Source organism: Monodelphis domestica, chromosome 4 (assembly GCF_027887165.1).
Source record: "Monodelphis domestica isolate mMonDom1 chromosome 4, mMonDom1.pri, whole genome shotgun sequence".
NCBI classification, from domain to species: Eukaryota; Metazoa; Chordata; class Mammalia; order Didelphimorphia; family Didelphidae; genus Monodelphis; species Monodelphis domestica.
Genome location: NC_077230.1, coordinates 14675003 through 14963360, shown reverse-complemented (window position 1 = coordinate 14963360; position 288358 = coordinate 14675003). Strand labels below are relative to the sequence as shown.

The 288358-nt window shown below is 37.7% G+C and overlaps 4 protein-coding genes, 2 long non-coding RNA genes and 1 pseudogene across 8 annotated transcripts; 3 read left to right on the top strand and 4 right to left on the bottom strand.

The window, feature by feature from the left end:
* Positions 1-19263: 19263 nt before the first annotated feature.
* On the bottom strand, positions 19264-60499 carry LOC100027246 (radial spoke head 1 homolog). Its single transcript, XM_007493293.3, has 9 exons — positions 60315-60499; positions 59084-59197; positions 58902-59007; positions 54248-54338; positions 43669-43804; positions 39034-39105; positions 27322-27484; positions 26887-27009; positions 19264-19436 (listed from the first exon to the last, which is right to left on the bottom strand). Exons 1-9 carry the CDS (start codon positions 60366-60368, stop codon positions 19399-19401), a joined length of 897 nt encoding a protein of 298 aa, XP_007493355.1. The 5' UTR covers positions 60369-60499; the 3' UTR covers positions 19264-19398.
* Positions 35327-42004, top strand: LOC103099079 (mitochondrial fission factor-like; annotated as a pseudogene).
* Positions 60500-87265: 26766 nt separating the features above from the next.
* LOC130458855 (uncharacterized) lies at positions 87266-89176 on the bottom strand. Its single transcript, XR_008918236.1, has 2 exons — positions 88806-89176; positions 87266-87632 (listed from the first exon to the last, which is right to left on the bottom strand). It is a non-coding gene; the product is annotated as an uncharacterized LOC130458855 (long non-coding RNA).
* Positions 89177-113459: 24283 nt separating this feature from the next.
* On the bottom strand, positions 113460-126960 carry MIS18A (MIS18 kinetochore protein A). Its single transcript, XM_003341167.4, has 5 exons — positions 126381-126960; positions 123704-123770; positions 119890-120012; positions 116309-116405; positions 113460-114916 (listed from the first exon to the last, which is right to left on the bottom strand). The coding sequence occupies exons 1-5, from the start codon at positions 126958-126960 to the stop codon at positions 114836-114838; spliced, it is 948 nt and encodes a 315-aa protein (XP_003341215.3). The 3' UTR covers positions 113460-114835.
* Positions 126961-131358: 4398 nt separating this feature from the next.
* Positions 131359-139583, top strand: LOC130458945 (uncharacterized). Its single transcript, XR_008918293.1, has 3 exons — positions 131359-131901; positions 135937-135979; positions 136903-139583. It is a non-coding gene; the product is annotated as an uncharacterized LOC130458945 (long non-coding RNA).
* A 7133-nt stretch (positions 139584-146716) lies between these two features.
* Positions 146717-163410, top strand: MRAP (melanocortin 2 receptor accessory protein). The gene is made up of 3 exons (XM_001377537.4): positions 146717-146877; positions 161405-161504; positions 162504-163410. Exons 1-3 carry the CDS (start codon positions 146772-146774, stop codon positions 162799-162801), a joined length of 504 nt encoding a protein of 167 aa, XP_001377574.2. The 5' UTR covers positions 146717-146771; the 3' UTR covers positions 162802-163410.
* Positions 163411-163530: 120 nt separating this feature from the next.
* Positions 163531-275617, bottom strand: URB1 (URB1 ribosome biogenesis homolog). 3 transcript variants are annotated; one of them, XM_056826077.1, is made up of 39 exons: positions 275498-275617; positions 260119-260258; positions 257819-257970; positions 256916-257048; positions 251578-251674; positions 250457-250542; positions 249716-249841; positions 247805-247926; positions 243573-243768; positions 242864-243001; positions 240838-241011; positions 238805-238943; positions 237003-237119; positions 235200-235312; positions 233122-233229; positions 231027-231143; positions 230301-230439; positions 226379-226549; positions 225277-225470; positions 223517-223738; positions 221903-222082; positions 217892-218744; positions 216615-216810; positions 212364-212547; positions 208457-208515; positions 206981-207171; positions 205403-205513; positions 205223-205286; positions 201090-201261; positions 198739-198838; positions 189259-189419; positions 188445-188556; positions 185397-185503; positions 184406-184549; positions 181866-181975; positions 177648-177845; positions 176246-176487; positions 168773-169381; positions 163531-163783 (listed from the first exon to the last, which is right to left on the bottom strand). In XM_056826077.1, exons 1-39 carry the CDS (start codon positions 275571-275573, stop codon positions 163593-163595), a joined length of 6744 nt encoding a protein of 2247 aa, XP_056682055.1. In that variant the 5' UTR covers positions 275574-275617; the 3' UTR covers positions 163531-163592. The 3 variants fall into 3 exon arrangements, with proteins under 3 accessions (XP_056682055.1, XP_007493354.2, XP_056682056.1); XM_007493292.3 differs by lacking the exon at positions 275498-275617 and adding an exon at positions 265050-265378; XM_056826078.1 differs by lacking the exons at positions 163531-163783; positions 168773-169381; positions 275498-275617 and adding exons at positions 171678-174513; positions 265050-265361.
* Positions 275618-288358: the final 12741 nt, after the last annotated feature.

Here is a 288358-nt window from a genome sequence, read left to right as displayed (position 1 = left end):
TATTGGCTCATCCTATCCATAAGCAGTTAATGTTTTTCCAATTGTTCAAGTCTAGTTTTAGTTGTGCGGAGAGCGTTTTGTAGTTGTGTTCATATAGTTCCTGTGTTTGTCTTGGAGGTAGATTCCTAGGTATTTTATTTTGTCTAAGGTAATTTTGAATGGGATTTCTCTGTCTAATTCTTGCTGCTGAGATGTGTTGGAGATATATAGAAATGCTGATGACTTATGTGGGTTTATTTTGTATCCTGCAACTTTGCTAAAGTTGTTGATTATTTCCACTAGCTTTTTAGTTGATTCTCTAGGATTCTTTAAGTAGACCATCATGTCATCTGCAAAGAGTGATAACTTGGTCTCCTCCTTGCCTATTTTAATACCTTCAATTTCTTTTTCTTCTCTAATTGCTACTGCTAGTGTTTCTAGTACAATGTTAAATAATAGAGGTGATAGTGGGCATCCTTATTTCACTCCTGATCTTATTGGGAATGCATCTAGTTTATCCCCATTGCAGATGATATTAGCTGATGGTTTTAGATATATACTGTTTATTATTTTTAGGAACGACCCTTCTATTCCTATGTTTTCTAGTGTTTTTAATAGGAATCGGTGTTGTATTTTATCAAAGGCTTTTTCTGCATCTATTGAGATAATCATGTGATTTTTGTCTGTTTGTTTGTTGATATGGTCAATTATGTGGATGCTTTTCCTAATATTGAACCAGCCCTGCATTCCTGGTATAAATCCTACTTAATCATAGTGAATGACCCTCCTGATCACTTGCTGGAGTCTTTTTGCTAGTATCCTATTTAAGATTTTTGCATCTATATTCATTAGGGAGATTGGTCTATAATTTTCTTTCTCTGTTTTTGACCTGCCTGGCTTTGGAATCAGTACCATATTTGTGTTATAAAAGGAATTTATTTGGTAGAACTTCTTCTTTGCTTATTTTGTCAAATAGTTTGCATAGTATTGGGATTAGCTATTCTTTGAATGTTTGATAGAATTCACTGGTGAATCCCTCAGGCCCTGGAGATTTTTTCTTAGGGAGTTCTTTGATGGCCTGTTGGATTTCATTTTCTGATATGGGATTATTTAAGAATTCGATTTCTTCTTCTGTTAGGCTAGGCAATCTATAGTTTTGTAAATATTCATCCATATCACCTAGATTGGTATATTTATTGCCATATAGTAATCAAAGAGGAAGAGGCTAGTCAAACAGGTGACTTGGAAATGAATGTGGTCTAACAAGGTGTGAGTGAGGACTCTCTGGCAAATAATGCCCTGCTCAGGAATTCTTCTGTCCCTCAGACTGAAGATTTAGAAATGCAATAATCAATAAGTAACATTGTAGCAGTTAAAATTACTTTCTCTGCTAAAGGTATTATATTTTTGGAGGTTTATTAAAGATTAAGAAAATACAAAATAAGAAAGCACGTGTCTAGACCCAGAGAGCCCATTCATAATCACTCACTCTACATCTGGTCTGCCTGGTAGAGAGAGCCACCTGTCCCTAGAAGTGGAAGCCTAGAGAGAGAGAAATAGAGAGAGAGAGAGAGAGAGAGAGAGTGTAGAAGGCGGAGTCAGTTAATAATAACCCTCTCTGCTCATGGCCCAGGTGAGGAGTTAGCCTGGGACTATGGGGAACTCTGGGAGCTACCAAGGACTCCTGGGAATTTAAGTCCGGGGTTCTCCATTTTTATATTTCACCATTTTATCCTATTAGAAAAAAAAATTTTCCCCAAAAGGATCATGAAAACATAATCAACTTAAAGATTTCAATAATTTGAGGATAAGAGGGGGGAAAAACAATAATTGCTGGACACATTGACAAAAAACCATTAGGGGCAGTCCCCTTTGCCATGAAAGTATAGACATAAATAAATGTTCAATCAACCACACCCAAAGTTCATTCTTGATCTTCTTGTGCAGCTTGTGGTCTGGAGGCTTCTTCATGGTGTCTTCTCCAACAGTTCAGTTTCTGGGTTCAGGGAAGTAGCATCTTTCTTAACCTAAAATTCTTCTTAAAAGGAATTTACACTTTGCAATTTAAAATAATAATATTTTTTATATTTCCCCGTGAAGAGGGTGATTAAAAAACACAGGATCACTTAGGGATGCATGGCTGAGTTATGAGGTATATAAATCAATTGGGAAGAAAAATTAAAAAGATATCAGAAAAATCTAAATAAAAAAGAAAATTTCTGGATGAAAATATAGACTAACAAATTCTTATGTGTAAAAATTTCAAGTAAAGGAAAAGTAAATCTATAACAGGTCCTTGAATCAGGACCCAATTAAAATGATCTAAGCAATGATGCATTTACCCAGTCAGTAGCCAGGACTACAGAAAGTTTGCCACACTATGAAAGACAGAAAAGGAACCAGATTATAAGAGCCAAGTAGGAGCCAAGGATTGGGGATACTCGTCTGTAAGTATTTTCAGAGTGAGTGAGTGTGTATACAAGGAAGGCCTACAACTTAACATATGTCAAACATCACAACCTTGAGTCCACCTTAATATATCCTGTGTGCTCTTTCGTGTGGCACTAATCAGGTTTAGCTTTGGTCTTCATTGCTCTTTTGTGTATATCTTGTCCTGGGATCAGACAGAATCATTAAGCAAAGTCCCATAATTCTTTAAAACAATTAGTGGCATCATTTTTATAATCTCAAGCTTTGGGGGCATGCATTAGCAAATGTATTTTAAACTTATATTGCTGCAATCAAAAAGTTAAAGAAAATCTTAATGCTGGTGACATGTGCTTCAAATATAAAAAAGGAGAGAAAAAATTAAAAACTGAAATAGTATATTGCATATGCAAGAAAAATATAATAAAAGAGTTTTTTTAAAAATTCAAAAATATAGCTTATAATCATTGACACACTATGTCAGCTAAGAAAATATAGAATACAAGGTTTCTCACCAAAAATGAGATCAATTTCTTCTTCATATCTGGCCATGATCCACCGTGAATTTCATAAGCTAACAGTTTTTTTTATAAAGAACAGTAGTATAAATATGTAGATATCAGTATCCCCAAAATTCTAAATAGCCCAATTAAGCATAATAGAAAACAAACACACTATCATATTTTACATGAGTTGCTGTATGGAATTTTTTAAAAGCCTATGAACTGGGGGATATTTTTCACAATTTTTACAAAAGTAATAAATCTTTCAACTTTGGTAAACAAATTTTAAAATAAAGTAAAACTTATTTTGGCTTTTGAACATCAAGAATTCTAGATATCATTCTGGTGGAAGTAAAGTGAGCTGAAGAGTTTAAAATAAGAGATGCTCCCTTTTTTGTTGTTTGGGAGGCTTTTTAGGGGTACAATATGCCCTGGGATTAACTGCCCAGCTTCCATTCACATTTTTATAAATGCAGGAGGTTGGGGGTTATAATTATATTTCACTTCAGCTACTAGAATGGGCCTTACCTCGTGGTAAGGGCAGGCAAAATGACCAGAGATTGTTAAGAAAAATTCTAAAAACCGTGTCTAAAGAACCCTTAAAATCGATTTGAGATATTTAGCTCATTAAATTTTCCAAAGGTAGTTATAGCAATTTTCTGATGGAGTTCATCTATCCTCTATGTGACAATTTACAAAGTCAAAAATAGAAAAGCTGTTTTTTATATGGGCCTACTCAATAATGTTTGTTCTGTGTGGTTATTGGGGAAAAGCAACAGAATTTAACAGTAGTTAAAACTCAGTACATTAAAATGATTCAGGATAACAGAATAGTATTGAATGCAGTAATATATGAACTTAAAATCACAAAGTTGTACCTTAAACGAAACAATCAGTAAAATGCAATAGAATACAGAGATTTTTATAAAACACGGTGTCTGAAATGCCTTAAAAATATAACTTCCAGTCTCTTCAAAGTTTCTTGGGTTTTTTTAATCCATTTAGATGCCTATTGACAGAAGGAAGAAGATTGGTAATGGTTAGGCAATAGGGGTTAAATGACCTGTCCAGGGCCACACCACCAGGAAGTGTCTGAGGTCAGATTTTTACCAAAGACCTCCCATCTCTAGGTCTGGCTCTCAATTCACTGAGCCACTGAGCCACTGAGCCGCTTCCCCATAGTGAGGAATCTCAAATTTGGCTGAAGAGTTGCAGGGAGCTGAATTTTTCCCCTGGCACGCAGGTGAAATAAATGAAAGAATCAATACAGTCAAAAGATATCCTCTTAAATACCCCATGCTTATAAGTTCCTGTTTGGAAAAGCCTCTTCCTTCTTTTCTTTGTTACTCCCTCTCTGTGATCCCCTGCCCCCAGTCCATGTGGAGGCTAATTGTAGTCTAAGGGAAAATTACCCCCTTTTTTTACCAGCTGGTTTTTGATCCTGAAGAAATTGGGTCTGCTGCCAGAAGCCTGGGTCCTGGATCTGGGCCTGGGGTGATGAGCCTTCTGGGTCAGAGGCCAGAGGTGTGGGAGTCAGCTGGGTCAGGTGAGTGAGAGAAAGACCAGGAGCAAGAGCCGCTGGGGTTGGGTTGCAGAAACAGCAGGCAGCAGCCAGGAGGGTGGGTGGCAATAGCCAAGAGCAAGAGCCAGAGCCAAAGCCAGAGCCAGAGCCAGGGAGGGCAGGGCCAAGATGAGTCAAGAGGCTTGCTAAAAAGCCTAGGAGAAATGCAGCTTTAAAAAAAATCTAGTAGCTTTAAAAGCTGAACTTAGTAACAGTAGAGAAAAGAATCAGAAGATTGAAGGTATTTCATCACAACCGATGTGGCTCACCAAAACTGTAGAAGTTAAAATTAGTTTCTCTGCTAAAGATATTATATTTTTAGAGGTTTATTAAAGATTAAGAAAATACAAAATAAGAAAGCATGTGTCTAGACCCAGAGAGCCCATTCATAATCATTCACTCTACATCTTGCCTGCCTGGTAGAGAGCCTCTTGTCCCTAGAAGCAGAAGCTGAGAGAGAGAGAGAGAGTAGAAGGTGGAGTCAGTTTAAATAACCCTCTCTGCTCCTGGCCCAGGTAAGGACCTCACCTGGGATTATGGGGAACTATGGGAGCTAACAAGGACCCCTGGGAATTGAAGTCCGGGGTTCAAATCTCCATTTTTACAACATGACCATGAGTCTGGCATATGAATACATAAGATACAATATTAATACATCAATCATACTTCCAAGATGCTAATATACCTGGTATGCTACATATATAATCCTCCGTTTCCTAGTGTATATAAGAGTGAAGTTCATGAGATGTTCTTCAGTTTTTTAGAAAAATTTCTCCCCCTTCTTGTTTATCTCATCCTTGGTGTATATCTTTTCCTCTGCCTTTTTCTCCCCTCTCTTTCAACCAACAGTATGCAAACAAACCACCCCTAGACCCTGTCTCTCTCTCTCTCTCTCTCTCTCTCTCCCTTCCTTACTTCCTTCTTTCCTTCCTTCCTTCCTTTCTGTCTTTTTTCCCTTAAGTTGGACTTTATTTCTTTTATTTTTTCTTTTTTTACAAATTTTCTTTTCTGTTATTTCAAATGTTTATAAAGCCAAATAATGTGAGCGTTTCCTATCTTTCTTTCTTTACTCCCTCTGTGACCCTAGAAACCAGTAAGATCCCAAAGGGCATTTTCTTCTTCCCCTATTAGGAAGCTAGCAATTTATATCATTTAACCCTTCCCATTGTTCAAATATTCTATTTTTATTTTTCTATGTTTCTCTTTTCTTCTCTGTTTGCAAAGAATCTACCTAGCTCTTAGCCTTCCATCAGTAATATTTGAAAATTTCCTGTTCTATTAAAGATCTAATTTTTTTTACCCTAAGAAATTATATTCAGCTTTTCATAATAACAAATAATAGGTCATAAGCCTTTGTACTTACCTTTTAGAATATAACTAAGATTTTCTCTTCTTTTTAACATTATCTTGACTGAAATTTGTTAGTACTTGCACTTTCTCACTTTGTTCTCATAGTCTTTTGACTTCATTCTACTTCTTGTTGATTCATAAGCTCTGAGTGTTCCACTCTATTTGTTATGCTGTTACTTTGTAAGGTTTTCCACCTTTCTTTTCTTTGTTATTTGTTCTAATTTTAAAAATAGAATTTTTAATAACTTTTTCAAAGTTTTTCTTCTACATATTTTTGACCTTATGATTTTCATCTAGGCAGCTTCTTGAACTTGTATGAGTGGTTCTCTTCTGGGTACGTATCTTGGACTTCTTTCAACCCATAGTAGTGTGTGTGTGTGTGTGTGTGTGTGTGTGTGTGTGTGTGTGTGTGTGTTTGATGCTTTGTTTTTCTCATTACTCATATCTCCAGGCTTAGTTTCCAGACTGAGATTTTGTGCCTTTGCTCTCTCTTGCTGTCTTAGATTGGACAGTAAGTCCTGCTTGGCCCCACCCCAATGATAGATGCTATTGCCTCTGACATTATATAGAGAGTATCTATGACTCATATAACCTACACTCTATGGAAATCTCTAATTTCTATCTCAGTCTCCTGAAGCTCAATACAGAATTTAGGCTCAACCTCTTGTCTATTTCTTGGAATTGGATCTACTGTTTCCATTCCTTGCTATGACTCCGACAAGCTCCAGCTAGATGTATCCAATGATATAGGTACCTCAGATGCTCTGCTGACCTTGTCTCCCACTATGCTCCTGTTTCTGTGCCCTGCTATGGCTCCACTGCTACGTGGGCTGTCTGAGAGACAAAAGGACTCTTTCTCCCACTGTGACTCCATCATCGACTGTCCGAGTGCTACACATCCTATCTTTGAGATCAGCATGTTGTGTTTGTATGGAGAGCCTGCTTCCTTTTCATGTTATTGCTTTTTTTGCTTCTCTTCTTACAAATTGCCATTCCTTTCCATTAATTTGCATTCCCAATCAGTTATCCTCTCTTTTATTTCTTTGGAGAGATTTACTACTAAAGATTCATGGTTCGCTATTCTGCTATTTATTTTTCCTGTGCAGGCCATGAATTTCTTTCTCATAATTCTGATTTCTCTTTTAAACCATTTGGGAACATTGTGCAGTGGTTCTATGTCCTCTTCGAAATCCACAAGATCCTCCACCTCTTAAAGTGTTTTTGAATGATTTTCCTTCATGATTCAGTATTTATCTAATGAAGCCTGAATTCTTTTACTAGATTTGGAGGCCATATTTCTTTCTGCTGCTAATGTCCTTTCTATTGGTGTATTGGCTCATGCTCAAGGTTTTTGAGTTTTCTTCTTCTTCTTCGTATCTCTGGTAATTTCAGGCTTTTTCCCCCAGTTGCTCATTTTCTAATTCTTTCTCCTTTGATGGAGGTTTGCTTGGAGGTTGGATCTCTAAAGTGCCTCCATTCTCTTCTACACTGGACAATTCACAAGTCATCAGCCTCTATCCTTGCCCAAGTGACTATGGCCAGGAGAGGGACAGAACTGTCCCCAGCCAATGGAGTGGGGAACTCACACAGCTCACACAGGTCCCCCCCTTCTTCCCTCTGTTCCTCATTTTTCTGGCCCAGCTGAACAGTGTTATCATACCACCATCACAACATAAATTCCTATCACTTGGAGTGGATCTCTGTGGCCCTGGGAGGAAGCAGAGGGTGTCAGAATGTGGGGTTGAGCCAGCCGTAAGTACTTCCCTGTTCTTCTACTCAGGTAGAACTCTATGACAGCACAGAATGCTGTTACACAAGTGTCACCGCTAGAACAAATTTCTGCCTCTCAGAGTTTGGATATCCTTGGGGAAAGAGGCAGAGGCAGAGGCATGGAGTTGAGTTTTATTGTAATTCTGCAGGTAGGCTTGTACAGCTTTGCTGCTGGGAGCATGATGGGTACTCGGGGAGAGTGTGATGGGAAAGCATTCATTCGGGTTAGGGAATATTGACTTTTTCTATTTTAAATAGAAACAGCAGCTAGGTGGCTCAGTGAATAAAGCTGTGGGTCTCAAATCAGGGAGATTTGAGTTCAAATCCAGCCTTAGACACTAACTCTAACTCTGCAACCCTGGACATATCGCTTACCCCTATTTGCCTCAGTTTCCTCATCTGTAAAATGAGCTAAAGAAGGAAATGGCAAACCACTCTAGTATTTTGCCAAGATAACCCCCTAAAGGATCACAGTCAGACATAACTGAGCAACAAAAAACTTGTTTTCCTTTGAATTCCCTCAATACCTCTGCATATCTGTTACCACCACACACATCAGTCCTGAACATCATTATACATACCTGACTTATTAAAACACTTTCAACAAATTTCACTGAAACTTACATTTTGTAACAAAGTCTCACATATTCATAGGTGTCTGTAAAAATAGTAAAAGTTCTATAGGGTCACAGAAGAAAAAAGGATGACATCTAAATGGAAGGAGACAGGAAAGACTACGGTAGCATCTTAATTATGATGAAAAGTGTCTAGAATTTTATTAGATAATGATTAAATTTTTGTTTTGTTTTAAATTCTGGAACCTGTGGCTTCTAAAGCCACCTTCAGAAAGTGGGAAACCATGGGGAAATGAACAGTAAAGTAGGACAGTTTCACACCCAGTCTTAAGAAAAGTGGATAAAGCTGGTGGGTCAGGAAAAAGAGTCCAATGTTTTTTCATCTCAAAGTGTGTTTGTTACAGTCAATCCTCAACATTCCCTTTAACTTCCACACTTTTCAGGCATTCCTGTGATTTTATTTGTAACCTCATTTTCACTTTTGGGTTGGCATTCATGGCTATGCAAAGTTAAAAAAAAGAGAGGCTCCAATTTGTGGGGTGGCTAGTATTCTACTGGGTGTTTCATTGAGTCTCATTTATCCTGTCATTGGAAAGAGCTCCCCTTATAGGCATTTTATATTTTCATTGTTTGCTCTTAAATCTTTACTTTTATGTTTCAATTTCAGCCCTCGAGTTTTATGCAAGTCCTTTAGGCTCTAAGTCCTAGCACACAAAGTCTAAGATGTGGCTTACTGAGCAAATAAAGGTGTTAGATCAACTTCATGCCAGAATGTCTCTAGCCACTATCAGCAATGATTTTGGCGTAAACAAATTTTGTTCTATCTGCAAAAAAAGAGGAAAGTATTCACAAAAATGTTTGCAAATCTGCTCCAGAAAATGCTAAAGTAATCTCTCAAATGTGAGATGAAGAAATGGAAAAGATGGAAAAATAGCTAAGTTAGAGGGTAAATGTGATGGTGGTCACCCCAGACCTCTTGAAGGGACACTTCTTCCATGCCCTAGTCGCCTGGCTTCGGCTCATTGCTGAGTGACACAGCTACTCGATCCACTGAGCCTCAGCTGGCCTAAGGTTCAGCTTTTCATACCAGACCAGTATAACTGCTGAGCAGAATGGGAGATTAGAGATGGCTAATGACCCTTTCCCCTTTTTTATCAGATTCTTCTGACATTGCAGATTTTGCCCTTCCGCATCCTGTACTCTACTTTGCATTTTATGAGTTATTACATGCTTTGGAAAAGTGCAATAATAAATGCTTTGTTATAAAGAATTGTATGCAGACAAATCTATTTTCAGCAATCTCTAGCAAAAAAAAAAAAGTAGCTTTTGGTGGTCATGGGAACCTAACCCATTCACCATTGATCCAATTTGGAGTTTTACTTTCATGGAATGCCCTCTCTACAAAAGTTGAAGACTGACTAATTTCCAATTGATCAATGAGCTGAGCGGCAAGCAAATCCTAGAACCAGAAATAATGTTTCAGACTCTGGCATTCGTATCTGAAGAAGAAGCCCCATGTGTAAGGTTATACAGTTTAGCAAAAAATCTATGACTTTTTACAATTTAGAACTGGAAAGGATTTTAGAGGTCCAGTCCACAACTCTTTTTTTTTTTAAAGATGAGAAAGCAAAATCTCAGAGAAGTTTAGTTACTTTCCCAGAGTCACACAGCTAGCAAGTATCTAGGATAAAATCAGAACCTGAGTTCAAGTCTGGTCTTTTATCCAAATACAAAGTAATTAAACAATACAATCTGAGAGATTGTGATTGGCAGCACATGCCACCATACCCTATTGTAATTTGCTGTATATAGTCATAGATTTTCCCCCTCTCTACAATGACTTCCCCCCCCCCCCCCCCCCCGTCTAATTGGAGGTCTTTTTTTTTTTTAATTTGGTCAATTTCAAACATTATTCCTTGGTTACAAAAATCATACTCCATTCCTCCCTCGCCTTCCCCCACCCCTCCCATAGCCAATGCGCAATTTCATTGGGTATCACATGTGTCCTTGACCAGAACCTATTTCCATGTTATTGGTGTTTGCATTAGGATGATCATTTAGAGTCTCCATCCCCAATCATATCCCCTCGACCCATGTAATCAAGCAGTTGTTTTTCTTCTTCGGTGTTTTTCTTCTGTGTTTCTACTCCCACAGTTCTTCCTCTGAATGTGGATAGTGTTCTTTCTCATAGATCCCTTCAAGTTGTTCGCATCACTGCATTGGAGAAGTCCATTACATTTGATTGTACCACAGTGTGTCAGTCTCTAATTTTAAGGTGCTCCTTCCCTTTGCACAGATGCCAGCAGACCACTCTGGGTCCCCATTTCACACCTTAGAAATCAGTGTCATTTTTAACTCATTTTATTTGCTTTAGGGAGAAAGATGATCATAATTGACTTGTACTACCTGGCCCCATTACCATTAAGATTCTAATGTCTTTCCCAGCTTCTAGGGAGCCACAAAAGGACTAAATACTCACACCATAGACGAGTACATTTACTAAATGGAATTAAAATGAAAAGACAGCAAAAGGTCCTAAAATTATCTCACTTCCCAGCAGCTATGACTAGGAATGAAGACCTGAATCATTTGCACCTTTACTTTCCCCAAGGGAACAGATTCATCCAGAGCCTTTCTTGCCAAGGAGGACTAATAAGCATTCCCTCAGGATAAAAGTCACAAAAGGGGGAAAAGGAATCATTATTTCCAAATGGTAACTCCATCCTAATTGTAGCTGTTAACATCACTTTCTTCTTGGTCAATCACCAGGTGAAACCAGGAGTCTGAAGATGCCTGTGATGTCTCTGTAAACGGTTCTGATAAATGATCCTGGGTTGGTTCTCAGGCAGGTTTTCTGCACATTATTCCAGCTGAAGACTCAAAATTCTTTCAAGTTTAAACTTCTATATCATTTGAGACAAAGAGCCAAAATCATACCAAGGAGACCCTCTCCCATTAGGTATAGTTCCAGTAAAGTGCTGATATTTTTTAAAATTAAAATTTACTAATTTATTAAAAAACTTAAATTTTAACAATATGGTACTGGCTAAGAGACAGAAAGGAGGATCAGTGGAATAGACTTGGGCTAAGTGGCCTTAGCAAGAAGGTCTATGATAAGCCCAAAGATCCCAGCTTTTGGGACCAAAATCCACTATTTGACAAAAACCGCTGGGAAAATTGTAAGACAGTATGGTAGAGATTGGGCTTGGATCAACATCTCACACCCTACACCAAGAAAAACTCAGAATGGGTGAATGACTTGAATATAAAGAAGGAAACTATAAGCAAATTAGGTGAACACAGAATAATGTACATGTCAGATCGTTGGGAAAGGAAAGATTTTAAAACCAAGCAAGAGTTAGGAAAAATTACAAAATTTAAAATAAATTATTTTGATTACATTAAATTAAAAAGGTTTTATACAAACAAATCCAATGCAATAAAAATTAGAAGGGAAGCAACAAATTGGGGAATGGCTGAATAAATTGTGGTAGCTGTTGGTGATGGAATACTATTGTGCTCAAAGGAATAATGAACTGGAGGAATTCCACATGAACTGAAATGACCTCCAGGAATTGATCCAGAGTGAGAGGAGCAAAACCAGGAAAACAGTATACACAGAGACTGATACATTGTGGTACAATCGAATGTAATGAACTTCTCTATGAGTAGCATTGCAATGCTCCAGGACAGTTCTGAGGGATTTATGAGAAAGAAGCTATCCACATTCAGAGGAAGAATTATGGGAGCAGAAACACAGAAGAAAAACAACTGCTTGATCACGTGGGTCAATGGGGATATGATTGGGGATGTAGACTCTAAACAATCACCCTAGTGCAAATATCAATAATGTGGAAATAGGTCTTGATCAATGACACAAGTAAAACCCAGTGGAATTGCGCATTGGCTACAGGAAGGAGGGGAAGGAAAGAACATGAATCATGTAACAATGGAAAAATTTTCTTAAATTTTTTTTAAACTTAAAATTTTTTTAAATTTAAATTCTCTAGTAATGGGTTGGGAATTTGGGACTGAGAAATGGGAATCAGGAGCAGAGAAGAAGGATGGTGATTAAAGTTTTTAACCCTAATGATAGCATTCTAGCAAGAAGCTTAAGGGGGTATAAGAATGAGAAGGGTGTCAGCCATACCAGTCAAACAGGTTTTCACTGGCTCAAACCCAAGAAATTTCCTAAGATTTCAGGCGGCAGAACTGGCATCAGTCTACATGGATGGAGTTACCCATACCAAATTAAATCAAAAGTCCAATTTCCCAACTGAACAGACATACACACACCAAAAGGGGGGTGGGGTGGGGAGGGGAAGATCCCATAAGTTTTTGTCTATTATTTCATCTTGCTGACATTGTGGTCTTAGACACTCTACTAAAATATTTAAACAGAATGTAGCCCTAGTACATGCTAGAGTGCTGTATTTATGCCAGGAGACAGAAACAACTGACTTAAAAAGAAGCCTCAGATGCTTTGTGACCTTGAGAGGGTCACTCAATCTTGGCCTGTTTGTTTCACCATCAATAAAATGGGAATATTATCAACTACCTTACAGGGTTATTTTAAGGATCAAATGAGATAATACATGTAAAGTACTTTGCAAATCTTAAAGTGCTATATTCTAGATTATTATTATCATCAAAAATCTTTTTCTGTGTTAAATTTGGTCTAACTCATCATTTCACATTATAAGGAAACAGAGGTCCAAAGAAGTAAGGCTGTTAACCCAAGATCATATACCTCATTAAGTGGCAGGATCTGTATTTTTAGGTCTTGGGTGTTTTCTTGTTGAATAATGTTCTTTCTGCATTTCACCGTACATCTAACAAATAATACTACCTTCAAGTTGCCTTCAAATAAAAGTTAGCTGATCATTTGTTAGAAAAAAAATTATACTAAATGATCCCTGATTATTAATTACATCTAAAATCTGACTATTTCATTCTTCATCACTTGGACACTAAGTTTCAGCCTCATAGATGTAGCTCCTGTCCCAAAACCAATTGGTATGGGATTCTCAACTGATTGATGGAGATGAAAGCCTGACCTCACAAGAGGCAGAATGGAATTGATGAGGGATGTTGGGGTTCAAGCTTTCACCAGTCCCCTTTTAGTCCCTTTTGGGGATTTACCAACCTTTGAGGCTTCTTCACGATGAGTCACTCTAGGTTCTCCTGGTTCCAGTGTCAAGAGAAAAGATGGAGAAAGCCAATTTGACTTCAGATTGATGGGAAGGCATGGGAGGAGCAGGCAGTCTCCATCATGTCCCTTCAGGGAATTTCCTCTTAAGTGAGATCTAGGACCCTCTCTTGGTGGAGCCAAGTCATCTTGACCTCAATGAGAGAATTCCTTTACTCCATATTGTCCAATCTATATTCTTCTATGTGTATCTTCTCTGTTTTGTTATTATGATTTGGATAATTGGGTTTCTTTGCTATTCTATGTGTGTTCATTGTAGAACTGGTACTATATTCAATAAGGGGTCAATCCTTGGATAAAGAGCTTGTTGTCCTCCTCTACACAACATAGTAAAACAAAGAAAAGTTAGTTTGAACCTAATAATAATCCCTAGATATAACTCTAACCTGGTACACCTCTCTTTGTGGAGAACAAAATGGCCTCTGGCCCCAAATTCCTGCTTCCCTTCCTGGCAGAAATAAAAGTCAACCTTGGAGAAGGATGGGGGAGAAGAAGCTAGAGATACTTATTTAGGCTTCCTTCAAGCCACACAAGTCATAGATGGGCCCCTCTAGATGTGGGGCTCACTCTCTCCTTATATGGGCATTACGCTCAAGAACCAATTCATTAATTTATAGTTGACATTTGTAAATTCAATAAGCATTTTACCATACCAATACAAGACCAACACCTAGTGGTAGAAAGTCAAGTTGTCCAGTAACTACATGTAGACAAATCCTCTCCTTCCACTGATCACCTTCACCAATGGGGTTAACTACTGTCCCCCACCCTTCATGTTACCCTTTTATAACTTTTTCCCATTTGAGGATGTACATTTGATATGTTCTTTAGTCTGATTTCACTTGTTTCAAAATGCTGGAAGCAGGGAAGTATGGTGTGATTTTCTCTGGCTTCTTCTGCACCCCTCCAAGAACAGTTTCAGAAGGGATCCCTCAATCAGTAATCCTCTAACCTCTCTCCTGTAGAAAATACTTTATTATATATGGTTCAGAAAACTTATTAAACTGTTTAAATCTAATTGGAGATTGTTTGAACCCAGAATATCATCCTGACCTCAGTAACTCTCCAGGAATGCTGGTGAAGGCTACAAGGAATTCTGGGTTCTCCCAAGTCCTGGGACATTCTTGTTTTGGTGTCTACACCCAGGTCTTGTTTTGGTTCCACCTAAGCTCATGTTTGGGGTTCTCCTTGTTTTCAGCTTTGCTCACATTTTTTAAACCTTTACCTTATTCAGTACTGAATATTGATTCCAAGGCAGAAAATGGGGGGATAAAAAACCTTCCCAGGGTCACACAGCTAGTAAATGTATAAAGTCAAATTTGAACCCAGGACCTTATACCTCCAGGTCTAACTATCCACCGAGAAACCTAGCTGCTCCAATTTTATCCCCATTTTATTGAAAGTTTATATTTATTCATATTCTTCTCAATCTACCATGCCATCACATGCCCAAAGCAGTTTTGTTTTTTAAATCCTTACTTTCCATTTATTATTGGTTTCCAGGCAGAAGAGCAGTAAAAGATAGGCAATGGGAGTTAAGTTAAACCCAGGGTCACATAACTAGGAAGTGTATGTAAGGTAAAAGGTCAGATTTAAACCCAAATTCTCCTGTCTCTAGGCTTGGGTCTCAATCCACTTAGCCACCTAGTTGCCCATCGCCCCAAACTAGTTTCTGATGCCTAATATGACATTTCCATTTGTCTTCACTTGATGGTGGTGGTGGTATGTTTCCTAGTTCTGAAAAAAAAAATTTTTTTAAGTGGGGAAAAGGAGTTATTAGACCTGTGGTATAGGCAACTCCCAGTATGGAAAATCTTTCTACCAATGCAGCTCTATCACCTCATTCCCTCTCTCCACCTATCCAATCATCAGTCCAATCTTACCATTTCTATCTTCACAGCATCTGATTCCTTCTTTCGATTCAAAGAGCTATCCCCTAAGTTCAGGTCTTCAGTACCTCTTATCTAGATTATGACAACACCCTTGATTTTTATAGGTACTCGTCTGAAAGTCTTCTCCAAAGTTACCGACGATGTGGAAAGTGGTGCTAAGGAAGGTGGGTGGAAAATGGGACAGGGGTTGTAGCTAAATTGCCCCTCCCTTAAAATATTAATGTGTAGATGCAGTTTGTGTCAACTAACTACAAATTTAGTTTGAATTTAAAGCATTTGGAGGAACAATATGTCTTGATAGTTTTTTAATGTATTTACAAAAGTAGAGTTGGCAAAAATGGGACACAGGGGCGCCCTTAACTGTAATGAAATTGGGATAACCTAAGTATTTGTTTAATGTGGTTCTTTATCCACTCTTGAAAGAAGCAACTAAAGATTACCTCTTGGTTTCTAAGTAAACTTTTTTAGCTTAGATACATGGCAAAATCATAGAATCACAGAGCTAGATCTGGAAAGTACCATACAACATCTAGTACAACCCCCTATGAAGATTAAAATTAACTTTCCCCAATGGTGAAGATTAAAATTGTAGCCCCTGCCTATTTTTAGATTTTAATCACCAAAAGTGTAAACATCCCACTTAATCATGAAGTGGGAGGTCTGTGACCCACATGTGAGATAGTGGGTAACAAATTAGAATTGACTAACTGCCTTCTGGGCAGTCCTAGAGCAGAGCATCAGCTGTGATTGGTAGACATAAAATTAGGGTAAGACACAGGAAGTGACGCAAGAGAAAATGTCTTTAAAAGGAAGTAACAACTTCCTGAAGGAGTTCAATTCTTCATGCTTTCGAATGGAGGCTGGTTAAGAGAGGCAGAAGGATCTGCTGACTGGACCTGAAACCCTGTTCCTTTAGACCGACACATGGCAAGTGAAAAGCTGACTCTTAACTGCTGGATATTCAGAAGAGACTAACCTCAGGAGAGACCTATCCTTTTGGGAGAGATTCCCTGTATCCCTAGGGCCAAGGCCCCTCTGGTTAAGAACTAACTCTCCCTGCCCAGGGGCCAGGAGTAAATTACTTCGTATTTAGGCTAGATATCTTGCCTTATTCTCTCTCTGATTTCTTACTTCACTCTTTCTACATTTTGTAGATAAATTGAAAATAAAATCTCTTTGGAATTGATTAAATTCCTGGTGACCAAACTCTTAAATAATCAAGTGCAATCCTTTTAAAATTAACCCCATTTCCCCCTTACACCCATCATTTGGTAAATGAGGAAAGTGAGGCTCAGAGGTTAATAATTTCCCTACACAGGTAATAAGTAGTGGAGGCAGGTTCAAGTTTAGTTCTGTGCTTTGTTTAAAATAAGTGTATATTGAAATGATTATTTTAATTAGAAAATCTTATACTGTTTTGAATCTGCCATTTTGGACAAAAACACATAAATACATAGAAATTGAATGAATTTCTATTTAAATTAGGACTGCAACCAAAGATTTCTAGTGAGATAGTGTATATTTTTAATACCTATCATAATGTCAACTTCAAAGTTTTGCTTTTTATTTTTTTAAAGTTCTATTGTGGCTGATGAAAAAAATATGAGTTCAGCTTAACTTTTGTAGATAAGTCTCTAATGTTCAAATAAAAGATTGAGATGGGGTCAAATAAAATATTTTTCCTATTCGAATTTTAAAAGAATCTTACTTCTTCATTAGATGCCTCAGAAGATGCCAAAATATGTAGTGCAAGTAATATAAATGCTTTCTCCCCTCCTTTGTGATTTCCTCTGAATGTTTGTGTTTGGTGTTTGCCACACTTTAAAAAATATCTACATTTCCTTGCTTTTTCCCTCCTAAATTAGTTCTCTCATCTTGGACTTAACAATCCCCAGCATCTCTTAGATAGTTTGTCCTTTTGAATTTTCCTTCAAAACATCTCATGAACAACCCTTCCACATTCATGCTGCCATAGCCTTAGACAGGATGATAATCGCATAAGGCGTATATTCAATTCAATAAAATATTAAGTACTTTTTAATATATGGGACACTGTGCTACTTACTGAGAGATATAAAAATATAAGAGGAAGGATGTTGCCTTTGTGCCTGATGTTTAAAATCTAGAATGAGTAAACAACATATTTTTAAACTATCATTTTAAATGACATGAGAGATATAATTTGTACTAAACAAAATTAATGCAGCAGCTTTATAGTCATCCTCTCCATGATTGCATATTCTTTCCGATGTCTATTTTTGGGGTTGCTTTTGAAATTTTTGAATTTTAGATATCTAGGAACGTTTTGCATTTAGAATTTGATATGCAAATATAATTTTTCCCCGTGGTAAAGGTTTGTGGGGACAGCGTTATTATGCAGGAGAGAGAGGAAGGGACTATTAGAAGCAGATGATGAAAGAAATCAGCAGATCATTTTGCTTTGACTCAAAAATTACCTTGTTATAGCTAAGGGGAAACTGTCAACTACCACAAAAAGTAAGTAAACAAGTATATTAGGCATTATTTAGAAAAGATAGTTTAAGGCATCCATCTTTCTGATCACTAGTGGTGGTCATATAAGTGTTTAGCAATGCCAGGCATGAAAGCAAAATCTCATTATCTCTCCCTGGTACGCAGATAATGACTGAGGCCAAAAGTGTTATGATAATATCTGACTTTTATTGCTAATAACTAAGAAAGAATTCTCTGTTAAAAAAATAATAACTAAGCCAGAGACATAATCAGTTGAGTATAAAATACGATTCATTTATACACAGTTGCTGTCTATATATAATTTCAGCCAGTAAGTCATGAAGTTCTTTCTCTCACTTCCTTGAAGTCCCTGCTAGGAATTTCTGTCTTTTACAGATCCAGTTTTACTTTTTGCTTTAAAAGTCTAAAACATACACGATTTCCGTGATCTGAGTCCTGTCTTCACTGCCTGGTGCAGATTGCTTTCTCTGTCTTAAGATGAGCATCCTGCATTGCTATGGCCAAATTAAGTTCTTTGGTGGCCAACTGATTGGTGAGCACCCTTTCCCAACAGAGCTGGGAATCTCTCCCCTAGCTCACGTGTTTAAAGTAGAGACAACCATAACTTGTGTGCCATCGCCCTCCTGAACCAAGGGGCCCCTTGGGACCACAGTGAAGCATGTGGGTTACAGAACTTAAGTGCAGACTTTCCAAAAGCATCAGAGAAAATAAGAAAAAAGCCACGGTCATAAGCATAATGGGCAGAGTGTACAATATAGATACAAACAGGAAATGGCAAACCACTCTAGTATCATTGCCAGGAAAACCCCACAGACAGTACTGTCATGCAGCGGTCCACGGGGAATTGGCCACAATTGAAGGACAACAATGGTCACACTAAGAAAATTCACAATCCCTGGGGGTAGGGGTGAGGAGAGGAGAGGAGAGAGGAGAGGAGAGGAGAGGAGAGGAGAGGAGAGGAGAGGAGAGGAGAGGAGAGGAGAGGAGAGGAGAGGAGGAGAGATCTATCTGTAGGTCTCTGCAAAGAAACAGGGAATTCTATCAAGGCACCAATCCTTGGAGCCCATTAAAGACTCCATGAAGGGAGAAAAGAACTTGCAGTTAACAAGATCTACTTTACCTCTTTCCAGGGCTATGCTGTGAGCATTCACTACTGGCTCATGAAACCTGATTGTTAGATTTTCAGTTTGAGCATCATACCTTGGAAACTGGCAAACTCTCAGCCTACAAATCAGAGCTTGGTATTGATTGGAAGACAGAAGGTAAGGGTTTAAAAAGAAAAAAAAACCGAAACTCTAGGCTATTCCTGGAAAAGGTAAAAGTCAGTAAAGGAGTATAAATGAGATGTCTTGAGGACAAACCTGAGACTGCAAATGAAAGTGTGGCAGGGGCAGGATTTGAACTCATGTCTTCTGATTATGTTTGCTACTATACATCCACCATACCAGGCTGCCTGACTAAGACAATCAAGAACCTTTCAGCTTGAAGAATATGCAAAAAAAGATTTCATAAACATGTTAAAGAATTTATTAGCACATTTAAATAAACTTTTAAATAATAAGATACGGTTACTATAATATATATACCCAACAGATGCTCTCTTTCTGTAGATCTGCTCATTTTTATGTGATGATGCTGATCATTTTGTTCCTTCCTCCTCCTCCTCCTCATTTAAACCTGGGAAACAAATGTGAAACATATTTTAATTTGAAACAATTTAAATTCTTAAATTCCTTAGCAAGTCTCAAGTGATGATAAGCATGAAGTGGTATGTACAGTATATTTTAAAAGACAGAAAAGGAATATATGTTAGTTATGTTCCTCAGTACCACCTTCTAAGGACAGCTTAAATTTTAATTCATTTCAAGACATATGGCATTCCCAAATATTAGGTGCTGATGACATAAAAACCAAAACAAAGAGCCCCTACTCATTAAGTTAAAGAACTTAAATTTTCCAAAAGAAAGAGTTCAAGGTAGAAAAATACACAAGAATTATCCATTTTTCTAAATACACATCTTTGTGGTAATAGTAGTATTTGCAAGGGTCCCTACCATGGTGAGACAAGGCTAATTTTCCCCCTAAGTGGCAAGGATATTGTCCTTGAGAATTCCTCATTGGTCTAAGAGCCTAGGCTACAAGCCATGGACCATGCTTTCAAATTATTTAAGAGTATATAAAAAGGTCTAGAGTGATGATGGCGAACCTTTTAGAGACAGAGTGCTGGCCCCTCCCACCCTGACTGAGGTGCCATGCCCTTCCCCACAATGTGCTGAGTATTACCCACCCCCCCCTTACCCCACATTGGGGAGGAAGCTCTTCCCTTGGGCTGCTGGGCAGAGGGGTGGGGGATGTGAAAAAATGTCATCAGGCATGGTGGAGAGGGAGAGGGGAACAGGTCCACCTAAGTCCCTCTGCCTTTCTAGTAAAGAACTGGGGAGCAGGGATGGGGAGGGCAGCATATGCTCAGCATCCCATCTTTGGCATCTATGCCATAGGTTTGCCATCACTGGTCTAGAGGTTGGAGGGCACTAGTCATTGATATGGCCCTCCAATTACCTAAAGTATGGTAGAATCAAGATGGCAGAAGGAGAGGTAACTTCCTCAGATCACACCACTCTGGAAGCACCAAAAACTTACAGACTTATAAAATCCATGGCACCTGTACAGAAATACACTCAACCCTGTTCTATATCCAAAATTGTGCCCCCTATCTTTTTCTCTTACATACTTGATTTCTCCAGTTCTGTTGAGGGCACCATTATCTTCCCAGTTACCTAAGTCTATGTAACCTTAGGGCAGCCTCAAATATTTGCTCTCCCTCATCATCTATATTCAAGTGGTTGCCAAGTTTTGTCAATTTGACCTTAAAACATTTTTCAAATCTTTATCCTTCACTCCACTCTCACTGGTTTAGCACTAGATCAAACTTTCATCATTTTGAGGATAAATTGGAAGTAATCTCAGAGGGAAGGCACTAGTATGGGGAGAAACCAGGACAGGGTTTGGTTTGAGGGGAGTTTTTTGGTTTGGTTTGGTTTTTTGGTAGAAGCTGGTATTTTAGCAAAGACTCAAAGGAATCCTGGGCAGCCAGGAAGTGGAGGAAGGGACCACATGCATCCTCAGCACGAGAGGCAAGTATATGGTCTTGTCTTTAAGATGTTCTCCTCTCTAGTTCATCTTTCCTAGAACACATATCTGGCCCAGTCACTCCCTTGTCCAGAAACTTCTGATAGCTTAACTCTACCTCTATGGACAGTGGGGTGGGAACTGAACAGAAGCACAGCCCAGTTCTGACAGCTCCACCATCCATTATCATACACTGAGTCCCATCCTTTCCCATCCCACTGAAGTCCTTGTCTCAGGCTCTCTCCCCAGAGTCACTTGTAAGTCACATGTCCTCCTGTCCCCTTGTTTATCAAGTATTCAGATCCCTTGTAAAACCAATAAAAATTCCACTTTTTGTCACTTTAGGGAGGAAGACTCCCACTGGGGAGCTGCCTCCTAGCCATCAATCTCCCTAGTAAAGCTTTATTAATTAAACCATTATTAATTAATTTTTAAAGGCCATTGTTCCATGGCAGATAGGATCAGCTGCAGTCAGTTCCTTAGCCTAGCATTTAAGACATTCCATAATGTAGTTCCATCCTACATTGCCAGCTTTATTTCATGTCACTTTCCTTCAAACATGCTCTGTTCTCACAAAACTACACTGTGACTAGCTATAACTCAGTCTTGTCCCATCATCTGTCCACATGCCACATGTGCAGGCACTTTTCCTGATATGCTTCGTCTGGGAGCCTAATGGTATTTGCTACTTTTAACTCCCTGAAGGGAGCAGTTTTCTCTGCTTTAGCTCTCTGGGGGAATTAGGGACAATGAGCTTCTCTGAAGGTGTAATCTCCTCTGAGGGACCAGGCTGTTTTCTGGCTGCAGCTAGCATCCAATCTGAGGCAGATGTGTCCCTGAAGGACACAAGGGAAAGGAAGATGGCCAAGTGGGTTGTAAGGATAAGTTTAGGGTTGTGAACTAATCTAAATTAATTTGGTCGCCAGAGAAAATCCCAAATAAAATACCCAAGTCAGTTGGAAATTTATGGTGATTTTAATTAACATGGAGGGAAAGAATTAAGGAGAAGAGAGAGAAAGAGGGTATAGGATTTCTCCCACCTGGCCTGTGCCAGAGGGAGTTCAAAGACCTCCTCCATGAAGTCTTTGAAGAAGATTAGAGGCTTTTCTAAGAGGATAGTGTTTGGAAGGTAAAGGAGAAAAGAATCAGCCTAAACTCCAAAAGAACTCAGTGAAGATGCCTCAACTGAACTAGGCTACTAAGCTTCTCCCAGTATAGTATCAAGGAAAACTCACTGCCAACCCTGGACAATAGCTGCCACCATGCCAAGATGACAAAATGCTCAGCAAGCTGCCACCAGGGCCACCTCTCTGTGGAAAGAGACCGGAGCAAGGAAGTGATGTGAAATATATAGATGGTTTTTACATCACTTTCCTGCATCTCACATGTAGCAATGGTAGCTTAAGCTTGACTTAGGACAGCCCAGAGGGTGTGCCAGTTGTTTCTGATTTGTCATTTGCTAGCTCATGTCTGTCATAGGCCATCCTCCTAAATACTTAATCCTTAAGTAGGGGTGTAGACATTCCTGTTTTTGTTAGACTAGGTAGGGTGAAGTAATCTAAAGTTCACAGGGTGGAGTGAAAGGGACAACTATATGGCAAGAAGAATGAGGCAACTCTTTTATCCAGCCATATCACTGCTGGGTTTATACCCCAAAGCGATCATAGGCAAAAAGACTTGTACAAAAATATTTGTAGCCACACTCTTCATGGTGGCAAAACATTGGAAAATGAGGGAAAAACCTTCAGTTGGGGAATGGCTGAACAAATTGTGGTATCTGATGGTGATGGGATACTATTGTGCTCAAAAGAATAATGAACTGAAGGAATTCCATGTGAACTTGAACAACCTCCAGGAATTGATGCCGAGTGAAAGGAGCAGAGCCAGGAGAACATTGTACACAGAGACTGATACACTGTGGTATAATCGAATGTAATGGACTTCTCTATTAGTAGCAATGCAATGATCCAGGACAATTCTGAGGGATTTATGAGAAAGAACACTATCTACATTCAGAGAAAGAACTGTGGGAGTAGAAACACAGAGGAAAAATTACTTGATCACATGGGTCTGGGAAAGTAGACTCTAAATGATCACCCCAGTGCAAATATCAATAATGTGGAAATAGGTCTTGATCAATGACACAAGTAAAACCCAGTGGAATTGTGGTCAGTTATGGGAGTGGGGGGGAGGAGGTGAGGGAAAGAACATGATTCTTGCAACAATGGAAAAATATTCTAAATTAATTAAAAATTTTCAATTAAACAAAGGAATAAGGCAACTGATTAGTGAATACTATCCCTTGACTTGATTCCTGTTATAATTAGAATTCTCTGGACACTGTACTAAATTTTATAATTATTATTTATCATATAGTCAAAAGTGGGCCAGAGAGAGAGAAGCATTAGCCATGTATCTGACCAGTTCCTTCAGTTATGCTCAGCCAGCAGGTTGAGCCAACCCAGAGCCAGACTGCAACTTCTTGAGTTTCTGGTTCCAGGGGGAAAGCCCCTATATTTCCTGTCCCCTCCATCAATTTATGTTCTTTGTGCTCTCCTTTTCCTGAATCTGATTAGAAGACTAAGACCTCAATCAGAGCAAGAAGTGAGTCTTCTGAAAGCCAAGAGCAACATGTGGCAATTGTGAATTTTAGATTTACTCCACCCTGCTTAGTCTTTAGAATTCTAGCAACCAGGAATGTCTACACCCCCACTTAAGGATTAAGTATTTAGGAGGATGGCCTATGACTGACATGTGCTAGCAAGTGACAAATCAGATACAACTGGCAGATCCCCAGGGCTATCCTAAGCCAAGCTTAAGCGACCATTGGTACATGTGAGACACAGGAAGTGATGTAAAGAACTGCCTATATATTTCATGTCACTTCCTATCTTGGGTCTCTCTGGACGGCTTTGGGAGTTTGGGCGGACATGGCCCTGGAACTCGAGCCTGGAGGAGCTCCTCAGACTGCTTCCTTTTAGATGGTCATGTGGTGAGTGATAAGACTGACTCCCCTTTCCCTTGGCTTTCTGGAGAGGCCCCTTGGTCAAGGCCTCTGAACTCTTGCTTGGCTCAGACTGGGCCAGAGCAGTCCAATTCCCTTCTCCTGTCTCTCTTCTTCTTAATTTATTCTTTCTATTTTAATTAAACCACCATCAGATCCTGGGTTCAAATTTGTCTCAGATATTTCCTAGCTGTGTGACCCTGAGTAAACAATTTCTTTTCTTAAGGGTCAATTGTGATCTGCAAAAAAAATGCAGCGAAACATTTTTCAAAAATAATTTTGATACCCATACTTGATTTAGTCAGTGTTTATTCATTTCATGGTGATTTAATAAGTACTGGTGATTATATTAGTGAGTTAAGCAAAAGAGGATTAAGTTGGAGCTAGTTATGTTACTTAATACTATAGGAATAAAAGTTATATGGGTTAGAATTAACTAACTCATCAGGTATTGGTGACATTTTTCATGTATAAATGATTATGTTAATTGTATTCAATCTACTAGATTCATACTATATTAGACTTATATAAGGATTTATATCTAAGATTGTGCTTCCTAAGGTTAAAATGCCTGAAATAAGGTTGATATGCTTTAGCAATACCTCTCATGCCTATGGATCACAACCACCACTCCTAAGTGACCTTTCTTTAAAAAGAAAACTTCCCAAGAACACCCCCATCACAATACTCTTGAACCCTGGGATATTGCTGACAAAATCCCTGCTGATATGGCCAGATGGCTTGCAAAAGGATCTCATGACCCACCCATGGAAAGTCTTATGCTAGGTTATTAGTAATTGATGATCAGTGAAAAGGCCTGCTGAGAAAATAGTCGTGGTTGATGGACATTGCCTTAGCCAATCATAGAGTTCCCCTGCTCCTGAAGATGACCAATCATGAACCTTCCAAATGCTATAACCACCTCCACCCCAGAACCCTAACTAGGGGAAAAGGATTCCTTGACCATGAGGAAGGTCTTCTATCTTAATTGATTTGAGGGAGAGGAGCCAAGATGGCGGCTTAGGAGCACCTAAGGCCCAAACCTCTCCAACAATCCTTCCAAAGCATTATTTATATCAAGCTTCAAAGAAAAAGGAAATCCAAATCCAACAAGAAGTCACAAGACTTTCCTACTAAAAACAACTTGAAAGGTAGGTATAGTGTATCTATTTTCATGGGAAAAGGGAGAGACAGGATGGTTGAGCACCCTCCCCCATCCAGCACCAGGCTGATTGTATGAGACCCAGGCAGAGATTACAGCTGCAAGAGTTCACCTCTGATCCACTACACATGGTCCAGGGCTCTGACAAAGATTAACAGGGAGGAACTGAGGGGAGCCACCTAGATAGACACTCTTGGCTCACTGGCTACAGTGAAAAATTTACCTCAGGGCAGGCCAGCTCAGCAGGTTAGCTCAACTGACTGAATCCAGTATACCAAGCAAAGGATTGAGAAAAGAGAAAATTTGACCTCAGGGCATAATAGTTCAACTACTCTGGTTCAATAAATAAACAGAAGGGCAAGTTAATATAGCTCAAAGGGCAGGGAGAAAAAAAGTAAATAAAATGAGTAAACAAGAGGAAGAAAAGCTACAATTGAAAGCTTCTATGAGAGTAAGGACCAAAGAACAGAACCAATAGACAAAGACAAAATCCAGGAAAAAAACAAGCAAAACCTCAAAAGAACCCAGGGAATTGAATGCAATTTATGGGGGGAGGGGGGATCTCAAAAAGGAATTTAAAAATCAAATAAGACAGGTTGAAGAAAAATAGCAAAAGGAAAATAGTAGCCTGAAAAGCAAAATAGTTCATCTGGAAATAGAGGCACAGGCATGGAAAGCCAGAATTGACCTGCTGGAAAATGATACAAAAAAAAATGGAACAAGAGAAGAATGATTTGAAAGGAAGAATGGGCCAAAAGGAAAAGGAGAATCGAAAGGTTGTGGAAGAAATTCTGGAAGGTTGTGAAAGAAGAACTGGGCAATTAGAAGCTGATGACTTTATGAGACAAAATCAAAAGAATGAAAAAATTGAAGATAATATGAGACACCTTATTGGAGGAAACCACTGACCTGGAAAATAGATCCAGGAGAGACAATTTAAGAATTATTGAATTACCCAAAAATCATGACAAAAAAAAAAAAGTCCAGACATCATACTATAAAGAACTGCCTTGAAATTCTTGAACATGAGGATAAAATAGAGATTAAAAGAATTCACGGATCATCTCTGGCATTAAATCACCAATTAGCAACTCCCAGGAATCTTATTAGCCAAGCTCAAGAACTTCCAGGCCAAAAAGATACTGCAAGCTTCCAGAAAGAAACAATTCAGATATCATGGAGCCCCAATTAGGATTACACAAGGTCTGGCAGCATCTAAACTAAAGGACTGGAAGGCATGGAATATGATTCCAAAGGCAAGGGAACTGGGTCTACAACCAAGAATCAAAGACCCAGAAAAACTAACTATATTCTTTCAATGGAAAGTATGATTCTTTAATAAAACAAAAGATTTCCAAGCATTCCTAAAGAAAAAAAAAAGACCAGTCCTAAACAGAAAATGTGATGCCCAAATACAGAATTCAAGAGAAATATAAAAAGGTAAATAAGAGAAAAAATTTAAGGGCTTCAATAAGGTCAAATGGTATATATTTCTATATGGAAAGTAGCTAGAATAAGTAGACATAGAGGGCACAGTGGTAAGCTATTTAGGATGATATGTCAAAAAATATATCTTAATTAATTTGAGACCACTAAACTCCTTAATACATTTATCATGCCTCAGTTCATTTGCCTTTTGTTGCAGATTGAATTTTTTTGCTCTGTCAGTATTGTATGCTTAAAAAATTTTTTCATTTTAACATCATAATATTAAGCTCTCTGTAGTGGTAATAGCTCGCATTTATAACTAGTGATAACTGCTAGCTAAATGCTGGCGATAGGAATTACCTCCTCACCTTGATCCATATTATAATTTTTTAATTCAACTCTACCTTCTTCTCTGCTTTCATCCCTTACTTCTTCAGAATCTTCTCCCTGCTTAATTAGTGTTTCAAGTTCATCTACTTCTGAATAATCAGTAAGAGGCTGAGCATCCTCAGTTGTTTCCCCACCACCTGAAATAGAATGACAGAAATTAAAATAGTTAGAAAATCAGATCATGTAATTGAGAGCCAGGCCTGTATTCAAATCTGGCCTCAGATACTTCCTACCTGTGTGACCCTGGGCAAGTCACTTAACCCCCATTGTTTAGCACTTACCACTCTTCTTCCTTACACAGTATTCTAAGATAGAAGGTAGGGACTTAAAAGTTTTTTTTCTAATCAGAATATGGCATACTTTATATAGCAGGTTATAGGATTTTCATGGATTTCTGAGAAGTTTGAAAACTGTTTCCCTATCTTTAATAATCTAAGCGCATGAAATACCTTCTGAATAAGCATGTGGTTCTTCTGATGGTTGTAAGACTTCGTGCTCTGGTGCTTCTTCAACAGGAGTTGGTTTCCAGAGTTCTAATGCAGTAATCTTTTGAGCCCTCCATTTTGGAATTAGGTTTGTAGTTTCCTCTTCCTCTTCCTCTTCTGATCTTTCCTATTTAAAATTCATACACACATATATGTGAATATGTAATTTTATCTACAAAACCACAAAGTTTAGGTAAAGATAGCTCTTTCTTCTCCCCACCCCCTCAACAAAGTAATGGCAGCAAGTCCTTATTCAGAAGTCTTTTGACAATTATCAAGTCTTAGGGGGGAAAAAACCCTCTTAGGTGGTTTCCTTTCATAGGATTGTATAACATTGCTGAGGCCACAGAGTTTACATAATTCTAAGGAAAAAGGAGAGGGAAAGAGGATTATTAGAGAAACTTAAAAAAATTTGCTTATTATAAATGCTTATAATTTTAATTCTAGAAAATTATACTTAACCCTGGCACAAAAGTTTTTATTCGATGAAAGTAAAGCTGTATATGCCACAGTAAAAGATCATTATTTTTCATCTCTTTGCTTTAATATTAAGGTTTTACCTCACACTCATCAGAGAGGCAAAGACTAAAAAGGAAAATAGAAATTGTTGGAGGGGATGTACCGTTGATGGAGTTGTGAAATAATATAATCCATTCATCCTGAAAATAATTTGGAACAATATTCAAAAAATCAGAGGGCAGCTGGGTAGCTCAGTGGATAGAGGGCCAGATCTAGAGATGGGAGATCCCAGGTTCAAATCTGGCCTCAGACACTTCCTAGCTGTGTGACCCTGGGCAAGTCACTTGATTCCCATTGTCTAGCTCTTACCACTCTTCTGCCTTGAAGCCAATACACAGTATTGACTCCAAGAGGGAAGGTCGGGGGTTATTAAAAAAAATCATAAAGTGTGTTACTCTTTGACTTAGCTATCAGTGCCAGGTTTATATCCACCAAAAGATCCAAGATAGAGAAAAGGACTCAAATTCATAAACATAATATCACTTTTTTTTAATTAAAAAGGAGCTAAGAGGGTAGAGTACATCACCTCAAAACAAAGTAACACTCGAGGAATATGACAGAGTAGCCCAGGAAGCACAGCATTGGTGAAGACCAGCAGAGGCTGGAGCAGCCCAACACAACCAGACTCTACCAGAAGCAATAAGACTGCAGACTAGAGAGGAGTCCAGTCCAAGCCACCCTACCTGGGCACGGAAGGAAGGAAGGAAGCAGGAAACCTGCATTCCCATGTGGAAGCGGAGCCCTGAGGCTATAAGGAGCAGAGAGGGCCACCAGCTTAACTGGAGAAAGCATCATACTCCAACATGGCAGCCGAGCCCAGAGCAGGGGACCTGCCCAGGCCAAGCCACTTAGCAGAAGCAGAAAAGCAACAGATCAGAGACAAGCACAGCCCACCAAACAACAGGGGATGCTGAACCTAGCTGGACAAAAAAGCCGAGAACCTTCCCAGAATGAGCCAGCAGGGCCACCTCCTTGACAGACACCCCATGAAAGGCAGCCAGACCTACCCTTCGACCAAAGAAGCCTCTGGAGCTTGAGGCTGTGCACCCTCTACCCCAGAGAGAAGTGCCTCTATGGGTAGTTATGGTAACAGGAGAAAAAAGCAACTAGAAAAATGAGCCAAAGATGAAAAACAAAACAACCCTGACCTTAGAAAATTATTTAGTGACAAGAAAAACCAAGTAAGAGCTCAGAAAAGGACAACAATGCTAAAAAAGAAAACAAATGAAGCCTCAGAGGAAAGGGGGAAAGGATGTCAGGCTCTAAAAGAACCCCCTGACTAACATCAAAAGTAATAATAATAATAATAATAATAGAATTGACAGAAAAACTCAGCAGCGGGGAAAACATTTCACTGAAAAAATCAGCTCCCTAAAATAAAAAGCTTGGATTAATTGGGGGAAACTTAAATTATGGTAGATTTAGAGAAACATAACAATAAGAAATGTCAAAAAGAATGGAATTGGAGGAAACAGAGAAAGAGTTGAATGAACCAATGTTGAGTGAAATGAGTAGAACTAGGAGAGCATAACTACAATGGTATAAAGAGCACTACGATCAATACAACGACTACCTATAACTCCTAAGAACAAAACTTGTTAGTTACTTTCTAACAAAAAGCATGATGGGAATGAAGTGTAAGATGGCAGATGCCATTTTGGGATATGGCTAATGAAAGGATTTGTTTTGCTTCAAGGCGGTTATTTGACAAAAGAGAAGGTTGGTCTTGCCTATTCTTTGCCCATTTTTAACTTCTAGGATAATAATAGCTAATTTTTTATAGTGCTTTAAAGTTTGCAAAGCACTTTTGAAATATGAATTTTTTCCTCATAAAAATCCTAGAAATTAGACATTATTATTTGCATTTTACAGTTAAGGAAACTGGCAGACACTGATGGTCACTTGCCCAAGGTCACAAAGCTCTACATGCCTAACTTGGGTCTTCCTGATTCCAAAATGGATCTTCTTATAAATTTGAATGAATTCAGTTTATGTTTCTTGAAAATTAGACTTTTATCAAAGAAACTTGCTGCAAAGATTGTTTCCTAGTTAACAGTTTCCTTTTTAATTTTTTTTGTTTTATCTGGGAGAAATTGGTTAATTTTATGAAATCAATATTATATATTTTCTCTCGTGTGGTTTTTCTCTATGCCTTTTTGGGTCATGAAATCTTCCAGTCATAGAGCAGAAATGTAATTTTTTCACCATTTGTTTTGGGGGTAATGTCTAGATCAGGTATGGACTTGTAGTTTGACTAGGTATACAGAAGTAGCTGTTGGTCTAGACTTAATTTCTGGAAGACTTCTTTCTGGTTTTCCAGTTGTTTTTGTCAAGTAAGTGTTGTTGTTCCATCATTTCAGTTGTGTCTGACTCTTCATGACCCCATTTGGGATTTTCTTGGCCACCCAGCTGCTGTTTTCTCTTCCCCTGTGTTTGGCCCTTCAATTTCTCATCTCTTTTTGAGATAACCAATATTTCTAGCTATGTATTATCAAACAATAGTGGGGTGATAGCACTAATCTACCAGCATTTCCCCACAATAGAAAATAAGCCTAGACTCCTCCTTTTCTCGTGTTTTAATAGGAATTTACTTATATTTTACTTTTACTCTATAATAGTCCCAGCTTTGCCCCAGGGTAATGGCTGCTTTCCAGATTAAGCTTTCTAATAATTTATAAAGGCATAAAAAGACTAGCTGAGGGTCTGAGGGTCTCTACTCCCTGACTCAATGACCTGCTGACCAGACACATATCTATAAGGTGGCAAAAGAGGTCAAGTTCGTCAAAGAACTCCTACATTTTTGTTGCCACAGCAGCAGAGTAAATCTCCTTTTCAATTACTATTCAGTGTCATTCAGGTGGGGCAGCTAGATGGCACAGTGAAGAGAGTGCTGGACCTGATATCAAAAAGACTCATCTTCCAGAGTTCTTATCTGGTCTCAGATACTTACTAGCTGTGTGACCCTGGGCAAGTCACTTAATCCCATTTGTCTCAGTTTCCTCATCTGTAAAATGAGCTAGAGAAGGAAATAGCAAAGCACTCCAGTATCTTTGCCAGGAAAACCTCAAAGGAGGTCATGATAGACCCATCTGAAAATGAATGAACAATGATAACGACTTACAAGTGCCTTATATTGTTTTTTTAAAAAATCTAACCAGAACTATGCAAAATTACTGTTAGGTTTGCCTCTAAAAATGTGTCAATAGGTGACTCCTTTGATTTATTCCTCATCTTATTGGAAAGATTTCTGGTTTATCCCACTGACACGAAATAATATTAGTTCTTGCTCTTGGATAGATGTTACTTATATTTTTTAAATGTCCTCTTATTCCTGTTTTCTAGGCATTTTATTTTTATAAAAAGATTTTTCTATATTTATAAAGTATATGCTTTTTGTTGCTTTTGTTATTAAAATGATCTATTAATTATAGCTTTCCTAATATCATAATAATCCTGTATTACTGATATAAATCCAATCGGTCATACTGTATGATGTTTTTGTTAAGTTGCTGCAACCTCTAAGATTTGGTATAAAATTTTTACACAAACGTTCATTAAGGATATTAGTCTTCATAGTTTTCTTTCTCTACTTTTTCTCTTTCTTGTTTAGGGTAAGCTCATATTTGTATCATAGAAGGGATTAATTTTTCTTTTGAATGTTTGATAGATTTTACTTATTAATCCATCTGGCCCCAGATTTTTTTCCTTCTTTTGGAACTCAATTTCTTTTTCTGAGAAAAGGCTAATTCTATCAACCCAGACATTTTATATCTTTTTAAAAAGTATTCATCCATTTTATTTGTTATTAGTTCTGGTATGAGTTGAACAAAATAATATCCAATAATTTTTTTATTCCTTATTTGCTGTGAATTTTTCCTTGTCATTTATGATGTGGGAAATTTAGATTTCCTCTCTTTTTAAAAATTAAAATTAGCTAATTGTCTAACAATTTCATTTTTTATTTAAAAACTAGTTTTGTTTATTAAATGAATTTTTACTTTCAATTTTATTAATTTTTCATTTTCAGAATTTCCATTTTAGGGTTTTTACTTTTAAAAATGTTTTCTAGGGCTTTATTTTTACAAGTTGTGTATCTAACTTATTGATCTATTCTTTCTTTTGCTGATGAGTATTTAAAGAGATAAAATTTCTCTCCAAAATTGCTTTGGCTTTATCCCTAAAATTTTGGAATGTTTTCCCACCATTATATGTTTTGAGCACACCTTTAGCGCTATCACCCTTTTAGTTCAGGTTTGATGTTGGAATGAAATGAGACATTAGCAAGTTACTGAATGAAACAGTGGCCCTTAGCTTTTCTGGATGAAGAAGACCTGATGAAGACCCTCTAGTTTCCATCTAGAAACCTGTCTAGTTAGTTAGTCAAATAGGTAGGTACAGAGATAGGGAGATAAAGGTAGAGCTATATCAGGGTATGATGACTTACAGTCTCAAGCACCCCCCAAATTGGAGAAGCCTCTACCATAAGTGACTGACTTTTTATGCCCTTATACAAGAAAACTACATTAGGGAAACTGGGACCAATCAGGATGCATGGGAAGAAAGAAGCTGTATCAGGGTCAAAAAAACACAGGAAAATACTATTGCTATCATAATTTTTAATGAAATTATGTCTTCTTTCTATGATTTATTTGCTGACCCACCAATTCTTTAGAACTAAATTAGTTTTGATTAATTATAATACTTTCTTCAACAGATGTTTAAATATATTTTTCATTGTAATTGTGGTCAGTTAAGAGATGTTTGATTTTTATTTTTCTACCTTTGGAAATTTTTTTGCTTTGTATATTTTACATTTTTGTAAAGCTATCATGCACAACTGAGAAATGATATATTCCTTGGTTTTTCCATTCAATGACCATCCAACATCTGTCATGTCTAACTTTATTAAAATTTTCTTCAGTCACTAATATTCTTGCTTGTTTATTTTTTCATTAGAATTATCCAGATCTAAAATGGATACATTGAAGTCCCCCTCTATTATAGTTTTACTGTCAATTTTCCCTAACAAGGGTAGTGAAGAGGACTTTTCTCAGCACCAGTGCTCTATGTTGCAATCAATCTCCACTTTCCTGCCCCTCTTCTATGAGGGGATGAGGGGAAGCCTCATCTGGACCCTCATCACAGGTTCTTTTCCATTATTTCTTTCCTTTTAAGCCTTTCCTAATGATCTTTCTTCCAAAGTTAGGTTGTTATACTTATGACTAGTCTTTCCCTAAATATACCCTCCTTTTTATTACTCCCTATTTCTTGTTTCCCCTCTGACTGGTACTCTCCTTTGCTAGGTCATTCTGAAAGTCACACTCACCATATATCAATGTCCTTCAAAGCTCTGTTCTGGGTTCACCTCTCCTCTGCTCTCTCTTCTCCCTATGTACTATTTCAGTTGGTAATATCACCTTCCCATGGATTTGATTATCTATGCAGCTGATTCTTAGATTCTTTATCCAGTCATAATCTTACTCCTTACATCCAGTCTTAACTCTGGAATTTTTTATTTGGATAAATATCACCAACTGTCTGTTGGACTTTCCAAAATGGATTTCCCATTAGAAAACTCAACTAGTTAAAAAATTTCCTTCCCACCCACCCCCAATCTCTTATCTCTTTTTCCCATTACTATTGGTACTACCAGTCTACCACAGGAGAACTTGGCTATCATCTTCAAATTCTCATTCACATTTGTGCTTCATATCCAACAGTTGTTAACGACTCATCTATCCTAACTGCACATCTCTCATGTATGTCCCCTTCTTTCCACTCATAGAACTACAGCCCAAGTTTATGTCCTCTTCACCTCTTAACAGGGATTATTGCAATACTCCATTTGTTGGTCTTCCTGCTTTATTTCTCTCCACTCCTATCCATTTAGATGCAAAAGTGATTTCCTAAAATGCAAGTCTAACCTTGTTACTCCCTATTCAATAAATTCTAGGAACTCCCTTATACCTCCTTTTAAAATCAAATATAAAATCCTCTAATTTTTTTTAACTAATAGAATTTATTTCCAAATTTTTCAAACCCTCCCTGCTCTTCCCACACCAAAGAAGGTATCACTCAGCAAACCAATATGTATAAATATATATAAATATATATATGATAATGGGTTTTGTGTTTCCATTTTACAGTACATTCTCTGAAGGGGAACACTCAAATTATTCCTCAGCTATTAAATCTGTAGCTGTGTATAATGTTCTCTTGGTTCTACTCATTTCATTTATGGAGTTCTTTCCAAGTTTAAAAAAAACAACTCATTTTTACAGCCCACAGTAATATTCCATCACAATCATATACCACAATTTGTTTAGCCTTTCCCCAATTGATGAACATTCCCTCCATTTCCCAGTCCTTTGGCACCATAAAAGAGAGTCTAATTGTCTTTTTAAAGCCTTTACAAGGGGCAGCTGGGTGGCTCAGTGGATAGAGTCAGGCCTAGAGATAAGAGGTCCTTGGTTCAAATCTGATCTCAGACATTTCCTAGCTAGGTGACCCTGAGGAAGTCACTTAACTCCCATTGCCTAGTCCTTATCACTCTTCTACCTTGGAACCAATAGGTAGTATTGATTCTAAAACAGAAGGTAGAGATTTTTTTTTTCAAAAAAGGAGTTACTAACCCTAAATAAAATAATTTTCGGAAAGGACTTTGAATTTATTCCTAGATGCCAGCAGTCAAAAGAAGAGATAATCTTAGTCTCCGGCTCTTCTGGCTAGTTGCAGAGAGCTGCACTTAAACTAGATTAGGTGAAGATGGTACAGAAAACCTAGCAGATAGTCCTGAGAAGCCAAAGCCTAAATGTCAGTGGTATCCTCTATGGGGCCAGCAGGAGCAGTTCTCTCCCTCTTTTCGGAGCCGCTGCCTGTCCCGCCCGGCCAATGGCCTCTGAGAGAGTACTCAGCCGGAGCCGACAGGCCCTCACCGGTGACTCCACCAACGGGGCTCTAGGGGGAAAGAAGGCATAAGTACAGCACATCCCATTTGAAACAAGTTCAAGAATTTGATAGGAAGCACTGAAGCAGACAATGGACAGCAAGCCATAGCTGGAATACTTTGCTGGGAAAGCAGTGTCCGTGCTCTTCTTTACAGCTCAAAAAACAAACAAACAAAACCCGCCCAGATCGGCAGGAGAATTGTGTAAAGTCAACTGAGTTGAGCTACACGGTAGCCGTGTTTGAATAGTCCTAGCAAAGTTGCCCATACAATTGCCAAAAAGAATCAAAGAACAAGCAGTGAGTCCCCTCTAGGAAGGATGAGTGGGGCAGCATTTCTTCCTCCCGCAGCTGACCGGCAGAAATAAATCGCATTCAGTAGGAGATGGAATATACTGAAAGTATCGGCCAGCGGAGGAGGGTTCCGGAAAAATTAGAAGTTGCTCCACCACCTTCCAAGTTGGAGCCATTGTTCCAAGAAGGAGTCCCGGCTGCTAGTGTCACGATGCAGGTTCCAGGGAGAATTGTCATAGCTGGTAATAATGAAGACATTCCATTTTCGAGACCAGCAGACTTTGACCTTATCCAGTCGACACCCTTCAAACCCTTGGCATTAAAAACACCTCCTTGGGTTCTGAGTTCACTAAGTGAGAGACCTCTTGATTTTCTGGACTTAGAAAGACCTTTTCCCTCCAATCCCTCAAAATGAAGAACAAGCATGTTTAGCTGGACAACTGAGAAGGGAGAGGTCCAAGAGTGAAAATGCGGCACAAAAGAATGGACAGTTGGTCAGAAAACAGTTCCATATATGGCCTTTCGGCTTTGGACATGACAAATGAAGGATCACCAGATGATGTGACTGGCGTAGATGCTGCTTCTCTTAGACGGCAGATAATCAAACTCAATCGACGCCTCCAGCTTTTGGAAGAAGAAAACTTAGAACGTGCAAAAAGAGAAATGGTCATGTATTCGATTACCGTAGCTTGCTGGCTGCTTAATAGCTGGCTTTGGTTTCGCCACTAGAGGTAACGTTGGCTTTCTAGCATACTTGTCAAAACAACAGGAAATATAAAGAATTTGCCCCCCCCCCCAAAAAAAAAATCAGTGGTAAAGAAGAAATCTTCATTGGAGAAGACACATCTAGCAGAAATGGCACCATAGTCAGACAGCAGAGATACTCCAGGTATTAGAGAGCAACATTATAACATCAGCTTAAGTCATCAGGAACCCAACAATATTAAAAGTAGGTGCTTCCTTCACCACATCTCCCCTTCCCACAGGCCATCTATTTGTTCCTTCCATTTGTTCTCTTGGCACCTAAATCTTCGTGCATATTCCTTAGCTACACAAATTCCTTCTACACCTCTTCTCTCTAATCACGCAGCCAACCTCCATTAGTTCCAACATAATTGTGTTAGAACTTCTAAAGAAAAGGTATTAATGCATTTTCATCAAGAACCCATTACAAATAACAACAGATTGATAGAACAAGACATGCAAAAGCTGAATGTTAAAGCAATTCAGTCAGCATTTGAAGATCTAACTCAGTGGACAAGTTCTTAGTCACAAAGGAAAGTGAATCAAAATCTCCAAAAGAAAATAGATGTTAACAAATTCTGCAAGACAATAACAATGAAGCTATTTGAGGAATCTATAGAATGGATCAAAAGAGTAGATTTAAAAAAAGAAGATAAAGAAACAAGGACATAAATTAGAGCACTGAAGGAATGATAGCAAGTAAAGCCAGAAAAAAAAAAGACGAAATCTTATTAGTCAATTCTGTAAAATGAAAAAAAAAATTAAAATAGAATTGAAAGTCAAAAATTCAGAAATATAAGAAAAATTATGGAATGAAATCAAGAAAAATAAGATGAGAAGAATAATTCTAAGCCTATGGCACAAAAATACTAAATTTGAAGATAAGATGCAGAGATCACCTAAAAATCATGATTAAGTCTCAAACATAAATAGCAGGAAAAGAAAATCTGAATATACTATTTCATGATATCACTCTCCAAATTACTCAGAAATATCAGAAGTAGGTAGCAAAGTTCAGGTTGAAATTCCACAGAGCCTCAACAAAAAGAAATCCCAAGTTTAACTGACCAAGGAACAATACAGTCAAATTTTATACCTGCATCAAGGAAAATAAGCCTTCAAATTCTAAGACAAAACAGAATAGTAAAGTACAACTCTGTAGTTTCAAGGAATCTAAGTAGAAATTGGAATATATTATTCCAAAGAGGAATAGGCTAGTATCTCCAAAATTAAATAACTTAAAAAGTGGAGCCTCCATTTTAAAAACAAATAACAAAATCCTTCAAATATTTCATAAAAAGGAAGAATTTGAATCATCTCTTCAAAAAAACTCTAAGGAAAGCATATAATAAAAAGTTAAACAGTTTAAGATAATAATGAAAGATGAAGAAAATAAATGTTTATTTTTATGTGGCTGGGGCTAAAAAGGACATGAATCTATGTGTGTCAAGGAAGAATATTTCTGGTATTTTTTATCTGACATGGAGAAGGCAAAATGATCATTAATGATGATTTAAGGAATAAAACATTTTAATGAGAAAAATTTGAAGGAGAATAGGTAAGGAAATACATTAATATCTCAAAGGGAAAATTCCTTCATAAATCAATGTTATATAGACAGCCCGTAATACAGAAGAGAACATCTCTAGGACAATGAGGGAAGGTGAAACAGAGGGATGAGGTAATGATTCATCAGTATGTGAAAGGAGGAATCAATAAGGGGCTTTGGGGGTTTTTTCATGCTTTTGGGGTGGCAGGAGAGTAAGGCTAGAACACTGAGTGGATAGAATTCAGAAGGAAGATGATAGTTAAGCCTAATGAGCTGAGGAGGAAAATCAGGTGGCAATAGAATATGTTTCTTCGAGGCAGGGACTAGTTCATTTTTGTGTTTTGTCTTTGTAAAGTGAGCACATTACAAAGTGTTCCCTGACTACCCAGCACCTCATGGTATATTCTGCATGGTCTCCCTGAAAATTTTACTGATAAATTATTTTACTGATAATTTAACTCCTGATATTCTATGCCTCTCCAGTGATTATAGGTCAAAACTTGGCTATAATTTATTTTCTTAGACAAGACAGTCTTAGCCTGAGATCTGCAAACTTAGTCTTGTTTTAATATTTTGCTCATTTTTCAATGTACTTTATTTCCTCTTCAACTTTTTTATATTCGACACTCGAAAACATTTTTTTCTGAGAAGAGATCCATAAGCCTCACCAGACAGCCATGGGCAGTTACGATACCAAAAAAATGGAGGAAACCCTCTCATAGAGAGTAATGAGAAGTTCAATGACTTGTCTACAGTCACACAGGAAGAAGCAGACACAGGACTGGGACCCAGGACTTCTCCATGCAAAGACTGAATATCTTCACTGTACGTACCACTCTCCCTTGCTGTATTATATAAGAAGTTATTTAGTAGATGTTTGTGATGGAATAACTAAATTGAATGGTTATCAATAAAATGAGAAAATCAAAAGACTTTAAACATCAATATCAATCCCAAGTTATTAATTTCCCGATCACTGATAGAATTTGTTAGATATGAAATATGACATGACAGCAGGCAAATTTAATTATGAAAAATGAAATATTAGCTCAATAATTTTAAATATTGACCACATCAGTCTTCTACTGTTACAAAAAACAAAAAAATTTTTGATATGCCATCATCCAAACCCTTGAAATGATTAATAGCAATTTACGGAATAATTATGCTATAACAAATAACATTGCAAATTTCATTTGAATCCTCAGAGACAAAACACTCAAACTATATGTTAACTTTTTAATTTTTTCATACAAGACAAATTGAGCTTTAACAATAAGGCATGACACAATCTACTTTAACATTATCCATATTTTAATTTTCTATTTCTGAAAACAAAAAAAGATGTAGGCTATTATTTCCCCAAAGCTGTCCAAGTTTTTTTCTTTTCTTTCTTTTTTTTTTCAGCCTCAGTGGTTTGCCATTTCCTTCTTCGGCATATTTTACAGATGAGAGACTGAGGCAGATAGGGTTAAGTGACTTGTCCAGGATCACACAGCTATTAAGTATATGAGGCCAGATTAAATTTTATAATCATACCACTTCTGACTATAGCAATAATATAACTAAACATACCACATTACCTACAAATGTACTAATTAATTCCAACGCCCTACACAACTTACCACATCTGCAAGTTTATATTCACCATGCTGTTCACATCCAATGTCAAAAATATACTTTCCGGGGCCCATAGGCTAAGCATAAAAGAAATAAGTGTTACTTCCAATTCTGATAGTCCAATTTATAATACAAATGGAGTATGCTTTAAAAACAATTTTTAAAAATTTTACCCAGACCTATGATTTCACCAGTATAGAAAATCTCTCCGCTATTTTGTCTGTAAGTTTCAGTCTCTGAGAGTTTCCTGGGGCACCAAGAAATTCAGTGATTTACTCATGTTTTCTTTATAAGGCAGAACTTGTGCCCTGGACGTCCGGATTCCAAAGCTGACCCTCCATCACACTGCCTCTCCCACGACTTCAACAACATGCACTATTTAGGGGAGGGGCAGCCTTCCCTATTGGCTACTTTTATGAATTAAATTCCATTCCATTACAGAACAGAGCTCCTTAAGTGAATAGATAAGCCTAATTTACAATCATTTTAAGAGAATTTCAGAACATGGCTTTATCAAAGGAGTTTTTTCCTAAGTCATCTTGACACCATTCATTTTCTCTGCAAATTCTTTCTGTACGCAAATTGAATGCAAAGTTCAGTTTTATTCCCAGATCAAACTGCCATGATCTCCAGACTAGGAGGTTCTGAATTAATACAGTTTTCTGCATATTATGTTAAAGTTCAAATGATATCTAAGGAAAAAGGAAAAAATCTTATAAAATGCCAGATGTGTATTTTAAGACACGTGAAGAACAACAGATAAAATAGAAGTACCCTTTGTTAAACCCTATGCAGATAGTCTGTCTCCCAAGGTCTTTGTGAGAATATAATGAAATATTTGTTGAGTACTTTGTGAACCTTTATTCATTCTATAAAGCTGGTTATCCTCCTCATTATATTATAACCACTCAAAAGACTTAATTTTTCTATGCTTATTTTGTAAGTCAGGGAAAGAATTTGACACAAATTATCCGATTATTTTAAATTAAATATTATCTGAATTTTCATGAGATCCAAATTGGCCAAATCACTCCAAGAACATTTAAAAATGAAACTAGGCGGAGGAAAACGGACAATAAGGTATAAAAGATTTGTCAATATGGGAAACATTTTCTATCCATAAGGATGGAAATACAACTTTTAAACTCTACCATCATATCTCAAAATAAACAAATGAAAAATATGTAAAGCACTTTGAACATCTTAAAGGATCCTACGTAGCTATTATTAATAATATTATACGAACTAGTATCAATGACACTTCAAGGAAACAAAGATGGTAGCTGGACCAGACCAAGTTTACAGGAGAGGTCTGTGCTTAATTTGAAGGAAATTGAGAAGTCAAAGAAAACAGCACACAAGTGGGGAGGAAAATCTCAAGAGATTTTGCAATATATAAAAATGCAATTGAAATGAAATCAATGATTAAATCATACTTGCTTTCTCACCTTTAAAAAATCTTGGTGCGAGTGAGCGATCTACACTTACAGATGTATAGATGTATATATGCATTTGTATATATTTGCACACAGACGCGTACATACATATATAACATGATAGATAATACAAAAAGAAAACAGGCTTTCACAATATAGCTGATTACCTGTTTAGAGTGACACAAATCACTGAAAGTTACACAGAATACAAGATCAAGTTGTATGGATTCCCTTGTTGACTATGAAGTGTTGGATCCATTGTTTAGTGATTGAAAGTCTCACGACAGTGTTTCTTAGTCTTAAACTAATTTATTAATCACAGTTTAAGGCAATCCAAAATGGTCAGTTGATTCTCTCTACAATTCAAACAGGTGCCAAAGACAGCAAATGGGGCAAAAGAGTGGGGGCCAAAAGAGAGACCAAATCCCTCTCCCACAGACCTCATCACCAAGACATGTCTGATGGTAAGTAGCCCCTGAGGAGGTGGACTTAGAGATACCAGCACATCTCTTCTTCTTCACTGTGTCAACATGGAATCTAGAAACCCCAAACTTGTAGCCTAATAAGATCTGATGAACCTCACGTTTTAGGATTAGCTTGTAGGTTGGAGACCCAAAGTTTGCACTTGTTCCCTGTTCCTGTGAGAACCCACCCTGACGGGAATCTCAGGCTAGCAGTTTCAGACTGAAGAATGGACCCTAAGCCAAAGCCAAGTGACTCTTCTTGTCTCCAGAAGCTTCTCCCAGGATATCACACCCTCCTTCCAAGGACTGAACTAGGGATCTTCAGTTACGAGACTAACCAGCTGCCTATTGCACTAAAGAGTCACTGGGCTTGGATTTAACCCCCACCTGAAGTGGATTGTCTTTCACCTTAGGGTCCATTGTTCAGTTTGAAACTGCTGACCTGAGATTCCCTTCAGGGTGGATTCTCACAGGAACAGAGAACAAGTACAAACTTTGGGTCTCCAATTTATGAGCTAGTCCTAAAACTTGGGGTCCATCAGATGTTACTAGGCTACAAGTTTGGGGTTTCTAGATTCCATATTGCCAACCATACCATTAGGCCAGTTCAATATGGATGCAGAGCACACTCTGATTCCGGATGCACCCTGGCTCCCTATCCTACCCTTAATCCTGTAATCCTTTTAAAATCTAAGCAAAATAGGGAGGACTCAACCCAGTTTCATAGCCTGGGGAGAAACTGTTTCAGCCTGACCTTAGAATCTGGCTGTTGGGGTGTGGGGGGGCACTTATTATCTAGTTTTGTCTCTTCTCCAACCCTAGATGACTTCTTTCGCCATCTCAAAGCTAAGCAAGTTCACTGTATTCCCATTAAGGGATGGGCATCAGATGATGAGGCTAGGTTACCACCGAGAGAGGACAAGATTGAAGACATCCTCAACCAAACTTAAAAGGAAAAGTCATTTACACTGGGTGTAATAAGGGGGAATGAGATCACTGAGTCCTCTGTTGCTATTTCAGAAGTCTTTGTATGGAAATCCTTCCTATAACATGTTTCTTTTTCTTGTGATTGATAATTCTATTCTATTTGATGTATTTCTTATTGTTCTGAAGTGGAAGCGTGTGAGCTTCAGCCTATCACACAATTGGGAATAATCCCTGAGAGATGCTGACTTTAAAAAAAAATGTAAGGGAGATCAAAAAGTGCATTTATATACTTCAATGAGATATGTATAAGCATCTTTTTTGAAGAATATTCTGTTGACTAGGAAAAAACACAGAACTATTAAAGAGTCAAAATCACTCTTTAATCAAGGCAAAAAGGGTTCAGCGCTAGAAGGCCTCTACACAGAGCTGTGCACCACACACGACTGCACAGAGTCCAAGAGGATTGAACTCTGGCCACTCAGGTCACTGACACCTGGGAGTGCCACCAAGCTAGATGACGACTCAAAGGAACAAAAGAATTTGGGGGGTCCAGGGGCAGGGAAAGATGATTGACATCACTATAGCTACAAGGAAAATGGGAGTGCTCAGACTACATTGAGGGGATACAATCAAGCTTGGGCAAGGAAGCATAGGTAGAGGCTGGGGTGTAAGAGAAGGGGCTACTAGCAATGGATACGAAAGGATGGTTCCTGCCCAGGTTTGGATCTTCTTGGGAAAGGGTCTGATACACTAGGGGAGACCACAGAAAACAAAGAGGGTCCTTAGCATATGCTTATCTCACCCAGCTAGGATTGTCATTCCCCTGAGGGTCTCCCACTTAGTCTGAAACTGCTAGCCTGGGATTCCCTTCAGGGTAGATTCTCATGGGAATAGGGAACAAGGACAAGCTTTGGGGTCTCCAACCTATAAGCTAGTCCTAAAATTTGGGGTTCATCAGATCCCACTAGGCCACAAGTTTGGGATTCCATGTTGACAATTCAAATTCCCAATTTTTGAGAAGAAAATATTTATAAAAAGGGAACTAAAAAACTCAACAAATATTTTTGGAGAGGTGCAATGAAGTAGTAAAAAAAGGGATGTGAGAAAAAAAAAGTTATTGAGATACTCATAAAGTCTCCATCCACACCTTGTCCTTCTGTTGATAATGAAGGACCATCCCTGGAATGTAATTTTTCCCTGACCCCCTTGCCCCTAGAGCCCCTGCAGTCAAGTTAATAAAGAACCAGTGACCATACCCTGGAATGTACTAGGGACTGATAAGGACTCAACCCCCAGGACCTAACCCCACCTAGGGCCTCCCAACTTTTCTGAGGAGATAAACAGAGCTAGGCACCATGAGCCCACACTTGACGGCAAGGACCTAACCCTACCCAACTGTTCTGAGAAGATGTCCTCTTCTGCAACTCAACCCTTCCCTATATAATCCTTCTCTCCCCTTCATTCAGGGCCCCATCTGCCTTGGAGGTGATGGGACCCAAGCTCGAGGTTGTAATAAAGCAGTACCTCTTGCTTTTACATTATCCTATGTGCCTCCTAATTTGGGAAACCAGAACCGGGTCTAACAATAATAAAATTAGAAGTGGTAAGATAATGATTCACAAAGTGAGGCAGAGAATTCGAATGTTCTCATACATCACACTAAACTGGCATTTCACAGAGTGCTACCATGGTTTTTAACATATTTTCAGGTTCAGCATTTGTACTTTATAATTTTTATACCTTGAGGATATTTGTACATCATGAGTATATTTTAATGCATTTATTAGAAAATTGCATTGCTAAAATTACTTACATTTTTATTTGCGAACTTGCCCTGGTATCTGTGGTTGAGGTGAATGAATTCTCCTGATCCCTCCTGTTGTCCATTGAACCACATACCAACATACTTAGAGCCAGTCTCAGCATAGATATATGTGCCTTGTCCTTGCCTGTTTAAGCATGAAAAAGTTTTAATTTTTTAGAGATTAAAATTAAAAGGATTTTTTAACTACTTAGGAAATAAAGTTTTACAAGTTAAAAATAAGAAAACCATCCTCTTCATTTTGTATTTGAGATATATATCAGCAATAGCCAAGAGCTTCAATTTCATAACTGACAAAGTGAGTGGGTTGGACTCGATCAGAGGTGTCAAACTCTGGTCATAGATGACCAGAAAAAAAAGTATAATGTGGGATGGGAATCAGATTAAATTGTAATTAGGAAATGTTTAACAGAAGATAAATAAAAATAAAATACAACTTAGATAATGTTCATTGGTGGTTTTTAAGTCAATATGGGGCTTGTAGGGAGCCTTTTTTATTTGAGTTCAATACCACAGAACCAAGCAAAGTCTTTTCTAATTTTAAATAAAATAAATTAAATATTTATTTAAATAAAATAAATGAAATGAAATGAAAACTATGAAGTAGTTGATAGACTTCCCTCTTGATGGAGGCTTAGAAATGTTCTTGAATCTCAAGAGTTAGAAAGAATTCCAAGATGCCACTAAGGGATGTTAATGTTGAATTACATTATTCATTAGCAATATTTCTATATGAAACCATTCCTTTTCCTCAGCCCCAACCTCTGAAGATAACTCAGTCCATTTTTCAAGTTGTACTTTACTCCCAAACCACAAGACACCTACCTGGGCTGAGACCTTTTTATCTTTAGTTAAAGGCTTTTGATAAAGGACAAAGGTCCTTCATTATCTATAAATAAGAATACCCTCCCCTAAGACATTTGAAAACAGTGTCAGCCACCTTTCCAAGAGCTTATTGACGCTAGAGAGTTCCATCAATCCAAATAGTAACTGTACTCCACATTCCCTCCATGAACTAATAGGGATGAAGTTGAGATCTTTAAGTCTACTTCTTTTAAAATATCCACCAATGGGGGCAGCTGGGTAGCTCAGTGGATTGAGAGCCAGCCCTAGACACGGGAGGTCCTAGGTTCAAATCTGGCCTCAGACACTTCCCAGCTGTGTGACCCTGGGAAAGTCACTTGACCCCCATTGCCTAGCCCTTACCACTCTTCTGCCTTGGAGCCAATACACAGTATTGACTCCAAGACGGAAGGTAAGGGTTTAAAAAAAAAATATCCACCAATTAATCCACCAATCCACCAATTTAAAATATCCACCAAATTATTGTCTGGCCAATCAGAAGGCAGATACAACTCTTCTCTACAACTTGTTCCTAGTCTTTCTGCACAAAAGCCACATTGTATTGACCAATCTTCTATTTTTTTTTAATTCGTATCTTCTGACTTGGATTGATACTAAGTATTTTTCCCAAGGCAGAAAAGCATTAAAGGCCAGGCAATCGGGGTTAAGTGACTTACAGCTAAGAAGTGTCTGAGGTCACATTTGAACCCAAGACCTCCTGTTTGCAGGTCTGGCTCTCTATCCCCTGAGCCGTCTGGTTGCCTTGACCCATCTTTTATTAATAGATCACATGCTTCTATTGATATGGGGGTACAGGGTTCCCCTAGACACCCGAAAACCCCAGATGGTGTGCCAAGTCAGAGAATACATAAAAGATTCATTTCTCCTTGCATTCCTGCAGTGCTAGGGAAGGTGACTGAGTTAAGAAGATCCTCTCTGGCCTCTCCCCTCATTCTTGAAGAACACAGATAGGCACCTCTCACCTGGCTCCCGATAAGCATCTACTTTATATCCCAAATATCTGCTTATCCTCTAAACTGGACAGTTCACCCCCTATTGACTTTGAGACACATGACCCATCTCGGGTTCCAGAAACCCAGAAACATGCCATCATCATCCTTCTCCAGTCACACAGACCCTGTTGTTGAAAGGGTATATAAAGCCCAGAACACACCTCCTCTAGGAGGCAGCATTCCATCCACTCTGCCTCCCTCAGCCATCCAATTTGATTTAACCATTTGACTTATATTCAAATGAATAAATCTCTTTTCTTTTTAAGCTAGCTGTTGGAGTCTCATTCTTGACAAGGGCGACCTGTCCAGATTCAGGGTTTTACCTTAAAGCATTCCACACACACAATTATTAAATAATGTTATACTCAGAAAATGGCCTCAAATCTACCTATTGGTTAAAATTCTGAATGCTTCAAGAACAACCAAGAACTGAGTAAGAGTACCTTCTACAAAATACCTACTACACCCCAAAGTGATCTCATTCACTTTAGGCAGCCCTGATCATTAGGAAGCCTTTTCTTGTAGTAAGACTTGGATCTTTAATATAAGAAAGACTATCAATATAACTGATCATATTAATAACTTAAAAGTAATAAAAATGTAATTATATTAATGGATTACAGAAAAAGCCTTTGATAAAATTCCTTTTAAAAACATTGGAAAATATAGGTATACATGGAGTTTTTTCTTAAAATGATATGAGGTATCTACCTAAAACCATCAGCAAGTATTATTTGGAATGAGAATAAGCTAGAAACCTTCCCAGTAAAATAAGGAGCAAAACAATGATGCCCATTATCACCAATATTATTTAACAGAATTAGAAATTCTAGTTATAGCAATAAGAGAAGAAAAAGAAATTGAAGAAATAAAACTATCTCTGTTTGCAAATGACATGAGAGTATATGTGAAAAATCCTAGTTTCAATTAAAACGTTAGTTGAAACTATCAATAATTTTAGTCACGTAGTAGGATATAAAACAACCCACATAAATCATCAGTATTTTTATATAACTAACAAAGCCTTGTGAAAAGAGATAGAAAGAGATATTCTATTTAAAATAACCACAGATCGAATAAAATACCTGAGAATATACTTGCCAAAACAAACCCAGGAATAACATGAACACATAATTATAAAATACTTCTTACACAAATGAAGTCAGATCTAAGTAACTGGAAAAATATTAATTGTTCATGGATGGACAAAGCTAATATAATTAAAATGACAATCCTACCTAAATTCATCTACTTATTCAAATTGCCAAAAAATATCTTATTGAGCTAGAAAAATAACAAAATTCATTTAAAAGAAAAAATGTCAATAGCAAAAGAATTAATGAAAATAAAAATGTAAATCAGTGGAACAGAAAAGACATATCACAAACAGTAGTAAAATAGTATAGTAACCTTGTATTTCACAAAAATAAATGTCCAGGCTTTGGGGATAAGAACTCAGTATTCAGTAAAAATTGCTGAGAAAACTTGAAAACACTTTGGCAGAAACTAAGTATGCTGTAGGCCAAAATCTCACACCATTCAATAAGATAAGATCAAAATGGATATATGATCTAGACATAATAGGAGATATAAGCGAATTGGAAAAATAAGGAAGATATTACCTTGTTGATATCAAGGAGGGAAAATTATGAGTCAACAAGAAATAGAGAGCATTGTGAGATGTAAAATGGATAATTCTGAGTACATTAAATTGAATAGTTTTTCTACAAATAAAACAAATATTGCTAAGATTAGGAAAAATCAAAAAATTATGGTAAATTTTTTCATAGACAGTCTCTCAGATAGAGGTCTCATATCTAAAATATATGGAAACATTTGTCAAATTTATGGTGATAAGAGCTATCTCCCAATTGATAAATGGGCAAAATATATGAACACAGTTTTTAGATGAAGAAATCAAAGCCAAATATAAGTACATGAAAAAATGCTCTAAATCACTACTGATTAGGGGAAGGCAAACCAAAACAATTCTGAGGTATCATCCCACATCCATCGTATTGGCTAGAATAACCAAAGGATGAAATTAAAAATGTTGGAGGAGATCTTTATAAGTGGGGACACTAATACACTGTAGGTGGAACTAACCAGCCATTTGGGAGAGCAGTTTGGAATTACACCCAGAGAGCCCCAAGGTAATATCAGGGAAAAGGGAAAATAACCTATATGTCCCAGAATACTTAAGACAGCTCTCTTTGTGGTGGCAAAGAACTGGAAATTGGGGGGATGCCCATCAATTGGAGAAAGACAAAACAAATTATGGTATAAGGTTGTGATAGGATAATACTGTGCCATAAGAAATGAAGAGCAGATCATTTTTTAAAAAACACTTGGAAAGGGCTACATGGTATAAATGTGAAATGACTAGAACCAAGGGAACATTATATGTAGCTACAGATTTAATATTTGAAGAATAACTTGTGAATGTTCACTTCCAGAAAATGAAGTGAGAATTGGAAGCATCAAGGACATAAGCTATATGTTTTGGGTGGCTAAATAAAACTTTTTTTTTTAAAGACTTGGATCTGCTTTTGAAACATCAGCTTACTATTCTGAATTGTACCTTCCAGGACCAAGAAGACAAATCTAATCTCTCTTGCACATGACAACATTACAAACACTTGAAGACAATTGCTATCGGTTCAGTCTTGTGCTCTGCAGAATAAATATCCTTCATTCCTTTCAATGATTCAAATAGAGCATGATCTCAAGATACTCCATCATTCTGGCCACACTGCTTTGGCCATCATTCCAGCTTATTAAAATACTGGAATATTATCATTCAAATGTGGTCTGACCAGGGAAGAATACAAAAGGACTATTATTTCCCTACTGGACACCATGCCTCTCTTAAAGGAGACCAATACTAAATTAGCTTGTTTGGCCATTATACTCAATGCTATCTAATATCCATTCTAGCTTTAAATCCAAATAAAACTATACTTAATGGCCTTTTCCTTTGAGGGTTCTAAGGGTCAAAATAAATGTTATAATATATAGCTTTTATTCAATTTGTTGTCTAAAACTGTCAGATATCTTTCGGATGATCATTATCTAGTTATGTTTTCATCATCATATACTTGTGAAATCAATCACTTGAAACTAATGGTAAGATATTAAATTGTAAAGTTTGATCTTATGAGAAATAGCATTTATGGCATCCAAGACCTTATGTCTGGAAGACAAGGGTTCAAAACCTGACACATTTACTAAATGGATGAAAATACAAAAATCTCAATGTCTCAGCCCCCCAAATTAAAACCAAGCAGTTATTGATTAATCTGTATCAGTAGAGAAAATTCTACACTAAAGAAATTATAGGTCCTTAAAAAGTTGTTTGTTTGTTTTTTTTAATTTGGCCCAACATTCTAGTTTTTCTGTCAATCATTGGTTAACTCTTTCTCCTAGATGTGTTACCTGAAAATTAGCAATGATACTACCTATTCCACTATTTAAGTCATTGATAAAATGGTCAACAAATTCTGCCCCTTGACTTCTTTCAAGTCTTATCTTCATAGGAAGTCTTCATAGCAGGGAATGTCTTTTGCTTTTCTGCATATCCCTAGGATTTAGCACAGTACTTAGCACAAAGTGATTGCTTAGTAAATAATGGCAGGGGCAGATCCCTAGAACACTGTAATACAGACTTTCATTCAATTTGTCATCAACTTTTTATTGTTTCTTGAGTTCTCGGAGTCATTAGCTTCTCCTTGACCAATTGTATTTTTAAGATTAATTTCTTCAGTAAGATTAAATACCTCTTTTACCCAGCTGTTAATTCTTTCTCTTTTTTTCCTTCTTTTTCTAAACCCTTGCCTTCTGTCTTAGAATTGATACCAAGTATTGATTCTAAGGCAGAAGAGCAGTAAAGGCTAGGCAGTTGGGGTTAAAGGACTGCCTAGGGTCACACAGCTAGGAGGTATCTGATGCAGATTTGAACCTAGATCTTCCTGAATCCAGACCTGGCACACTACCACTATGCTACTTAGTCATCCCAGGAAGTCCAACATGCATCTCATGAATATCAGCCACCATACTTGTAATGGATGTGAGAATGTAACTCAGATCTAAAACCTTTGTGTGTTGTCTCCTCTGAGACTGCTTGTTTTTATATCTGTATCCCCAATGGCTAACACAGTGCTTTGCGTGTAACAAGTGCTTAATGAATGTTTCATTCATTTATTCAGTGATCTGTATTGGCAAACAGGTAATCTCAATGAAGTATTCTGACATGAAAAGGAAAACACACTGTTCAATAACAGTCTAAACGAAAGAGAAAAAATGTAATTTTTGTCTAATGGATCTATAAAAATACGGTGACCAAATAGAAGAGCTACAGATAGAAAATTTCCCATGAGCCCTGCAAATGTGAAGGGTGAAGGATGCCTAAATATACTCTAGATGAAACCTACAGTAAAACACTCCCTCTAGGACTCTCCCAACTTGACCATGTATGGTGTGGGTCCAGAGATAGATGGTTGCTACTTTGGATTCCAGGACTAAACTTGTGGATAGCTAGTCCTACTATGATAGCTTTTGAGCCCCAACCAGTGGTCTTCCCATTAGTAATCAGAAAATAGATAAATTAGTTTTTTGCCAAAGCCATTTAGTAAGGTTGTATATTAAAAGGACTTGGTACAAAATATTCCATAAATATGGAGTATACTCTCTGACATGGGAAGAGTGGGTTCACAGTTAATGTAAAATGATAGTCAGGTACACATATAATACATGTATGGCAAAGAGTGATTCTAGCTCTTATTTCATGACCTGGAAATCCTTGATTTCTAGAGTCTTCCTGTAACTAAACTTTAATGTAGTGTTTCTATTGGGTTGGGTCACTCCATTGCTTATTGTGCACAGGGCAGGATGTCCGTGCTGGATATACACAATATGAATAACATGTTTGTGCTCTGGGATCCACTTAGTAATTTTCTTGCTTCTACTTCAGTCTCTGTTAGCAAACCTCCTTGTTCCTGCCCATCCTTCCACCCTTTGCGCAAGAGGTGGAAATACATAAAAATATTTTTTTCTGCCTGGGACAACATAATTATTTAGCTAGAGAACTAAGGAACAGAAGAAACTGGGACAGAGTATCAGTTTGAATTGGGGAGTGGGACAACCAGGCCTAAAGATAAAGAGAATGCTATTTGGATAAAACCATTTCTATAAGAAGTTCTTGCTCCCAAGAAAAATGTATTGTTTAAGCATCATAGGTTATCAAGAAATACACAAATCAAAAGAAATCTGAATACCATAATGAAAGAAATTAAAGAAAAATTACTGGAACTTATAAACATGGAGTACCAATTGAAAGAATCCCCCAGATCATCTTAAAATAAAATAAAATAAAAACCACCTCACTGTACTGCAAAACCCAAGATATTGGTTAAATTTAACAATTCCTGTGACAAATAATGAGTGCTACAATAGAACCTGAGAAAGACCTTAAAACATAAAGGAAAATAAATTTGAATAACATAAGACTATTCCTACCCACCAGAAACCGCAGAAGAGAATGGTATAAAGTGTTGTAAAAAAAATAGAACTCAAAATGCAGCCCAAGAATACCTTGAAAACCTGAGCCTATTAGTGAAAAAAAGATGGATATTGAGGAGCAGCTAGGTGGCTCAGTGGATCATAGCAAGGTCAAGAGAAGGGAGGTCCTGGGATCAAATTTTGACTCAAGCTTTGTGACCCTAGGCAAGTCACTTAATCTCTCTTACTTAGCCCTTACTGGCCTTCTGCCTTGCATCAATATTCAGTATTGATTGTATGGCAGAAAGAAGGGTTTTACAAAAAAGTTAATTTACAGTTTGAGTGCTAGGCCAATTAAACAATCCAAGGAATATTTTGTAGAACTTGATAATTCATAACAAAATTCATGTAGAGAAACAAAAGATCTACAATACCAAGGGAAATAATGAAAAAATAGGGATGAAGAGAAAAATAGCCATTTCAGACCTCAAATTAGATTTTTTAAATGGCAGTTATCAAAAACATTTGTTTTTTATTAAAAAGTGGATCAATGAAGGAGACAAGAAGAATAAAAAACAAAGAAATCCATTGGAAAAAGTATAACTGCTCTCTATAGCAGGGACTCATTGGAGAAATTCTTGCCTTGCCATCATTTCAGAACAGCATATGATTTTGCAAGGATCTACTGGAGAAAATTATGAAATGCTTATGAGATAAAGAGGTCCATGAGACGAATTTTTACTGAGGATAGTTTGATTCTCATTTGAGGACAAGAGGCAACCTTCAGTTGGTTCTTGGTCCCTGATTCCTGTTGGAAAAACTTACGTGTTTGGGGAGCTTATTTGGGAGTAGATGTTCCCTCTGAGAGGGCAATCATTTTTCCTTTTCCATTCTCTTTTGTTTTTCTAATTTGGGGGGGGGGGATAAAGCCTATTTCCTGGAGTTTAGCATTGCCTAACCAAGAGTACAGACGATGATCGACTCTGGAGCCAAGTTATGAGATTCAGTTCTTTCTAGAAGTCTATAGCAGGACCCTAGTACCAAAGCAAGAGGAACAATCAGTAAAGCAGCACCCATCATATCAGAAACTGACTGCATCCATTAGAGAAGAGTCTGGTGGCGTCTCATGCAACATCTGGCAACAAACACCTGTGCAGCATCTTGTGGCACCTAGAAAACTAAGGTCAAAAGAGCCATCAAAGGCATGAGCCACCCTCAGGCTTCTCCCATGCTCTACACGGGGACCTCTCTACTTTTGACTTCTATCTGAATTCCACTCTTCCAATTGGTGATTTGCACACTTATGGGATAGTAGAACCCAAGTTTATGAAGAAGGTGCTTCATGACTATGTTACTCTAGGAAATGCCTTTGTTTTCAGTCAATTCTATCCTCTGGCTAACTGTTAAAGACAAACTCATTGGGGAGGATTCCTAAGTTATGGTTTTAAGACTATTGGAACCACAGAGTATTTTGAAACTGGGGTGGTTGTTCTTCAGGAAACTCAATTTATCAGAGAGCTGAGTAGGTGCACCAGATGGTGACCTACATATATAAAACAAGAAACATATTGTCCAAATTTACCACATACAGAAGGCGGCTAGATGGTTTGGTGAAGAAAATGCTAAACCTGGCATCAAGAAAAACTAAATTTAAATTAGGTCTTTGAGTCTTACTAGCTGTGTGACCTTGGACAAGTCACTTAACCTCTGTTTGCCTTAATCCACTACAGATGATATTAAACGGCAAACCTACTCCAGTATCTTTGCCAAGAAACAAGTGGATCAGTGGTCCATGGGGTCATGAGGAATGGGACATAACTGAATGACTGAACAACAAAAATCTTGTACACTGGTCAAAAGAGAAAAACTTTGGGTCTATGCTTAAAGAAAGGAGACAATCAGGGAATCCCACCTGGCTGTGATTGATGATTGGTAATAGTCATTTTGCATACCACTCTAAAAGGTACACAAAGAAGTTGCATATTTCTTGGAGTATAGGACTATAATTCTTTTCTGGAGCTTCTACAAAACCTCTTCCATGGTATATATAGCATGTTAAGGATTACAAAGTTATTTATATACTTTATTTAAGGCTCAAAACAACACTGTGAAAAAGTTGTTACAGATATCGTGATGCCCCTATTACAGCTGAAGAAAGTGAGATTTAAAAAGGTTAATGGATAGAACACCAGGCCTGGAGATGGAAGGATATGGGTTCAAATATGGCCTCAGGCATTTCCTATATGTGTGACATTGGGCAAATTACTGGACCCCAATTGTCTAGCCCTTCCCGCTTTTCTGCTCTGGAACGGATTGATATTGATTCTAAGACAGAAGGTAAGGGTATTTTTTTTCTAAATTAAAAAATAAATAGGTCAAATGATATTCTAGTCACAAAGATTTAAGTATTGAAGGAAAAAGGAGAGCTTGGGCTTTCTCAAAGATATAATTTTTGTCCTCAGGGCAAGTTTTACAAAATTTTACAAAAATTACAGTAACGATGGCCACTCCATCCTTTGTGGGGCTGGAAGTGAAATTCATATTCTACCCATTAGATTCCTAGTTTACCTCATTGTTTTTGTTAAGCATGTTCTTTCTAAAAGCTTAGTTTTTCCTATATTGTTGAAGATATCTAACTGCACATGCATTGATCATCCCAATTGATGTCCATTTAATCCAAGCCCAGCATTCTATCCTCATGCCATGTTGCAGCTACCTTTTTCTTTCCTTAGATATCACCTCATTTCCCACCCAGCTTCTCCTTGAAATTGAAGGATTTTGCTTAAATCATTTTGAATTTCTCTTACTTCACCTTGCCCCCCCCCAAGAATTTCCATTTTTATCTCCTCTTTGCTCTATAAGGGTGGGGATTATCTTTTTCATCTTTGAGTCCCCAACACTTAGTACAATGATTAATAAATGTTTATTGACTAACTTCTCCAGTTGTGTAATGAAAATTTCTTTCACATAAAACTGTGGATGGATGCCTTAATAAGTTTTTGTAAATCTGGTTTTCTGACATGAATGTTACAGATTCTTATTAAATAGAATATTTTCCACAATTCTTTCTATATAAATCAAGTAGAGTTTGAAATGAGTTTTCTGGATTGTATTATTATAAATTGTCCTTCTTAATAAGAGTAATCAATCTGAAGATGAATCAAGGTCTTTTGCTTACTGAAATAAAAATATGACTGAAGAAATATTAAAAAACAAACCTTTGGTGAGCAAACCATTCTCCAGTATATGTATCATTATTTGCATAGAAATAAATTCCATGACCATGCCTTTGGTCATCTGCCCAGTCTCCTAAAATAGACAATTCAAAAAATATGCCAGCATAAGCAATCCAATTTAGACTGTCTTTGAATGTTTATAATTTTCCATAGTATACATACACAGAGACATTTTCCCAGCCCAGAGCAGCTCAGGGAGACTGACAGAGTGGTCTGTGGACATAGGGGACAGGGTCCAGCCAAGGAGCATGGCAGGGAGCATTCCAACACTCTTAGGGACTATAAGAAGAGAAATGAAATTGGTCACCAAGGCAGAAAGTATAGGAACAGAAAGAGATTCTGGGTAATTGCTGAACACATTCTGGGTGCAACAATGACTACCATATGGCAGCTCTATCCCCATTACTCAGATCCAGGACAGAGAGAAGAGAACACTGGTATGGGCCCAAGTTGTATAATGAACAAGGAATAAGTTCTAGAAGTAATAGCTAAATGATTGATCCCAATAACAGAACAGTGACTCAGTTAGCTTTTACCTCAGCATGCAAGCCTGAAGTGGAATACCCAGGACCAAGAGTCCTTTTCCAAAGGAGAGTCAGTTGATAGGTCATTCTCAAAAAGAAGAGCTTCCCAGTGAGCTAACAATGGCTGGATTTAGCACCCATCTACTGAATCTCCCAAATAATCCCAAATCTGGGTGAGAAATTTGCAGAACTCAGTCCAGGAGGGCAGTGAACTGATCTTACCATGGATTACCCCAACCTTGGGAGCACTGAAAGCTTGCAAACCCCCAGCATGAGCTGTGAAAGCAATGGGAGACAACAGGGCAAATACTTAGGCCAGGTATCTTCCCCCCAGGATTATACAGAAAGATAAATTTAAGATGAATACTTGATCTGGAAATAAAGGGCAACATCATAAACAAATTAGTGGAAGACAGAAAAGTTTACCTGTCAGGTTAAGGGAAGAATTTATGACCAAACAAGACATAGAGAATATTATGAAAAATGAATGGACAATTATGACACTCATGATAAAAAATGCTATCCGCAGCCAAAGAAGGAACTGTTAGTCTGCATATCTGAATATGCCATCTTTCACTTTATTTCCTTCATTAGTTTTTTTTATTTTATGTATTATATATCTGTCTTCAGTCACAGCATAAGCAATATGGAAATACGTATTACATGAAAGCCTGGTATAGCCTATATCAGAATCTGAATCATAAATGTCAGAAAATAATTTCTGTATGTAATTTTAAAAAGTAAAAAAAGAAGTACATAGAGCCCAGCACTATCATAAAGTCCAAAGTCAAAAAATGGGCTAGAAGAATAAGGAAAAAAAATACTCCAACAAAAAGAGTTACTACACATTCCCCAATCGACAAATGGTCAAGGGACGAATAGGTAGTTTTCACAGGATGAAATCAAAACTATCAATAAGCACATGAAAAAGTATTCTAAATCCCTCCTGATTAGAGAAATGCAAATTAAAACAACTCAAAAAACTCTCAGGTACCGCCTTACACCTAGCAGATTGGCCAGTATAACAGTAAGGATAATAATAAATATTGGAGGGGGTATGGCAAAATTGGGACACTGCTGATAAGAGTTGTGAATTGGTCCAACCATTCTGGAGGGCAATTTGGAACTATGCATAAAGGGCTTTAAAAAAAAATTCCTACCCTTTGATCCAGCCATATCACTGCTGGGTTTGTACCCCAAAGAGATAATAAGGAAAAATACTTGTACAAAAATATTTATAGTCACACTCTGTGGTGGCAAAAAATTGGAAAATGAGGGGGTGTCCATCAATTGGGGAATGGCTGAACAAATTGTGGCATCTGATGGTGGATCATCAAAGGAATAATGACCTGGAGGAATTCCATGTGAACTGGAAGGACCTCCAGGAACTGATGCAGAGTGAAAGGAGCAGAACCAGGAGAACATTGTACACAGAGACTGATATACTGTGGTACAATCAAACATAATGGACTTCTCTATGAGAAACAATGCAATGATCCAGGACAATTCTAAAGAACTTATGAGAAAGAACACTATCCACATCCAGAGAAAGAACTGTGGGAACAGAAATGCAGAAGAAATATGATCGATTGCAAAGTTCAATAGGGATATGATTATGGTTTTGATATTAAAAGATCACTCTACTGCAAATATAAATAGCATGGAAGTATGTTTTGAACACCTGTTTAGTCTCCCTCTCCCAACTTGGGAAGTGCCCAATCTTTTATTCAATTAGAAATCAGATTACGTAATGTTGCATTATTTCCTTTTAGTTAACTAGCTTTATTTGATGAATTATTTTTAAAGTATAAAAATCTGTCTCCCTGTGATTCCCTCCTCCTTCTAGCCCCAATATGAGGAAGGGGCTTGGTCCCAATTTGTCTGGCAGTTGGCATGTTTGCTTAATAAATCAATATGTTCAGAAGAGTAAACTTCTGTTTCCTCAGTCATTTCATCTTTTCATCGTGACATATATTTGAATAATCTCAAGAGAAGAATGGAAATGATGGAGAAGAGTAATACACTAGGAAAAGAGACATTAATGAAAAAAAGGAAAGAATCTAAATATTTATGAGATACATAAAGTACAAAACTATTTATAGTAGCCAAAAATTGGAAATAAAAGGAATGTCCATCAATTAGGAAATAGCTGAGCAAATTATGGTCTATGAATGCAATGAAATCCTATTATGCTATAAGAAGTGATTAAAAAAAAAGATTGGTTTAGAGAAATCTGAGACTTGTATGAACTGATGCAGAGTGAAGTGAGCAGAACTAAATTTATACAATAACAGCATCATTGTAAAGAGACTTAGAAACTGTAAATTTCAGAGGACTGATAAAGAAATATGCCTCTCATCTCCAGACAGGTGTGACAGACTCAGAATGTAGAATAATAAATATATTTTTGGACATGGCCAATGTGATGATTTGTTTTGCTCGACTGATGCAGAATGAAGTGAATAGAACTATTAGAATAATTGATGGGATTACATTACAGAGGGGGAAAAAACTAAGATTTTAGGACTCTGATCAAAAGAATGATAAATCAAGAGTCCAAAAGAATGAAGATGAAACATGACTCACTCCTGATAGAGTGTAAAAAGAGACAAATTTTCAAGTATAGCTCATTTGGGAATTTGTTTCATGGGTTATTCAGCCAAAAATTGGGAAATTAAATGGAGGGTGAGGTTGATTTTTTTAAACTTGCTCATTGGGTAATAGGGTTAGAGGTAGTAGGATGAACAAAAGAGTCATAGGAGGCTAGATGGAACAGTCTGTATAAGAAATAGCTGAAAGATGACTTTGGCTGGAACACAGCTCATGAAAGGGAATGATGTGGGCCAAGGCAGACTGGATCTAGCTTGTGAACAACTTTAAATATGAAATATAGGAACCTGCATTAGATCCCAGAAGCAATAGAAAACTTGCAGCTTCTTGAGCAAGGGAGAGACATGGTCAGACCTATGCTTTGGAATCGTTGCCTTGGAGAACTGTTTCATTGAGATGGATGCACTGGAAAGTAGGGAGACTTGAAGTAATGAGACCAATCAGGAGGCTACTGTAATAGTAGATAATAGTAATTTAGGAAATAGTAAATTTTTTTACTATAAAAATAGTAAATAGTCATTTAGACAAGTGAAAAAAGGTGGGGACGGTGGTGAAATGGAGGAGCTGGCCCTACAAGACACAGAGGGGAGGGAAAATTTGAGATATTAAGAATTACACCATTGCTGCAAAAGAGTAATAATACCTCAATAAAACAGGAAAATTAGAAAGAGGGGTAGAATCAGAAGTAAAGATAATGAGTTATTATTCAGACATGTTGAATTAAAAAATAACAGAATTATTTTCTTTCTTGAATGGTTCTTTATTTCCATCTTCCCCAACTAGTTCTTCTTTGCTGATCAAAATTAGATTTAGAATGTAATTTCCATGACAGTTCCTCTACCTTCTACAATAAAGATGGCATCAATAAGACAAATAAAGAATTGACCAAATGCTTTTCTTATAGGAGAGAGCATCCAGCATAACTAGCTTATAGCAATCTTATAAAAACTGTTTTCAGAACTATATCCTGCCTCAGTAGCATATGTTAGAAACTCATCATTCACTTCAATTGGCCCAGAATCATCCTAAAACCTAGATGATGTCAATCACTTGCTCAGAATCCTTCAATTGTTCCTCACTACCTCCTACATGAAGTTCCAAACTCCTAGCTTGGTATTCAAGGGTCCTATCTAGACTCAGCCTAACTGTCTGATAACTGTCTCTGATAACCATTTCCCACATGAACTTGGGTCATTCTCTTCTTTACTTCTCTGAACACAATGACCCCAAGTGAATTTTAAAGCAATGATTATTCCTGGCATTCATTAAACATTACTTTAAATTACAAGCCATCTTTTTTTTATATTTAAGTGTCCTGACTCACTGGAGAGATTGCAAAAGCCTTGGCACTCAATAGATACCTTCTGAAAGACTAAACCAAAGGACTTGGAGCTTCCCTTGTACTTCAGAATTCAGAGAAAAAAGCTCAGACACCAGGGAGGAAAAAAGAACTGATAGTCTTATGTTTAAATAGTATTGGGTACCTATTAATCCAACATTACCTTCATATTTTGATCCATCTGGATAGATAAACATTCCTTGACCATGTTTTTTATTTTGTTGGTATTCTCCAATGTATCTAGCACCATTCTTAAATCTGTAGGTTCCCTGAAACACATTGTTCTCATCACTTCTAATTCAAAATACACCTCCCCCAATAATTAGATCACACATTGCTTCTTACTTGGCCATGCCTTTTACCAAATTCATAGAGTCCATCATATATATCTCCATTGGGCAATAATGCTCTCCCTTTTCCATGTCGTTCACCTGCCTCATTGCGTTCTCCTTCATATTCCTGAAGAAATGAGATAAGTTTGCATTGATAGGATGCAATCATAGGTCCAGCCCTGTCCCTATGTATGAATAGGTATGATTGCCGGGCTTAAAATCATAGAAGCATAGATCTTTGCAAAAAATGCAAAGGGACTTCAAAGTTCATTTAATGCAGCTCCTTCATTTTATAGTGAAGAAACTAGTGACTAAAGGTGGCTTCCAAAAGGTGATCTTATGCACTCTCAAAAAAAGAAGTTCTAATTGAACAGAGAGGTGAAGCATGAAAAACTCAATTTATATGTATATATATTTAAGATATGATAATATCTTCTTTGGTGTAGAGAGGGCCTAAGGATACTTGTGGATGGGATTTATTATGTATATATGAAGAAAAGTTAGCTAAACATGTGAAATTTGTGACTTCGAGTATGTACTATCTTCTTTTCTTTGTATATGGAAATGCTTGTTTTGTTTTGTAAAATTTGGAATAAAAAATTTTTTTAAAGAAAAAAAACTAAAAAAAAAAAAGAAGAAGTTCTAGGACAAGCCCAAGAGAATCTCTCAAGGAGCTGATAAACCTTCAGGCTCCAGGGTAGGTAGGTGGCACTGGATAGAACACCTGGTCTGGAGTCCTGGACGACCTGGCTTCAAATCTGACCTCAGTGACTTCCTAACGAGGTGACCCTAGGCAAGTCACTTAACCCTGTTTGCCTAGCCTTTCTTTGCCCTTCTGTCTGAGAGTTGATTCTAAGACGGAGAGCAAGACTTAAAAAAAAAAAATAGAATCAAAAACAACCAAACATTCAGGGCCCCAAACTCCAGGCTTAAGGAGAAAGTTCAGCATTATTGCCTTCCACATCAAAAATTGAATGCACTGGAATTGATGAGGTCATTGAAGGAGGGAAGACAGATGGACGCCAAAGGAGATCCTTTGGGCACACTCACACAAGGGCTGCGGGGAAAGGAGCGGAGTAGGACAGTCAGGAGGTAAAGCCCAGCAGAATATTTAAGCATTGTTAACCCTATTTATAAGCCCCGGGAGCATCCCAAAAGAATGGCGATATCATCCAAAGCTGAACTTCCTTCCCCGCCCCAGCCTCTTCCCGGTGTCACCCTAAAAGCCGCATCCTAATCCTCACCCCGAGATAATTCTCTCTCTCCTCCTCTATCTCCTCCGAGCCTAGATCCGACATGATTCCACCACCACCACCACAACCACACCGACAATCCGCCCTCCAGCCTGTTTAGTCCCTGCGGACTGACGCTTTTCTGTTAACAGTCACGTCACCCGGAGGAGGAAGCTCGCGCCTTCATCCTAGTTCTATTCACCCCACCCCACCCCCCCGCCCCAATATCTGGATGCCTTTTCCTGGAGGAGGAGGATGTGGTATTTGCCCCCGGGTGAGATGAGGCGTGGCCCACACCAAGAGTCTGGAAGAGAACAATGAATCCAAAAGGGAGGGGGAAAGGTGGGAGAAAAGGGGACTGGTCAGGTGAAAGAGAGAGGTAGTGAAGAAAAAAAAAAATACAGGGGTTGCTATAGCAACGGAGACCAGGTCTTGAACGCGCGCGCGCGCGCGCACACACACACACACACACAAACGCACACCCTCCGGAACCTACATAGACTAACTAACAAATAGACACCTATCACTGCATCAGCTCCACATTCCAGCTGCAGCTCTAATTGTTAGGAAGATGTTATTACACGGATCCCATTTCTGCCTCTGTGACTTACATCGACAGTTCCTGGTTCTGCCCTTCAGAGCTCCCCAAAACAAATGAATCCTTTTTCCATATAAAATGGCCCTTCAGAATATTTGAAGACAGGTATCATAGCACCCCTAAATCTTTTGTTTTCCAGGCTAAATATCCCCGTCCCTTCCTTTGTACACTCTCATTTGTCAACATCCATCTTTATACTTGCTAACTAGAATAACGGTTTTCTTTTTCGCGTTGAACTCGACTGGTTTGCAATTTCCTTCTCCAGGTAACTTTGAATATGAGAAAATTGAGGTAAATAAGGGTTAGGGGACCTGCCCAGGGCCACATGACTAGTATGTGCCTGACTCCGGATTTGAAGTCAAATCTGTCTAACTCCAGGACCAGTGCTCGACTAAGCTGCCTAAAAAGGAAAAAAATGACAATTATTATATGATCTGATTTGTGCAGAATAGAAAAGACCTTTTACTTTCCCGTTCTGGGCATTATTTTTATCTTTTCATTGTGGATCTCCAGATTAGCTTCCTAAATTGAAAATCCTCTGGGTCCAGAGCCATTAAAAACACTAGCTTACAAGACACCACTAATTATTTACTTTTTTCCTCACCTAGAAAACACAATTATTTTGGAGCAAAAAATGTTGAATCAGTTTGCCTAGAAAGAAGATTTGCAAGAGAGCATTCCCCTCCTAAACGTAGGGCCCCCATCCATGGGGAAACTGAGCCTGCATTCAGGCTACACCTGAGGCTCCTATGCAGAGGGCAACTCAGACCTCCGGCACTGTAGGATCCTGATGTTTTCCAGGGGTGTCATCACTGCTGTCACTAGGTCTACCCCTAGACTAGGCATGCCAGCTCTACTGGGCTCTCTGGAGCTGCTCCTAATTGGAAAAGCATCTCTTCTCTGATGGCTTCTGTTGATGTCACAACATAGTCTCTAGCTCACTGCCTGGCGCCTCTGCTGATCTCAGGGCTTCAATGATAGGGGTTGCTCCCGGCTTTCCTCTAGAGTGGACTCATCTACTCAGGGTTAGCCTAGCCATCTCAGGGGCGATTTCTAGAATGTCTCCTAAGAAGAGCTGACAGCTCTTAGCAGACTAACACTAAATCTTTCCATTGCATTGCACTGCGTTGCAAGCCCTTTATCTAGGGAGGAATTACAAATAACAATCGAATTTGACCTGCTGACAATTTTACACATTCACCAGATCTTCTCAGGTTTTATGGCCAAGAAATTTGTCAGAACAAAAAGCAGACTGACTGCAGAGATCCACTTAGTCCAAATTCCTGCACATTTGTCAGCAGTGCTTTGAAGCTCCTACTTATATTGATATGTTAGCTTTTGTTGGTTGCTATAACAAATCATATTGGAATTGCAGGCTAAGAAAAGCCCTAGATCTTTTCCCTCAAGAATTATTCTCCAGCCACAATTAATTTATCTTGTACCAGTATACTATTGCTCTTGGGATTATTGAGCTTTTGTTCTTCTGCATGAATATTGTTTATCATTCTTTCCTGGCTCTATAAAGTAACTACTTTTAGAAGTTTGTTTTGTGGCCTGAAAAAGAAAATTACTTTACATTACTTTACCTTGTCACATTTTACTATATGTACATGGAGCAATAATGAATGACTAATAACTATCTAATGGTTTCTATTTACAGTTATATTCCTCAGAATTCCCAAGTGTTATAGTCAATTTTGAATGGAATTTCTTTCTTTAAATTTTTCTGGCTATAATGAAAACAACTTTGCTAACATAGCATAAGTAACCCCGTGTTTTTAGGCTTCCATTATATGTGCGGTTTTTCATTTCTAAAATAAGCACTTTTGTGATATAACTTGACAAATTGCATGGAACTGTGATTTCATCAAAATATGGAAGTCCCAGGTAAAGAAACTACCTCTACCAATGGAGGTTGGCACCTTCTTTATAATTTACAGTCTTAGAAAGTATCCTCAGCTTGGCCTCCTCACTGTAAGGTTCTCCACAGTAGGTTGTGTCCCTATGATTCAGAGACCTTTGTCTAGCTCATGCATTGCAATCAATTTTAAAATGGCCCACTGTGGGGTTTTTGTTTTGTTTTGCTTTGGTTTTGAGGGGAAGAGGATTTTGTGATCAGGTCTCAGTGTGATACATTGAAGCGGTCTTTTGGGAGTAGTTGTGACTGTATTTTAGGGGAGGGAAGAAGCTGAACTGTATGGCTCCCTCTTACTCCACCATCTTGGCTGAGAATGTAAACTTCTTGAGGATGAGCCATTTATACCTCTAGTACCTAGCACAATGCAGTGGATATAGTAGATTTTTAAATAAATGCTTCTTAATTTGAATGTAATGAATTCTTTACCAGGTTTTACAAATAAATTTCTATTCTAAACTGATGTTTCCTTTGGCATCTATATTTCTCCACTTGGCAAAGAGATCATGTGTTGGCCATTCAAGGAATTGAACTTCCATAGTAAGAATCAATGACAATCTAGGATGTGTAGAACCTACAGCCACTCCCATTTTTCATGATGAAACTCTTATTCACAAAGGGCAGGTTGGAACTACTCATTTCATGACCATTTTTTTCTTATTTGAATTTCCTATGGATTTTTATCTTTGCTATGATCAGATTATATACAGACAACTAATTTAGAAATGACTCCCAATAGTCATTATAATATAATATAATTATACATTTTGAGTATAATTATAACTATATAATACATATATTAATATAAACTTTAAAAAAAGAAATGACTACCAGGTTATTTATATATAGCCAATTGTGTGTGTGTGTGTGTGTGAGAGAGAGAGAGAGAGAGAGAGAGAGAGAGAGAGGGAGAGAGGGAGAGAGGGAGATGGAGAGAGTTTCTATTTGATTTCTATTTGCTTAGGGCTCATGTCTAGGACTTTTCCACTTTCTTCTTGAAAATAGTATTTGCGATTCATAAATGTGATGTTTTCCTTCTTGTCTTTGGCTCCTTTCATTTTAAATTTCTGAACCATATTTTTCACAGTTCTCTTCTCTGTCCACCTTTGTGTCAAAGTATTAGCTAATTTAACTGGGGAGATCTTACTGAATTCTTCAGAGAATTTCTCTGCCTTCTCATCTCAAGCAATAGATGTTGGTATATAAAGTATAATTATTTTCAGGGTAGTCTTTTTATAAATGCTTATCATGAGTACACCATCATAAGGTGACTAAATATCCAATTAAGTGGAGTCTCGGTATCGTAGAAAGATGACTTGCTTCTACAAGAAGGACATTGAGTCATCTTTCCATTCAGTTGCAACTTTTTTCTTCTAGATTCATTTGTAGCAAAGATGTAAATAATTATAGATCTCAGTTCTTCTAGAGGTATTCTCTGTCCCCCCTCCCTCCACTCTACCACCATTATTGCAGAAACCAAAAGGAATTGCACAGGACTGTGAGCCACTTTGAATTTTTCTTTGTATTGTATGTTACAAGGATCCAAGAATTCAACAGTCTACTGGTGATTAAAGTAAATGTCTTTGAATAGAAGCTTCAATTTACATTATGGTATGGACTCCAGGCAAACATTTTTTTTTAATATATTTTATTTGATCATTTCCAAGCATTATTCGTTAAAGACATAGATCATTTTCTTTTCCTCCCCCCCACCCCCCCATAGCCGACGCGTAAATCCACTGGGCATTACACGTTTTCTTGATTTGAACCCATTGCTTTGTTGATAATATTTGCATTAGAGTGTTCATTTAGAGTCTCTCCTCTGTCATGTCCCCTCAACCGCTGTATTCTGGCAGTTGCTTTTCCTTGGTGTTTCCACTCCCATAGTTTATCCTTTGCTTATGAATAGTGTTTTTTTCTCCTGGATCCCTGCAAATTGTTCAGGGACATTACACCGCCATTAATGGAGACGTCCATTATGTTCGATTATACCACAGTGTATTAGTCTCTGTGTACAATGTTCTCCTGGTTCTGCTCCTCTCGCTCTGCATCACTTCCTGGAGGTTGTTCCAGTCTCCATGGAACTTCTCCACTTTATTATTCCTTTGAGCACAATAGTATTCCATCACCAACATATACCACAATTTGCTCAGCCATTCCCCAATTGATGGGCATCCCCTCGTTTTCCAGTTTTTGGCCACCACAAAGAGCACAGCTATGAATATTTTTGTACAAGTCTTTTTGTCCATTATCTCTTTGGGGTACAGACCCAGCAGTGCTACAGCTGGAACAAAGGGTAGATATTCTTTTGTCGCCCTTTGGGCATAGTTCCAAATTGCCCTCCAGAATGGTTGGATCAGTTCACAACTCCACCAGCAATGAATTAATGTCCCTACTTTGCCACATCCCCTCCAGCATTCATTACTTTCCTTTGCTGTTATGTTAGCCAATCTGCTAGGTGTGAGGTGATACCTCAGAGTTGTTTTAATTTCCAGGCAAACATTTTAACCAGTATTCTCTTCTTTAGCTAACTGTACAGTAAATATATCTCCAACAGACAGTGACTTTATGCCCCAAGAGCCCTACATTGCTGCAAATGCTTAAGTCTTCTATGCATTTATATGTTTTATGAAATAGAATACATAATTTCAAATGAAAAATAAATTTTAAAAATTATTTGGAAACAAATGCCCCATTTTGCAGAAATAATGCATATATTTGCATTGTATACAGTTTTGATTTTTAGTAGCAAAGGTGTAACCATTTTGCTTTTTTGTTGTGTTTTTTTTATTCTCTTTATTGCTTACTTTAGAACATACACAAAAACAAAGATCTTTGTACCATCTTTTCTTCACACTATCACTGTGTTCAGTTGTTCAGATGTAGAGATTATAGACAAACCAACCTATGTGTGCATAAGCCCCAATTCTAGTATCTACACTTCTTTTCTTCTAGTAAAGTCCTTAGGTACTTCATTACAGCCTCAAATGGGCTTTGTGAAAGATCCTCTAAAGCCAAAGTAAAGCTTACTTTCTGTACAATATTACAATATCTTACTATCTCTTCTCTAACATTTGAATAAGAATATTTGTGCAGTAATGGACAGAAAAAGGCACTCCTTTCACTTACCCCTTTGCCAAGAGATCTCCTATAGCATTTCCAAAAAACCTCCTAAAGAAAAAAAATGGTTCCCAGTCCCTGTCCTAAAAGAAATAGAAAACAACTGAAAGAGATTTTATGGAGGATCTGTATTTACAATGGAAACTGGTTATGAACTATATCGATACAATTGTTGCTAGCGTCCAAATAAATGCCACAAGATCTCTTTTGGGAGGGAAAAAAAAATACAAGTTTTATTGTCACCCAAAAAAAAGTTATACAAACTTATTATATGGTAAACATGTTTATGTGCATATTAATGCACTAGGAAAGCTTTTCTTTAGTATTTCTATCAGTTTAAATAGAGATACCATTCATGTATAAACATTTTTCTGTGTCTGTGTCTGTGTCTGTGTATATCTCATAAGCAACAGGTATACTTTGGCTCACTCTCCCAAAGTCAGGCTATACTACTTCTGTCCTTCAGATTTCTAGCAGAATACCCTGAAAGTTGAAATATCTTTTTTCTACTGCCATCACTTCAAGTTTCTCATGGGTAGTGTTAACCCATTGTTAAGGTCTAGTGACTACTAGATCCCCAGTTCTATTTATCCACTTAACATTTTTTTACTTTTAAATTACAGTAACAAAAAAAGTATAAACAGTCCCCCAAAACATGCCGAGGCATACTCTACTCTATACTACATCATGCTCTGAGGAAATACATTCACAATGTAGCCCAGTTTCTACATAGCACTCTTCCCACTAAGTTTTTGTCCAAAGGTAGCTTCTCATGATGTTTTAGATCATTTGCTTTTCAAATGAATTTGGTTATTATGCTATCAAATTCTAAAATGTATATTTTTGGTAATATGATTGGTATAGCATTAAAAGTATGAATTAACTTTTATTTGGTAGTATTGTTTTTATTCTATAGGCCCAACCCAGCCATGAGCAGTAAATATTCCTCCAGCTATTTAAGTTGTTCTTTTGTTTCTTGAAGGATTGCATTGGTTTTGAATCTTTTTTGGGTTGGGTAAATTGATTTCCAAATACTTCACACATTTTATAGTTATTTGGAATGTCATTCTTTGGAATTTCCCTTTCTGTTGTTGCCTCTTAGGTTTTGTTATTATTAAAATATAGAAATGCAGTTGATTTTTGATGCTGTTTTTAGCCTGCAAATTTTCTGAAGCTACTAAATGGCCGTCATTTGTCTTTGCTGAATCTCTAGAATTTTCCAAGTATAGTATCATATCAGCAAATAAGATTTTACTTCATTACCCATCTTTATGCATTTAATTTCTTTCTCTTGTCTTATTGCTATTACTTAGAATTTGCAGAACTAGATAAAACAATAATGGGAGAATAAGTCTCCTTACTTCATTCCTGTCCTTATTAGAATAGATTCTAATTGCACAAGATTCTTGTTGTTGGTTTTAGATATTTTTGTGATACTAAAAAAGATCCCTCCATGCCTATACTTTGTAGGGTCTGAAACGTTAAAAATATTGTACTTTGTCAGGGGATTTTTTTGACTTGTATTGAAGTAATCGTGTGGTTTTGGACATTGTCTTTTTAAAATATGACTTATTTTGTTGGTTGTCTTCATAATACTAAACTATCCTTACATCCCTGATAGAACTTTAACTTAATCATAATGAAGATTTCTTATTTATGTTGGTAGAGTCTGTTTGAGAGGACTTTAAAAATTTTAAATTAATACTCATTGATATTGGCCTGTGGTTCTATATTTTATCCTTCTCTGGTATTAGATATTAGGACTAATATATACCTCTTAAAAGGATTCTGGTAGGCTATTTTCTTTCTCAATTTTTGAGAAGAATTTGTATACTATAGGTACTAATGGTTCTTTAAATATTTTATAAAATCTCTTATGAATCCATGTGGAACAGGTAATTTTTCTTTGGTATTTCCTTTAGAGTTAGCTCTGTTATTTTTCTGAGAATTGATTATTTAATATTTCTACTTGGTCTTCTATCAGTATGGGTACTTTTTAAAGGTTTTCCTCTATTTCTTTTATGTTCTGTTTTGTTTTCATATAACAGTGTATAATATATTCTGATTATTCTAATGTTCTGGATTTATGATTTCACATTTCCTCATTTGCCATGATTTGATTTCCTTTTTTTCTTTAATTTGATTGGCGAAAAGCTTATGAATTTTATTAGTCTTTCAAAAAACAGGTTTTTATATAATATCCATAGAAAACAAAAGTTTCTGGTTTATTTCTTCTCTAATTTTTAATATCTCTTTTGTGCTTATTTTGGTTTTGTTCATAGACATTCCAATTTTAAAAATTTATATCTATGTTATGAGTCCTCTCTTTTTGTTAATATACAAATATAAGGCTATGATTTTCCTCTGAGTATTGTTGTAGCTGCATCCCAGAAATATGTGTAGATTGTTTTATCATTGTCACATTATGTCATGTAATTATTGTTTCTATGATTTGTTCTTTGTCCTATTCACTATTTTAGATTTTGTTGTTGTTTCCACTTGGGTTTCTTTGTTTTGATTGTGTTCCTTGAACTAATTATTATTTTATTGTCACATGTTAGGGATGTGTTTATTATTTTTGTCTTTTTATATTTGTTTGTAATTTCTCTATGCCTTAATACAATAGAAGCTTTAAAAGTTCCATGTGGCTTGATGCATAATAAAATTTTCTCTAGCTCCTACTTTCAATTATGTATATTTCTTGTTTTTATTCAATTATATTTTAGTTTCAATTCCAAATTTATTTCTTTCATTTTTTTATTCCAAATTCTCTCCTTCCCTTTTACTGTACCCATTGAGAATGAAAGAAAAATAAGATCTATTACAAATATGTATAGTCTTGCAAAACAAATCAAATCTCATTAGCCAAATTCCAGGAAAACAAAAAACCAATAAATAGAAGAAAATACACTTGAATCTGATCTCTGAGTCCATCAGTAGAATGGTTGGCCATGAAACTATGGCTGGTTGTTGTTTTGACCAAAGATACTAAGTTTTTCAGAGTTGATTATATTTACAATATTGTTGTTACTGGGGGCAGCTGGGTGGCTCAGTGGATTGAGAGCCAGGCCTAGAGATGGGAGGTCCTAGGTTCAAATCTGGCCTCAGACTTTTCCTAGCTGTGTGACCCTGGGCAAGTCACTTGACCCCCATTGTCTAGCCCTTACCACTCTTCTTCCTTGGAGCCAATACACAGTATTGACTCTAAGACTGAAGGTAAGGGTTTAAAAAAAAACAAACAATATTGTTGTTACTGCATATGGGCACACCTTGGAGATAATTTAGGTTCAGTTCCAGACAACCGTAACAAGTCAGAAATTGAAAATAAATTGAATCATATTAACTTTGTTGTTTTCCAGTGCATATAAGTTATGTTTACACTCTATCGTACTATATTCAGTGTACAATAGTATAATGTCTTTTTTAAATGTACATACCTCGATTTAGAAATATTGTATTGCTTAAAAAAAAAAAGCTAAGCAATCATTATCTGAGCCTTTAGAGAAAAAAGAGCAAAGAACAGAACCAAAAGGAGACGATGAGATAGAAGTAACAACATGCGAAACTACCAAAAAAAAAACCAAAAACCTGGAAATTGTTCACAAGCTCTGGAAGAATTTAAAAAGTAACTTGAAAATCAAATAAGACAGGCTGAAGAAAAATGAGCTCCCCCCCCCCAAATCACATTCACTGTGGCTTTCCTTTGTTTTCAGTCACTTTGTCTTCTATTTTTGTGTGTTTGGAGGGCTTAAGCACCCCGAATGTCCATCTTAACTCCCATCATATATCTCTCTCCATTATGTTTTACTAAAAACCATCCCCTTCTTCATTTCTTATAGCACTGTAGTATTCTATCACATTAATATACCATAAATTATTAACCATTCTCCAATTTATAGGCATCCCCTCGGTTTTCAACCTTTGCTAACATAAAAACAGGCAGTATAAACATTTGGACACATGGGTGTTTTCCTTCTTTCTTTGATGTCTTAAGGTTTTGTAATGTAAGGAATGAGAGGACTCCCCCCCAAAAAAAAATAGAACCCTGCTATTTACTGAACAGCTAGCCAGTGGGGGCAGCTGGATGAGGAACAGTGGAAAATGAACAAGGGGACCTGGGAAAAGGAACTGAAAGCTGAGAGAATTCTGGGCAACTGACTTCACTTCCAGCCTTGTAAGAAAACTGACAGGAGCAGTTCCTGAGGGTCAAAGGATATCTGAAACAACAGGAGGGGAAAGAATTTGATTTCCTTCTTGTTGTGTACCTATCTCCAGCTAGAAATCCTCCACAACTCCACTTTACTTGTCTCTGGCTACTCAAGACTGACAAAGAGTCAGTTGGACTCTGGACTCTCCTTTTGGGTCTTCCCCCCTTTTGTTTTTCCTTGGATAGATTCATAGAAATATTTATAAGTTAGTGTAGTATAAGAATATGAGAAACAGGGTGTTGGGAAAAGGCTTGAGGCACAAAACCTCTGACCAAGGACCTATGAATACCAACTACCATAAGACATAATTATTAGGATATCCTTATCCCTCCATCCTATTGGCTTATCCTTCCAACCCTTTTATTTCCCACCTCTTCAAATAAATTTTAGTTTATGTCAGTTGGAGTTTGGTTGGAGTTTTCATGAGAAGATAGAAGTCAAGTGAATAGCGACCAAGACCAAAGTCTTGTTTCATATGTGACAAGCAAAGATCCAGCTTGTCACTGAGTTTATAGGGAAGGGTTCAACAACAAAAACCCTTGCCCTTGAAAGGACTGTCTGGGATGCAACATCCTTCCCAACGGTTGAGCCCACATTCAAGACTCAAGGATAAAGTTTGTAGTGTAACCTTAGGAAGAGACGTAGACATATTCCTCCGGTCTCTCTCTCTCTGAGTAATCCAAAGCTCTAAAGGTCAGCCATCCTTGAGGAAGGAGAGACATAGCCATCTTTCCTCAGAGCTTTCAGCTTTCCTTCACATCCCCCTTTCAACCTCTCACTGGAGAAACACATCCAACCAGTGGGTTAAAACCTGTTCACCCCTCTCCTGTAGTAAGAGAGGAGAGTCTCTCTCCATCCCTCCTCTTTTATAGTATAGACTTAGCAGCAGGATCACTAGCTCAAAGGATACATACAGTTTAATAGCTTTTTGGTTATATTTTCACATTTTTTTAGAATGGCTTAACTAGTTCACAGGTCCACAAATGGTAATAATAATAATAATAATAATAATAATAATAATAAATAATAATAATAAAATAGGTAAACCTATTTTCTCACATTCTCTCTAGCACTTGACATCTTCCTTTCTTGTCATCTTAACCAATCTGATGGATGTGAGGTGGCAACTCAATTTTTTATGTTTATTTCTCTAATAATAATTTTAAGCCTTTTTATATGCTATTGATGGCTTTGATTTCTTCCTGAAAACTACTAATTCTTATCTTTTAACCATTTATCAATCATGAATGCCTATATAATTTGGAAATGAGATCTTTATTAGAGATGTTTGCTATATAGCTTTTTCTTCTATTTCTTACTTTTCTTTTTACCTGACCCATTGTACAAAAAGATTTATTTTACGTAAGCAAATTATCCATTTTACCTCCTGTGAACCTATCTTTTTTTTGGTCATGAATTCTTCCCCTATCCAAAGATATGACAGATGATTTGTTCCATGTTCCCTTAATTTAATATTAATATCAACCTTAATATCTAAATCATGTACTCATTTTGAATTTTTTTGGTATACCATAGGAAATATTGGTCTATGACTAGTTTCTGCCATACCAAACTGCTTCCCAGTTTTCCCAACAACTTTTGTCATATAGTGAGATAGTACCCCTAGAATTTCAATCTTTGAAACAGTGCTCATTTGTTTAGGTATATTGTGTACAAGGGGTGTATGGGGTGCTCAGAGAGGGGTGTATCTTTGGTATGGAGGGCTTGTTGTGCCCTCCTAGGGCAGCTCTCCAGCCTCTGACCCCCACCTGACACCCAGCTCTCACTTGTGGCTCCTAGTAGCTGCTAGCATGCAGCAGCGGCCATACCCCAGGCAACGGCTTCAACAGGCCGGCTAAACCTTGTGAGGGTAGCCATCGGGTCGACGTTGACCCCTGGTGAACCAGGGCTTTGCTCACCCAGCATGTGAAGACTGCTTCGGCGGAACAGGCGGAAGAAACCAATAAGAAGGTTCAACGGCTAAGATGGCAACGCAGCAAAGCACTGTGGAGTGCTTAGGGCATGTTGGAGCACAAAGGACAACACGGCCATCCAATGCAACTGAGGAAGTCTCCAGGTGTAATGATTTTTGGTGCCAATGGACCCAGGCTTCCAACGCCGAGGGAGTGGGACTGTCTCTGTGCATCGACTTTTCCACTTAAATCTCCTTCACGCACAAGTGTCTTTGTGCACACTCATCTATACACCATAGATGAAAATGCACAAAGACAATCATCATCCTTGGTTACAGAGAGACTACAACTACTATTGTGTACATAATCTGTATCACTGATCATCCTCTCTTTTTTTCTAATGCAGTACTAAGTTGGTTTGATAATTATAGATTCGTATGAACTAATGCAATGAAATAAGTAGAATCAAAGAAGCAATATTACTGTTGACTATATGTAATGATGAATATGAAGATAACACTAATATATAGCAAAAATCTGAATAATGTGGAAGAGAGAAATTATAAGGCATGCAAAAGAAGGCTGGAGGTTGATCAGCTGTCAATCAAAGGAAGATTCCATTTGGAATGTTATCGGGAAACAGTTGAAGACAAGAGCCAACTGCTGACTGATTTTTTGGGCTTCTTGGCTGATGATGGTGACTTTGAAGGAAGAAGCTAGGTTTATCTCTGGGACTTGGGATAATCAAGTTGGAGATGGCCTGGCTGATTTGAAGGCAGAAGGACAAGAGTCCATGTATCTCTCTCTGATTGGCTCTGTTTCATGGTAGTGACTGAATTGCCATTTCTCTCAATATCCTCCAACCTAAGGCTCACTGTAGATAATAGGGAAAACCCAACCCTCTTACCTCCATCCTCCATCTTTTCCTGTTTTCCCCAATAAACCTCTACTTGAGATAAAGAAGAGAAAAGAGTATTTCCTCTGAAACATCACAGCTCACCCTGAGTGACTTAGAAGGAGAATGAAGAAGAAAGGGGGAGGGGAAGAAGAAAGATGCTGAAGAAGAGGCTGGAAGAGGGAGAAAGGGAGATGTAAAGGGAGGAGGGTAGGCAAAAGAAGATAACTACCTGATCCATTAGTTATCACTTATCCGTCACATATACCCCCTCCAATATTATCTATTGCAGTAATCATCATGACCAGTTTTAATTAAGGGGGGCAAGTGGTAAAATATGCCTCCCTCCTCTTGGAAAGGCACATATGGGTACAGAATATCAGAGACCATCAGAAATGACCACTGGGTCAGCTGGTTTTATTTAACCATTTGTTATTGATATTGTTGTTATCCTAAGGTGATTGTAATGTGGGGAGGGGGGGAGAGAAGGAGAAATTATTAGTGTAATATTAGTAATGCTAGCAATTATAGTTAGCAAGAAGTTGAAGAATGCCTCTCAATTTAGAACACTGTTTCACAGATTGCTCAATGAAAATTAGCCAGGGAAAGGAGAATTATTAGTTTGGCAATATAGAGTAGTTTGGGTTCCATGCCCAGATCTATTACTAAAAAGGAACTGCATTAGAATGCATGTAAGGTGGCTCCGTGTTCTAATTTTTTATGATTTTGTACCTTGAGTTTTCCAAAAATGGAATATACCCATTGAGTATGAAGATTGACTCCACCATTAAAATCATGCTAGCCTCTCTAAGCCTTTATTTTCATTGAACCTTAAGTTTCTCATCTATAAAATAAGAACAGCTTCATGACACAGTGGAAAGAAAGGAGTAGACTAGAAGTCAAAAGATCCGGGTTTAAATCCTACCATTACCACTTACTCAGTTACATGATCTCATTTAATCTCTATAAGCTTTAGTTTCCTCATCATTTACAACAGCGGTTCTCAACCTGTGGGTCTCGACCCCAGTGGGGGTCCAACGACCAAAACACAGGGGTCACCTAAAGCCATCAGAAAATACATATTTCCGATGGCTTTAGCCACTGAGAAATCGCGCTACTTTACAGCAAGATCTCGGAAAGAACAGGGACCCTGCTGCCAGCACATTGTACTGATATTAGTTACCTATCAGCAGCCCTCCCCCTATGAGGGGCGATGGATTTACCCTGTTGCCTGGAGACGGGACTCAAACAGAGACCCAGAGAGAGCATGCAGGCGCTGGCTCCAGAGGGGTTAAGAATGAGTCCTGGAGCGGATAACTCCTGGAGTGGATAAGGGAGCCGCGTAACCCCAGCAAAGTGAAGCCTCAGCTCGAGCTGGAGGGAGACGACAGGAAGAAGAAGGCAGCATCTGCGGACCCCCTCCCCAGGCAGGACTTACCTCCTGCCCCAGCGCTCAGGGTGCCTCCTGCTGGATTAATATTTCTCAACATATAATTAAATATTGTTTTTTGTGATTAAGCACTATGTTTAAATTGTTTGATTTGTAGCAATGAGAATATATAATGCATATCAGGTATTTACATTCCGAATCATAACTGTAGCAAAATTACAGTTTTGAAGTAGCCACCAAAATAAGTTTTTGGTTTGGGGTCACCGCAACATGAGGAACTGTAGTGCGGGGTCACGGCATTAGAAAGGTTGAGAACCACTGATTTACAAAATGAAAAAGTTAGACTGCATGACCTACAAAGTCTTTTCTAGATCTAAATCTATGATCCAAATATTGAAACCACCTGCCTCATAGGGGTGCTGTCAGGAAAATGCTAGTGTAGTTTTTAAGGTATTAAATAAGCTTAAATCTGTTATTTAAGCTATTCAAGCTTTAAAGTGCACTAAGACTTTTAAAACATTGTATAAATACGAGTTATTAGTCCCAATAGGACTAATAAGAACTTCACAGATGAACAAGATCAGGTTAAAGGAAACTATGTCTTTGCAGAATGCAAAAGAATAATATGATTCCCCAGCTGTGAGGGTGGTTTTTAAAGTGTGTCTTCACTGCATTGGAGCAAAGTCCTTCTTGCTCCCTTCAGTGATTTGGAATTTAAAACTTGGGTTGTACCATATTTTTTCAGATTATAAAAATGAGGGGGGGAAAGCATCTGGAACTCATTACTATTCCTCATTTCCATTTTATGACTTTAAGAAGGCAAGATCTATTTTCTTATGCTGTTCAGAAAAAGAGAGGAAGCCATGACACTTACTTAGACTGGGGTCTCCTACCCTGAATCTTAACCCTACTTGACATAGTAGAAACACATGGAAGAAGGGTTTTATGACAGAAATGTTGAAAGAACTTCCAGAGGAGAGGAAGGGTACAAACTCCAATTAGACTTTCTGTTACTATCAGGTGCGCATACTGAGTGCTTTATTGTCTAGCCATTTTGAGGATGTGGCATGACCCCCGAATACAAGAAAATCAAACACCCAAGGTCAGATCTCCCCTTAAAAACATGTTTAAACGTCATTGATCTCACTTCCTAAACTTAAGGAATTTCAAAAGCTGAAGTCATGGAGAGACCCACTTTGAAATACAAGAGCTAATAGAAGGAGAAATAATGCCTGGAACAGAATAACCTCTTGGGCTCTGGATTGTGGACTAAATTTGAGGCTTTGAGGTGAATTGCTCACTAAGCAAATACAAATAAATCGTTCAATGGAAAATCTCCCAGGATAGTCAAGACATTTGCTTTATTGGGGTTTATAGTAGAATACCATGCTAAACCTATCATTCAAACTTGTAGCCATTGGAAGGGAGCATCAGATACTCTGGATAATTCAACTCAAAAAACTGATGAAGGGGGCAGCTGGGTGGCTCATTGGATTGATAGTATTGACTCCAAGATGGAAGGGAAGAAAGAAAGAAAGAAAGAAAGAAAGAAAGAAAGAAAGAAAGAAAGAAAGAAAGAAAGAAAGAAAGAAAGAAAGAAAGAAAGAAAGAAAGAAAGAAAGAAAGAAAGAAAGAAAGAAAGAAAGAAAGAAAGAAAGAAAGAAAGAAAGAAAGAAAGAAAGGAAGGAAGAAAGGAAGAAAGGAAGGAAGGAAGGAAGGAAGGAAGGAAGGAAGGAAGGAAGGAAGGAAGGAAGGAAGGAAGGAAGGAAGGAAGGAAGGAAGGAAGGAAGGAAGGAAGGAAGGAAGGAAGGAAGGAAGGAAGGAAGGAAGGAAGGAAGGAAGGAAGGAAGGAAATAAAATTCCAAATGAAGTCATGAAGAGTCAGATATGAATGAAATGTCTGAAGAACGATATTTCGCAGAGGTAAAATATCTTCCTAGATCTCAAGGGGGCATATGGTACAGTATAAGGATTAGACACATTCCCTACAATATGCATTCTTACGTAAATACACTAAAGAACTGGAAAACATGGTGTAATACTCCACTAGAGCATTTAGAGGCTGGACAGGAAGGAAATCTTAAATATGTCTCTTTGTAATCGCTAACTAGAGATACAGTAGGTGGTAAAAAGGTCAAGAGTCAAAAAAGATTTATTAAGTGATGACTATGTGCAGGCATTGTCAACTCCCCAATAAAGAGGACTCCCAAAGTGTGCCTTCTCGTTCACTCCACACCTCCTGCATTTTTTTAAAGAGAGCAACTGTGCTTTTTTCATTGCCTTTTTGTTTTGATTGCCTCAAGTTAGGTAGAGAATATGGGGCTCAGAGAAGGTTCGACGAAGGGGAGATGAGAAGATCAAAGTGGGCTGAAGGGATTCCTTAGAGTTACTGCAGATGCTACCAGAAATGTATTAGCATTCTCAGTATTTAATGGGAAAAGAATTTTGATACCCCTACTTAATTAATTCTTAATAATACTTAATTCCTAAAACAATAATAATGAATTCACTCTGTTTTTATATTTAAAAAGTCAAGATTATAAATAATAGATTATTGTCACAAAACATTGCAGAATTGAAAAGGCAAACAATTTGACTGTTCAGGAATAAAATTCTTGTCATTTTACCCCATTATCAAAGGCCTTGTACCTGAACTTACCCCTCTCCTAAGGCACACTTGTGGAAGGCTTAAAAACTAAAGGTTGGACCAAATATAGAAAATGTGCTCCCCAGAAATGATTACTCAAGTCAGAATGACTTTATAGCAATTTATTTATAAACTAGAAGGAAAGAGGGAAAGGAAGGAAATCAGTAGATAATGACTCTGGCCCTGTCCCCACTAGGCGAGGTTTCAGAGGCCCCAGCAAAGGGGCCCAGAGGACCTCCAGAAAAGCCAGGAAAAGGAGCCACTCACCCCCGTGGTAGTTCTAAGGGAAAGTCCAAGAACAAACTGAGGTCCCAAGCCAGAGCTCCTTCAACGTCAAGTTCCTAGGCAAAAAACTTAGAGTTGGAAAGCATTTGTTAGAAAGAAAAAAGAAAAGAAAACAAAGAAAAGCATTTGTTAGAAAAAAAGGAAAAAAAGAAAAGCATTTATTAGAAAAAAAGGAAAAAAGAAAAGCATTTGTTAGAAAAAAAGGGGGGGAAAGCATTTGTTAGAAAAAAAGAAAAGCATTTGTTAGGAAAAAAGGGAAAAAAAGAAAAGCATTTGTTAGAAAAAAAAGAAAAGCATTTGTTAGGAAAAAAGGAAAAAAAGAAAAGCATTTGTTAGAAAAAAAAGAAAAGCATTTGTTAGAAAAAAGGGGGGGAAAGCATTTGTTAGAAAAAAAGAAAAGCATTTGTTAGGAAAAAAGGGAAAAAAAGAAAAGCATTTGTTAGAAAAAAAAGAAAAGCATTTGTTAGGAAAAAAGAAAAGCATTTGTTAGGAAAAAAGGGAAAAAAAGAAAAGCATTTGTTAGTAAAGAGAGGAATTCATAGAAGTAGAGAGAGAAAGGACTCAGCCTTTCTAGATGGGATACTTCATTTAGCTGGCTCAGGCTGGGAAGAGGCTTGCAGGAGATCCCCTGGTAAGATAAGGAGCTACTCAGAGACCTAACTGGTTATATATATTTAATTTGTTAACCCTTAACTTCCATATTAGAATCAATACTAAGTATAGGTATGCATGCAGAAGAGCAGGAAGGGGAAGGCAGTTGGGGTTAAATGACTTTCCCAAGGACACACAGCTTAGAAGTGTCTGAGGCCAGATGCAAACCCAAGACCTCCTCTCTCTAGGTGTGGCTCTCTATCCACTGATGTCCCAATATTATATACATATATACACATATATATCTATTTTAATTTCCCTCTGCTTTGGGAGTTGGAATACAGTTTTAGTTATTTTTTTAATATTGTTTAATTTTTTTCTGAACTTGACAAATACCAGCCACTATGACCATTCCTCCGCACACACATACAAGATGGGAAAGAAGATTGTCTATGAAATTGCAAATCTCCAACAGAGAGTTGGTGTTTTTAATCCATAATACAATCAGAAAATGAGTTCCCACGCTGTAACATTGGTTTATTTCCTTCTGAACCTTCCTCCATTCTATTCTGGATATTTTTCATGCTTTCTCTTCAACTTCAGTTTTCTGTCTTCTTACTACAAAAAGAAAAGCACAGCTCCCCACTGCAACCAATAAACCGAATCAAGCCAAATAAACCTGCACATACGCCATATTTGAAAATACAGTTCTTCTACTTCATTATTCTCATTACCCATGAAGAAAAATGCCCACCATAGCCAAAGAAGGAACTGTTGAAATCTGACTGGAGATAAAAGCATGCCATCTTCCTCCTTATTTCCTTTCTTGAGTTTTTTATTGTGTGTGTGATATGTGTCTTCTGTCAGGACATGAGCAATATGGAAATATGTATTACATGAAAGCACTAACATAACCTGTATCAGACTATTTGCCATCTTGGAGAAGGGTGGAAAGGAAGGAGGGAGAAAATCTGAACCTTACAATGCCAGAACAGTTGTTAAAAACTGTTTCTGCATATAACTAAAAATAAATAAGAAAGAAAAAAGATCTGGAAAAGGAACTAATAAACAACTCCAGTCTCTTTGCCAAGAAAACCCCAAATAGAGTCATGAAGAATTAGATATGAAAGGGTAACTGGGTGGCTCAGTGGATTGAGAGAGTCAGACCTAGAGACGGGAGGTTCTGGGTTCAAATATGACCTCAGACACTTCCCAGCTATGTGACCCTGGGCAAGTCACTGGACTCCCATTGCCTAGCCCTTACCACTCTTCTGCCTTGGAACCAATACACAATATTGTAAGGGTTTTAAAAAGGTACAGGTTTAAAAAAAAAAATTAGACATGACTGAAACAATTGAACAATAATACAGACAGTATATTTTAGAAGTAGAACTTGAACTCCCATCTTCCTGGCTCCAAAGCAAGTTCTCTATGCACTTCACCTTTATTTCCTTTCTTCAGAGATGAAGGAAATTTAAAAATAAAAGAGATCACAATTTGCAGGGATCCAGGAGAAAAAAAACACTATTCATAAGCAAAGGATAAACTATGGGAGTGGAAACACCGAGGAAAAGCAACTGCCTGACTACAGAGGTTGAGGGGACATGACAGAGGAGAGACTCTAAACGAACACTCTAATGCAAATATTATCAACATAGCAATGGGTTCAAATCAAGAAAACATCTAATGCCCAGTGGACTTACGCGTCGGCTATGGGGGGTGGGGGGGGGGAGGAAAAGAAAATGATCTATGTCTTTAATGAATAATGCTTGGAAATGATCAAATAAAATATAATTTAAAAAAATAAGTGAAGAAAAAAAATAAAAAATAAGAGATCAGAAAAAAATTTTTTGAGAATCATGAAAAAGTGTATCATCCCCCACCAAAGCTTATCCAGGAAAATAAAAAAACATTCAATCTTCTCTGCATCTAAATTTAATTCAGCATTTAAGTACAAAGCTCTGCTGGGATAGATATAAAATGTAGTTGAGATAGAGATCTTGCCCTAAAAGATTTTGTAGTCTAGTAGGGAACCACAACACATACCCCAATAACAAGAACACAGACCATAGGCAATCACAATAAATGCATCAGAGTGGTGCATAGAAGGTGTTACATAAGGTTATTGGAGGAAGAGGAAAAAGGAGTTCATCTGTTTCCTTCCAAGACACATATATAATGTAATCCTCCACTCCAGGGGCTTTTGGTTGATTTTAAAAGATATTGGGAGTATAACAAAGATGCGTAAGCAATAAATTTGTAAATTAGATTGTGGACTGCCTGCCTCGCTTTATAATATAAGGGAAGTGTGTAAGAGAATCACAGAACAGTCAAATCTAATCAAAAGAAAAAAAATATCAAAAAGAAGATGGCGACTGGCTCAGTTCCCTGACTTCTATCAAGATAAGATTGTTATTCAGATTATTCCAGGAGGTTTGAGAAGTGTCACATGTCATCTAGTACTTTGAAGATTAGAATTTAATGTGCCCTGAAAAAGGAGTCATGCTCTAACTGCTCTGCTTGTCCATGTGGGCAAGAATGAGCAGCCCCATTCATTTTGGTTGGGTTGGCCCAGAGAGAAATCAAAGCTGACAGTTGGCCTGTCTCTGTCTCATCTAGTTTCCTATACTTCATCTGCCCCAGCCATGGAGCTAGTCTCTTCAACTAACATGAGAACTGGGTTCTACCAGTCAACTGATCCCCCAATTTGGATTGGCAGCTAAAAAAAAAAAATATATATATATATATGTATGTATGTATGTATGTATGTATGTATATGTATGTATGTAGAGGGGGAAAAAAGAAATGAGTTAGACACAAAAGCCTGAAACTGGATATTTATTGTGATCAGTTTACTGGGCCAAATAACTCAAGTTACACCAACAAAATTTGTTGGTCCAGTTCAGAAAAAAATGAAGCCTTGGCTCCTTTTCCTTACTTCATTCCAATCTGGATGGATGGATGGAGTAGATAATCAAACTCCTAGTTCAAGGTAGATTTGGATGCCTCTATCACTGGATGGGATGCAGGTCCACTTCTAGGTCTAGTGTGATCTTCAGCCCTACCTGATACCCATACTAGACACCAGAACCTGATACCCATTTTATATATATATAGTGTGTATATATATCTATATCTATATCTATATATACATATATATATATATATATATATATATAGAGAGAGAGAGAGAGAGAGAGAGAGAGGGAGAGGGAGAGGGAGAGGGAGAGGGAGAGGGAGAGGGAGAGGGAGAGGGAGAGGGAGAGGGAGAGGGAGAGGGAGAGGGAGAGAGAGAACCTATTAGCACTATTTTAGGTAAACTTTATAAATGTATTCCAAGTTTCTTTAGAGATGAACTTGGATGTGCTTCAAGATAGTAGCAGAGCCAGAGCTAGAAACCACTCCGATACATCCCAGCCCAATTAAAAGGAAAAAGGAATGCACAAGAACCCCAACAAGCAAGAAGTCAAGATCTGTAACAGGCAAGGGTGTGAGTTTGGAGCCCTCTTTAGGAGAGAGCAACCTGGACTCTGGACCACAAGTGCTGGGAGAAATTGTGGTTGATGTAAGTGGCTTAAATGATGAATTCAAGAAATTACCTTAACCCTAAGGGGCCTTGTTAACTTGTTTTTCACAAGCAGAAGATCGGAATTAGAATTGTCCTTTTTGTCCAAGAAGTTTACAAGCCCTTCTGAATAATGATATCCCAGGAATAATAGTCAGATAAGGTGCAGCTCATCAATGTGCCAAAATGGCATCGGAAACAAACACGATATTGTCCTGAGGTTGAGTTGGGGGTTTTTTGGACAGTTTTTGAATAATGGGGTCGTTGGTGACATGACTGTATAGACAATGGACTTGATGCTCTGTAGGAATTTTTCATTTCTTTAGGTATTCTAGGGCTCCACATAGTATCCAAGAATGGCAAAGGAAAGAGATGTTCCCCAGTTCAAATCCATTTGTAGAAGTGAAATGAACTTACATATTATAATTAAGTGAAGAAGCTGGAAATGACATCAACTTCTTTATCTGATAGTTAAGGTGATAACAATGGCCAATGGAAATTTGTCCTTTATTAGCATCAAAACTCTAAATGAGTGGAATTTGAGGCGCTGGAATGGAGTAAATTGACACCATAATCTGGCCAATCAAGAGGAGATGATCATTGCCAACAAACCAAAGAACAGCCATTATAGGCTGGTTCATTGCTGGCTGGTTCAAAGTATCCCAAACTTGGGAATGTGTTCTACCACCACAGCTATGATTCTGTTCATCATGTCATCTAGACCATGCAGCAATTCAGTGAGACAGCCAGATCAACTAAAGAATGGAAAATGCGTAGGGGAGGAAGTTGGAAAAGGAATGCACAAGGACCCCAACAAGCAAGAAGTCAAGATATCTAACTTGTCAGATGGCATCTTCATCTCTGATAAGGATGAGTAAGAATGATGAAAAAAGGGAAGGGGAGGAAGGAGGAAGGAGAAGAAGAAGAAAAGGAAGAGTAAAAAGAAAGTATAGAAGAAAAAATAAAAACCCAAATTAAGCTGTGCTACAAGTCCTGACTTGCCAGGAAAGGACCTGAAGATTCAATATATATATACATATATAAAAACTAAGATTTAATATGCAAAATGAAAGATAAATCTATTTAATCAGTTAAAAAATAAAACCAACCATCAAATTATGCCAGCCTTAGAAGGTAGACACCAGCAAATTGTAGAGTTACCACATAATAATCTCTACCAAAAAACCTCACCTGGACCAAAGGAACATGCCTGTTTTGAGTTTTGCTTCCTATTAAATCCTTAGTAACTGGAGTAGCATGTTCTCAGACTGAGTTCTAGTTTTTACTGTGTGAAACATTCAGATCCAAATCAGTTTTAAGAATTTTACAGGAGTTTCATCTGTTCAGACTGGATTTTCTCTCTGACACTTCCCACTACATAGAGCTTTTCCTAAAAGCATCCAAAACAGGAAATTCAATCTACCCCAGCATCTCATAACCTTTACTGTCTGTCAGGGAATTCTTCCAATGGTCCACCTAACTTTTTCATGCTGCTATTAATAGTTACTTCCTCTAGTCCTAGAAGTAAACAGCCATTCCCACAATTGCCCTTCAGAATTCTGAAAAACTGAAGAGGCTTCAGGGAATACTCTGCTCCGTTCTCCAGGCTTTTGTCGTCTTGGGTAAATGCCAGAAGCCTTCTTTTAAAATCAGTACTGGGCATCGAGACATTAAATTCTCGAGTACTTCGGGTTATTTGAGCCCAAAGACTGACTAGCTGGTGGGTTGTTGTCCTACATACTCAAAGAGGACTGAAATGACATTGCTGTGTTGGGCCATGTATATGGTGTCCAACTGAAGCTAATCACGTCAATATGATCTTAGAAGGCTACCATGGCAAGATCAAGGACAAGTAGCCCATATAAACATTCGGGGTGGAAATGTCTCTAAATCTGCCCAGCTCCTGTTTCTTTTGAGTTAATGCAATTCTGTTTTGCCCATAGATGGGCACCTGACTTTAGCATGGCCCAATAGAAAGAATTCTTGACTTGGGAACTGGACCCCAGGACTCAAATGCCTGCGATTTACTAGAAGACTGACATTTGACAAATTAGTTTTTTCTAACCCTAAGATATCTGTAAAATGAATATAAGAAAATCATATTTCAGTTAGAAGGGCCCTCAGAGGCTAAATAGCACAATCTTTATTCAAAAAGAATTCATACTGTAAGTTTTTTCAGAAATCAAGCTTAAATTGACTTCTTTGTAACTTCCATACTTTCTCCTGGTTCTGCCCTCTGGGGACAAACAAAATGGATTGAAGCCTCCTCCATAGGACAACTCTTAAAGTATTTTAAGACAGCTATCAAACTCTGCTTTAAATTTTCTCTTTTTTAGACTAAACATTCCCAGTTCCTTCAAACAATCCTCATGTGACGTGGACTTGAGGCCCTTTACCATCTTATTTGCCCTCCTCTATACACTCTCTAGCTTATCAACATCCTTTCTATAATATAATTCCCAGAACTGAATAATGCTCAAGATGAGGGTTGAGAAGGACAGAGTACAATGGAACCATCACATCCTTAATCCTGGAAGCTCTGTCCCTCTTAAGGATGACAAGGTTTACATGAGCTTTTTTGGCTGTTGAATCACATTGAACATTTATTTAAACTCTTACCTTCTGTCTTAGAATTGATTCCAAGATAAAAAAAAAAGGCAGTAAGGGCTAGGTACTTGGTATTAAATGACTTGCCCAGGGTCACCTAGCAAAGAAGTATCTGAGGTAAGATTTGAACCCAGGACTTCCCATCTCTAAGCTTGGTTCATCTACTATGTCAAGCCATTTTCTCTGTGTGAAGCTTATATTTTGTACCCAAGTACAAACCTTTGAATTGATACACATTGCATTTATCTTGTTAAATTCATTCCAATCGTTGTCATCCAGTGTGTTCACTATGACTCCAAGTAGGCATCATCTGCATATTTGATAAGTATGCCATCTATGCCTTTATCCAATACTTTAATTAAAATGTTAACCATCAGAGTCAAGAACAAATCCCTGGGGTACTCCATGAAAGACCTTGTACCATATTAATCATTAACAACTACTCTTTCAGTCTAGCCATCCAGCTGGTTCTGAATCCATTTATTGAATTATGACCTAGCCCATATCACTCCCTCTTCTCCAAGACAATAGTATGAGATACCTTATGAAAAGTTTTGTTAAAGTAAACTGTATCTTCAATATTCCTCTCATCTACTAGCTCAATAATACCATCAAAAAGAAAATGAGGTTAGTGTGGCATGGTACGATGATGGAATTATGCTGGCTTGTTGTCGTGATATTCAACAATGATTTCCTTAATAATCCACTCTAGAATTTCCCCATAAATAAAAGCCAAGCTCACTTGTCTATAGTTTGAAGACTCTGTTCTCCCCTTTCTTGGAAAACTGAAACATTTACTCCCTTCCAAATTTGTGATATCTCTTTTGTGATATCTTTCCACGAGATTTCATAAATCACTGCCAGTCACTCAGCATTCACACCCCAAACTGAGGATATAGTTCATCTGGGTCAGATGACAGGAATTCATCAAGGGCATTATTGTTCTGTCATTTCCAATATAAATATAGTGCTCTTTTGCAGAGAAAACAAATGATATAAGACTTGAGCATCTCTGACTTCTCTCTCTTGTCACTTATCAACTTATCCACCCCAAGCAAAGATACCATCACTTCTTTGAGTCCATTTTTCTCCCAGTGAAAATTCACTCTTTTGTTGAGGTTAGTTTCCTTCAATAGCCTCAGTTCATGCTTACTTTTAGCATTCCTGAAACTATTTTTACATAACCATGTCACACTTCCACATTCATTTTTAATGGTGTGGTTTTGTTCCCACTTTCTGCACATTTCTTTTAAAAATTTTAAACAGATGAAGTCCTTGGGCATCCACATCCATCTTTTCAGATGAAGAATGACATTTTTTTCCTCCTTGTTAGAATTGTTTCTCTTCATGTCTCCAGAATTTTATTTATATCTCCTCTCTCTTCTCCGCTAAATTGTCCTAAAGTATTTTACTCTATAAGATCCTACCTATCTTTTCTTTGAACCTTTTGAAATCTGCTTTCCCAAAATTTAGATGGCAAATCAGATTATGCCTAGATGAACTCTTCTTCTCTATCACAAAATCTAGAATGGAATAGTTGCTTCCCCCAGAGTTCCCATCAGTTCCCCTCCAGTCACCAGTTCCTCCTTAATCATATCATTAAAACAGATAAAGAATTTACTAAGTGCTTTACTTTTGGCAGAGAGAAAGAGAGTTCCAGCAGATAAATGGAAGGAAGGATAAGTGAAAAATCAATCAGCCACTGTGTTAAAAACTGTGATTATAAGTAGGAAAGCCTAGATTGCCTCTGCCCTCAAGGAACTCATATTCTAATAAGGGAAACAAGACACAAAGAACAATAATTGTTATGGAGGGGCACTTTGGTCCAGAAAGTTACAGGGATGGTATATGGAGCAACAGAGAAAAAGACTGACGTGCCTCATCCAGAAACAGTAGAAGAGTGTTTTGATTATGATTCATGGTACCAGAACTGGATGGGGGGGGAGGGGGGAAGATAAAAAAGGGAAACAGAAAATGGAGAGTGGGGGAAGAAAACCTCCAAGTGGCAGCAAGGTATTTGTTGAGGGGGAATTAACTAAAGCATAGAAAGTCAAGTGAAATACAATAGTTGGGTTTTTTTCTGAAATAGTGGTCTTGGAGAGGCAGTCATGAATCAGGACACCTGGGTCCAAAGGTCCTCCAGAGCAGTAAGATAGTAAGAGATAGTCAACAGCTATACCACATTTCTGTGCTAGGTTTGTGATCTCTTTCCCAGACTCTTCTATTCCTTCCTTCTGCCAAATGGTCTATACTTTACTCCAGTGACATCTCTTCTATTTCTCCCTCCTTTGACTTTCACTCAAACCCTCTCTATCAAGTCCCCCACGGTCTGGTTCCTTGACTTCCTTATATGAATATTCCTTTATAATATACAATGCTATGCAACTCCCTCTACCTATTCTGTTTCTTTGAATAAGGAATTTCACTCCAGAACTGTGGTCCAGGCATGAGTTTTGCACAGCCAAGTCTCAGTGTTCGGACCTCTACTTCCTTTTGTTTATGGTCTAAATTTTGGGCATTTGTGTATAGGCACATGAGGCCACTGGTTTTACTACTCTATCACTTGGGGTGGGGATTTTGTCTCCTGTGAATTTCTGAATGTCTCAGTTGCTATTTTCTTTGCAGCTACTCTTTATAACTTTTATAACTTAAGGAGCCTTCCCCCTCTTCAATTCTTTTTTCAATTTAAAGCCCTTCTGATTGGATTTGCAATGCATGACAAATGCATTCTTATCAACATTTGATAACTGTACTCCATCTTTGGCCTCCTTGTGTTATGAGCCATGGTGCAGACATCCAAATCTCACTGTCAAATACCATTTTCTTATCCAAGTGTTCACTTTCCAAATTAATTTTTTTCTTCTACATCCTCTTCTTTCAATGACCAATGGTAACAACCTATACCCCTAAGGCCTTCAGTTTATTGACTAAGACCAATTTAAAATTGTTGGGAATACTATTTAGGTTCCTTCCAAAAGAACCATTTCTGAGGCACCAAAATGGAGTAATTGTCATCCATTGTGAAAAGTTGGAGGAGGGTTCTTTGTTATTTTTTGGATATATACCCCAAGAAAACAATGGAATTCCCTATTGTTGTTATGAGAGAGAGAGAGAGAGAGAGAGAGAGAGAGAGAGAGAGAGAGAGAGAGAGAGAGGGAGGGAGGGAGGGAGGGAGGGAGGGAGAGATCCTTCAGGGCTTTTGACAAGAACTCACCAATCACTACTACTCTTCTCTTCTTTCTCTGACCTTTATTGGACTATCTTTCATCTGATAGCATTTGTTCCTTGGAGGATAAGCAGCTCCATTTTCCTCAGAATATCTAGCTCTTTTCTTTTCAATTAGAGTCTAAAATCTGTCTTTAACCTCTAATTGTACCACTGTCCTCTCCTCCCCCCACCCCTGTCTTCTTCTCTCGTTATCTATCATTCTGACTATGGTCAAGTTTTCTCTCTTTCACCTCAGATTTCTTTTTTTTTTCTGCTATTGATGTCTCTTTTCTGTTTCCTTTAAGAAACATTCTCTCTTACAACTGCAGTGTGGGAAGGCATCCTTCAAGTCCTTTCACTTTCTTCTCCAGGAAGAAGATCAGCCTACACTTAGAGAACAGATGACAGTTACTTGGCTATGACAGAAATACAAATATCACACACTTGATGCAAGTCATTGAACAATTTCCCCTATCCTCCAAAATGGTTGAGATTTTCAGCCTGATTTTGGTGAACTAGTTGTAGGTGCTTAATCTTCAACCTTAAGAATCCAGTTTAAAATGTTAGAGCCAATTACAGCTTTTAATAACTCAGTTGTCTGATGTGAATTCCTTTCTTCTCAACTCAATAGCTGCAGCCATACTCAGAAATCCCTTTAACTTTATACCACTGTTCTTCCTCTTTCAACAATTCGTTAATAGTGGTTAAGGATACTGAGAGAGGGGGACACAGGAAGCAGTTGAGGTAAAGGACTGAATTCAAGGTCACAACTTCCTTCTTGTTTCTCTCTGCTGGATAGCCCTAATGGAGTCTGATTTAACAGATGGTGAGTCACCCCTCCCCAAACCTTCTCCTTTGAATATTTTAAATTCTCCCTCCTACTACAAAGTTTGAAGACAGTTTCTTCTAGTTGAAGGTCTAATTTATTATCTTTTGGGAGAAAGGGGATAAGGAAATAAAAGGAGAGAGGGAGAGGAATTTCCCTAGCTATACCCCCTATCTCTGGTTGAAGAATTGTGAATTTTAAAACTATTCCACCCTAATCAGACCATTCTTTAGAAGATCTGATTTAGCTATTTCCCGATCAATAACAAAGGAGATACTTGGAATAACAGAATCAGGTCTTGGAAACCCACATTCTCCACCCTACTCAGCTTAACAAGATTTTGAATGGTATGCATCAAACTCAAGATTTAATTATCTGAGGAGATGGCCTTCAACAGCCGTGCAAAAAAAAAGGACAGACCTCTGGGCTGTCCTAAGTCAAGCTAAGTCCTCATTGGTACAGATGAAAACGGCCATATAAGGCACATCTCAAGTTGCCTCTTTCTCTTTCCCTGGAGAGACAACTCTGGCTGGCAGCATGCTAAGCATTCTGACATCTTGGAGCGTTGGGTGGTGAGTTTTGCCCTGGAGCTGATTTCAGATTCCAGCATCTTAGCTGAGCCCCTTTGGAGGTCAAGCTGATCCCTTCCTCCTTCATACTCCAAACCCTTACTCCCTTATCTCCTGATCTCCCTGCCCATACTAATCAATGGGGGGGGGGGGGAGAAAATACATACTTCTTCCTTCTTAATCTTCTCCTTAATCCTTCATCTTCTCTCTTAATATTTAATATCAATTAAAATCACCATAAAAATTGGCAGCTGACTTGGGTATTGTATTATTTGGGATTTCCCTTGGCGACCACTTAAATTTAGATTTTATTAGTCTCAACCATAATTTCACCCTTCACAGGCTTCAATTCAAAGTCTCTTCAAAGAAATATAAGGTTGACTTTTCCTGAGGGAAACCCAGTTGTATATCAGCTGATTGGGCAAGACTCTTTTCAATTCAGCCAGGTAAAGGAGTCTCAAAGTCAAGCAATTCTTCAGCCTTCTTCCTTCAGAGGGGTTGCCCAGAAAGAAACTCAAGTGGTGATGTGACCAGACTAACTGCTCCTCCTCTTGAACCTTTTGGAATTCTCCCCTCCCCCACTGGGTCTGGAAAGTTCCATCATATTCCTCTTGAGCTCATTTTCTTTGCATCTCATTTTCTTCAGTCTTTGCCCATTTCTCCTGATCACACTCCAGCATCCATTTATCAATTTGCCAACTCTCCTGTATGTTTGACCATTCTCTCTCAGTCTCCCTTACTGGAAGTATCAGCACTCCTGCTGATAACTTTGAGCAGCCCATGGCTCTATCCTGAGCCCTCTTCTCCTCTCTTTCTATATTATTCCACTTTTTTAGCATATCATCCACTATGAATTCAAAGATCATCTCTATGCTGATGATTTTTAAATCTATTTATCCAGTCCTAACCCCATTCCTTAACTCTACTCTTGCATCTCCAACTGTTTACTGGGCCTCTCAAACTAGATATCCTTATATATCTTACATCCAATATCCAAACCTGAATTTTATTCCCTCTGTAGGATTTAAACTAATATCCAATACTTCAAGTGTTCTTTTTATAAAGTTTATTATCTGACAAAATAGAAGCATGTGACTAAGTTTTTTTTTTTTCCCACCTGCTCAAAAAGTCCCTCTCCACCAAAGCTGCCACAGGAAGGAAAAAGGCCGAGAGATGGAATTCCACTGAATTTATCTCCTGTCTGTCAGCACATAATGACGGGAAGAGAGTAGAGTGCTGGGAATGGTAGTTTTGCTGGCGATAGTAGTTTTTAGGGTAACAGATTCAAATTAAACACCTCCAAACTCTCCCCTCTTCCCAAACATTATATTACTGTCAAGGACATTGCTTTTCTTCCAGGCACTGAGGCTTGCAACCTAGATGTTACCTGGATTCCTCACTCTCTCTCACCCTCCATATCCAATCTGCTGTCAAGTCCTGTTGAGTATATACTATTTCTGTAATATATCTTTTATGCACTCCTTCACTCTTCTGACATTGCCATCATTACCTTACACCTGGACTATTACAAGAGCCTTCTTGTTGGTTTTCTTGCCTCCATTTCCCTTCAATGAACAACAGCATAGAAATAAGCTTGGCACAGAAAGGGACCCTTTGGAATGTTGCAAGCAAGTTTGAAGGATCGGAGTGTGACAGTTGGAAGGAAAAAGAGGCTTGTGGGAAATAGAACAAAGGAGGGGGGTCTTTGCTCTCTGCACTCTGAGGGAGATGGGAGACTGATACTTGAACTCAGGACCCAACACTGGGATACCTGAGGATTTCCTGATCTCTTCCCTTGTACCAGAGGATCAGAAAGAATTCCTGAATTCACCTGAACATCTCTCAAAGGAGCAGAGTGACCATCATCTGCTGGGGGGGAGGGTAACAGTAAACGAAAAACAACCTATGCCACTATAATCCTCAGTTTATTGCGGAAGATGTTATAATTATTGATAATACTTTTTAGGTTCCTTCAAAAAGTATCATTTGTGAAGCACAAAAATTGAGTAATTATCATCTCTTTTGCTAAATTGTCCCTTCTCCATTCAGTTGTCGAGATGACCTACCTAAAGCTCAGGTCACATACACCCCAACTTCCCCTCTTTCAATAAACTGCAATGGCTCCCTAGGAAGTGCCCGGTTAGTTGATCCCAAGGATGAAACAGTGACCAACAATGTAACACACAGGAGGGAGTTTATTACACAAGCTGCAGTTTGGGCTCAGCACTCTAAAAATGGCTGGCCCTGAGTCTGGGGCTTGAAGGTCCTTTTATACACTGGAGTGAACAGGAACTTGACAGGAACTCCTGGGGCGGGGGTGTTATCACTTCCTGGTATATGTCAAGAGGGGGAGTGACAGGTCTATGGGTGAGGGGACAGGGAGGGAAGAAAGTAGTTTGGGGAGCTGGTTCTTTGCCTATTCCTTCCAGGATCCAATGTGCACTCCTAGATTTGGATTTTAAAGCCCTTCAGAACTTTGCACTTTCTTATATTTCCAGTCTACTTACGCCTTGCCAACCTTCATCTACTCTTTAAAACAGTGACATTGGCCACCTCACTATTTATCAGACAAGACACACTCGAGCTCCTGACTATACCCCATGCCTAGAATGTCCTCTTTCCTCATCTCTGCTTCCTGGCTTCTCTGCCTTCCTTCAAGTCTCTGTCACAATCCCACCTTCTCCAAGAAGGCTGTCCTAATCCTTTGATTCTCATGTTTTCCTCTTGGACGATCTCTAGTTTATCCTGTTTGCTTGTAGCTTTTTGCATGTTGCATCCCCCGTTATACTATGAGCTCCTTAAGCTAAGAGAGCATGTTTGCCTTTCTTTATATCTCCAGGACTTTGGTACATCCATAGCAGTTGCTTAATATTGGCTTAACTTGATTTAACCTTGTTAGTTGAGACCCTTCAAGTCATCTGCTCAATTTTCTTCTTACTTGGCTCAAGGCCTCTCTTCTCCCATTCTTTCTCCCATGGGCTTCTTGCGCAGAATCCAAAAGCAGTACTATTTCTTAAAAGGGGGGTTCTTGGTGCCAGAAAGGCCCAGTTCCAAGCCTGATCTCTGACAGACAAGCCAACATGCCTTTTTAGTGCCCCATCTGAGATGACTAGAAGTTGCCCAGTAGTTGGGGATCTGCATTGGTGAAAAGGAATATTCTCAACTCCCCAGAATTCCTCCTGCTGACAAAATCACAGATTCATAGAAAAACAACAACAAAACTAAGCCTCAGTGTTGTTGGGTGTAAATATTTTTTAACCCTTTCTTTATGTCTTAGAACCATTTTTTTTAACTCTTCCCTCAGGCAGAAGAGCCATGAAGGCTAGGCACTTGGGGTCAAAGCCAACTTGTCCAGGTCCACCCAGCTAGGAAGCGCCTGGCGTGGAAAGAATCTGGGAAATCTTCACAACATTACAAAGAGATCTTATAAAGGGACTGATCATCTTTTCTTGCCCTAGACCACTGAGTTGTTTGCCACACCTTCTCCAGCCTCTGCCACCACCCAAGCAAGTGTCTGTCAGCTCAGACAGAGATGGGAGGTCCCAGATTCAAATTTGACTCCAGACACTTCCTCACTGGCTGAGAGACAGAAAGGAGGATCAGTGGAATAGACTTGGGGTGAGTGATCTCAGCAAGACAGTCTATGCCAAGCCCAAAGATCCCAGCTTTGGGGACAAAAATCCACTATTTGATTAAAAACTGCTGGGAAAATTGGAAGGCATTATGGGAGAGAATTGGGGAGACTAAATGGATGGTGGCTGACAGTAGGCAGCAGTATTCTGGGGGTGCAACTTAATGGGGGAGTAAAGGGGATTGGGGGGAAAGTGGCACAAACAGTGCCTTGTCACAAGTTGTTGTCTAAACAGAAATAGCAGCTATTACACAGCTAATCAAATCAGTCATATAATTTGAAGTCCTCAGAGTCCCTGATTTCAAATTAGGGGGACAGAAAGGTCCCCGCCATGCTCTGCTGATGCAGACATCCTCTGCTGACATTCATTTGTTTGCTGTCCCCAGAACAGACATGGCATTGTCCTCCACTCAAAGTCTGAGCTTGAATTTCATTCAGCCAGAGAACAGGGGATGGAGGAAGGAGAGAGAGAGGAGATGGTTGGAGGCAATTCCAATACCAGCTCTCTTAGTTCAGGTTCAATGCTGGAAACAAAGGAGGCATTCAATCATCATTGATAGGTTGTTCAGGGATAAAATATCCACCCTACCCCTGCCCTTGGAAGATAATCAGTCTGGCACTGCTTAGTCATAGTAACGTTTTTATATTATTATATTATATTTATTTTTATTTATAATTAATTTAATATATTAGTTGATGTGGTATAATATATTATATATTATAAATAACATAACAAATTAATGTTTATATTATTTATTATATATTTTTATATCATTTATGTTTCTAAATGTATTCCTCTCCACCCTCCTCTCTCCAATAATTGCTTCTAACACAAAATTCAAGACGCAGAGAAAAGTTCAGCAAAACTAACCAAACATGTCTTAAAAATGACTTTATATGTACTGTTCCCTACTCAGAGTCTCCTCCCTCTACAAAGAAGTGTGGGAGGCACTTTCTCATATCTAGTCTTTGGGACAAGACTTGATCATTATACTTTGAGCATCCATTTACATTGTTTGTTTTATTATTTCTATTTACATGGTCACCACCACTGTGGATGTTATTTTCATGATTCTGTTACTTCCCTTTTCATCCCACAAGTAGGGGACAGACAATGCACTGATCTTTTCTTTATTTCTTTTGAATAACTCTTGTCTTCTGTTTGTGAGTGTGAAGCCCTCTACTCCCTTTAATGATTATAGTCGCATTAGCCTTTATGGTTATTTTAATAACAATCATTCGTTTTGAGTGAAGAGCCAAAGTGATACACTTGCCTTCTAAAAATGATAAGGATTAGTTAAGAAAGTTACAGTGTAGAGGGCTATCAAACCTTGTTTACATCCTTTGGACCTTCGGCTTATAACCAAAAATTACTACTAAGCCCACCACACCCTGCCTTGGGTGCAAGCATGGGAAGGACAAGGGGTGGAGGCCTGCTTTGGGGCCCACAGGAGGAGGGCCCCTCTTGTTTCTAAACTAAACTGCTGACCCCTAATAGTGTCAGGAAAAGACACTAAGAGTGTAAAGGCCAGCAATAATCATAGCCTTAAGTTACCACCCAAAGAGATCTTTTACAATCACTTGCTTAATCAGCAGTTTCATTGCTAATGAAGTACTGTCTATGTGAAAGAGTTAATATATTTTTCTATTTTTTTTATCACTGTCACTATGTCCTAAGATTTCTCTCTATAAAAAATGGCGACCTCCTAAGCTCAGGGTCTCTGGTCCTGATGGGATCAGGATCCGGCTTTATTGTGAGATGGGCCTCCTCTCAAGAAACCTATTATTTAGCTTGGAGGTCTGTATTGATGTGATAAGTTTTCACCACATGTTTTAGAATGGATACTAAGTAAATTAATTTAGATGACGTAAAATTTAGATGCTATAAAAACAAAGTAAAAGTTTTTCAGAAAAATGTAGTTTGAAGTTTATAAATGATATTCCTTCTTTGTTCCTACCTTCTTTTATTAAACCTTTTACCTCTCCGGATGAATTTTGCTATTGTTTTGACTACAGAATATCTCTTTGGTAGTTTCATAATTCTAGCACTAAATATGTAAATTAACTTTGGCAGAATTGTCATTTTTTAAATTATAGTGGTATAGCCCAGCAATGACCACTGATATTCATTCAAATACTTAGGTTGCTCTTTATGAAACATTTTATTATTATTATATAATGTTATATAATAATATGTTACTTTTATTATATAACATTATATTATTATTAGTGGACTGATTGACTACCTTTATATACTGATTTTGAGATATTTTATGCATTTCATAGTTTGAATGGTAACTCCTTTTATAATTATTGTCTCCTGGATCTTCCTATTTATCATGCTATTGATTGTTATAAGTTAATTTTACAGTCAGCAGCTTTAGTAAAGTTATTGTGGGTTGTTAAGGGTTTTATTGCTCATTCCCTAATTCTTCTAAGTAAACCATCATGTCATCAGCAAATAAAGATACATTAGTCTCTATTTTATTTTGCTTTATTGCTTTTGCTAACATTTCTGGAACTACATTTAAAAAATAATGGAGAAGAAAAACTTCTACTTCAAGAGCTAAGATGGCAGAGTAATGCCCTGAGATGGATCAAACCCCCACAAAAGAAAAGATAAAACACCTCAAAACAAAGAAAAAACAAGAGGGACCCATCTCATATGGGGTGGGAAAGGAGACTAGCCTAGTCAATATAATATCTTTAGGAACTAGCAAAGCAGAAATCAGCCTATCATATATCACGTGGCTCAGGGCAACAAATTGTTCACAAACAGGTGAACTGAACAAATAGGTTCAGAGCATGCTATATGACCCAGAGAAATGAATTGGTAGATCAGGGACCAGCCCAGAATATGAGACACCAGGAGAACTAGCAGGAGGGGAATGGAATCCAACTGGACAAACAGCTGCTAGACTCCTGACAATAAGCCTGTCAGACCATTCCCTCATTGTGCACACTGTAGGATCCAAAGGCAGCCAGTCCTACCCAAAGCAACAGAGCAGACTAACTATAAACTTGAAACAGTGTTCCCTCTATCTCAGGAGTAGAGTAGAACTTCAACATATAGGTGAGGTAGTGAGAAAAATAAAAATCTAGAAAAATGAGCAAAAGACAAAGAAAAAATGTGACATTAGAAAGTTCCTTTAGTGACAAAAAAGATTAAAATATAAACTCAGAAGAGGATAACAATGTCAAAATCAAAATATGTGAAGCCTCAAAGAAAAGTATGAAAGGATGCCAGGCCTTAAAAGGACTACTAGAAGAACTTGAAATTTAAAAATAAGAGAATTGAAAAAAAAAAAAGAAGAATCAGAATCAACACCTTAGAAATAAATTCAACAAAGAAAACAACTCCCTAAAAACTAGAATGAGTCAAATGGAAATTTAGACACAAAATACACTGAAGAAAACTCCCAATGAGCCACAATAGTTGAGGGTTGGTTGTTGTTGTTTATAATAACTATCACCCAGATGTAAACAATTAGTATATTCAAAGAATGGAGCTAGCAGCAAAGAGGAAAATAATATATTTTAGTGTCAAGTGCCCTTACCTGGTAGACAGGAAACCTGAATTTTCTTCCTCTAGTTGTGTTGTTGTTTGGCCATTTTTTCAGAAGTGTCTGCCACTTCATGACTCTATTTGTAGTTTGTTTTTTTTTTGGCAAAGATACTGGATTGGTTTGCCATTTCTTTTTCCCAGCTCATTTTGGAGATGAGGACACCAAAGCCAACAGGGCTAAGTGACTTGCTTAGGGTCACACAACTATTAAGTTTCTGAGGTCAGATTTGAATTCAGTAATATGATTCTTCCTGACTTAAGAACCAGGACTCTCCTCTACTATGCCCTCAATTCATCTCACTAGATCTAATTTTCTTCCTTTGAAAATAAAGGTGTGGGGAGCAGCTAGGTAGTTCAGTAAATTGAGAGTCAAGCCTAGAGATGGGAGGTGCCAGATTCAAATTTGACCCCAGACACTTCCTCACTGGCTAAGAGACAGAAAGGAGGATCAGTGGAATAGTCTTGGGGTAAATGACTTCAGCAAGACAGTCTATGATAAGCCCAAAGATCCCAACTTTGGGGACAAAAATCCACTATTTGATTAAAAACTGCTGGGAAAATTAGAAGACTGTATGGGAGAGATTGGGGTTGGATCAACATCTCACACCCTACACCAAGATAAACTCAGAATGGGTGAATGACCTGAATATGAAGAAGAAAATTATAAGTAAATTAGGTGAACACAGAATAGTATATATGTCAGATCCGTGGGAAAGGAAAAAATTTAAGACCAAGCAAGAGTTGGAAAAAAAATCACAAAATGTAAAATAAATAATTTTTATTACATTAAATTAAAAAGGTTTTGTACGAACAAAACCAATGCAACTAAAATTTGAAGGGAAACAACAAATTGGGAGGAAAAATTTCATAACAAACTTCTGACAAAGGTCTAATTACTCAAATCTATAAAGAGCTAAATCAATTGTACAAAAAATCAGGCCATTCTCCAATTAATAAATGGGCAAGGGACATGAATAGGCAATTTTCAGATAAAGAAATCAAAACTATTAATCAGCACATGAAAAAGTGTTCCAAATCTCTTATAATCAGAGAAATGCAAATAAAAACAACTCTGAGGCATCACCTCACACCTAACAGATTGGCTAACATGACAGCAAAGGAAAGTAATGAATGTTGGAGGGGATGTGGCAAAATGGGGACACTAATGCATTGCTGGTGGAGTTGTGAATTGATCCAACCATTCTGGAGGGCAATTTGGAACTATGCCCAAAGGGTGCTAAAAGACTGTCTGCCCTTTGATTCAGCCATAGCACTGCTGGGTTTGTACCCCAAAGAGATAATAAGGAAAAAGATTTGTTCAAGAATATTCATAGCTGTGCTCTTTGTGATGGCAAAAAAATTGGAAAATGAGGGCATGCCCTTCAATTGGGGAATGGCTGAACACATTGTGGTATATGTTGGTGATGGAATACTATTGTGTTCAAAGGAATAATAAACTGGAAGAATTCCATGTGAACTGGAATGACCTCCAGGAACTGAAGCAGAACCAGGAGAACATTGTACACAGAGACTGATACACTGTGGTACAATCAAATGTAATAGACTTCTCCATTAGTGGCAATGCAATGATCCAGGACAATTCTGAAGGACTTATGAGAAAGAACACTATCCACTTTCATAGGAAGATCTGTGGGTGTAGAAACACAGAAGAAAAACAACTGCTTGATTACATGGGTCAAGGGGGATATGTTTGGGGTTGTAGACTCTAAATGATGCAAACATCAATAATATGGAAATAGGTTCTGATCAAGGACACAAGTAAAACCCAGTGGAAATGCGCATAGGCTGCGGGAAGGGTTGGGGCAGGGGAGGAAGGGAAATAATGTGATTCTTGTAACGAAGGAATAATGTTCTAAATTGACTAAATAATAAAATTTTCAAAAAATAAAATAAAATATCAGAAACAGGAATATTAAAAAAAAGAATCATGCAAATCAACTGTAATTGATAATATTATGAGAACTGGCAAAATAGTTTTAGAATGCCAGTCATTTCTTAGAGCTAAGTGGTAAAGTTATTGTAGAAGATCTTTTTTTTTAACTTTTTTTAATTTAACTTTTTTTTATTTTTATTTTTTTATTTATTTTTTAATTTAAAATTTTAAAATTAAAAAAAAAATTTTTTAATACTGTGTATTGGTTCCAAGGCAGAAGAGTGGTAAGGGCTAGGCAATGAGGGTTAAGTGACTTGCCCAGAGTCACACAGCTGGGCAATGTCTGAGGCCAGATTTGAACCCAGGGCCTCCCATCTCTGGCCTGGCTCTCAATCCACTGAGCTAACCAGCTGCCCCCTGTGGCAGATCTTAACAATATTATTGAATAACTTTTTTGAATTATGTTAAAACACAGGAAAATTAACATTTTATTTTGAAAAATTCATAGAATCTTATTGAGAAACTGATTTAGGTTTTTTATATGTAAACATATAAACATATTATTTACATATAAACAAATTATCACAATATTTTTTAAAATTTGAGTTCCAATATCTCTCCCTTTTTTCCTTCCCTCCACCTTTCTTGACATGACAAGTCACATAAAACATTTCCATATTAGCCATGTTGCGAAAGAAATCACAGACAAAAAATATTTTTTTAAAAAAAGCAAGAATAGTAATGAAAAATTTTAAAGTATGCTTCGATGTTCATTTGGAATCCACAAGTTCTTTCTCTGCAGGTGGAGAACATTTTTCATTATAAGTCCTTTGGAATTGCTTAAGATCACTGTAGTGCTAAGAATAGTTATCATTCACCTCTGATCATTATGCAATATTGCTGTTACTATGTAAATCTTCTCCCGCTTCTACTTATTTTACTTTGTATCAGTTCATATAACCTGTCCCAGGTTTTTCTGAAAGTATTATGCTTGTTCTTTCTAACACTCCACTTCCATCACAATTTTATACCACAATATGTTCAGCCATTCTCCAAATGGTGGACATTCTCTCAATTTCCAATTCTTTGCTACCATAAAAAGAGCAGCTATAAGTATTTTCATTCATATAGGATCTTTTCCTTTTATTTGTAATTCTTTGGAGTATCAATCTGATAGAGGTATCACTGGATCAAAGGGTCTGCAATTTTATAACCTTTTCAGCATAATTCCAAATTGCTCTCAAGTGGTTGGATCGGTATTTAAAATTTTCAAATAAATGAATGCTGTGCTTTGTCAAAAAAGGTTTTTTCTGCCACTGTTAATATAACTCAGTGGTTTGGGGTGTTTTTGTTTTTATAGTGATTAATTATATTGTTTTCTGGTGACCTGACTAGCCAATCACATTTAGGCTCTAGTTTGGAACAAAATAAGATACTTATAGAACATCTAATGGTTTATTTAGCCGTTGCAAGGGAAGGAGATTTAGTGAGGGTACAGAATTGATTCAGCAAAGTGCATCTTTCCTGTGTTGGTATGTGAATTTCAAAACTATTCCACCCTAATCCGACCATTCTTTAGAAGATCTGATTTAGCTACTTCCTGATCAATAACCATAGAGATACTTGAATAACAGAATCAGGTCTTGGAAACTACATATCTCCTCCCTTCTTAGTTAACAAGATTAGGAAGGTCTGCATCAAACTCAAGATTTAATTATCTGAGAAATGTCCTTCAACAGACATGTGCAAAAAAAGGACAGACCTCTGGGCTGTCCTAAGTCAAGCTTGAACCACCATTGGCACATGTGAGACACAGGAAGTGAAGTAAAGAACAGCCTCTGGAGTTCTCATGACTTCCTGTGGAGAGGGCTAGAGTTCAGTTCGATCCTGGAGCTTGAGCTTGGAGGAGCCCACAGACAGCTTTCCTTCAGACTGGTCACGTGAGTGATAAGGACTGACCCCTTTCTCTGCCTTGGCTCTCCAAGGCCTTAACTCCCGCTTTGGCTCAGCCTGAGCCAGAGTGGTTCTGAGTTAAACTCCTTTCCTTCTCTCCCTCTTTCCTTCTCTTCCTCTCTCTCTCTCCCTCTAATATTTTCTTCCTACTGTTGTAATTAAGTCACCATAAAAATTTGGCAGCTGACTTGGGTATTTTATTATTTGGGATTTCCCTTGGCAACCATTTAAATTTAGATTTTTTTCAGACTCAACCATAATATTCACTCTTTACAGTTATTAATAATATTACTGGTCTTTGAGTTAGAAGTCTGAGGAAAGAGGCTTCCAGGACTTGGCCTTTGTCTGTTGGAAATCAAGAAGCTCTGACAATGGTTGAGTCACTTAAGAGTCCAAAACAGTTTTCATACCAAAAACTTAGCCTAGCCTCTGTGGGGCAGGGCCCTTGGATATTTTTCCCACCACATATTGTACAAAGCCTACTTTATTATAGAGAATAATTCTTTGGATATCTCTCTCTAGTCTTTTTGCTAGAATTACTTTTCTAGTCTTTTTGTTAGTATAATAAAAGTATTACCACATGTAGCATACCAGGCATCTTAGCATCTTGGAAGTATGATTGATGTATTGATATTATATCCTGTATATTCATTTACCAAACACATGGTCAGATCACTTGATGTTCATTGTATGGAAAGCGACAGTCCAAAGGACTAGCAAATTCCTGGGCTGGACCTTGCCAGCCACGCTGCCCTGGCTCCCAGTACATTCATTTGCAAAGCGTGGGTTGGATTAATCTCCACCTCTTTGATCTTGTCATTGTCAATTCAACCAATGTTAAGACCTATGCCATGTTACCTATGCATTGAACTCCTCCCAATTCACATTCCTAAAACCTCCAATAAATACTGGGGAACCAGAGCGAATCTCTCTCTTACTTCCCTGTATCTCCAAAGTGCTCTGTCCTATCTTTTCCTCGCAAGGCTGTCGCCCCCATGCTTCCTATTAATGCTCGGACTCTTGTCCATAGGAGGCATTAAGGAGTTGTTACTCCCCACGTATTTTCTTATTCCTCATATTTCCCATTAATTCTCAGTGGGAAATATTACTGGAGTTCGCACCACTCCCCATATCTTCTAACTTGTTGTCTCTGAGTCTTTATTTTTCACCCATTTCCTTAGTCGTCTCTCTCCTTCTCGGGTTATTACCCACAGGTAAAACTACATAGGAACCGCAGGTCAGTTTGCTATACCACATTAAGCTTATATCTGATGAGGCAGATTTTTTTCCTAAACCCTTACCTTCTGTCTTAGAATTGATACTAAGTTTTGATTCCAAGGCAGAAGAGTGATAAGAATTAGGCATCTAGGTTTAGTTACTTGCCAAGGATCACAGTTAAGAAGTGTCTGAGGTCAAATTTGAACCCAGCACCTCTCCTCTCCAGGCCTGGATCTCTATCCACTAAGACACCTAGCTGCCCTTAATGAGGTATATTTTATTTTCTTAAAAAATTTTTTTAAATTTAAATTTTTAAATATTTTTCCATGTTTACATGATCCATTTTCTTTCCTTCCCTTCTTTCCTCCCCCCCTCCCCCACCAGCCTACAAGCAATTCCACTGGGTTGTACAAATGTTGTCACTTGATACCTTTTTCCATATTATTCAGTTTTGCCATAGAGCGATTTTTTAAGGCCTAAACCCCAAATCACATACCCATATATACCTGTGATAAGTGATGTCTGTTATTACGATATTGATCTTGGTATTGGTTATTGATCTTATGGCCAGTTGATATTGATAGGCTGTTAGGGTCACTGGGTGGTAGCCAGTATATGAAGCTGCTGGACCCAGTTTAATCCAACAAGTATTTATTAATTACTATCAGGAGAGGCAGGGAAAGAATAAGGAGGTAGAGATACTATAGGAAAACTCTTAATCTAAATCTAAGATTTCTAAATATATCCCACCAAACTAATCTGCAAGGATTGTCTTCTTGTTCACCAAAGGTGAACCTCCTTAAATCTATTCTATACTGCCTACCTAAACCCCCGTCCTAGATATCTAAAACTTATTCTGATATATAAATTTTAATATTATTCATCTCCTTAAGGCCTATTTCAAAATTCACAAGTTGACTTCTCTAACTGACCAATATGGCAGTTAGAAATCAAAACCTCCTCTCTCTCTTCCCAGCAGAGCAGTCAGAGCTCATGCTGCTCAGTGAGAGCAAACAGTGCCCTCTACTGGGCAGCTGCTTCTCCCTGTCAGGAGAATTGCTTTCCAATTCAACAAAACTCTTCCCACCTTCACAGATGTTCTTGTAAGATTTCAAAGTTAAGTTTAGCAAAATCTCTAACTGATATTATCCAGAGAAAAGCCACACACCACCTCCCCAGACAGCCAGTTCCCAGAGAGTGGCCAAGAATCCAAACTGCTTTCCCACAAATCCAATATTTCTTCAAGAACCCAAGGTGATTTTCCCCCTGGCCTTGTGTTAAAAGGGGACAGGGCAAAAATCCTTGCTCTGGTCTACATCTCTACTTCTAATTATATTATATAACTAATTAAACCTTATACATCCTATTTCAATGTGGCTAGCATTCTTTTACTGGCTTGTTGTATTGCTACTAGTAGCAAGGACTTACATTGGATTATTCCACAATGTTTCACTTTCTGTATACTATGTTCACCTGTTTCTGCTCATTTCACTCTGCATCAGTTCACTGAGGTTCTCCCAGTTCACATAGAAATCCTTCAGATCATCATTCCTTTCACCATATTTTCCATCACCAACAGATACCACAATGTGTTCAGCCATTCTCCATTTGAAGGGCATCCCCTCATTTTCCAATTTTTGGCCACCACAAAGAGCGCAGCTATAAATATTCTTGTACAAGTCTTTTCCCTTATTATCTCTTTGGGGTACAAACCCAGCAGTGCTATGGCTGGATCAAAGGGCAGACAGTCTTTTAGCACCCTTTGTGTATAATTCTAAATTGCCCTCTAGAATGGCTGGATTAATTCACAACATTACCAGTAATGCATTAGTGTCCCGATTTTGAATGAGGTACATTTTAAAAGGCCCTGAGTTCATATTAATTCTGCCCTTAGAAATAAATATCAAATATGAATGGTTTGTGATTATGCCACAGTGTGAAAACGTTCTAACAATGGACTAGGGGATTGAAATCCTAGCCTTGAGCTAGAAAAGGTTACTCTTTTGGAACATAAAATGTAGCAAAAATAATTAAACATAAAAAAAAAAATTTAATAGCATCTAACTACCAATTGCTTTTGTGAATCTAAAGTGAGATATTTTAAAAGTACTTAGCACAGTGCCTGGCACGTAGTAGGTGTTGAATACTCATTTCCTTTCTTCTTTCATATAATTATTATTTCTCTTATTTGTCCTTTGACATATGATGACTCAGAATAGAAATAGTCTTCATTTAAGTTCCTAACTTGTGCATGTGTTTCCTGTAGCAACTGCTATTTTATAATATTGAATTCTATTCTGGCAGTTCAGTGGCACAGTGGATAGAGCACCAGGTCTGAAGTTAGAAAGATCTGAGTTTATTTAAATCCATCCTCAGACACTTACTAGCTGTGTGATTCCAGGCAAATCATTTAACCCAGGCCTCAGTTTCCTCATTGGTAAAATGAGGATAACACTAGCACCTACCTGCCAAGGTTGTTGTGAGGATCAAATGAAATAATTATTGTAAAATCCTTAGTAAAGTGCCTGCTACATGATAAATATTATATAAATAAATACTAATTATTTCTCTATGCCCTAGCATATGGTCTATTTTTTGTAAAGATACATGTAGTACTGAAAAATGTGTACATTCATTAGTGTTTCTGTTTAGAAGCTGTCCTAAGTCTTTCAGTTCTAAATTCTCTAATAGTTTGTTTAGTTCTACATTTTCCTTTGTATTTATCTTTTTTACTACCTTTGTCTAGATTCGATAAGGGAATGTTAAAGTCACTTAAAATTATTGTATGTCTATGTCTTTTTGCAATCTAGTTAACTTTTTCTTTATGAATTTGATGGCTTACCATGTAAATATACATTTAGTATTAATATACTAATATAATATGTATAAATATACATTTAGTATTAATACTGCTTCATTGTCTATAGTTCATTTAAGCATATGTCAAGGGATAATGAAGAAAACTGATTGTTTAGGGAAAAGTTTTCCAATAAGCAATAAATATAAGCAAAACTATATCTAGGGGGCAGCTAAGTGGCATAGAGGAGAGAACACCAGGACTGGAGCTTAAAGGACTGGAGTTCAGATCTGGCCTCAGATACTTCCTTGTGTAACTCTGGGCAAGTCAGTTAATCTAGCCTTTACCTCTTCTGCCTTAGAACCAACACTTATATTGATTCTTAAGATAGAAGTTAAGGGCTTAAAAAAAAAAAGAATTGATACCAAGAAAGTAAAGGTTTTGAAAAACTTTATCTAATAATTTTTTCACCTAATTTGAAAGGAGAAGTATAGTGGGGCAGTTCTATAGGGTATAGAATACAGTATACCCACAAGTAGAGTTGCTCAGTGTAAGGGGGGGGGGGGAATGGGTTAATTATTTAAAAAAAAAGATTGGGCTGGATTACATTTAAAATAGGGTCACCGGGAATTTAATTTATTCCAAAGGATTTACAAATTATTTATAAAATATCAAAGGAGTGAAGTAAGAAAATCAGAGAGAGAATAGGGTAAGATATCTAGCCTAAGCACTAAGTAATTTATCCCCGGCCTCTGGCTTAACCCAAACAGGGAGAGTTAGTCCTTAGCTGGAGAGGCCTCAGCTAAACCAAGGACCTGGGGATGTCTCACCCAAGAGGTAGGTCTCTCCTGAGGTTAGTCTCCTCAGAAAATCCAAGAAAGGAATCAGCTTTTTCACTCACCACATGTCAGTCCAAAGAAAGAGATTCAAGGACAGTCTCACCAGGAACAGGGTCTAGGTCCAGTAAGCAGATTCTTCACCAGCCTCTAACTCAAACTCAGAACTCCAGAAGAAGATGAAGTCCAAGTTGAACTCCACTCAGGAAGTTGTGACTCCCTTTTAAAGACACTTTATTTTGCATCACTTCCGTGCCTTCCCCTAATTTTACAACTACCAATCACAGTTGAAGCTTTGTTTAGGACGGCCCAGGGGGCAGTCAGTTTGATTCTGATTCGTCACTCACTATCACATACATGGGTCACAGACCTCCCCCACTCAAGTGTGAATGGGATGTTTAAACTGTAGTAGATACCACTATTATGGGAATTATGGGAATAGGAAGTGCTAAAGCCTTAACACCAGGAAGCTAACTAGGGGAAAGACTTGATCTTGTGCTCCTCCCCCACCCTACTTCCTGTTTCCCTTCAACTCTCCTGAATGGTCTTTTCAGAAATAGTAAGTTTGAAGGTTTCCTCTAATAACTAACTCTCACAATTTAATCTTTCAACTAAGAGGTCTTTTATTCTTTTAAATAGAGGAGGTAAAGTGAGGAGAAGGGGTGAGAGGAAAATAGGTCTCCCTAATTTTATAAGTTATCACTGTTGATTGATGATTCTAAGGTACATTCAGATTCAAGAAATAATGCTATTTTCCCTAAGGGGAGATGTTGACAGCAAAGGCTGACGGGTTACTTCTGAGCTAAACCCAAAAGTCTTCTCAGCACTCAGTAATATAGATAATCAATGACCAAAGAGAGAGATTTTCTTCCACCTTCTCTTCCAATAGCCAGAGAAGGAAGTGAAGTGCAGGCAGCTGGGCTTCCCTTTCTGCTCCCTTCAAGATCCCATTGGAACTCTGTCTCCATCTCAGTTGATTGGCGTTTTACCAAGTTCCAAGCCTCTTGCTTTTCTGCAGATCCATTTTGTCACTTTTCAAAATTCTCGTTAACAAATCCTCCTTTTTTTGTCTTTGGCAGAATTTACACTCAGTAATTCTACATTAGTCATTTCTGTACTTACATTTCATATTATTAATAATTCTTAATCATTCATATTATTATTAATAATAAATCTAAGCTACTATACTATACTATTTTAAAGTATTCCACCCCACCCCCCAATAAAAATCCTCATCTGTTTTTACTATTCTAAACCGCCTAACCCTATTCTAAGATTTGGGATTAAAGAAAGTGGGGTAGGTCATATAAGTACAATACAGAAATATGATTTTTGAAAACATTAGTAACCAATGCAACAATTTAAACAGTTTGTTAACAACAATATAACATCCTGATTTCCTAATGACTACAGACTGTTCTAAGGAAAAGTTCTTATAAACAATATCCATTCCTAACATTACTATATAGCTTACTTTGTTAACTATGCTATCTATCTGCCCTGAATCTATCTAGAATTTTAAATAATTTACCCAATCTAGCTTTATGTTGTTAGCATGTCAGTGTCTTAACCGTATACCGATAGAATGTTTGTTTCATTAGTATTTTGCAAATGTACGTAGTTTAGTCTGTACAAATGTTGCACACATACAACACGTTTGGTGATTAACCCTAAAAATGGGCAGGAGAGTTCATTTAGTTTTCCCAATCAGGGGAGACTTAAATTTAATCTTCACTTATGGTAAAGAGGAAAACTTGTCCCCCAAAGAGTGCAACTCTTCCTCTTGTGAGAATTGCTGGGAAATGAGGGGCCCCACAGGTCGAGCCCCTGGGGATGGTAGCCTGGGCCAATTGTTCTAAGAAGCAGAAAGCATGTCAGAGAAGAAGCTTCCTCCTCACCTCCTCCACTATCTGCTATAGGGCAGAATAAATGATTCCTCTGAGAATATTTCAGCAATCTGCCACAATTATGTCAATGAAAGAGAAAGAAATACAGTGGATTTCTCAGTGGCACTATATGCCAGGCCCTGGGTTTACTGTTTTTTAACAATCTTACCTCATCTGCTCCTCACAACAGGGATCATCATTTTATCCCAATGTGGTAGGTACTGTTATTATCCCTATTTTACAGTTGAGGAAACTGAGTCAGGGTTATGCAGCTAATGAGTGTCTAAGGCTGGATTTAAATTCAAGTTTTTGTTTTTTTGAGGGGAAGGAAAACATTTATTCTAGGAATGAAGTTGCTATCATTATTAAGGTATTACCATTATTTACACATTTTAGAAATGGAAAGAAAAAATGAAAATACATGTTGGTGCCAAAAGTGGCATATTCACCAAATAAATGTCAGTGCAAAAATAAATTTGTAAACCAAATATTTTTAAAATAAATGTCATTGGAAGAGTAAAAATAAATAATACACAAACCTACACTATTCCTGACTCCAAATCCAGTGCTCTACCCATTGTGCCATCAACTGCCTCTAGAAGGGAATACAAGTATTACATTTCTGAAGACCACAGAAGAATAACCAGATATCTGCAGGGGTCTATATTTTAGTGCCAGAGCAGCTTTCCAGATGTGATATATAGTCTCTTTGTAAAGAAACAGAGGTATCTAATAATAAAAATATTATATTTTATGAGGTTTATTAAGGATTATTAGAAATCAAGAAATAAAGAAGATACAAATAAAAACCACGTGCCCATGGCTGATTAGCCCATTTAAAATCCCCACACTTAGCTTAGCTTACTTCCTACATCATTGCAATGGCAGAGAGGAGAGCATGGTAGGCGTTACTGTCAGTTAAATACCAATTGTGATCTCACCTACGTGGAGACTCAGGTGAGATTATAGGGAATTCTGGGGAATACCAAGGACTTCTGGGGATTGAAGTCTAGGGTTCAAATTCTCCATTTATACATACCTCCCCGTGATCCTATTGGGAAAACAGTTTCCGTAAAAGGATCAGGGAAACATAATCACCTTAAAGAGTGCAATAATTTGTGGATAAAAGGAAGAGAGAATAAAACCAATAATTACTAGGCGCATTGACAAAAAGTCAGTTGGGGGCTGCCCCCTTTGGCATAAGAGTATACATGCAAAACAAATGCATTTAAACTCCACATGGTTCAAATCACCACATCCCAAAGTTCACTCTGGATCTTCTGGTGCAGCGTGTGGTCTGGAGGCACCTTCATGGTGTCTTCTCCAAACAGTTCACTTTCTGGATTTGGAGAGGTAGCATGTTTCTCATCCTAAAATTACTCTCAAAAGGAATTTAAACTTTGCAATTTAAAATAATAATATTTTATACATACTCCCTTGAAGAGAGTGATTGAAAAACACAGGGATCACTTAGGGATACATGGATGAGTTATGAGGTATATGAATCAATTGGCAAGAGAAATCAAAAACATACAAAAAATCCAAAATAAAAAAAGATAATTTCTGGATGAAATATAGACTATCAAAGTCTTATGTGTAAAAATTCTAAGTAAAGGAAAAATAAATCTATTTATTTACAGGTCCTTGAATCAGGGCCCAATTAAAATGATGTAAGCAATTAAGCATTTACCCAATCAGTAGCCAGGACCACAGAAAGTTGCCACATTATGAAAGACAGAAAAGGGACTAGATTATAGGAGCCAGGTAGGAGCCAAATTTGAGATACTTGGTAAAATGTGGAATAAGGAAGACCTGCCTTTAACACATGTTAAACAGCCACAACCTTGAACCCCAAACATGTCCAAGACCTCTTGTCATGGCTCAAAATTTTCATCACCCCTATCGGGATTGGTTGGTTTCTTTGACCTTGTACTCGCTTAGCACTATGCAGTTTAGCTTTTTGCTTCTTTGGCACTGTGTAATGGCTCTTTTTGTATTCTCTTGTCCTGGAATCAGACAGAATCATTAAGAAAAGTCCCATCATTTTTTAAAAACAATTAATGGCATCATTCTTATAGTCTAAAGCTTTTCAGGTATGTACTGACATTATAGCAAATATATTTTAAACTTTTATTACTGCAAAATCAAAAAAGTTAAAGAAAATCTCAATACTGGTGACATGTGCTTCATATATAAAGAGGAGAGAAAAAATAAACTGAAATAGTATACTGCACATGCAAGAAAAATATAATAAAAGAGTTTTTAAATTCAAAACTATAGTTCATAATCATTGACATGCTGTGTCAGCTAAGGAAATGTAGAACACAAAGTTTCTCACCAAAAATGAGATCCATTTCCTCTTCATACCTGGCCATGATCCATTGTAAGTACAAGCAAATGAGTTTCACAAAGTAAGTTTTTTATAAAGAACAGTAGTACAACAGGTAATGCACATTCAAAAAGTATCAAAATCCCCAAAATTCACAATAGCCCAATTAATTACAATAGCAAAAAACCCCACTATCATATTTCATATAAGTTGCTGTATGACAAAAAAGAACCTATAAACCGATGGATATTTGTCTCAATTTTTATAGATGTAGCAAATCTTTCAACCTTGGCAAATACATTTTTAAACAAAGTAAAACTTATTTGGGTCTGGAACATCATCAAGAAATCTAGATATCATTCTGGATGATGAGTTATAAATGAGTTATAAATGAGATGCCCTGGGATTAACTTCCCAGCTCCTTTGGTATGAGACTGTGATGTCCCATCCATTCACATTTTTATAAATGTGGGAGGGGGGATTATAATTGTATTTCACTTCAGCTACTAAAATGGACCTTACCTCCTGTTAGAGGCAGGAAAAATGATCAGAGCTGTTGAAAAAAATCTAAAAAATCATGTCTAAAGACCCCTTAAAATCATTTTGAGATATTTAGGTCATTAAATTTTCCAAAGGTTGTTATACAATTGTAACTAGTTTTGATGAAGTCCATCCATCCTCTATGTGACAATTTACAAAGCCAAAATAGAAAAAAGGCTGGGGGTTTTTTTATGGGCTTATTCAATAATATTTGTTCAGTATAGTTATAGGGGGAAAGCAACCGAATATAACAGTAGTTAAAACCCAGTACATTAAAATGATTCAGTTCAGTGTAACAGAATAGTATTGAATACATTAATATATGAACTTAAAACCAACAAAATTAAATATTAAATAAAACAATCAGCAAAATGCAATAAAATACAGAGATTTTTATAAAACACTGGAGTCTGAAAAGGCTTAAAAATATAACCTCCAGTCTCTTTAAAGTTTGTTGTTTTGTTTTGTTTTTATCCATTGAGATTCCTTTTGTCAGTACTGTGGTGGGATTTCCCATAACGAGGGTGGGTTTTAGGAATCTCAAATTGGGCAGGCCCAAATGGCAAAGAGTTGCAGAGAGATGAATTTCTCTCCTGAATCTCAGGTAAGGCAAGTAAAAGGATCAGTGCACTCAAAAAATAACAATGCACTGCTCTCCCATAGAATACACCATACTTGGAACTTCCTGTTTGGAAAAGTCTCTTCCTTCTCCTCATTTCGCCCCCGAGGTCCCCTGCCTCTTGGAGGCTAATTGTTGCCTAAGGAAAAAACACCCCAGTTTTTACCAGTTGGTTTGTGATTCCAAAGACACAGTGTCAGCTACCAGCAGCCTGGGTCCTGGGGCTGGCCTGGGGTGATCTGGCTTGGAGGCTAGAGAGTTGCTGGGGCTGGGGCCAGGGCCAGGGCTGGGGCCAGGAGGGTGATCTGGGTCAAGCAGGGCTGGAGTGGATGACTGGAGGCAGGAGCGGATGACTCGAGCGAACTGCATCAGAATCATCTTTGCTGAAAAGCCTTGACAGGAGAAACGTGGCTTAAAAAAAAGTTATCTAGGTTATCTTTTAAAAAAAAAATTGAGAAGTTCTGATCCAATCTTGTGGTTGCCAAAAACTGTAAAAATTAAATTAGTATCTAATAATAAAAAATATTATATTTTACGAGGTTTATTAAGGATTATTAGAAATCAAGGAATAAAGATACAAATAAAAACCACGTGCCCATGGCTGATTAGCCCATTCAAAATCCCCGCGCTTAGCTTAGCTTACCACTATACTTCCTACATCATTGCAATGGCAGAGGAGAGCGTGGTAGGCATGACTGCCAGTTAAATACCAATTGTGATCTCACCTACGTGGAGACTCAGGTGAGATTATAGGGAATTCTGGGAAATACCAAGGACTTCCGGGGATTGAAGTCTAGGGTTCAAAATCTCCATTTATACAGAGGTCAAGGAAAGGAGGAATCAGCCTTATCACTCACCAAGGTCGCTCAGGGAAGACGCCTTACCTAAACTACGCTACAGAGCCAAACACTACAAGCATGCCAAAACGCCATCAAGAAAGCCCAACGCCGCCAAGAAAGCGATCATAGGAAGTGACGCAAAATATAGAGGCAGTTCTTTACATCACTTCCTGTGTCTCACATGTAGCAATGGTGGCTTAAGCTTGGCTTAGGACAGCCCAGGGGTCTGTCAGTTGTTTCTGACTTTCTAAGGTGAGTTTTGTCTTCTGCTCATTTTTCTATTTATCCCCTCCTCCCCCAACCCCATTACCTCATCTGTTGAGCTCCTACTAGATCCAGCTGAACTTGGGTCCCTCAGTGTGCACTTTAAGGGGGTGGCCCAACTGGCTTCTTGTGGGGAAGCTTGCAGCCATTTTGCTCAGCTGGATTCTACTCCCCCTGCTTTTGGTTTCTCTTTTGTCTCATAGGCTGGGCTGTTCCTTTGCTGTGATGTTTCACTGCCTCTGGCCACAGGGAAGGGGGAAGCACCAGCACTGGGCTGCTCCTCACTCTGCCCTTTCATTACCTCAGGCCATTTGGAAGCAATTTGGGTTGGTCCAAGTTCTTCTGGTTCCCCTCTTCCCCCCATTCCACATTCTCTGTGCTATTCTCTTTTCACCCAAGCGAGACATTGTCCCTCTTGTGCTGAGGTGCTTTATTTTCTATTTTTGTTTGGAGGATTTGGGTGAGCTAAGAGTCCCTTACTCCACCATCTTAACACTGAGAATGCCTGCATAGGATTGGTACAGTGGAAGGAATCCAAGACTTAATTTGGTCTCAAATTCCACTCCTAATATGTAATTGCCCCATGACCTTTCACAAGTCACTTAATAACTAAGTTTGTTGCTTTGATCATAAAAGAATATCTGTGCTACTTATTTCCCAGAAGAGTTGTGAGGCTCAAATGTGTTAATATATGTTAAGTGGTTGGCAAAGTTTAAAATGCCTCACATTCGTTATTACTAGTGCTCCAGTTTTGCTTCTGGATATTATTGTTTTCTCCTGAAGATACTGATTTGTTTTCTTTTGTTGTTGGTTCTGTTATTTCCAAGAGGGCAGGTCTGGGATCAGGATAACTCATCTTCATGCAATCAAATCTGGCATGAGACACTTACTGGCTGTATGACCCTAGGCAAGTCACTTAATCCTGTCTGTCTCAGTTCCTCATCTGTAAAAAGAGTTGAAGATGGCAATTCAAACCACTGTGATACCTTTGCCAAAACTCTAAATGGGGTCATGAAGAGTTGGACACAATGGAAAAAAAATGAATCAACAATAAAAGAAAACAAATCAGTATCTCCAGAACAAAAATACCCAGAAGTAAAATTGGATCACCAAAAGAACTTTTGGAGTGGTCAATAACAAGAGATGTGAGGCTTTCTTGTGTCTCAATTTGGCAAAGATATTGGATTAGTTTGCCATTTCCTTCTTTAGTTCATTTTACAAATGAGAAAATTGAGGCCAGGGTTAAGAGACTTGCCCAGGGTCACTTGGCTAGTAAGTGTTTGGGGCCAGATTTGAGCTTACTCCACACCTGGCACTTTACCTACTGGGCCACCTACCTACTCCTGGTGTTTTCTTTTACCCCAAATGTATGCATTATTCTGGGGCTTTACTCATCTCTTCAGTAGTTCATTTTGTTTTTCTGAAATAATGTTCCTCTTGACAATTTCTTTCCTTTCCCCCTTTTTAAACTTATTTTATTTTATTTGGTGCCTTTATTGTTGTTTTGAGCGAATAAACAGGAAATGGATTAAAGTCATGACTACTTACTTAACCATTTTATCAGAACTCCCACCAATCTTATGGCTTTTCATCAGTTTCCTTTGCTGGTATTTTGATGGATGGAGGTAAATGGGACAACTCTAGGCCTCAACTTATTTTTCTTCTATACAGTCTCTCTGGCATGCAGGCACTCACTTCCTCACTCTCAAACACTCATTCCTTTCAAGCACCAGATTAGTCTTTAACTGTTCATTTGACCCACACTAGCTCTTAAACAAGTCAGAATTGCAAATAACCACATCCTTTAAAGCTTTATCCTTTTACTCTTCCCCTCCCCAAGGACACAAATGTAAGTGGAATGTAGCAGAACCAGAATGCAAAGCACTTACTCCAAATCCAGTGTTTACTATCAAAATAGAAACAACCAAAGGTGGTCACCTAGTCCAAGGAGACAAAGGGTTCTTTGTCTTAAGTATCTTGTGGGGGAAAAAATGAAGACTTGTTTTGCTTAGATTCAGTGGAACAATAGATGAAAGAAGAAAATTTTACCTGCATCACAGGATTACAGATTCAGGGAGATTATCTTAGAGGGTACTGAATCACAAACCTACATTTTATAGTTGAGGAAACTGAGGTCCAAAAAGGTTAATAATAAGCACATTTGAAGGGCCTTCTTTGTGCTAGGCCTGGTAGTAAGCTGCAAAAAGAGGCAAAAGACAGTCCTTGCCCTGAAGGAGCTCACAGTTTAATGGGGGAGAAAGGAGCATTCCAGGCATAGGGGAGAGCCTGGGAAAATACTGGAGCCTAAGATATGGTGCCTCATGTTCATGGAGCCTCATGGAGGCCAGTGTCACCAGACTGTGCAAGGTGAAGCGTGAAGTGTAAGGTGGGGCAGAAGGGCTTAGGTTATGAACAGCCTAGAACACCAAACAAACACCTGGAGGCTTTGATAAGGAGCCACTAGAGTTTATTGAGTAGAAGAGTGTCTCATGGTCAGACCTTCACTTCAGGAAAATTCTTTGGTGGCTGAACAGAGGATCTACTGAAGCAGAGAGTTGTGGAAGGCAAGCCAATGAGCAAGGCTTTTGCCAAGGTCCCAGTATGAAGCAAAAAGAGCATAGACCAGGGGAGTGGCACCATCAGAGAAGAAAAGGGGGTATATGTGAGAAATTTTATTTCTTCCAAGATCACACAAAGACTAAGAGTGGCAAACCAGAAGGATTTTAAACCATTTCCTCTGACTCTAATCCAGCATGGTTTCTATTTCTACTATACTCAACTGAATATAAAAGGAAAACTTCCTAATAATTAAAGTTCTACAAAAATCCAAGGACAGACTCAAAAGGTACTGAGTTCGCTATTGATGAAGATAGTCAAACACAGTCTAAATGACTAAATGAGATGTCCTTATGCACAAGTTGGATTGCAATGATTCCAGGATCCAATTCAATTTTGAAATTCTATAATTCTATGAAAAGTCATTCTCCTAGCTGGTGAGAACAATGAAGAATAAACAGAGGAGGTAGGGTTCCCCCTTTTTGGATTTTCTTCATGCAAAGAAGAATTTTTCATTAATCAGACAACTGTACTTACACCTCAAGTTCTTTAATTTGGCAGTAATTTATCTGGACTGGCAACCTATAAATGATCAGCAAATATTTTTTGACTAGAATTCCTGCTCATCGTACTACACTGAAATCTGAAAGCATAATTTTCTGTTTTTAAATAGCAATGATACATAATTCAATCAATGCTTCTAATTGAGACCAATGATTTAAAATTTTCAGAATGTTCATTTCAGAGACTATTTTAATATGTCAGGAGAAAAAAAAAACCTAGTGCCAACTAATCTTAAATTTTGACCAAAGTACTCAAAAGCTATCATAAGGAATTTGTTTGTTTGAGATAATAGCCAGACCTGATTTTTTTTTATAACATATTTCCCTTCACCAACCAAGCTAACAGGCATCAGTTAAGACAACAAAAAGTGTAAGGAAGAATTCAAGGAATATAAAAATGAGACAAAGGATAAAAGAGGGTCAAGGAATCCATAATAAATTCTTAAATTCCACACTTTAGAGTTTTCTGGAAGTGACATTTTATAAACATAATTTTAGCACTGAAATTCAGAAAAGAGAAACTTCTATTCCATAATTAACAGTTGTAAAATAACGTCAATAGTTATAAAACTGATTAAAGTTCTTTTCACTTAAGTATAATTTGGGAATAAAATTACCTCAAGTACTTATAATTCTTGTTGTAACAAATTGCAATACATACAAAAGGGGAAACAAAATACTAGAAGGAAATAAAAGTGAAGTTTCTTTCATGTTGTATCACAAAGACCTGAAACAACTGATTCAACCAAGGACACCCTTAGCTCCAATCCATGCATGATAACTTGCAGCTGTTGAAAAAAAAAATAGAAAATAGATAAGAAAAAATACTATAAAATCTTAATTCTACTATTTTCACTATTATTACTACCTAATTCTAATATCTAAGTCTAATTTTATTCTATAGTAGAGAAAAGATGTATTGAAATAAAAATATTTTCCTTAAATGTGAAACTTTCTTTTAAACCCTATTTTCTGTCTTAGAATGGAAACTTAGAGAAGGCTAGGCAATTGAGGCTAAGTGACTTGCCCAGGGTCATACAGCTAGAAAGTGTCTAAGGCCAGAATTTAACTCAAGTCCTTTTAACTCCAGGTCTGGTGCTCTATACACTGTCCTATCTAGCTGCCCCCCTTTTTCTTTCTAAGAGTTCATTACCATGTATTTTTCATCCAGACTAGTAGTGTTGCATAAGTTATACAATACAGTTCATTTATTCTTTCTCAAGAACTTGAAACAAATGAAATATTGCTTTAGTTCAAAATATATAGATGGTTCAATGCAATAATTTTTTTAAAATTCTGTTAGTTCCTGAAAAGAAATGTTTCAATTCCTTATTGGTTTTAATAGTTTTTGCTTTTCATTTGTAGGATTTAGATATTATCTAGTGCAATGTTCTCATTTCACACATGTGGAAATTGAGGCTCAGTTTGGTAAAGTGAGTTCCCAAGGTGACAGAATATTAAGAAACACACTTAGAATCTGAAGCTAGGACTTTGAGCTCCAAAGCAAGTCCTCTTTGTACATTAGTAGTAAAAAACATCTTTCTTTCAGCTCCCTCAAACTGAGCTTGACAGATATATTCATAAATGGTCTTCCTGTAAATGAACCTGAAATCTGCAAATTATGGTGACAAAGAAGGCAGAAAATTTCTGGTAATTAATTTTTTTCCTAACACATGACACTTTGATATAGGGGAAAAAATTATCACTCCTTTTACTCTGACCAGATCCTCACAACAAACTAAAGTGAAACAATCTATGCATCAATTATGAAAGTGAATGGCAAGAACAGTAGAGGTGGAATCAGGAGAGACCTCTCTTCACAAACTCTCCTCTTACACTTAATAGCTGTGTGACCATGTGTAATCCACTTAAATTCTCTAAACCTCAGTTTCCTCAATAGTAAAATGAAGATAATAATATCTGTAGCTCTTACCTCATTGGATTGCTATGGAGCTCAAATGAAATAATGTATGTAAAGTACTTTGAAAACCTTAAAATATTCTTTAGGTATTGTTATTGTTGTTGTTGTTGTTATTATTATATTCTAAAGTTAAATAAAGATGAATTTTAAATTTTTAAAAATTACAAAGATGAGTTTATATATCAAAACAATGAATTTAATAGAGAACATCAACATTCTATGGAGAATATTTCTTAGTTTAACATGTGAAACTGATTACCTTCTTTAAAATGCTTTCCATTACATCTTGCTTATCAAGAGTTACAGGCCCTTCATTTTCAGGCACAGCTTCATTTTCAGCAGAACCTAGAACGTAACTGAAATATTATATGGTCACAATGTACATCAAGTTAAAATGCCAACAAAATGATGAATATTAATATTAGAGCTAAAAGCACAGTGCTCTGTATCTTAGCATATTTTTAAACTTAAGGAAAAAAATAGAACTAGTTTTGCTACTAGAAGAATCCTAGACTTTGAACAAGAAAATCTTCTGGTTAACTTAACTCTATCCAGATTGGTCTATGTTTATTTTTCTTAAAAACTCAAAATTATATTACCAGAAATAAATAAGCCTATACTTCATCATTTTGATAGGCAAAACCAACCAATTAAAACAAGTAATTCAAAGTAAAAAAAAATTTTAAAGGCCAATTTTTTAGTTTCTGAAGTCAAATGGCTTGTGAAAGAATTCAAAGATACATTGTGCTATAAAAAAGAGACTTCTTAAAAAAGGAATATAAATTTAAAATTTTAGTAAAGTATTATTTTACTTTGCCTTAAAGTTGTAATTGTAGATACATCTTTGGTGACATAGATATTCAAACATTTACATTGTAATTTAATCCCAATTTTCAGGTCTAAATTTTGTTTTCCATCAACTGAGTGAGACAGGTTTTACACGGGGCTTTTTCTCTTTTCCTCTGGGCAAGGGTTGGTCAAAGGCATTAGATGGTGTTTTGGTGTTCAATTTTCTTTTTTGGTGTTTGCTGATGTTCTTTCATTTATACATGTTAACACTGTATGTGTTCTAATGTATTTCTTATTTATTTTGTTAAAAAAATAAATTTTGTTTCCCAGCTTGGCAAATAACGATCTATAAGTAAAAAGTTCCAAGTTCAAGGGATGATAGTGAAAGAAACCTATTTAAGAGAAAAACCACATCTTCTTTTGGAATGCAAATAATAAAGTCCTAATTTATGTTTTGTAAGCTTGGACTGGCTATTTGTTAGTAGTCTGACAGCTCAAACAATAACTGAGTCAACTAATATCAAGTATCTTCTAGATCAGTGATGATGAACCTATGGCATGAGTGCCAAAAATGGCACACAGAGTGCTCTCTGGACATTCGACCACCCTCCCTCCCTATATTCCTCCCCTCCTTCTCCCTCCCTATATTCCTCCCCTCCTTCAAAGAGTTACTAGAAAGGCAGAGGGACTTGGGTGGAGATGCTCCCCTCCCCCTCTCCACTGGGCCTGAGGACATTCTTTCACATCCCTCACCCCTCTCTGTCCAGCCACCAATGAGAGCACACAAGAGATAAGGTAGGAGGATCAAAGGCAGCAGAGAACTCAGATCACTCCCCTCCCCATCTCTACACTTGCTGAGGACATTCCTCACTTCACCTGCCCAGCAGCCCAATGGGAGCGCTTTCTCCCTCCTCTGTTTAGGACAAGGGTGGGGTGGGCAGGGCATACCCAACATGTGGGAGGAGGCACATGGGGGGGGGGGGGGGAAGGACCAGCACTCCATTCCTAAAAGGTTCACCATCACTGTTCTAGATCTCTGAATGAGGAAGGAGAAGGGTGGAATAAGAGCATCTTCCTTCAGTTCTAGTCAAGAAAACAGGACTTCTAAATGGGCCACAACATTTCAAGGATTCTGTTATGACTAGGACAGGAGGAAGTATGAAAAAAAAGCATCTCACCTTATTTCTTTGCAGAGGTGAGGGAATTTAAGTTTGCTGACTTATTTCCTCTTTTTTAAATTATTTATTATAAAGGATTGTTCTCTGGGAGAAGGGGAAGGAAGAAATTGGCAAGGGTAGGTATAAAAATGAAGATTAATTAAATTTAATCTTAAAAAAAATTTAATCTTAAAAAATTAATTAGGACAGAGTCCCTTAATTCAAAAACTAGTAAGTCTAGACAGAGGTAGCTTCCTATCCATTAAAAGAACAGAATTCTCTTGTTTCAAAATTGACTCTTTTGTCTAATTTCTGTAGATTTGCCCTTGAGTGGAACTCCAGGAGGCATTTGCTGGCCTCAACTCTTGTCAACTGACAGGAAGGTTCTACAGGTTCAGAGCAAGATCTTATCTTTTTACCCTTATTCTCCCTTCTTTGGAGTCAGAGTGGCAAACTTGTTCTTCTCCAGAAATCTGACTGAGAGACCCCATCTCCTGAGCTAGAGTGCCAATTTTCATCTAAGATATGAGTTCAAAGTCGCCGCTCCAGAGTTAGAGCAATGCTGCAGTACCTCCTCTACCCCAATACTGGACAAAGATCTTAATCTTCTCTCAGGTGGCAGAGTAACAGTACTATGGTCCAGTTTTGCTCCCAGGGTATAGCTCCAAGATCCCAATTTCCTTTTTTTTTTCTCAATTCCTGCCCCTATCACTTGCTTCTGGATCAAATCTGTGATTTTATGTTGGAAAGATGACCCACTGAGGTTTCTCCTTAGATTTCTAACCAAAATTCCATCAGTTGCTTGTCTGAGATCTCTGCTGGAGTGGTTGTCAGGGGAGCTAAGCTATACTTCTTCCTACTCTGCTATGTTGGCTAGTCTCCCATATTCTTTTTTTCAGGAATATCTGGGTATCCTCTACTATTTAGGATCACTAGTAACAAATTCCATTTTAATTATACAGGAGTCTTTGTTTATATTGGTTGTCCATGTGCTTGACTGGTTTGTATGGCCCAAAATGAGCTAAAAATATCTCCCTCTTTGGTCCATATGCCAGATCATCTCTCCTCCACTCTCTCAGCAAATATTGTGTCTTTTTTTTTTTTTTAGGTTTAGCTTCCAAATGTTCTATTGGCCAAAAATGCCTAGAAAAGTTTTTGAGTATTGGCTTATGAGATTTGGGACACAAGGATTGAATACCCAAACTTGAGAATCAATGGCTATATATCAGTTCTCACATGATTCTTTGGGTAGCAGATTTATTCTACTAATTATGCTTTATTTACGCTAAGAATACAATGAATTTGCCTTCTCTAATTCTAGTTCATAGGACTGTGCCCCTGGAATCTAATGGATGGCAAGAGGAAAGACAAGAGATTAGATATAAGCCTTCAATAACATACAAAATTGATAATCAAATTTATAACACATCTAAGTATATGAAGAATGAAAATCATAACATTCTCAAAAGAAAGACTACCTATATATCTCTAACTAAAGTCATTAACATTTGTTCAATTTAGTTAATAATCCCTTTTGACAAAGCATTTCAACAGTCTGACAGGAAAAAAAGTTTATAGGCTCTTTAAAAGAAAGTAATTGCTTTTGGCTTTGTAACAGAAATCAAACTACAGGCAGTTCTTACTTAACTTTCATGGGGCTCCAAGTGACAGCTCTATAGCCCCTACAGCAAGAGGACTCTTGGTCCATGGCTGCACAGGTACTTCTGCCTCCCCTGCCACCCTTTGGGGTAGCCAGGAGTCTGATGGCAGGGTTATCCATAATGCAAATTTACATAAAGCCAGAAATGTCTGTAAATATTTGCAAATTTATTTTAATTCCTTTTATTTTCCAAGGATCAATTGGTAAGTATAGCATGTAATAAGGCAGACTTACCCATCAACTGATGAAACATCGAAGCAAAACAAGTCTCGCTTATAATCAAGATGTCTGGGTGTACATCTGTATATTTGGCCAATATTCAATGAACATCCATTACAACTCAAAGTTTCAATCATGCTAAAGAAAAAATCATTGCTTTAGAGAGACAATACTTGGTTTGTGATTTTTAAGAAGATTTCAACTATTAGAAAACCACAAACATGCTTCAAATACATTACATTGATCACAACAATTAATCAAATATCAACATGCTTTCTTAAATACCACATATATGCATGAAGTAAATACAAATACAGGCTTTTGAAACAACTCGTATGTGTGTATATATATGTGTGTATATATGTACATACAAAAAACATATAATATAAAATTATTCCAGTTGGAGGAGCACTAGCAACTGAGGGGATCAGGAAAGGCCTCATGCAGAAGATAGTGCTAAAATTTAGTTGATCTTTGAAGGAAAACAGGGATTCTAATAAGTTGCCCCATCTTATAGCAAAGCAATTTGCACATAGCAGGAACTTAAATGTCTGAATGATCCTGGATTCCATTTTACTCTAACCAAATTTACTATTACACACAAAGCCTCCTACTTCTTTATTTGTGTCAAGGTACAGTTCACTCTCCTCACTCTATGTTATTACATGACTCACTTCTTCCACAAATATTGAATATTCTCTGCAGTATTCTCTACTGAATATTCTCTTTAATTAACCTTATTCAGCTTTGATGTTCCATTTAATCCTTATTCTCACAGCATTTTTAAGTTCATACAATAAAATCATGTTGGATCCTATTAACTAGAGAGTTCAGCAATAAGTCATGAAAGAGTGTCCAAGGCAGATGAGCTGAGTGGGAGCTGAGAGTGCCATTGATCCACATAAAAGTTAGAATGAAGGCACAGGAAGTAACAGAAGGAACTGTCTTTTAAAATGGTGGTAACTTCCTGTGACCAGTTTTGTCCCCTTTGAACTTGGCCCTGGAGGACTTGGCTCGGCTTGGGATTTCATACTGTTTCCCTTTTGGACTGCCACATGGGTGAATGAAAAGGCTGACTCCCTTTCCTGGCTTTTTTGGAAGGACTAGTCTCTGGGGAGGCCCCTCATCTTGGAGGAGGCCTCATGGCTAGAACCCTTGTTTAATTTACCTCTGGGCCCCCCTTTGCTGGGACCTCGGAAGCCCTGCCTGGTTCGGACCAGGCCAGAGTAATTATCTCTCTGTCTCTGATTTTCCTTACTTTCACTCTTTCTATTTGTAAATAAACTACCATAAAAGTCATTGACTTGAGTAATTCATTCAGAGACCACACTCTTATATATTCAGTCCAACCATAATATTAACTTTTACAGAGGCCAGATAGCCAATAATAGTTAACATTTTTATAGTTTATTATGGGCCAGGCACTATGCTAAGCATTTTATAATTATTATCTCATTTGATTCTCACAACAATCCTGAGAGGCAGGTGCTATTATCCCTGTTTTACAGATGAGGAAACGGAAGTAAACAGAGTTTTAAGAGACCTGCCTATGGTCACACAGCTTATGAGTGTCAGAGACCAGATATGAACTTGGATCTTCCTAATTACAGGCCCAGAGCTCTATCCACTGCACCACCCAGAACAAGCTATATAAAGAAGAAAAAATCTTGGAATATGAAATCCCAAAAGACATGGAATAAAAACTTATAACCAAGAATGACTTACCCTGCAAAAGTGAGCATACTCCTATTTGGGGGAAAATTGACTTTTAAGAGAAGGGTGGGCTTTTAAGCACTTGCTGAAAAGACTACAACTGGGTAGAATCTTTAAAGCAACAGCTAAAGGTAAATAAATTTGGGCAATTAGAAGTGGCTAGAGGATAAAGTGTGTGCATACTAACAGTCAAAGAAAAGTGAAATGTTTCCCTTATAATCTTACAGGCTTTATAGATAAAAGTTATGACAGAAACAAGGTAGGTTTTAGTGTTTTGTAAATGTTTAAAAAGGGAAGAAAAGGGAGGAAAAAATGAATAAACTAGAGAATAAATGAGGAAAGAAGGAAAGAAATGTACTATTTCTCAAAACTGGGAGCCCCAGAAGAATATGTGAACATGAAAGATAAGGTTGAGACATTTGGCATTTAGTGAAACATACTCTTACCTGTAATGGAAAAATTGACAATTTGTGTATATTTATTTCCTGCAATTTTGCTGAAGTTATTGTCTAAAATGGTTTTTAGTTGAATCTTTAGCTTTCTTTATGTAAATCATCATCAATTATTTTGTTTCTTCTTTGCCTATGCTTATTCCCTTGATTTCTTTTTTGCCTTATTGCTAAAGATAGGTCTATATCAAATAGCAGTGATAAAGGACATAGATCCTTACAGAATTCTGTATATTCCAGCAGAAAGAAATAAAGGGAGAAATTCCATTTAAAATAACTAAAGAATGTATAAAATACTCAGGAGTCTACCTACTATGACACACAAAGGAACTCTGAAACTACAACTATAAAACAATCTTTATGGAAATATCAACCAAAATATAATTGGAGGAATATTAACTGTTTATGTGTAGGCTGAAACAATGTAATCAAAATAGCAATATTACTTATTATTTAGTGTTATACTAATAAAACTACAAAAGGATTACTTTATAGAGCTAAATAAGTTAATAATGATAGTCTTCTGGAGAAACAAAAGATCAAGAATCTCAAGGGAAATAATAAAGAAAAAAAGAGAAGGGAGAAAACCTAGCAGTAGCAGATCTCAAACTATATGATAAAACAACAATTATCAGGCAGATTTGGTACTAGTTAAAAAATAAAGAAGTCAATCAGTGGAAAAGATTAGGAATAACACACAAAGAGGCAAGTGAAACACAAACATCCCAATTACTAGGGTAAAGCTACTTGACAAAAACTACTTAGAAAACTGGACTGGTAGAAATAAGGTGGAGAATAACATCTCAAACCAAATACCAAGATAAGTTTCTAATTGTTATGTGACCTAGATGTAAAAAGTCGTATCATAAAAATTTAGAGAAGGAGGGAGCAGCTGGGTGATCAGTGAATCGAGAGCCAGGCCCAGAGACACAGGTCCTGAGTTCAAATCTGACCTCAGACACTTAACTTCCTAAACTGTATGACCCTGGGTAAGATACTTAACCCCCATTGCCTAGCCCTTACTGCTCTTCTGCTTTAGAACCAATACACAGTATTGAGTCTAAGACAGAAGGTAAGGGTTTATTTTTTTTTTAATTGGAGGAGCAAAGAAGAAAGTACCTTTCATACCCATGAAGAGGGAAAAAGTCCATAGCCAAACAGGTCAGAAAATAAAACCAATTTTGATTATATAACGTTCTGCACAAATAAAACCCACTTAACTAAAATTTAGAAGAGAAATCAGTAATTGGGCTAAAAAGAATCTTTGCAGTAAATTTCTCAGATAAAGATTTCATTTCCAACATAGAGGAAGGAAATGATTCAAATTCTTAAGAATAAGAGTCATTCTTCAACAGAGAAAATATTCAAATGTGTTAAGTTTGTAAAAAAGAAAAATGAAATTCTATTTTAAAATTAGTTCACTATAACCTTCCCCTTGAATCCTTTCCTCATCCTGCTAGTTATCAATGCTCTCTCCTCTCCCCAAATTACCTTAGATGTGCATACTTATTCCATTACTCCAGCAAAATATAAGCTTTTAGAGCAGAAGTTTTTTTCATTTTTTCTTTGAATGACTAGTACCTATCAAGTGACCAGCATGTTTTTTTAAAATGTTTGCTGAATCAAGTATCATAAAAGGATAATTACTTAACTTTTGTCTTTCTTACCAGCCATATTCATTTTTTCTAGTGGATAGCTTCTGTTCCTTATCCACATAAACATTAGCTGAGACTGCTAAAATGAGAAAAAGGTAACTACTGGTTATTGATATCCTCATAAAATTTTTAGGTAAGATAAAACAGTTCATCTAATTCAATTTTTTCATTTTTCAAGTAAGAAGTTTGTTCAAAAGTTAAGTTTACAAGGACTGTGATTAGTATAGCACCAATAATACATAACAAGGGGGCAGCTGGGTAGCTCAGTGGATTGAGAGCCAGGCCTAGAGATGGGAGGTCCTAGGTTCAAATGTGGCCTCAGACACTTCCCAGCTGTGTGACCCTGGGCAAGTCACTTGACCCCCATTGCCTAGCCCTTACCACTCTTCTGCCTTGGAGTCAATATACAGTATTGACTCCAAGACAGAAGGTAAGGGTTTTTTTAAAAAAATAATACATAACACAATCATTTTCTCAGACAACATTATAAAATGGATTACTGTTAACATATTAGTACATGGCCCCCAGCTGGTTTCATCATTTAGTCTTCAGTCTTCTTTTTCAAGACTTTACACAATACTTTTCAAAACATTCCTTCATAAATGTCAAAAAGTTGACAATTTCTACAGAGAAAAATAGCTTCTATTTTAAAATACTTTGGGGGCCATTTGTCAGCTATAGCTAGATCTACTTTATAGTTTTGCCATACATTTAACAAAATATTACACCAGTAACATCACAAAATTGTCTACAATATAGCTCATAGTTAGTGCTAAAGCAGTATTTTAGGTAGTAATAAAATTGAGGTTGGATATATCACATAGTGCCAGTCTAATGTTAGAGACGATAATCTCCAACATCATATGACATCTGTTTTGGTGTCTTATCCCCTTATCAGACTAAAAATTTGAGGGGGGGGGGGAGAGAGGGAGGCACCAGAGCTGTTCAAAACTTTGTATCTCACCCAGCACAATGTTCTGCACAAAACAGGCACTCATTTGTTTTTATGCTTCTGAAATAAGTGTCTAAGTAAGGTCCCTCTAAATAAATAATTCACCAAAAGTAATTTTATGTAATTGCCCTGTTAGAGTAAAATGTTATTAAAGTAACTACTAATATGTCTCAAATTAACTCAAAAATGTACAGTCTGTGAATGAACAAATACCACAGGGTGGAGAATCCGAGAGAATGACATGACAGCAAGATCCACTGAAAAATGTACTGGTCAGAGGGCCAGAGGGCCAAGCTCTTCCTTAGCACTTGCAGGAACAAGTCAACTATGATGTCTCCTAGATAAACTAACTAGTCAGTCCAGGGAGTTCTTAACCTGTAGTGGATGAACTTTTTTGAAGTGTTTCAAAATATAATTGAGAGAGGAAATAACGTGCCAGAGACCAGTTCATCAGGTGTGCAAAGTGGCTCTATATTTGTTAGCTCAGTTAATCCTCACAACAACCCTAAGAGGAAGCTGTCATTATGATTAGCCCGTTTAAGGATAAAGAAAATAAAGCTGAGAAGGTTTCCTGATTTGCCCAGGTTAAGTGAGGCTGTCTTCCTTGTCTTTAAATAAGGGGCAAATCTTCTATAAACTACCTGCCTCACAGGACTGCTGTGAGAAATCCTAGGCAGAACTGGAAGACAACTCATCTAGTCAAACATAATTCACAGAAAAGGGACATCCAGAGTGAGGGAAGTGACATGCTAAAAGTCACATGGTCATCATCATCATCACCACTATTGGCGTTTAGGGTCTACTTATAATCACAAACATTTATATAGCACCTACTATGTGCCTGTCACTTTGCAATTATTATCTCATTTGATCCTCACATCAAAACTAAGAGGTAGGTGCTGTTATTATTCCTATTTTCAAGATAAGAAAATCAAAACTGGGAGAGGTTATGAGACATGCTGGGGTGAGGCCCCAAAACTATTTTAGAATCTGGGGCAGCATTCTAATTCAAATTAAAAAAAAAACAACCCATACTTTCTGTCTTAGAATCAGTACTGTGTATTGGTTCTAAGGCAGAAGAGCAGGAGTCAGGAATAGGCAATGGGGGTAAAGTGACTTGCCCAGGGTCACACCGTTAAGAATTGTCTAAGGCAACATTTGAACCCAGGATCTCTCATCTCTAGGCCTGGCTCTCAAGCCGCAGAGCCACCTAGCTGGCCTCTCAAGTCTCTGGTCTCACCTTGCCAGACCTAGGATCTGGGTCCTCAGACTTCAAACACCCTTCAGGGCTACTTTTTTTTTTTTAATGAGTAGCTCTCAGTTTAGGAATGGGGTAACTTCAGCCCCTATATCTAGGTGGCACAATGGATAGAACGCTGGGCCTGGAGTCACAAAGCCCGGAGTTCAAATCCCTCAGATACTTAATAGTTATGTAAACCTGTGCAAATCATTTAATCCTGTTGGCCAGTTTCTTCATCTGTAAAGTGAGCCAGAGAAAGAAATGGCAAATCAGTTCAGTATCTGTCCCAAGAAAAAGCTCATATAGGGGCAAGGAAGGCTGGGACACGAAGGACACGACTGAACCACAAACTTCAGCACTGCCCAAGGATGTGGCCAGGGAAGGACGCCCCGCCCTCTCAAGTGTCCTGTCCCCCTCACTCCCCACTCTTCTCACTCCCTTCCCTCCCTTTTCCCCGGCCCCCGGCCCCCGGCCCCGCCCCCCGCCCTCACCCTCACCGTTCAAAAAGAAGAAGTTGCCCTCAAAGTCGGTTCCCTCCCAGCTCAAAGAGTCCCCCAGGGGCCGCTGGCAGCGAGAGCACAGGAACACGCACGGCATCTCCCGCCGCTGTGCATCCAAGTCACTGCCGATTCCGGGGCCATTAATGATCTTCGCCTGCTTCTGCATACACCGCACAACGTCGTCCTCCGTGACATCCCGGGCTTTTAGCTTCTGAATATGTAAGGACCTTTGGAAGGTAGCCTCCAAGGGATCCGATTCCGCCATGGCTTTCAAACCGCCCGCCCGCGCGCTGCCGAGGAGCGGAGCTGGGCGCCGAAGATGTGGTATGGGCGCATGCGTGCTCGAAGGAGGACGGAGAGGCGCGCTAGCTTCCACCTCAAACACCAATGGTTGGGAGCGAGAGGCGGAGGGCGGTCTTCCCGGTCCCACTGCGCATGCTTCATATCTCTGCCCTCTTGGTTCTGAACCCTGCGTGGGATTCTTTGACTTAAAGGAGGGGGGAAAAGAGTGGTCCAGTTCCCAGTGCCCAAATACTAATGTCTTAAATCTAACTCCCTCCTCCCGGCTTCTTCCCATCTTCATTAATGGATAGTTTTTTTTTCCTGGGATCGCCACTACAGATAGTAAAAGTCACGGAATATGCGTTTAGCACGGTATATATCGTATAGTGCTTAATTAAAGTTGACGGTTATTGATTAATTGAAAAAACTTCAGCCAACAAACATTTAAGCCCTTGTTCTGTGTTAGGTACTTAGGGATACAAAGGGAAGTAAGTAAATTATCTTTGCTCGGGAGGAGGTCCCAGTCTAATGCATGCAACATGTGGAGCTCTAGAAAAACAAGATAAAGTATAAATCAGAGATATTCTCATAGGGCAGGTACTAAGATTCAGAAGGATTGGAAATGCCTTCTTGTAGAATTCAGGTACTTAACTGGGATTTGAAGGAAACCAAGAATGGAGATTAGGGAGAAAATTCCAGGCATGGGGGACAGAGAATGAAAATGCAGGAGTTAGGAGAACTGACTTGTTGGAGGAACAGCAAAGAAACCAGTGTCACTGGATCACAGAGTACATTGTGGCAGGTAAGGTGAAAGAGAGAGAGGGAGGGAGAGAGAAAGAGGGGGGGGGGCTCAAAGGTGATACCTAATTTGAGAACTTGGGTAAGGGGGAAAATGTTGATGTCTTTGCTAATAATAGGAAAATAGAGAAGAGGGGAGACTTTGGGAGGAAAGAAAGTTTTAAACATATTGATGTTGAGATGTCAATTAGAAATCCAGTTTGTGGTGTTCAGTAGGCCATTGGAGATACAAGTCTGGAGGTTAGGAAAGAGATAAAATAAGTAAACCTGAGGATTATCTGCATCAAAATGATAACAATCCATGGGAAATTATTGCATCAACAAGTGAAATAATAAAGGGGAGAAGAGAAAATCAGGACAAATCCCTGTGGTACACTCAACCTTAGCAGGAGTCACCTAGATAAAGACCCAGGAGAGGAGAATGAGACTTCCAAAAAGAGGGGTCAGACTGACAGAAGAACCAAGACAAATTAGTATCAAAAAACCCAGTGAGAAGAAAGTATCAAAGATAAGAGGGTGATCCACAATGGCATAGGCTACAGAGAAGTCAAAAAGAATGAAGACTGAAAAAACCAGACTGCATAGAGTTAAGAAAAGAATAAGGGTAAGAAAGTAGAGGCACCAAGAGTAGACAGTCTTCTCAAGAGGTTTAGCCACAAAAAGGAGAAATATTGAATGTTAGTTAATGGGTCTAAATAAATCAAGTAAGGATCTGGGAGAGATGGAAGAGACTTGGGCATGCTTATAGACAGTGTGAATATAGTCAGTAAACAGGGAGAGACTGAATGTGAAAATGGTGATAATTCAAGGAAATCTGTTGAAGATTTTTACATGTAAAAGGATTTATTTTGGCACAGAGAAAGAGCCACCTCTTTAAGTAAAAGGAATGCTTTGCAAGGGCTCAGTTTAGGATTGTATAACATTCATGGTGGACCTGTCAGCACAATTTTGTGATTTTTCTCTGTGGAGTTTTATGGGAGTTTCTTTTTTTTTGTTTTCTTTTTTTTGGGGGGGGGTAATTTGTCCCAATTTTGTTTGTAAGACCAAAAGCAGCAGAAAGTGGAAATAATCCAAGGCTGAGATGTGGCCCAGCCATATCAGATGTGGGATAAAAGGGCAAGTGACTCAAGAGAAAAAAACAGTATAGAGTTGAACTGATTCATCAAGGGGTCAAGATGGGGAAAGAAGTAGAGTAGAAATAGAGAATTGAAGGAGTGGATAGGAAAGGTGAAGAACAGATTATGGTCATCTTGTAGAGCCTATGGCACGTGTGCTAGAGGGAGGGCTGTTCTCTTTCCCCTCTCCGCACTGAGGATATTTCTCCCATCACCCGTCCCTCTGCCCTCCAGCCCAATGGCATCGCCTCCTCCCTCCCCTATCTGGGGTAAGGTAGAGGGCTCACATGCAGCATGAGGGTTGTTGCTTGGGCATTCAGTCTCTAAAAGGTTCACCATCACTGGGTTATGTGATTACAAGACAGTGTAATGATTAAAATAGTGGAAGACTTAAATTGTTGGCATATAAAAGAGTGGATGAGTAAATTGTGACTGCAGAAAATATGGTTACAAGACAGTGTCTTGTTTTAAATCAAATATAAGGTGGTCGCCAGGGAAATATTCCCAATTATTAAAATATACCCAAGTCAGCTGGTTTTATAAAGATTTTAATTAATACAAATGAGGAATTAATGAAGGAGAGAAAGAGAGAAAAAAGGAAATAATGAGAAAAGGATAGGCTGTCCCAGGGCAGCCCTGGCCAACCCAGGCCTAAGCCCTAAGAGAAAGATCAGTCAGTCCTTAATCACTCACCACAAGATTTGTTCATACAAGGATTCTAGTGACACCAGGCCAGCTTCATCTCAGCTGACTCCACCAGCTCAATCCTGAATCTGAATGTATCTCAATGAATCTATCTGAGCTCCTATTTAAAGGGAATTTTCTCCTATGTCACCTCCCCTAAGTTCTTACATCTACCAAATTTTTTATTAAGTTCACACCAGAAAACCTCTGAGTAAGTTTCTCACCTCTTTGCTCCTTGTAAATTCACAACTTGCCTGACCTTTATAGGTACTTAGCACCCTTTTGTATTAGATCTAAAAATAGGCACAGCTTAAGAACTTTTTGCCTTATTATAAGTATGGGTTTAAGTACTTTTCATTGTTCAGCAAAGAGTTTACAACTTTATCTTCCCCTAAAGTATGCGTAAGTAGGGGTGGAATAGAGGTCTTCACATTCCTGATCTAAGTAGAAGTCTCACATTCCTGATCTAAGTTCCTTCATTGTTTAAAGTGGGGAATGGTCTTAACCTAACCTTATGAAGTAGGGTCTGGGAAATTTTAAGGTTCACAATCCAACCTTATGAAGTAGGGTCTGAGAATTTTTAAGGTTCACAATAGAGAGGAAGATAGAATAACAATATATCGTGATGAGAAGGAAATTGCAGAGTTCATAACTATTGAAGTGGTGCATTTATGAATAATAACAAGATCAAAGACATGACTCTCTATTTGTACCTGAGGTGCAATAGGAAAGAGTAAGTGATAGGAAATAAATAAATTGTAGAACTGAAAAGGTAAAGTGTTTGAGGAAGCATCATTATATACATTTAAGTCCCCTAGTATAAGGGGAGCTGGAGAGAAAAAAAAAAAAACTTTGAGCCAGATACTGAACTCATTGATGAAATCGAGACAATGACCTGGATATGTAAAGACAACAACTACTCGAATGTTGTTTAGGTGGTACATATGGATTGAATGAGCCACAAAGGAGAGGTTATAGAATGGTAGTCATAAAGGAATGATAGTAGATGGTCATGGGCAAGTGATAGTCTTAGAGAGAGAACCAGGAAGTGGAAATGAGAAGCAATGAGCCTTCCAATTCCCTCACCTTTATTATATTCCCCTCAGGGGTTGAGGGCTCAGGTCTGAGGACCTAAGTCCTTGGCGAGATTGTGGAGTCAGGCTGTTATATTTTTCCTGATATAGAGGGATGTACAGTTATTGAAGAGATCAATTGAAAATCTTCTTGGGTAGATAGTCTCTTATCTTCCCCAAAGGGAAAAAGTCTCTATCCACTACTGAGGAAGGCTGGCTAATCTGATTTTCTTCAGATAGATGAGGGATCACAACAGGTTGAGCTCAAAAAGATGCTCCTCTCTCTTCAAGTTCTTCTCTCTCTTCAAAAGAGAGAAGAATCCTCTCTCCAACTGCTGATCCCCTTTTCTTGGCTAGAGGTTCTAGCCCATCCCCTGTTGACAGCAGAATTCCATTCTCTTCCTGCATGATGTTTTCCTGCAAATCAAGTCCTTGCAATGCAGTCTATAATTCTCTCATCCACAGTGTATGCCCATTTTTAATTAAAGAGACAGATCAAAATAAAGGGAGAAAAAAGAAAGTCTTTAGTATTTTTTAGAAATTAATATCATTACTATGGGTCATGTTCTCATCCTAAAATACCACAAGGATTCTTCATGTTCATGAGTAGATGACTGGTTTGACCAAAAATTTCTAGCTCAACAGGATTTCCAGTTAGATCCAGAGATTCAGTCTCCTGCCTGGATTCCTGGCAACTGACCTTGGATACTGTGACAGAGGCTGGCACTAAAGAAAAAGTGCCAGACTGAAGAGTATGTGAAATTGATCACCTCGACAGGGGAGGGGCCCCAGGGGTGGAATCCTGAGGAAAGAAGACTCTGGCTGGGAGAGCAGTGAGGGTCTCTCATTCTTGAGAAGCCGAAGAGAGAAGATGGAAAAAGATTTTCTCCTGAGGGTTACCCATTTTTCCTGCTGGTGACTGGAAATCTTCCCCCCCCCCCAACACTTCCCAATTAAAGGGATTTTCTGAAGAGAAGCCTGAGCAGACTTTACCTCAGCTCCTATTGCCCAGGGGTGAGTCAACCTAACTTTCTCTCTGGGGGCTCAGGCTGCCAAGGCCTGAGTTCCCCCCAAACTCGAGGAGGGAGAGAAAGGGTTTCGAGACAGGGACCCCCTTTCCCCACATTCCTTTTCCCATTCTTCCCTGCCTGTTATTCCTTTTGTATTGCCTGATTGAGTTGACATTAAAAGTTATCTGTTCCCCAAGCTGAGTGTGAGTGAATGGATAAAGGGGAGAACCTTGGTCTCGAGTAGTGGAGGGGGGACAAGAGGGACAAGAGTGAATTGGGTAGAGCAGCTTTAGCTAAGGAGGAAAGGCAGAAGGGAGAAAAATCTCCAAATCCCCTCTCCTCTCTCTGAGCCAACCCATTATATCTGCTATCTCCCCTGGACCCCACTTTGAGAAGAGGGTTCTCCTCTCTTTCCCCCTCTCCATACTGAAAGTTCAAACTTCCCAATGGGGCATAAAACTTCCCCTCATTTATCTTTTTTTTTTAAATACAATACACAGTACCAACAGGAACCCATTGCATTCCAGTTCAGATTTGGCTCAGCAGGTAGACCTGGGTAAGTGAAGTCTTGAATGTTGGGGGCTCATATCTATTTGACTAGAATTCTTGACTGGCTTTAGTTAAAGTCTCATGGATAGTTTTAGGTCCCCACCTAACCCTGAAGGTTGCCCTTCAGGGATGACTGTAGGCCATGTGTTTTTAAGTATGAAACTTATACTTGCAGGTATCAAGTTCCCTCACAGGACCTCCTACAGGGATGGGGGCCCCTGTACTTGATAAAATTTAAGTCTACCCCCAAGTACTGATGGCCAGAGTGAGGGTCCTTTAATTGCAACAAAATTTAAAGAAGTTTTGTAGTTTATTCATGATTTTACTTGCCCCAAAGATTGAGGGCCTTGACTAAAAAGTCTTTTTTTTTTAATGACTCCATGAGACAGCCAGATAAGATTCTCAGTTTGAACTCTTTTTCTCCTCAAAAGAATATTCAGAACTTGAAAACAGAGAAAAGAAAAGTTGATAATAAAATCCATATCTTCTAAGAGGAAGTTTCCAAATTAAACGAGGCAAAAGAACAAACCGAAAGGAAACTAAAAGAGTTGCAGTGAAGGGGGCTAGGTGCAGGGGGTGGGGGTGGGGGGCACTATTATAGTGAAGGCAGAATGAATGTGATTTCAGATGATACTTAAATACTTAAACCTTACTCTCATTGGAATTGACTCAGAGAGAGAATAATAACCACTCATTGGGGTAAAGAATCCTATCTTACCCTATAGAGAAGTAGGAGGTGAATAAGAAGTATGATGGTGGGGAGGGTAATAATATAAGGGAGGAGGAATGATGGATGGTAGTGGTGATTAAAAGCAAAACGTTTGTGTGTACTATCAGGGTGAAAAGAAAAAGTTCAGGATCAAAAAGGGAAAACAAGAAGGAAGGGAATACATAGATGGTAATCATAATTGTTAATGTAAGTAGGTTGAACTCATACATAAAATGGAAGTGGATTACTGAATGGATTACAAACTAGAATTCTAGGATATGTTGTTTACAAGAAACACATTTGAGTTAGGTAGACGCACACAGAGTAAAGGTAAGAGGATGGACCAAAATCTAGGCTTCAACTAAGATTTAAAAAAAGTCCAAGTGGCAATCATGATCTCAGATTTATAGCTAAAGGAAAAATAGAGCTAATTAAAAAAGAAGAGGAACTATCAATAAGCACATGAAAAAGTGTTCTAAATCTCTTATAATCAGAGAAATGCAAATCAAAACAACTCTGAGGTACCACCTCACACCCAGTCAATTGGCTAACATGACAGCAAAGGAAAGTAATAAATGTTGGAGGGGATGTGGCAAAGTTGAGATGTTAATGCATTGCTGGTGGAGTTGTGAATTGATCCAACCATCTGGAAGGCAATTTGGAAGTATGCCCAAAAGGGCACTAAAAGACTGTCTGCCATTTGATCTAGCCATAGCACTGCTGGGTTTATACCCCAAAGAGATCATAGGAAAAAAGGCTTATACAAAAATATTTATAGCTGTGCTTTTTGTATCCCTTGATTGGGGAATGGATGAACAAATTGTGGTATCTGTTGGTGATGGAATACTATTGTGCTCAAAGGAATAATAAAGTGGAGGAATTCCATGTGAATTGGAATGACCTCCAGGAATTCATACAGAGTGAAAGGAGCAGAACCAGAAGAACATTGTACACAGAGACTGATACATCATGGTACAATCGAATGTAATGGACTTCTCTACTAGCAACAATGCAATGATCCAGGACAATTTTGAGGGACTTATGAGAAAGAATGTTATCTTTGTTCAGAGAAAGAACTGTGGGAATAGAAACACAGAAGAAAAACAACTGCAAATATCAATAATATGGAAATAGTGCAAATATCAACAATATGGAAATAGGTCTTTTTTAAAAATTTCATTTATTTAGTCAATTTAGAACATTATTCCTTGGTTACAAGAGTTACATTATTTCCCTCTTCCTCCCCCCACCCTTCCCGTAGCTGACGCACAATTTCACTGGATATTACATGTGTCCTTGATCAAAACTTATTTCCATGTGTGAATTTTAAATTTACTCCACCCTCCTTAGTCTAACAAACAGGAATGTCTACACCCCTACTTAAGGATTAAGTGTTGAGAAGGATGGCCTATGACAGACATGTGCTAGGAAGTGGCAAGTAAGAAACAACTGACAGACCCCCTGGGCTGTCCTAAGTCAAGCTTAAGCTACCATCGGTACATGTGAGACGAAGGAAGTGATGTTAAAAAAAGTCTATATATTTGCATCAGTTTCTCTTGCCGGTCTCTCTTTTTTGCGATGGAGGAGTTGAGCAAGGGGTCTCTCTCTCAGAGACACTATGGCCACCTAATGGGACAAAGAACGTCTCAAATTAAAAAAAAAAAAGAAGAAAGAAAGAAAGATAGCTTAGATAATGATTTCTAAGCCACGTTTCTCCAAGATGCTTTTTTAGAAAACTGCCTTGATCAGCTCTGACCTGCAGCCATCCACTTCAGACTTTCTTGATTCAATATCGCTCACCTGCCTGCCCTTCCGCCCGGCTGGCCCAACTCCTGATCCCAGCGTCTGGACCTGTTTGACCCAGATCTTGATCACCTGGTGACATGCCCGCCCAACAAACTCTAGCCTCAGAGCAGACAGCTCATCTCCCCTGGCCCAGGACTCATTTCAACCAGCTGGTATAAATGGGGAGGTAATTTTCCCTTAGGCTATGATTAGCCTCCACCGGGAGCAGGGGATCACAGGAGGGGAGAAAGAAAGGGAAAGATAGAGGCTTTTCCAAACAAGAACTTACAAGCATGGAGTATTTAAAAGGATATCTTTTGACTGTATTGGTCCTTTCATTTATATCACATGAGATTCAGGGGAAAAATTCAGCTCCCTGCAACTCTTTAGCCAAATTTGAGATTCCTCACTATGGGGAAGCAGCTCAGTGGCTCAGTGGATTGAGAGCCAGGCCTAGAGACGGGAGGTCCTCAGTTGAAATCTGGCCTCAGATACTTCCCAGGGAGGTCCTCAGTTGAAATCTGGCCTCAGATACTTCCCAGCTGTGTGGCCCTGGATAAACCCCATTGCCTGACCATTACCAATCTTCTGCCTTCTGACAATAGGTATCTAAAAGGATAAAAAACCCAAGGAACTTTAAAAAGACTGGAGGTTATATCTTTAAGGCATTTCAGACTCCAATGTTTTATAAAAAAATCTCTGTATTCTATTGCATTTTGCTGATTGTTTTGTTTAAGGTTTAACTTTGTGATTTTAAGTTCATATATTACTGCATTCAATACTATTATACTGAATCATTTTAATGTACTGGGTTTTAACTACTGTTATATTCTGTTGCTTTTCCCCTATAACCATACTGAACAAACATTGAGTAAGCCCATATAAAAACAGTTTTTCTATTTTTTGACTTTGTAAATTGTCACATAGAGGATAGATGGACTCCATCAAAAGCTATATACAACTTTAATAAGCCAAGAATTTAATTGTAATTTTAACGGTTCTTTAGACATGATTTTTAGAATTTTTTCTTAACAATCTCTGGTCATTTTTGCCTGCCCCTAACATGAGGTAAGGCCCATTTTAATAGCTGAAGTGAAATACATTTATAACCCCCACCTCCTACATTTAAAAAAATGTGATTGGAAGTTGGGCAGTTAATCTCAGGGCATGTACCCCTAGAAGCCCCCCCTCAAAAAAGGAGCATCTCTCATTTATACTCTTCAGCTCATTTTACTTCCACCAGAATGATATCTAGATTTCTTGATGATGTTCTAACCCAAAATAAGTTTTACTTTGTTTAAAAATATGTTTACCAAGGTTGAAAAGATTTGCTATGTTTGTAAAAATTGTGACAAATATCCATCAGTTCATATGCTTTTTAAAAATGCCATACAGCAACTTATGTGAAATATGATAGTGGGTTTGTTTGCTGTTGTAATTAATCGGGCTATTGAGAATTTGGGGGATATTGATATCTATATATTTGTACTTCTGTTCTTTAAAAATGAAAAATGCTAACTTGTAAAATTCATTTGCTTCTACTCACAGTGGATCATGGCCAGATATGAAGAGGAAATGGATCACATTTTTGGTGAGAAAGCCTTGCATTCTATATTTTCTTAGCTAACACAGTGTGTCAATGATTATAAGCTATATTTTTATTTTTAAACCTCTTTGATTATGTTTTTCTTGCATGTGCAATATACTATTTCAGTTTTTTTATTTTTCTCTCCTTTTTTATATTTGAAGCACATGTCACCAGTATTAAGATTTTTTTAACTTTTTTTTTATTTAGCAGTAATATAAGTTTAAAATACATTTGCTATAATGTCAATGCATGCCCCAAAAGCTTGAGACTATAAAAATGATGCCACTAATTGTTTAAAAAAATTATGGGACTTTGCTTAATGATTCTGTCTGATTCCAGGACAAGATATACACAAAAGAGCCATTGCATAGAACCAAAGATAAACCAATCCAGGATGGATTGATGCACTTCTAAGTCAATACAAAGGTCTTGAACCTAGTGTGAAGACTCAGGATTGCGATGTTTAACATTTGTTTAGACATAGGCCTTCCTTGTGTCCACACTCACTCTGAAAATACTTACAGATGAGTATCCCAAAACTTGGCTCCTATTTGGCTCCTATAATCTGGTCCCTTTTCTGTCTTTCATAGTGTGGTAACTTTATGTAGTCCTGGCTCCTGACTGGGTAAATACTTACTTGCTTAGATCATTTTAATTGGGCCCTGATTCAAGGACCTGTTATAGATTTATTTTTCCTTTACTTAGAATTTTTACACATAAGACTTTGATAGTCTATATTTTCATTCAGAAATTTTCTTTTATATTTGGATTTTTCTGATGTCTTTTTAATTTCTCTTGCCAATTGATTCATATACCTCATAACTCAGCCATGCATCCCTAAGTGATTCTGTGTTTTTCAATCACCCTCTTCACAGGGAAATGTAAAAAATATTATTTTAAATTGCAAAGTTTAAATTCCTTTTAAGAAGAATTTTAGGTAAAGAAAAATGATACCTCTCCAAATCCAGAAACTGAACTTTTGGGGAAAACGCCATGAAGAAGCCTCCAGACCACAAGCTGTGCAAGAAGATCAAGAATGAACTTTGGGTGTGGTTGATTGAACATTTATTTGTATCTATACTTTCATGCCAAAGGGGACTGCCCCCCTAACTAGCTTTTTGTCAATGCGTCCAGCAATTATTGGTTTTGTTCTTTTTTTCCTCTTATCCTCAAATTATTGTAATCCTTAAGTTGATTATGTTTTCCTGATCCTTTGGGGAAAATCTTTTTCCCAAACGTTGGAATGTAAAAATGGAGATTCGAACCCTGGACTTCAATCCCCAGAAGTCCTTGCTCTAGTTCCCAAGATGCCCTCTAATCTCCCTGAATCTCCCTGAGTGCGAGATCAAAATTTCTATTTAAACTGGCAGTAAAGCTTACTGAGCTCTCTTCCTACTTCCACTTCTTAGCACATGCGGCTCTCTACCTAGCAGGCAAGATGTGAGTGGTTGTGAATGGGCTCTCTGGGTCTAGACATGTGCTTTCTTATTTTGTATTTTCTTTAATTCTTAATCTTTAATAAACCTCTAAAAATATAATACTTCTAGCAGAGAAACTAATTTTAAGTGCTACAACACTGGGTTCAAATTGCGGTGTGGCTTGTGGCAACATTTTGGCATCTTGGCATGTGTCAGGTGAGGTGTCTTTCCTGAGCTCTCTCAGAGTTTAGGCTGATTCCTTTTTTTTCCCTTTACCTTTCCTAAAACACTATACTCTTAGGAGGCCCCTCATTTCATGGAAGCCTCGTGGCTGGAAGGTCTCTGAACTCCCCTTGGCTCAGGCTAGGCTGGAGAAATTGTATACAATTTTCCCTCTCTTTTCTTCTTAATTCCTTCCCTCTATATTAATTAAACCACCACAGAAGTCCCAAACTGACTTGAGTATTTTAATTGGGATTGAATTAAATCCCTGGCAACCAATTAAATTTATATAAAGTTTAAAAAAGTCTAAATTTACCCCTTACACAAGTTGTTAGTATTTGTATTAGGATGTTCATTTAGAGTCTATATCGCCAATCTTATCCCCTCAACCCATGTAATCAAGCAGTTGTTTTTCTTTGGTGTTTCTACTACCACAGTTTTTCCTTTGAATGTGGACAGTGGTCTTTCTCATAGATCCCTCCAAGTTGTTCAGGATCACTGCATTGTCACTAATGGAGAAGTCCATTACATTTGATTGTTCCACAGTGTATCAGTCTCTGTGTACAATGTTCTCCTGGTTCTGCTCCTCTCACTCTGCATCACTTCCTGAAGGTTGTTCCAGTTCACATGGAATTCCTCCAGTTTATTATTCCTTTGAGCACAATAGTATTCCATCACCAACATATTCCACAATTTGTCCAGCCATTCCCCAATTGAAGGGCATTCTCTCATTTTCCAATTTTTTGCCACCACAAAGAGCTCAGCTATGAATATTCTTGTACATGTCTTTTTCCCCATTATCTCTTTGGGGTACAAACCCAGCAGTGCTATGGCTGAATCAAAGGGCAGACAGTCTTTTAGCACCCTTTGGGCATAGTTCCAAATTGCCCTCCAGAATGGTTGGATCAGTTCACAACTCCACCAGCAATGCATCAATGTCCCAACTTTGCCACATCCCCTCCAGCATTTATTACTTTCCTTTGCTGTCATGTTAGCCAATCTGCTAGGTGTGAGGTGATACCTCAGAGTTGTTTTCATTTGCATCTCTCTGTTTATAAGAGATTTAGAACACTTTTTCAAGTGCTGATTAATAGTTTTGATTTCTTTAACTGAAAATTGCCTATTCATGTCCCTTGCCCATTTATCAATTGGAGAATGGCTTGTTTTTTTGTACAATTGATTTAGCTCTTTATAAATTTGAGTAATTAGACCTTTTTCAGAGGTTTTTGTTATGAAGATGTTTCCCAATTTGTTGTTTCCCTTCTAATTTTTGTTGCATTGGTTTTATTGGTATAAAACCTTTTAAATTTGATGCAATCAAAATTACTGATTTTACATTTTGAGATTTTTTTCTAGCTTTTGCTTTTAAAGCCTTTCCTTTCCCAACGATCTGACATGTATACTATTCTGTGTTCACCTAATTTGCTTATAGTTTCCTTCTTTATATTCAGGTCATTCACCCATTCTGAGTTTATCTTGGTGTAGGGTGTGAGATGTTGATCCAAACCTAATCTCTCCCATACTGTCTTCTAATTTTCCCAGTAGTTTTTATCAAATAGTGGATATTGGTCCCAAAAACTGGGCTCTTTGGGCTTGTCATAGACTGTCTTGCTGAAGTCACTTACCCCAAGTCTGTTCCACTGATCCTCCTTTCAGTACCAAATTGTTTTGGTGACCATTGCTTTATAGTATAGTTTGAGATCTGGGACTGCAAGTCCTCCTTCCTTTACATTTTTTTTTTCATGATTTCCCTGGATATCCTTGATCTTTTGTTCTTCCAAATGAACTTTGTTATGGTTTTTTTCTAATTCTCGAAATAGGTCTTGATCAATGACACATTTAAAACCCAATGGATTTGCTCCTTTGCTATGGGAGGGGGTTTGGGAGAGGGGAGGGAAAGGACATGATTTTTGTAATCTTGGAAAAATACTCTAAATTAATCAATTAAATAAAATTTAAAAATAAAATTGAGAGGAATAGTCTTTTGTCACTGTTGTATGTCTGTGTCTTCTTGAAGCTCAGATAGCGTTTTCTTTATGAATTTATACTAAGGCATTTGGAGCATGTAAGTTCATTATTGATATTTGTTGTTTATTACTCCTTTCAGCAAAGTATAGTGTTCACTTGTTTATTCCTTTTTAATTTTTGAATATTTGTTTTTAATTTGTTTGATAGCATTGTGGCAATCCCTGCTTTTTTGGATACACTTGATCCATAGTAAATTTTTTTTCTATTCCCTCAGTTTTATTTTGCATATGTCTTTGTTTTTTAAATGTGTTTCTTTTAGTAACAGAATGAGGGTTTCTTATCCAATCTGTCTCTTAAAAACATTATTGGGTTGTTTTATTCATTCACATTTTAAATTATGAGTTAGATTTATATTTTCCTTCATCAGTTTCTAAATTAGGGTATATTTTTCAGGTTATGATTTTTCCCCCCTTCTGATGCAAATTGTAAACCTTAAAATTTCTTAGACTTATAAATGTTGGAAATTTCACCATTGGGAAATTTCATACTTGAAAAATTTCCTATTGATAGTGGGAACACCATTGGAATGTGAACCCCATTGGCAAGGGAGGTTCCTCCACCTCCCTTCTTAAGATTACTTTAGGACAGAAACCTTTTGCTGAACAATGGAAAGGGCTTTGACTTATGCTTAAGCATAGAACAGGAAGTTCTTTGAGTCATGATTGATTTTAGAATTGATACAATCTCCACCCTACTCAGTCCTAACAGGATTGAGGAAGGGCTGCAGCATAGATCAAAATTTAATTATTCCAATCTCTACCCTACTCAGGGTAACAGGATTTAGGAAGGGCTGTAGCAAAGGATCAAGATTTAATTATTTGAGAATGTGACCTTCAACATACATGTGCAAAGCCACAGACCTCTGGGCGGTCCTGGGTTAAGCTAGAGCCACCATTGGCACAGGGAAGACATGGACAGTGATTGGTAGATGTGAGAACTGAGGGGAGGGAACTTGAATGGGTTCCTTAAAGAGAGAGGGGTCTGAGGACTGAGGGGTGGTTGGTTGGAGAGTTTTGGCTCTGAGTGGTTGGAGAGGTGCTCTGAGAAGCTTGCTCTGAAGGAAGCTGGAGGTGGAGGCCCCTGAGACTGTTTCTCCATTTTGGTCACGTGAGTAATAGGGACTGATCTCCTTTCTTTGCCCCAGCTATCTAAGGGCTTGGGCCTTTTGGCCCAGCCTAAACAGAAGGGGTATTTAAGCCCTATTCCCTTCTCTCCCCTTTCTCTCTCCCTCTCTCTCTCTATCTCTAATTCCTTTCTTCCTCCTGTTTGTAATTAAACTCTATAAAAGGTTGACGGCTGACTTGAGTTTTCATTTAGGAATTACATAGCTGAATTTCTTGGCAACCTTAAATTAATATATATCAGTCTTTTAAAGTGATTTCCTTGTCACAAAATAAAGTATTATGATCCTTCATCTATTTTGCCCTGTTCCCACTATCTCTTCCCCTCCTCCTATCATCTCTTCTTATTTGTTCCCTTTGGGTTATTTTTCCTCCTTTTATCTGGTTATATGTATATTTCTTCCCCTTTTTTCCTCTTGGTTATATATATTTACTATTCCTCTCCCCTTCTTCAGCTAGTTCTGTTCATTTGTATTTTTAATTTCATTTTTTGTATTCCTTTCTAAAAAGCATTTCTTTCATTCTCTTCACTACCTTCTCTTTCTTAGATCCTCATTTTCTAACTAGTGTCAATGTGGAATCTAAGAGAAACCCAAGATTATAGCATCATGGGGGCTGAAGAACTTATACTTGACCTTGTCACCTGAGATTTTCTCCCAGAGGGAAGTCCCAACTTCACAAGTTTCAGACTAACAATAAACCTTAAAAGTATTTTAGGTGGAGCTAGCCCATTTAATCAGGTGTGAAGTACCCTTCTTTTTGTCCTGGTAGTTTCTGCCTTTGTATCAAAGGCCCTGCCCTTGGCTGAATCTTTCCCTTTTGTGTTCATTGTAAAGCATCAGCCTTGACAACTGGGGGGGGGGGGAGAATTGTGAGTGCCCCAAAGCAGGGAATATCCAGATTGAGGTCCCTCCTATCTCTCCTTGTAGAGAAGACATCTTGGCTGCCCTTGAGGGCCAGCATGGCCTTCAAGGGGCAAGCCTTCACCAAGGGGAGATCTCCATTTTGTCTCCCTCAAGTACTTCAGGGACTCCAGGAGGGAGTAGTGAGGGAAGCCATTTTCATCAAACCTTTCCTCACTGCCTTCAACCCTCATTTTTCCATCTAAGGAGTGTGAGGTCCCCAAAATTACAGCTGGGAGGAGTTCCTGTTGGGTCCTAAAACCCCCTTCGTTCTGTGCAGAAAGACAGAGCCAACCCACCCTCTGCTAAGTTAAAGGAATGGTGGGGGGCCCATATGGGAGGGAAGGTCTCATCAATCCAATATGATCCAATCTAGGAAAAACAGCAACCCATTCCCTCTTTCAGGTCAAGGTTCATTTCGCAAGATGAGCAAACTGAAATCCCTTCTCTCTAAATAAAACCCTATGCTGTACTCAAAAATGAGAAACTGTCTCAGAAGAAAATTAAGGATCTATTTGAAACCAAAGTGGTTGCCAAGCTGTTACAAGTGAAAATTAATATATCTACCCAGTTATTAATTTTATAAAGTTTACTCATAGGAAAGGTAGATCAGCATAGTTTAAAGTCTCTTTCTTACCCTAAGTCTTCTGACCGCATGTCTCCTAGCCTGCCAGTCCCTTCCTCTTCCCCATTACCTGCCTGCTCTCTCCCCAAGTTCGTCCAAAGGCCCAGAAAAGGACCTTCCCCCTTTCTTTTATTGATGTTCAGCATGTAATGGATGCAAACTCTGGCATTTAGAGAATGTAGATCAACCAGGTCAGTAACCCTGGAGGGGGAGGGGACGAACTTCCCTTGACCCATAGGGCTTAGGCCATAGTGTCCCTTTTCCATTGTGTCTCCCTTCAAAACAATTGCAGGTGTTAGAAAAGATGCTGCCCTATGATAAGGCACCTCTTCCACCCCCCACCTCCACACCTTCTAGTAATGGATCTATATGTTCTTTTATTGATCTTTTCCCCCCCTTACATTTGCCTGGAAATTTCCTACTTCTGCCCATGCTCTCCCACTCCTCCAGTTGCCAGTTGCCTCTAACCAACTCCATGACTTCTAGGACGAGCTTACTTTTCAGACACCAAGTCCTTCAGGCCTCATCCAGTGTGAGGTCCTCTGAACACTTTTATTCTCTTTCTGTAACCAGAAATGTCATCTTTATGGGGACTGAAATGTCCCACAAATCCTGCCAATAGCTATAAACAAAAGAACACGGAAATAATAATTTAATAATAACTGATAATAAATAATAAGTTGATAAGTATGGGGCTACCTTTCAGATAAGACATTTAGGTGGCTTAGATGTACAATTACAAGAAAACTCCTTACATCTATCTTTAGACATAGCCTATGTCCTTAGCTAAGGGGGTCTGAACTGTCAGTAAGTTTCCCAACCACACTGGACTAGGCTCAAATACTGATCAATTTCTATAATCGCTGCCTTCCTTCCAGTCTGGGCAGAAAAGAACAAAATTTGACCCAAAGTTGCCCTGGGGAGTATTTAACATATCATTAGCATCCCATTTACATGGTAGTTTGCTTCCCCCTTACCAGTGGGCAAACAGTATGAATCATGGGTAAAGCCATGCAGACCAAAGTGAACCATGGATAAAGTGACAATCATTTCTTTGGGAACAGCAGGGCAACAAGCACTGAACAAATGCCTCCTTCCTTAGTAACTAATAAAGAAATAATAAAAAGCATTCCTGAAAAACCCAGTACACCCCCCCTTCCTTACTTCCCCTTCCTTACCTACCTTGCCTTACTTACTAGCTTCTTCTTTTACTAGCTACTCTATTACTATATTCTTTTATAATCAAGCTTGTTCTCTCAGCAGACAGGCTGTCAATTCTTTGAAGGAGACCCTAATTTCACCCTTGCCCATATCAACCTTCCCCTCAATGCCAGCCTTTGATTTGACTCTGATCTGTCATTCACTCTTCTCCATTCTCCTACTCCCTCTTCTTTCTTTTTATATACCCTCTCATGTGGTAACTGGATACCACAAAGGAAACATTCACCTGTAGGTAAGGTGGCTCCAAGTTCTATTCAAAATGCCCCCTATCCACTTCTTCACTGTTGCCTCTACCAGATTTCTGCCTTCAATCCTGTCCCCACAATTTAGATATTTAAAAAGTACATCTAGAAAGAAGTTGCTTACTGGTCTTTCTGTTGTCATTCTCTTGCTGTTTCTGTCCTTCCTTGCTACATTTATTACTCCTCTTACATGTCTGTTGTTTGGGGTGTTGGAGAATCAAGTAATGTCTTCAGTTCTGGTTTTCTTTCTAAAAATGTTTCAAATTCTTTATTATTGAATGAAGATAAATCTCAGATTTGTAGGATAGATCTTTCCATGGGGGGATAGATCTTTGGAACACATTCCGTTTCCTTCTCCTTTTTCTAGTGGGTTATTTATTTGAATGGCCTTGCCTTTGTATTTGAACATATTTCTCCTGATGGCTGGTAAAAACTTGTTTTTTTAATTGAATTATTAAATTTAACCATTTTGTGTTTGGAGTTTTCAGGCTTGGGTTTTTTTTTTCTGGAATTGATCCTTGAATTCTTTCCACTGATATTTCATTTTCTGTTTAGAAATTTTGGCTAATTGTCTTCTATTATTTTCTTTATTATGGTGTTTTGTCTTGTCACATTCTTCTGTGAACCCTTTAAAAATCCTATTTCAAAAGTATCTTGGGCATGTATGCTCTTTACATGTATGCCTCCCTGTTAATATGTTCTGTGTGTATGCCCATTCTCTCCACTGATGGGGGATGTATTTTGTGAGAAATCATGCCTCAGGTTTATGGGAGTGGGAGCATTAAAAAACAAAACCCAACTATTGTCTGTGCTATGCCATTTCCGCAGATGACTTTACGTTGATTGTGGGACTTGTAAGGTATAATTTTAGGAGTATAGAACCATAGAATACCTTGAATTTGGGGTATTTATCCCCTGGGAGAATCAACCCATGGGTACATGTTAGGGGAATGGGGAGTTAGCCTAGAAGGTGCACTACATAGAAACTAATGATATCTCTCCTGTAAACTCAATTAGTTCATCAATTCCTGGGTGTAACTTGGAGGATAATTTAATTTTATAAAATAAGAATCTGATCTCAATAATCGACACAAACATAAGAATTGAGCAAGAAAGTGTGTTGTAGCTACATGCTGTCCCTAATTCTGCTTTATTCCAGTTGAGTAGACCCAGTCCAGGACTGGGAAGGAATGAGATCAAAAAGCTTATTCAAGATTCCATCTTCTATTTTTAGATTCTAACCTCTTACTTGTTTTTCACAGATAATCCCCAAACTCATCTACATTTGATTTAATTTATTCCAAGTATTTTTTTTTTAAAAGAAAAGATTATAGCTCCGAACCAAGCTTCTACCAATGAAGACTTAAAGTCCTAATTTTAGGACTGGTTAGTACACAATCTCAGGTCATGCAATGCTGAAATTCAAAAGCATCCTTATCACCCATTACATCACCAAAGGACTCAATAGACTGTCATGGGGTCCTGTCTCCAAAGAGCATGATAGAGTCTGGGAACCCAGCCTAAATAAACAGCCATCTTTAACTTTGCCCGATGCAACGCCCCATATAATCCTTTTGAGATATAGATAAAACAGGAGGAGAGCACCACCTTTTCTTGAGAGGCATGATTTTTTCATTTTAATGTTCGATGACTGGGCTTATATGAGATTACCAAATTCTGGACAGAATTGGAATACTGTCTCCAAGCATAGATTCCCGACTAATGAGTCATCGTTGCTTAATGGGACCAACATGCTACCTTTATATAAGCCTGAGACTGTTACACACGAATAGAAAGTTTTTCTTGATTCCCCCCTAGCTAGTTATTAGTTTTCTCTTCCTACCCAAATAATCATGCATATGTGGCTTCAGGGGAGGAACTTGTCTCTATTTTGTCTACCACAATACCTTGCTAGGGATAAGGTCTACACCTGTGATTTAATAATAATAGCTAGCATTTATATAAAATTTTACAAATTTTACTTCATTTTATCCTCACAACTCTGAGAGGTAGGTGTTATTATTATCCCCATTTTACAGATGAGGAAACTGAGGCTGTCAGAGCTTAAGTGACTTGCCCAGGGTCTCACAGCTTCCTAATTCCTAACTTCCTGGACTGCTAGACTGGGAGTCAGAAAGACCTGAGTTCAAATGTGACCTCAGACATTTACTAGCTGTGTGACCCTGGGCAAGTCACTTCACCCTGTTGGCCTCAGTTTCCTCATCTGTAAAATGAGTTAGAGAAGGAAATGGCAAACTACTCCAGTATCTTTGCCAAGGAAACCAAACAATGGAGTCATGATGACCCAGATACAACTGAAAAACACCACTTTCCTAATTCCAGACTCAATATTCTAGTGACTATACCCCCTAACTGCATATTTCATTGCTCCAAGGACTGCCTGGGTAAGGAAACTCTATCCATGAAGATCAGCAGCTTTTATGCAGTTTATAGACTTAGTTGCCTAAAGTAAACATTAAAGGGTCTAGATCACATAGCAATATATATCCGAGACAGAACTAGAACCCAGGACTTTCTAGTTTTAGGTCCTACTCCCTTAACACTGACTCACTTTGCAGCCCCATGGGAAGGTAACTATTTCCTTTGAAGTCCTCTTTGTTAGGGAATATACATGTACAGAGAAGATCATAATTTTAAATCTGAGAAACTTCAGAGATCTATTTGCTTCAATCCCTTATTTAACAGATGAGTAAAGTGAGACCCAGAGAAGTTAAGAGACTTGCCCAAAATCACACAGGTAGAACCAGAGAGACTCCAGGCTTCATTTTGCTACACCATTCAAAAGGCAGACATTTATTACTGCTCAATGATTCTGCCCCAGAGGCAGTCCTTGAGCCTGCCGAGCACAGAGATCCAAAGACATATTTGGAATTATTTGCCCAGAAATCAATTATGCAACGTCCGGCACCAGTGAGCCCGACTAGCTCTGCATAAAAAGGCGCCCTGCTCCTCTGCTCCTCTCTCCCAGCAGGCACTGCAGAGAGGCACATCCGAAATGGCAAACAGAACTAACTCCACACATTCTTACTACAGCTATGAATACTACATGGACTACGTGGATCTTCCACAAGTAGATGAAAGGAAGTTGAAGGCGAACAAATGTAAGTACTGAGCAGACGATTGAGCTGTTAAGGAAAGATGGTTAAAGAGCAGCCGTGGGGAGCATTTCTGTGATGGACATTAAAAGAAAAAAGGCTTTCAATGTGTGCTGTCATGCCGGCTCACACAACTGGCAGTTGATGATGCTGCTGCTACAATTTTTCTTAGGAAGTTAATTCCAAAGCTTTTTCGTGTGATTATATTGGTGAGGAAATTCCTCCCACTGATGCTGATATGCAACTGTGTATTGCTGATTGTTTATCTAATGTTACTATATAATTTATCATAGTATATGTGATACACATTTAAACAAATATAAAGCAAAGCTGTATATAATTAATTATATTAAGTACATAATTCATAATATCTATATGATGTATAATAACTGTGTCTTCCTTGAGGGCAGAGAAGGTTTTGCCTCTCTTGAATCCCCCAAGCAGTCCTTAGCCCATAGAAGCACTGATAATGCGTGCTGACGAGCTGTTTGACGGCATCTTATCATCTTGGGAGTCTTCCTGGGACAGGGAGAGAATGAGCGACTTGCTTGATCTTGATGCACGGTCACAAGGCTAGTATATATCAGAGACAGGACATGAACACAGGGCTTCCCAGCTTCCCAAGACTGACCCTCTACGCCATGCTTTCTTTAGTTGAAATTCATTCAAAGCTCTGTTTTTAAAAACAATCCCTTTAACAGTATTTTTATTTTGTTAAATTCTAGAGTTTAACTTAATTTTGCCTTTGAGTAATTGTGTATTACTTTGGATTCCACATTTTGTATTTTCTAGCAAAAAAGATGATAGTGTATATACTTTTTCCTCCAGTTACTGTTTGCTACCTAAAATGTAAAACCTGCATAATTTTCTAAAACTTATTCAATCTTAACAGCTAGATAAAAATAGACTCACAACAACTTAGTCCATTTATCCAGTCATCCATTTATCAACCTTGCCCCGAGTTTCCCCCTTGTTGATCTTCCTCTCCTTTTCAAGGTTCTCCTCTCTTAGGAATCATTGCACTATGACTAGGCCAGCAAAACAAACAATAACTTGGAGTTACAGGAACAGAATATTGGGTGGGTGAAGCTCTGTCCCCTTGGATACTACACATTCAGTGTGATGGTACTGTCTCTGTTAGGACGTAAATGCAGCCACCTAAAGGAATTGATCTTGTGTACTCCTTTTCTGCAAAAGGATAGTATGCCATAGTCCCAAACTCTACATGTTACGTTTTATAAAAAAACATGGCAGCTGATGGAATGTCAAGGCCACACTATTTGGGAGCACTTAAATAAACTGCAAGTTTAATTTATTATTTCCAGAACTCAGTACGTGTTTAAGGTATAATCAGTAAGGTTATGCTGAATGTATTCGATATGGTTGCTACTTTGGCAGGTGCTGATTATCCTTCTGGATCTTTTCTTCTTATGTGCTTGGCTAATAAAATAATCATATCCCCTAATACCACCTTGAGATTTGACATTTTACTTAAAACAAAAAGTATAATGACAGTTGTAAAGGGCAAAGGGATTATAAAAAGCACCCACATGTTGTCAAGGGCACAACATTTTAGTGAGAGGATATTTGTTTTAATAGAAATAGCATTAATTTGGGGATTGGGAAGCTAGGGTTCTCTAACACTCTGTTATCAACTCATTTTGTGACCTTGGATAAATCTCTGAGTTTTCGATTCCTGATCTGAAAAATGGGGGCATGGGGAAATGGGTTTAGAGGTCTCTAGAGTCCTTTCCAGCTTTAACATTTGGAAATAACAGAAATGTGATCATTTTCGGTGATGTATCTGCCCATTTCGTGGTCATTTTGTAATAATCAAAAATGGTTTGAATTTGACAAAACGCTTTTTTTAAACCAACCTAAATTGATTAACTAATATTCTTAGCTCAGCATCCCCCAATAAGAAAACAACAACAACATGTAACTGCTCTCTGTCCTCTCATTCTCTAATCTAATGTGAGGTTTGGAAGACTAGCCTATCTTATTTGAGTGTGACAGAACTAGAAGTTTATAGCTGACAGATGGAATCCAGAGAGGAAATCCTTAGTTACTCTCATACATTTCCCTCTAAAGTTCCCAGCCAAAGGGTAATAATGTCCTCTTCCAAGTAAGGGATGTATGAACGAATTAACAGCTCAGAAAGAGGCCAGATGTTGGGGACTCTCAGACAGAACTTCCCTCCTGGTGCTCTGATGCTTTGGTGCCTAGAAAGACCCTTTCAGAACTTGCCCCATTTGCTTCTTACCAGAGGCCTAAATAATATAATCTTTGAGATTCCTAAATATTCATGCTTCATCCATGTTTCTTCCCCACCACCCTTTTTATCCACAAAAGAGAAATCCATTCCACTGTTTTAAATGTACAAATACTTCTTTCTCTTTTAGCAAACAGTCCAGTTTTAGCAGTTTTTTCATCGTGTAATAGACTTCAGTGAGGACATTACTGTACTGAGATGAACAGCAGTTGGTTTTTTAAACAATAAACCAGAAAGTATTTATTCTGATTGAGGAGCAGATTAGAATCAGGTCCCCAAAGGAAGGTAGGTGGCCTTAATTAAGTCTTCACACCTGAACTACCAAACCTAGTCAGTTAAAAGCTGAGCACAAACACGGGCTGGTCCTCTGTACTATACTAGTTTCATTTCCTATCAAAGGCAGGACAGCTTCCACCCTCAACTTGCATATTTCCCACTGTTTCAGATGACAAGAATGACAATGTTTAATAGTACAAGAAAAACAGTTTAATACTTTAAGGTCTATAACGTGTTTTCTTTACAACAAACATGTGGGGCAGGCAATGGAAGCATTACACACACCCACACACACACATCCATTTTATTTCTTTATTTCCCATAGTTCCATGATTCATGTTGTTTCTCTCCCCCCTCCCAGAGCTGACAAGCGATTACACTGGGCTATACATATATTATCACGCGAACCCCATTTCTCTATATCTCAGTTTTAGAGATGAGGAAGCTGACTCGTAGACACCAAGGGGCTTGCCATAACTAGTAACTGATGGAACGAGGTTTCTTCTTACTCCAAATTCAGCATTCTTTGGACATCATATCAACAGTGATAATTCAGTTGGACATATAAACTCTAAAGGAAATCTGTTGCCCTAAATGATCTGGGGCAGCCAGGTAGCACAGTGGATAGTGTGCCAGGCTTGGAATCAGGAAGACTCATCTTCCCGAGTTGGAATCTGGCTGGAGACACCTACTAGCTACACTTAACCCTGTTGACCACAGTTTCCTCATCTTTAAAATGAGCTGGAAAAAGGAAATGGAAAGCCACTCCAGTCTCTTTACCAAGAAAACCCCAAATGGGATCACCAAGGGTTAGATTTGCAATTTGAAAAATGACGAAACAACAACAAATTCTCTGAAGAGCAGGAAAAAGTGGTACCCAAATACTTCAGACTTTCAGCTGTTAACAATCAGTACAAGATTAACATCAGTAGCTTTTTTGGGTTTAGCTTGGATAGCTTGCCTCTTTTCAACCCTTCATAAAATATCCCAAAATAATTAAACAGATCCAGTATTTTTTAAGGGAGTCATTGAATTCCAGAGTGAGTAATGGCCAAAGATAACATCCCTTTCTTTGGGAACAAGTTGTTTAATGATTGGCCTCTCTATGAGTTATTTAATGGCTAGTTTCTCTGCCCTTTAGTAAGCAGTGAGGGCATCATGGGTAATGATGTAGGTCAGAATACAGAATTGGTTGCAATGTATCACATTTCTGGTAATTTTTGTGGCATTTTTCAGTTGTATCTGACTCTTCATGACCCTATTTGGGGTTTTCTTGGCAGAAATACTAGAGTTGTTTGCTATTTCCTCCTTCAGCTCATTCAACAGCTAAAGGAAACTGAGGCAAATAGGGTTAAATGACTTGCCCAGGGTCACACAGCTTATAAATGTTAGAGGCTAGACTCACTGGACCACCTACATTAGTGATAGAACTGCCAAGATGAAGAAGACAGTCACCTTCTTTAACTAATGGATCAGGACATTAGATGAGAAGAAGAGTCCATATATGCTAATTTACTTAAGTAATAGCATAGTGAAGGCTACATCAGAGATGGTTTTTTGTTTTTGTTTTTAATCTTTATCTTGATGGATGGGTAGGATTTCTGCATAGGATAATGGAAGATGAAGTTATTCATGTGGAATATAGCATGGAATATAGTAAAGGAAGACACAGAAGCAAGAGAGAGTAAGGCAAGCTCAGTAGACTTATTATACTATTTTGCTATGGTATATGTAGATATTGTGACAAAGCTGGAAAGACAGATTGGAGTAAGTCAAATAAGCTTGTTGGGTTACTTACCAGCAGACTTGACTTCTACTTGCTATTATAATTAATGCCCCCAAAGTTATTTAAAATGCATATTTTAAATATACTATTTATACTAAATACACAGCAATACTATTTCTAGGTGTATACTTCAAAAATAGCAATGAAAGAGGAAAAGAACCAAATGTACAAAAATATTTATTGCAGCTCTGTCTATGGCGTCAATCAATTGGGAAATGGCTAACAGGTTATGATAGATTGATCTGCTGGAGAAATGATGAAGGATACAGCTGCAGAGAAACCTGGGAAGACCTGTATGAACTGTCTAGGGAACCTGTGATAAAATATTCTGTCTTCTCCTGAAAGTTATGGTATCAAGAGCATGAGAGAGACAGACACACAGAATGGGGGAATTTGTTTTGCTTGACTTGTGTATCAATTCTTGTGTGTAACAGAGATTTTTTCTTTAAAAAACAAAAACAAAAACAAACAACCCTTACCTTCCATCTTAGAATCAATACAGTGTATTGGCTCCAAGGCAGAGAAGCAGTAAGGGCCAGGCAATGGGAGTTAAGTGACTTGCCTAGGGTCACACAGCTGAGAAGTGTCTGAGGCCAGATTTGAACCTAGGACCTCCTGTCTCTGGGACTGAATCTCAATCCACTGAGCCACCCAACTGCCCCCTTTTCTTCCTTTCTTAATTGGGGTAGGGCAGAAAAAAATAAAAGCTAAGGAGACAGATTTTCATTGAGTAAAAAAAATTAATTTAAAAAGTTATTATACTCAACATGTCCAGATCAATAAAACCATCCCCGTTCTATTGGACCTAGTTGCAGTGTATTTCATGAATATATTATATTAGGCATGAATTAAGAGTTGTATATGCTCTGGCCTGGGGGAGGGGTGGGGAAGAGCCACTCTAGTCAAATCTAATAATTAGACTTTCATCTTGGACAGATTGATGGAAATTTGTCAGGCCAGGCCACAGTGCTTCAAATGGTATAAATGAAATAGGAAGGAAAACATGCCTGAACTAATTTCTGAAAAGCAGGGAGGGCTTCAAGAGTTTTGTGCTTCTGTTACACATGGGAAACTTGCTGAGTTTTTTGGCTAAATGGAAAAGTTTAGACATTTTAATTTTCCTATTCTTATTTACAACAATGTTTGCCACTTGGAAGACTGTTTAACGCCCTTCCCCAAAGCCTTCTATGTGTTTGACGTGTAATAAGGGTGACATCTGAGAGGCAACAGGCTTTAAAGGGAGGAGCTGGGGTCGTAGGAATTGACTAGTAGCCACTGGAGAGACAATATCCGCCACCCAGCCAGAACTTAAATAGCTGAGTTCGAGAGAAGCAGCAGCATAGCCACAATGAGCAAAATAAGAGAGAGAAAGGAGGACTAAACTGCAATGGAGAAGTGAGCTCAAGGTGGGATATCGGCTCCTTGCAATCATCTCAAAACAAAGAACTTGGATTTTTGAAACCATTCTCAGTCCTAAAAGCCACCATCATAACCCATAGGTTGCTAGGAGGCACAGAGGCTAGATCACTGGGTCTGGAGTTAGAAAGGCTTCAGTTTAAATCCAGCCTTGGTCACCTACTAGCCATGAGGCCACAGCAGGTCACTTAAGATAATTGCCTCAGTTTCCTCATCTATAAACAGGGAGAGAGTAATAGCACCTGCTTCCCAGAGTTGTTGTGAGGATCAAATGAGATAATAATTGTAAGCACATAGCACAGTGCTTGGTACATAGTGAGAGCTATGTAAACATTTGTTATTATCATTATTAATTTAAAGCTGCACCAGGATTGCTAAGGATGGGTCTCTCTCCACTGCTGCTGCTGCTTAGTTTATACAATCCTGATTTCTTCCCTCGTCTGTCTTCCTGCTGACTGTGTATCTTGTTATTAAAACTCTTCAGTGTAACCAGGTAGTACTGGAGAAAGTTAGATCTGCGTCCAGAAACAGATTATTACACTTTCAGCGAGAACATTTATACCCTGGAAATCAGCCAACTACCAATTAGGGCTTGGTTTGTTGTGTTATTAGTTGTAGACATAAGAAAGTGATGTAGAAAAGGTTAATAATGCAGATTCAACTTAAAAGTGTGTCCCTTCTCCGTTGTTTCTTTCTTTCTTTGGAGAACCAGTTATTAACTATTTACCAGCATATCCCAAGTTAAACCAAATTTGCCTTCCGGTGCAAAGATTCTGACAATTCTAATCATTCTCTCCTTTTAGAGGGGAATGCCTGACCCTCTGGACTGCAGATCCCAATTGCCAGTCAGTAGCAGAGCACAGTTGCTTTGTGGTAGACTGAGGTAATAATTACTCAGATCCAAAACTATTAATGTGCACACATGCATGCACTCATGTATTCTTGGGAAGATGGTTGAAAATGGTTAATTACCCTTTTTTGACCTCTTATCTGTGTCCCAGTAGGAGTCTGGAAGTTCCTCCCAGTGAAAGGGATATTTCTCTCTTCAAGGATTTTGCAGTTCTTTGTTGACCATCCTTTGCACTTATTTCACTCCTTCTTGTGTTGTATTTGTGCTCTTTTCCTCTTAGCAATCTGAGTCATACTTTCTTGTATCCTCAACACCTATTACACCTATGTTTTGCATGTAGTAGGAGCTTAACAAATTTCAGATTAGATAGAAAAATAGGCATTTAATAACCTTTTAGATAGACTACAGTTCATTCTAGTGAAAAGATATGCAGTCACCTGTCCTTCCTTTCCACCCCTCTCTTCCCTTCCATTCTGGATTACTCCTACTACTGAATGCTGCTAAAGGAAGTCACTCAACGATGCCCATTAGAGCTGTTACACATTTTTGTTAACCAGGCTCAGTTGGTTCCTCATTTCTGCATATCAGTTTATTTACTTGATCAATTTTCTTCTTTTAAAAAATTTAAATAGATTTTCATTGATTTTTTTCCTCTAGATTTCTTCCCCTCCAAAACAGAGAGAGAGAGAGAGAGACAGACAGACAGACATTGAGAGAGATCCTCTGTTCCAGTATCACACAATGTAATGCCAGATAATAGAGTCATGGTGGGACCCAATCCAATGGAGTTTTAATGGCTCTAACACTGGTGACTTAACATGAGACACTTCCAGACACAGACTACTAATATATTAGATGAAATGCAGAAATAATAAAATTACATCACAAAGCATATATACACCCAGATTACGCTCTTCTGTAAATGCACTCGATAGCTGTTGAAGGATATGGATTGCATTTTTAGGAACTTGACAGAGAAAACACATGAGAACATGAAAAACTTCCCTTGCCTACCCTACAGGCTTCGATGCAATTGGTCCATTCAGGAACATCTGCACTACATGGAATTGCTTCTCTGGTCGCTGCTTGACTCCTGATCCTCAGCATTCATTGTCTGGCTGGGGGAATTCTCGTCTCTTCTGTACCAGAACACAGAATAAGCTCTTTGAGTTAACCATCCTTCTTAAAAGGCCATTAAGAAAGCGTTAGCTCTTAATGTGAAAAGGAGTTTTCTTTAAGCTAATAAAGGCAAAGCTCATCAAACTGGCTTTTTCTAGGCTATCTAATATGGCCCAGTCAGCTTTTTACTCACCTGGATGCTGAACTGTCCAATTAAGATGCTCATGGAGCACGGGTTCAGACCCACTGTGTAAAGCAGCTCACCAGGATAGCAAAGCAGTTTTTAAAAAATCCCTTTGCTCTCAAACCAGAGGTGGCAACAGAGAGCAACCCCTTATTAAAAGCTTCACCTTTCTCCAACTTTAGGTAGATAAAAGCCAGCATCGCAACTCTTGATCAATGAATTAATTCAGTTATCTCTCCCACCAAATGGAAATTGCTTAGCTGAAGCCCTCTTTCAGCTGACTGCTTCCACCACAGCTCCAAGGAAGCAGCTGTTCAGGCCCTGTTATGTCTTCCTCCTCTGGTTGTTTTGCATGACATCTCTTGACCTTCCTGTCATTGTCTTCACTGGCTAAAATGAGCCTCCAAACTCTGAAATTCAATTAAAAAAAATCTCTAAATATCTATCAAATTGACAATTCTTTTGAAATAATGTCTCAGCTCCAAGTTTTTAAGAGGTCTCTTTGGTGCCATTGAAACTATGTTTCTTTACACATTTCTCTTCTTTAAAAAAGAACAAAGATATTACTTTTCTCTTCATAACATTGTTTCTATACAAGTGAGACATTATTCTACCTTGTTAATGAGAGATCCCAGTCCTCATACCTATACTGAGACATTTTCTCTCCAAAACACCATCTGAAAAACTATTTCTTCATATATATATTTTGGCAGTATACATTAAAACAAGTCTTTTTCTTATTCATATTAGGCAACAGAATATTATTCCATAAAAGCAGCAATGTCCCATATCACTTGACAATCAATATAAATCTCTTCCTTTACACAAAAACTTAAAAGGATCTTAAAGCTACAATGTACCTTATTAGGGGAAGAAAAGAAAAAAAATCAGCAAAACTGATCATTAATATATCAAAAAGCATCGCATTACAGGTAATGTTCTATACCATGGATCCCTACCTCTGTAACATATGTGGAGGCTTCTTCTCTTCTTTGGGGCCAACTTTGTTCTTTGTAATTTTACAAACTTCTGTTTTTATTATTTTATGGTTTTTCCCATTTACACTGCTTTAGTCATGTATTTTGTTTTCTTGGCTCTGTTTATTTCATGTTGCATAAGAAATAATTCCTTCCATGCTTTTGTGTATCTGTGTTTGCCATTTCTTACAGTACAATAATATTCCATTACATTTATGTATGACAATTTGCTTAGTCATTCCCCAAGGTGGCAGAAATTTACTTTGTTTCTCTATGCTACCACAAAAAATGATGCTGCTATAAATATTTTAGAGCCTTTCTTTTTGCAAATAACCTCTTTGGGATATGTGACTTCTAGTGCGATTTCTGGGTCAAAAAAAGGGGGGGTTTAGACATTTTAGGCAAACATTTGACTATCAACATTTAGTCTATTTGCATAATTCTAAATTACTTTTTAAAATGGTTGTGCTACACGATTTAGACACAGAGGGTGACACCATTAGCAAATTATGGGAATGTGGAATAGGTTATTTGTCACATCTATGGATAAGGAAAGAATTTATGACCAAATAAGAGAGAGCTTTACAGGAAGTAAAATGGATAATTTTGATTACAATAAAAAAAGATTGTGCACAAACAAAGCTGATGCAACCAAGATTAGAAGGAAAACAAAACTGAGGTGGGGCAATTTTACAGCAAGTGTCCCTGACAAAGGCCTTAAGGCCTCATTTCTCAAATATATAGAGGACTGAGTCAAATTTGTAAGAATACAAGTCTTTCCCCAATTGATATATGGTCAAAAGATATGAACAGGCAGTTTTCAGATGAAGAAATCAAAGCTATCTATAGTCACAAGAAAAAAAATGCTCTAAATCACTATTGATTAGATAATGCAAATGAGCAAATGAAAATAACTTGGAGGTACCAACTCATATCTATCAGATTGGCTATTATGACAGAAAAGGAAAATGATAAATATTGGAGATGGTATGGCAAAGTTGAGATTGCAAGGATAATTTTAGGGTTGTGACCGAATCTAAATTAATTTTGGTTACCAGGGAATATGCCAAATAAAATACCCAAGTCAGTTTGCAAATTTATGGTGGTTTAATTAATATAGAGGGAAGGAATTAAGGAGAAGGGAGAGGGAAAAGGTGTAGGATTTCTCCTGCCTGGTCAATGCCAGGGGGAGTTCAAAGTCCTCCACTACGAGGTCTATGAAGATTAGTGGCTTTCTAAGAGGATAGTGTTTGCAAGGTAAAGAAGAATCAGCCTAAACTCTGAAAGGGCTCAGTAAAGATGCCTCACCTGAACTAGACTACTCAGCTTCCTCCAGAATATCAAGGAAAACTCACCACTAAACCTGGACAATAACAGCCACCACCCAAGATGCCAAAATGCTCAGCACACTCCGCCAGCCACCTCTCCTCTGCCAAAGAGGCTGGAGAGAGGAAGTGACATGAAATATATAGACAATCTTTACATCACTTTCCTGTGACTCACATGTACCAATGGCAGCTTAAACTTGACTTAGGACAGCCCAGGGGTCTGTCAGTTGTTTGATTTGTCATTTACTAGCACATGTCTGTCATAGGCCATCCTCCTAAATACTTAATCCTTAAGTATGGGTGTAGACATTCCTGTTTTTGTTAGACTAAGTAGGGTGGAGTAATTTAACGTTCACAAGGTACAATGGTGGGGTTGTGAATTGATCCAACCGTTTTGGAGAACAATTTGGAACCATGTTCAAAGGGCTATAAAACTGCATTTCCTTTGACCCAGCCATACCACTACTAGGTTTTTATACCAAAGAGATTTTTTTTTTAATGGAAAGGGATCTGAATACACAAAAATATTTATAGGAGCTCTTTTTGGGGTGGCAAAAAATTGGAAATTGAAAGGATGCCTGTCAGTTGGGAAAAGGCTGAACAAGTTATAGTATGTGATCGTGATGGAAAACCATTGGCTATAAGAAATGATGAAATGATGTGCAGAATTACTTTAGAAAGAACTGGAAAGATGTGGACTGATGCAAAGTCAAGTGAGCAGAATTAGAACATTGTACACAATAACGGCAATAATGATCAACTGTGAATGACTTAGCTATCCTCAGTAACAGTGATCTAAAACAATCCCAAAGGACTCATGATGAAAAATGCTACCCACTTCCAGAGAAAGACTAATGAAGTCTGAATGAAAACTGAAACATACTATTGTACCTCTGTGTCCCTGGGCAAGTCACTTGACCCCACTGCTAATCCCTTACTGATCTTTTTGCCTTAGAACCAATACATATTTATTCTAAGACAAAAGGTAAGTGTTGTTCTTTTTCCTTTAAATAAACATACTATTTTAACTATTTTTATAAGGTTTTTTGTTGTTGTTTGATCTATGGTGCCTTTCATAACATGACTAAATGGAAAAATATTTTGCACAAATGCACATGTACAACTTATATAATTTATATAATATTTTCAAATTTTAATTAATTTTTTCAATTACATATGGAAACACTTTTTGAAAATTGTTTTATGAAATTTTGTGATTCAAATTTTCCCTCCCTGAGGTAGTAAATAGTCTGCTATAACCTATATCAAATTGCTTGTTATCTCAGAGTGGAGTGGGAGAGAGACCAAAAAAAGTTTTATGTTAAACATATAATTGGAAAAAATATTACTAAAAAAGAAAACAAAGAACGGTTATGATCCTACATTCATGTGCCAGTCTCTCCACAATTCCACCAACATTAATTATTCTTGTCTTTCATCATCTTTGACCCATATCCTCACTGATTGGTCTTCCTGTGTTCCAACTGTGAATCTTGAGATTTCTCAGAATTGTGAATGTTAAAAATTTCCCCATTGGGGAATTCTCCATTGGAACAATTCCCTACTGGGAACATTCCCCATTTGGACAGTGAGAACTCTACTTGGATCAGAAATGGGAGGACTTCTATTCCACCCCTACTTAGGACTGCTTTAGGGGAGAAAATTCCTTGCTAAACAATGAAAGTACTTAAACCCATACTTATAATGAGGCAAAAAGTTCTTTAAGCCATGCCTATTTTTAGAATTAATACAATGGGGTGCTAAATACCTATTAAAGGTTAGGCAACTTGTAAACTTGCCAGGACAAAAAGGTGAGAAACTTACTCAGAGATTCTAACCTTCTCAGGGCTGGATTACTAAAAGGATTAATCTACTCAGCTGTGAATTCAGAATGGGCTGTCCTTTGGAAAACATCTACAGTGATTGGTAGATGTAAGAATTTAGGGGAGGTGACAAAGGAGAAAATGCCCTATATAAGGAGATGAGAAATCTGAGTAAGAAAGAGTCAGTTGGAAAAGGCTGAATTGAAAGTCAGCTGGGAAAGGCTGGAGATATACAGGCTCTGGAGGACAATCTCTAAGGAGGTCTTTCAAGGGAGGCTGACTCTGGCTGGAACTCCCTCTGGGGAGACTCTGTCACTAGAATCCTTGCTTGGACAGATCTTGTGGTGAGTGATTTAAGGACTGACTGATCTTTTCTCTTAAAGGCTTAGGCCTTGGTTGGCCAGGGCTGCCCTGGGCTGGCCTATTCTTTTCTCATTTATTTCCTCTCTCTCTCTCTCTCTCTCTCTCTCTCTCTCTCTCTCTCTCTCTCTCTCTCTCTCTCTCTCTGATTCCTCATTGTATTATTAATTAAAGTCTCTATAAAACCCAGTTGACTTGGGTATATTCATAATTGGGAATATTTCCCTGGCGACCACCTTATATTTGATTTTAAACAGGACACTGTAGTGAAAACATTTTCTGCGAACACAATTTACTCACCCACTCATATATCTATCACAATTTATATCTTCCACTATTTTACTCACTACAGTTTACAACCTCAACCATTTTAACTCTTACAGTTTATGGCAAGAACCTATTTTTAATATAAGTTTATGGCATCCACTCTTTTAAATGCCATACAACCCAACCTTCATATAACTGTCAAATGTCATCTCCCTTCTAAAATGAAGCCTTGGTGATTTGCTATTGCATTTAGGATAAAATACTAAGTCTTGTTTGGCATTTAAAGCCCCTTATAGTCTGCCTCCAACCTCTTTCCAGGCTGACCTAACATTTCTCTCAATGTTCCCCATCTCCCAGCATTGCAAAAGCTATCCCCCATGCCTGAATTGCCTATACCTTATAAGCTATGCCTTTCAGAATCTGTTAACCATCTTCAAAGCTCTCAAGTGCTAAGAGATGTTTGCTGATTCTTCCAGATGTTAATGTCTCCTACCCAAAACACTGTGTTCTTCTTTTGGGCATATCCTGAATTTGCTTCTCTATGAACATGAACATTATACATCAGTATAATGTAAGCTCCATGAGAGCAGGGCCTTTCATTTTTGCATTTATATTCCAGGGCCTAGAATAGTCCCTGGCATAGATTATGTGCCTTTAATACGTGCTTGTTGACTTGATATTAAAGAAAAATTTGAACATATTCTATGATTGCCTTTTTTCTCGGGGATTTTGTTTTACAAAGGAAGAGAGGTATGATAGTGGAGTAGAAAGAGCAAAGACTAGGTGTTGGAAATGGAAATGGAGGAAGTTAAAACTTCTTTGGGTCTGTTTTTTCATATATAAAATGTCACAACTGGATGAAATTATTCCAAAAGTTCTTTTTCAGTCCTACAATTTCCTTGAACTGAACTGCCAAATGTTCCAGAGCAAAAGTTACTTTTCTTGTGGATTCCTTGCTTGTTTATCAGTCTTATTTTTATTGTTCTTTTTGTCTTGTGGCTCAACTCTATTCTCTTTCAAGAGCATCAATAATCAGTACTGTATTATCAGTAGTGTATTATTCACAAATACACTTAACATTAGGATTAAAAATAATAGTGATAATCTCAGAATCAACAATCCCTGTACTTTTCCAATATAGATTAAATTAAGGCCCTTCAGGGAAGAGAGAAAAGAAGCCTCTCTCTGCATAACAAACAGCAGAAGCAACCTCTCTCAGATGTGAATAGAACCCTTCCCCCATCCAATCTGGATTGCCTGGTTAGAACTTTTAAATGTGGCTAAAGACTTTTCCTTTTCTTTTTATTGATTCCTAATAGCTCTGACAGAATGTTCAATCAGCATTTCAGAGGTTAAAAAAGGTTAGGAGCTGGGCTATGGTGGATATTTACAGTTCAGAGATTCCCAGGAAGAAGCCAGGAGCCTAGAGATACAACACAAGAACTTCTCATGGGAACAAGCCCCCATATCCAGTCTAAACCCCAAACCACAAGGACTGTTGCTCACTATGACTTTGTACATTGCTGAATCCTGACTAAACTAAGAAAGTGTTCATTCAAATGATTCCAGGAGAGCTGGGAACCATAAGGGAGTATATCAGATAAAAACAAATGTATCCTATACAGGTGGTGGTGATTCAAGACAATGATTGTATAGATTTCCTATAAATTAGGGATTTTTCTTGTAAGCCTTTGGGCATTGCTGTGGTTGTTCTCAGCAATTCTCCCTGTCCTTTGCTCTTTCAAGATAAAGACTACATCCTGACAGCATCTTATCAAAGTCTCCTGTCTGATCATTAGTGATTTTGGGGGGTGATAGCTCCCCAAAATTCCATTCCACACAAATATAACACTGAAATATTATTCCTGCCAACAGATTCAATCGTCATTGCTTTTTGGGTCAGCCTTGCAGCATTTGTGGTGCTTCTCTTCCTAATTTTGCTCTATATGTCCTGGTCTGGCTCAGTTCCAATAAGGTAAGTCAGCTCTGGTAAATGAGCTCAAGTAGACCCCAGTAAAGTCACAATCAATGTGGTAGCTGTCATGTCAATGGAAATGAAGCTAATTCGGGCAGTAGTCTTTTTTTCAGATACCTCAGAATGCTCTACGGTGCTTAGTGGGCTAAGCAACATTTACAAATTTAAGGGCTAAAAATGATAAATCTGCTTCCTTGTGTATGGATGTTTTCCCCCAAGGCCTACTTTATAGAATATGTAGGCAGACATATAAATCAAAAACTTGTGGGCAATGGAGAAGTTATTCTTTTTTTTTGGTAAGATTATAAAACAAGCAAATATGCCTCCTTTTTTAAAAATATAAATTCATCTATATAAATTATTAGTCATTGGACAAGGTTTTAGAAGAATTATGAGAGAGAGAGAGAGAGAGAGAGAGAGAGAGAGAGAGAGAGAGAGGAACTTGAAATCATTACATGTCCATGGAAGGGCCTAAAATACTAAGAGATAGGCTACCTGTTGCTTTGAATATCAAACCAACTTTACTTGAGCCACTGCACAATCTTGAGGCAATGGCTACTTGCTCATCCTGATCTGTATGAACTAAAAAAAATATTAAAAGCATTTACTAATAAATGTCAAATAGTCACAATGGCTCAATAATATAACTTAGAAAAATCGGTGATCTATGAAAAGATTTAGCCTGCTTATGCCATAGATCAATTTTCTCCTTCGCATTCACTCTGAATCCCCCAAACCTAGTTCAAGACAAAAGAATTTCTAGTATTCTAGACTTTTTAAGCAGAGATACTTGGGGACCTGGGCAGACCAAGTAATGGCACTGAAAGGAGGTCATTATTATCCTTAAGTTTTTTGGGGGGGTTTCCTTAAGGAATTTTTTTTCTCCCAGCTCCCTTTTCTTTACTTATAATGAGGTGTGAAAAATGAAATACTCCCCTTGTGAGAATATGCTGCTTAGCCAAAGTCTTTGATTTGTTCCCTATTCTGATCTATCCACAGGGGTGCCCGTTCACACCGTAAATGCCCATGGAATTACATCAACTTCCTCTTCTTCATCCAGAAGGCCAGAAGTCATCAAAACAGTCCCATGAGCCCCTTGCAGTCTCAGGGTCAAATCAAAGAACTAGAAGATGGCAGTTCTGGCAATGAGCAATCACAGGGCAATAATTGCACCCCAGAACCTGTTCTAATCAATGATGGTAATCCTTTCCCAGAAAATGCATCTCATAAAGCCCTGGTGGTTCAAGTTGATAGCACAGTTGAAAAACAAGCAAGAGATCCCCCCTACCAAAGCTGAAGGTAGAAAGTACGAAAGAGTAACCTCGTGGTATCAGCAAAAGGAACAGAACAAATCAGCCAACCTGGCCCTCTGCTTTTATGGTGGCTAAATAAAAAAAATACCATTTAGGTACAGTCACAGGTATAGCCAGGTCAGAATTGACTATGAGGAAGACAAGAGCCTGTTATTGCAGTCTTGCAAATTTGAGAATGCTGCTGACTGTATGTAGGATCTTTAAGTAGGTGAGTCGATGTCTATATATCTCCTACAGGAGAATGAACTCCTAATGAAAATTAAAAAGCGACTTCATGAGACTTTTGTGGACATTCACTAGGGTGAGGGTTATTATTCACAGAATGTACAAACCGTATCTAGTCTGCAACAGAGGCACAGGGTAACCTGATCTGGCTCTCTTTCCCCACTTTGGCCTTTCTTGATGTTGGAACTTTCAGCCATTACTTCATAATGGCAGTCAGGCTCCTATTCATCCTTTCTGTCATCTAGCAGCAACCTTTTTCTTACAAAATGCACTTACTACCTCAGCACCATAAAGTTGAGTCAGTCTCTGCCTGATAAGTGAGAACGCCCAAGGCCTCCTGAAAGAAGGCTGAAGGAAGTCTCTCCCCTAGAAGTGACATAATATCGAGAAAATAAAAGTTGTTCTTAATCTTTCTCTGGGATTTTAGAACCTCCACATTCTTGATCTCAAAATTAGGCTTCAGCAGTTAAAATTAAACACTAATAAAACCCTATAAAAATCAAACTTTATTAACATACAAAGCAACATGCTCCACACAGAACTGATGGCCTCAGGTAGCGACAGTGATGTTCTCGCACAGAGCTGCTATTGCTTCTTCTTGTTCCAAAGTCTCCCCTTCATCCCCAGAGACCAAGTCTGTAGCATCGCAGATCATTCGGACGTGAGCCAGGAAGGTATTCACTGGCTTTGCTCCTGGCCAGATGTCTTTAATATAAAGAGACACTAGGAACGCTGCAGCAGCTGAAAAACAGGGATGGGTCACCAGAATGCGAAAAGCACTCGGAAGGAAAACAACTCAAACATTTCAAAGGCATTTCCTCCAATTTCAAGACATGCGTATGCACCCGGCACCACCTTAAATACTAACTCGATACTATGGGTGATAAAAATTGATCATGCTCATGCTTAGCTTTTGCTTTAATATTTTCCTCAAGTTGAAAACGATACTTCTTCATAATCAGTATAAGTGTGTGTGGGCTGACAGTTCGAATCGCCTCGATTTTAACAACTACTGTTAAGAATAAGCATCAGGGGGGCAGCTGGGTAGCTCAGTGGATGGAGAGTCAGGCCTAGAGATGGAAGGTCCTAGGTTCAAATCTGACCTCAGACACTTCCCAGCTGTGTGACCCTGGGCAAGTCACTTGACCCCCATTGCCTAGCCCTTATCACTCTTCTGCCTTGGAGCCAATATACATCCAAGACGGAAGGTGAGGGTTTTATTTAAAAAAAAAAAAAGAATAAGCATCAGAAACACTGGAACTTTCACCTCTACAGCAGCCCTCCTCTTTCCTCTCTCTTCCACTCCCATATTCACCATCTTATTAAAGGTTCTCACTACTATCCAATCATACTCTTGAAGTAGCTTCTTCACAGGTTTCCTGTTTCTCTCCCCACCTCTTTTCCCTTTATACAATTGCCAGAATAGTTTTTCTTACACACGTCCAGTCATGTGCATATACTTGTTAACAATCAAAACTTCTGATCCGGTTTCATTTCATGCCAACAATGGTAACACCTGCTGCTTCCTTCTACTGACCCCAGCAGGTTGCTTGGATCGAGCTGGCTCCCCCCTTTAGTTAGTCCTCTCTGGCTGAGTGCCGAGTTTCAGGGCATATACACATAATTCATTGCTCTCTTTTGTTGTGTTTTATTTGTGGCTTTTAAGATCGAAGAGGAGTCATTCCAAGGAAATGTGCAAAAACGGAAACTTTTAGAAGACTGTTTCAATGGCTATTGAGAGATATTTCAGTAGCTGATGGTATGGGGAAGTCAAGAGTTTCAAGAATCATTCAAACCAACAATGAAAAAGGATCCGATGTACTAAAAAAGCATAAAGTACCACACAAAACAAAAAACCAATATCACGAGCTAGCAAGTTAATGCTACCCAAAACGCCAGTCCTCAGAAAACTCAAGGGGGCCCAGCAGCTGGAAGATTGGTGGGGAAATCCGTGGTTCTTTAAAGGAATACTTGCCATCCAAGGCAATAAAAGTGTAGTTTCTTAATGGATTAAAAGGTACATATTACTGAGTTCAAACATCTTGTGAACTCAGTGCCAGGTTGTATGAAACAAGTGGTTACCACCAAGGAAGCATGAGATCTCACATCAAAAACTTTTCAAATATGTAGAATTCTGAATTGATTTTATAGCAGTCAATACATTTAGCTGCTTTACTTTGCCCAGTTCATTTGCACAGCACTCTATTTGGATCTACCACTACTTAAATCAATTCCTGTGCCAGGAGGAAGGTGAACAGTCTAAAATGGTAGACATAGTCTGGCTTCTGTTTTGACTCCTGGTACTATAATGAAAAGCACACCTAGCCATGAACAATCTAGAGAAACCAAATTCTTCAAGGTTCTTAATGACTTCCTAACTACTCAATCCAAGGGCTCTCAAGTCCTCACCCTTGCTAAGTTTTCGGTGCTATCTAAAACTAGTGACCAATCCTTAAATGCCTCTACTTTGGCTTCCCTCCTAACTACCACTTATTACTTCTGGCTGTTCTGCTTTGGGATCTTTTCTTCCTCTTATCCCCTAATACATGTTTTTCTTAAGGTTATTTGTATTTTACCTCATTGCATATGTGTAATATCTTCTTACTGGAATGTAAACTCTATGATGGCAAGGGCTGTGTCTATTTGTATCTTTCTTTCTCCCCCAAACCCTCCTCCCAAAATATTCTACCTCCTCACCACCTGTGTGTCCTATGGCAAGTCATTTATTACATTCAGGAAAAAATAAAGACTCCTGTTTGGCTTTTCAAGCACTTCATAACCCAGCACCCCTTAAACAAGACACTCCTATCTCCTGGCTGCCTATTGTCACTGGCTGTCCTTCATTTTTAGAATTTCCTATCCAAGTCCTCCTTACTTTATTCTGGCTTTCTTCAAGTCCCGGTGAAAATCCCATCTTTTCTAAGAAACCTTTCACAAGCTTCCTGATGCTAGTACCTTCCCTCTGCAGTTATTTCAAATATATCTCTAACACCCATACATCTGTGTGTGTGTTTAGGGGGCAGGGATAGATATTTATCACATCTTGCTTATTTGCACACAGCTACTGGCACACTGTCTCTCCCTCCCATTAGAGTGTGAATTCCTTGAGGACAGGGACTATCTTTGCCTTTCTCTGTACCTCTAGCACCTAGCACAAAGCAAGCTATGAAAATTTGTAAATACCTGTTGATATGACCTTCCTGGGACTCAGTTTCCTGACATGTAAAACAAGGGGTTCAGATTAAATGGCCTCTGAGATCTAAATCTATAACTTGATGACTTCAAAAGATACCTTGTTGCTTCCTCAAACACCTTGACCACAACATTCCTCAAGTTCCTCAAGTCGCGCGACTCACTTTTTATTCCAATCCAATGACAGGCAGGAATGACCATATATTAGATCTCATCACCAGTAAAAAGTGCAATTCCAGGGTCAAAACTCTGGCATTCCCATTCTTTTCATTACTCCTTGTATCATCTTCCTAACTCACACTTTTGTACCTGTCAGTTTTCTCTCATGTCTGTCATTACTTCATCTCTGACTTTATTTTTCTCCCTTCTCCATCTTGACCTTCAACTCTATAGTCCTCTCTACCCAAAGTCCTTGGTCTTTGTCCTGCTGTGGCTAATGCTTTGCCAAATCCCATCTCCGGATCACTCTAGATCACTTCTCCATCTACTCTGACCCTACTCATGTCTTGGTGAATAGGACTGGAAGTCAACCAATCTACATGTCTAGTCCACTAGAAATTTTTGTTGTCTACACATGAACTTCCTCAAACCTCCCATGATACAACTCTCCTTGATGCAAATCTCTTAGCTCTGGACCCAGACTCATACTTTACCGAGAAAAGAGCTTAATCCTGAGCTTTCTCTTCTCTCCTCTCTCCTTTATTTTATCTAAAATCCCCTGAAAACATGGTCTTCTCTACTCTTTTATTCTAGCCTCTAATAATGAGGGGGCCCTTCTCCTCAACAAGGTCCACAACCTCTACATGTGTCTATTGTCCACCTTTTTCTTCACCAACCTTTCATTTCTCCCTTTCTACTGGTTCTGACCCTGCTACCTACAAGCATTTCCAATTCTAAACCATACTATATCCAAGTATCCCCTCATGTTATCATCTTGCATCTCTTCTTCCTTTTTTGACCAAACTCCTAGAAAAAGCTGCCTACATTTTACCTTTACTTCCTTTCTTCTCACTCACTTCTCAATCTTTTTCAATCTGGTTTTCATCTGTGACACTCAAGTGAAATTGTTCTCCCTAAAGATTAACCACTGCATTTGATGGCTTAAAAAAAAAAATTCTTATAGACCTCTCTGGAGTATTGTTTGAAACACTGTGACCAATCTACCCCCTGGATACTCTCTCCTTTGGGTTTTTCCCCCTTGGTTCTTCTCCTGCTGGTCTGATGGTTCTTCTCAGTCTCCTTTCCTGGTTCATCATCCATATCAAGTCTCTTAGCTGGAGTATACTCCAATGCTCAGCCTTGGGCTTTTTTCTTTCTCTACTCTCAATTGGTGATCTAATAAGTTCCCAAGAATTAATTATCATCTCTATAAAGACTCTCAGACTACATTTTAGTCCCAGTCTCTTTCTTGAGCTTCAGTCCCAAATCACTAAATACCTACTGAACATTTAAAAGTGGATAAATCAATGGATAAATCATCTAAACACAGTATGTTCAAAACAGAATTCATTATCTTTCTCCTGAAGTTCTCTCTTTTCCCTACTTTAAAGGCATCACCATCATTATCCCAACCAATGTTTACCAAATCAATTTGATCATCACCTCTTCATTCTTGTTCACCCCATATATCCATATATACTGATTAGTAGCCAAATCTTGCAATTTCTGCACTTATAAAATTTCTTATGTCTCTCCTCACTACCTTCTCTCATACTCCCCTCTACTCACACAGTTACCACTTTAATTTGGGCCTTCATTAACTCTCGTGGGAACTATTACACTATCTCTCCCTCACATCCCTTCCCACTCTCATCCATTCTCTATTGCTTCTAGGACCAAGTATAAACTCACACTTGGCTTTTAAAGTCCTTTATAACCTGGTCTCATCTTTCCTTTCCAGTCTTATTATATATTACTCTCTTCCTCTACTCCCTTTCCAACTCACTTTTTTTCTATTCCTCACACATGGCACCCCGACTTCTTTAGCACAGGCAATCCTCATGAATTTTCCTTTTCTCCTCTGCCTCACTGCTGTATTGAAATGCCTTTATTTCCTCTACACTCAAGAGACCACTTTGTACATGAAGCCTTTACTGGTGCTTCCCAGTACTCTTTCTCCACTGTATTTAGGTGGCACAATGAATGGAGTGCTGGGCCTGGATCAGGAAGATCTGAGTTCAGATCTTGTCTGAAACTTATTAACTATATGATTCTGGGCAAGTTAATTAGCCTCTGCCTGCTTCAGTTTCCTCACAAAGCTTTTGCAAGGATCAGATAAGATAAATGTAAAGCACTTTGAATAGTGCCTAGCACATAATAGGCATTTAGTGAATGCTTATTTCCTTCTTTCCTATTTATCATGTACATGCTACGTGTATAAGTTGTCTTCTTCAATAGTATGTATGTGAGCTCCTAAAGGTTATAACAGCTGCTTTGTTTTTGCCTTTGTGTACCCAGAACTTTGTACAGCACCAGCATAGAGCAGGCACATCCAAAATGCTTGTTTGCATATTGACTGAATGAATGAATGTATATTACCTTGTTTTGTTTTGTCTTCTTCATCTGTAGAAGAAAGAGAGATTGTTTCTATCACTTCATGATAAGAGTTCTCTATGGGGCCCTGAGATACCATCAAGTGAAGCATGATTGTGTTGAAGAGGCAAAGGATATTCCAAGTAGCTGCTTTCAGTTCTTTGGCACTGGAAAGCTGGCCATACAGCTTAAAAATGCTATTTCTCCACATGACATCTCTGAAAAGTTCTGTGACAACTGTCTGGTGTGGCAAAATGCTTCGTTTAAACCACCGGAGGACCTCTGGAACGCCCTGGACATCCAGCGTGGGGTCAGTCAGAGAGTTGATCCCCCAACTGGCCACCAACACAGCAGTTGCACTGACAAGACCCACTGCTTCACTCTCAGGGCAAGGAGCTAAATGGACCTGCTCGCTGTCTGTCTCTCTCTCTGATACAGGGAAGATGGGTTCCCAGTGAGTCAGTATGGACCTCAGGAGGTCCCTGCATTTCTTCAGGCTGGAAGCTTTTAACTCTGGATCAGTTGTTCCTTCTGGATCCACCTCCATCTTCTTTCTGCTACGCTGAGCTTTAGAGCGAGCTGGGGCGGGGGGTTTGTTCCTGTCTTTAATCATTTCTGGCACACAAAGAAAAAAATATCTTAGGTTATATGAATGACTCTGAGGTACTTGTTCTCACTTATTAGGCATATTCATTGAACACTTAGTAGTTGCATGAGGGATGGAAGATGAGTAAGATAGTCCCTGCTTTTATGGAGCTTATAGTCCTGTGAAAGAGATATAATACATACGAAAAAAGGCAAGATAGAATATTCAAGTTCAATAAAGGAAGTACAAAGTGCCCTGGGAATTCAGACAAGATATTATTTGTGACAAGGAGATAGAATCATGGCAGACTTATAGATGAGGTGATATCTGGGAAGAGCACACACACACACACACACACACACACACACACACACACAAATGGATAGAATTCAAAAGGAAAAGTTTTAGAGATAGGGGTGGGGGAAAATAAGGACTTTCCAGGACAAGGAAACAGTGAGACAAAGGAGGGAGGGAGAAAAACTCAGGTTTTTGTTTAGAGAATAGCAAATAGTCCAAAACAGAGTAGCTATATTGATGGAGTAGTAGCTTTCCAATACTCTAAAAACAACATGGGTCTATATAACCTGTTTCTCCTCCTGCTCTAGGAGACGTGGAGCAAACTGGTAAAGGGAAACATAGAATTTAGAGTCAGAGGAATTGGATTTTAATTCTATCTGTCGCTTCCTAATTACATGACCTTGGTCAAATCACTTCTTTCTGGGCTTTGGTTTCCTGATCTATAAAACAAGAAATCTGGACTACATGATCTTTAAGGTTGTATATTGTTGTAAATGAAAAGGCATGGAAATAAGGCAGCTAAGTGGCTCAGCAGACTGATAGCCAAGGCCTAAAGATGGGAGGTCCTGGGTTCAAATATGGCCTCAGACACTTCCTATCTCTGTGACTCTGGGCAAGTCACTTAACCCCCATTGCTTAGTCCTTATCCCTCTTTTGCCTTAGTATTGATTCTAAGATGTTAGGTAAGGTTAAAAAAACAACAACATATATATGTAAACTTCATGTATATGCTGTTCTTTCTAGTCCAAAATTTATATGATAATTCATATTAAGTTCAAAAGATTTTTTAAGGAAAAAAATGTAAAAGTTTATGTGAAAAAGAGAAAATATATTAAAGAATTCTCCTAGAGTTCTTCCTCAGTTATGCCAGATGAAGCTGAGACACCCTAAGCAATGCCCCTTGAATAAGAGCCCAGTCCAGAGGGTTTAGGAAGCAGAGGATAGAGGAAAATTGCTGAAAGGGAAGAGGAAAAAAGGGTTTCACTTGAGGCACAGTCCTATAACTTGAAACCTTCCTTGCTGCTTGCTCTCCAGGACTTGGAAGATAAACATGTAAGTGTTTGGTTTGAAAAGATTGTATGAACCAAACAAGACAGAGAGAACATTATAAAAAATGAAATGGACAATTTTGATTACATCAAATTAAAAAGGTTTTGCACTAACAAAACCCAATGTAGCCAACATTAGAAGGGAAACAGAGAAAGAATTTTTACAGCAAGTGTTTCTGATAAAGGCCTCATTTCTCAAAATTTATAAGAATACAAGGTATCTCCCAATAGATAAATGATCTTGGGTAAATAACTTAACTAAAAAGAAGGAAAACATAAATACACAAATAAATAAATAAATAAATTAGGTGAACACAGAATAATATAACTGTCAGATCTATGGGAAAGGAGAGAATTTAAGGCCAAGCACAAGATAGAGAATATAACAAAATATAAAATCAATAATTTTGGTTATATTAAATTTAAAAGTTTTTGTACAAACAAAATCAATACAGCCAAAAATAGAAGGGAAGCAACAAATTGGGAAAAAATCTATATGACAAAAACCTATGACAAAGGTCTAATTTCTCAAATTTATAAGGAACTAAATCAATTGTACAAAAAATCATGCCATTCCCCAATTGGCAAATTGTCTTCTTATTTTTTCTCATTCTTGTTTGCTTTCCAATTATCATTCGACAACTAGGATCCACCATACATCAAGTCCAAATCGAGATGAAGTCATTTACTTTAAAAAACAAAAAGGGAGGAGATGCCGGAGGTCATCATACCCCAACCGGCTGACAAGGTCATGGTCTGAGGAAAGGAGGTCTGCAAAGCAGACTCCAGAATGAGGGTCCCCTGCTGATCCCCCTCTGTGACTTCTCTCCCCAAATTTTCCCCACTAATGGACTTGTTATGATTATTATTCTCTCCCCAATACAGGAGAAATAATATGAGAGCAAATACTTATAGGATCAATCAATAAATATATATATATATACCCTACTTTAAGCCCCCTGGGTTATTACCCCCAAAAGATTGAAATTACAGAATTAAAGCCCAAAGATTACTGCCCATGATCCCTCCTTTCTCAAGCACAAGACACGTTCCAAGACCCTATAATAAACACCAGTCAAAAGCTTGAGTACTATAATGAATGTTTTCCTATAGTTATCACACTCCAATGAATTTGTCGAAACAGAAGCCAAGCAACATTGCTAGGCACTTCAAAGTAACACAAGAAAAACAGAACTTGTAAATTGAGGAAAACCCCCAAACTGGTCTGCTTTAAGTCCTCACACCTAGATAAAAAGATGTTTTGTTGTTTATTTCCCAAGCAATTATGATTGATAGTGAAAGCTGACCAAAAGTATAATGATCCTTTCAGCAGGTCAAGGGGTACTAACCTACAAATGGATTTATTCACATTAATCAAATCTATCACAGAGTGTTGTAGAAACCTAGTAAATGATCACAGAATTCTTTGTTGTAGTAACATCACAAGAGTGTTGTTTAGGTGATTTGATAATATCCAATCAAATTGTAGAATGTCACATATGTAGAAGATTGATTGACTGCATAACAGGCATCATCTATAGCTAGGTTCTACCCTACATAAAGCCCAAGATGAATTGAAGTCACTCCAATTAAAAAACAAAAAAGGGGGAGATGCCGGGAGCTATCAAAGACCACGCTGTTTGACACGGTCCATGAGGAAACCAGGGACTGCAAAGCCGTCCCCAGGAAAAAATGGAAACACTCACTGAAACCCCCCTAATGTGAACCTTAAAAATTCTCAGACCCTACTCCATTTTAACAATGAAGGAACTTAGATCAGGAAAGTGAGACCTCTACTTAGATCAGGAATGGATCTCTACTCCACCCCTACTTAAGCCTGATTTAGGGGAAGAAACTCCTTGCTGAATAATGAAAGATACTTAAACCCATACTTATAGTAAGACAAAAGTTCTTAAGCTGTGCCTATTTTTAGATCTAATACAAAAGGGCGCTAAGTACCTATAAAGGTCAGACAACTTGTGAATTTACAAGGAGCAAAGAGGTGAGAACTTACTCAGAAGTTTTCTGGTGTGAACTTAATCAAAAATTTAAGCCTGCTTAGGTGTGAACTAAGAATGGTCTGTCCTTTGAAAAACATCTACTGTGATTGGTAGATGGGAGAACTTAGGGGAGGTAACATAGGAGAAAATTCCCTTTATAAGGAGAGGAAAAGCTGAGTCTCAGGACAGTCAGAAGAATCTCTCTCTGGAGAAGGATGGCTGGCTGAACTGGTGTCTATATTCTTTCTTGGACAGATCTTGTGGTGAGTAATTAAAGACTGACTGATCTCTCTCTTAAGACTCAGGTCTAGACCTTTTGGCTAAGGCCCTTCATACTTATTCCTTTCTTATTCTCTCTCATTTTCTTTAATTCCTCATTTGCATTAATTAAAATCTCTATAAAACCCAGCTGACTTGGGTATATTTAATAATTGGGAATTTTCCCCTGGCAACCACCTTATATTTGATTTAAAACAAGACACTGGGGAGCAGCTGGGTAGCTCAGTGGATTGAGAGCCAGGCCTAGAGACTGGAGGTCCTAGGTTCAAATCTGGCCTCAGACACTTCCCAGCTGTGTGACCCTGGGCAAGTCACGTGACCCCCATTGCCTAGCCCTTACCACTCTTCTGCCTTGGAGCCAATACACAGTATTGACTCCAAGACAGAAGGTAAGGGTTTAAAAAAAAAAATAAAAAAAACCAAGACACTGTCTTGAAAACATATTTTCTGCTGTCACAATTTACTCATCCACTCTTTTAACTGCCTCCGTTTATGTCTTCCACTATTTTAATTATTACACTAAGTGACTTTCATTATTAACATCCCCTTATTATTGGAATTGCAATGATTATTATTCTTACTTAGCCCCAGGAAAAATAGATGAGAGCAACATGCTTGCAGGGTTAATACAGATGCCCCAGGAGAGCCCACTTACAAAAATAAACCTAAGGATTCTTATATCTTAGATATAAGACCACTTAGATAGGACCCTCTTTTCTAGACATAAAAACTTCTGGCAAATCTGTGCTCTGAATTCCCTAACCTATATCTGGGTCATGTTGATTTTACCCACCGATCCTGCCCTTATCAACAGTGTTTCATTGACTATCTCCCTAGGCTTCCTGTCTGTTGTTAGATTCCATGGAAACATGCATGTTGAGAATGAAATTGTGTGCCAAATAGATGTGTGATCATGAGGGTATAAAATAAAGCCAGGCCTCAGCCAAGGCAGAGCAGTTTATCCTGTGAAATCTGTGCTGTGGGTTGAATGTGAAAGCTGTGTCCCATTGATCATTTTGCTGACACTGTCCCACCTCCAAGACCCTATCCCCTCTGGGAGGCTGGCCCATCCCACAGTACTGGAAGGCAATTTGGAATTATGCCTAAAGTGCTTTAAAAGAATGCCTACCATTTGACCTAGTTATACCATTACTGGGTTTGTACCCCAAAGAGATAATAAGGAAAAATACCTGTACAAAAATATTTATAGCTGTGCTCTTTGTGGTGGCAAAAAAATGGAAAATATGTGGTATCCCTTGATTGGAGAATGGCTGAACAAATTGTAGTATCTGATGGTGATGGAATACTATTGTGCTGAAAGGAAAAATGAACTGGAGGATTTCTGTGTGACCTGGAAAAGACCTCCAGGAATTGATGCAGAGTCAAATGAGCAGAACCAGGAAAATGTTGTACACGGAGTGTACACACTGTGGCACAATCGAAAGTAATGGACTTCTCTACTAGCAGCAATGCAATGATCCAGGACAATTCTGAGGGACTTATGAGAAAGAACGCTATCCACATTCAGAGGAAGAACTGTGGGAGTAGAAACACAGAAGAAAAACATATGATTGACCACATGGTTCAATGGGGGTATGATTGAGGATTTTGATTCTAAATGATCACCCTAGTGCAAATATCAATAATATGGAAATAGGTCTTTGATCAATGATATATGTAAAACCCAGTGGAATTGCTTGTCAGCTCTGGGAGGGGAGAGGGAAAGAGCATAAATCATGTAACCATGGGAAAATACTATAAATTAATTAATTTAATTAATTAAAATTTTTAAATAGATAAATGATCTAAGGATATAAACAAGCAGTGCAGAGAGGAAGAAATTAAAACTATAGTCATGAAAAAATGCTTCACAGAACTAGGAAAACATTATACATAGAAACTAACATTACGGGATGATCAAAGGTAATTGACTTTGCTACTAATAGCAATGCAATGACCCAGGACAATTCTGTGGGACTTATGAGAAAGAATGCTATCCACATCAAGAGAAAGAACATAGAAATAGAAATAGAAATAGGCATAGAAATGTAGAAGAAAACATTTGATTTATCACTTGTTTATATAGATATGTGATTTTGGATTTTGGTTTTAAAGGATTAGTCTTTTACAAAAATGAATAATATGGAAATGGGTTCAAGTGACAATATGTATGTATGTATGTGTGTATATATGTACGTATGTATGTATGATCCAGTGGAATTACTTGTCAATCCTGGGAGGGAGGAGGTATGGGAAGAGGGAGAAAATAGGAATCATGAAACAATGGGAAAACAATTTTAAATAATAAAAGGAAAAAATGCATCAAATCACTACTGATTAATGAAATGCAAATTAAAACTCTGAGACACTACCTCACACTCATCAGGTTGGCTAATATGACCAAAAAGGAAAATGATAAATGTTGGGGGGAATATGGGAAAATGGGGGTAACACCACTGGTGAAACTGTGACCTGATCCCACCGTTCTGGAGAGTAATTTTGAACCACACTCAAAGGGCCATCAAACTGTGCACACCCTTTGACCTAGCAATACCAATACTGTGTCTGTATCCCAAAGAGATCAGAGATAGGAGAAAAGGACCTACTTGCACAAACATATTTTTAGGAACTTTCTTTGTAGTAGGAAGGAACTGGAAACTGATTTTATCCATGCACTGAGGAATGGATGAACAAGTTGTAGTACATGGTTGTAATGGAATAAATACTATTGTGCTATAAGAAATTATTAGGATGAGTTCAGAAAAACCTGGGAAGATATATATGAATTGATGTAAAAAGAAGTGAGCAGAACCAGACTTAGTAACAGAAATATTACATGATGATCAACTGTGAAGGACTAAACTATTATCAGCAAAATAAGGTCTCAAGGAACTCCTGATAAAAAATATTATCCAAAGCCAAAAGAGGAACTGTTACAATCTGACTGCAGATCAAAGCATGTCATCTTTTACTCTTTTTCCCTTCATGAATATTTTTTACTGGATATATGTCTCCTATCATAGAATGGGGAATATGGAAATATGCATTGCATAAAAGCACTGTATATAACCTACCTGGGAGGATGGGAGAGGGAGGGAAAGAATTTGAATTACAGAATGTTAGAAAACAATTGTAAAAAATAGTTTATACATGTAATTGGAAAAAAAATAAAAGAAAGTAAAAAAAAGGACTGTAGTGGAATTGGATTCTTTCATGTGAATGGAATGAAAACCCTGCAACATAAACAGATATCAACTTTAAAACTTACTCATTAATTCCTTGACTTGGTATTTTTCAATCGTTGTTTTCAAGTCTTCTTGGAGCTTACTATCTCCCATAATTAGGCTCCACTTATGCAAGAGTATAAGGACATCTTTGGTAGAAAATATATGTTCATTCACAGTCAATCGATCCATTTCTTTGAAGGCTTCTAAAACAGTTTCTCGATACCTCAGCACAGAGTTTAAAGTACTAAAAAAGTGAGTGATCTGGACAGAATCCAAGGTGGGCCTATTTGAGGACCAAAAAATGACAGAAACTTATTCAAAAGATTCTTTTCTCTAGGTTAAGTTCCTACTGGTATAAAACAGGTGCAAGCTCTTCTAAGGAATCTTGAAAGTAACTAGCAGACAAAACTTTGCAAAGTAAGACTCTTGCTGCTCAAATGGATTTCTGCTCAGATAACACATATCTTTTCCCCACATGAGCTACAGAGACCCTTAAAGATGGGAAAGACAGAACAATAAATATGACTTTAATTTTTAAATAAATAACTACCATGGTTGCCCCCAGTATTGTACCCTAACTCTATTTCTGGGAAACCACTAAAGTTTTCAATGTAAGTTATTATTAAATTTGGCAGAAAACAGACAGAACTTTGTTGATTGTGGACAAACATAGCTTTCTTACCTCTACATGCAACCTCAAATGTCCATGTAACAAAATTTTTTAGTTTTGCAAGTTTAAAAAAATAATTTATAGAACTAAGTCAATTGTCCATGGTCAATGTTTTTTCAGTCCTTACCTTCCCATAAATAAGACGCAAGATGTTACTTAGCAATTTAAATTATGAATACAAATACAAAAATTTTGTTGTTCTTCCTCAAGGGATCTGTCAATGTATTGTGATCAAATTGCTATTATGATTTGTGTTACTTAGATTAGTCACAAATTCTAGGTCTTAAATTCCTGTCAATAAAAATGGTGACTGAATGGTAATTAACATTCTTCATCTCATCTTTTTAGAATGGATTATTTGAAACAAATAGCAAAAAAGCCCAAGTACTATGCCAGGCTAAAAAAGAATCAAAACAGATGGAATTGAAGCTTTAGACAAAGCTATACATGACTAATCCCAAACTGGTTATTAAGGGATAAGAACAAAGTTTATGATACATTGTTAACTCTATTAGATTGGCATTTTGGCAGACAACTCTGCCCAGTTATGAAATATTTCTTGGTATCCCCTGGCACAGGCAGCACACTAGGCGAGGTCATTAGTCTGATCTAAAACATTTTTCAAGGGGTCTTAAGTTCTCACAGAGCCAGTGGAAACCAGAGAAAGTAAGAAAATGAAGGCAGAAAATTTTAATAGTTTTCCTAAGGTCACCTCATGAATTGACACTTTCATTAGGAGAATGGCCCAAAACACATGGTATGGGGACACTTACCGAAGGTATCTCACCAACACAACCATAACATATAGGAATTCATTGACAAATTGTAGAGGAAGCAGCTTTGGTGACTGTGGAGCCACCAGCTCACAGGGATGGTCATCCTGAATTTCCATCCTTTTGTTCCCCAAGTTGGATAACCACAGAGTATGCAGCAAGGATATAATGTTGGAGAGGACCTGGTTTTCCAAAAACCTATAACCAAAGACATACACACACACCTCTCAACAACTCTTTCAAAAGTGCTGTCTTCCAACTAAATTGATTAACTAAACTAAAGGACTAATGAATTAGACATGGGGAAAAACCACCACCAACAAACTACTATATTTTCTAATATAGGTGTGAAGCAGATCAAATTATACAAGTAACAAACTACACTTAGGATCATAGATTTAGAACTGGATATTTCTTTTTAAAAAGATGATATAAAAAAATACTTTAAAAAACTCTGAAAGGCCTAGTTAAAAGATTCTGTTACTGCCAAATACATGAAGAGTTTGTTTCTTATCAAATTACATCTCAATTGAAAGCTGAAAATAAAGAAAGCATAATTTAAGAATAAACATAATCAACTCAAAACCATATAATATTACTTGGGAAAAAATATGAAACCAATGTAGCAAATAAGCATAAAAACCAAATTCACACATTGGCCCCCTAGTAGTAGGGGTCTTTGAGTTATCCAATACTATGATGACTAGGTTCATTTCTTTCTGTACATTGCATATTTAATCTGTTCCACTGATTGACTTTATTTATTCATTCATGCATCTAGTTGTATATTATTCTTTTAATAAACACTAAGAATATGGTTTTACATTAACTTTTTCAAATACATATGCTGTTAGGTATGAAAGACACAGTGAAATACCTTTACCTTCTGTCTTAGAATCAATACCAAGTATCAGTCCCAAGGCAGAAGAGCAATAAAGCTAGACAGTTGGGTTTAAGTGACTTGCCCAGGGTCACACAGCTGGAAAAGACCTCCCATCTCTAGGCCTGGCTTTCTATGCACTGAGCCACTTAGTGATTCCACAGTGAAATGTTTCTTATTAAAGAAACGAAACTGGAAAGTTTAGAAAATATTCATCAAGGTTATGCTGGGACTGTCATTAAATGTATGTAAAGTTGAATACTTGACCAAAATGGCACATAAGTCATACAAAAGACAGCTTCTGTTTTACTTAAGTGATATGTCCTGAATAAACCCTCACTTTTCAGTTTCAGTATATTCTAAAGTTAAATATAACATATTTCTTGACAATTTACCTACCTCCCTAAAGGAACCCCTCCTGCTTTTGCCACATGCCGTTATTATAAAAATAGCAATAATGTCACCTTATATTTGTGTAGCACAATTTTCAAAATACTTTCACCAGCATTTTAGAAATGCACACCACCAATATATCTTCATGTTTTTACCCTCTGAACACAGGCAGCATGGTAGAGTGGAACATGTGTGATTCTGGCCAAGTCCCCGGACCTCTCTGGACCTCAAATTCCTCATCTGTAAAACAAGGGGTTGGGACTAGGTAGATGCTATGCCCTAAAATCTAAAATTCTATACTTTTTCTCCTTCTTAAATATGCAAGAATCCAACAGTGCAAATATTCTTTCTGTTGTTCCTATTGCACAGTAGGAAAGACTTCCAAGGCATGATCCAGAGTTAATGCTCTGACATATCATTTTTAAACTTATTCTTGTTTCCAGGGATTGGAGACCAGGAGCTGGGAGGTACCTTAGAGATGACTTAGTTTAGTCTCTAGTTTTATAGTAGGAACCTGAGACTCAAGAGAGGCTAAACAGATTAGAGGCCAGGTCCTCGGACTCAAAACCCAACGCCCTGCTCACCACCTTTCCTAGTGCAGAGAGAGAATCAGCAGATAGTGCTATTTTCTAGTCAAGAAAAAAGGATATTGCTGACCAGGGAATATTTCATAAAATCTAAGGTAGGTCATCTAATATCCTGACAGGTTTGCTGCACTGTTCATCCATTTTTCCTAGTTCTTGTTCTTTTCTTTTCTGTAAAACCAAACCAACTGAAGCATATGTTAAACATGACATACCCTCTTGTATAGCACACATGAGGGGCATTTGTCAGTCAGCCTATTTCTTATTGCTGTCAAAATGTATATGAATTTTTATTCATCTCCTCCCCTCCAATAGACAAAGTATTTTTTGTCTGCTACAAGAGATTAAATGACTAGCTGAGAAAATATGCACATCAATGAGGTCTCAGAGCCACTGAAATAAAATTAAATTGTTGGATACATAACTAAGCCTTAGAGCCCATCATGTCCAAACTTCTCATTTTATAAATGAGTTGATTTTCTCAAAAAATGCTGATGATTTATGTGGCTTAATTTTATACTCCGAAACTTTGCTGAAGTTATCATTTCAATTAAAATTTTAATGGCTTCTCTAAACTTCTCTACGTGTGAACTAAAATACCGCCATTCTGCGGCACTCCAACGACGAGACATCGGTGTCACAGAGTAACATCACATCTAACAGCCTGATGCTGGTATCTGCTAGCATCTCTGATATCAATGTGTCAGAGCCAGTGTAATGTTGCCACGAAGGCACAGATGACATGATGTTTGAAAGCCTGGCCAAGGACAGTTTTAAGCCTGGGTGGGAAGGTCAATCACTCTCTTGGCTTCCTTACCTGCTATGGGGTTTCCTCTATAATGCTCCCTTATCTTGGCTCTTGATCTATGGCAAACCTCACTGAAGTAGCACAGCCCTAACCATCCAAATGGAGGACCAATCATAGTAAGGCTGAAATCTCTCAATCTCTCTCTTTTCAATAAAAAATGCTAATAACGGGTACTGAGCCTCCAGCGCAATTTGTATTTGTTGTATCTAAATATCATATATCATTTGCAAAAATTGATGGTTTTTTAATTCTTTGCCTATGCTATTTTCAATTTCCTCTGTCTTATGCTATCATTGACATTTTTAGGACAAGAATGACAATGGGCATTTTTGCTTAACCCCTGATCTTACTGGAAAAGACTAGCTTATCTCCATCACATGACATGTTGGTTCATGGTTTTAGATATATTTTATTTAAAATGTTTGTTCAAGTTTTTTGTCTCTCTGAGTTAAGTATCAAAATGCATAGAAAGAATTTTGTAGAATCTCCATTGCTATATTTGTGAAAATGTGTCTAATACTGGAATTAAGAGGTTAGCTAAGAGGTGGTGAGGCAGATAAGAGTGCTGGATCTGGAATCAGAAGACCTCAGTTCCATTTTATCCTAAGATACTTATTAGTATTGCGAACCTGGGCAAGTCACTTAAATTTCTATTTGCCTTAATTTATTTATCTGCAAAATGATAACAATAGCACCTACTTACCAAGGTTGTGAGGTTCAAATGAAATATTGATAAAGTGCTTTGCAAACCCTAGAATACCAGATAAATTCTGGGGTTTTTAAATTTTTTTTTTTCTTTACTCATTCTTAAGGAGTCAAGAGATTGCTCCTTGCTATTCATCTCGGGGAAGTCTTAAATTCTCCCCCTCTCCAATGATTGGATATATGATACATTTAATATTCACTTAAAGATGGGTTCATTGTCCCTCTTCGCTGTGGGTTCCACCAGCCATTTTTAGTCTGAATAGTTCACAGTAGATGACAATGACCATGTATCATTTGTTTGAAGATTAGTCTTGTAACCTCTTGAAAAAGTGTTATGTACTTTTCCCTATTGTAATTAAAGAATTATTTGCATTGTTCCAAACCCAAGCATATACTTTTTGGTAATATAAAAGCTGAAGTTCAAGGACTAGTACGTAGTGAACTATCTATTGGGCTAGAATATTCCACTGCACACAAAATGGAAACTAATGAGTCTCCTACAGAGGTGACTGATATGAATCAAGCATGACAGTTGAGCCATTAAATAGACATAAACAGGAAACCCAAAGAACATTTTTAAAATGAGGAAGACATCATTTCAGTAATATTAAGAGGTGCTGTGGAGGCAATGGAATTGGGCGTTTCAATGACTTTATTTATTTTTGGGCAAAAATCTCATTTACCACTGGAAGAGATATTTCCAAACAGAAATGGTCTGGAATTGATCTCAGAGAACACTCCAACTCTGAGAGTCAGTGAAAATTCTACTTAACACTAATGATAGTAGATGACTTATCAATGTCTCCTCCCAACATGGACAATACATAGAAAACAGAACAGGCACTCACTTTTTCCCAAGGATGTGCAAAATCCAAGTTAAAAGGCTATGTTCCTGCACAATTTCAAAGGCAGCTTTTGTAATCTGGGCAGCATTCTGTAGGATTTCTAGAATCCAGATCTGGAAAAAAAAAAGTAACTCCTCATTAGTGGGGGAAAAAGCTTTATTTAACTAAATCATTAAGTTTTTTTTAAAGTGTGCTATAAGTGTTAGATATTTATAGAAAACAAGGTATCTGTAATGAAGAATATCATACAAAAAGTTTCACTTTAATCACCGCGTCTTAGTTCTAAATCACCACTTAATTTTGATACACTCGAGTCCAATCTGATCCCCCCCCAAAATTTATTACATGCTTACTCCATGCAGGGCATTGTGTAGGCACTAGAGATACAAATACAAAATGATAAATACTCTGCTACCAGGAATTAGCCAATGGATTAGCTATGTAAAGTGCAAAACCCAACAAAATAAAGTAATTGGTTCTTAATATAGAGTTCAGGATTATGTTTCTAGCACTGCTACTGAGTTAACTAGGAGGGTCCATTTTCCTTCTCTATGCCACAGTTCCTCAATCTGTACATACTATTTCTGAGTTTTAGAATCCCTATATATGTAAGCTAAGGACACTGATACAAAAATCAAGAGTGAATTGGATTTGAATAAAAATATTCTGCTCCTTCTGAATTCTGTTAACAATTGTCCATTAGCCTCCATTCACTCTTACTTTTCCAAACTTGGTATCACTCTAGAAACCAAAACAAAGGTCATGGATTCTTATTTCAAGATGTTTACAAATCTATGCTAGAAGTAATAAACACTAGGGAGTACAAGAATTTTGCCATATTTATTTGTTCCGATTGTCTGCTGCCATTTAGAATAGAGGTAATTCTGTATTGAATTCCAGGAGGGGTATGTGTGTGAATTTATACATTCTCTTGATGCCTATGTTACTCTTGCAAGCCAGTCTGGCATTTGGGGATACACAAATTCTTTGCTATCTAGGGTATCACTGGGTAACACACAACTAAATCAGAATTAAGTGGCTTGACAGTCGCTGAAACAAGAAGTTTAACTTCCTACTTAAATGGAATAATTTATGTTTTCTGATACTTAGTTTCAGAGAGAATAAGAAGATTAAATATTATTCCCTCCTGGGTCAAATATTAAAACCCATATTTAACAGAAGGATTAACATTGCACCGAGAAGCAGCAGGACAGAATGTTTTTGAGAGATTTTAGAAGTGGGCAAAAGACAGTGCCAGGGGCTCGGAACCAGTAGAGCTCACGGTTCCAGGGGTCCTCAGCAGGTGGAGCAGCAAAGTGGAAATGAAAGACGGAAGATAGCTGTGTATGTGTAACTGCCTGAGGCAAGGTTCTGCATGGAATGGCTGCTTCATCATGCCCAGGGTTAGCTTTTATTTTTATACCCATTTTCTTGGCACACAGTTACATTATTCAACATACGTGTTCAAATAAAGATAACTGGATAAGTGATACATTAACTTTTAATAAATCATGTGCTTAACATTCTGAGATCATTCTATATACTTATATTGTAACTATTGATTATGACAGGATACACAAAGGTTTTGAACAAGATAAATGATTTCATCACAGGTGGCTTAATTTTCTCATTAACACGTGAGGAGTTTTGAGCTTACAGACAATCAAGGAAAATCACTCATTACCTTTAATAAAAATAGATAATCAGGAATCCTAAAGACAATTAACAATCCTAGTAGCCAAGTGAGGAGATCAAAGGGGTGTTAGAAACACAATTCAGATTTAATATTAGACTAAGCATTTTTCAGTTTGTTGGGGAGTTTTCCAAGAAGGGTTTTGGTTGGCAAATCAAGTCAATGAGGTATGATGTACTAAAGCATATTGTACAGGCCTCTCCTTATGAATGATTTATGTACTGGCTTAGGAGAATAAGTTTCAGAGCTTGGGAGTAAGGGATTTCTGGGCATGGCTTTGTGGGCACAGCTTTTGCTAGAAATTATATACCTAAGCAAAGTTAACCCATGATGGTCTTTTGGGTTTGGTTTTGTGAATCTGATCTTTTGGTGATATTTTGGGGAAATAGTGTGCAAGCATTTTGCTCTCATAGTACTCCTTCTGAGACTAGGGAGAGAAAAATAATCCTGTCAATTCCATTAATAAGGGATGTTGGTGAGAGAAATCATACAGAGGGGTCTGAGTAGATGATTCCATCCTGCCAAGGAGTCACTTTGTGACCTCCTGGCTTCCACAAGTGACCTTGTCAAGACATTGCGGCCTGAAAGCTCCCAGCAAGATGGCAAATACTGAACATAAACTTCACTGCAGCTACTAAAGAACTCAACAGAAATAAAGAAGGCTGGGTAGTAAGGAAGGTATTATAAGTATTTTCCCAACAAAAAAATCCAGTGAAAGGTCACAGTAGAGATTCTAGGAAGCATTTACATCCAGGTCAAGATTAGAATTCACAGTACTGCCTTTCAGATGAGAATATGAGAAGGCACACATACTTTCTTTCTCAAATAAATTTTTGGAAAGTCACCTTACCTGCATTGTTTCATCGCACAATGGGCTGTTGAAGAAGGACAGGATGATATGGAAAATCCGCTGAGAGGAATACAAATCATAGCAGTGTGTATCTCGAATTCCTTGCCTCAGAAGATCAAATATCCACTCCTGTTCTATTCTATACTATAATCCAAGCAAAAAAGGACAATGTTATCTGAAGCAAATTTTTAAATTAGTTTTTTTAAATGTCTTAAGTTTTTTGGAAGCTTTAGCAGGGAAAGTTTCTTCCCTGGGAATTCCCCATACCAATGAAATCAAAGGTTAATTCCTTATTTTTTTCCCCAACATTTCCTTCTATCTTAGAATCAGTGCTAAGTATCAATTTAAAGGCAAAAGAGCAATAAGGGATAGGCAGATGGGGTTAAGTGACTTGCCCAGGGTCACACAAGAAGCTGACTGAGGTCATATTTGAACTGAAGGCCTCCTATCTCCAGGTGTGGCTTTCTATCCACTGAGCCAAGGGGCTGCCTGCCCCTCATTCCTTATCTTTTAAACCCAATGTAGGATCTTTGAAATCTGTAGTAGGTGTTAGAATTTCAAAGGCAAAATGAAATACAGTTTTTTGTTCTTCTCTGGTATCATTTTAGATTCCATTCCTGTAGTTTAAAATGGAAGATAAGTCAAACCTTGACTGGATTAAGCCAAAAGGTAAAATAGATGACAACTACTATTTGAATCTAGCTTATATTTAAACCAAGAATTTTCATCACATACTTCATGACAATCTACGTTTCTGAACAGTATTTGAAAATTAGGCCTTCAGAATTAAACAATGAGTTTTTAAGGCTTTTTAGTCCTACATGAAAACTAAAAAGAGAAATGAAATTCTAGGAAATCAAAATACTGGTAGATTTGATCACCTCTTAACTCTTACTTGCCACATTTCCAGACTAGAATGCTGAGGGAGTCCAGGAGCATTTAGGATCCCCATAGTAGGGGTATTAAATTAATATTTGTTGAACTGAATTACCTCTAAGTCTGAGCTGTAGAAAAAGTTATAGAATCCCGGCAATTTGTTCAAGTACAAATCCTCATGTGACAATAGGAATTTGTTTATCTTCATGTACATGTGCTCCTCTGAAAACAGATTCAAGCAGTTATTTAAAATGTTAAGCCTCAATACATGACAAGATTTTCTTGTTTTCTGCCATGGTCAGGAATGGAATTTTCTATATAACATTCAGGTTAATTACATTTCAAAGAATTAGACTGCAATAGAACACATTTAATAATATATAGGGCTTAATGCACTTCATGCAATCCTCCTCCTCCAATGATACAGATTTTCAGGGTATTAAGGTGCCTCTGTATCCCTGAGAGTCCTCAAGTTTTCAGGGTTTTTTATAGTTCACAAAGAGCTTTAACACATTAGCTCCTTTTCTCCCAAGTTCAGAAAAGCTGCACAAAGATTTCCCGTGAACAAAATGACAAACAATAGACAACTTTATATTTCCAACAGACTCCTCTCTAAATCACAAATCTGGCCCTTCATCATTGCAGGCAGAAAGGCACATGTCTGATGAAAAGATAAAGGTGACTCACACTATACCTTATCAGAGGCATCATTTTATCTTTTGTTGCACTCATTTTTCACTGTGAGCAGAATGACATCATATATTTTGCGTCTACAATGCTCAGAAGTTTGCAAATAATAATGTGCCAAATTTAATAAGCGTTTTAAGGTTTGGAAAGTACCTTATACATAATCTCATTTGACTCTTACCACAATGCTATGAAGTAGATGGTATGATTATCTCCACTTTATAGATGAGGAAACCAAGGTTCAGAGGGCTTAAGTGATTTGTACAGGATCACAGAACGAATAAATGTCTAAGGTAGAATTTGAAAGCAAAGTCTTCCTGACTCCAAGTCTAATGCTTAATCCACTCTGCCATGTTGTGTTTAAATTTCCATTGTCCTCCCTCTCCGAAGCTACCTTTAAAACACAGCTATACTCCTCTCTCTCTATTAAAGACTTCTCCACCTACTCTGCAACAGATCTGTGAGCACAGGCAGAAGCCTTCTCTTTCTAGTCATTCCCATCTCCTTTTAAGCACCCGTTTCTATTAGAATCCTCTGTTTGAAAAGGCTATCCTGTTTGCTTAAATGTACATCCCCAACATTGGGCACAGTGCCAAAGGTCTGATAAATGCTCTGTCCTAGAAGTACCAGGATGGATTCAAATCTCTGAATTAACACTCTAATTAGATCAAGGTAGTGTACCTGGGGGGGGGGGGGGGGGGGGGGAGGCGGGGGCAGTAGAAGAATGTTCTTCTTTTAATTAAATCAAGAGAAATGTCCTTTTAGTCTACTCTCTCTCTCTTTTTTTTTTTTAAAGTTTCATTTTTAATTGGTCAATTTAGAACATTATTCCTTGGTTACAAGAATCATATTCTTTCTGGGGCAGCTGGGTGGCTCAGTGGATTGAGAGTCAGGCCTAGAGATGGGAGGTCCTAGGTTCAAATCTGGCCTCAAACACTTCCCAGCTGTGTGACCCTGGGCAAGTCACTTGACCTGACTAGCCCTTACCACTCTTCTGCCTTGGAGCCAATACACAGTATTGACTCCAAGACGGAAGGTAAAGGTTTAAAAAAAAAAAAAAGAATCATGTTCTTTCCCTCCCCTCCCCCCATTCCCTCCCGTAACTGACTCACAATTCCACTGGGTTTTACATGTGTCTTTGGTCAAAAACTTTTTTCATGTTGTTGATGTTTACATTAGGATGATCATTTGGAGTCTACATCCCTAATCACATCCTAGTCTACTCTTTTTAAAAATTAAATTAAATTAAATTAAAAGAGGTGTAACTTTCAAGAATATATACCATATCCCATTTCATGATGAATAATTCCAACTTCTAAGTGAAAATTATGTACTTTTGATATATCTTCCTGTGGAATTTCTTCATTTTTTAATTTCAAGATCATAATTATTGTGAATTGGAAACTGCTAATGGCAAAGGGATTTTCTGATTATCTAGGAAGAATTCAGTCAGATTGTCTCCAAAAAGAATGTTTATGAATTTAAAATTAAGTCACGTAACCTTCTCAGCCTTACTCGCTTCAACAAAAAAAAAGGGGGGTGGGACGATAATATCATCTACCTGAGGGTTCTTGAGAGGACCAACATATATAAAATACTTTGTGGACCTTTAAAGCTTTATATAAATGCCAGCAATGATTATGGACTTAACAGTTTAGAGGTCATTTCACAGCAATAAAATATTTTGTAACATTTATAATACACTGCCCACAAAAGTTTAAAAATCTTTCATTGTTACACGGTCATTTTTCAGTGATGTTTGACTCTTCATGACCCCACTTGGGATTTTTGGGCAAAGATATCCTGGAAGAGTTCGATATTTCATTCTCCAGCTCATTTTGCAGATGAAAAACTCAGGCAAACAGAATTAAGTGTCCAGGGCCACACATTTAGTGTCTAAAACCAGATTTTTACTCGATGAGTCTTCCTGACTTTAGGCCCAGTGCTCTATCCATCGTGCTGCTCCATTAAAAATATAATATATATTTTTTCTATTAGAACTTCCTCTGGTGGAAGGAACACTGGGGGAATAAAAATATAGTCTTAGTTCAGCCACTAATATTTGTAATGTTGGACAAATTACTCTTCTCCTTTCTGGACCATAGTTTCCTCATCTATAAAGTGAGAAGCTTGGCTTAAATGATCTCTCAAGTCAAGTTCTAAAAGATCTTTTATCTTCTTACTGGTTCTCAAAGAGGAAAAATGGTCTAATGATAGGCTAACCACTCCCACTCCCTCAATCAAAACTTGATACCACCTACACTCAAAGACCATGAGGAGAGGGAAGTACAGAAGTAAAGTAATATCCATCATGCCCATGAAAGACAATTTTTTACTGAAAGTCTTGCTGCTTTTCAAGCTTGGTGTTATAGATCTTTGTTAAGCAATTTAAAAATTAAAAATCTTAATACAAATTCATATATTCACAGGCCTTCACTTTGCATTTCTATTTCAGACACAAATGAATTGGCAATACCTGGTTTCAAAATCTGCAAGGCAGTCTTGGCAATAAAAAGAGTCAAGGAGTAGGTGAATCTGAGATTCTGTTTTCTGATTCCATTTTGCACTACGTCCAATAGATAGAGCAGCTTGAAGGGAAAAAAATACAAAAAGAAATGAGTACCCTAGGGAATAGGATCAAATTGTATACAGCAGTCAGGATGCAAGCCTTCTCTGAAGCAGAGTAAGGCAGAATTTGCCATTTCCTTGGCTATGGGAATATGATAAGAAATACAGCTAGTTGTGACACAATGTACTTCTTCACCACTGACCTAGTCAAGAGTCAAGTAAATGTCCAAGGACAAATGACAGACCTAGTCCCATGCCACAAGAACTCAACTGCTGCCATTTTACCAATAAGAACAATTTCCAGCCTTTCTGTCCACTCCTCCCCATTTTATATTCTCTGACCTTTTCTCTTTCCAAATTTCCTCCTTTCTTTTCACTTTTCTCTTGCTACCTCCTCCCTTTTTCTCTGTTCTTCCCTTAGTGTAAAACATTACTGTAACCTCAAATACTCACTACTATTGGAGGCTGGTATCAGTGAAAAGTCGTAATCGTCAAGTTGTGGAGGGGGAAGGGATACAATTTGACCCTTAAACTTAAACTGAAAATACCTTCCCAAAACAAATAGAGATTTATGGCTCAAAGTCAGCTTTCAACATAATTCTACAAAGGAGAGCTTTTGCTTCTTTTCTATAAAACCATAGGGCTATATTATTCCATGATATTTTGGGGGGCAGATTCTATAGAGATCCAACTCTCTAAAGACTGCTTCCATATGATCTTACCTGGGGCTGTTCTCGAAATCGAGCCCCTTCCAAGTGGGAGTAATAGGAAGCCAGGACATAATAAGCTGCTGCTCGCATCTGAGGATCATAACTGCTAAGGGCAGAAACTGTGAGGCCCAAGGCATTGGAATCAACAAATTTATGACAATCCACTACAAACTCTATAGGAAAAACAAACAAACAAACTGTTAGGAAGACAATTTGGCATAGAAGAAATCTGGTTTCAGTCAGGAAGATATGGGTTCAAGTTCTGCCCCGTCAGACGTACTGTCACAGATGTGACCTTGGCAAGTCTGAACTTTTCAGTGCCCCGGGCAACTCAACTCTCTAACTCTCTATACTAAGAAGAGTTGCCAATCTTCACAGACAAAGTCCTTGCAGAGAACGTTGAGAGCATGAAATCAGAAGTCCAGACCAAAAATTTGGACTACTCTACTAATGAAACTTGCTAAAGTTTTCTATAAAAAATTCCAATCAGCTAGTAGGAACAAAAGTCCCGTGAAGACAGGATCAGTAACTGTCTTTGTAACTTCAATGCCTATAGGGCACAAGTGCCTGACACAGAATATGTGCTTAATATAAAATGTTCAGTGAAACGGAACTGAAATTACAAAACAAAAAATTAACTCAATAAAATCTGTCACAGAATCTTGGAGATGGTCCACACTCAGAAAAGGATCCTCCTCATAATTTACCTGACAAGTAGTCAGTCTTTGCGGGAAGACCTTCAGAGACAGAGAGATCACTACCTCCCAAAGTAGTTCACTCTACTTTTGGATAGCTCAAATTATTAAGACATTTTCCCTGAGGTCAAACCTCTTTTCAACTTTTGCCCATCATTCCCGGTTCTATCTTCTGTGGCCAAAAGGAATTAGTTTAATCTCCCTTCTACAAGAAAGATCTTCAAATACTATACTTTCTTCTGTACACTAAGGCTCATCAATGTTGTTTCTAACTGTGGTGCCCAGAACTGAACAAAGTTCTAGATGTGGTCTGACCAGGGTAATGACTAGAGGGGATGACCATCTCCCTTCCTAAAAACTGTGACTCTTATTATGCTAGGTGTGATAGTGTTTTTTTGGTCACCATGGTAACCCCCTGATTCATATAGCTGCTGCAACAGGTGGCAAGTTCATATTCAGCCCCCAGTTCACTAAAACTACCAAATCCTTTTTGGACAAGCTGCTGCCTAACCAAGACTCCCCTATCTGGTACTGAAGTTGAATTTTTAAACACAAATTTAAAACTATATGTTTATTTCTACTAATTTTCTCTTATTATATTCATCTCAATATTCCAGTTTAGAAATCCTGACTTTATTATTCAGTGTGTTAGCTACCCTGCCCATTTTTGTATCCTTAGCAAATCTGATTTGTATTCTGTATATGCCCTTATCCATCACTGATAAAAATGGACCAAGGAAATGCTCAGAGCATTCCACTGTAGAACTGACAAGTTGAGAGTAAATCATTAACAATATTTTTAAAACTCTTACTTTCTGTCTCAGAATTGATACTAAGTATTGATTCCAAGGGAGAAGAGCAGTAAGAGCTAGGCAACTGGGGTTAAATGACTTACCCAGGGTCACACAACTAGGAAGTATCTGAGACCAGACTTGAACCCAGGACCTTCACCTCCAGGTCAGGCTCTTTATCCACATAGTCAGTTAGTTACCTCTCATTAACAACTCTTAAAGAGTCTGGTCATGCAATAGTTCTAAATCTATTTTAATGACTATCATCTAGGCTACATCTATATTTTCCATAAGAATAGCATGAGAGATTTTCTCAAAAAAAAAAAAAAGTGCTGAAATTTAGATCAACTATATCCACAGCTTTCCTCCCATCCACTAGTTTAGTAATTCTTCAAAAAACAAAATAAAGTTAATTTGTCATGACTAGATGTGGCTCTTCATAATTCTTTTTTTAAGGGGTTCACTAACCATTTCTTTAATAATAAATCTAGAATTTTCCCATGTATCAAAGTCAAACTCCCTGCTCTATAATTATTCTATTATCTTCCCTTCATAAAAATCAAGATATTTATCTTTCTCCTGTCTTATAGCCTTACTCTTATTCTTTCCAACCTTTCATATCTCAGTTCTTTCAGTAACCAAATTCTGCATTGATGATTCCTAGTAATGTAGAGGTAATGTTGAATTTCTCAAAAGGTTATGCCAATGGAGTGAAAGCTTGAGCAGGTTCTATACCATACTGGAAAGGTTTCAAGTACAAACCTGGTACCAAATGCTCTTCTGCGCTGAGAACTAACCTAGCTAAGGATGGAGCTTATCCCCAAAAGGCTGATATCAGCAAGGTCAAATTGCAGTTAGAGGTTCTTTTATTATTTCCTTCATTTGAGTATTTATTAGTCTATTTATTAGTCTTCTGATTATTCTTATGAATGTTGAAGAAATGAGTTGTATGTGTATCCTTGGACTAAAAGCCTGATCTAAGATTAAAAGAGGAGAAAAAAATGGAAAAGCTGAATTGAAAGAAGGACTTTTAAAAATAAAGCTCAGGGATAAGATTTAGCAGTGCTCTTTTGAATTCCCTTTTTACAAAGTGCTAGACATAAGTTATCTGATTTAGTATTCAACGTAAACCTCTGAGCTTGATGATACAAGTGATATTATATGATTATCATGGATGAGGAAACTGAGGAACAAATAAACTAAGTGATTTGCCAGACATTAAATTTCAGTCGGGCTTCAAACCTAGGTTTCTGGACTCCCAAACCAGTGTGCTATACCGTGAGTTCTCTAAGAAAGCAGCCCTCGAGTAATTAAAGCTCTAAGAGTGATCAGAGAGAAATCACTATTGGCTCATTTGAATGAATTTCCTACTACTTTTAGAGAACCAAGGAACCTGGCAACCAGTTTCTCTGAAGTTAGTGAAGCTGGTCCTAAGGTAACAGGGTAAAGACCTAGGAATGGGTTATATATCACACTTCATTTCCAGGAGGAAAAAAAAAGGATTTCTTGAACTAACAGGATTATTTTTAGTAGTCACTGATACTTTCCTTTTAATACATGTAAATTTTCCAAGTGACCCAGAGGAAATTCTGATTCCTGGTTTTATGGCCACTTCTGGCACTTTCTGGAAATCACACTTTAGTAACATTTCTTCTCCTGGGAAACGGCTGTCCTTGTGGTGTTCAGAACATGCAAACAGTTGCCAAAGAATAAGCTATTTTAAAAAGTTAAACACAATCAATGACATCACATTTGTTTAAAGAACCTTGCAAAGTACGACTGAAGACTTCTACTGACGGGCCTAGCAGCCTGAAGGTTGGATTAAAATGACTTTGACAAGGTCTTTTCTCAGGGAACTGTCAGAGTTATAAGTTACAATCATCAGAGGCATGGGATAAGGTAATCAAGTTTAGGGAATGGCAATATTCCAGGAATAACATACTTAATATCTTTGCCAGCCTTTTAACAAGACTACAGAAATGGTGAAATCTGCCACTGTAACTACTTCATTTGAGGAAAGACTACAGAAGATTAGTCTGAGAAGTGTGAGGTTTTAACTGTCTATCAGCATCATGTCCTTTAGATGTGTGAAAAAATGACCTAGAAATTTCAGTCCAGTTCTGTGGAAATAAGAATCCACCATGGAAAAAGCATTCGTCATTCTCACTATTAAACAACCTTGGCTGAGCTGTTTCTCGGCCAAGGCTCCAGAAAGAAAGGACAAGAGGAAGGCCATCCATCTTCAACTCCAAAGACATGTACCCAGGTTCAGAGGGCCCTGTACCAGAACTAGGAGGAACTGTGTAAAATTCTTATAGGAGGAGGCCAAACAAGGCTCCTTGGAAGGCAATGACAGTACACAGTACCATGTTTCCAAAAGCAGATTCCAGAAATAATAGAGAAGAGGAATAAACATCTTGGTAAAGGGCTACATCAGGATAAAGGCAGAAGCATTTTTAGCTTAAAAAATAAGCCCCAGTTCTTCCAAGATACTGTTTTGTGACTTTAGTCAACTCTGCCATCATACATCTAAATGTTTTATACCTTCAATTAAAATGTTAAAAGTACAAATTCTTCATTGTTGTTGGAGTCATCATTGACCCCCTACTCAACTCCTTGCTACACTGGACTCCAGCCCCAAGTATCAGGCTCAAATTGTGGACTTTCCACTGCCAGAATCAGTCCTCCATGATACTTCCTGGCCATCTCCACCCTCTTCCAGCTCTTCTTTATATGTTATCTTCTCCTGTTAGTATGTCTAGCATTTAACACAGTTCTTGGCATGAAGTAGGTACTTAATAAATGCTTTATCTAGCTATAATCTGTAGTTAATTATTTTCATCTTTGTTTTTATTTTAATTAATAATTTTATTAATATTATATGTACAACATATTATGTTTGTATAAGTTAAAATATAATAAGTAAAATAATTTATTTGATTCAATTAATTAATTTGGTTGGTTCCATCAAAATTCCCAGGTGTCACCCTCCTCTCCTCCCTCTTTCCCCTCTCCACTCTAGAGAAGGTATCATTTGACAAAAAGATATAGATCTAGATGCATATATCTATATTGATAGTTACATAAAGATTATTTGGATATACTTTCTTACAAATTGTCAGTTGTTTCCCTGGAAGTGAAAGTTCTTACACTAGCTATGTCCAAAATTGATGCCTCATTCTGCACCACCACCCCCAACCTCAGAAGGCAGGAAATATGATATAGGTTGTACATATATTATCACATAACACATATTTCTCGATTTGGCGTGTTGTGAAACAACACACATACTGCTTACACCAGGAAAATTCATGGAGGAAACAAAGTGAAGAAAAGCATGTTTTGATCTGCATTTGGCTTCCATCTGTTCCTTCTATGGCGCTGGATAGCCTTCTATTTATATTGTGCTTTATGTTTTACAAATTACTTTCCTATTAACAAACTTGAGGGAGGGTAGAGCAGCTACCGCCATCACCATTGTACAGATGAGTACGGTAAGGTTCTGAGAGATTAAGAGGTGAAGGGTCAGAGCTAGGTCTCCTACACAGACAGGTCTTCTAAGTCTATTTCAGGGACCTTTCCTCTACAAATATGCTCCCCTCTTATTCGCAGAGCCTTATGGTAGGGAAGAAAAACAGTATCCTCTATCAATCAAATCAGACTCCTTTTTCTAGCTTCTCACACAGAAACCACAATAGGCTCTTAGAAAACATTTAGGCCCTGATTGTAATATGCCCACACAAACTATTTCCTGACATTTCATCTTCTTTTCCTGGGATACATGTAGCAATATGTATTATAGACATAGACAAGTATTAGTCAAAATATTTTGCTGCATTTTACAGAAAGTGACAGGTATTCAAGGTCTTACATTTTTATGTCATGAAAAAAATCTGTTTAAAAGAGCAAGAAAGAAAATGCACGAAGGGAAGTTCTAAGCTACATGTGCAACAAGACTGACCTCGGCAATCAATCTATTCTAATACAAGCTTCAAATATGCTAACAGTTTGTTGTCATAACACTTTACCTCTTGCCTGAAATGCCTCACAATCTCATAAAAGCCACACAAAGTACAGTGTATTGCCAGAGAAGGACTAGCGCTAGCTTGGAAGGGTTATTGTTAGAAAATCTCTTTTAAAGGAGGCTCTCTCTTTGACTGCTATAAGTATACTATAAATACTGATAAGAGAGATATAAGTACACGCACAAGTGGAGGGGAAATGTAGCAAATATAAGGATTTTGTAGGTAGAAGGCAATTCTAAGTGTGACAGAGGCTGGCACTAAAGAAAAAGTACCAGGCTGAAGAGTGTGTGAAACTGATCACCTCGACGGGGGAGGGGCCCCAGGAATTTGGAATCTGGAGGAGGAGAAGACTCTGGCGGGTAGAGCAATTGGTCTCTGAGTCTTGAGAAGCTGAAGACAGAAGGTGGGAAAGGACTTTCTCCTGAGGGTTACCCACTTTTCCTGCCGGGACTGTTAATCTTTCCCCCCAACACTTCCCAATTGAAGGGACTTCTGAAGAGAAACCTGAGCAAACTTTACCTCAGCTCCTGTTGCCCAGGGTTGAGTCAACCTAACTTTCTCTCTGGGGACTTAGGCTGCCAAGGCCTGAGTTTCCCCAAAACTTGAGGAGGGAGGGAAAGAGACAGGGATCCCCTTTTCCCACATTCCTTTCCCATTCTTTCCTGCCCATTATTCCTTTTGTATTACCTGATTGAGTGGACATTAAAAATGTTATCTATTCCCCAAGCTGAGTGTGAGTGAACAGATCAAGGGGAGACTCTTTGGTCTCGAGTAGTGAAGGGGAAAAATCTTCAAACCTCCTCTCTTCTCTCTAAGCCAACCCTAAACATCAGCTGTCTCCCCTGTACCCTGCTTTGAGAAGGGGGGGGGTCTCCACTCTTTCCCCTTCTCTACACTGAAAGTCTGAACCCCTCAGTTACAATTAACCTCCCCTTGAATGCAAATTAACTACCTCCTTATAATACATAAGACAGGAAATTATATTGATGATTATGATAATAACTAGCATTTCTAATTTAGAGTGTTTTAAGATTTGCAAAATGCTTTACAAACATGATCTCATTTGCTTCTCATAATTTTGGGAGTAGGTGTTATTATCACCCCCATTTTCCAGATGAGGAAACTGAGGTTTAAAGAAGTCAAATGATTTCCCCAGTCACAGAGCTAATAAGTATTTTAGGTAGGATTTGCACTTAGCTCTTTGTAATTCTAGGCCCCAAACTCTAAATGGTCATTACAAATTGGCCAAATTCTACACTGATGATTCCTAGTAATTTAGAGATAATACTGAGTTTCTGAAAAGGTTATGCCAATGGAGTGAAAGCTTCAGCAGGTTCTATACCATACTGAATGGTTTCAAGTACAAACTAGGTGCCAAATGCTCTTCTGCTCTCTGAGAACTAACCTAGCTAAGGATGGAGTTTATCTCCAGAAGGCTGATATTAGCAAGGAAGAACTTTTTTATTTTTATGACTATAGCAACTTGAGAAGTGTAGAGGGGAAACTGCCTACTCAAAAGATATTCATGGATCGCTTATATACTCTTCCTCTTCCTTCTACCACCTCCCAACCCCCACACTATAGTATATAATCATTTCATGAGTTCCAGTCAAACTGCCCTAACACTTTTTAGTTTATTTGTTTTGGGTTTTGTTTTCAAACCTTTACCTTCTGCCTTAAAATTGATACTAGAGTATCAGTTACAAGGCAGAAGAGTGACAGAGGTCAAGCAGTGGGGGGTGAAGTAACTTGTTCAGGGTCACCTAACTAGGAAGAGTCTGAATCCATATTTGAACCCAGGACCTCCCATCTCCAGACCCATCTACCAATATTTCTTGAACTTAAATGTTTGTTCTAATTGACTAGCTCTCTACATCTGTCTGTGCAGCACTCTCTGCTATTCAGAGTCCTTATCTTCCTCCAAGGTTCACATAAGATTATATTCCTCAATAAAACATTCTTCACGAGCCTTCCAGGTATACGTGCTCTCTCTCCTTTCTCAAAATTGTATTTACTGGAATGTGTATTTGCTGGACAGCTCAATTCTCAGTAGAAGGCAAGCTTCTTAAAGAGCAAGCATTGTTTGTCCCCTTGTTCCCAATAACTCAACACAGTTTCTTACAAACATTAGTATTCCATTACACAAGATCCTCAGTTTTTGGCCTCTTCTCTTGTTTCATCTCTTGTTTCTTCCTATCTAGTGTGTCAGATGCTTCAAATCTCACTGGGTTTTAGGTTCTGAGGACTTTTTTATGTTCTGCTCTGAGAAGATGCTTCAGAAGTACAATTCCCTGGGCCTCTTTTTATACTTGACTCTCCACCTTTCTCCAACTAGGGAAAGAGAGATGACCCTTTTAAGGGATGCTCTTAGAAAAGAGCAATGTAAATAAGGAAAGAGTAAAATCACATGATCGCTGATTTGGAGCAAGGATTCTTATTATTTTCTTTGTGTCACACACCCCTGTAGCAGCCTGGTAAAGCTAGAGACTTTCTCAGAATGTTTTAAAATTATTGATGGAAATCTAAATTTCAATTAGAAAATTAGAGAAAATAAAGATCTATTCTCCTAACAAAGGCAGGAGTAGGGAGTGAGGAAAGAAAAGAACTATATATTTTTAAAATCTAATAGGTTAAGATGGAGTAGAAAGAAGAAACTAATCCCCATAGTTCTTCTACACAGGTCTAGAAAACACAATGAACCTGACCTGATTGGAAAATCCAAGAAAACTAATCACAAAGAGTCATTTTCCCCCCCTTTGGCCCAGGTCAGCAAAAGGAGACTTGAGGATACAGGGGATAGGAAGTCTATGGCAAAAGGGCACGTGAGTTTAAGTCACCAGATTAAAACTATACCCTAAAATACCCAAAGCACTCGTAGAGGTGACTCCTGGGCCCTTATTAGTTACAACTGAAAGATGGTGAACAAGAAAGGTACCAAAGGATTTAGTGAAGGGAAAGTGGCACCTCAATTTTTCAGAAAAGAGAAGAAAAGAGAATTTGCAAATGCTGAGTTAATAAGTCTGACTGATTCCATGGAAAATTCTAGATTATATTACAGACATCTAAATAATCACAAGAAACCAGCATGAAGAGGTCATACCACAAAGGCATTATAGTACATACACTGGTCCTGGAGTCATTAGGTTATTAGTCATGGGTTCAAGACCTGATTCTGATCCACAATGAGTAAAACTGCATTAGTACAAGTGCCTCCCTGGATGTCTACCTGCATCAATGAAATCCCATAGAACAGAACACATCATATTAATTGTATCTTCTTCATTAACATGATAAAAGACTGAGAGATAAGCAATACTGAAGAGCTACAGTTCACCCAGATTTAAGTAACTATAGATAGAAATTAAAAAAGGAAATTTAGCTTGATGTTAAGAACAATTTCCTGATAATTAGAAATATTTTTAAAAATGGAATAAATTGCATTGGGGTCACTGTATTCCCACTGAATGGAGATCTTCAAGCAAAAGCTTAAAAGACAAGAGGAATAGTGGAATGAACATTTTTAATATTAAAAATTAATGTATATTATATGAGAAAAACCAGGCACATTCTAACATTACCCTTACATTTCAAGAAAACAGATTTATCCCTTGGCTCAAAATTTTACAGAGGAAATCAGTCCCAAGAGAGAAAGCTAAGGTTTAAAACTTACCTTTCACATTTTCTTCCTCTGTAACCATGATCAAGTCATTTAATCTCCCTGGACCTCAGTTTCTTCATTTATAAAATGACACCATTATTGCCACCGAGGTCCCTTTCAACCTTAAATCATACAATCAAACTGAATGACCAACTAGTGGGGCCCTGTAAAGGGATTTTCTGTTCAGGTATGCATTAAACTGCAGCAGCTAAGGTTCCTTCCAATTAAAAGATTCTCTGAGACATAATTCTAATGAAGGAAACTGTATTAGGCATAAATAGCAGATAGTAGAAAATGGCCTATAAAGAGAAAGCTTTCTTTACCTGGTCTGGTAAGTTCACTGAAGAGGTGAAGTAGAAAACAGGGGTCGTAAAGTTCATCAAAATCTACTTTGCTTTTGTCTTTAAATATATCCTGTGCATCCTAAAATAGAAAAGGGCAACATTAGATAAGGGTCTTAAACTGAAGTGCCATCTCATCCCAGAAAATTCAGTGCTTTTTCACCACTTCGGAGGCTGAAAGACCTAAGAAGATTTTAAAAGCATAAAATGCTACCATTATTTTGAAAAAGCACCATCAATATGGTATATATTTCATGGGTGTATCATAGGTTGCTAGCTGTCCAGGTTAGTGGATAATTGATAGAGCTCACCCATTATTATATACTTTAGACCAGGGAAGTGATGATAAATGTTTAATAATCAGCTTCATTTAAAAAAAAAAGTACTGAAGACACATTTTAAACTTTAATCTACATTATTAACATTTTCTCCACCATTTGCTTAAATCAAGACAATCAATAAAACAATAAATTAATCCCTGATTTGTAGCATTTGTCAATTTCCAAGGTATAAATGTTCAGAGGGAAAGCTTAATTGGCTCTTATAGACCAGTTCAAATTGGCTCTACACTATAAATAGAAGGAGATCTAGAATTAAACAGAAGTGAGAGGGCATGCTGGCATGTCCATGGGAAATTACAGAACTCCTTTAATTTATTTTTTTTAAATTTTGTTTAATTAGTCAATTTAGAACATTTTTCCTTGGTTACAAGAATCATATTCTTTCCTTCTCCCCTTCCCCCACCCCTTCCCATAGATGTCGTGCAATTCCACTGGATTTTACGTGTGTCCTTGATCAAAAACTATTTCTATGTTGTTGATGTTTAGGCTAGGGTGATCATTTAGAGTCTAGATCCCTAATCATATCCCCCTCGACTCATGCAATCAAGCAGTTGTTTTTCTTCGGTGTTTTTCCTCCCAGTTTTTCCTCTGAATGTGGATAGTGTTCTTTCTCATAGATTGCTCCAAGTTCTTCAGGACCACTGCATTGCCACTAATGGAGAAGTCCATTACATTTGATTGTACCACAGTGTATTAGTCTCTGTGTACAATGTTTTCCTGGTTCTGCTCTTCTCAGTCTGCATCACTTCCTGGGGATTGTTCCAGTCCCCATGGAATTCCTTCACTTTATTATTCCTTTGAGCACAATAGTATTCCATCACCAACATATACCACAATTTGTTCAGCCATTCCCCAATTGAAAGGCATCCCCTCATTTTCCAATTTTTGGCCACCACAAAGAGTGCAGCTATGAATATTCTTGTACATGTTTTTTCCCTTATTGTCTCTTTGGAGTACAAACCCAGCAGTGCTATGGCTGGATCAAAGGGCAGACAGTATTTTAGTGCCCTTTGGGCATAAGAACTCCTTTAATTTTGCCACAAACTTCTCCCTGAAATGAAGACCCATATTTTTAATACCAACATTCTATTTGTGGTGTTCTGTGGCTGCAGGCAAGGAATATAATAATCTCTAATTAAAATTTAGTATTACTCAAAGGGCAATTGGGAAGTGCCTGGTGAGTATGAGCAAGAAACGTATAACAAAAAAGAACTATGGGGGGCAGCTGGGTGGCTCAATGGATTGAGAGCCAGGCCTAGAGATGGGAGGTCCTGGGTTCAACTCTGACCTCAGATACTTCCCAGCTGTGTGACTCTGGGCAAATCACTTGACCCCCATTGCCTAGCCTTTACCACTCTTCTGCCTTGGAGCCAATACACAGTATTGACTCTAAGATGGAAGGTGAGGGTTTAAAAAAAAAAAAGAACTATGAAGGAGAACTGTTGTAAAGGATAGAATCAAAGAAATGCAGATAACAAAAAAAGCTGATTGAAGAAAACCAGGGACTAGCTCATGTGCTCCACTGACAGCCTCCTGAATGCCATCCAGTATCTTAGGGGGATTACTTCTGTTGAACTTCTGAGAGGACATAGACAAGAGTCACAGGATAGATGGGCATGGATGGATTGGGAGGAGCACATTGATGAGGGCACAAGTTCACGTGAGTATTCTAAAGTAACAAAAATAACTGAGGTGAATCAAATAAGATCAGATTTAATAGGAATAAATGTGAAAACTTATTCTTAGGTTCAACAAATCAACTTCACAAGAATAAGATGGTGGAGGCATAGTTAGCTTGAACATGATTCTCGGAGTTTTGGTGGACTAGAAACTCAGTATGAGTTAACACAGGCAACTTCTACAAGTAATTCATTGATCTCCTTCAGCAATAAAAAAAGCAAGACCATTAGAAAACTTGTACCACTACAGACACAATCAAAAGATCTCTTCCATATCAAAAAAAGATGCAGAAACAGCCCTTGAGAACTTTACCTCCTTAAGTAGAAGTCTCCGATTCTGCGGGAAGTGAAGAATGGTCTTCATCATCTTCTCTCGATCCAGGAGACATAAGATTTCTCCCACACTTGGCTGCTGCCACAGTGACTTTCCCAGGCTCTTACATGTCTTGTGATGTTCCACAGCAGCATGGCCCCACAGAAGCATTCTAAAATTGGGTTAGGGAACAGTCGATTCATTCCAAGATCTTCCAGCACAGAGTATAAATGGCTGATCCTATCTATCGACTACGAATGAAAAGATTTGGCACTTTTCTTTCAAGAGTTTTCCTTTTCCTAACAGCTACTCATAATGATCTTTCAGAACCGTCATAAACAAAACAAAATAAAAAATCCACATTTTCTGTTTCCCACCAACTGTCTGTACTTGCTTATCATCTTAGCAGAATGTATTCCTGCACTCACTCTCCGAATCTCCTAACTTATAATAAAATTGTGATTCATAATTCAACGGAAGGAAGAGTACTCTCTGCCAAAGAACTCTAGTTTTTAGCTGATACTCTCCCACTGAAACAACTGTAACAACATTGTACACAGAGACTGATACACTGTGGTATAATCGAAGGTGATGGACTTCTCCATTGGTGTCAATGCAATGTCCCTGATCAATCTGCAGGGATCTAAAAAACACTATCCACAAGCAGAGGATAAACTGTGGGAGTAAAAACACCGATGAAAAGCAACTGCTTAACTATGGGGGGGAGGGGATACGACTGAGCAGAGACTCTAAATGAACACTCTAATGCAAATACCAACAACATGGAAATGGGTTCGAACCAAGAACACAAGTGATACACAGTGGAATCGTGCGTCGGCTATGGGAGAGGTGGTGGGAGGGGGGGAGGGGAGGAAAAGAAAATGATCTTTGTTTCCAATGAATAATGTTTGGAAATGACCAAATAAAATAATGTTTAAAGTGGAAAATAAATAAATAAAACTGGATTCCCCCAATAAAATTTTTATTTTTCCTGACCTATTTTCAAAAACCTTGAGAAGAGTTTATCTATAGCCTGGGAAAGATGCTAGCCCTAGGAAGAAGGACAAAATAAGCTAAAGGAGGAAAGAAGCATCTTTATTGCCCCAAAATGAAATTGCATGATAGTCATGGTTTTTTTGATCATGGGGGGTCTTTAGGGGTAGGTAATACTGAAAATCATGCACTCAGGATTTGAAACATCACAGAATCCCACCCCCCCACCCACTGGGATTTGACAGAAGGAAGGAGGGGAATTTCATGTCAATATTATTATAAAAGTCTGTGCTTACATGTAGAAATGGGACATTTTTTGCCCTGAGCAAGCAGCTTGTATGGGCAGAATCCCTTTTCCTTCCTTTCCCCTCCCCCTCCCCACTTTCCCTGTTGTTTTCTCCAAACCTCCAACATCTTATAAAGTTACCTGTTTGCTCATTAGAGTGATTTCTGGGAGTGCAAGCTTCCTCAGAATTCCACTCCACACAGTCTATTAATTAAATTCTACATATCCATAAGGGAAGTTATTATCTTTCCTTACAAACCCTTCCCTTCCAAACTTCCTTATTTTTGATGAGTTCCATCTCTATTTTCCAGTGCTATTCCAGTGACTTGGATTCACAAACTCAGAGTCAATCTTTACTTTCTGTCTCCTTCAGTTCCCAAAGCCAATTAGTTGCTAAATCTTGTCAATTCTACCTCCCTACCAAATCTTGCATCCATCCCCTTCTTTTCATTCATTAGGTTATAAGCACCACGAGCCAAGGGCTTTTTGCCTCTTTTTGTCTCTCTAGCTACTAGCACAAGGCTTGGCACAAAGACTAAACCAATAAGCACCACCCCTAGTCTGTGCCTATATCACCCCTCACTGAGGCCCTTAACTGAATTGCTTCTACTCGTTCTCTCTCCAATTCATCCTACATATACAACTGCTAAGATGATTTTCTGAAAGTACACGTTGGTTCATGCTGCTTCCCTGTTAATGAACACTGTTCATCTCTATTTCCCCTGGGATAAACTATAAATTCTTCAGCTCAGCATTTAAAGTCCTTCACAGTCTGGCTCCAACTTCCCTTTCCAAATAGTCCATATAACTCCCCTCCACATACTCTGTTACCAAGCCAATTGCCATTCCCTGAACTCAGCACTGCAAGTCACACCTTCATGTCTTTGGATAAGGCCTGCAACATATTCCCATAATACCTCATAAAATCCTTTTCAGGGCTCGTCTATCTATCTGCCACTTCTAGGAGAAAGCCATTCCAAATCATCTTTGTTTTTGGTATTCTCTCCTGCTTATCTGTGAAAATATTATATTCCTCCACAGAGCATGAGAGCTCCTTTGGGGGTAGAGCCTGCTTTTCGTCTGCTTTTTGTACTCCCAGCATCTAGAACCCTGTCTTACATATAGCAGATGCTTAATAAACTGCTAATGGAACCGAATTGCAGAATTTCTAGTCTTACTTTTGGCCATAATTCCAGGGCTGGTAAAAGAACAACCCCAAAATGCTTCAAGTAGAATCAGAATATTTACTCAGTTACTCTCATCCTAAAAAAGACACAGGTGTGGAGTGGAAGCTCAGGGGTCCGTACCTCAAAGTCACTCCAATGAGCAGACAGGAGATGAGAGAAGATGCTGGCAGAGAAATGTGGCCTTTATTAGGGAAGGGGAGAAGCCCAGGGGAAGCGAGGGGGGCACTGCTGAGCGGCTGACTCCGCAGCAATGTCCAAGGGTATAAAGACTTGATAGGAAATGAACACAAGGCTTCTCTTCAGTCTGCCACCACTACCTGGGTATGATACGGTGTCTGTGTAGGCTATAGTTTTCTTTAGCTTGTCCTATCCTCCTCAAGTTTCCCAGGGTTCTTGAACTCATGGGAGCATTCTTCAAGTTTGCAATTTCTAAGTTGAGTCAGAGTGTAGACGCAGCCAAGGTCTTTCAGACTGAAACATTTGGGGCAGGGAGTTAAAACTAACTGTATTTTTCCACTTAGCTTCTAATCTCTTTAACCTTTTGAATGCTCATTGTCAGAGCTATTAGGAATCCATAAGAAAAAAGGGAAAAAATGGGGGGTTGGGGCCATATTAGAAAAGTGCTAATTAGATTATTAAAGGTAAAAAGCTGCTTGGGAAGGAGGATTTCTCCCTCTTCATAAGGAGAGATAGGCATATTTCTTCTGAAGGGCACCTAACTTTCACTAATTTTATATAGGAAGTTGCCAGTCTAGCATTACTAATACTAATATATGCTGGAAGATCATACACAATTTAAACCCACAGACATAACAAAGTTTGTGTGGTCACTGGGTTCTGGAAAATAGAGGCAAGGCAGGTGAAAGGTCACGGGAAATGCTGCTCTAATTATTGCCCATTCTCACTATTCTCCACCCTATTCCCTCAGAATTCAAGCTCGAAATCCAGTCACAACCAAAAGTAATGATAATAAGCTATTTCAACAGTTCAAGAATGCTCTCAAACCACATGGAAGGTGAAGTCAAGAAGTTTGAGGAACATGGAATTACCCACAAACACAGGCTCTGGGACGTCGCAGCCCCAATGCTTCCTCTAGACCACAAAGACACTCCTCCTAAAGTGAAGGTAGACTGAGAAGTTTCCTACTTGATATTTAATGCATGGCAGTTTCAACCTCCCATCTCACAAGAACCACATTTACCCGAAGGGAATTTTTTTTTTGTTTCATGTTGATTCTAATGACTTCTTTTAAAAAAGTGAAACCCTTACCTTCCATCTGAGTATCAATTCTAAGACAAAAAAGTAGCATGAGCTAGCTAGGTAATCAGGGTTAAGTCCCAGGGCTGGGAGGCCAAATTTCAACTCAGGACTTCCCAGCTCCAGCCTGGCATTCTATCTTCTGCGCTATCTCCCTGCTCCTCTAATGAATTCTTCTTAAAGGCTGTGTATGTTCAGCTCCCAAATATATATATATATAAGTCCCTGCCCTCCAAGAGTTTACAACTTAATAGATAGTGTATGAAATGATGATCAGGGAAGGAACTATCTGATAAGTCACTGAGGGTGGAGCAAGTAGATACATAAAGCAGTTGATTGATGTACTCTTTTCAGAAACAATGGTATTATTACTGATTTGACACAATGGCCTACTTCATCCAAAAACTCACCTGAAGTTTATGAGGCTTAGATCATTCTTTTCATACAATCTGAGAAGAAGCAGTATCTTCTGATCTAGAATGTGAATGGAATTCTATTTAGAATATGATAAACACCATAAGAGAACACGGCATTTATATATTAAAAAAAACAACACTGCAACATAAAATGGGATGCTTTTCTACACTTACCTAGGACGCTGAGGGTTGCACCATAGCCTCCTAGGAGCACTGCAAAGTGGCTGCTTTCACAGACGGAAGGGCAAATTTTTACAATAGTTGAAATTAGGTCCACTAACACTTCTAGGGGAAAAAAAATACTGAAATGCTTAGTATGATAACAGATGTTAACAGGTTGTTTAGTAGAGTGCTGGGCTTAGTCTGAGGATCCAAGTTCAAAATCTGCCTCAGACCTTAACTGTGTGAGCTTGGAAAAGTCACCTAACCTTTCTTGGTCTGTTTACTCATTGGTAAAATGGGGTTGAGGGAAAGGGAGTTGGATTTGATTGCTTCTCCCTTTGGTTCTAAATCTGTGATCCTACAATGTTATATATTTGGAGGAGGAATGGGAGAGAAAAAGAAAACAAAGCTGAAAAAATATTTAAGTGCTTTTCAATTTCTTTCCTATTATAATGTTGCTCTAATGTCCTTTATATAACTATTCTGCTAGAAATTTCATAACAAATATGGACTCTGTCAGTTTGAAATCTAGAATCCCCCAAGTTTAGTTAGCTTGAAAGCTAACTTGAAAACTGAAAACATCAGGTTTGACCTTGTCACAAGTGAATTTCTCTGAGGGGAAACCCCAGCTTCACAAGTTTTTGAACTAACAATAGACCTTAAAGTCCTTTAGGTGGAGCTAGCATTATCCTCATTTTATAGATGTGAAAACTGAGGCCAACAAAGATTGTTATTTGCCAGGGTCACACTGGTAGCGAGTGTTTGAGCTAGAATTTGGGTTCAGATCTTACCCATTTCAAGACCAACATTCTAATCATTATGCCTCTAAACTCATAAATTAAAAAAAAAAATTGTCCTAATCTTATTGTTTAGCCAGGGAAATTCAAAGAAAGCTAAGCAGGAAAAGTGAAACAAGGTAGACAGATTTAGTTATTTAGATTTCTGCTAGTGGATCAGATATTATTAGCAATATTGTGGGAAAAAAGATACTAATAATTAAAGGCTGCTAGCTGAGGAATACATAGAAACTATCTGTTGAAAAGTCCAGAAGGCTCTCAGAAATAAAACTGTGATGAAAGAACACAGCACAAGGAACAGACCTGGCCCTGGGAGACAGGAGGGCCTGGGACTACAACCTGCCACAGACACCTACTGATGGTATCATCTTAGATAAACAACTACAACTTCAGAGTTTCCTAGGCAATTCTCTAAGATAAGAAGTTAAGATTTTTTTTTTCTTAGGCAAACAGGGTTTAAGTGACTTGCCCAGGGTCACACAGCAAGATGCTGAGGCCAAATGTGGACTCTGTATTTCTGACTCCAAGCCCAGCACTTAGTTGCCCCCAAAAGATTGCAATTCTGAATTGGTAAAGTTGCAACACACTACCAATTTGGGCCCAAAAAACGCAATCATTTCTAAGTCAAAGAAAACAACTATAAGTTTGGATTTGACGGGAACATAACATTCTGATACTATTTTAGAAATCATTGTGAAAACAAGTCAGAGATAAGCATGGGTGGGAAGCCAGTTTTATGAAATCAGAAGACAAAAATGTACTATAAAATACACATATAAACATATAAAGAGACCTTTTACTTGGATGTTTGTGTCATCTTCTTTCGACTGCAAAATGGTTGGCAAAAACAAAGAGTGCTGTGTGATCATCACGTACATTAGTGGTAGCTGGACTAACTTTTTGCAAAGGGAATTTTCAGGCTTATATAAGAGCTGTATACAAGCATGTAGAATCTTTAAAAATGTGTAATCCTGATAGCGGAACCTAAAAAGGCAAGAATTTATTTTTTAAAAGGGACATGCTATTTAACAAACAGTAGCTTTTTATATTACACTTCCATCCCTAAATTGCTAAGAGAGGCCAAGAGCCCTGGTGGGCGTAATCCTGCCATGCTGTCTAGACTGCTCAGGTGACCTCTGTATCTCCACCTTTCTACCCATTTCTACTTCTGGAACCATAATCCAATCCACTCTTGTCATTACTCCTACTAAAGGCAGGACAATTTACTCCCACCATTCCTCTACTTCCCCCAAACATTTAACCTCCTCCTTTTATAATATAAGCTTCTTAGGGGCAGGGATTAATTTCAGTTTTGTATTTGTATCCCCAGTATTTAGCACAGTGCCTGGCACATGGTAACACAATAACCCTAAACCCTGACCTTCTTAGTATCAATTCTAAAACAGAAGAGTGGCAAGAGCTAGTCAACAGAGCTTAAGTGACTTGCCCAGAGTTACACAGCTATGAGATCTCTGGACCCAGGCCTCCCACTCCAGGCTTTGCTTCTTTATATCCACTGTGCTACCTCAAGTCCAACTTTCTGAAGTTTGACGATTCACCAGAAGAGCAGACTGTGAAAAACACACTAAACAGCTTCTTCCATAGCAAACTGCCTTATTTACGAGCCAACACCTCTCTTTTCTTCCGTTCTCTTTTTTACACTACAGTGGGCTTTCCTCATTTTGAACTAGTCAAATAATTTTGTAAACTCTGCTCAATAAGACTTCAAACTACAATGTAACAGTATGGTAGGAAAAAGCTATCCCTTCCAAATGGTTTTCTCAATATGGAAATGATTTTTAAGCTGCTCTTGAATTTCAGAAGAGAAAATGAACCAGTTTAGCAACAGGAAATTCTTTCTAGATCCTGCATGACTTCCAAACTACATATGGGTACATGGCAAATTGCTCAAGTGGTGGTAGTGAAGCAAAAGTGGCTCCTCATTTTATAATCACTTAAATTAAGTAGAACAATAACTGTTAATCTAATAGATACTCAAAAAGACTTAATGTGATATTTAATTACTAGTTATTAATTAACAAATACACCTTAAATAATAATTAATTAGTGATAGTTATTATTATTAATGATAACATCATTTTATTATGGCCATTATTTAACATATAAACAGAATGATCTATTTTTATTCTAGATTCTCCCTCTAATCATCAACTGGGTTAAAATAAATGAGATTTTTTTTCTCCTCTCAGTCAGCAAATTTCACAATTTAAGAAAATCTTTCCAGTGAAATAGAATAAAATCAGCTTACTTAAGCCCCTGCTTCACAAACTTCTGCCAATCAACAGGATCAACTTCATTAACTGAGTGCTATATGGAAAGTAAACAATGAGAAACAATAAACACAATGAAAGGTAATAAGGTACAGTCTCTAATTGGATGAAGAGTTCTATACATTTTACTCTTCAGGAAACACCCCCACAGCGAGGTTACCTGGTGAAAGGTCAAGAAGACTTGAATTTGAATCCTGCCTCAGACACTTGGGAATTATAGAACCCATGACAAGAGATGTAACTTCTCTCTATGCCTTAGTTTCTTCATTTTTAAAAGGGGGATATAATAAGAGCACCGACCTCAATGGGCTGTCCCAAGGCAATATATGTAAAGCACTTTGCAAGCCTTAAAGAGAGTATCAATACTGTCTATTTTGATCCATTATTTATATTATTATCCATTATATATATATATATAGCAGACTCTTTTGGCATTTCTTTGCATTCTCAGCACTTAGCACACTGCCTGGCATATGATAAGTATTTGGAAAATAAATTCTAAACCATAAATCCTTGTTGACTGACAACTCTATACACTGAATGGGTGAAGATACAGTTGCACAAGAAGAAAACTATGTGTCTTGAATTCTTGCCACCATAGGTTTTGTTCTACACTTTATAGCATTCACAAATAAACTGCCTCAGAATTAAAGACACAATAAATAAAGTAATCTATAAACTAATCAGAGCTCCTTTCGTTCTTTTTTTTTTGAATGAATTATTTAATTTATTTTTAATTTGGTCAATTTCGGACATTATTCCCTGGTCACAAAAATCATTTTCTATTCTTCCCCTCCTTCCCCCTCCCCTCCCGTAGTCGACGCACAGTTCCACTGGGTATCACATGTGTCCTTGACCAGAATCCATTTCCATATTGTTGGTATTTGCCCTAGGATGTTCATTCAGAGTCTCCATCCCCAATCATATCCCCTCGACCCATGTATTCAAGTAGTTGTTTTCTCTTTGTGTTTTTACTCCCACAGTTTTTCCTCTGAATGTGGACAGTGTTCTTTCTCATACATCCTCCGGGTTATTCAGGATCACTGCATTGCCACTAATGGAGAAGTCCATTACATTGGACTGTACCACAGTGTGTCAGTCTCTGTGTACAATGTTCTCCTGGCTCTGCTCCTTTCGCAGAGCTCCATTCTACCTGGAGAGACAGACTAGAGAAAGCCAATGATAAAGGTAGATTCTGAGAGGACATCTAATTGTCTTCATATGTTGAAAATGTAAAATATTTTTAGGAAGAAGAGTATGGTTATGGGCAGAGCACAGAGTGGGAGACAGGAAGCTTGGGTCCTGGACTAATTAGCTTGGAGAGCAAGTCCCCTAACCTCTCAGGCTTATTTCCTTGTATATAAATTGGAGTTCAATGAACTCTTAGCTAAGACTCTTTTCTTACTACAGTGATCCCTCATCTGTCATAGGAGTTATGTTCCAGAGACCCCTGCAATAGGTAAAAATCCATGAAGTAGGGGTGTTATATTTATTTTATTATTTATATATATTTTAAGACTTTAAACCCTTCCCACTCCCCTATTATCCCACTCTTATTAACCTATAGTCACTCTGCCAATCAGCGTCCAGGATACAGAAAACAGAGCTGTGGCTGGTCATCTCTCATTCCATCAGCCAATAGTGTGCTGTGATAAGTGTAACTCCACAAGGCAGATTTAGAGATATATATATATATATATATACATTTAAAAACCCATGATACTTTGAAGCCTCAATGAGTGAACTGTGATATAGCGAGAGACCACTATATGTGTTTCTATCCAGTGTCCCTTTTTTGCAATTCTTGATAAAATGTAATAAATGAGAGTCATTTTGCTATGATGTAGTAGAAACTGGTGAGAAAAAGCAGAATTGAGTTTTTTAAAATATAGGAAAAATGCAATATTACAAATGCTGTAAAATGAAAGATAAATGAAGATCACATAATAAGACACATCAGATATCTTGATCTAATAATGTCTTATCACAGGGCACCAGAGTCTTTGGTGAGCATCAATAGGTTAGGTTAGGACATACATGGTGAGGCTGGTGGCAGAGTCAAGACAATGGAGACTAAGGATAGAAAAACGGATACAGTTTCAGGATATTTCCATGATGCTCCTTTAAAGCCTTCCAAGTTCCACCACAATAAATCCAATAGCAGTGGGTGATACCACATCAGGGCATCTGGGGAGAACACTGTAGGATCAGCTAAATTTAAAATAATTTCCTCTAAGTACTATTCACATGATAAAAAACTAACATTGTCATTTAGTAAATAGTTTTATGTCATCAATATGTTCCAAAATCCTTCATGTAAATTGAAAATCACATGTAATAGTAAACCCTTTATTTAGTAAGTATTTCTTATACAAACATATATAAGCACTTTCAGACTTTTCTTAGATTTTTTGGAGCTTTTGGCATCACTCTTAAGAGCCATTATCAATAACTAAGTAGCATTACCAGTCAAAGAAAAGCACTGCTCTGATGCAAACATGACTTGTTACAAGCAAGAACCTGGGGAACTAATGTTTGGCACAAAAAATAAACATGATGACTCATACTAATGCTTCTTAGAGTGAGAATGAAAGTGACTGGACAAACTGTTGCAAGCCTTGACACTTCTTGGGAAAACAGCTTGGATTTGATGCACAATTAAAATTTGTTATGTTATGTACTCTCCTGCCTTTATTTTTTTCAATTGCCATTCCTATAAACCTAAGCAAAGATTATTCAAAATGTACAAGTATTCTGAAGTAAGAAAGCACCATTTTTCTCTGCAGCTAATAATTATAAGATGGATTAAATTTAATGTCTTCATCTATATGATCTAAGTATTTTTCTCTTCCTTATTTTGTTCTTTAATTTTTGTATTTCCACAGACTTTATTTTCAAAAGCCAGCAGCAACTCAGAGTACTTAAGCTCTAAAACAAACAATATTATTTTTCTTAAAGTCACTAGGCCTTTAATCTAATTTATCTATTGTAATCTTATCTAATTTGCATATTCCTAAGAAACACCTGAAATTTTTTTGAATGGCTTACTTTTAAAAAATTATATTTAACACCAAAAAGAGCCTAGCCATAAGTTCCATATATTTTTATCGTGTAGAACTTGCTTTTTAAAAATATTTACAACAAATAGACATTCTGCTTGTCTATGTTTTCTTCAAAACTTCCTTCTGTTTTTCTCTGCAGTTTTTTGTCAATGCTTTGATAACTTTTTTGGGTGGTTGTGGGGGAAACAATGTGAGATTCTTTTTACCACCCCTCGACCCCAATCTCCTTGAGAGCTCACTGACATCAAATATACAGATATTCCTCAATAAACACTACGTAAAAATACTAAGTTGATAGCTTATATACAAGTATAATATTTAGAAGAAAAGAAAAGATTACAAGAAGGAGAAATGGTTAGTAACAGGGACAATATACAGTATAATGCATCATCTAACTAAAATTTGGGTTGAAATTTCATGTTGGGCAAAAATTCATAGATTATTAGTTTACAACTCAGTTTTTGATTTGAGCACAATTTTATTTTTAAATGCTATCATGTTATACGGAATTATTTCAGAAATGTAATAGAAAATAAAAGAATTACAAGTCAATGCCATGGTCCTCTGTGGTTGAAACAAGCAATAATGGCCATGTGTGTGCCACAATGGCTGAGGGTGGACATCTTTTTATACTGTGGCACACATCAAAGATTGCCCTGCACGTCCTGAGAGCAATGGTTCTTTGGGATCCTACTTCTTAAGATCATGTCACTGACTGTCACTGTTTTTTCTACTAGTTCATGGAAATGTCAAATTGTTCCAAGTGAAGCTTTAGGATAAATATAAAATGTTTCTTCTACTTGTGTAAATAAAAGGAACTCACCAATAACTCATTAAGTCGTGACAACATGGACTTCTCTGCATCCTGGGTTTTTTCTTCATTGTTACTACCACTGTATGAGGCTGTTAACCATTTTATACACGATCCCAACAAAGTCTTTTTCCAAATTTCTAGCTCTTCCACAGATTTTTCCAGGACTAGAGATATGGAATCTGATACAATCCAGCTGCAACAAATGTAAATGTACAAAAGTGTATACTTAAAGAACTTCACCCTTATGATTCACAAAAGTTTAAAACAGATTATAGAAGACATCAAAACACCCATAATAACTACATAACATAATACAGATGCCCAGTGATAATGTCTTCTTTCACTTCTGTTAAAATAAAAAAATATCAAGTTTAAAAATAGGATTTGAATAAGCAAGAGATAGAAGCATCACTGCATTTTTGAAGTAAAGCCCAAAAGTTCTGACCAGCTCACAAAAATTGTGCATTGCAACCCATCTAGCCTCCTGCCCATACATTCTTTTCAAGTAATATTTTTCATGGGGAAAAAATGAACTTTAAGTGTAGTAATATGATTATTATTGAGGAAGGCAGCATGGTATATTAGTTATGAGTCAGAGATCAATTTTTAATACTCAACACCATCGTTTACTAATATTTCTGGGTCTCAGTTTCCTATTCTGTAAAATGGAGAGAATACTTGCACTACCTATGACCCAGGACTGTTATAAGTATCCCAAGGATCCCACTCATCTTTTAGGATACAACTCAAATCCTTTCTTCTCCATAAAGCTTAACTTGAATTACAACTTGGCTAGCTGACTCTAGCACTATTCATCAGTAACATCTATTGAGTGCCAATTATGTGAAACAAAAACAAAAGTGAAAGTCCCTCCTCAATCTACTGAAAAGAGACAAACGCAATTCAGATGCCTTTTTTCAACTATTTAGATCATAAAGAGACTATGGAGGCGCTTACTACTTCTTGCCAGGTAAGGGCTCAAATATTCTTACAGCAGTTTTAAGAACTTGGATGAGCATTTGGGATAAAGAAGATGAGAAACATCTCTCCCTACAGAGCCACAAAGGAAGTGTGTTTATCTACGACCCAGGAGCATCCATGGATAATTTGTCCTCTGTGCTTTTCTCTTTCCTCTTTGAAGAACTACTTGATAAATCATGGAGAGAGATGCCTGAGAGGGTAGATCAGAAAAGGCTTCCTGTAGAAGGTGGTACTTGAGCTATGTGTTGAAAGAAACCAGGGATTCTGTGAGGTGGAGGTGAGAAATGGAATACATTTTAGGAACAGGATGGGATGGGGTAGGGATAGGGGGTGGAGAGTGGGGGCAGTTAGTAGCCAGGTTTAGAGATGGGAGGTTTAGAGATGGGAGTATTGTGCATATGAATAGATAGGTCAGTTTGGCTGGACTATCAAGTGTGGAATAGGAGTAGTATATAACAAAACTCTATGTATGTATGTATGTATGTATGTATGTATGTATGTATGTATGTATGTATGTATGTATATATGGGGTGCTCAGGGAGGGGTAGTATCTCTGGTATGGAGGGCTTGTCGTGCCCTCCTAGGGCAGCTCTCCAGCCTCTGACCCTCACCTGACACCCAGCTCTCACGTGTGGCTCCCAGTAGCTGCTAGCATGCGGCCACACCCCGGACAACAGCTTCGACAGGCCGGCCAAACCTTGTGAGGGTAGCCATCGGGTCGTCAACCCCTGGTGAACCAGGGCTTTGCTCACCCAGCATGTGAAGAATGCTTCGGCTGAACAGACGGAAGAAACCAATAAGAAGGTTCGACGGCTGAGAGGGCGACGCAGCAAAGCACTGTGGAGTGCTCAGGGCATGATGGAGCACAAAGGACAACACGGCCATCCAATGCAGCTGAGGAAGTCTCCAGGTGTAACGACTTTTCGTGCCACTGGACCCAGGCTTCCAGCGCCGAGAGAGCGGGACTGTCTCTGTGCATCGGCTTTTCCAGTTAAATCTCTTTGATGCACAAGTGTCTTTGTGCACACTCATCTATCCCTACCCTCTTCAAGCCATACGAGGGTACATCACAGATGAAAGCGCACAAAGACAATCGTCACTCTCGGTTACCGAGAGACTACTACTCTAACAAAACTCTAAAAATCAAATGAACAGTTCATATTTTATCCCAGAGGTGATTTTATACTCTCGGGGTTTAGGGCAATGACAGGGTTTAACCACTGGCTTGCTATGAAGAGGACTGACTGGAGTAGAGATACTTGAAGAAGTTACATTAGGAGGCAAAAGGTGATAGGGTACTAGGGGATGGCCAGGTAAGCAGTGACAATGGGATGATCCAAAGAGATGTTGTGGAGATGGGTATAATACATATTAGCAACTGAATGGACAGAGAATAACAAAGAAGTTGAAAACTGGGAGGTAGGAAGAAGAGCCACGCCCTCAAAAGAAATAAAGTACAGAAGAGGGGTGGGCATGGTGATAAGATAGTAAGTCCCTTTTTTGGTCATACCTTGAGCTTGATACATTTATGAGAAATCCAGTAAGAAATCACAGAATGTAAGAGCTGGAAGGGATCCCAACAGTCATCTTATTGAACTTATATAAGGAATTCCCACTAAAAATAAGCACTAGGTCACCCAAGATATATAACAGGAGTTCAGTAGAGAGACTAGGGCAAGATACATAAATAGGATAAACAATGAAGAGAGAGCATTAAAACAACAGAAAATGATGAGGTCATGGAGACTAAAGATTCCAGGACCAACCTGGGGTAGACACACAGGTAGGAGATAGGAGAATGGACAGCTCCTAGTGAAGGGACATTTGGACAGGTAGGAGGAAAACATAAAGCAGTCACAAAAACCCAGAGAAGAGAGTTTATCAAGGAAGAGGCTGGTCAATGCACCAAATATTGCAGAGAAGTTCAGGAAATGAAAATTAAGACAAAGACATCAAATTGATATCTTTGGGGAAAGCACTTTCATTTGAATACAGAGGTAGGAAACCAGACAGCAAAGGACTAAGAATCAAGAAGAGAGAAAGGCGAAGCTATTCGTCCAGAAAACTTTTTCTAGGAGCTTGGCCAAAAGGGGAGAAGAGATACAGTATAACTGGAGGGGATAGTAGAGACTAGTAATGGCTTTTTAATGAATAGAGAATTAGGCATGTTTGTAGGCAGCACAGTTAGAACCAGAAGATAGGGAGAGACTGAAGGTAAGGGAGAAAAGGAATGACTGTAGGAATAATCTACAAAAGAAAACAAGAAAGACAGATTAGTCTTACTGAGGAGAAAGGCCAGCTCTTCAGTAGAGCCTGGAATAAAGGAGAAAAGAATGAAGGATGAATTGAAGAGGCTGAGATTTGAAGAAGGAACTCCTTTATGGTGAACAGACTCTTTTTTTAATGAAGTATGAAGTGAAATCATTAGGGTGGGAGGGAATAGTATGAGAAGCTAAGGAGAGAAAAGATTGAAGAGAAACCATTTCTTAAGAACGTAAATGGGTCAAGAAGTCTACCAAGCAATAGGGATAGAAATACAAAAGTGAGATAGTTCCTGTTCTTTAGGAGCTTATATTATATAGTGCATTGGTAGCCAAGGGAGTAAATGGTCTAACTGCTATGGTGGGTAAATTATGGAGGAGTAAAAGAACTGTCTTGGTCCAGTGAGGGATCATTTCTTCATGAAATGTTTAATCAATACTTATCTTTCACATTGTTGTATATGTCTAGATTTTAAGTTCCCTGAGAGCAGGAACCACAGTATATACTTCACTATAATTCCTTAACTCTTCAATATCTAAAAAGATGGTTTTCACATGAAGATAATCAGTATCTACATTTTTCGTGTGTGTGTGTGTGTGTGTGTGTGTGAGAGAGAGAGAGAGAGAGAGAGAGAGAGAGAGAGAGAGAGAGAGAGAGAGAGAGTGAGAGACAGAGAGAGAGACAGAGAGAGAGAGAGAGAGAGAATTTTCAATAAATTGTTCCTGAGCATAGGCATAGGAAGTATTAAAGCACTCAGTAAGGAAGATGTTAATGAGTCCTTTTCATGAAAAGTAACTTAGGACCATGGGGCCAAAAGGTTCCAAATGTCTCCCAAGCCTGGATAACATGGATAAATGTAACAGAATGAAAAAATACTTTTAAAATTTACTTTCACATTGTTCAATTCTCTCTCCTTTCCTCCCAAATCTTTTAATTGTTTTCTTTTGGGGGGGGCCCATTTTGGGTTTTACATACTAACATCTTTCTGATGAGTCACCACTGATCTATTTATCTTACCTTCTGAATTTATCTGGTCTCTGAAGAATGCTGGGCAGCTGGGCAACGAGGAGTTTAAAATCCTTTGCTCTTGCATATGGAACCAATTTAGAAAGGACTTCTTGCATCTCAAGACCCTGAGGATCATCTCCTAGAAGATTGTTTTGAAGCTCTCTCCACAGGGCCTTTCTCAACACGTTCATGACACCTCTAGACACTAGAACAGAGATAAACATGAAAAAAAAAAGAAAGTCAACTACAGTTTGCTGATTTAAGCTCCTCAGAGTGCCCTTTTAAAACAAAAAAGTATGTTTCTAGGCTTACTAATAGTTAAAAACCTTATTTGTGCTACTAAGACTCTCATGATTGATCTGTAAGCATCCTTCTAGTCCAAAATAATTTGACTTGTTCCTGAAAAATAAAGGATGACAAAGGAATGTAAAGTAAAGTAGACTTGGCTTTCTTGTTCTTTAAAAAGAAAAACACATCATAAATTGTTGATTGACAAGCATTAAGTGCTTATGAACTGACTTGATGTTACAGGGTAACTCAAACTATCTAATAAGTTACAGAATATCAAAAAAGGGATTAAATTCTTCCATAAAACACAACTTGCTTCCTTACTAGTTCTGAAAGCCAAGTGGAAAACCACAAAATCATTAGGGGTATGGAAGAAAATAGGGATAAATCTATGCTAAAGTCTGATTCCTCCTATTAACTGGAAATTGTCATGGAAGTTGGAATGGCTGGAGAGTAGAGGTACTGATTTTTTATAAAGCTACCATACAGGGTACAGACCTTGAGGAAACATATTGCCCCTGGCATTGACCCTCTCCTCTTGTTACCATACTCATTAATGGGGCACCCAGGAAGATGTGTAAAAGTCAAGAAGTCACAAGAGTCTCTTAAAACTTCATGTTATGGGATGCGACCATAGAAAGAAATGACTTGTCTCTATAGTAGATGTTTTAAAAAGCTTTCTTTTATGTTATGAACCCTGTTGGTAGTCTGGTGAAGACTGTGAACTCTGCTATAGGATATTTTCAAATTATAAAAGGAAAGAATAAATTTTAGTTAGAAGATAGTGAAACTAAAGATGTAATTTTTTCCCCCCACCAAAGTTCGTAGGATACATCCCCCCCCCCCCCAAGGGAATCCAAGGACTCCAGGGCTAAGCACTCCACCTTTAAAGAATTTGTGAGAATGAAGACAATACTCAGCTACACTCTATAAGTTCAAAGCTCTAAGATTTAAAATAAAACAAATTATTCACCAACCAATCATGGAATGTGGTTTACCTTTGGATGAACGTGAAAAGTCTCCCTGCATACAAGACTGCAAATAGGTATGGACAAGTGGAAGAAAGAGGCTCAAGTTTTCTGGCAGGCAGGGCGCTAGTCCCTGTAAGCACCACAATTCAAAGTGTAGCAGGTGCGTACTACTGTTCTGAATCAACAAAGCTACAATGGAAAGACAAGTTTTTGTTTTACGATTTAGACAGTAGGTCAATAAATCTAACTCAACCACATGGACCATAACTGGGTCTTTCTGTAAAGCTTGGAGGAACACAGTCTCCAGCTCTTCAATGACCAGTGCAGGCAACAGGGCACTCATCCCCTTTACATATTCCAGGGACAATAGTAATTCTCCTTGCTGGGACTGTTCCTGGTAACATCCAGTGATCAGTTGTTTGAGGATCTCCCCAAGGAAGCTCAGATGTTTTCCTTTTTGGGGAGATTTCTTAGATCCCTGAGCCAAGAGGGTCAATTTGGGAAGGGCCAGGAAGGCAAGTGTAATGTCCCTAAGCTGGACTCCATCCAAGTAGGGATGCAACTGGTACAAAGCTTCCAGCTGAGCAGAGGGTTTCTCATATGCAGTGGGAGAGCCTGTCTTCAGAGTCTGTAGTTCTTTCAAGACACTCTTAGTAATGGCTTCTGAATATTTGGAAAAGATGTCCAGGCGATGCATGTCTCGCAGCATTGGTGCACTCACTTTTAGCAATGTGAGGACCCCAGCACTGAAGTGAGTTGCTAGAAGTTTTACAAAGACTGGATTGAGGGCATGTGAGGGAAGAGTCTGTTGCTCCAAGGCTAAGTACCAGCTCTCCAAGGTGGGGTGTCTGAAGATCACCATCAACACATCTTCAAGAGTCTGAAATAGATACACAAATTGGATCAGTTAATTAAAAAACAAGTATCCCTTCCACATTATGAGGGCTAGGGGTGCTGCATCCTTGCAATCTGGAAAAGCCGCATAAAATGTTTTGGCCTTCCCTTTGTACCAGAGAACTTTACTTTTTTTTCTTTCAGGGGTATTTACAGTACCTCATATGCTTTTATGAGTTACTAAACTTTTTAAAATATCTCTGCATTTCTAGATCTCTGCTGCCTTTCCCGTTCTTTTCACAAACTCCAACTTTTCATTTTTTTAACTTTAAAAAAACTTTAAAAAAGAAATTGTGTATACTTATGGTATTAAAAGATAAAATATGATATTACACAATCCTGTACATATATTTTATGCATTTCTGAGTTTCTAAACCTTTTCTGTTACTGCTGGCCATCACATGTCATCTGTAGATTTTGCCAAATTCCCAAAATATTTCCATTTACTTTCTTATGCCAAACCAGAATGTATCAGAACCACAACGAGGAAAGTCACATTGTCTGGAAGAGATACCATACCTGGGCAAGTTATCTTATTTCTGTCCTGTTCAAAAACCTTCAATGGTTCCCTACTGCTTCCCAAATGAACTCCGATCTCCTTAGTCAAGGAGCCCTTGAAATTCTTCACTACTTCCCCTGATATGTTTTATATTCTCTATTTTACAAGTTTTTCTACCTTTGTTCACTGAAAGGCCCACATGCCTTTGCCTTCAGACTTTGCCTTTGAAACCCTTCTTTTATGAAGACATTTTACTCCTGAACTGTAAGCAATATTTGAGGCAGTGAACAGGTCATACCTAGCACAGTGTATCACAGTGTACATTAGGCACTTAATATGTTCATGCCGAATGCTACTGAATGAATGCAAAGTCTTTAATCAGTAGACAGTAGAAGGCCCAGTCCCTTTCACACTGAACAAGTAGACCACAAAAGAAACAGGACCTGGGCATAAAAGGCCCCCTGAATCCTACTAGCTAGAGGTCTGTGGACAAATCATTCAAGAGCCCTGGATTTCAGTTCTTCATGTGCAAAAATTGGGGGAAAGATGTCAGTCTAAATGGTCTCTGAAGTCACTCCTAGCTCTAGATCCTACTATAGTCACTTGCAGTGATTTGATTGAATTATTGAAATGGAGCTGCAAAACTGTTTATCCAAAACAATGGTTGAAATAAAATAACTTTATTTACTATTTTATTTTCAGATTGAGGAAATGACAATATTAAATATCACTGAAAATGGGCTAGAATCTAAACTATCTAGGGAACCCTTCTCTCTACATTCTCACTTAATGAACTGAAGGTAGTTCCTGAATTTCCATTCTATACATACTAGTTAACTAGGACATTTCAAACTGGACGCCCACAGACCTATCAATTATAACATGTCTAAAACAAAATTCATTTTCTTTTCCCCATAATCACTCCTTCCCCACCCTTCCTTGTTTTGGTCTATTGGCCTAGCCAGTTCTCCCAGTCTTCCAAGTTTGTATTAATCCTCAATTGCTTACCCTAATAAGTTGCAATGTGTCCCTATGTATGTCTGCAACATCTCTGACATCTCTCCTCCTCCCCCCTTTACTGCTTACACAGCCACCACCTTAGATCAGCCCCTGATGCCTCTTGACTAACTATTAACTACTGCACCAACACCCTAACTGGACTCCCTGCTTCAAATCTACTCTCATCTATCCTCCCTATAGCAGCCAGAACTCTTTTCTTTAGCCATAGATTGGCCAATGTAACTCCCACATATTCAATAAATTCCAGTTAATTCCACTAAATTCCTATTTTCTGTAAGATAAAATGTCAATTCTTCCATTTATCTTTTTTTTAACCTTTATCTTCTGTTTTAGAATCAATACTTTGTATTGGTTCCAAGGCAGAAGAGCGATAAGGGCTAGGCAGTGGGGGTTAAATAACTTATCCAGGGTCATACAACTAGGAAATGTCTAAGGGCACATTTGAACCCAGAACCTTCCAACTCTAGGCTTGGCTCTCCATCTACTGAGCCACCTAACTGTACCCATTCCACCTTCCCTCCATTTTTCTTTTCTTTTCTTTCCCCACTCTTACATTCTGGCTTAGAATTGATATCAAGCATTGATTCTACGGGAGAAGAGCAATCCTGGACAATTGGAGCTAAGTGACTTGTGTGTCACACAACTAGAAGTGTCTGAGGTCATATTTGAACCCAGGTCCTCTTGACTCCAGGTCTGTATCCACTGTGCTACTGTCTTTTTAAAGCTTTCCCGAACCTGGCCCCAATCTACCTTTCCAGCTCCTTTAGACTATTCCTCTAGGAAGTCTATTGTCTGGCCAAAACTGGCCTTGTCTTTGGTCTTCCTACCCATCTGATGGTTCCGTCTCAGTGTCCTTCACTGGATCCTCCTCCAAATCACACTTTCAAACTATAGGTTTCCCACAGGGTTCTTTTTTGGGGCCATTTTCTCTTTTCTTCTCTACTACTTGGTGATCTCATCACTTGCAATTAATTTAATTTTCACCTCCATGTTGATGATTCTCAAGTCTGCTTTAGCAGACATTACTAAGACAGATAAAAATGTGAGGCAATTCTTCTAAGAAGCCCTGCTAAAAGCTATTCCTATTAAAGGGAGTCACGCTGAGCTTCATAAAGAGAAAGAACTTCCCTTCCTCATTCCAAGGAAAGAGAGAAATACTAGTATCAAAAAAAAATTTCTAGTCAGAAACAAGAGATTAATTACAAATTAGAATTTTTCTATACCTCATATGTAGGTGGCAAATGTTATTATAATAAACTTCCAGAATGCCAACTAAGTGATCCTCACATAGTACATATCTTATTAAATTGTAAAATGAGATACAATCTTACTTCTTAAACCCAATTAAACTTTAAGTCTTGAGACAGAGTATGTATAGGACCAATTAAAAACCCTATTTGCATGAATAAGAAAGGGAAGAGTAGCTCTATTTGTCTTCTCAGAGCAGCAGGTCTTGAAATATTTATAACATAAAAGCTTCTCCAACTACATGCCCTTTCCTCAATTCAGGCTGTTACCTTTAGAAGGAAAACATTTCCTAAATAATTTTCTAAAAGTGCTAATTTCATATATCATCAGAGAAAAATGCTTTCATGTGGTATAATTTCAGGAGCATCATTACCTACCGTATCATTGGCTAACTCCAGTGTGGCCAAGGATTCCTCATCCAAAAAGATAGCTGATTCAGCCTGAACAGCTTCACATTTCTGCTGGTTACATGTGTCCAACTGATAACAATGGCTCAACAGGTGACTGAGCAAATTCATGAAGAGTTGAAGCAGTGCAGGACCTGAAGTTTTACCAAACTACAGAATACAACAAGTAATTGCCTTTTAGATATAGGAAGATGATAGACAAGAGAGGCTAAAATCCCTTCTTAACATGTAACTACAGAAACTTACTTTGCCTAAGAGGAAAAAACAGGTCTAAGCTATAAACCCAAACAAAATCAATGTTAACTACAGAGGTAACAGGAGAAAAAGACATGGAAAAGACAAGAGACTGGTCTCTGCTATTGACCCATCATTAACTTACGAACCTGTCTTAGTTCCCTAGACAGAGAAATTGGGGTCAATTTTGTTTACCCTTCAGGGATCTACTGAGGGTAGACCAGGATAGCTTGTAAGGCACTAAGAGAAAAAGGGATTCAACAAGCATCTATTAAATGCTAATTGTGTACTAAGCCCTGGGGATACAAAAATTACACACACAAAATATATGTCGTGTAAGTAGAGGGTAATCTCAGAGGGAGTACTTGGAATTAGGAAGTGAAAGGAAAGGTTGGGAAAGACCTCTTGCAGTATGTTGAATTTAAATTGAATCTTAATTTGACACCTGGGAAGCCAAGAGATGAAGAAGGTGAAGGAGGGCATTCTAGGCATGGGATAATTACTGAAAAGATGAAGAATGCTACCAGTTGAATTTGTTCTTCCCAGATGCCAACTTTAAGACCTCAGTCTAATTTCAAGCATCTAGATGACAATCAGGCAATGGGCACAAAAACACTTAACTTGTTAATAAATTAGGTCCACTGGAATCAACTAGTACTGGAACTGTGGCAGTTTCAACACAAGCCTATCAGCCTTGGAAAAAGCATTTGAAAGTTTCTGAACTTGGGCCTCTTGCATCTGGGGAACCCCCTAGCAATGCCAATGCCAAGAAAGTGAGACCTACCCCTGAGGCAATCACTACCATTTCCCCTTCTCAGGGATCTGGCTTGGATTTCTTATTATTAAGTAGTATTTAGCACAATGTTCTGCATACAATAAGCACTTAATGTTTGTTGACTAATATCATCTAAGTAGGATGAGAATCAAGTATAGTAGAAAAACATCAGTCTATGAGTCAGGAGACCCAGCTTCAGTCAACCAATCAGTATTTATTAAGGGACTACTACATGACTGACCTAGGCACTGGGGCTACCAATAAAGAAGTGAGAATCCTTCTTTTCAAGGAGTTTACATGCTCCTGGGGGCGAGGGTGGTAGTGAAAATATGTTTATATATAAGCAGCATATAAGCTCCCTTTGTAAAATCAGGAAATTAGACTAGATGATCCTTAAAACTATATTCTGACTCTAAAATCTTATGGCTATATGAATAAACTCATTCTATCTGAACATGTCCTCAGAAAAATAAACTTTTTTCAAAGGCCACTGATTAGTATAATTGTAGTTTACCCAAAGCATTTATTCCCCAGAACATTGGAGGAAAAATGAATGTAAAGAAAAGCAGCTTCACCTTGGCAAAGTTTTCCACAGTGGTTCTAAGATATAGCATCACTTGTTTCACAGACAGCAGAATCTGCTGCATTGGGAGCTGAGCAATTCTTTCTATCAGCTTCGCCTGGATGTTCTCTTCTAAGAGGAAGGTGCTCCCCCTTTCATAGGTAGATGTTAACAAAGTGGAAAAGGCAGAGCCAACCACAAGTGACGCCTCAGTAGGTCTAGCTGCTTTAAATTCCTTTGGGAAAACAACAAAAGCATAAAGAAAAAAAATCAAAAGGGAAACAGAGATATGGAATCCCAAACTTTTCAAATGATCAATGTGAATATCCAGTACCTTTTAATAGTATAATTGTGATAATGGATTAATACATTAAGTTTTCAAATTACTACAATTATAGGTATTTAACTATAATGAATAAACTAAAATTGCTGTGATAACATGATGTTATACACTTCAGAGAATATACATTATACCTGGAACAATTAAAAACGCTATAATTAGGAATATTGGCAACAGGATTTATAACTAATATCCTTTTATTTTATTTGGGGGGATTTAAATATATATTCTTTAAAATATTTTTCCATGGTTATATGATTCATGTTCTCTCCCCTCCTCCCAGAGCTGACAAGCAATTCCACTGAATTATATACATATCCCTTTAAAACAAATCAGCAATCTTTAACTTTAATATGCTTAATAAAAGAGAAATATGGAATAAAAATGAATTTCAAAGCTGTTAAATCTAAACCAACTTATTCTTTCCAATGTAATTCATAAATTTCCATTTTCACCTCACCAGGCTTTCCAACATTATCCTAATCTGTAGATGTGACCTCCTGACTTTCATGAAAAGAGAGAAAATAAATTTAATGGAAATCTGGCAGAAGTAGTTTTAGAACACCCACAAGAATGTATGATACCTGTAACTAATTTAGTTGTTTGTTTATTCTGAAAAGTTTAACTATAAAGAATCCACAAAGGGACTTCCGTCAATGCCCTAAATGCATAATATAATAAAAATGCACAAATAAAATAAAAATGCACAAATAAAATTAAAATGCAGAAAAATGAATTAAAAAACCAAAGTAGGGAAGTATTCAGAAAGACCTGAGAGCTTAGCTGATGTTACAGTACCATGTTACAAAGAGAAGTTAATCCTGAATTAATTAATTAATTAATCAATTAATAGGGAATTGATGCTTTTTTTTCAGTTTCTTAATTTTAGCAAGACTCAGTTGTTTGTCTTTCAGCAGCTGTGTTAAACTATTAAACTCAGATAAATCTAATAATGTATTAGTCTCCTTTAAGAAGTTTAATTTAAATACATGCTTGTTTTTGTTTTTTAAACCAATCCCTCAAAATAAGGGGTTCTTAACCTTTTTTATGTCATGGATCACTCTGGTAGTCTGGTGAAACATATGGATTCCTTTTCAGAATGTTTTTAAATTTCTGAAGGAAATGTCAAATAAATTTCAGGTAAGAGTTTAGTCAAAACAATCCCCTCCCCCCCAAATTCACTCCCAAAGTCAAAGGACCCCAGTTTAAGAACTGCTGTTCTAAGCTGCAGTGGTGATAAAGTGGCTATTATTATTAAGGAGTAACAGTGAATTTCATTTTATCACATCTTTGATGTTTTCTGTGCCATGTTTTCATCGTCTGTAAAATTGGACCTGTACAGAATATAAGTATCTACATACATTTTAGGACAGAACATACACATTTTCTTTTTGGAAAATTAAAAGAATAAAATAATTGTACGTAAGTCTCACCAAAGTTTCTCTGGCTTGCTCAGGAATCCATAGGCTGTAGTATTTGTTGAACTGGTAAAGCCGAGCACACAAAGATGTGCTTGAAAGTTGTAAATTATCATAATACTGAAGCATCAGACAAAGAGCCAAAGGATCTCTCTGTGTATGTAGGAGGTCTGTCAGAACTGCTATCAGATAGGACACCACGCTTTCTCCTACAAAGGCAATTACATATTTAGGATATTTGCCCAGTAGAGCCTGTGACTAAATCAATTCAATCTCTCTCACATACATCTACACTCCAATTAACTTCATGGCATGTTCAACAAAATTAAAATGTAGTTATGTGGCACACTATGATTGTTCATATTACCTATTATTAAACCAGCATTAAGTACGAAAGACTTGTTGAGATCAATTCTCCACTAGGTGTAGCTAGGGAATTTTAGACTGCTGGACTCAGGAAAATATCAGTTTGAATCTTACCTTCTATACTAGCTATGTATCCCTGGACAAGTAAGTCACTTAACCCTTCATATAGCCTCAGTTTCTTCTTCTGTAAAATGAGGTAATAATGGCAACTACCTTTCACGGTTGTTCTGAGGTTCAAGAGATAACATAATCAAGTGATTTGCAAACATAAAAGTTTTTTTTTTCCTTTAAATGCTGGCTATTATCATTATTATTCTTTATTACTAATGGCTTCCCTAAAATACCAATCAGCCTAATATAACTTAATTTCAAAAAAGATGACTTATTCTGGGTAGAATACATTCTGGCTTCTACTGATCACTGGTTCTTTCCTTAAACCATTATCTTTAACTATTCTTCATATTAACAAACCTCAGATTCTTAGGGAAGAGACATTAAAACCTATGGGCACATGAAGTGAGGCAAATTTTACATGTGTTCATCTTGCACATGTGCCTGAATCTTGTCTCTGTTGAAATTTATAAACGATAGGGAATGTCAGCTAAACAGATTCAAAACTCTTGCTGCCTTGGGCTTCCAATAACTATTTCCAGAACTGAATTGTTCTTAGCAATGGATCACCAAACAACTTATTATCCTACAAAGACATAGTCACTGTTAGGCAGCTAAAATGCAGAGGATAAAAAGGCACCTGACTCATTTTCAGTCCCAAGGAGCAATTTGTTCCTGCTGTCCAGAGCAGCAGGAACGATGGCACTAAATGGGAATGTCAGCAAGATCATATCTTCACTTAATGAGAACCCAATTTCCTCATCTAAGCCTTCACTGTCCTCCATAAGGACATCCACCATATCCAGGATATCTACAAGCAAAGGAAACAAGAAATTATCAAATTCAAATAAACACAACTGCAGGACTGAAATTCAAATGAGGAAATATGAAAAAGAGGATGCAACAACTAATCAGGAAAGATTAAGCCTGAGATAATACCTTATCTACTATAAATAAGAATTTTGATTCTTTTTGATTTGATGAAGATAACAAAAAAGGAAAACGACAAATGTTGGAAGAGTTATAGGCAAACAGGCACATTAAATGCACTAATTGTGGGGCAGTGAGCTGACTGGCCATTCTAGAAAGAACTATGGAATTGTGTCCAAGAAGTCATTAAACTGTATATATCCTTCTTTTTTTTAAGTAAACATGTATTTATTTTTAAAATTACTTTAAATTAAATTAAATTAAATTTCCATGGTTACACAATTTATGTTGTCTCCCTCCCCTCTTCTGGAGTTGACAAACAATTACACTCAAAACCTATTAGCACTCAAAACCTATTTCCATATTATTCATTTTTGTAATAGAGTAATCTTTTAAAACTAAAACCCCAGGGGGCAGCTGGGTAGCTCAGTGGATTGAGAGCCAGGCCTAGAGACGGGAGGTCCTAGGTTCAAATCTGGCCTCAGACACTTCCCAGCTGTGTGACCCTGGGCAAGTCACTTGACCCCCATTGCCTAGCCCTTACCACTCTTTCTGCCTTGGAGCCAATACACAGTATTGACTCCAAGACGGAAGGTAAGGGTTTAAAAAAAAAAACAAAAAACTAAAACCCCAAATCATATACCCATATGAACAAGTGAAAAATCATATGTTTTCTTCTGCATTTCTACTCCCACAGTTCTTTCTTTGGATGTGGATAACATTCTTTCTCACAAGTCCCTCAGAATTGCCCTGGATCATTGCACTGTTATTAGTAGCAAAGTCAATTACATTTGATCATCCTACAATGTTTCTGTTACTGTGTACAATGTTCTCCTGGTTCTGCTTTTTTCACCCACATCAGTTCATGGAGGTCTTTCCAGTTCTTATAGAAATCAACCATTTCATCATTCCTTATAGCACAATAGTATTCCATCACCATCATATACTATAATTTGTTCAGCCATTTCCTAATTGAGGGACACCCCCTTATTTTCCAATTTTTTTGCCCCACAAAAGCGCAGCTATAAATATTTTTGTATGAACAAGTACTTTTCTATTTTTTTTATCTCTTTGGAATACAAACCTAATAGTAGTAATAACGCTGGATCAAGGAGCATGCATTCTTTTATTATAATTTTTTTTAAACCCTTACCTTCTGTCTTAGAATCAATACTAGGTATTGGTTCCAAGGCAGAAGAGCAGTAAGACCTAGGCAATGGGGGTCAAGTGACTTGCCCAGGGTCACACAGCTAGGAAGTGTCTGAGACCACATTTGACCCCAGGACCTCCCATTTCTGGGCCTGACTCTCAATCCACTGAGCTACCCAGTTGCCCCCCCCCCCCTACATTCTTTTAAAGCTTTGTGCATAATTCCAAATTGCCTTCCAGAATGCTTGGATCAATTCACAACTCCACTAGAAATGCATTAGTGTCCCAATTTTACCACATCCCCTCCAACATTTATTATTTTCCTTTACTGTCATACTGGCCACTCTGCTAGGTGTAAGGTGGTACCTCAAGAGTTATTTTGATTTGCATTTCTCTAATCAGGAGGGAATTTAGAACATTTTTTTCATGTGATTACGAACAGTTTTAATTTCTTCCTTTTAAACTATGCATATACTGTGACCCAATGATAACACTACTAGTCCTATTTCCTAATGAGATCAAATCAAGAGAAAAAAGACCTATATACACAAAAATGCTTATAGTAGTTCTTTTCCTAAGAGTAAAGAACTACAAACTAAGGGAGTGTCCATCAACTGGAAAATGGACAAACACATTATGGCATATGGATACAATGGATTACTAACTATATTGTACCTTATGAAATGATCAAGGGAACTGTTTCAGGGGATTCTGGTAAGTATTGTATGAATTCACGAAGAGTGAACTAAACAGAACCAGAATAGTTTATATAATGGTAACAACAATCGAACACTTTGAAAATCATAAGAACTTGCTCTTCTGTCTTAGAATTGATAGTAAGGCAGAAGGAAAGGGTTTAAAAAGGAGGGGCATGGGGGTAGCTGGGTGGCTCAGTGGATTGAGAGCCAGGTCTAGAAACTGGAGGTCCTTGACAAGTCTGACATCAGACACTTCCTAGCTGTGTGACCCTGGGCAAGTCACTTGACCCCCATTGCCTAGCCCTTACCACTCTTCTGCCTTGGAGCCAATACAAGTATTGTAGGTGAGGGTTTAATAAAAAAAATCAATAAAAAAATAAAATAAAATAAAAAGGAGGGGGAAAGGGAGTCAGTCAGGTAGCACAGTGGATAGAGTGCCAGGTGTGGAGTTGGGAAGGAACTAGGTTTAAATCTGGCCTCAGACAATTCCTAGCTATATGATCCTGAACAGATCATTTAACTCTGATTGCCTAGAGCTTGATGTTCTTCTGCCAAAAAGAAAAACAAATACCATGAAGTGGTGGACTCAATATAGAATGAGGCATTTTTTCTAATGTGGCCAACGTAGGAATTTGTTCTGCTTCATTACATATATTTGGGCTTTTTTTTTTTAAAGCTTTGTTTTTCTTTTCTAATGTTGGGGGTAGCGGAAAGGGTGAAAGGGAGAGAAAACTAATTTTGGTTAACTGAAAAAATTTTTTAAAAAAATAAAAAGATGTTGCTGATAGAATGCATGATATGTGGTTGAATAGGGGAACCAAAAAACAAAATTTTATTTTTAATTTAAAACTGTGAATTAGGGTGAGGGGAAAAAACCAACATAGAGTGGTGATGGCAAAGACATGGCACCTGTGCCTGGTGGCATGGAGGGGGCTGCTCAGTTCCCCCTCTCTACCACGCCCAAGGACAATGTTCACATGCCCTGCCCCTCTGTCTAGTTGCCTAATGTGAACGCTTCCTCCCTCCACTGTCTGGAGTAATGCAGGAGGCTCACAGGCAGCTTGAAGGTGTAGTTTGGGCACACAATCTCTAAAAGGTTCACCATCACTGAGAGAATAATGATTAGAATTGGCCTCAGGAACAAAAAGAATTCGGTTCACAGCCTGCTTCTGATACATTGCAACTTAACTAACTTATTAGCATCCTAGACAACCACCAGAAGACTTGCCAACCTGCACCAACGGAGTGAATTTCCTTACTAGGTATTCCCTACTTCTCATCACTGTGTCCCCTCTAACAAACAAAAATTAAGGTGACCAAGCTGATCTCTAGGATAATACAAAGAACTTGTACTTGTTACTAAATTTCACAATAAAATAATAAAGCATTTCTTTAACTTCTAATGTCAACTGCCTCCATAACTGGAAAAAGCTATGGTTTTGGCAGGTATGACATAAATTCAAAGACCAATAGCTAGAAGCCATCCTCTAATCCTCTAATCCCATAATTTGAGGGATGAAGAGACTGGAATCCAGGGAAGTTACTGTGGCTTGTCTAACATCCCACAGGCTCAAGAGGATGAACTGAAATTCAGACCTAGGGCTCCAAATTACAAATAAAGTATACTTTTATTATGTTCTTCTACTTTTCATGTTTACTATAGGTAACAATTACCTTTAATGAAAATGTCACAAAGCATTACATTTCTCTTCTTGCTCTACAAAAAGCCTACAGTAACTTTACCTTTAAAATCTTGGGTACAACAAAAGCCAGAGGAATACATACCATCAATGTGGGATACAGGGATGCTAACATTATCAGCTTCTTGCTTCATCATAGTTGCGTGCAATGTACTGGCTTCCTGAACAAACTCAGCTGCCTTGTCTGTGTATGAATAGGGATTTGTTACCAAGTGCAACAAAACCTGTACACCAAAGGAAAAAAAAACCAAAACATTATGACTGGCAACATGAACAAGTACAAAAAGGGTTAATGTTTGAAAACAAGGATTGATTCCCAAAAATGCAATCTTTCTACCAATAAGAACAATTTTATTTGTACTTTTCCCCCACTGTTGTTAGTTTTTTCTTTACCATCAGTGGAAGCGTCAAGTACTATTCTATTTATGATACCATTAACTTGTTGAATGAACAGAGCTTTGAGAATGACCAGAACATGCCTAGAAGTCACTGCCCAAGACAAGCTAACACTGTTTTCCATTTATTATGCCATTAATCTTTAAAGCCATCCTTTAGGGGGTTTTCAGCAAGCTTTAACAATGCCTTCATGATGTCAGAAGATTCAAGTAGCATCAAGATGAAGAGAGTCTAAAATCTTTGTTAGGATGGAAAATAAAAAATTTAAACCAAAATTTAAAATCGTCTTTAAAAAAAAAATTAAGGTTCTAGTTGTCAAAAGGGTAAAAAACAAAACAAAACACCACCACCACCAAAAACCCAGAAAATCTGATCAGTCTCCTTTTATACTTAGGTATATGAAATAAGGTCTTACACATTCCAAAAATTGAATCACTACTTCTTTTCCCTCTTCAGTTATGTTATCCAACTGCTCCAACCACAGCTCTAGTTCCTTCCATGTGTACTCAAATACTCCAGTGTCTCGCAAAATCTGTCAGAAAAAAAAGTATCAAGTGAAGAAAAAGAGAAACTAAATTCTAGTGAGACAAACACATCTCAGATATAATTAGCCTTAATGATGCCTCCACAAAATAAGCAAACTAAAATATTACCAAGTGGACAGTGTTGGACCTATAATTAGAAAGACCTGAATTAAGTCTGGCCTTAAGATTCTGACTGTATGACCATAGGTAAATCTAACCAATCTGCCTTAGTTTCCTAACCTGTAAATCCAGAGATAACAGCACAATACAGATAGGATCAAATAAGATAATACTTGTAAAGTGCTTTGCAAATCTTAAATCACTAAATAAACACTAGCTGTCATGATCATTATTATTACAATTACAATTGTTAAGTGTCTGAGAACAAGATTTCTTGAATTCAGAAACATTTTTTAACCCAAAATTATCTTATTTTAAAGATTAGTTTTTAAAAATAAAGTGCCCACAACCAAGGGAGGAAATAACATTATTCTGTTCTCTAGAATAGAAAACTCAGTATCTCTTGTTGATCTTTCTTTTTCTTTTCTCATAACTCCCTCCAAAATGAAAAAATAGAAAGCTGTCTGCTTCTCTTAAGAACATTCTTTACTAAAAATCCAAGGATCGAGGTAAAAAAAAAAATCTCCTTCATGAAAGTATCTTTCTTTGATATTTCACTTCCACTTGAACAAACTGTAAATTTTATTACACAAAGATTATCCCTCTACTGATTCTCATCCAGTTATAGCACCACAGTGTTGATTTTATACTAGAATCTATTAAAAACTATGTATCACAGAAGAGAGCCCAGTATAAATCAAGAGTGCCTCAGATCCTAGAAAAACTTACTCGTTAAAGTAGAATTATGTATGGCATGGGCTCTTCCAATGGTAATAAGACAAAGCAATAAATATCATGTATAACGCAGTAAAAATCTGGTAATTCAGATTGAAATTTGTGATATTTTCACTCTGGTCAGGGGTGAAATTCATAGATGCAGTTAGGTGGTATAGTGGATAGAATACTAGACTTGGAATCAGGAAGTACTGGGTTAAACTCCCAATTGAGACTCTTATTAGCTCTGTGACCAAGGATAAAATAATTAACTTTTTTTCAGTCTCAGTTTCAACTATAAAATGGGGATAAAAGCATATGTAGCACTTATCTTTCATATAGATTAAGTGAGATAATATAGCTGAAATATTTTACAAACTTTAAAGCCAGGGGGTGTTCTAGAAATAAATCAAATCAATTCCTAAGAAATGACTGTTGAATTTTTAGCACGAGAATTTATACCTCAGAAATTCACCAACACTACTAACTCATGCTAATAAATCAAAGATGAATTTTTTTTTTCATTAAAGTGATGGAAAAAATGTAAATAATGAAGATTAAACATAAATGTGTGTCATGAACATTTTTTTCAGAGAACTGGTTGTTAAATATTTACCAGCATGCCCTTGCTTATATTTCTATATAAATGTCAATTATGATGACGATTTATGGAAAAAAGTATCACAGGGCATAAGGCATATGAGAAAGATGTATAAATCTGTAAGCATAAGAAACTTCCAGTTCTGAAATTTCCTCAACCAACACAAACCACAATGTACCAATGTCTTAGTAGATAAGTTCTAGGGCGTTATTTGCCCAGGGTTGCATAGCTAGTAAAAGTCAAAAGCAGAATCTGAATTCAGATCTTCATGACTTCAAGCCTGGAATCTTATCCCCTATTCCATGCTTTTTATAGAAAATGAAAAAACTTAAATTTATTGTCTTCATCAAAGACCTGGGGATTCCTGGAATATAGAAGTTTTCTTATGAATCTTAAACAATCCCCACTAAGATATTTTAAGCTAAAACTGAGACATGCAGCAGAAAAAACTGATTTTAAAAATTTAGCTTTACAAGCAACAGGAGCTCTAACACCCAGCACCCAATGTGATGATATACAAATATTTCAAGTAAACAGTGCGAAATACTCACCTTCATGATCAATAGTTTCGTTGATGCTTTGAGTTGTGAGTGTTTACTCGTCACAAACATTTTCATCAGCAAGTAAAACACAGATCTTTCTCCACCACTTGGGCTTTCCTAAAGGAACAAGGGATATAACACTTTAGGTAGAATTTACATCTTTTGAAATAACCTACAAGCTGTGGTCACTGATGAAAAAGAACACAATATGTTTCTGATCTGTGACCAAAAAAACCAATAACTGTCGAGACTGCATATTTTTATCTTGAGTCTCACCATGGTTTTTATTAATGAGGAAGCAACATTTCAAAATGTAAAGATGGAGAGGGGCAAGCTCTGCCAAAGTCAGGAGGTACATCATACATGCAGAGGGGCAAGGGAATATGAATCAACTGATGGTGCCAAGGGCTCCTCCTGACATACTGATTTATGAATCACTGCATTTCCAACTTCCAGAATCAGAAGGACTGAGCTGAAGAAAACTGTGGAGGTGATTTGGAAAGCTTTAGAAAGGGGGAAGTAGAAAGGCAAGGACAAATTTGTAAGGATATGAGAATTTAAAAGAGAAAGAGGAAGAGAGAGTTAATAGATTTCTTAATTGAAAAAAAATGTAATTTTTAAAAAGGAAGTACTAGCCCTCAACTGGAATCCTGATATATGTCTTAGTAGGGAAGAAAAATTACATACTCAAAGCTACAAACATGCTTTGCCAATCAAAGTAAGTTCAGAATGAACTGTAAACAAATGGTTCCATACAAATCCTCTATAAGTTCAAGGAGATCTTCCTAATTATGAGAATTCTTCTATGGAAACCATCAAGTACACCTTTTTCCCATTCCCAGTAACTTCCTATGCTTTTGATCTCTCTGTTGTGTGACTTAATGAAGGGGAGCCTCAGGAAATGGAACCTAATGTATACCTAGGAGTCAAAATGCCACACTTGAGATTATTATAAAATACTTTATCATCACTTCTATGTTGTAAAGTTCTACGAAGAGACAAAAACCACATTACATTGTTAAAAACAGAATTTGTTTTGCCTATCGAATAAGTGTAACTTAACCACGAGTCCATAATCTTATTGACACTTTGGCTCAACCCACCTTTTGAGCCTTTTCTCAGGGGATGCCTTCATGCACTCCATATAAACTAGACAAGTCACTTATTCCTCCTTCTCAACCTGCCTCCTCTCCCTCTTTATATATCCCTGGCTCCTGCTAGCCTCCATCCCCAGAATGAACACATTTCTTCCCCTTCAATTCCATCCTTTGAAATCCCAATGAGGTGACCCCATCACCATTAGGACTTTTCTGATTCCCAAGCCTGTAAGTGAACGCTCTCTTCTTAGACTTTTCACAGAATTCTACGTGGCCCTCTCCCTTGTATATGTCAAGTTCTATTTTATATTACAGTTGGTTATATAAATTATCACAAAATACCAGTTTCTGAAAAATTAGAGCTGCAGATCAAACAAAGGGAAACAGAAGCACATAGTGCCTACAAGCAGGCTGAACCATACTACCAATGAAGAATTATGCAAAGGGATCATAAGATAACCTCAAAAATGGAAAAGGAAGTGTTCTACTTCTTCAGTGAGAATGATGGATAAATAAATGATAGATAGCTAATATGCTCCAATACTGTCCACAAAATGTCACAAAATCAAGAGGAAGACCCTCTCTCCCTGGGAGCTGTAGGAGAAGGCAAGAAGAAGGGTCATGCTGGATGACAGAGCATGAATGTGAATTGCTACATGAACCAGGAGACACCAATGAGATTACGGATGAATCAAAAAAGGGAAGAAATGTACATGTCTTAAGAAGGAAAATATCTGAAGACAAATTTCATAGTTTATATATTATCTTTAAGCACACAGGCTGATTTTTTTTCTTTTTTCATAGATCTGGACTTACACCACTAAAGGACATGGCCGAACCAATTCTCTTCAATAACAATCAACATTTTTACTCTTGTAATAATTCATGATTCTGCTAGAAATACATTCATTTAAGAGCTAATTTTTGGTACATCTTATCAATTTCAGGACCTGAACTTATATACTTGACAAAAGACAATATTGGTCCCACCTGTCCTTTTAACCAGACAAATTTGTTGGCAGGCAATTCCAGAGCCACCTTCAGAATGTAGTACTGAAGGACAGGAGGAACTTCCTCTCGAAATCCTTCTTCTGAAATGATACCTAGGGTTTGAAAAGAGAAAAAAAAATGAATGAGCCTTTGGATAATAGTTACCAGTTCAGAATTTCCTATGGCAGTTGCTGCTGTTGGGTCAAATTCCCACAATTAGATGAACCAGCCATAGGGCTTAGTTTTCTTTTTCTTCTTTTTTTAAATCCTTACCTTCCATCTTAGAATCAATACTATATATTAGGTTCCAAGGCAGAAGAGTGGTAAGGGCTAAGCAACTGGGGTTAAGTAATTTACCCAGGAAGTTTCTGGAGCCAGATATGACCCCAGGACCTCCTGACTCTTAATCCACTGAGCCAGGGCTTAGTTTTCAAAATAGAAAAGGAAGTAAGGGAATATGGTAGCATTATATGGTATCACTTACTCCTAAAATAATTTTATTTCTCCCCTACTTTCAATCACTTGCTAAGTCCAATTGATTTTTCCTTCCAAGTGTCTACTGTATTTGCTGACCATTCCCAAAGCTAGCACCATTGATTGTCATACTTTATCACCTCAAACCTGCACTATTGTAATTGGTCTCTCCAATTTCTGCCTTTTTTCAAGTTTTCATTTAACTACTTTTCAATTTACCCTGATAACTTGATAAATTGTGTTACAACACATCTAGGAAGTATTTTGGAGTGGGAGATCCCTGACCACCCTGCTGTAGGTCTTCATCATCACATGCCTGGACTACTGTAATAGCCCTACTCTAGTCCACCCACCACCCTGCTGTAATGTTATCTTCCAAAAGCCTTCAACTGGAATCATATTTTCCAATCTAGTTTTTCTTCATCTTCCCCATGACTTTCATAATTAAATCAAGTATCACAGTATATGTTGACTATAGGAAATGAAATCTTGTCAAGGTTTTCATAAAATGAATGGTAGTAAATAAACAGTAGTCATCTTTGCAATATTCTTGTTACTTTCAGCATAAATACTATAAGGCAAAAAGAGGATCTACTAACTGATGATATTAACTGTTTGATATAGATCTGTTTGTTTCTAAGTACATGAAGAAATCAAGTCCTCTAACTTTGAGGAGAAACCAGAAGTCATCATCCATTTATTTTACACTTCTTTAGGTCATCTGGTTTCATTTAAATTTAGTGTATCAATGTTGTTCAGTCCCTCCAATACTTTGCCAATGTGGCAATTAGACAAAGATCATAGGTTAAATGTACCAGAAGTTAAATTAACATTGGTAGATAGCTTAATGATGACTATTCACTGCATTTCTGCCACTATCATGTCAAAAGAGGACTGGGGTTTCATGGGACTGAAGTGAATCTGCATTTCTGTCCATTATGTGAGTTGCTATGGCTGAAGAGAGCAAAATATATTAGCTGGTAGGCAATCTTCCTATGATGAACTTCTATGTATCAAGCAAGCCGGTCTGGTCTCCAGGTAAGTCCACAAGGGGCTTTTTTTAGATCCAGTCATTCTCTGAACTATCCATAACAAATATCTTGACCACTTGCAGAAGCATCTCTATGATACTGTCAATTGGTGTGTGGAAAGGAAGGCATACTCATTGACCCAAGCAAATTCAGTGAAGATAATAAATTTGTTACAGGAAAAAACACAATTCATACCAATGCAGCCCAAGACACTTGCCTACTCTTTTAGAATAACAGCATACTGTACAATGCCAGTGGCAGAGATAACTGAGGAATACCTGTAAATCATCTTAGATACCTTTTAGAAGCTTGCTGAAATCAAATGTACACTGAATAACAACATGGGGAACCACCATCTGGTAAAGACAGATGACTTGAAGCAAAATAGCCTTCAAAAGAGTTGTTTCTGCATCATCTAAAACAAAAAAGACCAAGATAAATGAAAGAATAGTCCATTTTTTTTATCAACCATACTTTATCAATCATGTCCATTCTAATGCCAAGAAAAACTGACATCTACTTCTATAATGCTGCTAATAAGTAAATCTGGAGGATTAAAAAGTTTTCAAATATTAATTGAAACAAGTTGTATCATCAGCTACATAAAACTATACTCTGTTTAAAAAAATACATAAAACAGCAACCAGGCACTGCACTTGACTCAGAATATGGCTGTGGGCAGCTGAATTGTGGTGTGCTGTGCTGTGCAGACTTGCAGACTCGCAGGGTAGCAGATGGGTCAAGGGAAATGGAGGCACCCTGGTATTTCAATCAAAAAGCACTTATGAGTGGGCAGCTAGGTGGTTCAGTAGGTTAAGAGCCAAGCCAAAAGACAGGAGATCCTGAGTTCAAATCTAGACTCATATACTTCTTAGCTATGTGGTCCTGGGCAAGTCACTTAATCTCCAATACCTATCCCTTACCACTCTTCTGCCTTGAAACCAATATGCAGTATCGATTCTAAGATGGCAGATAAAAGGTTTTTTAAAAAAAGGCCTTTATTAAATGATTACTTTCTAAGGGCCAGGCACTGCGCTTGAGACAGAAGTGAAACAGACCTTATTATCAAGAATTTGCATTCTAACAAGGCAAATAACAGGTACATATATAACTATATACACAATGAACAAGGTAGTTGGGTTGGAGAGAGAGATAATAGGAAAATCAGGGAGTCAGGAAAAGTTTCATGAAGGAGGTGGAGCTGGAAATGAGTCTTGAAGAAAGGTATTAAAGAGGAGAGAGAACATTCCAGGCACTGGGGACAGACAGTACAAATGCATGGAGATGGGAATGGGATACGAAGTGTATGGAACAGTGAGCATACCTGTATACAGTATAGAAAAGCCATGTAAAGGAAGACTGGAAAGGTAAGAAGGGGCCAGTTTGGGAAGATATTTAAATGCAAAAGGGAGGAATTATATCTGACTATATAGATGACAGGTAGCCACTGAAGTTTAATGTGCATACTTGGGAGCAGAAGTGGGGGGGTGTGAAAGAAGGAGAGGTGGACGTGATTAGGCATGAGCTTTAGAAAAACCACTTTAGTGACTGTGTGGAAGAGGAATGGAAAGAAGATTGAGTTAGAAAGTCCAAATAGAAGGCTACTGAGAAATGATGAAGGCCTAAATTAAGGTAGTAGTTTTTGAGTATTAAGAAAAGGCCACATTTGTAGAGATAAAAACCGAAAGATTTGGTGACTGACTATTTATGTGAATTGAGTGAGGAGGAGGTGATGATAAGTACATATTAAACATAAATCTATTTCATGAGCCAGTTTTTTGGAAAGGAAAATGGCTATTTTTCTATCTAATTCTTTGAAAACAAATAATTTAATAAAACCATTTAGAAGCAGATGATTCAAGATAAAATTTACCATGTAATCTACTCCATATTTTTTTTCTCCCCAAAGAATTTATCTAAACCAAAAAGAGTTCAGTATACATTTACAAAGAGTCAGAAATATTCTAAAATTTGGACTTGCTCTAAGATCTTTTTAATTACAATATGTTCAATGCCATATTGAACTTTCTAGATTTTTTTGTAGAGTTAAAAAAACAAGTCACTTGCATGTACTAGGGGAGGATCCACACATATGCTCACCATGTTTGTGATCTACTTCTATAGTTTCGGTGATTTCATCCTCAGGGGAGGTTTTTTTCCCTAACCCACCATCTTCATTTGGTTTTTGCTTTCCAAGTGATTGCCACACACATACAATATTGTTCAGATCCGGTAAAAGCTACATTGGGAAAGGAAAATAGTTAACACAAATGGCATACTCCTTAAACCAAAATATTTCCTTCTTATCACAGCTGGGATGGAGAAAAGATCAGATCAAAATATGAGAATGGCAACAAGAAGTCCCTTCCTGTAGTATTCTAGGGAATCTATGTTCTTCTGGTGAGCTAATTTGTCTTCATTATGACTGCTTTTCTTTTAGGTTTTTTCCCCTATAAAGCTTGAAAAGGTATCGAACCACCCTTTACACCATTGTTTCTCTAGGGACATACTCTAAAGTCCCTTCAGGAACGTGGGCTATGAATTTAAAACGACCAATTTAAAAACAAACCTCTGACATATAACTTATTGGGAAACTAAGGAAAGATTACATCTAAACCATACACTGAAACTCCTGATGTTCACACCACTTTCTCACACCTTAGTACATTCAGCACAATCTTTGGGAAAAGGAAACAAACAGTTCACACTTCTATGGTGTTTTTAAGAGTCAACAAAGCACTTTTTTCACATTCATAATAACTAAAAGGCGGGTGTCCTGGCTATTCCTGGTTCCAATTCATAGAGCAAGTCCAATCTAAAGAAGTATGGTTTGGTTGCACAATGGATAGAAGGCCAGACCTGGAGAAGGGAAGTCCTGGGTTCAAATCTGACCTCAGACAATTCTTAGCTGACTGACCCAGGGCAAATAACTTAAACCTGCTTGCCTACACCTTGCCATTCTAACTTAGAATTGTTACAAAGACAGAAAGTACAGTTTTTTATTTTAAAGAATGGCTAGGGAATAGAGAGCTGGACAGCAAGGCTGGGTTCCCATTCTACTTCTGATACTTAGGAGTCATCTGACCACAAAAACATCACTTACACTCTGTTTTTTCCTATAAATCCTACCTTGTAAAGGAGCAGTGATGCTCAAATGAGCTAATGTACAGAACTTTAAAATGTGATAAAAATTATATTGTTGGCAGTTATGTAATTGGAAAGCCGTTATAGAATTATGCCACATATGCTACAAAATTGTTCCTACTCACTACCAGGTCTTTACACTCCTTATTACTGACCCATTTGAAAAAACTTTTAAGTATATTTTAGCAGCAGATTTTATAATTTTAAAAAACTGGAAACAAGTTGTATCCAATTACTAGAGAACAAAAAAACAAACTGTGGTATTTTAATGCAATGGAATGTTACTACAATGGAGGAAATGGCAAATATATGAAGAATACAAAAATCTGGCAGACACACTAAGTAATGCAAAGTGAAAGAAGCCAAACCAAAATAATATAACTACTGACTGTAACTATATAAGTAAGGGCAGCAGAGATAAGACTCAGAAATATTCAGAAAATAACTTCAGAAGGAAATAATTCAAACCGGGGGGGGGGGGGGGGGGGGGGGGAAGATGCGAAATATCGACCTGAGATTTCAATGGTGTGAGGAATTTCTTCTACCAATGCAGAGCAGCAGCTGCCAATATGTGTCAGAGGTGGAATTTGAAGCCAAGTCCTCCTGACTGTGAGAATAGTTCTTTATTCCACCAGGATGTCACTTTAAAGTTAATATGTACTTTTTAAAATACAAACTATAATGAATAGGAATTTATGGTTTCATATATAACTCATCAATATTTTTATCCTTTGTTCTTTGTAAATATTTGGATACTTGTATTCCTTGGTAGAAGAAACTCAAAGATGTTCCAGTAATTCCTATGACTTGTCCATAATCACAAACAGAGAGCTCAAATCCAAACAATGGGATTTCACATCTTGTACTTCCCATCATGCTGGGCTGGGCACCCTCCATCCCCTGTCTTTTCTATTTTTTGGTGTACTGCATTCTGTAGCAGTTGCAGCAGCAGAGTGACCTACTATTCACTTTCAGGCTTTTTTTCTTACCTTGCTCACAGCTTCTCTGTACAGACGCACAAATTCCTCCATCATCGCAGGAGTATAGATGCCTGACTCCTGCCATACATCCTTGTTGAGACAGTGATCAATGTTTTTTAATGCTCTCTTCAAAATGGTGGAAATAAGTGACAAAACTGTGTGATTTACTGATTTGTTTTCCAACTAGGGGGAATGAAGGAGAAAAAGGTCAATTAAAACAGTTTTTTATAATAGATGGTGGGGCAGACTGTAAATTCACAGGCAGGATCTAATTAGTGGAGCCCAAATGAAAGCGTAAGGCTTTTAGAACCCAAGGACCCTGTAGAAAACCATCATTTCATCATAAGAGATTTTTTTCCTCTTAAAGAGAAAATTACTGAAATAATTGAAGGTCCAAGATAGACTCTTTCTGAAGTCATTTGGGATGTATTACCCATGTTCTTAATGTAACATACTTTATCATAGAGCAATAAAGTTTTCATTAGCTAGAGCCCAACCAATGAATTGTTTTTTGCCACTTTACTTATAGATAAAACATAAATGTCAAAATATCCATTCAGATCAGGGTTTTATTTTTAAAAACAACTTCACAGGTAAGTCCTGTGGTCAATAATAACCTATCACAAGGTGCTATATTTTTTTTATCAGTAGTCCTGGACAATAATCAAGGCTATTCAAAACAATGGTCCCAAGACACGGTGAGGCTCCCAAATCTTTAAAAATATACTATAATATTAGTGAAACAGGAAAATAAAAAGTTGAAATTTTTTTCAACAAAAGTTTAAACAAAAAAGGCCATCTAGTTAAATGAACAAGAACATCCCATTTTCTAAGCATTACAATTAACTGAGGTTTTATTATTTATAAGGTGTCATATATAATATTGACTAACTAATCACCAGGGTCAATGATTCTTGCCTTGTTCCTATATCAAAGAGGAAAAGTCAAGGGATCAGATAAAACTTTAAACTTATAACATAAAGCAAAATACTGAGCCAACTGGTACATGCCTTACTTCCAAAACAGAAATAACAAATATATAAAAGATACAATTAAAAAATATCAATTGGAAACAAAATTTAAGAAGGCCAAAGTCAAAGTCAGGTTTCTCATTTGCTGCTTGTAATCAGACATCCTCCCCAGGCTGCACGTGGAAAGAGCTGTAATAAAGCATAAGGTACAAAAATATCCATAGCCAATGACATTTCCCTTTAAAGATCGCTTTGCAAGGATCTTGAGAAATGGGTCATCCATATAAGGGAAGGCTACCATCCACACTTCTGTTTTCAATTTTAGCAGGAGGTATTTAGGGCAAAAAATTAATCTTAACTGTCTTAGGCAGCCAGAATTAAGATCTTAAAAGGGAGTAAACACTGGCAGCAAGATCAAACTTTCAAAAACTTTAAATCCTCTTCCAAGTTCTGCCTATAAAGAAGGTATCTGACAAATTCCTTACAAACTTATTTTCATGCCAGGCCCCTAGGATAAAATATTAATGTCTCCTACAAATGAAGAACAGGGCAAACTATCTGGGTCCTAACTTCATTTATTTGGCAAAAAGAACAAAAGTGCCTTTTGATTCATGAGTGCCCCACAGCCTCTCTTTCTCTCTTCCTATCACCTATTCCCAGACCACACAGTGGAAAGTATCAAAAGAAATTTCAATTCCACCATCTCAATCAACAGTCAGCATGACTGTATTGCAACTGTTAGCCCACTGAATGATCTGACCTCAAAAGACTGACCTCGCTAAATGTGAAAGGCTCATTATTACACAGTAGCCCATACCAACTAATCAAACACTACTAAGATGTGGAGAAACTACAACTTGCATCAGTGGAGCGACCCACACAGATGAAATCATGGTTTGATGTAATAAAACAGCATTCAAAGTAAGATTACCTTCTTCAGAACCTGACAACGAAACTGACAAAATGTAAACCAATATACTCGGCATATTGCTTTCAAAATAATTATACCAGAATCCATTTGGAAGAAAACAAGAACTAAAACAATAGCAATAAAATGACCTTACTTTTAATCCTTGAGTAAACATGATTTTGTTGCACACGTTTGGAACTGTTGTCACCATAACCATGGAGAGCATTCTAGACAAGGGTATAAACTCTTTGGTTTTAAATGCTGGGGAAATCTCTGGCTGAGCCTCATAAATCTGTAGAAGAAGAAATGATATTTAGCTAATGCCTGAGCTAAGAATAAATCATGAGGCCAATTCTAGGCACCAGTATTGAATGACGACACCATTATGGTTAAATAATAATTACAACATTAAAGGACAAGGAATTGATTTTTTCTGTGCTGCTCTGCAGGACAAAACAAGAACCAAACAATGCAAGGTAGACAGTTTGGGGTCCACAGAAGGAAGAACAATGAGGACTCTCAGAGCTGCCTTGATGAGATGATTACAGAAAGGGTTGAAGCAGATTTAATCCATCTATGAACTTGTCAGAAATATACGTACTGCAGTGGTGTTTCTGACTTTGGACCAGAGGTGGAACTCACAAAAAAGGTTAAGAATGGTATTCTACTGTACATCCTTTGTGCAGATGGGATGCATCTGCTTTGTGAACAAGGCTGAAGGACAACTGAAGAGAATTCTGGATTACTTGAACACAGAAATTGTACACAAACACAGCAATTCTTGCTATTCTGTGCCACTGGTGAAGCAAAAAAAAAAATGATCATTTTAACTCCTCATTTCCATCTAGAATAATTTTTCTTACCTTCCTCAGAAGTCGAATATTGCTTAACCAAGCTGACTTCAACCTTGGAACGAAGGAATAGGTCACCTCCTTAAAGTATTTGGTGAGTAAGTCTGGGCACACTTTTAGGATATTTACTACAAGCTCAGCCACCATGTCATCATCCACTGCAGTCTTCAAACCCAGTAAGAAGTTCAGGAGAGTCAAGTTTCCTCCTCTGATAAATAAGAGAAAAAAATACCAGGTTGGTATAAAATTTCTTAAAAACTCCAATAGCCAGTGGTTACCATAATCAATACCAATTCCTCTGCAGCACAGAGGAAAAGACAATTCTGAACCAATACTATATCATGGAGGAATTTAGACTACTGGGTTTTCTCCAGGTTTTAGAATGAGATACTTCAATTCTTTTGGGGAGGTTTTAAATATTATTTAGCTGCATCTAAGTAGATGAATATTGATCTGCTTTGTTTTTCTTATTATTCTTCCCCCTCATCACCACCCCCTGCCAAAGGCATATAAAAAGCCATTTCTGTTCCTTTTTTAAAATCTCTTCTCCATCTGGTTTATTCTAAAAAAAAAATCCAAGAAAGAAATCATAAAAAGTTAGAAAAGAAAAGTCCACCTTAACTCCACAAGAAAGTTTTTAGAGATAAGTTTAAGATGTTATTTCCTGAAAATTATTTCTAGAAAGTATGTAGCATCATAATAATGTCTTTGCATAATCTAGCTTTTCTGACTTCTCTTTCTTGCTTCTGAGTCCTCTATCTTTAGCAACACATGACAGAAATTTCTTGGTCTAGGTTTGGAAATACTGAGACTAAATCAAGAAATAAATAAATATTTGAAGTAGATCTTTTTGTTCTAAACCAAACAAACCTTTTATTTTAAAATAATTTCTAAGTGTGATTAAATTAGAAACAACAGAAAGTACTAATGATCATACTATAAAAAATGAGATGTAGAAAAAGATGTAGCCAAAAAATTTCAGAAACTTTTTTTCTTTCCCCTATCCTGATTATCACTTTGTCAGAAAATTGTTTTATGTGGCTGATACTACGGAGGATATAAATGTTAATAAATATATGTATGTATATACACACACATATCTATTACATATACACACATATATACATATACTTTTATAACAATACTTGCTCACAACTTTTAACTTACTTCTCAGAAACTGACAAAAAACAAGAGATGTAGCTTCCTTACTCAGTATCTTGTAACAGTACATTTGTAATAAGAGTTTTTAAAAGAAGGTAAATTAGATGGCACAAAAACTATCTTTGGAAACCAGTTTCAAAGTTAATATGACTCTCACAATAATTTTCTGAGTGAAACAATAAAGATTTGGATTTGAAGTTTAAAGATCTGTATTCAGATGCTAGCTACACAAATGGTCAAGTCACTTCACCTAAGCTTTGTTTCCTTACCTACAGGAGTTGTGCTGAAGGCAGCTCATATCAACTTAAAAGTCAATTTTAAAATTTTGAGTGTGAGCTTTAATACCTCAGAAATTAACAGAGCTACAAATTATGGACTGATTTATTGTTGTGTTGATATCTAGACTGAAGAAAGGAATGGAGAAAATGCTAATAATGCAGAGTAAACTTAAAAGTGTTTTATGGACACACACAACCCCCGCCACACACACACACCAAGAGCTGGCTGTTAAATAGCAAATTACTATTTATCTCTAAGAAGGCAATAATACTTTCTATCCTAAAGAGTTGTTATTTTTTGTTAGAAGCAGATGTAATAATTTGTCAAAAAACAAATTAAATAACATCTGTAAAGCACTCAGCACAGGACCCAGCACACAGTAAATATTTAATAAATACGTGTTTCCTTTTTGTAAGAAAAGTGTTTTGTGTGTAAGTTTTAAGCATCATGAATGTTTAATTATTATAACGTAATTTTTGTTCTTAAGCCAGCAAAGCTCTGAGAGGTACAAAAAAAGACTCATATTTTATATATCAGTTTTTCCATTTCTTCCTCCTTCCGCCCTAACATAAAACATATAAACAACCATAACTATCAGGGTTTTTTCCCCCATAGTTTCAAAATATCCAGAAATTCTGTCATTAATGTCTTTAATAAAAACAGTAAACCAAACGCAGCTATGTGGCTCAGTGGATTGAGATTCAAGTTTAGACATGGGAGCTCCTAGGTTCAAATTTGATCTCAAACACTTCCTAGCTGTGTAACCCTGGATTAATGCCAATGACCTAGCCCTTACCACTCTTCTACCTTAGAACCAGTAGTTAGTATCAATTCTAAGACAGAAAGTAAGGGTTGTTTTTTTTTTTTAATGGCAAACCATTCCATGGGTCAACTTGTAAAATAAATGTATTTTAAAAGCTTGTTTGTTTTTTTTAAGCAAAAGCTACTTTATACAAGATCATATTAAAGCCTGTCTAAATTTTCCATAAAAATTTTTGTTCACTCAATGAGAAAAACCGTTGGAATACTGCCAATAAGAATAAAAATGGCAAAGGGAAAAACCCCATCATTTCAACAGTAACTATCTCATAAGCTAAAAGATGTCCTTGAATTGGAGTGCATTAACATAAAAGGAGGACTGGCTTTTCATTTTCAGTAAAAGAATTAATCATTTCTCCATAGTTTAAAAACTAGAAGCAAAAATCCATTTCCTTATAACTTGGATCCTTCTAGAGAAAGGTTTTCCAAAAACACCACTTGGGGTCAGACTCCTCTAGGAAAACTTCTAGGATTAATTGGAAGGATGTGATGGATTCACACATGTAAATCCCTCCTATCATGTGTATACATAAGTGTAGTTTTATATCTACTTTACTATAGTCTGAAATGCACTGTAATACTCTTGAGAACAGGTACTATGCATTTTATTTTGTCCTTATTCCATAATCCTTAGATTAATGTTATTCTCATGTCAAATATCTAAGCCCAAATTGAGGCTGGATCAATGGATTTATCAATTCTCAACAACAGTATAGACTAGAGAATCTGCTCCCAAACAGACTTGGGTTTATTCATAGATTCTTTTTTTTTTTTAAAGAAAATCCTTATTGGTTCCAAGGCAAAAAGAGTGGTAAGGGCTAGGTAATGGAGGTTAAGTGACTTGCCCAGGATGTCTGAGGAAGTGTCTGAGACCAGATTTGAACCTAGGATGTCCTGTTTCTAAGCCTAGCTCTCAATTCACTGAGTTACTTAGCTGCCCCATATTCACAGATTCTTTATGATCCTATGAACCTAACGTGCCAACTCTAGCTCCTGGCTCCAGATCTCCTGCTGGAAGGGATCTTAGAAACCATCTACTCTAAATCCTTATGATAGAGATGAGGAAACTAAGTTCCATGCAGTGAAATGAAGTGAAGGTCACACAGTATAAAAAGAATCAGAGCAGGATTTCAACCCAAGCCCTCAGAATCCAGAGCAGGGGTCTTTCTATTGCATCATCAGTCTCTGGGTTTCAGGAAAGTGATTTGGGTCAGTTCCAAGGACTCAAAGGGGTCTGAATCATTTTATGGTAGTTTCTCATCTCTGGCTTCCTCCAAGTTAATCTCAGTCTACTAAAAGTAGAATGAATCCATAAAATCCAACAGTTTCCATGGGACTTCAAATTCCAAGAATGACTCAGGGTCCTAATGAATATACATTCCAATTCTGCCTCAAACCAATGGAATTCAGGGATAGAGAGAGCCCTAAAGGTAAGAAGACTCATCTTTCCCAGTTCAAATCTGGCCCAGACACTTAACTAGCTGTGTGACTCTAGGTAAATCACTTCACCCTGTTTGCCTCAACTTTCTCATCTGTAAAATGAGTTGGAGAAAGAAATTGTAAACCATTCTAGTATCTTTGCCAAGAAAATTCCATGAGAGAGCCAGACATGAATGAAAGAGCCAGACATGATTGAACTGACCAAACGACAACATGGAATTCAACAAACAACAGCCTAACCCTATTAATAACTAATAGGTCTAAAGTAAATTTAAAAAAATAAAATAAAATATAGTAAAAAAAATAATTCAAGTGACTACAGCTATACTCTGCCCCTGGATATTTTCCTCCATGGGAACTCAGTAAATAAAACCTATTTGGGATTCAGTTTCATGATCTGAACAAAAAAGTGAAGGGGGAAGCAGACAAGATTTTTAAGGTCTTTGCAAGTCCTAAAATTCTGCAATGAACTGAATTTGCTGGCTCCCACATATCTAATGATTTATAATACAAACTACCATATACACAACTATATTGTATTTTACCTGCCAAGAGTACCAAGAGATGGGTCATAGAAGTTAATGCCATGCTTCAGAGAACAACAAAGATCCATTAAGAAGTTATGAACCAGTTCCCTTACTATGGTTTTGGCTGCTTCTTCAGTAGGCTGTTTAGGATGGGAGAAAAGGAGAAGAGCAGGGAAAAAAAGAGGCAGGAGATAAAAAAGGAGAAAAAAATTCCAATGACTACAGAGTAAAATAGGCAAATCAAATTTTCTAAGTTATATAAACATTGGAATTCATATAAAATGTATATTAGGGTATGGCATGATTTAGGAAAGAATTTTTATTTAATAGGCAAGTTCATGTCTTTGTTATAAAACTAGCTTACAACCTCTTTAATACATCAATTTTATTCTTATGAATAAAATTCTATATTTAAGACTGTTTTATTGAGTACCTAAGGCTTTTTGGTATGCAAGAGAAACAAGTAAACTTCCCAAATCAGCAAAGTATTTTTAAAAGACCAAAATGCAAGTCACTATTATAAAAGGAAGGTAAGATTACTGAAAATCTTGAGATTAAAATTTAAGTTCTACACAAAACCTTAAAATCTAAAATTTTTACTTCTTTGGTTGTCTAACTTTAAGAGCCATATAAGAAATTGACCTAATAGTGTTATTGTTGGGCCAAAGGGTTTTTATAACTCTTTTGGCATATTTCATATTGCTGTTCAAAATGGTTGAATCAACAAACAATTCTACCAACAGTAAATTAATGTCCTCATTTTTCCACATCCCCTCCAACATTTATCATTTTGCCCTTTTGTCATTTTTGCCAATCTGGTAGGCATGAGATGATATCTAAGAGATATTTTGATTTGTGTTTCTCTAATCAGTAATGATTTTGAGCACTTTTTCATATGGCTATATATAGCTTTTACTTCTTCATCCAAAAACTGTTAATATCTTTTGACCATTTATCAATTGGGGAATAAAGGATAAGAACCTATATGTTCTAAAATATTTATAGAGTTCTCTATATGGTGGCAAAGACCTGGAAATTGAGGAAATGTCCATGAATTGGAGAATGGCTAAGCAAATTATGGCATAATTTGCAGTATGTGCAGTAAGAAACGACAAGCAGGTTAATTTTTTAAAAAACATGAAAAGGCCTACATAAAATTATGAAGAGTGAAAAAAGCAGAACCAAGAGAACATTATATGCGTAGCAACAGAAACACCATTTGAAGAACTATGAATGGCTACTCCAAAAAAAACTGATCAATAGAATCATTCATGATATTGTTTTCATGTGTGCATGTTTATTTATTTATTGGTCAAATGATGCTGCCTTCTGTAGTGCAGAGTGGGAGGTAGATGGGAAATTTAGTGTAAGAAATAAATTTAAACTTTAAAAAGGTGTATGAAAAAAAGTAAAAATTAACAATGCCTTGGGTTGATTTAGATATAGAACAAATTAATATCCTATCAATAAAGTATTGATAATAAATTGTATACTCTACAACTTGAGAAGTTAGAAATAGGAAGTAGGGAACCTTCAAAAAGTTGGATAAAAATCAGTAATATTAAATGAAGCAAACGAAAAGTGCAAAGTAAGCTTGGAGTAATTTTATAAGAGCCAAAATACGCTGGCAAGTTATTCTAAAGTATGCACGAAGTTGTTTGCCCTATGGAAAACTGTTTCAGCAGTGAAAAATTATATTATCTTATTACCTCCAAAGGAAACAATATAACCCATAAAAGCTAGAAGAAATTTATTACTAAATTTTTATTAAATTTAGTATATACTAAATTTACTAAATATACTAAAAATACTAAATTTATTACTAAATTTAAAAAATGTTGGAATTTTTTAGATGAAGTAATATGCAATTCTCTTTTCCAGAACAGAACGATGACACTTAACATTGTCATTCCAAAGTTGCCCCTGTACCTTGACATTTTCTGTACTGACATCAGCAATTCCATTCCATCGATAGAGAGAAGCCACATTATTTAACAAATACCCAGTAAAGAAACGAACTTTCTGGGTCTTTGTGATACCAATGTTGTGAACCACCTGAAAGCAACAAAATAAAATGATTATAGCATGTGGAATTTTCTGCATTTAAAAAAATTACTAATAAATATTTTAAAAAGACAAAACACTCAACAATGTCCAAATTAATATTCTTTCAGGCACAATAAGTCCATTTTATTAAAAAATCAAAGCATAATTTAGAGCTCACAGCAAGTACTTGGTTTTTTCCCCCTTTAACTTCATTATCACCAGGAATTTTGCTAGAATGCTAAGGGCCCAAAGTGTACAGTACATCAATGCTAGGTATTGGGAAGGGTGGGGTTAGAACTTTGATGGCTGTATAGCTTCAGAATTCATATATGAACAAAAGCAAGTTCTTGTCCAGATTATCTATAGATACAGTACAGAACAAAATGTCAAAACTATTCTTATAACAGATTAAGATGTTACTTATATTTATATAATCTGTATAAACAAAAGCTCTTTGGGGTCCTCAGTTTCTAAGATTGTAAAAGGGTCTTTTTTTTCTACACAAAAGAAAAATTCCTGAACAACAAGGTCATTACATTCTATAGATTGCTGACAATTCCATTACTCAGGAAAAAAACAATAGCTTTCCTCATTTGGAAAATGTTTTCTCTATTAAGGACATACCTTGGTTCCCAGGGTGGACAACAAAAGATTGATAGTAGAAATTCTATCTTCCTTCAAGCCAGTACTAAAAATGACAGGGAGGAATTCTGAAAACAAAATTTTCAAAGGTTAAATTCAACTCAAAGACTTTCTGAAATATGGAAAGTTGAAAAAAGCTTTTTTGTTTTTTCTGGTATAGTGATGAATTAGACAAAAGCATTCAAGAAAACAACCATGATGAGCAGTAGAATGCCAAAAGAAGAAAATATTTTGTTAGATTTGGGGGTTTGGGGAGTGGCAAGACTGTGTTTGAGTTTCACAGAGGAGCCTCTTGTTAGCAGCTAGCACCAGTGCTTTCACATTTCAGAGTAACACAAATGACTCCTGCTCTGGCTTAATAGCCCTTTGACCCACAAATTACTATCACATTCCAAGTCTACCTGAAGGTCTCTGGTCCTGCAACTCACTTCTGGTTCCTAGTGACAGGGAAGGCTAGAGATGCAAACCCAGAGCCCGACACTATGCTATCCCCTGCTCAGGCAGCATGAGCTGGGCCAAAGAGGAAGTCTATCTGAGACAGAGAAAGCACAGGGGTACTATCGGGTCAAAAACTTCAGGCCAGGGCCAAGAAATGATGAAGGGAATGAGTTCCGCTTGGATTAAGTTTTGCTTATTCTTCAATAAAGGAAAAAAAGACAACAGGATAGTACCCAGTTCATGTGGGAAAGGTGTTTAAAAGGTCTGTCTTAATTCTAATAAGTAGCACAGCATGAAGAATGGCACAATAAACCAAGTCTCAATTTTTTTAACACCACCACTAAGGAAAGTAATACATGCAGTACTTAAGACATTTAATTTGCTATTAATTCTAAGGCCACAAAGATGCCTTTGTTTCCAAATTCTGGAAAGTATTTGTTTATTCACTGTTGGATCATCTTGTAGCATTCCAGAGAGCAAGACTATAATATCACAGTTATTTTTGGTCAATGCCATTAAAATAACAAAAGCTTCAGTGCATACTTTCCCCCTATTCTTTTATAAATACTAGTTGGTAACCTATTTTCTTTTTTCTAGCTAAAGCTGTTCAAATTAAGTTTTCCAAAAAAAGCATTAATATCTTTCCCTCAGAAATAGATGAATACCTTTCATTTCCAATACTCGTGCAATTGTATTATCATCACCAGCAATTAAGAAGGAAAGTGCAAACTGGATATATGCCAATCGAATATCTGGTAGCCCCTATTGGAAAAGGAAACAGATGTCATAGACATAGATATAAATATGTGAAAATTATCTAACATGTAGAAAAACCCATGGTTTCATCAGTTTGGGTATTCCCTTCAAAAACAGCTCACAATACCTGCAGGCTTTCATGAATTGCCATGGCCAAAAATATCATCACCTGATGGTGAAACTTCTGGTGCTAAGTCTTTCCAAACTTAACTGGGCTGGATCCTCAAGGCTCAACTGGAGATCCACCATTAGGGCTACACTTGAAAGTTTCTCTGGTTTCGTAGGACCTGTCCCAGTTGGTTCTCTATTGGCTCAGGGCCCATGACACTGGAATAGGCTTTTGGCAATGTATGCAAACACACTTACACACAAATATCCCAGGAATACATCAAATTCACAGATTTCCCTGTCACTGAATACTATCATGAATCTGAAGAGATCCATGTCATTACTAGTCTTTTGCTGTCAATGGATGTTACATACACATATATGAACAAATAGCATGTGTGATGCAAATAGTTAATAGTACATTTTCAGTACAGAGGTGGTAGGCACTTTGGGGTACAACAATTTTTAGATGCATAGAGCAATATTGAAATATCTGATAAAAATCATTAAGTATGGGTTGGAGGAAGAAGAGAACAGTAGTAGCAATTGGTGATTCTTTGACTCAGAGATACTAAAGCAGTCATTTATATTGATCTATCAGGCAGCTTTCAGAAGAAGAAATTAAAGTTATCTATAGTCAAAAGAAAAATTTTCTAAATCATACTGATTTAGTGAAACGCAAATTAAAACAACTCTGAGGTACCACCTCACACGTATCAGAAACAATAAATGCCAGAGGCAATAAGGGAAAACAGGTACCCTAATAAATCGTATCCTGGTCCAAACATTAGAGAACAATTTGGAATTAGGCCCAAAGGGCTATAAAATTGTGCATACCTTTTGACCCAGTAATACCACTACTAGGTCTCATGTCAAAGAGATCAAAGAAAAAGGAAAAGGATCTATGTGTGCAAATATATTTATAGCAACTCTTTGTGGGGCCAAAGAATTGGAAACTGAAGAGATGCTCATCAACGGGAATGGCTGAACAAGTTGTGGTGTATGATTGTGATGGCATAATATTGTGCCAGAAGAAATGAAGAAGGAGATGGTTTCAGAAAAAAACATGGCAAGACCTATATGAACAGATGCAAAGCAAAATGAGAACTGGCAGATCCTTAGGCACAGTAACAGCAATGCAATGATGATCAATTGTGAAAGACTTGGCTACTCTGATCAATACAATGATCCAAGACAATTCCAAAAGACTCAAGATGAAAAAATGCTATCCACTTCCAGAGAGAAACTGATGAATTGAATGTAAACTGAAGTACTATTTTTTTCTCACTTATAATAATTAGTCAATACTACAAATAAAAGTATAGATTTTGTCATGCTAAAACTTTAATAAGGGGAAAATGAACAATGGCCCCCAAGCCAACCTTTTAAAAAAGCGAATGGGAGGATTCTATTGCAAAGAGCCAGATTTAGGTTTTCCTACAAGGAAAAGCATCATAATTATTAGGACTATCCAATGGACTACCAACACTAGGAATCTTCAAGAAAAGGTTGTATAACCCTTCTTCAAAGCTATAAAGGAGATTTCTTTTCAGGAATAGGTTTGAAATAAGGAATGCTGAGTGAGTGCTGTTGAAGAAAGTCCAAAATTAGGAATAGCTAGGTGTCTCAGGAGACTGAAAGCCAGGTCTAAAGAAGGGAGGTCCTGGGTTCAAATCTGAATTCAGATGCTTCCTAACATCTTCCTAGTAAGTGACTCCTAACCCCCACTACCTAGTCCTTACTGCTCTTCTGCCTTGGAACCAATACATGCATTGATTCTAAGACAGAAGGTAAGAAGTTAAAAAAAAAAAAAGCCCAATACTAAGCTGATTCTAACTATTAACAAACTCACATTACATAATTAGCTGGACAGATGCTGCTATTCAGTCACCCTCCTAGATGATGACTCATTCTATCACATCCCTAGAGTAAACAAATTTGCTCTTAATTTTTTTTTAAACCCTTACCTTCCGTCTTAGAGTCAATACACTGTATTGGCTCCAAGGCAGAAGAGTGGTAAGGGCTAGGCAATGGGGGTCAAGTGACTTGCCCAGGGTCACACAGCTGGGAAGTGTCTGAGGCCCAGATTTGAACCCAGGACCTCCCGTCTCTAGGGCTAGCTCTCAATCCACTGAGCTACCCAGCTGCCCCCTTTTGCTCTTAATTTTTAAACATTATTTTTTCAATTAATGAACCTTTGTTGGAGGAATCCTGGCCTCTCTTGGTTCTTGAATCCCACCCTCTTTGCTGTTCTCACTTCATGTTGTTTTATTTTCAGATTATGTATCCTTTTGTTCCTTTGTTGTCTTCTTTTTGTGTATTGTATTCTTGTTCCTTCTTTATTATTACTATATTATTATTCCCAGTAGAGGTGGTACTAGCAGTGGTGGTTGATCTTGGTTATTGTTGTGGTTCACTTGTTTCAGTGATATCCAACTCTTCAATTTTCCTGGCAGATACTAGAGTGGTTTGCCATTTTCTTCTCTAGCTCATTTACAGATGAGAAGACTGAGGCAAATAGGGTCAAATGACTTGCCTAGGTTCACACAGCTAAGAAGCGTCTGAGGCCAGATTAGGACTCAGGAAGATGTGTCTTCCTAACTCCAGGTCTGGTACTCTATTCAGTGTACCACCTCCAACAAAGATTTAAGAAGAGCACCGGGTCAAGTAGTAATCAGAAAGATTTAAGGGAAAACCACAGTGTCATTTTTCCAGGCCAAGATCACAAAATCAGCTCATAGGCAAGTGACAAGGGCAACCAGTTCAGGCAGGAGCTTTGATTCAACCCTTGGGCACAGACTACAGTGGGCTGGTAGCTATGTCATATCTAGGATGCAGCTAAGTTATGAGTGACCAGGAAAGGGGATGAGGGACCAATGTGGGCCCACATGTTTTATCATTGAATCTGCAGAGCTTGCTAGCTTAATTAACATCTTAATTAAATAATTAACAAGGACTGGAGCCAGCAACTGTCCCCTCAATTACCAAAAAATCTGTAAATGTGTTGCTTATGCTCAAAATCAAGATCTACAGCTTGAAGTTAAGTCCAGGAAAGAAATGATTGGACTGTTTAGGGAACACTGAAAGTTTGCATCTTCCTGGACTGAGCCTTACTATGATCCTTGAAAAACATCAAACTAAATTTACAGAGAACAAAGTAGAAAGACTCCAGAAAATACAGTCTAGGACAATATAAGGCCCTGACATTTCCTCCAGAAGTGGACAGAGTCTAGCTCTAAAAAAAGGTCTAAATTCAGTAAATAAGTTTAGAAGACGTAGTATATCTATTTGTGTATATATGTTATTATTCCCACATATATACAACTATATGAAGAACAACTATTTATAGGAACAGAAGTTTCTTCAGCTTGTTCAATATTAATATTTAATAACAGGCTTAATATTTAATCATCTTAGGTTGGGCTCCAAGCTAATAAATGAGAAGTGTTTTCATTTAGTAATTAATAAGGAACTATCCAAACACATCCTAAATAACCATAGAACTCAAGATTGTAAGAACAAACTTGGTAATGAGTGAAGCAGCAAACTGAGGAGGCTAAAAATGAGTGTAGTTAACTGCTTACCCTGTTACATTACAAATTAAACCTTGTAGATCTCTAAACAATGACTTGAGATAACAAGATCCTGGTTCTTTTCTTTCTGGTGAGCTAGCTTCACTCTCTGGATTCTAAGATCTATCCTACAAGATCTATGATATGTATCTTTTATGTCTGCTACTTCCTCCCCTGGGCATCTTGGCACCAGACCCAGATCCTTTCCCCCCTTTGCTTACCATCTAGAATGTGTATGTGTATGTTTAAATGGAATTACATACAAGCAAAGAATGCGTAAGTTCAGAAATAATATACAAGGGCATGGAAATCTGAAATACATGTGAAAAGAATTAATCCACTTAGTGGGGGGTTGGAGGAAGGGGGGAGTTGTGAAACCTTATCTTAACCATTCTATATCTAGTCATCCCAAGACCATCCTTCACATCACTTCCAGTCATTCACCAGGCTATCAGGACCCACATACTTCAGAATCATCTTTTCTGTCACACAACATCCTCCTCCCAATTTGACTTCAATATGAAGCTCCCTCTTTATTTCCTGGAATATGTTCCTTCTGTAAATTTGGGATTGGCTAAATTGGGCAGACTGGGCAAAGCTAATTCATCCATTCTATAATTCCAGGCTTAATCCTAGTTAGGATTCTGGAAAGCTCAGTCTTGGAAAGAAATGCCTGGATTGCTTAGGGACCATTGAATGTCCCTGGACTGAAGGATTCCAGAAAATACAGACCGAGAAAATACAAAGCCCTGACATTTCCTCCAGAAGTGAGCAGAGTCTAGCCTTAAAAAAAAAAGGTTCAAATTCAGTAAATAAGGTTAAAAGAATTAGTATATCTATTTGTCTTTTTTATGTTTTTAGTGTATCAAACATATATTCCTACCACGATACTTGTTAAGCAACTTCATTAATTCCTGACCAAGGAAGAAAGGGAAAAAGGAAACCTCATTAAAAAAAAATTAGAAGCCTTGTTTTATCATTTTTTCTATTATCTGAAAAGAAGAATTTCAACCCAATACACAATTCACTCCCTCGGTAGCAGCAATATCTTAACCCCTTCCCCATGCAAGTTAGGCTACTTTTTTCTTAAAAAGTATAGAGCTATTTCTAGAGACTTGGTTGCCTCAGGGTCCTAAAGACTGAAACTGCTGATAATCACTTTCTTCCTGAGTACAAAGTGGCCCTGAGGATCTGGAGAGGCTCTTGACATGCTTGGCTGGCGGATCAAGATGGAAGATTTGCTCAGCTGAATCAATTCAAAGGATTCTCAATGCCTATCCTTGACTATTCTCTGGATGAGACTAAGCAAATCTTTTGTTGACTGCTGAATGACCCATGAGTGCCTCATTTTGTTCCAATAGCAAGCCTAAACTACCAGGAGACTAGCTGGAGTCAAATCCACTTCCAAACATGCCCCAAGTTCACAAAATACATCCTGTTCACACTAGCTATCACATCTTAGTTTGGAATAGAGGATAATCAAAATAACAGAAAGGAAAGTAAACTATTTTAAAGGAAAATGTGAAATATCCAAAGGAATTTGAAAAGTATAAGTTGTTTTCTTTACCTTTGGACTTCTTATTTTCACCAAACCATACAACGATTTCTTATTGAAGTCAAAATGACTATAGAAATCCCTGGCAGCATCTGGACCCTGTGCCACCATAGCTGACATGAGGTTCAAGCAGGTTTGAGTCATTCTACGTGTATAATAAGGAAAAAATATACGGTTAATTCAAAATAGTAGTGGTATGCCATGAACTTAGAATGAAATCAACTGTTTGAGTGCAAAGTGAGCTAACTGGTCAGCCAACAAGAATTTATTAAGTGCCTACTCTATGCTGGGCACTTTGCTAAGTACTGGGGATACTAAGACAGCCAAAAAAGAAAAAGTCCGTGGAAAAGGCAGAAGGTGAGTTTTTAGCTCAAGACTTAAAGGAGGAATATTAATAGAATAGGGTCTTAAACTGTCAGAATGAGAAGACACTTTAAAATTATTTCATCTAACACTTATTTTGCAGATGAGGAAACAGAGGCCAGGATGGAGAAGGGACTTGTCCAAGGCTGGAGAAAGTAAAATAAGGCAGGTACTCTAATGCCAAGTTTCTTATTCTTTCTATGCCCACATTGCTCCAAACTTTAACGTCATGCTGTTTTCTTTAGCTCTTTATTAGATTCTGGTCAACTTTAGTAATAATGTCAGATATACAAGTTTCCCCAACCAAGATTTATGTTTTTATTTGTTGTACTACCAAAGTACTTAACATGATATTAGCCTATTAACAGGTGCTTGAAAATTATTTCTTAATTAGAAAAGGAAAAATGGATAGGAGAGTAGTAGGTGAAGTAAACTAAACTGATGCATAGATTTTTACTAGAAAAGTCTGAAGACAAAAGGTCATCATTTAATAGCAAAAACAAAAGTTAGATTAGTCCAGGTGCTGGTTCTGTAACATAAAGGCTGACTTACTTGTAGCTTGAAGGATTCAATGATTCATAAATCAGCTTCATATGGCTATTCAAAACTTTTTTTATGATATTGGTTCCCACAACATGAAAATGAGAAAGGTCACCTGCTGTTCGAAGTAATATGGCTTCTAAAGCTTTAAATATTAATAGCCTCTGAAAAAATAAAATTAAGACTTTCATAAATTTCATTTTTACATTCTGAACAAAAAAATCCATCCTAATTATAACTGTTTCTTATTGTCTCCTAATATCTTAATGGCTAAAGATTTTTTTAATAAATACTCAAGATTTTAAATTGTTTAACAAGATCTCCAAAATCAAATTTTCAGTCAACTTATAATCCTGAAGAGATCAAAGTTGACTCCATCTATTTATGAAATCTGTGCCATACAGAGATGGTTTTTAAATTTGTGTTCTCATCTTTAATCTTGTCTTTTGTCTCTTTCATTTATGACGAAGTGTTCAAAGTGACCTTTAGTACAATATTATTCCACTAAACTACATTAATACTAAGAAATTACTATTCAATACAAGTATTCTTTCAAAGGACTTACTACATAAGTATAGGACAGCTAAGTGGCACAGTGGATAGAATGCCAGGCCTAGGGTCAGGAAGACTCATCTTCCTAAGTTCAAATTCAGCCTCACTTACTAGTTATGTGACCCTGGGCAAGTCACATAACCCTATTTGCCTCAGTTTCTTCATCTATAAAATGAAAAGAAAATGTCAAATTATCTTTGCAAGGAAAACCCCAAATAGGGTCAGGAAGTGGCCAAAAAGACTGAAATAATTTAACAATCAATACATAAGTGGTCAAAGAATATAAAAAATAGTTCTCAAAACAATTATGAACTATTCACAATCATATAAAGAAATGCTCCAATTCATTAATAGTAAAGCAATATTTAAATTAAAACAACTCTTGAGGTTTGTTTCACCCAGCAAATTTGACAAAGATAACAAAGGATAAAAAGAATCAATGTTGGAGGTCTATGATAAGACAGGCAGAATAAAGCATAGTTGATTATGCTATGAATTCATGATTTTTTTTGCATGTTTATTTGGTTAAGTTTATTTGAGTTTTTCTTTTATATGATGATTTTCCTAAAAAAATGAACAATATGGAAATGTTTTGCATGATACTATATGTATAACCCAAACTGAATTGCTTTCCAGCTCTGGGAGGGAGGAGGGAAAGGAGGAAGGAAGACAATTTGGATCATATAACTAGAAAACTTATGTGGAAATTTGTTATTACATATAATTGGTAAAAATAAAATATCTTTACAATGATTATGCCATGAATTGGTCCAACTATTTCAGAAAACAATTTAGAACTGAGCTAAGAAATTGATTAATGTGTACATTTGCTTTGGCCCAGAACATATAGAAATAAAAGTCCCACATTTTCCAACATATAAATAGCAATTTTTGTTATAGCAAAGGACTAAAAACAAAGTGGATGCCCATGTTCTAAAGAATGGGTGTACAAACTGTTCTACATTAAGTATAATGGAAGGTTTCGGTCCCATAAGAAACAACAAATATGAAGGATTTGGTGAAATATGGATAGATTTATATGAACTGATATAGGGTGAACTAAGCACAGCCAAGGAAACAAAATACACAATGACTCCAACAATGTAAAAGGGAAAAACGATCAAATAGAAATAGTCATTTTGTATTCTAATGACCAAGAGTCCCAGAGAAGAGAGGAAAATGTATTATCCTCCTTTATCAAAGTGAGGGAGCCAGAGTGTGCAATGCTGTATATATTGACTATAAACATGGTCAATGTGTTGGCTTTCTTTTTACTTTGTCACTTTTATGAGGCTAAGGCTTCTGAGTGGAGGAGGGGAAGGGATATATATCTAGAAATAATTCTGTTATAAAAGCAAAGGTATCAACAAAACTTTTTTAAGTTTTTAAATGTATGGCTCCAGGTACCATAATGATGAAGATAAAAATCAAGTCTTATTTGGTGTTCAGTTATTTCAGTCAAGTCGAACCTTTCATTAGCCTATCTTGGGGATTTCTTGGCAAACATCCTGGAGTGATTGACCATTTCTTTCTCCAGTCCACTTGACAGATAAGAAAACGGAAGTAAACAGGGTCACAGAGCTGGTGTCTGAGGCTAGATTTGAACTCAGGATGATGAGTCTTGCTAACTCTGGACCCAGCACTCTATCCACTGCACCACTTAGCTGCCCTTACATAAATGTAGATGATATTTCTCATATACCAACCCCAATGACAAGATGAGTCATTTCCTTTGCAATAAATGTTCAAATAAAACTTACTTCATGTTCAGTTCTTTTCTCTCCACTTAGAAGCTGGAAAATTTCTGAACACTCAACAGAAATCTTTATATAACCTTCCACGACATCATATAGCCCAGTTTGTGGTAACATTTTGGCAATGGAGATGAAAGTTTCCAAAGCTGAAACAAAAGTTATACACCAGCATTAACAAAAGTAACCTTTAAGAAAGAAGCATTCTACTTAGTATAAAAACTCCTTCCCACTCTTCACACCTCACCAATGGAAGCTACCATAGGAAGAGTTTTTGGGGAATCTCCCTGAAAGGCATAAAAACTAGGAACAGCTTAGAGGAGGAAACCAGTAAAGTTAGAAATCTGGAAAACCTAATGTTTTCTCCTATTTAACCTAAATTTTTCCCTTTCATTTTGTAATACTGTCTGAAACCCTGACAATTAAAAAGTATGTGGATTAACAGGAATCTCCCCTTTAAAAATACAAATACCTCAAAGTAAGTCATTTAACCTCCCTGGCTCCTGTTTATTTACCTGTAAAAAAAGAAGAAATATACTACACAAATTGACTTTTTTTAAAAAATCCTTACCTTCCACCTTAGAATCAATACTATATATTGGTTCTATAGCAGAAGAGTGTGGTAAGGGCTAGGCAATGAGGGTAAAGTGACTTGCCCAGGATCACACAACTAGGAAGTGTCTGAGGCCACATTTGAACCTAGGACCTCCCATCTCTAGGCCAGGGTCTCAATCCACTGAGCTACCCAGCTGCACCCCCCAACATGAGTTGACTTCTAAGGTGACTTACAGTTCTAAAATCTTACAATTCATTCACACATTAGTGTGACTAAGTCTATCTAGAGTAATTTCCCTTGGCTAAGAAGTTATAATGAGGGAATAAAAACTCCATTTGGTGGCAAATAGAAGGAAGGGAGGTAAAATTGAATTATGGAGAACTTTGAGAGATAGGAAAGGTCTAATAAGAGTATCAAAGCTGGGGCTTAGAAAATCGGGAGGCTATGTAATATCTGATTTTCAAAAGAACCAAAATAACCAATGTTATTTTTCCCATTTTAAAGATGAATAAATTGAGGCCTAGAGAAGTGGAGTGACTTGCTCTGGGTCACAAAGCTAATAAATGTCTAAGACAAGATGAGAACTTAAGTTTTCCTGATTCCAAATCCAAGGTTCCATCTAGTTGTACAAAGGGAGACTGGCCAAGTTTGCTTTTAGCATTCTCAAATCCCCAAAATTTTATCTAGGACTAAAGCATTGTTGTTGGAGTTTTGAACCATTCCAACAATGCTGGAGAACAATTTGGAACTTTGCCCAAAGAGCAATAAAACTTTGCATTGCCCTTTGACCCAGCAATGCCTCTCAATGGTCTACATCCTAAAGAGAGCAAAGAAAAGGGAAAAGGATCATTTGTACAAAAATATTTAGAGCAGCTCTTTTTGCGGTGGCAAAGAATTGGAAATTTAGAAGAGACCTATCAACTGGGAAGTAACTAAAGTTTTGGAACATGATTGTGAAGGAATACTATGCTGTGGAAAATGGTAAGCATATAGGTAAGAAAGACCTATATGAAGACATACAAAGTGAAGTAAGTAGACCCAGGAAAACATTGTACACAGTAACAGCAATATCCTAAGAATGATCAGCTGTGAAATACTTAGCTACTCTGATCAAGACAATGATCAAGACCAATGATGAAAAGGACCCATGATGAAAAATGCTATCTACTTCCAGGGATAGAACTGAACTCTGAATGTAGACTGAAACATACTTTTAAAATTTTATTTATTTTCTCTTTTTGTGTGTATTTTTACTTTTTCTCTTATTTTTATTGTCTCTTTTGGTGTGTATTTTATTTTGCAACACAGCAAATATGGAAATATATTTTGCATAGTTTCACACATAATAGTAATATCATATTGCCTACCTTAACTCAAAATTTCAAAAATAAATGCTAATTTTTTACAACATTTTACAAATTTTTTTATAATAGTTAATAAAATAAATAAAAATACATAGGGACACCCATCAAGTATTTGGCAACGGCAAGATATGAACCCAGGTTTTCAGGGCCAGCTCATCATCTACTATAACACACTGAAAATTAAAACAAGGGGCACTTAGGTGGCACAGAGGATTAAAAGTCAAATCTGAGAGATAGAAGTTCCTGGATTCAATTTTGACCTCAGATACTTCCTAACTGTCTGTCCCTGGGCAAGTCACTTTACCTCTATTGCCTAGCCCATGCCTTGGAACCAAAACACATATTGATTCTAAGACAGAAGGAGAGGGGCTAGAAAAAAGAAGAAAAGTAAAACAAACTTTAATCAATAAAGCTCCTAATGGAAAAATTACAAACACCACTAAGATGATGATGATGCAACATGGTAGAATGGAATGGGCACTGGACTTTAGTCAAGACTTCTGTTCAAATTCCAATTCTACCATATATAAGTTACATGACCGTGGCCAGACAGGCCATCTCTGAGTCTCAAATTCATTATCTATTCAATATAGGAAATAAAAGAGGAACTACCTGCTGTTACAAAATGTAAGCTCACCAAGAGCAAGGGCTTTTTCATTTTAATCTTTGTACCCACAGAACCAAACCCAGTACCTGGCACATAGAGGGTATTTAATAAAACCTCCTAATCAACTCAATCAAATGAGATAATGTTTGTAAATAATTGTTTTATAAGTACCTGGAACATAAGTGCTTAATAAATGTTTCTTGATTTTTAAAATCATAAAGGGCTATATAAATGTCGGCTATTATTATTATTATTATTATTACTACTACTACTATTACCTATTTTATAAAATTATTCTGAGGCATTACATTATACTCTTCCACTAACATTCTATTCCAGTGCTCCATCCTGGAATGGAGATAACTCTTGGATTATCAAAGACTAAGCCAGTGGAATTTACTCAACAGCTAGGTGCCTGGACTTAGAATCAGGAAGACCTGAGTTCAAAACCAGTCACTGACTACATTACCCTGGGCAAGTCACTTTAACTCTGCCACAGTTTCATTAACTGTAAAATGAGAGTAACAATCACACCTATCTCTCAGGGTTATTCTGAGGATCAAGTAAGATGATATTTATAAAGCGCTTAGCATAGTGCCTGGAACAGAGCAGGTAATAATACAGCTGCTGCTAGCTGCTGCCATCACCACTACCACCAGCACTACAACTACTACTACCAAGATTATTTATTCAAGCTTTTCTAAGTACTTTCAAACTGGAAAGGCAACAAAGTAGGGGCTTGATGGCAGTATGTCTGTTATTTAAGAGCCAGATGAACTATGTTTGGAAAGACTCATCACTAAGTTGACCATGGACTGATGAAATTTTGTCACAGGAATTATCTTGCTACTAAGTCTAAACAAAGGGATTGTTATTTCCATTGGTTGTCATTACACAGCCACCAACAAAATCACAGATCTTTGAAGTACTGAATTACACCATAATCTGAAGCATTATGTATTGTATAATGTTAAATATATTTAATATTTGATTTTTAATTGTATTTCTAAATGTTAAGTACTGTAAAATGTAAAATTCTTATATATTTTCTGCATTCATTATTGTGAATAGACTAGAAATAACAATTAGAGCTGTCTGAAAACCAAACAGATTTGGTTTATGGAATAATATGGTTCATTTATATGGCACTTCCAAGTTTTCTCCAAAACCTTTTGAGGTAGTTAATACATATATTTCCCATTTTACAAACAAGGAAACTGGCTAGGAGAGATAAAGTGACCTGCCAGGGATCAAAAAGCTAGTCACCGCTCATCAACAAAATCTTGACCTAAATTTAACCTGTGAATTTCTTAAATGTGGTGTAGTAAAAAGAGCACCAGATCTGGAGAGAGAAGCTGGGCTTGAATCACAGCTTTCTGACTTAATTCTGGGGACAGTCAAGTGGATTTCTATACTTCTCAGACATAAGAGCTCCTGCTCTAAAAGATCTTGTCATAAAATTGAATGGAAAACTTCTTTTATCCATCTAAAGATCCAATGAAATATATTTTAATCAAGACCCAGTGTTTGCTGTTGAATGCTAATAAGTCACAAAATAGTGGAAGCTGTCAACAAAAACATATTAAGCATCTACTGTACCAGGCACTGTTAAGCAATGCAGATAAAAAGAAAGGCAAAAACATGTAAATAATATATATATATAAACAAACATAATAAATTGAGGATAAGTTGGGGACAATCTCAGAGGGCTTCTTAAAAATAATTTCAGAAAGGCTTCTTGAAGAAGGTGAACCTTTATATAAGAAAGCTAGGGAAGCAAGGAGGCAGAGATGAGGAAGGAGAGTTGTTCCACGTATGAGAGAAAGCCAGGGAAAATGCCCAGAGGAAAGGGGAGATGGAAAGCCTTGCACAATGAACAGCAGAGAGGTCAGTGTCACTGCTCTCCAGATTACACGGAGGGAAATAAAGTGTATGAAGCCTGGAAAGGTAAGAAAGAGCCAGGTCATTTAGGCCTTTTAAACTTCAAAGAGATGATTTTATGTTTGATCTTGGAAATGACAAGAAGTCACATTGAAGTTTATTGACCAGGAGAAGTTTTATGATCAAATCGTTGTTTAAGAAAGATCAATCTGACAGCCGAGTGCGGGATGGACGGTCAGACACTGAACCCCAAAACTCGAAGGAGATCATCTAACTCGACCCGCTAATTTCACAGAGGAGGAAACAACACCGCAGGTGTGACCTCCAGATGTCCTAGTTGCAGTCCCCTTGGGGACAACGTGGGTGCTTCAGGATGCCGCTAATTTAGCATCTTCTTGCAACTCTCCTGAGCCGGTCAAGCGAGGACTTCCGGGAAGACATGCCGGAAATTGGCAGGATGCACCACGTGCGGTGGGGGCCCCGCCCCCTTGCCCATCTTTCACCCCCGACCTCTAGTGCCCAGGGCACGTACCTGATACCATAGTTTGAGGGTCTTTAAGCTGAACCTTAAACTGCTGCCCGGTGAAGTCTTCTCCGCGAGGCTTCTTAGCAGGACCAGCCGAGGAGGCCTCGCCCTTCTCCGCAAGGGCTTTCCTCTTGGGGTTCCCCATGGGCAACGAGTTCGTGATAAGCCCAGGCTGGAACCTTTGGAAGAGCTCCACGCACGGAAAGCACAAACAGTAGGTGTGCGGCAGTAGCCGCACCACGTGGGTTGGAAGGAGGAGCTGGGAAGAGCAAAGGAGCGAGGACGGAAGGGGCGGGACTTGTCCCCGGCGGCGTTTCGCGTATGCGCGAGGCGGGGCGGGGCTGCGCTAGGGGGCCGGGCCCAATAGGAAGACTCTCGGCTCTTCTGGGAGCTGAGAATGCGCAGGCTCAGGAAATTTCCCCTGTACCTGCCTTCTAGATCTGCGCATTTGACCACCGGTCTGTGGGGGATGAGCACTTGGGAGATGAGCTGTCTAGAACGCAAACGTGAAGTCTAAAGATTTGAGTTCAGATTCAACCCCTAGATGGTAACTAGTGATGTGATCAAGGCAAAGTCACTTAATCTGTCACCTCACTCTGCATCTGTAAAATGGGAATAATAATAGAACCTATTTTCCAGGGTTCTAGTGAGGATCAAATGAGATCATATTTGCAAAGCACTATATAAGTGCTTATTATTAGTCATTAATAACTATTTTTACCTCTGTTGTGTGACTAGGTGAGCTTATTAAGCTTCACTGAGTGCAGAACTGTGGGTTTTTGTAAGTTCATTTCTTGGCTTAATGGTCCTGATCAGACACTCTTGAAAATAGTTTGTGCTTTAAATTCTTGCTCATTGCTGGAAAGCGGGGCATTAAAAAAAAATAGTGGTTGGAAATACATAAATATCGGATCTGTTGCTTCGGGTAAAGATCGTTAAAGACTCTTAAATTCTGCCTTCAATACATCTCCTTACCATTAACCCATTTACACTGAATATAGCTTTTTCTAAAACTAATTTTAGTTTGGTCTTGCATAGAGTTCTCCCAGCATTCTTCCCCTCGACTATTCTCTGTCCTCACATATAACAAAGAATAATAAGGAAAAAAACACAGGGGAACCCATCATATATCAAAAAACAAGATATATATATATTATATTCTACTTTGTAATATACAAAGAAATGTGAGGAAAAATCTTCATATATTTCATTGGGAAATCTTTGTCTTTTGTAATTTCACAACATTCACTTTCCAATGTTTTCTTGTATTCTTTCTGTTTATATTATTGTATTGGTTATGTATATTGTTTTCTTAGCTCTGCTTACTTCATTCATCAGCAGTTTAGGTAAGTCTATGCTTCTCTGTACTCATATTTGTTGCTTCATATAGCACAGTAACATCTCATTACGTTCATTCATGCACATTAAGTTCACAATTTATTTAGCCATTTCCCAATCAGTCATTATCTACTTTGCTTTCAGTTCTCTTCTACTATGGAAAGTGCTGCTATAAAGATTTTGGTGTGCAGGGGGATTTTCTTTTTTTTTTAATACCTCTTTGGGGTATATGCAATATATATCTTCACAATTGTTTGCATGTTGATTCTTCCATAAGAATGACACTTCCTTAAGAGAGCGGCTTTGTTTTTGCCTAACTTTATATACTCAATGCTTAGCATACTGCCTGGCACATGCATATTTATAAATATTTGTTGACTAATGGATAGACCCATACCTTTCCTTCCTCATATGATTGTTGTGAAGGTAAAATTTAATAGGAACAAAGTGTGAAATTTATGAAAAGTCATATATATATATAGGGTGTCTCAAAAATCTTGGTTGGATTTAATCCAAAGGACTCATGATAAAAAAAAAAATACTATCCATCTCCATAGAGATAACCGATGAATTCTACATGCAGAATGAAGCATTTTTCTTTCACTTTTTTGTTTATTCTCCCACTTCAATATGGCTGATGTGGTAATATGTTTGTATGACTTCATATGTATAATGGGTTTCTTGCCTTCTCAATGACTAGGGGAGGGACAGGCTAGAAGGAAAAAATTTAGAAGGAACTTATTTCTTCCAAATGTCTTGGTGAATTTAAGCTTTGATCTATTATTTTCAGATACCCTGTATGTAAAGACAATAATATGTGGTTAGAATTGTTGTTGTTCAGTGATTTCTTTGTGAACCCATGGACCGAAGCACACCTCCCCCTTCTATCCTCTGCCATCTCCCCAAGTCCGTCCAAGCTCAGGTTCATTGCTTTCATGATACTATTCATCTCAAACTCTGCTGTTCCCTTCTTTTTTGCCTTTAGTCTTTCCCAACATCAGGGGCTTTCCCAATGAGTCCTGTCTTCTCATTATGTAGCTAAAGTATTTAAGCTTCAGCTTCAGCATTTTTCCTTCTAATGAAACAGACTGAATTAATTTCTTTAAGTATTGGCTGATTTTATCTCTTTGCTCTCCAAGAGACTCTCAGAAGTCTTCTGCACCACAATTCAAAAGCATCATTTCTGCAGCACTCAGCTTTCTTTCTAGTCCAATGGCACTACTGGAACTATATTACTGTTGGAAAAATGATAGCTTTGACTATCCAGACCCTTGTCGGTAGGGTGATATCTCCCTGCTTTTTAGTATCCTGCAAAGATTTGCCATAGCTTTCCTTCCAAGTAGAAAATGTCTTTTAATTTCATGGCTGCAGTTGCCTTCTGCAGTGATTTTGAACCCAAGAATATAAAATCTGACACTGCTTCCATGTCTTCTTCCTCTGTTTGCAAGGAAGCAAAGGGATCAGTTTCCATGATCTTTGTTTTTATAATGTTCCGCTTCAAACCAGCTTTTACACTCTCTTCTTCCACCTTCATCTGAAGGTTTCTTATTTCTTCATTACTTCTTGTTATCAGAGTGATATCATCTGTGTGTCTGAGATTGTTGATATTTCAGCAACCAGAGAGCCTTGGGTTCAAATAGTCACCCCTTTGACATTTGCTGACTTAACACTTACCCTCTATGTAACCTAGGTAATTGCCTAGGATTTACTAGCTAAGTCATAAACAGGATGCATCTGGCATTAGTGAAGTTATAAAATCATAGATACCTTTGAATAGTCATGTTTTTGATTTATGTATATGATGTCTGTGTAATGATATTACTAGCTTAGCATTTTATAACATCCATTATTATCATTATCTATCACTACTTTGTAAAATATTTTAATAAGAAGTATTTTATTTAAAATTTTTTTAATTTAATTTTATTATTTTTCATTATAATAACAAGTATCCATGTAAGTCTTCTAAAGTTATATGATCCAAATCGTCTCCATCCCTTTTTCCCTTCCCCCTTTCAGAGCTGGCAAGCAAATCAATCTGAATTATATATGTATTATCATGCAAAACATATTTCCAGATTATTCATTTTTGTGAGTGAATAATCTTTTTTTTTTAAACCCTTACCTTCCATCTTGGAATCAAAATTGGGTATTAGTTACAAGGCAGAAGAGTAGTAAGGACTAGAGAATGGGGGTTAAGTGACTTGCCCAGGGTCACACAGCTGGGAAGTGTCTGAGGCCAGATTTTGAACCTAGGACCTCCTGTCTCTAGGCCTGGCTCTCAATCCACTGAGCCCCCTGAATAATCTTAATAAGAAATATTTTAGTGCCAAACATGATGTCACCCTCTGTAATCCCTGCTACTAGAGAGGCCAAAACTGTTAGATAACTTGATATGGGAATTCTGAGCTTTCGTTCTAAGGCTAAAGCCAATTTGGTATCCACACCAACATGATGAGCCTTAAAGAAGCTGAAGGCCACCAAGCTGTCCAACAAGAGGCAAACAAGCCCACATCTAAAATGGAACAAGTATCTACAGACCAACAGTAGGGTCAGCCTGAGAATACACTGAGCTTTCAGCCTGGGTGAGAGAGGGAAAGATCTAGGAGAAAGAAAAAGGAAGGAATGAAGGGGAAGAAAGAAGGCATAGCAGATAAAGAGTTGGACTTGGAATCAGGAAGGCTTGAGGTCATAGCCAACCTTAGCCACTTAAGAGTGCTGTGACCTTGGGAAAGTTTCTTCACCTATAAGATAGGGATAATAATAGCACCCATCTCTCACTTTTAGAGATAATAACACCTATCTCCCAGGTTGTATGAGATATTGTAGAATGCTTTGCAAATCTTAATGTGCTAGATAAATATTAGCCATTATTATTAAAAGATAGTTTAATGAATTACAATTTATTAGATAAGAAATTAGATAAGAAAAGAAAGAAAATGAATAAGAAATGAATAATTCTGGAAATCTCTTATGGATACCATCAAGTTAAAAAAATTTAATTAATTTGAGTGCTTACTAATACAGGATACTGCTATGTGTTAAAATTTTGTTTAAAATGGATTTTGACATAGAAAGTGGAAGATGGGTCAGTAAACAAGTGTTAGGAAAAAGAAGGTAGGGTTGCTTTCTCAAGAGAATTATTTTGGACTGGCTAATAGGGAATTGAAACTCAAGATAAATAGGAAGATAGTAAAAGAGCACCTGACTGCTCCTACTGAGTTGTAGTAATCAGACCCAAATGAACTACATCTTAGAGTACTAAAAGAAGTGCGTGATGTAGATGAGGCCCTGTTTCTGGTTAAGAGCCTAGGAATTCATGCTTAGCTAGGCCCTGTACTTTTTTTTTTTTTGTCAATGAATCAAATTACACAAAACTAGTTAGGATAACTAACGTGGTATATGACAGAGTTAGGATCCTAAAATAGATTCATAGACTAGAATACGGGGCTGAAAGTTCCAGGTTTTTTTCTTTTGTGGGGATTGGATTTAATAAAATGAAACTTATTAGGGATAATTGTAACGTTTTACACTTAAGTTAAAAAAATTTAATTTAAATACTAGATGAGGATGTATGGTTAGATAGTAGCCATCTGAAAATTGACTAAAGCTAAATACGAATAAAAATGTAACATCAGTCAAAAATACTCCAGTGTAGTCTTGGGCAGCATCATGAGAGGTATAGGGCCAGGACCATTGTGTTTGTCTTATATTCTGATCAGAGCACATCTGAAAATACATCTTAGGAAAGTTATGAAGACATCCAGAAAAGGGAAAACAGGATGGTGAAGGGTTTTGAGTTAATATTCTATGAGAATCAGATTAAGGATTTGGGAATGTTTGGTCTGGAGAAGATTTGTGAGAGACATATTTGTTTTCAGCTATATCCAAAAGCCTGTTATAAGAGAGGGATTAGATTTGTTCTCTTTGGTCCTAGAGGGAAGAACTAGGAGCAATGGGTAGAATCAGCAAAGGACCAGATTTGAGCATAATATTGGGAAAATTACCAAATGAATGAATGAATGAAGTACTTATTAAGAATTTTCTGTGTATAAAGTCCTACAGTAAAATCTGGCAATGCAAAGTAAGCCTGCCTCTGCTCTCAAGGAGCTCACATTCTAAAGAGGAAGAAAATATATATGGAAGATTTCAGCTGCAATTCAGATAGAAAGTTCCCATGTGGCTTAGGCTTTAACATTTTTTTTCAAATTTGAATGAATAACAGGTAAATAGATATCAAATAATAACATTTGTACAACCCAGTGGAATTGCTAGTCAGCTCTGGGAGGGGAGAGGAAAGAAAACGAATCATGTAAACATAGAAAAATATTTTAAATTTAAAAAAAAGGAAAGTTCCCATGCCCCTTTCTTTATAAAATTAATTCGCTTTCTTGTGTTGAACCATTTGACAGTACCAAGGACTAAGAACCTTCTTTTGGGAGTCTTCAAAAGATGACTTTGCTATTCCAAAGACTTGGGTTCAAGGCCATGGACCATCTCTATCAGAGTCTGAGGGGTGATGATAGTCAAAGTGGTGATGATAAGGTGCTTTAACTTGCCTAACACATTTTCTTTTGTTGCTCCCTCAGCATGCTTTGCTCCTTCAGCTGACTGGCTTGCCTGCTCCAAAAGTGGTAGTTGATTGGCATTAGTGGGAATGACTAGACCCCTTCTCTATAGGAATGGCTTCCCTGGAGGGCTGGGCTAGAAACCGGACCAGTGGTCTGAGGGCTCCTTTGTTTATCAGCCTACTTGGACCAGTTGGTCAGTAGTTGTTGATCATATTGATGAGGAAGGCCTAATAATTAGCAATCCAGAAGTATAATAAGCTGCTTTTGGAGGTAATGGGTTTCCTCTCATTGGCTCCATCCACCAACTATCCATTGGATTGGCAAAGATGACAACTGTTAGAGGAGTTGTATGAAAACAGGCATGTTAATACACTTTTGGTAGAGTTGATCATGTTAAACATGGTACTGGGAAAACCTGTGGAGGCCTGAAGTGGTCCAGCAAGCCTGGAAAGCAATTGGAACTATGCCAAAAAAGCCACCAAATTGTGCATATTCATTGACCTAAGGGTACTTACAATAGTATTATTGGTTTATTCCCAGAAAAGGTTCAAGGAAAAAAGAAAAAGCCCATTTGTAGAAAAATATTTATATCATCTCTTTTTGTAGTGGCAGAGACCTGGAACTTTAAGGGAATGTCCATCATTTGGATAATGGATGAACAAATGATGGTATGTAAAGTAATAGAATATTCTTTTCAAGAAGTAATGAAAGCTATAGTTTCAGAAAAATCTGGGAAGCTTTGTATGAACTGAATGCCTATGAAGACTGAAAAAGAGAAACAGAAGAACAATTTATACAGCCACAGAAGCAACATAAAGACAAATAGCTCTGAAAAACTTGAGAATTCCAATCAATGCAGTGACCAGATCCAATTCCAGAGGACTGATAATAAAGCATGCTTCTCATCCACCTCTTGACAGAGAGGTAATGGACTAAATGTAGAATGATATATACATTTCTTCAGGTTGCCAGTGTGTGAATTTATTATGCTTGGGGTTTTTGGTCAGTTTTTGCTTTTCTTTTTCATTTTCATTGGGGTAGGAGAGAAGCAAGAATAAAAAATGCTTGCTAATTGCAAAGAAGAAGAAAAAATAAAATTTGGAAAAAAATAAAAGATAACTGTGAATTTTTCATTTTGATAAGATAGAACTGGCCAAAGGTAGTTTCTGAAACATAATACTAGGTTGATTTAGTCTTGTTCTTTTCCATTTAAAAATATAGGACAATTATGCTATTAAAAAATTACATCTGGGGGCAGCTGGGTAGCTCAGTGGATTGAGAGCCAGGCCTAGAGAGGGGAAGTCCTGGGTTTCAATTTGGCCTCAGACACTTCCTAGCTGTGTGACCCTGGGCAAGTCACTTGACCCCCCACTGCCTAGCCCTTACCACTCTTCTGCCTTGGAACCAATACACAGTATTGATTCCAAGATGGAAGGTGAGGGTTTAAAAAAAAAATTACATCTGTAACTATCCTATTTCCAGGCAATGGAAGCATATGAGGATAAAAGTATCCAGAATTCATATCAAACTTATTATCCAATTTATGTCTTTTTTTTTAAACTAGCCTTGTGATTTCACTGCTTTTAAAAAATGTGCTCTACCATTATATAATATACCTACTCTGAAATTTATAGTCTTAGAGCCTGAGCTATTAAATGGTCAGAGTCAGTAGATTTCAAAACTGGAACTTGAAGTTTTCCAGACCCTGAGGCCAGCCCTACTATATCATGTCTTAATAAGGGATATCATAACAAAGAAAATCCCACTATATAGAATAAGGTAAGCTGTTATTTATCTTACAATATTTCATCCTGGGCAATCTGATCTCCAGTGAGCCCTCATTTTTTTTTATTCATTTGAGTCATATCTGTCTCTTCATGGTCCTACCCAGGGTTTTCTTGGTAAAGATAATGGAATGGCTCAGTATTTTCTTTTCAACTTATTTTTTTAAAACCCTTACCTTCTGTCTTAGAATACTGTGTATTGGTTTTAAGGCAGAAGATTAGTAAGGGCTAGGCAATGGGGGTCGAGTGACTTGCCCAGGATCACACAGCTAGGAAGTGTCTGAGGCCAGATTTGAACCCAGGACCTCCTGTCTCTGGGTCTGGCTCTCAATCCACTGAGCCACCCAGCTGCCCTCTTCTCCAGCTTATTTTACAGATGAAAAACTGAGGCAAACAGGGTTCAAGCGACTTACCCAGTATCACACAGCTAGTAAGTGTCTGAGGTCAGATTTGAACTCAGGAAAATGAGTCTTCCTGGCTTAAGACCTGTAACTCTATCCACTATACTACCTAGCTACCCTCCCTACAATCTTTTTATTATTCCCTCATTGACCCTTAAAAAAAAAAACTTTACCTTCTATCTTAGAATCAACTAGCTAGGTAGCTCAATGGATGGAGAGCCTGGCCTGGAGATGGAAAGTCCTGGATTCAAATGTGGCCTCAGACACTTCCTAGCTTTGTGACCCTGTACAAGTTACTTAAGCCTCATTGCCTAGACCTTATTGCTCTTTTATCTTGGAATTGATACATAGTATTGAAGGTAAAGGTTTGAAGAGGGAAAAAAAAGAATCAATACTAAGTATGACTTCTAAGAGAAGAAAAAGCCTTCCCCTTTATTCCAGGCTCAGAGGGTGATGTGATCCTTCCTGTTCAAAAGATTAAGGCTTTTACTGTTGGACAATCCAATTCCATTCAAGGATTCCCAGCATTTTTTTCCAGTTGATGATGCCTTCTTGATCTCATTTTCAATTTCTCCCTATCATTTTTTACTTTTCAGTTGCTTAAAAACATTCTCAAATGTCTCTCATCCTTAAAAAAAACCTTCATTCTGTTCTGTCATCTTCTCCACCTTGTCCCCAAACTAGCCTCTCTTTAACTGCCCATTCTATTATCTCTGTTCCTTCACCACCTACTCATTTCTCTCACTATTTGTAGAAATGTCCTTTTCAGGTTCATTAGTGATTGCTGTGCAATGGGTATAAACAAGGAACCCCTCCCTCCCATCACCTCTGGCCAGTGTCCATCCTATAGAGCATGCCCAGAATTGTGTCCTTCTAGTATCATATGTGTTGTCTTTGGAGCTGGCCCCTTCTGCTGACAGAAGGACCTCTAGCAAGCCTTAACAAGAGACACACACAACCAGAGACTTATAGTTGGGTTCCATGTGTAAGAATTCCTCCTTCTAAAATGTGTCAAAACTGCTTCAGAGAGAAGTGAGTGGAGCCAGGAAGAGCCACCTCACCAGTAACCCTCTGTTTGTCTCTTTTACTTTCCTGAGTGTGTGGCTGGGATGCTTTCTCTTCAGTGCTTTCAGTGGGCTAGAGGAATGGATTTCTTTTTTCCATTCCCACCCCTGGTAGTTATTGAGACTTCAAACACATGATGCCTCGGGGAGCCTAAATCAGAGACCCAATGCTCCCCTTCTTCAGTGATGTTTCTTTCCCTGATCTAGTTTCCTGAGCAGTGATTCTGAATAGACTTCAAAAGCAAATATCTAGACAGTTTCTCGATTCCTTAGCTGCATTGTTAAAAACCCTTGTCTTCTGTAGATCTGGCACTCTATCCACTTCGCCACCTAACTGCCCCATCCTTAGCCCCATTTTGAGAGATGTCACGTCACTGCGACTAGAGGACTCAGTCCAGCCAGTGGCCTGGCTTACTAGAAAACAGTTCCTTTTTTTGTTGGTTTTGTTTAATTTAATTTAATTTTTCGATAGTGTTCATTTTTGTGAGTAATCTTATAAAGCCAAAACCCCAAAACATAAACCCTAATAGACAATTGAAAAACCATATGTTTTCATCTGCCTTCTGACTCCCAACAGTTCTCTAGAGGTGGAGAGCATTCTTTGTCTTGTTCTTCAGAATTGTCCTGGATAATTTGGAAAACATGGTTCTTAAAGGAGTTGTGCAGATAATTCAAGAGCTGGTGGGATCACTGGTTGGGATAGCAGAGGCTGCAGCGCTGGCTGGGATGGGCCTGTCCCACCTTGCACAGCCCATCACTGCCACCACTATACCGGGCAGCCGTATACACGGGGCGGAATCCCCTCCCCCTCACCATGCTGACGTCTTCCATTGTGCAGCCACATAATCCTTTGCCCAGAGCCTCACTCTTGTTCAGTCACTCTCAGAACAAGGCAACACACAAAGGATGATGTCACCGGAAGTAGAACTGTACCTGAGCGATGCCACCACATATAGTGCTCCTCTCACTGACCACCAATGAAAGAAGTGCCCCTTCCCAAAGTGCAGTGGAGGCCAGACAAATGGCCTCAGGGGGCCACATATGGCCTGCTGGCCCGTAGTTTGGGGACCCCTGCTCTAGAGGTTACCTCAAGCTCTTGTTTCAGTTAACCCCAGCGAGGGAGAGATCTTGCCATCTTCTTTCCTCCAACAGGTTAACCTCAACCTCCATATTTTCCCATACCACTTGATTCACTCCACTGTTCACTGGGGATTTCATCTTTCCAGTGAGACAAACCATCAACCCCTCTCCATTAAAAAAGAAGGAAAGCCTCCTTCTTTTTTTACATCTACTTACCTGGATGATCATTTATTAAGATACCCTCGATATGGGCATGCATCAAGGGTCCAGCCCCATGTTTCTCTTGAACCATAGGTCCACATTTCCATCTTCCTGCTATATATTTCTACCAGGATGTCTAGTCAGCATCTGAAAATGAGTAGATCCAAAACTGAAATAATTTTCTTCCCTATACATGTCCTTCCTTTAAATTTTATTGCCTCTATTTAAGAGTACCACCATCCTTCCAGTATATCTTCTCTTTCAGAATCCATGGCTCACAGCTTGACAATTCTTATTAATTCTGCTTCAGCAACAACTATCCCATTCATCCCCTTCTGCCCATTTAACATAGTTACTACTTGAATTTAGGCCTACTGGTCTTCCTCCTTCCTGCTCCTTCCTTGCCCCACCCTTCTCCCTTTTCCACTAAAATAATCTTTCCACGGGTGACAAACGCCTCAACCTAGGTTATATAAGAGTAAAGAAATCACTTGGCCATCATTCTTAGTTCTCACCACAGCCAGACTGTGGCCAATAACCTCCTTTTAGATGTACAATAGTCTGTTTTATAGACTTTTGACAGTCAACTAACAAAAGTAATTAATAAAGTCAAATGTACAGAATATGATACTAAAGTTTAGTAAATATTTGCTAAGAGTTAAAAAATTCCAGTAAAAAGTTTAAGACAGCAAGCCCCCATCTGCCCTTATCCTTCTAGTGATTTAGCACCAATTAAGACTTTGGACCAGAAAGATTTACAAACAGCAGGACCTCTGTTAAGTGTCTCAATCTCTAGAATGTACGGTATGTCACAAGAACGGGTCATCATTACAGTGTGAAAGTAATAATACAAAATATGGGAATGAATCTGATCAGGGTACATTTTTCAGTCATCTTTAATTGATACTACAAATCGATTGACTTAATTACACTTAACTTATTACGCTGATTCTGGGAGAAACTTGAAGCTAAACCAAAGGTACCTCTCTGGCCCATAAACTTTGAGGAACCTATAATGAATATAAATCCTTCACAAAATAAATACCATCTTGTCCTTGTAATAAATTCCTAATTTCTGAGACTGGCTCAATGATTGTTTCTATTATCTTTATCAGGAATCAGGATTCAGTTATGCTGTGCATTTAACACTCAAAAGTTGAGAACAAGGGGGCAGCTGGGTAGCTCAGTGGATTGAGAGCCAAGCCTAGATATGGGAGGTCCTAGTTTCAAATCTAGCCTCAGACACTTCCCAGCTGTGTGACCCTGGGCAAGTCACTTGACCCCCATTGCCTAGCCCTTACCACTCTTCTGCCTTGGAGCCAATACACAGTATTGAAGTATGGAAGGTAAGGGATATTTAAAAAAAGAAAAGAAAAGAAAAAAAATTTGAGAACAGAAGCTCTTAATTTTATTTAGCTAGAATATTCTAAAAACTGACACTATATCTATCTTTTCTACTAGTATGGTTAATATTAAAATCTTATTGTTCGTATCTTAAACACAATTCATTTACTGTGAATTTTAAAATCTCCATCTTGCTTGTTCTAGCACCAAAAATTGTGCACACCCACACTACACGGGCATGTGCTAGTCAATGACAAATCAGAAATAACTAACTGCCCACCTGGGCTGTCCTAAGCCAAGCTTGAGCCACCATTGGCACGTGTGAGGCACAGGAAGTGACGGAGAAAGCAGCCTCTGGAATTCGCTCACTTCCTGTGGACAGGGCTAGATGAGAGTTCGTGGTAGAAGCTTGAGCAAGGTGGAGGCCCGCAGACAGCTTCCCTTCAGATCGGTCATGTGAGTCAAGGACTGACTCTTTTCTACCTTGGACCTTTGGGCCTAAATTCCCTCTGCCTTGGTCGGAGGTTGAGTAACCCCTTTTCTCTTTTCTCCTCTCTCCTCTCCCTCTCCCTTTCCCTACTCCCATTATGATTAAACCACCATAAACTCCATTCTGTAAACCTCTAAATTTCTTAGACTTATAAATGTTGGAAATTTCACCATTGGGAAATTTCATACTTGAAAAATTTCCTATTGATAGTGGGTCTTGGCTATTGTAATGTGAACCCCATTGGCATGAGAGTTTCCTCCTCCTCCCTTCTTAAGATTACTTTAGGACAGAAACCTTTTGCTGAACAATGGAAAGGACTTTGACCTATGCTTAAGCATAGAACAGGAATTTCTTTGAGTCATGATTGATTTTAGAATTGATACAATGGAGATACTTGGAATCAATCTCCACCCTACTCAGTCCTAACAGGATTGAGGAAGGGCTGCAGCCTAGATCAAAATTTAATTATTCCAATCTCTACCCTACTCAGGTTAACAGGATTTAGAAAGGGCTGTAGCAAAGGAGCAAAGATTTAATTATTTGAAAATATGACTTTCAACAGACATGTGCAAAGCCAGAGACCTCTGGGCGGTCCTGGGTTAAGCTAGAGCCTCCATTGGCACAGGGAAATTGATGGACAGTGATTGGTAGATGTGAGAACTGAGGGGAGGCAACTTGGATGGTTTCCTTAAAGAGAGAGGGGTCTGAAGACTCAGGGTGGTGGTTGAGGAGTTTGTCTGAGTGGTTGGAGTGTGCTCTGAGAAGCTTGCTCTGAAGGAAGCTGAAGGTGGGGGCCTCTGAGACTGTTTCTCCATTTTGGTCACGTGAGTAATAGGGACTGATCTCTTTTCTTTGCCCCAGCTATCTAAGGGCTTGGGCCTTTTGGCCCAGCCTAAACAGAAGGGGTATTTAAGCCCTATTCCCTTCTCTACCTTTTCTCTCTCTCTATCTCTAATTCCTTTCTTCCTCCTGTTGTAATTAAACTCCATAAAAGGTTGACTGCTGACTTGAGTTTTCATTTAGGAATTACATAGCTGAATTCCTTGGTGACCTTAAATTAATATATATCAGTCTTTTAAAGTGATTTCCTTGTCACAATTCTGACTTGAGTGTTTCATTTTAGGAATTTCATAAGTAAATTCCTTGGTGACCATAGTTTAAATATTATAACAATCTTCAAAGGTGAAATTTTCACTATAATATTACTAACTCCCCAAAGTTCATACCTGTATTTACCTATCTAAAGGATTAAAGGTGATTTCTTGTTTTATAATCACTGATATAAAAGTAATAAAGGCAATTTCCTTTTCAGTTACCATAGGATGGAAAAACCAACCAGCCTTACACAATCAGGAGTTTGCCAGAGTCGATTCAAACTGGCTCAGGAGAACAAATTTTAACATTCTCAGTAATGCATTTATACCTTCGGAAGTCAAATAAATCAATATTTGTCAATTACCTACAACACACTCTACAAATCAGGACTTGATTTCAGTCAATAAATATTTATTAATCACTTACTGTATGCCAAGCACTGCACTAAGCACTAGAGATACAAAAGGAGCTAAAAAACAGTCCCTGCCCTCAAAAAACTCATAAACTAATGGAGGAGAAACAGATAAACAAGTACAAACAAGCTAAATACAGGATAAATAAGAAATCATTAAGAAAAGGAAGGTCCTAGTATTTAGAGGGTTTGGGAAAAACTTCCTGTAGAAGAACTGAAAGGAATCCAGGGAAACCAAAAGATAGAGAGATGAAGAGGGAGAGCATTCCAGACATGAGGAGTGGTCAGAGAAAATGCTTGGAGCCAAGAAAAAGAATCTTACAACGAGGTCATTGTCACTAGATTAAAGAGTATAAGGTGGAAAATAAGATATAAGAAGACAGAAAAGATAAAAGGGGGCTAGATTATGAAGGACTTTGAATGCCAAACAATAGTTTTTGTATTTTATCTCTGAGGCAAATAGCCATTGGAATTTATTTATTGGGTGACATGGTCAACCCTCTGTACTTTAAGAAAATCACTTTGGATGGTATGAAGTGATGAGAAACTTGAGGTAGGCAGATCCACTGTTAAAATAGTTCTAGCTTGAGATGATGAAGAGCCATATCAGAAAACTGACAGTGTCAGAGAAGAGAAAGGGGCTTAATCAAGAGATGCTACGAAGGTGAAATAGGTTGAATGGGGGTGAAGGGTGAGAGATAATGAGAATGGGAAGATGGTGTTACTCTCTATACTTAATAGGGAAGGGACTAGTAGGTGAGGAAGCTTTAGGGGAAAAGATAATGAGTTCCATTTTGGACATGTTGAGTTTAAGATGCTACTGGACATCCAATTTGAGATGCCTAAAAGGTGACTGGAGATGTGAGATTGATAGTCAGCAGAGAGTTGAGAGATTAGAGTTGAGCCATCAACATAGAGATAGTAACTTAATCCATAGTAGTGGATCACTAAGTGAAGAATGAGAAAGGAAGAGGGCCTGGGACAGAGCTCTGTAGGACATTTAAAGTTAGAGGGTGTGATCTGAAAGAGGATCCAACAAAGGAGACTGAGGAGCAGTCAGATAAGGAGGAGAACCAAGAGAGCATGGCGTCCTGAAAACCTAGAGAGGAGAGCTTATGAAGGAAAGAGTGAGAGCTGTGTCGAAGGCTACAGAGAATTGAGGAGAATGATGATTGAGAAAAGGCCAATGGATTTGACAATGAAGAGATCATTGATAACTGTAAACCTCAAAATTTCTTAGACTTATAAATGTTGGAAATTTCACCATTGGGAAATTTCATACTTGAAAAATTTCCTATTGATAGTGGGTCTTGGCTATTGGAATGTGAACCCCATTGGCATGGGAGGTTCCTTCTCCTTCCCTTCTTAAGATTACTTTAGGACAGAAACCTTTTGCTGAACAATGGAAAGGACTTTGACCTATGCTTAAGCATAGAACAGGAATTTCTTTGAGTCATGATTGATTTTAGAATTGATACAATGGAGATACTTGGAATCAATCTCCACCCTACTCAGTCCTAACAGGATTGAGGAAGGGCTGCAGCCTAGATCAAAATTTAATTATTCCAATCTCTACCCTACTCAGGTTAACAGGATTTAGAAAGGGCTGTAGCAAAGGAGCAAAGATTTAATCATTTGAAAATATGACCTTCAACAGACATGTGCAAAGCCTCTGGGCGGTCCTGGGTTAAGCTAGAACCTCCATTGGCACAGGGAAATTGATGGACAGTGATTGGTAGATGTGAGAACTGAGGGGAGGCAACTTGGATGGTTTCCTTAAAGATCAGGGGGGTCTGAAGACTCGAGGAGGGGGTGGTTGAGGAGTTTGTCTGAGTGGTGGGAGGTGCTCTGAGAAGCTTGCTCTGAAGAAAGCTGAAGGTGGGGGCCTCTGAGACTGTTTCTCCATTTTGGTCACGTGAGTAATAGGGACTGATCTCTTTTCTTTGCCCCAGCTATCTAAGGGCTTGGGCCTTTTGGCCCAGCCTAAACAGAAGGGGTATTTAAGCCCTATTCCCTTCTCTCCCTTTTCTCTCTCTCTATCTCTAATTACTTCCTCCTATTGTAATTAAACTCCATAAAAGATTGACTGCTGACTTAAGTTTTCATTTAGGAATTACATAGCTGATTCCTTGGTGACCTTAAATTAATATATATCAGTCTTTTAAAGTGATTCCCTTGTAACATAACTTTAGAGAGAGCTGTTTTGGTGGAATGATGAGAATCACCCTTAATCCTTCAAGGAACCCCTAGAATCCTAAGGGGGAGGTATAGGCTAGCTCTGGGGATCTGACTCATTAATGTAATTCAGTTGAGATAAGGATACTCAGAACTCCTTTTAGTTATATCCAGAACTATCCTAGTAAATGTTTAACAATGGGGGGCAGGGGGTGAGAATTGGGGGGGGGAGAATGGACACATATGACACACTTTGATATTTAGTCCACATTATTAAAACTTTATATTTATTTTCTTAAGTCTAGATAATCAACAAAACAACAAATCAAACAATTGTCAATTTCTGTTGCTTAAAATGCCCACACTGAAACTTTAACAATTGACTTTTAAAAGCTAGTTTGAGCTGGTTCCAGTATCTCCTTGGTCATATCACTGTCTCCCTTAACTTCAGTTTTTCTTAAATCTTAACTAAAATGGGAAGGTTAATTCCTATAATAGCTACTTGGTGGAAAATTGGAAAGAGAAACTATTAAGATATATGCATATATGTCCTCTCATTTTCTTTCTATTTAGTTCAGACTCTATAAACCATAAAGTGTTTTGTAAATGCCAATAATTTTAGTTTCTTAACTGGTCCAGTGCTTATTCTACAACCACATGATATTCCTCACCAATGTCATGGTTTTGTTATCTCACTATTCTTGTCTTTGTTGCTGCCTTACAGAGATTGTGTAACCATTAAATCACTTTTCCACTTGGGTGAAACAAAGGAACTAGATTCTGAATTCCCTTCAGCTTGCATATTCTAATTCTATGAAATTCCTTTGGGGAAGGGGATAATATGTGAAGTTGCAAATGTATTTTTTCCAGGGTATTGTAAAGATTAAAATTTAGGGGAGACGGGGAGACTGAGGCAGGTAGAAATTAGTTTCTCTCTGCCAGGAGTATTATATTTTTTAGAGGTTTATTGAAGATTAAGGATTAAAGAAAATACAGGATAAGAGACACATGTCCAGGCCATAGAGAGGCCTAGACACAACCTCACCTACATTATGAAAAAAAGCCACATCTGCCCCAAAATGGAAGTCCAAAGACCCAAGAGAGCCCCTCAAAAGCCTTTGAATCAGCTTAAATACCTTCTCGATCTTGGCCCAGGTGAGATTACAAGGCATTCTGGGGAAGTGGAGCAAAGGCTTGTGGGGATTGTAGTCCTGTATTCGAGTCTATTTTTTACAGTATTCTAATTAGGACAAGCACACAAGCTGTACCTAATAAATAATAACAAATTAAACAAAAACAAAACAAATAAAAATAAACCAAAAACATCATAAAAATCCAGAATGTGAATTAATTGATTAAATTAGAATACTTTCAATCAAAACCCAAATAGCCTAAAAGTTCTAGACATCAGAGGAGGTCAGACATAGTAAAGAAAACCAGAGCAAAACACTGGAAAATTAGTGTTATTGGAAATATACTTCTCTCCATCTCACAATTTTACCTCAAGTAGGCACAGTCAGTGTTCACATAGATTTATAAATAAATTTCATATCCACTAAATTACATTTACTACTGTTCTAAATTTACTTACTAAACTTACATACTCAAAAACTACTTTATGCAAATAGCTTTATTAAGTGGGGCAGTGGATAGGGTGCTGGACTTAGAATCACTAAGACCAGAATTTGAATTCAGCCTCAGATCCTGAGCTAGTTACTTAATCTTTTCAATTTCCTCAACTATAAACTGGGCATAAGAATAGCACTCAGGGGTGTTTTGAAGATAAAATTAAATAATATTTAAACACTTTGCAAACTTTAAAACACTATACAAATGCAAATTGTTATTGTGGTTATAATTTTATTATTTAAGACAATTTCTGTGCTTATGCAGAAATTTTTACATTTTAAAGTCTAGGATAGTAATGGTGTTCAAAATGTGGTGTCAAGCTATTTTAGCCAATCAGAACTTTTTCCCTGCTTATGAAGTCCTGTTCTTTGTTTTATATTCCCCAAAACTATAAAATAAAGCTGTTTCCCTCATTCAGGGTCTTAACTTTGCTGAGAAAGCTACGATCCTATTTATTGGTAATTTCAAGCTTTTCTAATGAATTGATTGCACTTGGAACCTCGTTCCTCAGTTTACCTTATTTTAACTATAACCTCCCCACTCCCTCCCCACCCCCAGATAATCTCATGGCTAAGGCAAGTGTTCCTTGGCTGTCTCTGGGCTTTCCAGAATCAGCCTCAGTGCTTACTAGCCTAAAAGTTCTAGATGTAGACATAGTGAAAAAAACTGGGACAAAACACTGGAAAATTAGTGTTATTGGAAATATACTTCTCCCTACCTTACAGTGAATAATCATATTTCTTCCTTTTAATTTTTTGGGGAAGAAGAGAATGATAAAGCATTAGCAGGCATAGAAGAATTGGTGGACAGGTAGGTTGCACAGTGTACTAGACTTGAAGTCAGGAAGATTTATCCTTCCCTTCCTCCCTTTTCCTCCCTTCCTCCCTTCACCCTCTCTTCACCCTCCTTCTGTTGGTCTTTTAAATCTACTCAGGGTGAGCTTATGATGTCTCAACTGAAATACTTTTTCTCTTCTCTATCTTATGTAAGGGATTTATTGGGGAAGATAAGGAAGGATAAGGAACTGGAAGGAAAGAGGGTTTGAGGGCTTCCCTAATACCAGGATGAGTCTTAGGTTGAAGGATGGTGAAATATAGTTCAATTGGATAATGGCTGATAGGTCTGGAAGTTCAGTCACTATCACAGCAGAGCAAATCAGAGAGAGAGAGAGAGAGAGAGAGAGAGCTAGACTTTGTCCTTCTTTCTTCTCTCTTTAAAGCCAAAGACAACCTTCAGGCTTCAGTCTCCAAAAGCCAAGAGACATCAGACCTCTTCTCTTTCCAAGCCAAAAGGTCCAGACTTCAGTTGGTCTCCCTCCACCTGCTTCTCCCTGTCACATTCCAAATCAGAATGCTCTCGTTTGAATGACAGGTCATCAGTCTCAGCTACTCCAAGCACTTACCCTATTTGCCTCCATCTCCTCATCTGTAAAATGAACTGGAAAAGGAAAAGGTTAAGCACTCCAGGATCTTTGCCAAGAAAACCCCAAGTCATGAAGAATCAGACACAACTGCAGTACAACAAAAGGATTTGTCATCTATGTGGCACAGGACATATTTGGTTTCTCCTCCTCTAAATTTTCTTGTTACTGTCAAAGTCATCCTCAGCCTTCCAATTACTCAAATTCACTCATTAGACCCTTCACACTCATAACCTCCAGTGACAAATTGTATGTAGTTTAACTTTCACAACACTTCTAGCCCTAATTTAGTTCCTCGGCACCTTTTACTTGATCTACTTCCACAGCCTCTTAATTGGTCTTTCAGCTTTGAGGCTCTTCACCTTCTTCAACACATCTTCTGTATAACTGACAAAGTGATTTTACTAAGAAGTAGGTCTGACCCGGTAACTCCCCCTACTTCATACATCTCTGTGGCTCCCTACTGACTCTATGAACAAATGTATACTCCTCTTTTTAGAATTTAAGGTTCTTCACAATCTAGACCCAACTTACCTTTCCAACTTCATTTTATATTACTCCTTTTCCTATACTCTATGGTTTAGTTAAACTGGGTTTGTTGCTATTCCCCACATGACCCTTTGCCTGTTTCCTATGCCTGGAAAGCATTCCCTACTCTTCTGTGTTGTTTTAGAATCCCTTACTTCCTCCCGGATTCAACTCTAGCCCTTCATTCTGTATAAAGCTTTTCCTAATTCTTCTGGAATCCCAGAACTGCACTTCTCTCCTTCTCCCTCCCAAAGTTATTTATTTATAAATAAAATTTATAAATATATAAATATATAAAATTTATTAAAAAATATTTATAAATAAAAATATATATATATAAACGTTGTTTATTTTGTAATAATTCTTTATGTTGGCAGCAAGTAAAGCTAAGAAGCAAGGCAGGCTAAGGAGGATACTGTGCAAAAGATGCAGGGAATTTTCCTTCTTCACTTTTTTGGGGATGCGGCTTTCAGATCCATCGTCACTCTTGAGAGTGGCTTTCCTTTCTAACCCAACCTGCCAAGCATGATAGCCAGATGTTCAAAAGTGAAGGGAAAGGGAAGAAGCATTTATATGGGGTCTACTATGTGCTAAACACCAAGCTAAGCTGTTTACACTATTATCTTATTTTATTATCACAGCAACCCTGTGCAATACACTGCACCACCAGCTGCCCCAAGTAAAACTCTTCCTTTAACCTTTCTTCCTTCCTTTTCCTTTTCACTCTCCTGGCTTGATGCTGAATGACACCTGCCAGCTACACTCCTACAGGAAGGAATCCAGAAATTGCTCCATTCCAACTCTCAAGCCCTCTCCCTCTTTCCTAGTGGTGCTGGTTGAGACCCTTCCACCCCTTCTCCTTTTGCCCGGTATACTGGTGGCTGCTTATACCACTTGGATGTACAGGAAGTTGTCAACTATAATATTTCCTTTAAGACACAAGACTTCTAGACCTTGCTATCTACTTTGCCACCCAGTCCTCCAGTCCACTGGGAATTTAGCTCCTTAAGGGCAAGGACTGGTGTTTTTGCAACTTTTTGTATACTTAGTGCTTATTAAAATTGTATTGAATTGCATTGAATTGAATTACCACCTTCCTAGTCACTACTCTCTTCAGACAATCAGGACTTGTCATCTCACTTTGCTGTGTATCCTAAAGACCACAATCTTGCCATGGACTGGTCTTAAACTCTTCGCATGGATAACTCCTTATATCCCCCTGATAGGTTTGTGTGTCCCCCCCCCCCCCAGTGAAAACATAAGTTCCTTAAGAGCACAGACTATCTCACTTTTCTCTTGGTTTCCCTAGCACTTACCCAAAGGGCTCAGTACAAAGGAAGTACTCCATACATTCTTGCCTTGTTCACTCATTCTTACCTTTGCTCCCCACCAAAATTCATGTCAGTTTGTAACAATTTAATACGACTCTCCTACTTTCTATTCGCATCTGCTACTAATCAAATCTTTTGGCTTTCTTGATTAAAGAATGATATGTCTCTATTTGTAAGTTTGAAATCACACACACACACACACACACACACACACACACACACACACACACACACACACGTTGCTTAGTATGTCTACTGGCCAGCAAAGTTCAGCAACTAACTGAAATCTAAATTGAAAGCAATAAGTAAGGAACCAGTCAGTTTCCACATCTAACTTACTGAAAAGGGGAGGAAAATGGATTTATTAGGAAGCAGACTTGGTCACCAGATCCATCCCATTCCTTGTGTCATCTCTCACTGCCTTGGAGTTTTGAATCTCCAGATTTATTGCTCCTGATACACCCTAGTTACAACCAGTCCAGGTCTCATGATTTATTTCTTGGCAGTTGGTAACTTCCATGGCCAGCTTTCAAGTACCTTCTTTCAAGTTCTACTTGCCCAGTTCTGATGTCTTCTAGCCATAACATCTTTGTTCCCCCAACCCACCCCCAAGAGCAAAGGAGATCTTGAGAGTTTGGTCAGATCATCCAGTAATTAACCCTTTTTTTCCAAGTCATTCTACCCCAAAGTCAGGTTATGTGTACACACTTATTTATATAGCTGTTGCCTCCTGCAATAGAATGTAAGCTTCTTGAGTTCAGGACATGTTTCATTTTCATCTTTGTATTCCCAACACCTAACACGATATTTGGCACATAGTAGGTGCTTCTTGAATAACTTATGGATCACTGCAGAGAACATCTACTTTAAAGAGATCAGAGATCTGTTTGAGAGAGTCAACTCTTTGGTTTCAATATCTACAACCTTAATTGAGTCCTCATATTTATGAAGCAACTGGCAATATAAAGAAGAGACATAAATATATGTGTATACGTATATATGAAAAAAGACAACATATAGCACAACATCTACAGTATTCTAATATTGAAAAATATTACAGACTTAAGTATTAGAATAATACAAAGATTTCATTATAAATTTTTTTGCAACAGCCACCAAAATAAACTAAAAATAAACAACCCCCCCAAATTCTTTACTCCAAAAAAGCTTAATTATGTCTATATTTTCTATATGCAGATTATATCACAGGTTACCTCAGGCAAAGTACTTAACAAAGTTATTGATATTGAAGAAGCTAAGCATTTTTCTTATATAGAAAAAATGTCTCAAATTTCCCAACTTATTTTATATTGACAAGTAGTTGTCAGTCATGAATATCAAGGAGATATTTAAAACACACACATGCCACACTCAATCTGTACCTTGAAGATAAAGGTAAAATTGGAAGCTCGTCAATAGTGAATAGCTCACTGGACCCAGAGCTTGGAAGACCTGAGTTCAAAACTAATCTTAGACTCTCATTAGCTGTGTAACCCTGAGGAAGTCACTTAACAACTTCAGTTTTCTCATCCATAAAATGATGATAATAACATCAACTTCTCAGAAATGTTGTGAGGATAAAATCAGATAGTATTTATAAAATGTTTCAAAAACCTTAAAATGCTATGTAAATACTAGCTATTACTATTATTAAAAAATTTTATTGACGTCTTTTGTTTTTACATATCACCTTATTTTCTCAGTTTGTTCCTCTCCCCTCTTTTTTTTTTTTGAGTCTTTACCTTCCATCTTAGAACTAGTACTATTGATTCTAAGATAGAAGAGCAATGGGGGTTAAGTGACTTTCCAGGATCACACAGCTAGGAAGTGTCTGAGGCTAGATTTGAATCCAGGTCCTCCAGTCTGTATGCCTGGCTCTCGATCCACTGAGCCACCTAGCTGCTCCCACCTTCTCCCCTTCTTTACAAAGAAAACCACCTATTAAAACAAGAAATAAAAAAGGAAGAAAGGGGAAAATGCAATTCAGCAAAATTAACCAATTAACATATCAATCAAATTGGATATTTTGTAAGATGTTCCTTATCCACAGCCACCTATCCCTACAAAGGAGGCTGGGAGATGGTTTCTAATATTATTTTTGAGGATTAGGGTGCAGGGGATGGAGGGAAGTTGATCATTATAATTATATGGCATTCATATTCCATGCTTTGCTGTTCTTAACATTTACAGTGTTGGAGTCATTGTGTATGTTGTCTTTCTAGCTCTGCTTTTCACTGTTGCATAAATTCGTGTCTTCTTGTCCCTCTTTGGATTATTTCATGTTTATTTTTTCTTACAGTGCAGTAATACTTCCTTCACAATCATGTACCGCAATCTTTTTAGCCATTCCACAATCAATGAGCTATTATCTACTTTGTTTCCAGTACTTTGCTACCACAAAAAGTGCTCCTATAAATATTTTGTTTTATATCGGCACTTTTCTTTCTGACTT

What these genes read in the sequence shown, in the direction of transcription:
- LOC100027246 (XM_007493293.3), bottom strand. Translation starts at nt 60,368, where the DNA reads ATGTCGGATCTAGGCTCGGAGGAGATAGAGGAGGAGAGAGAGAATTAT. An exon ending in GAATGGTTTGCTCACCAAAG is followed by an intron (nt 43,805 to 54,247) that starts GTTTGTTTTTTA and finishes ATGCTTAAACAG; the next exon opens with GCAAGGACAAGGCACATATA. An exon ending in AATATAAACTTGCAGATGTG is followed by an intron (nt 27,485 to 39,033) that starts GTAAGTTGTGTA and finishes AATTTTAAATAG; the next exon opens with GAAAGATCAGAAGAGGAAGA.
- MIS18A (XM_003341167.4), bottom strand. Translation starts at nt 126,960, where the DNA reads ATGGGAAGAAGCCGGGAGGAGGGAGTTAGATTTAAGACATTAGTATTT. An exon ending in AGAAAAAATGAATATGGCTG is followed by an intron (nt 120,013 to 123,703) that starts GTAAGAAAGACA and finishes TTTTTTCTTTAG; the next exon opens with CATGATTGAAACTTTGAGTT. An exon ending in TGGAAAGCATTTTAAAGAAG is followed by an intron (nt 114,917 to 116,308) that starts GTAATCAGTTTC and finishes TTTTTTCAACAG; the next exon opens with CTGCAAGTTATCATGCATGG.
- MRAP (XM_001377537.4), top strand. Translation starts at nt 146,772, where the DNA reads ATGGCAAACAGAACTAACTCCACACATTCTTACTACAGCTATGAATAC. An exon ending in GAAGTTGAAGGCGAACAAAT is followed by an intron (nt 146,878 to 161,404) that starts GTAAGTACTGAG and finishes TCCTGCCAACAG; the next exon opens with ATTCAATCGTCATTGCTTTT. An exon ending in TCTGGCTCAGTTCCAATAAG is followed by an intron (nt 161,505 to 162,503) that starts GTAAGTCAGCTC and finishes ATCTATCCACAG; the next exon opens with GGGTGCCCGTTCACACCGTA.
- URB1 (XM_007493292.3), bottom strand. Translation starts at nt 265,188, where the DNA reads ATGGGGAACCCCAAGAGGAAAGCCCTTGCGGAGAAGGGCGAGGCCTCC. An exon ending in TGTTTACTCAAGGATTAAAA is followed by an intron (nt 241,012 to 242,863) that starts GTAAGGTCATTT and finishes CATTCCCCCTAG; the next exon opens with TTGGAAAACAAATCAGTAAA. An exon ending in AGAAGACAAAACAAAACAAG is followed by an intron (nt 163,784 to 168,772) that starts GTAATATACATT and finishes CCTGTTTTTCAG; the next exon opens with CTGCTGCAGCGTTCCTAGTG.